This window comes from Teleopsis dalmanni, chromosome 2, assembly GCF_002237135.1.
Source record: "Teleopsis dalmanni isolate 2A chromosome 2, ASM223713v2, whole genome shotgun sequence".
Taxonomy (NCBI): domain Eukaryota; kingdom Metazoa; phylum Arthropoda; class Insecta; order Diptera; family Diopsidae; genus Teleopsis; species Teleopsis dalmanni.
Genome location: NC_051847.1, coordinates 147,065,083 through 147,327,430, shown reverse-complemented (window position 1 = coordinate 147,327,430; position 262,348 = coordinate 147,065,083). Strand labels below are relative to the sequence as shown.

The following is a 262,348-nucleotide window of genomic DNA, read 5'->3' as shown; positions in this document are numbered from 1 at the left end:
TTGAAGATATATTTAGTTTGTGTAAATGTTCATAACATCTAGAGATTAATTAAACTATGTCTATTTATCAGTCATTAAATTAATTTCTGAGCTAATTAAATGAATAAACTTTATGAATCGTATTAAATATATCTAATGTGTTAATAATATTGGTTGAATATATCGTGTACCGTATATATAAATAAAACACAGTCAATGATGGACTTATACTATTTTTAATATAAATATTAAAATAAAAATAATTATAATACTTTATTTTAGACTTCAGTTATTTCTATTACTTATTTAATATATAAACCGTATTATTGCAAACGTTTAAAAACAAACTTGTTTTAATCCTGACAAAATTAGAAAATGCAAAATATGTATTATATGTCTTATAGTTCGGATCTGCCACTTATTAGATAATTCGAATCAAATGTTATTAACATATCTGTTCGACAATCTAGCAATATAAATCACAACAATGTGTTAAGTGTATGTATACTCGCATGTATTATTTCTTTGGTTATACGCTTTGTTTTTTACTTCTTTTATTTACTTTATCATTATTATTCATATATATATATAAACGCATACAACATTGTATGCATTGGATTGTTAATATGACTCCCGTAATCCGAATGTCTCGATAATCTGAATTGACTGTAATTTTATTCCGGATTAACGGAATTGTGCTGTGATAACTTTATACTACTACAATGAAATGATATGGTTTCAAGATTATTTATATAAAAAAAATATATTGTATATATAAAATATAATATATTTTATGTGCATTGACATAATAAAATGTTTTCAGTATAAGTTCTAAATTTATTTTATATATATGAGCCTTGGCAGCTAGCGCACGTTTTTCGTATCTTAGTTATAAAATTTTATATTTTGTAATTAATTATAATAAATAAATAAATTTCATATATATATGAATATCATTTGTAATATAATATTTAATTAAAATTATTTTTTAATAATTGGAACATGTTTAAATAGAGGATTTTAAAAATGCACAAAATAAATATAATTTTTATTAACCTTTTTCTATTGTGAATACATTTGACATTTATACCACTTGAAGGGGTTTTGTCCAAACTAAGCAAACGCTTAGCAAAATTCATTTATGCGAGTTTTTACCTAACCGATAAATAATTTAAATCTTTTGAAGAAAATTAATAAATTGTTTAATTAAAAATTAAATGTTTTGAATTTAAAAATTTACTCAGTATTGTACGTTTTCTATTTGAAACAGATTTCTTATCATAGGGCTTTATATTTAAAAAATGATAATTTATAAACAAAAAAATATTTGAATAATTATATCCTCAGTTGAAATAAAAAATTTATATTATGAAAAATTGATTAAATAAACTTTTACTATCTCCTTAACTATAATTTGATTTAAATTATTTTGGTTTTACTAAATAAAATTTTGGTTGCGATATTCTACGATCGCTTAACATCTCACAGTTCTAGTGTCCTGTCCTATAACACAAAAAAATTAAAAACTCGAAAAATTTTATATAGTTATTTTTCCTTCAGAATAAGGAAATATCACATTTTATTAAAGCAGCATCAATTGATTCTTTGTTTTACGCTATGCTTACTTTGTATTCTAAGTAATTCATTTAAGTCTTATAACGATAGCTTTAAGACCATAAAACATGGTTTTAGGCACATAGGGTCTGGGGTCAAATCCTACTATAGTCTGATTTAGAAACATGCTTTAAACTTTTGCTTTAGATGTTTGATGGCCTTGTCCTAGGAATATTAGAATACTAGAAGTGCCGTTTCAAGCACTTCTGAAAATTGCAAAAATGCTTACTATAGAAAGACGTCATATTGGTTTAACTCTAACTGGTGTCCATATATCTTAAACCACGCATATATTGTGTGGCTTATAATCAGTTAAAATGATCTAACCTCGCCCAAGTCTTGCACCTTTATTGATTTCTGTAGAAACCATGGGACTTAAAGCTATTCATAAAGCTTGAAAATTTGTTAGAAAGGAAATTTTTAAAGTTCTGAAAAATTATTTAATAAATTGTATTATAAATTAATAGAACTAAACTAGATGCCTCTCGCATCTGGTTGTCAAGGCAGTCTTAAAATATAGAACTAGAAGAGGTCTTGAAATGGAACAAGAATTTTTTGTTTTATTTAGTTTCCAGTCAAAGACGCTTAATTTCATCATAGGCATAGATCCGATAATCCATTGATTATGTTAGGAAGTGTATATAATCTTTGTATATAAAATATTTGATACAGAGAAAGATTTATATAGTACGTACTTCTAAATAAATTAGAAGAATTGGAATGCATTTAAAATATAATTGAGCAATTCTTTGTTGTAAGTAAAATGTTTAAAAATGTGGCAATTTTTTTTTAAGTAGATATTTTATAATGGCAATATTAATTTATAATAACCCATGTATTATTATTTGCTGATTTGATAAAAACTTCTTTATATAATTCTATTGTTTGTCACTGTTACAAATGTCGCGTCACTCTAGGCAAGAAAAAATTATCACATTTAAAATTGTTTATAATTATTAACTGAAAATTTTTCTACTTACCGGGTAGAAATTAATAATAAATAGAAAATAATAATAGAAAGTAATAAATATACTGAAAATGTATAATTAATGAAGCTTTTTTAAATTAATATGCAGCATATATTAATTTATTTTATTAAGATATAAATTAAAATTTTCAAAGTTAATAACAGCTTATGAACAATAAAATTATTAAAATGAGGCACTTTGTAGATCTGTAACAAAAATATTTAAATTTTAAATAGAGTTCCTTAATTTTTTTAATTTATTTAATTCTTAAATAGAGTTTAAATAGAGCAACTATAATAAAATCATTTAAACACATAAAACAGTGCTAATAGCTTCAAAGCCTCAATTGATCTATCTAAAAGATTTGCCGGCCAATAGAGCACCTCTGTAATATTAAAAATCAAACAATCAAGTGTCTTGATCTAAATCGATTGTAGATCGAAAAACGATTGCTTCGAGGAATCAGTACAGATAATCACTACCAATCTATTAATAATGTACAATATTTTGAGTGATTATAATAAAAACATTTTACTGATATCACTGATAACATTAGGGCCGACAGTCTCCTTACTGACGATAGAAATAATCAATAATATTTGGTTGTTTTTCAAGAATATATTATGTTTGAGACAAATTAGTTGTTGAATTGTTGTCTCTAAAAATTACTAATATTTAAATCTCCGTGATCTAAAACTGCTTAAGCCGATTGAGGTAAGAATCTCTTGTAATACAAATTATATATGGTTTCTTTTGATTTCTAGTAAGGACAGTTTGAATTGCATATAGCCTATGTCATTTTAACATATAGGACTTAATTAAGACTACTAAACGATACAATGCGTGTTTTTTGGATGAAACATTTTGGGGAAACTCTCTAGCTACCAAACACCAATTTCATCCACAGATTTGCAGGGGATCTTTTTCCGATGGAGGAAAAAAACACCCGTTACTCAATATTCTTTAAAGGAGGTCAAGGTTAACACTGAACTGTAGTGCTAAATAAGAAAAAGAAAATTTCCGTTAATATGAAGCATCCAGTGTCCATGAAGCGACAGTGTAATTTAGAAAAAACTGATGTTCGCTTGTGTGAATAGATACATATGTATATAAAAATATCAGTTACAATCGGTTTCAAATAAGTAGTGACTGACTAAGACTTTCTGAAACAGACCAATTAATATAATTTAAGAATATGAATAATTATTATTCCTATTTCACTAACTTGCAATAATATTTAGCCGATATTTATGCACTCAAATTGATTACTTTTAAATAATGACTAAACTTATTTGGATGATTTCGTTTACTGATTATACTATTTGTATATACAAAATGTATATCTTTAAAATAAAATCTACCATAACAGATAATTCTCTAAGGTCTTATCAAGCAATAATTCAATTAAGTTTTATTGAAGTTATAACTATCAATTGGAAATGCCGATTAGAAACCACACAAAAAACCAAAACTAAATCCGATAAGACAACAAAATTAATTTGTTTTTCAGATATAAAATATATTAAATATATTTTATATTGGATATATATACATATGTATATGTATGTATATTGTGAATTACGGGCAATTTTTAGAATTTCAATATGCATTTGCAGATAACAATAATGAATAAAGTTTTTATATAAATTATGTTCAATTTTTATTGCATTATTAAGTAATAAAAAATCGCTGTAAAAAGTTCAAAGATCAATGGACAAATTTTTATCACGCCACACATTGATAAGGAACCAGCAACGACGGCAGCACCGATCATGAAAAATAAAGCCGGTAACAAAAAGCGGAGGAGAGACGTTTAATTAATCAGACAAAAGCAAATAAATATGTATTAAATTTAATGATATCCAAAGTAGTTATTTATAATGGATGAAATACAAAAATAAATGCATATACCATAGTAATCATAAATTAAAGTTGATTAGATTATAACACTATAGATGCAGCAAAGTATATATACTTAAATTTAATACTATATACATATTTTGTATTATATAATATTATTCGCATATCATAATATTAAAAAAAAAGTTATTTTCTGAGCATAGTATTTAATAAAATTTGTAATTATTAATAATATTATTTCATAAGTTTAGCATTGCAATTTTTTTATTATTTAGTTTGGCATCGTTATCATATCGCAAAATGAAAGTACATGGTTGCATTTCTTTCGTCTAGACTAGCAGAATTGTAACGTTGCAAATGAAATCTTTAAAAAATGACTCACGTTGGTAATATTGCCAAAATTTGCACATTTATTTCATTCATAACAAAGTTCGATTCTATTTTAATATAGCAACAAAAAATTTTAATAAATAAATTATTTTTATCAATGTATTAAAACGTCAACGGATTTGCAAAAGCCCACGTCAGACGTAGTTTTAAATATAAAAAGATCTAATTAAAGTAACTAAATGTCCAAAGAAATTTTAAAGATAAACCGTTCGTTATTTATCTAATCACTATTTTATGAAACGTGCATTAATGTACATAAAGATATTTATCTTAGTTCATTTTTGCATTTATATTGTTTAGAGTTACCAATGCAGATTAAAAACAGATGCAAAATAAAGTTCAATTGCAAACTAAAAAAATATTTATTCAAAATTTATTTAAAAATATTTTTTTTTTTTATAGAATTTTCAAGAAAAAAATATTTACAATATAATAATCTCAAATTATATATTCAATAAAAATCATGTATTTGTATATCATATATGACCATCAATCATATGTAAATCATATGTATAATATGTGATAGAAATAGAAAAATGTGATGTTTGGAATAATTGCAAAATATCTCTATAAAAACAATGGAACTGTAACAGTAGCTCTACTAATGGATTATATTTTGTTTTCCTATATGTTTATACTTTAGTTATCTAAGCAGGAATTAAGTTTTTGTTGGCGATTATTACTTTTTTTTAAGTATTGAATATATATTTTGTTGGAAACTTAAAAGGAAGCTTGTTTGTTTTGGTTAAAAATTGCTCTTTTAGGATTTAATTTCTACCTTATAAATTTTCGGACGATGGGAAATTAATGAATTCCTATAAAATCTATGATTCATAAAAGTGAAGAGATCTTTTCATAATTGTGCAATTAATAAAACTATTATTGCAGTATTGGTGCTTAAATATTACAGCTCCATATATAACTTATTTACATATTTATATATTATACATGTATTATAATTATATATTTAAATATGCGCTCCAAAAAAAATATTTAAGATTTATTTTAAATGACTAACGGTTACTAAGTGCCATGTTATGCAAACAGTCATAGTCACGTCGAATGTGAAGTTGTTGTTATATAAATGAAAAATTTTAAATGCAAGCAATATATAAATATTTATTAAACTTTGTCCACGATAACTAAGCTTTATGTTATATGTTGCCGGGTACATATAAATACTCTTATTATATCAACTCAAGATTTCAACTCCTATTATTTCAACAACCTAAAGACCACTTCAGACTCGTGCATGACCGTGTATTTTATATGTTGCGTGGTACATATAAATACTCCTATTATTTCAACTCACCTAAAGACCACTTTAGGTGGTCAGACCACCTGCATGACCATGTATTTTGATTGTATCAGTGAAATATATTTTTATGTGTACACACCGACTCTGCTTGAAATGCTTGACTAGGTATCAAAATATTTTTATTCTTCTTCTTGCAATTTGTTATCGATAATTAAGCGAACATAGTGTGTAAGTGCATTTAAATACCATTTTTACCGAACTTTATCACAGCAAATGGAATAAAATAAATTAAATATAAAATAATTTGTGAATTATACATGATTTTATTTTAAAAAGAAGTCCATTTTATCAGCAATAATCACATAATACGAATCCGACATAGCTGTTACCACAGTTCAAAAAAATATATAAAAAGAAATGTATGAACAATCGATAAATTAATATATACATAACTTTATTAGATTTATAGTACAGACTCTGTACGTTGCATCAGCTAATTTTCGAAGAAATAAGAGCATTTGAGAGAGCGTAACATCCCTGAGAGAGAGCGTAAATTTGAAATTGCTACACAGACTTTACTCATACATTTTATTTCAATTAAAATTTGTGTGGTGTTCAATCAGCTGTTACGGCTTGAATTTAAATTTTTGTGTTGTTTACTTGTGCGGCACTGGTGTTTTCACCAGATTTTATATAAACCTGTTTCATGAACATCTGTGTAAAGAGCGTAATTTGGCATTTTATTTGTGTTACGCTCTCATTTTGTACTTTACTCGTATTATACTTAAGTTTTACTACGACTAGCCCGTGGAATAGACTTAATACGAAGCAGACATATCAGTTACCACAGTTCAAAAGAAATATAAAAAGAAATACATGAACATTCGATAATTGTATATCACACAAATAAATATTACACAGTTTAAAAGTACAAAAGTATATACATTACACACCTTTATGTACTGTATTATCAAGTATTTGGATCGTCTGTAGTAGAATTTATATATAACATTACACAAATATTTATTACACAGTTTAAAAGTACAAAAGCACATCACATTATATATTCTAAGTTGGCAACACTATTCGCACATTCATTTATCTATGCAAGCTTTGTTGTTTTTATTTCTGCCTTATTTTTGGTATAAAAAGCGGCACAATTGGTGCCCGCCGCTAGTTGTTTTCATTGAGTTCTTTGCTCATTAAGCGTGGTTTGCGTTTGAATAAATTTAATTAAATTTAAACCTTAAATTTTCAAAAAAAAAAAACTAATTAAAAATGGCATGCTGGGAAGGAAAGAAATATAAACTCGACAAGAGCGATAACTTCGATGAGTACATGAAGGAATTGGGTAAGTTGAATCATATGCAATGCAAAACAACAAATACTGCACTATATTGTCAAAAAAGCGGCCGGCAAATATATTGACCAAAAGCGAATAAGAATCAAATCAAAATTTAAAGTGAAATAAAAATCAATATAAACTACGTAAGGATAATTTGCAAAAATTCAAAAAATGTGAAAAATTTGGCGTGTAATGTGAGTAATTATTTTTTTTTTTACGGTTCTTATTTTATGTTCATCTGCATAGAAAATGGTACAGTAACTCGCATATTAAGCTTCAACCGGTTTTAGTAAAAATTACAAAAACAAATAAGCTTGGCATTGAAAAATACAGTTCCACATCTTGGCAGAGTGTAGCTCTTAAATGAGGGAAATTGTTACATCTTCGTTTTTTCCAGAATTGTAGTTGTTGTTGTTGGTGTTTTAGTTTGCTTCACTAAAGATTGGAATTCGCAAAGTTCAATGTATTTTTTTATGTGCACTACTTTCGTCACTTTTAAAGTAAATTATGTGGAACACGTGTTAAAGCTTCTGTGTGAAGGATAACAGAGGTGAGGCTATTGGCTATGTATCAGCCTGAGTTATTTAATATAAAAACTAATTTTAGTTATTGAAAAATTGTTGAAAACAGTTGGACTAGTAATTAACAAAAAACTTTTCCATTAAAGGATAGTTTATATGGGAATATAAGGTCCACATCTAAATATCTTATAATATATAATATTAGCATAGTTTGCCGCATAGATGATGGAAGTCAAAATATTTTAGTTCCTTTAGTTCTAAGTCCGCGGGTAAATTTGCAACTTATGTTAAAGTTATTAACAATTTGTAGTGAATATAAAAATTATTAAGCAGCTTAATATCAAAAGCTTCTTGAAATCGATCGATTCTTTATTTTAAAAAAAAAATTTTATATCATTTGTACAATATCCAAATGTTTTTTATATAAAAATGATATAAAGATATAAAATAAATTATGTAAAAATTCATTTTATATTATTTTAATTAATTGAATTTTTGGCTGACCATACAGCTGTTTCGAGTATTGCCAAATACCCGTGTCATCAGTGGTCCTGAAAATAATTCTTGTGTTTAATTATACGTAAATAATTAATTGAGACTGCAAGTACCTGGAATCGAACTCATGCCCTGCCAAATTTGAAGCTCAGAGTCAGCGCTTCTTAACCAACTGACTCATACTTGACTTTTATGTTCGCAAATTTTTCTGGTGTTTTGTTAATTTATTATGAAAGTTTTATTAACAAATTCACTGTATTCTGTTATATATACAGTGTTGTGCATAACAAAAGCAACCAAAATTTGCCCATCAAATAAATAAGTTTTTTGTCTACTTTTTACTTTTCATTCAAAAACTTAAATACAGAGTTTTATTTGTTATTGTATTAGCTATTATAAAAAAACAACAAAATCTACAATTCTAAATAACGGGTTAAATAATTCACAAAAATAATGAGATATTGCGAAATGCGGCTGTGCATAACAATAGCAACTTTATTTATTATATTAAATTTATGTATTATTTTTCTAAATTTTGTATTAAGTCCTTTGCTTTTTATTACTTGGGCACTTCTTCGGGTCATAGGTGATATTAAATTGTTAGTAAAAAATAATTGGAATTTTACACCATTCATCTTTCATGACCTCAAACATTTGGAAACTTTTCGACCCCCAAAGCGACGTTTGAGAATACCAAAATGTTCTCAATTGAATTAAAATCAGGTGTTTGGGCTGGCTAATCTAAAATTGGAATTCCATTTTTCAAAATCCATTCTCTTATCAGCTTTATGGTGTGTTTTGGGTCGTTATCGTACTGATATACCCGTCGGAGTGACATTTCTCATCCGCCATGGGGTACCATATGGCTTTCTAAAATTTTTTTGTACACATGTTGGGCTATTATTTGATGAATTTCATGAAAAGATCTTAGTCTAAATCCTGAAAAGAACGCTCAAATTATTACTGACCCACGCCCATGCTTCACAGTCGCTTGGCAGTTACGCGAATACAAACGTTTTTCTTTTTCGCGACGTACTGTGCACATCCCATCAGAATTAAAGATGTTAAATTTTGATTTATTGCTGAAAAAAATTATTTTCCATTTAGTAAGACTTCAATTTAAGTGATTCCACGTGAAATTTGATCTAAATGAAGTATATTAATATTAATTAAAAAGCAAAACAAAAATCTGCCTCTTTTGCTAATGCTTTTTAGTCAACATTGGTTTTTTTGACTGGTCTGTAACTTTTGAAACCGGCTTCGAGAGTAAGCCTGCGTACAGTACTAGAGTCAACACCTTGTTTAAGCTCGGCTACGACCTTTTTCAACGACACGAATGGTTGTTTTTTTTGTAATTCTTATTATGTTTCGATCAATTCTACAAGTAATCTTAAGAGAGGCTTCACTCAAATAAACAGTTTTAACGGTATTTTGTCAAATTATATTTTTTTATAAGCTGCGAAACAATAAACTAATTAATTTTAAATATTTTGGCTATTTCATTTAAGCACTGCCATTTAAATATTTTTCAATTCTTGCTTTTTTAAACTTCAAAGTATACGTGTCACGAGTCATGATAAAAACGTACTTCCATTACCTGATTTAATATTGAACTATTCTGTGTTTATGTTCTAATTCGCTTAAAAACATAAATCACAGCATAAAAATGCAAAAAATCAAAAAAATATCTTGCTAGAATGCACTTTGGTCATAGATCTATCATTGATCTTGTCTCAGTTGCTATTGTTTTGCACAGCCGCATTTCGCAATATTTTATTATTTGTGTGAATTAATTAACCCGTTATGAAGAATTGTAGATTTTGTTGTTTTTTTATAATAGCTAATACAATAACAAATAAAACTCTGTATTTAAGTTTTTGAATGAAAAGTAAAAAGTAGACAAAAAACTTATTTATTTGATGGGCAAATTTTGGTTGCTTTTGTTATGCACAACACTGTATATTAGAACGAAATCATAAACCAGCTGTAGAATAATTGAATTATATAAATAATTCTGATAAATTTATTCATTTTTACTGCTGTTGGCTAGCACTTTTTAATATTGGAATATGTTAAAATAACCGTTTGCTATAGAGCTTCTTTATAAATTTTTATCTTTATATATTTTTTAGTGCAGTTAACTAGTAAATAGGCTGTTTTTTTTTCTTATATATCCTATATTTATGCTTTTTTGGCACCTTGTCAACAAGTTGTTGTTTTTGTTTGCTGTCACAAAGTTTATATTTAAGATAAGCATTGATTCTTTGACTATATGCTTGAGTGAAGCACACTCCTTCACTTCAAAAAAAGATTTTTTTTACAATTATTTTTCATTCAAGCTTAATAATATCTACAACTTCATTTTGTAATGAGAACCATTTTGATTTAATTAATTTAATAAATGATGTTGAAGTTTTTATAACTAAATTTAAGCAATTTTAACGCCATTTATTTTTTTTCCTATTGTTGGTGGTATTATTGTATATACATATGTGTGCCTGCGCCCGCATAAATGGCAGTAAATAAATTAAATGAAATAACATAACTTTATTATTTTTAATTTAATATTATATTATATACAGTAGAGACTCAGTAAAACAAAAAATATAATATCAGGGTCTTTCGTTATTGCAAATGCATTTTATATGCAACATTGGCTATTTAGAGCGAACAGTTTTGGTATATTTAATATTTATAAGTATTTGATCGTTCATTATTTAGAAGATTCGCTATATCGGATTTTTTTCGGTGCACTGTATTACATAAAAGAAGTGAAAAGAAATAAAGGCACTTTTAGCACTAAATTTTGTGCTTATTTATACAATTATTTTAAATTTAGTTTTAGTTTTAATTAATTTGATTAACTTTCTTTGAACTTGATACCATTTTCAATGTCATTTTTATTACTTTAATATATTGTGCTATTAACTACATGTATATATGTACATTCAAAATTTATTTCAAAGTTTTTTTTGCGCTGTTAATATATTAACAAATATTACAATACAATAATATTATTGTATTGTCTTATCTATGGTAAAGCACTTTCTTTACCGATGACTTCTATGAACAAAAAAAAATGAAAGTATATGCCATTTAAAAGGATGTGACGAAACTTTAAAGCACGTGAAGGATGATCGTGAAACTTTAACGGCTTATTAATGAGATCTCTACATTACCGATATTTATAATTGCTAATAAATGGCTTCACTATTAATACCTATTTTTAAAAAGTTCCATTTACTTTGAAATGGAGCGAAGTATTACTTCGCTTGTTTTTTACTACTACTAATACTGGTAATGCATTTTAATTTTGGAATTTGTTATTACTTAATTATTATAAGTCGAATTGTAATTATCTATTTATGAATGAATAGTTACAATTTTGTCTACTTAATGTAAACATAACAACACCCAGTGTCTAGTACTGCAAATCTATTATGAATTTATGGTAATTTATAATGGTTTAGCAGAACTTATAGAAAAAGTCTGATTCAAAGCTCACATTTAAAAACAAAAAACATATTTTTTTTATTTAATGACATGCATTAGAAAATCAATATTGCATGTAAATACACGTTAACAGATACTTTGTCATGAAATATGTAATTATATATATCACTTTTTTTCTGTAACCGAAAGTGTATAATTTTCTGCGTCAATTAAAATACAAAATAATATTGAAAAATAAAAAAGTAATAATAAAAAAATTTTACAATATTTTAAAATCAATATATATATATGTGTGTTATTGTGGTTTCATGCTTCGATAGATTATTTATAATTGCACCGTATAATGTGTCCCATATATAATTTACACTACTAAAAAGTCTTAAATAACCTTTTGTATGATAGACATGTACGTGATTTTTATACTTTTTAATAGTAAAAATAAGTTTTTATATTATATTATATTTATTATCCATAAACCATCAGTAAGTAATAAAATATATAATAAATTTTAATTGCTTTAAGAAGTAAATGGAAGAAATTAATGTCGACCCTGTAGACTATTGTGTTTCAGATTAAGATTTTTAACAATAATTACATTAAAAAAAACTTAAATTCTTTTATTAATTAAAATTTACAAACATTGTTATGCTCATTTCGGTACCTAATTTTTAAACTAAGCAATCTCAAATGAAAAATATATATAAGAATTTTGATATGTTACAAATCAAGTGCAATTTTATCAATAATAAATCTTTCTATTACTTATAATTATAATTGAATCACCTGATCATTCGTTTATACCTTTTTTGTTATAATTTGAATCATTCGTTTATACCTTTTTTGTTATAAGTTAGACTAATCTACATATATTTGCTGCTCAAGCACACTACAAACAATAGCTCTTTCTTCTTTCTTCTTCTTTTACTAATTTGTTCCATGTATCCATCTTTAACGGTGAATCTGATATGCATCTTAAATAATTTGCAACCATCAAGCTTTCAAGATATATTTTGGTTTATGACTTTGTTCCAGATCCTATTAACAGTGACATTTTGTTTTTATTTTTTAAAAAATACGCTCCAATTATGCTATCAATACATAAACAGCACTAAAGAGTGCACTTTTCAGGAGACATCAGTAGGTGATATATCACCTTTGTATCTTATCCCCTACAAATGTGACAAATTTCCTATTAATAATGCCATTGAGATAAAAAATGAGTTTCATAAACTCATGCGGTAAACATACTTTCCTGAAAAAAAATTTTTATTTTTAGATACATAATCATACATGAATTATTTATAAACTCTGCTGTTTCCAAGTAGGTATTTTTATGATGAGATTGCAAACATTATACCCCAAAAAAGAGATATAGTAGAGGGATTGGGTTCATAGCAGCTGTTTGAATGCCATTATATTGGAAAAAAATATCGATTAAAAGAAGATTACCTTTTGTACTTTATAATTTTATGCCATCGATTTCAACTGATATTTTTTTTATATATTTTTTTGTTAGTAACTAACCTAAGCAGAAATGTTTTTTATATCATATATAGTATATGCACAATTTTATATATAATTGTTTTTTTTTTGATATTAATAGTCAACCCCAATAAAAAGCAATTAATAGCAGTTGTTATCAATTAAATATTTCTCAGCACCAGAATAAATATTAAAAATGATTTGCATGCAATTTTCCTCGCGGCAACCAACTTTCAATATATTATGTTTCGATATTGTATAACAATATATAATATATTTTTTTAACGCTGTTTACTTAATTAACCATAAAGTATCAAGTCACTCATTCATATCTGTCGTAGACATTTTCGTAGATATTAAGTGTTTTGCACCTACACCAATTCTGTTGATTATGTGCCAAAATTTCATTTGTTTATACAAATTGTTAAAATTTTGCGAATGACGTGTTTAGCCGGCTTTTTATTGCTATCGAAAAATAAATAATATATTCACACGAATATATGATTTTGTGGACTTTTGGAATTGGGTACAAAGTCGTTATAAATGAAATTAAAGATAAAATTAAAATCATACATAAGAAATATTAAAGAACGATAGTAACTCTGCCTTCATTTTAGAGAAAAGATTTCATTAATATAAAAAATCATATTTAATTAAATTAAATATTATTTTAAAACGTTTCATTAATAGTAATAAATACTGCTAGTTATTATTTCAAAATATCTAGATACAAAATGTTCAATGAACTTTTTCTTGTATCTTTTATTATAGAACTTGTGTTGCGCTATGTAATATAATATTACTTAGTTTGGTTTTTCTTTTCTCTTTTATGTTAATGGATTTTTTTTTATACATTAGTAGCACATTAGTTACCGCAGTGCTTTATTAAGCCCACATAACAACTTTATATATTTAAGAAAATTATGTTAATATACTCACATGTTTTATACTTATAACTAACCAAGCAATATATATATTCTAATTAGGGTTTTTTCATTTACATAATACCAATAATAATCGTACTTGTTCAGTCATGTATATAAACAAAATTTATTACATATGATATACATAAGTTGTATTTTTAAAAATTCAAATTCCTTAAATATATCACTAATTTACTTCGATTTTTTTTCTGCATTTCATTGAATAAAATGAAATTTTTATATCCATACCCAAAAAAAAACTCTCACACAGTCTGGTCTCAAATCCCAATAAGATCTATTTTTAAAAAAAACTGCTTTAATGCTCCGTCTCAGAAGTAAAATATGATAGAAGTATCATATTTGATAGATAGATATGATAGATAGATATGATAGATACATATGATAGATACATATGATAGGTAGATATGATAGATAGATATGATAGATACATATGATAGATACATATGATAGGTAGATATGATAGATAGATATGATAGATAGATAGATATGATAGATAGATAGATATGTTAGATATGTTAGATAGATAGATAGATATGATAGATAGATAGATAGATATAGATATAAATATAAATATAAATATAAATATAAATATAAATATAAATATAAATATAAATATAAATATAAATATAAATATAAACATAAATATAAATATATAAATATAAAAATATAAATATATATAATATAAATATAAATATAAATATAAATAATAAATATAAATATAATATAATATAAATATAAATATAAATATAAATATAAATATAAATATAAATATAAATATAAATATAAATATAAATATAAATATATATAAATGTAAATGTAAATTTAATTTTAAAAATAGTTTTGAATTTAAATTGATTAGTGGTTTCTTAACTTCACTCCTATTAAGATAATATATATAGCTGTAGTTTATGCGTTAATTCTAACTAATATCAAAGTAATTGCAATAGTTTTTTATGACTAAACAACAAAAGTTGATTTACTGAATATTACTGAATTTAAATAACGCAAATTTAATAATAACTTTTATTTTTTATCGCTTATAAAATATGAGATTAAAGACCGCAGACCTCTGCAATTATTGTAAAAAAACAGTCAGAAATTTACCAATAATTTTAGCTTGGGTCCTATTAACAATCATAGGTTTCATTGTAATTCAATGCATTCAAGTAATTTTGGTTGAAGCAACAAAAGTTTGGATCATGGGATTTTGTAAGATTTTGAACAATCTTATTTTATAATCTATAAAATAATTTATTTTCAATTGTTAATAAAAACATATACAAATTCCGTAGACATACTGTAAACAAAGTTTCCTATTTCAAATTAGATATAATGGAATGTGTGGTCTGATAGGGTGTGAATGTCAGTCTCTTATGGTATCAACTATTAATAAAAAAAAAGTTGTTTATAAATTCTGTACATTAATTCGTTATTTTTATCTTTAATTACTTTACGGTAAACAAAGCTTCCTATTTCAAATTAAATTTTATGACTTGGATATAATTATGATGACATATTATTTTCTTATTCTCTGTCTCTCTCTAAAATCTGGAATGTGTGACCTGATGTTTCTTCTTTATGTGGTATAAAAAATTTTTTTTGCTTTTATGTGATAAATACCTTTATTTCTTGTTACCTTTATATGGTAATAAGATAAAATATACATTATTTTTGTCTGTGATAAAACTTAGATGATATAATAATAATTATATATTTTATAATAATAGTTCGATTTCTGTAGTTTATTTATTAGGCAAGCAACAAAAACTATTACATTATCTTTAATTAATGGCATTAATTTTCTTTGCTGTTCCCTGAAGTTCTTTAATGACAACTTTCAAGAATGAAGATTCTTCTCTATTTGCCAATTCGATTTCGAATATTGGTAATCATATAACATAAAACTATATTGCATAAAACTATATTGTTTGTAACATAATTACAATTTTTTTACGATTTCTGCGTACTGCTCTCTGCTTCTAGCTATATTTATGAGGCTACTAAACTCTCGTATTTGGGTCCACTGACCTATCTGTGACTATACATGAGTTAAGACTATACATAAGTCTAAATTTACATGCACTCAAACCAATTAAGCGATGAGTAAATTAATTCCTGGTTTTTAAAATCAAATCATAATTTTAGGCATTCATGATATCAACTGTTAATAAAAAATATAGTTTGCAAATTCCTTAGATTAATAACAGTTGGTTCTTATTTTCTTCCATTAATCACTTTACGGTAAACAAAGTTTTGTATTTCAAATTTCATATTAAATTTTACGACTGTGATGATGTATAATTTTTTATTGTTATTTTAACGTCTGAAATGTGTGACCAGATTTGGATGACTGTAGATTCTTGTTAAATTTAATTATTTATACTGTGTATGTTATAAAACAAATGTCTTTTTCAATTAAACTTAGACATATACATTATTCATACTGGAATTATTTACAATTAAAAATAATAATCATATATATCATACTATAATAATTGTATGTATTGAGAATACGATTATAATGTTTATTTCTAAATACCTATATATCTGATATTAACAACTGTAATCAAGTAATTAGTTTAATGAAAATTATTCCAGCCAGCATTTAACATCATCAAATTGACAAAATATCATCGAACTATTATTGCAAACAGTCGTGATTTTATCGGAGCATAATCTTTGGTCTAAAGAACTAGTGCTCTCAACCTCAAGTACCTGAGAATCGCATTGGGTGATTGTTACATTCACTTAGCTCCTCCACAATTGTTCGCAATAACAGAGCGATGGGATTTTGATATTAAATGTTAGCTAGGTAAAAATATATGAATTATTAATAAATAGGGTTATTATTTTAATTTTGTATATCCATATACAATCTGCATAAATTTCTCTATTATAACATCAGATTAGTTCAGATTTAGATGTAGTTGGTGATACATATGACTCCTAAATAGTTAATTTTTAATGTTGATTGGCACCGTAAAAACAGTGTTTTTTAAATCATCATTTAAGCGTGTCTATTAAATAGCTAATGTCAGTTTATAGAAGTTATGTTATTAACTACGGCTGAGCAAATTCTTTGTTTGCTTCCTATCAAGTTACGACCACATAAATTGACACTATTTTTCAATAAAATTTTACCTTTGGCTATTGCGGAGATAGATCTCTACATTATGATTTGTCAAACACTATTTAATAAAGGAATAATGCTAGTTTACAACTGTTATACTGACTAAAAAAAGTATCTACTAAAAGAAGACTTTTTTTTTTAAGAAAAATTAAATTAATATTTTAAGAATGATTGGAAAATTTGAAATATTCTTTCTGATATCCTCAATAATGTACTTGTCTACGCCCAAAAATGAAAAAACATCTCATAAACTTGGGGTATGATATGACTCAACGATTGCAGATTGCAATATATTTCTGAACCTACCTAAGTATATGTAAGATGTTGTCAAGTGCATTTTTTGTTTTCATTTTACTGATATTTCGGAATATTTAATATTAATATATAAATTTATATATAATTTATATATTTGATGTTTTTAAATATTTTTGTTTTTTGATAATGAAGTATATTCGTATATATGGGTATATATTTTTAACAAAAATATTTACAATTTTAGTGTGTATAGTCAGATAAGTAATCAAATATAAAACTAAAGTTTCAAATCGTTTAATTTCAAATTTATCAACCTTATCACTTTAAGCAAATTTTTAAATAAATAAAATTAAAAATAAATAATACAATATAAACGATGTATTGTACTGCGCTTATCAAAAGCCCAGTATCAGAAAGAAATTATTTGTTTTGGGTGTTTATACAAGTATACTTGAAACCTGCATAAGTGCAAAGATTATAACTAAACAAAAAATTACAGTTTAGATGAGAAGTTATGGAATATTCCAAAGAGTCACTCCCATTAACTATTGAAATATTATGTCATATAAAATATAAATATTTAACAAAGCACTTTCTTTTATACATACATGACATACAATGTGAAATACAATAACATGGATATGTGATGTACCTTATAAAATGATAATAATATGGAAATGAATGCGTAAATAGTTCGAACAATTTTATAAATTGAATGTAATTAAATTTCTTTAAACTCAATTAAGATACCACTTTAACCTTCTTAAAAAAATCATTTATTACATACTATATCTGTATATATGCTACGACCTATGTTTGCCTGTATGTTTTTTTTTTTTTTTTTGGTTTTTATAAAGTATCTGTCTTTATGAAATTTGATTTAAAGCGCACATTTCCCACCTCTGCAATAAGTTTCACAATGGTTCGCCTGCATTGAATTGTTGAATTCCATAGATTTGAAAAAAAAATTGTCGTTCACTGTCACAAAAGATAATTTCAATATGAAGATAAGTGGGGAAGCGGATGCACATATATTCTATGTGTGCCTACATGTATGCTTGGCATTGTATAAAATTCTGGATCCCACCATATCACGCGACTGCAAGATCAATTTAAATTATTTAATAAATTGTCGGTTCCATTTAAATGAATATTTCATCTTTCTTCTGAGTGTTTTTTATTTTCGAAATATATGCGGTAAGTGTTGAGGGTAAGCGGATCTTCATGGCTGGCATTCACAAAATATGAGTGGCTCATTCCTAAAGTATTCCTAAAGCATGCATGCACGACTACGAGTATATGCAAGCAAGTATATAATTCTATAATTTCTCTACATCTTCTATAGCAATTGTAGTGGTCGCTTTTGTATAATTTGTTATAATCGTTTATGTAGGTACTTATATATGTATATGCAATTGTATCTAATTGTATTTTATTTTAGTTACTTTGTTGCATTTCACCACTGTTTGGCTGTCAAGCACAAGTTTTAAGTACAGTTGATTTTTAGAAATAGCACTTGAAAATAATTAATAAGGAATTAAAGTTTTTAAATAAAGTTTTAGCTTTGCTATAATATAATATAATTAAATAATAATATTAAAATAATTAATATTAAAATAGTTATTAATATAAAAATAATTATTAATAATAATATTAATAATAGTAGAAGCAAAATAATCTTGGTCAGATTCTTACTCTGTCTGTCATATGCTCAAGTTCTTCCAGTTCACCAAAATCATTATATGTTTTGCAGTCGATGTTTCGTTTATTTCTATTAACTTGGCGCGTTGCAGTGTAGTCTTTATGGGTCTTCGTCTAGCTCACAATGAATTTTAAATCATACTTGTTAAATATATTTTGTTATCTTCTTTCTGTTACATGTAGCCAATTCAGCTAAATATATTCCTAATTTAGACCTCAACATTCGGTTTTTTTTATAACTTTGATAAAAATGTGCGGAAAGTTTTTTAAAGGTTTTTAAATTGTTATCTTTGATAACAAAATAATTTTTAAACTTATTGGTAAATATAGCGCGAATATACAAAGAATAGTATATTTATTAATATTTAATAAATAGAGAAATTGTTCGCAAGTTAATAAAAAAGTATAATATATATTCGTGGCTAAAACTAAGAATAAAGGGTATGACATATATAAAAGACTTTATACTAAAATGAATTGACGCTTCAAGAAGTTATGTCCATTTTTTGCAAAGGAGTAATATTTATCTATCTATGGTTTTAAAAGATAGTTGATGACAGAAACCGATCTGAATTTGTATTCTTTAGTAATCAAGCCCCCCAGTTATCTATTAATTAAAACTTTGTCACTTCATGGCTCCATAACCACTTACATGGTTATCGACCCATGCCCACGGTGTATAGCCTAATGCAACACCTGGACACGGTGAAGGCTACTTTAGGAGTAGCCGTACATCTGGGAATAACTCTACATATGATAAAATATAAAATGGAAATATAATAGTAAAATATAGGTAACTATAAATGTAGCTAAAAGAAAATGACTTTTAATATAACTAAAAAAGAACTAGAAAAATTTTTTTTTGCCAAAATCAAATTTAGTGAGTTAAAATGGAATGCGGTATTTATTTTATTTCTATATTCCAAAGTCTTTAAAACTCTTGTCATTGTTACTATTATGTAGTAATGAAGTCGGAATGAAAATAAAAATGACATTAAGTTAGACTAAATATAATATAGATAAAATTTAAGAGTACGCAGATACCTTACTTTTATGAGCCCTAGTAACTTGTTACCAGGATTCTGTTTCGTCTAATGAATACAATATGCAAAAAAGGTAATCGTTAATATTATACTGTTAATACCAAAAAAGAAAAGTTACATGTAAAAAAATGGAACACTATTAATTTCTCCTTGAAGCACTACATTTTTCTAATATATGATAACTATGTTGGTTATCAATACACCTCCGCCAAAAACTTTCCCAAAAAAAATGACAATTTCTGCGTGTAGTAATTAAGGAAAAAGATGTAGTTAATACTAAACAGTTACTTGTTATGCATATATCCAGTTAATCGTTACTTAAACCACGTACAATAATCATTCAATAGTATATATCAGCCATGTACTTGATTTGTGACTTTACGAGATGTCAAATATTCTACACCTGGCCTGAAAAGTTAGGCCAAGTACCCTTCTCACTGACTATACCTGACTGACAATATCCACCAGCTAGGGAGGTACTGGCCTAACTTTTGAGTACCCTCCTTCGAACGAGTTATTATAACTGAAAGGAGTTACAGAAGAGAATAGAATACTATTTAAATTCTCTTCTTTAAAAATCAAAAAAGTTACCGATGAATTTACAGGCTTATATATGTGTATTATAAAAAATATGCTTTAATCTGTAAATATTAATATTATTTAAAGGGTATTTATAATCAAAGTTTTGGTCAAAAAGAAGATAAAATATTCCTGACATTTCCTGTTCCTGAAAATAACTGTATATATCCACATTATCTCAGTCATTTTTATTGAGAAAAAATAAAATTTCTCCTTATATTATGTAAATACACCCTTTTTTTCTAAGACCGACTGCCACTGGGATTCATCTATCTAAAGAATATTTCATATTTAGAAAAACCAATAAATTTGGTTTGTTATGTTCACTCCACAGCGTGATTAATGTTTTTTTTTTTTTTTGTGTAAAAAATCTCAGTGATATTTGCTTTGTTTCCGCTTTACTTAATTTTATTATTGGAATATAAATCAAAATTTGTGTTGAAGCTGGTAGGGCCGCACAAAATAACAGACTGATCTTTAGCCTGTGGGCAAGGCCAGCGTTTGTCTTAATTCAATTACTGTTAACATTTAAGTGCAATTAAGACATTTGATCCTCACCACAATTGCGCTAAAAATAGTGTTGCTTGGTTTCGCTTTACCGCAGTTTGCTGCATGTGACAATAAAATGAATATATTTTTATATAAAATTTGTGGCGTCACCTAATAAGGTTTATTATAAATATTAAACATGTACAAGTATTAATTACTTTACTTATATATATATATAAAATTTATTTTTCAGGTGTCGGTTTGGTTTTACGTAAAATGGGTAACAGCGTCAACCCAACTGTTGAGTTGGTTAAAGACGGCGATAACTATACTTTCACTACCACATCTACATTCAAAACATCAGCCATCACCTTTAAGTTGGGTGAAGAATTCGATGAAGAAACACTTGACGGACGCAAAGTCAAGAGTGTTATCACCATGGATGGTAACAAGCTCATTCAAGAGCAAACTGGCGATAAGCCCACAACCATCGTACGTGAATTCACCGCTGATGAATTGATTGTTGTAAGTATTTGTAAAGCACAGAAATTTAGACTTGATATAAAATAAAATCCTTCTCTCTTTTACAGACCCTTACCATCGGTGACATTAAATCAGTGCGTGTATACAAAGCTGTTTAAAGACATGAATGCATCATCAAGCGAATGCTGCTTATAATTGCAATCTATTGACTGAGCACTAAGCATCAATTAAAATCGTTCCATGGCAAAACAAAAGTAATAAATATCTTAGAATATCTTAGAGAAATTGTTATTAAATAACAATGTTTAATTAATTTAAATTTTTGACATCCAATTAATTACTTTTTTTTGATAAAAATTATATTACACTATTTTAAAGAATTTTCCAAATAATTGAAGTTGAACTTTAAGTCATTTTTTTTTGCACGATATGCTACAATATATGCATTTATTGTTATAAGCCATTTAAATTAATAATTAATAAACATTTTTCCATCGTAATAAAAATTAATACCATATGAAATTATGTTTTAATGCTTACAACAATAACAATAACAATGAGCAACGAAATTAGGAAATTATATAAAAAGCAACCCAACCCGACCGACCAACTTGGTATGAGACTTGACCATGCGCATTTCAAAATTTATTACCAAACCTGACATTTTACCAAATGTTGGTATGAGTCACGCATTGACGCCGGCTAAACAAATCCGCGGCTCTCGATACCTTATAAACGCTAATTTTTATTTTTAAATAAAAAATGCATATAATTATAAGAAATAATATTGAGTATTAGTGCAAGTGGTAAAGTAAGGCTTTTTGCAACTGTTACGGAATAATTTCCAGAGCAAGTGAAACTGTGTATTTATAAAGTGGAGAAGAAATGTGTAACTAGAACCCACTAAAGTTATTACAATAACAACAAAAAGTTTTTCAGTTTTTAACTTGGTCATTATTACATAATATTGATTTATCAAAAAGCCGGCTAAAAAGTGAAAGTAGTGAGTCTTCCTTGGAAAATAAATGACCTTGTATAGCAACGAATTCAACTACAAAAATTTCTAATAACAACGGAAGAGAGTAAATCTCCAGGAATTAACTTATAGCCAACATATATATCTACTTATTTTTATGTAATAAAAGTTTAGAGCAATTGAAGAAAAATTCTACAACGTAAAAAACAAACTTTAATATTGGTAAGTTTGATAAGGAAAACATATCTTTGGAAAATGTATTAATACTATTATAATTAATATTAATCGAATAATTGATATTCGAAGTATTCTACGAATATATTCGAATATTCGTATTTAAAATTAGAACAAATAATTTGAGTTCTATAACAATATAATAACGATATAATATAAATATAAATATATAAAACAAAATATCATCATTTAAATATAGAAAATATACTATACTATACTGTCATTGTTGTGTAATAATAGTATGTAAATATTAAACAAAGAAGAAGAATCGTTTCAAAGAAACTTTAGAAGTATCTATTAAGTCACACAAACTGAAATGATAGAATAATCACGTCTCAATAGTTTATATCAGTATTATATCGAACTAAATAAAATGATTCAATTAGGACTACATTAATAAAAATATTCCCATACAACTAGAACATATACCTATCTAGGTACATTTTAGTATAAAATGGTTAATTGAAGCTAATTGAAAGGATTTCATATTATAATAAGTGTAGTAAAAATAAATCCTTTATTTTTGCATAATATTAAAGACTTATTTACCATAGTTAGAATGATCCTTTTTAAGTCAATTAAGGACCGCTTTATTTTGCCTTTCTCGTCCCTATTGACAAAAAAACAAGACCATTTTCACAAACCACTCTTGAAGCAAATTTTTCACCAGAAAAATTGTTAGCCATGGATAGGAACAGGTATTAATCAATTAGTGGACTATAAGATGAATGCATATCAAAGAAAAAAAACTGTAAAATATGGCGTATTTTCTCTTTGTTAGTGTCCACTTTTTATGGAAGCTAAAATAAAATTAAGTCAAATTACAACCAAACTTGTAAAAATTTACCTTTTTTTTTTTAAACGAAATCTCATCATTCTAACAGCATTTAGCGTAATCCATTTGGTCTTATATAACGCAGGATACAGATAACTAAAGCCATTTATTGGGAAAATAATGGATTTCTTTTTACTACTAATATTTTCACTTAAAGTATATCAGGGATCATGGATCTCTATCAGTACTAAACTAAATAACATATTGGTACGGAATGGTTAAGTATTAATGATGGTTAATATAAATTGAACAAATTCCATATTACACTTTTTAAATAAGCAATATATTCTGAATCTCTAACAGTAATAACCTCAAGGAAGCCCATTGAGTAATAATACTTATATAAAAAAATTAATAGTGAAAAAAAAATAATATAATATAATATAAAAACAAATGGTTCAAATGGTAAAGTTGTTTTATAAAATATATAAACGATATTTTGCATTACTCAACGCCTAAAGAACTTTGATTACATTTTAAGATTTTTTATATGGAATCTTATAAATTTAAAAAAAAAAACAATTTAGTTCTTAAAAGTGTGACATATTTTTATGAAAAGTTTTTTTTAAATAGTTTTTTAATACTATATCGGCGGGCTTAAAAACTCATAGTTTAGAACATTAGTGAAAAGATTTTCTAAATTTTTAAAATTTCAATCTAAACAACTTTAGGTTTGTATAATTCAGACACAATTGATACGTGAAGTTGACTTTTTTTATTTAGTGAGATCAGAACAAATTTAAAAATTCTTAAAAAAAAATCTTTAAAATTCATCACGTTTTACCAATAGGATTAGATCGTTATCTTGTATTGGGTAAACAAAGATTCTAACAAATACATGCATCAATACATTATTAAACTCAGTGTATTATCTGTGCATGAGTAACTATTCCAGAACTTTTATGTGGTTCTTATTCACATAAAAATTATAATTATTCATTGAAAAAGTAAAGCCTTCTACAAGCATATTTGAATTTTAATCAAGGATTTAATATATTATTCCTAGTGAAATAATATAAAAGGTGCCAGATTCTTTTCTTCACTTTTTTGGGTTTCATCGGGTTTCACGTAACTGTTTCTTTTATACTCATTTTAGACTCTTCCAAATACGTACCTGTTAGTAAAGTCATATTAGGAATGGTAAACAGCCTTTGAAAATTGACTTATGGCTATGAAATGTAGCTCCGTCCATTGGAGTCGGTAAATTCAGAATCCCCACCAACATTAAAGCAAAAAATCTAGGGTATCGCTCTCGACAAAATGTTGACCATTTTTGTGCGTAAAGATACAGTTTTCTCTTAAAGACTACGATTGCATAGCAACAATGTTTATAATAGGTGTCCAGCAAAAACTGTTCTATCCCAATTGAGTTAAGAATATAGTCACATATGCTAAAAATTTACTTGTCACGCATACATGCGTTAATTTCCAAGTTTTAAGCTAACTGTAGCTCTACCCCCAATAATATCGCCCATCTGTTTTCATGTCCTAATGCACACACCAACTTAAGTCCAATTGATCGTTAGCTCCGTTGTATTGAAGTAGTTAGGTTTTTCCGCCGGGACCCAAGTTAGTCAGTTAAAATCCCACCCATACTTAATTTACCTTTGTTCCCAAACAATTTTCTCACCTTTCACTCTTTCTTTTCTCAACCATATCCTAAGCTACGTATTTGAAAATAAATAATACTTTTGTCTTTTCCAAAGCATTAAGAAGCTTTTGTTATGTATGATAATTTGCTTAATAACGTTTAATGCCTGCTATTAAATAAAATAATAGTGACACTTACATCGTTCAATTGATGCAAAATATCTATATGTTGGCGAAAAGTCTTTCTTGATGTTAATTGAATATTTTAACCTAAAAAAAGAGTTAATACTTTTTAATATTAATCTGTCATTTTTAAAATATCTAATTTTTTTTAATGGATTATACTATATAACATTTTATCGGATTGCCATTTAATTACTCAAAATTCACTTTAGGATGTCTTTATCTAAATTATTTGTTTAAGCCAAACAACACTACAAAAATGACGGATTAATGTGAAGGTACTTTTAATATGCGTAGAGAAGATTTTTTTTTCTGTTATCTTTAAGATTAATTTTTATCTGTTTCTGTCATTTGCAAACATGATAGTAACCTTGCTTGTTGCCAGTTTCATGGAATAATGATGTTGTTACCAGAACCATTGTATAAATTCTTAAGGCATAAAATTTTTCTTATCATCCTTGGATCGCATTTTCATCTAATTTTGCTTTCAAACTATTTTTTTAGCTACATTTAATTTTTTGGGTTTCTTAAAATGTAATAAATATTTCTAAAAGTTACCACCTTTTTGTTGATCTAGCCAATAATGTTCATAAATGTCGGCCAAATAGCCAAACAGAGAAGAAACATTTTGTCATCTTAATTTTAAGTTACACTGATATTTATCCGGGAGATATGGTAGAAGTTCCTTTAATTCAATAAAATTTTTTGAATTATTTTTTATTTTTTGAAATAATCCGATTGTTCATTTAATGGGTATTCGTGGGGTTATTGAACTTATAAACTAAAATAAAAGCGAAATTCGTACAATTTTTATAACACAACACAGTTTGAAATAAACTTTATTTAAAAAAAATTATAAACATATTTACTTTCTAAATTAAAATATTTAAAATGTTTTGAAGTATTATTGAAACGTATTTGAAATTATTTATATGTGTATACTTCTGTCAATATCATATTTAAAGAAACGTCACTGCCAATTCAAAATTTGTATGACTACAGTTTGAAATTATATGTTTTACTTTTAACAGTTTGAAAAGGACTGATACTTCAAATACTCAAATCTTTAACCAAATTAAATATCGTGTTTAACAATAAAAAGAAAATATATATGAAAAATTAAAATTATTAATTAAGTGAATTTGACAATTATTCGCAGGCACTTAAAATGCTTAGTTAAATAAAATTGAAAACTTGTAAACTGTTAAGTTATATATTAGTTTCATTCTACATTTGTGAATTTTGTTTATAAAACCAAAGTGTTAAAAGAAAAGTCCTAATAAGGAAAAAGAGAGGTGGAAATAACAGGATTTACGTGAAAACCATGTATTTGGTTGTTAATAACATGTTTGGAATGCATCATCTCAGTCGTTATTATTTGATAAAGCTCCTGCTTCTAAAAAGCAGATGGAAAACGATACCAAAGTCTTTTTTTACAAAAAAGAGATGCCGTGTCGCTTACAGTCGCTTACGTTATAGGCGCAATTCCAAAGGTAATTGAAAGGATCCAATGCAGGAGATTGGAAAAATTGTATGCTAAAATATTAAAGGTTTTGTCATAGCATGGTTCTATATATGATAAATATAACAACAACACAAAAACAGCTGAAAATCCAGCGATATTGTTATTGTGTACAGCAATAGCGACCACAACAGCAATAACATTAGCGTCTACTAAAACAGAATTCTTAGTTACTTCAACGGAATAGCCTGTTGTTATCAATAAATTAGTAGTGCGAAATTCTGCAGTTTCAACTTAAAAGCCGACATTAGCTTCTTCTAAACTGAAAACAAAATCAATAGCTGTTCCAGCAGCTGCTATTGGTCCAAATCCGGCAACTAAATAGGTGAGTGAACCTCCTAAAATTACTGTACTAAAACTAAAACACAAGACCTTTAGTAAATTCCTTAAATACACTGTTGTTGTTCATAAAGGATATGAATAACTTATGTAACATCAATGCTATTCTAAAAAAGAATAATTTTTCCAATTATTTTATTTATATTGGATGATGTTATATATTATTTTTACCGCATCCATTTACATTATCTGTCACTCAGTTTAAATTTATTCGCACTCGAAATTTTTTGCATTTGCAGCGTGTCATTATAAATATCGTGTTATATAAATACAATCGTCTTAAATTCTGGGAGTACCATCTATCTCCTCAATGCAATGTAAATAAAGTTATGGTCTGTCACTTCACATTGTGAAATTGGAGCTTAAAGCTCACAATCCGTAATGCGTTAACATTCCATACCAGTCACTACTATTAGATCATTTCGAAGTCACTATTGCAGCATAGTCACTATTGAGAACATTTCTTTTCCAACTGTTAAATCAAAGACAATTTTAAAATTGTATTTGCTTTTAATGTTAATATTAGGCAACAGAAAAAATCGATCAAAATTTAGATCGTCAACCCATACACTTGAAGGTAGTGCTTAACAATGTGTCATTTTTAACCATCCGTTCTTTTCTATAGAATTCATAGAATTTAAATTAATAACTTTTGCAGCTTAGAAAAGAGAAGAACAATCAGTGGAGAAGATTTAATAGAAATTTGGTTTGATTGGATAGATCACTATTAATAGTGATCTTAAATGATCACTTTATCAAAACATTATCTCTTTTATTCTATTATAAATAGTTTTATAAAAAATAATAACAAACTCTGTGGTAAAAAACAAACATAATAAATATTCCCACCTTCCACTAATAAAATGTTTCCCATGTTCATTTTTATAGGTCAATTTATGATACCTTCTAACTACAAATTAAAAATTGAAGAGTCACAAATTTGTGATTTGATAGGTTGCCATTTAGTCATAAACGACATTACATAATAATATATAGAATTAGAAAGACTGATCACTGCTCGATTTAACCATTGGTATAATGATTGATATTCAAGAATACGTTCGCCCTACAACACAATTCTCAGCAGATTCCTGCCTGAAAACTGTACATATGACATATGCTTTAGCAAGGACCTAAGCTTCGATCCAAGCCTGTCTTCCTTTCCGTTAATTTTTTCTACTGTAAACTTAAAAATAAAATAAAAATAGTGATATTTTAGATATATGCTAATAACCTCTTAAAACGATGGATCCTTCCAGTGGATTTAAAAATCCATTTAGTACTCGGCCATGGATGACAAATACAAGTGCGGCTGCTGCAGTTGGTGGTGGTTCGAACGGTTTGAAAGGTATTGTTGCTGGTGCTATAACTGGTGGCATTGAGGTTTGCATAACTTATCCGACTGAATATGTGAAAACACACTTGCAATTAGATGAGAAAGGTGTTTAAAATAATTCAATTTTCTAATGACCTATTTTTGTATTTATAAATAGAAAAACCTTCATAATAAGAATAATATGAATTTCAGGTGATAAAAAAAAATATGAGGGCATGGTCGATTGCGTTAAAAAAACAGTTCAGAAACGGGGTTTCTTAGGATTATATCGAGGTTTGAGCGTACTGCTATACGGTAGTATACCAAAGTCTGCTTGTAGGTAATATAAAAATTTCAAACTCAATACTTTTAGAACACAATTTTAATTTTGAAATTTTAGATTTGGATCTTTTGAATTTCTGCGTTCAATTATGGTTAATGAGAACGGACAACTTAGCAATCAAGGGAAACTTTTAGCAGGTTTAGGAGCAGGTGTTTGCGAAGCTATTGTTGCCGTTACGCCAATGGAAACTATAAAAGTGAAATTTATAAACGATCATCGTAGTGCGAAACCACAATACAAGGGATTTGTGCATGGCGTCGGCACCATTATACGTACTGAAGGTAAATTTACAATATTTCCTATAGAAAGGAATAATTCTAATGTGTATATATTTTATATTTCATTTGATATTTAATAAAAAGGAATCGGTGGCATTTATAAAGGTCTTACAGCTACAATACTTAAGCAAGGCTCAAATCAAGCTATACGCTTCTTCACTATGGAAACCTTTAGAGATTGGTATAAGGGCGATGATCCTAAAAAGAGCATTCCTAAATTGATCGTTGGTGTATTTGGTGCTATTGCTGGTGCTGCTTCAGTTTTCGGCAACACGCCTCTGGATGTAATAAAAACACGTATGCAAGGCCTTGAAGCTTCAAAATATAAATCAACGGCGGATTGTGCTATGCAAATGTTGAAAAACGAAGGTGTAACTGCATTCTATAAGGGAACAGTACCGCGTTTGGGACGTGTCTGTCTAGATGTTGCAATTACTTTCATGATTTATGACTCGTTTATGGAACTATTTCGTAAAATTTGGTAATAGGGCAACTCATCACATAAATTGGTTCAGTTTTAAAATGATTCAAAGAGTAAAAACGAGGAAATCATTTAGTAGGCTCAGATCCCGCAACAAGCATAGAAATGGGAATTTTTAGCATGTGTGAATTAAAAAGTAATTGTGATTATACAAACGCATCACTTAATAGGTGTGAAATAAGAAGTTAATATATTAAATATTATATGTTGTATTTATTTATAAAAATTTGTATTAATATTCAATATTCAAGAAATAAATGGTCATAAAAAAGTATATATTATCTCCGAATTCATTTTTAATGCAAAATCTATTACATTTCAAAATAAGAAAAATATAATTATTCGATATATATATATAACATTTAAGGATATTGCTGCATTTTTACTTGATAAAATACGATCCAATAAAACCTTCCATATATAGTGTAGATACAGAAAAATTTGTTAAAATCTTTGTAACTGAGTCACTATCTTCACAACTAAGGGTAGATTGACATGGAACATGGAAAATGGTTATACAAAGGCATTCTATGGAAATTTTTGAGAACAACGGTAAAATTTTTTTGGTGGTATATGTTTAAAATTACTTTAACTTATGTTTAGTAATCTTGATACTAACAGAGATTTCAGTAATGTCATCATTGATACTTATATTAGGTGTTTTCGGCGCTGTTTATTAGAACTTTGTTTATATAACACTGTAGTGCTGTTAGATTAAGAATGTCGCCATCGGGGGGAGGTTATGGATCCGGGTGAGGTACCTACAGTCGAGTGACAAAAGATACTCGTCAACACGACTAATCTTGGTATTGTCGTAAAGGACAGAGAGGGAGAAAAGCTTGCTGTCAAACTGCCGCTTATAGTTGGTGCAATCTGGAAGAAGCTTCCGACCAAATAGGCGGATTCTTTCCATTTGGGCGAAAGAGATTGCATGCCAAAAGGAGAAGACGTAGGTGTGTAATGGACGAATTAGTTGCTTATAGCAGAGTAGTTTAACTTTGCAGTTACGTGGGGGATGAAATTGTGTTGTGAAGATAGGAGAATGCTAAGATATTTCAGCTTTAAAGCAAGCTGAAGGGGAGCACAGTTGAGTCTTAGCTCAATGTCAGAGTTACCAAAGCATCTGACATTGTTTTAGATCTGTTTCTATTGAGAAAATGATATTACTAAATTTTAATCACATAAAAATGGTATTGATCGCTCACTAATATTTATATCATATCATTCTTAATTGGTTTATATTTCGTTATTTAAATTTTAATTACGGGAATTACAGTTGAATACTACTTCTATTTCTAATATTCTTCTTTTTTTTATTTCTAGTATATAATAATTATTCAGTCACATTTTACATATGATTGAATTGAACTTCTAAAAATGACTGGTCCAGACGTCTGCCGGATATATTATATCCTGTAACATAAATAAAATTAATATTTCTAAGTTTTATTTTTATTTTTCTTTCTTGTGTTTTTTTAAATAACACAATTTATTTCTTATATCTATAAAATTTTTTCTTAGTTATATATTTGTTATTAGAATTGGTCTATATCTTAGGGTATAAATGAGCATCTTAGGGTATAAATGATATATAAACATTTTATAAGATATAATTCATTATCAATATCTACATAGATAGCATTTATTATTAGTCAATAAAAAAATTCTACATGTAAAAAAAGTGTAATTAATTAAAAACTTCAAAATATCACATACATGACTTAGAAAAAAACTTTAATCGTATACTAAGAAGTAGTTCTTATAAAAATTACATCTTGACTCATATCACTAAGGCCATGTGCGAGTACGAGTAAATTGAGGTAAACTAAATTGAAATTTCCTAGGGATTTATTTATTTATTTATTAAACACCTAATTTACCTAATTTTTATTTAATTTACCCTACTCGAAATTCTGATAAATACCAAAATTTGCTGCCATACCGACATAATTTACTTTTTCCCTCAATTTACCATAAATTTACTTGAACTCGCACACGGTTTAAGTTAGGAAATACCCTGTATATTCGTATATTCAACTCGTACTGTTTGTATCCGATAGTGAGTACTCGTTACTGTGCTTCACTAAGTCTGTAGTAAAATTATCACGCCGATAATTAACTGCACTTCCCTTCCTTTACTGTGCTTTACTTTTGCGTTGAAAGCTTAGAGCGTCTGTTCAAGCACGCCAACCATTTTAATAAGCACGTTTTTCTTCATTATTAAATACTCTTTAAAGCATTCAAAATATAAAACTTGCCACAAGTTTTATTCCAAAGAGCAGATATTTAGCATTTTTTTTTGAGAGGGATCACACAACACGCACAAATACATACACGCATTACACAAATTATATTATTGTGCTTACCTACCCGATAGAACTAATCAAGTTTGCCATATTTCCAGTCAGAATGTATTGTTGTTGTTGTACTTACTTGTTGGTCGTTAAACTTTTGTGCTCCGAAGGCACTATATGACGTGTATATGTCGCATGAGCATTTTGTTAGCTATAAACTTATGTTTGTGTATATGGGCATAAGCTTTTTCCAATCAGATTTTGTTGTTTTTGTTTTACAGTGTCTCTTGCGCTGTTGTTGGTTGTGTTAAGTTTTTTAAACATTACTTCTGTTAAAATGAAAATATGGAAATATGGGCAGAATAGTTGTCTGGAGGCGATCGTACGATTGAATTGTTTTTGCTGTTGTAGACAGATCGGTCTCGGAGTTTTTAACTGTTCACATTTAACTTTCGAATTTATTACTAAAAAATTCCATATTTTGCATAAATTCATGTAAGATTAAAAATAATATTTTTGAGCAAACTAAGCATAAAAAGCCTTAACAGTGACCTTGTGTCAAAAATATTAGAATTTTTATTCGTTGCGATCAAATAAATAAAATAAAATATCAAAAATTATGGCAGAAAGTGTGTCAGTGTTTCGTTTGAGTGCATGTTTATCTAGTATTTTTTTCCTATTGATCATTTTTGCTATAGCAGTTGTTGTTGTTCTTGATGTATTTTGATGCAGTAGCGTTGCAAACGAAAATTTAATTTTAATATATTAATTAAATATACACTGCCTTGTGTGTAATTGTCAGCAAAGCGGGAATTATGCAGCTGATCATGTGTCATAATTGAACAAAAAAATTATATTTGCTTTGACGTATTTTAAATATTCTTACATAATAAAAAAAATAGTACGGGCGAAAAAAAAACGACATTATTTTTAGAGTAATTCTCATATTAATATTACTTAGCGATGTTGTCTTTATGCATAAATTAAAAAAATAAGAGCGGCATATATAAATAATAACAAAAACTTATGGGAGCCGCTGCGAACTGAACCTTGAACGATCGTTAGGCAATCAGCCATCTACTAAAGTGACAACTATTTTTTTAATATATATATATATATATACAATTGTTGTAATCATTCTTCTTAGGTTATGGTTAAAAAAAATTATATTTCTTTAATTTTTATTTTTAATTTTCTATAAAACGTTTACACTTACAATTATCGACTCTCATTAGCAAATTTTTGAATGAAAAATTTCACTTGTACTAAAATATAATATGATAAGGACGCAGTGTACATTATCATATATTAAACATGTACACATAATCATTACATATCTATAATTTTTATATTAATTAATATAAATTTATTATCCAATCCCTAAAAAATGCTAAATAATACCTCCACTTCTAGCTAACATAATATTGATATAGCTCTTGACAGTTTCTTATCGCAAAATTTTTATACGTTCTACTTTTTTGTTATACAAGGTTATGTAAAAAATAAATAACCATATATAAAATTGTTGCTAACTTTAAATATTTATTATTATGTTATCTGTCTAATCTACATTACCACTGAGCTTGCAGATTTCATACCCTTGAAAAAAATCTCTAGACTACACTGATAAAAATATGTGTATGTTTTGATGCTTTTGCCGAGGTACTTTGGATTTTGGACCTCAAAAAAATGTCTCACATAAGTGCAGTGCATTATGTTACTTTAATCTAATATACCGATTATTACGTGAATAAGTTTATCTCAACAGTTTATTTTATTGTATATTAAAATTTCACTGAATCAATTATTTTCCAATTTTACTAGCATGATTAGCCGGTAAATGTTATGTAAATAATATATCACACGAATACGTTATCTTTAAATTTTTATTGGTCTACTAAGCTTACCGTAATTATTAAAAAAAGAGAACCTTTAATTGTTATTGTTATGGTTTAATAAAAATTTTAAATTAAATTTTATAAATTAATTTAAAAAATACATATGTAGATTTATATACCGTTATACAACAGCTCCTATGTTTAATTTTTTTTAAGAAATCTTTTCCACATTGAAAATGGTTATACAGAGGTGTTATTTATAAACACTAATAATAATGCTTAGTATTATTATCCTGCTAGCATTGTAATTGTTGCCCATGTTAGTATTACTTTTTTATTTTATTTAGTATTTTTATGATATGTACTATTATTATATATATATTTGAATTGAGTTGAGAAATAAACACATTAATGCTTACTATAAACATACAAATGAAAAAACTCCATAAAAAAAACAAATTTACAATAATAACAATGTTGTTTTCTCTTACGATAGGAGTTGTTTAATATATGCAACTATATATATGTGGATAGTGGGGAGATATAAAACGAAATCAATGATTTGCAATATAACTATTTGTGTAAAGTGTTGTTCTTAATTAATGTGAATTTTGAGATCGCCTTCACTCCAAATGGCTTTTACTCCATTGTGTGAATGAAACTGATCTATGAGTCCACTGACAACATGAAGGTATTTACTTATTGTACGAATGTCCGTATACTGCCCACTAATTGTGAAAGTTGGGTTTTGCAAAAAGAGGGTAGTGTTCGCCGATGATGTTATAAAGTGTCAGTGCCTTGTGTGTAGATAACCTCTCAATGCTAAGATCTTTATGTAAATCCGTCGACTTAATCCCACACACCAGTCTTACGATCCTTTTAAACGATTTAAATTAGCATGAATAAAGACTATTTAAGGAGGCCCTAATTTTGTAGAAACTAGAGTGCTTAAAATGTTTACTATTGAAGCTAAGAAATATGTTACCATTAAAATGGAATAGGAATGGAATGTAAGTAGCTTGATTAATACACAAATAGTATTTCAAGAGGAATTTTTCTTCAAAAGTATAGTCCCAAGTATTTTTGGAATCTCGTCATTCTATGTAAACGTTATTGACATATAATATTAGTAGGTATTGATTACATGTTCCAGTGATATATTTTACGGTATATCACTACTCTATGTAAGCGTTTCACATAATCCAATAATATGTATTTTTTATTTTCGGAGCCAATATAGCAGTATGTAGATGTGATCCTGATTGGTATTTGTTATTGGCTACGTTTTTATAATAAGTTACACAGATATCATTAATTTTAATGATATTATACAAAGCTGATTCCATCCAGCCATGTAAATTTTGTATAGAATGGAAAAAAGTGTGGAGTCTTATAGAGCTATTGCTTCTATTACTTTGAGAGATGACAGTTTACCGTAAATTCTTACTATGTTATGTATTCTTACTATGTTCCCGAGCAAAATGAAAAACGTCCATAATCATAATTATATCAGCATAATATACTTTTTCAAAGGCTTTAACATTGTATATCAAGATTATGCACCTTGAATATCTGTTACTTAAAGCTAACTAAAGCTATTAAAACACTCTTCACATTAGTAGTTAAGCAGAATATTCATCTTTAAAGCAGTTTTGTTCCTTTGTTGAGATATTGAGAGAGTTTCTTACTGATTCAATTACTCCACTATTGTTGTGAGCTCTACAATGACAGTTTTCATTACACAGACTATTACTTGGATAAACTTAAATTTCAATTACTTCAAATCTTATGGATGATATATATGTATAACATCAATGCTTTATAGTCTTAATGAATTTTCTAACTCATATTATTTTATTATTATGTGGTATATCCATACAAATTACATACATATGTTACCAAATTAATTGATTTTTTCAGATAATTCAACAGAGTTTTATCATCCCTTTGTGTACTTAGTGTTGATATACAATACAACTTAGCATTATTCTATTTTTTGATATTATATTTTGTTTTAAATTCCTCCACTCATATTATATATATATATATATATATAATATATATATATATATATATATATATATATGTAATTGTACATATTCTATAATATAAGCAGTTATTTGTATTACAAATGACATTGTCTGATCGTGAGAACTGTTAACCTCAACTAGGCCTCATGTAATTTATAGAAACTACATTTTAAAGATGAAGGTGATCCAAGTTTTTCCCCGTTTTAATAACTAGTTTTCCAACATTTACAGATGCAAACATTTCATAAATTTTTTTTTTATTGATATATTTTACCTATTCAATATTTTTATTTTCTAATTAATTATTTAAATTCATTCAAATATTTTTTTTAAAAAATATGAAAATCTTTTGCAGAAATTAAAGTGCTGAAATATTTACTATTGAAGCTAAGAAGAATGTTATCAATAAAATGGAATAGGAATGCAATCGAAATACGGGTATATTTGTATAATGCACAAATAACTAGATATCTTAAGATTAACGGTTCAAATGACAATTAGTCATTCCACCGACTTCTGGTCTTACTTGAGCTTGCTTAAATTACTTGAATCTTAAGTAAGTTAACTGGTCTTACGAAGCCAATTGAAACGTACTACAAGCTTTTCATGATGGTCAATGAAGATATAGTTATTTTACTATAAATAGCACACCTCTTTTGAAGAACTCGAATTGAAAGATTTTAATGTAATTGAAATGATCTTTTTACGATATATGACTTAGGGGCTTTATTCTTAGATTTTTAATATGCGATGTGTAGAAAATATAAAGAAATTCATTATTAACTATATTTTTTATATTTCAAGCATTAAACTATTGCTCTTATATTTTATAAATATTTTAATTCTTATCTATCCAATGTCTTAATAATAAAATCAATCATATTTCAGATACATTCTAATAACCCTTAAAAACGATGGATCGTTCCAGTGTTAATGCATTTAAAAATCCATTTGGTACTCGACCGTGGATGGCAAACACAAGTGCAGCTGCTGGAGCTGGTGAAGGTTCGAAAGGTTTGAAAGGCATTGTTGCTGGTGGCATAACTGGTGGCATTGAGATTTGTATAACTTTTCCCACTGAATATGTTAAAACACAGTTGCAATTGGATGAGAAAGGTATTAATAGTTATTGGATATCGTGATAACAGTTTTCTACAGTTATAAAAAAGCCTCATCAATAAAACACAAAAACTGAATTTTAGGTGCTAATAAAAAATATAATGGCATAGCCGATTGCGTTAAAAAGACAGTGCAAGAACGTGGTTTCTTTGGATTATACCGAGGTTTGAGCGTACTGCTATACGGTAGTATACCAAAATCTGCCGCCAGGTTATATAAATAAATTAAAATTAAAAAGCATTCCTAATAATATTTTAATTATAGATTTGGGGCTTTTGAATTTCTACGTTCACATATGGTTGATGAGAACGGCCAACTTAGCAATCAAGGAAAACTTTTAGCAGGTTTAGGAGCAGGTGTTTGCGAAGCTATTGTTGCCGTTACGCCAATGGAAACTATAAAAGTGAAATTTATAAACGATCAACGTAGTGCGAAACCACAATACAAGGGATTTGTGCATGGCGTCGGCACCATTATACGTACTGAAGGTAAATTTACATATTGCCTATAGAAAGGAATAATTCTAATGTGTAAATATTTTATATTTCATTTGGTATTTAATAAAAAGGAATCGGTGGCATTTATAAAGGTCTTACAGCTACAATACTTAAACAAGGCTCAAATCAAGCTATACGCTTCTTCACTATGGAAACCCTTAAAGATTGGTATAAGGGCGATGATCCTAAAAAGAATGTTCCTAAATTGATGGTTGGTGCATTTGGTGCTATTGCTGGTGCTGCTTCAGTATTCGGCAACACGCCTTTGGATGTAGTAAAAACACGCATGCAAGGCCTTGAAGCCTCAAAATATAAATCAACGGCGGATTGTGCTGTACAAATATTGAAAAACGAAGGTGTAACTGCATTCTATAAGGGAACAGTACCGCGTCTGGGACGAGTCTGTCTAGATGTTGCAATTACTTTCATGATTTATGACTCGTTTATGGAACTGTTTGGCAAAGTTTGGAAATAGTGCAAGTTATCATATAAGATGAGCTTAGTTTAAACATGACATTATTAAATGACAGAAAAATGTAGTAGGTTTGTTGGTTAAGTGCTTAATTATTTCAAATAATAAAAAAAAGAAGAAATCATTTAGTAAGTTCAGATACCACAACAAGTATAGAAATGGAAGATTTTAGCATATGTGATTTAAAAAGTGATTGTAAATGCATGAACGAATCACCTAGTCAATATAAAGTAACAAATAAATATATTTACATACATATATATATTCATTCATTAAGCATCTCAACAACGTATTTGATAATTGCCAATTTATATAGAACGAACTTATATTTGTCAATATACGAAATTTATATGTCTTTAAGCTAATTTTATTAACTTGCATAAGAAAGATATTTTATCTTGTATACGCATTAGAGAAAAATATATTGAAAGAACATAATTTTATGGTTGCTAAAAATTTAATATACTATCTACATTATTCCATATGTTATTTTCTGGGTAAATCAGTAAAATTGTCAATTAACTGGTTTCAGGTCAACTTGGAATTTATTTACAGTACACAATCTATTACATATCATTAGAGTCAGAGATTAAAAAAAAATATAACTATTCGATTTATATATATGTTAAATATATATGCATTTAAAAATAAATGTTTTAACGTATAACATTTAAGGGTATTGTTGAGTTTTTACTTGATAACATACGACCCAATTTATCTTCCAACGGTTTACTTAATTCATGCCAAATACATTTGCCAATCAATGAGACTTCCTCTAATGGAGGTCGGAAGACTACCAAAACATTAAGGCATATGCCATCTGTAGTGTATGGTATGGCAGATGGAGAATGCTCAACGCTGAGTATACCGTGTGGACGATGTTGTGGTAATTCTGCGCCAAAAAGTTCAATCATGAATTTGCGCAAAGTGGAGTGCAAGCTGCGTTGAGGATGTAATTCCACAGTTGGAAAATGGTATTCATTCTTCTCACTTATCAAGACATTTAGCGAGTTTGTAGCGCGTTTACGTATGACAGCAATAACGCGCATGTAATTTTTATGATGTGAGTATTTTGTGGGCAAAATATCGCTATGCCACAATTGCGGTGCCGAGTTTAGACGATTTTTATACGCCCTACCAACTTCGATTATATTTAAAATATCATCAGCACGCAAAGGTAAATCAATAATATTTGATACCCATCTTGCTTGTAGAGATTCATTATCAGCTTGTGCTGGCGTTTTAAGTATACCACCAGTTACATGCCCAGTTAAAACAAATCGCATCCAAGAACCGCCAGCAGCTTCGATAGCCAATAATGTTGTCATATCGGCGTTAAGGCCAGTTTCTTCGTAGACTTCTCGACAAGCTGCTTCACAAATAGATTCACCTTTTTCCATTCTTCCTGCGGGTAAATACCATTTGCCTATAATAAAATTAATCGTTTACGTAGAATTTTAATGAATTAAAAAATATAAAAATCTAAGAATATTAACCTGCACATGATTCTTTCGCTTCTTGCATCATTAATACTTCATCGTTTTCATTTATTAGTACACAGGCAACAATATAAGTTACTGTCTTACCGAGTACTGGCACAAAATCTGATGAAGCAGTTGGTTGTAAGCCCTGTGCCTCAGCTGTTGCGTTCTGCTCCTGCAGTGAAAAGTCACATAGTTCTTGGGTAATATCACCCAAATCATTTCCAGCTATGATATTGAGTAATTTTTGTTCTACAATGGATGTAATTGTATTTATCTGCGTCTGTGGCATATTTGTTTAGAATTTTCGAGATGTATGCCAAAAATTATTTATTATATTATTACATATGATCAGGCAAGATTTCAGCTGAAATACAAAAACAAAAACATTTAAAATTATTAAGTAGTTCTGATTATAAAAATTTAAAAAATATTCATTGCAAATTTTTATTTACAAAATATTGCTATAATTCATATCTTATATCTTACAACAATCAAGCAAGAATTAAACAAAAATATCATAGTATAACTAAAAAAATTTTGGACAAATAAAACATCTTGTCAGATCTCAAGATCGGCCTGATCTAAACTGAACAAGTAACGTACTAGTCAGCTGCTTGACCTAAAGCGTAACCTGCTTGGCCCTACGGTATCGGTGCTAAATAATCACTGCATATTAGGAAGATGTATTATAAAACTGAATCCACCCTATAATGAAATATGTCGATGAAATGCAAAATCTTGGACGAATTCGTTTCTTACGATCTGCCAGAGCTGTCAACCCGCAAAATTATGGATTTGGTCAAGTTTATAAACTTGTCGGATTAGTTCCCTTTCACTTGAATGCGGGAGTCGTGATATTCGTTCGTTTTGGGTGTTTAGTTTTTATAGTAATTCCTATCTAAATTTTAGACTTGATATAATATTATTAATAATAAAAGGATTGAAACAGGGCAAGCAATAAGATTCAATACAAGCAAAGAAACGAAGCGCAAATACCACGTTCCTGTAGGGTGTTATTCATATATAAGAAGAACCTCTTACGCTCTGCTTATATATCTTCTTAATACCTGTTATGCAAAGGTTATAAAAATTAATTAATTATTTCTTTTCTATAGTAATAAGAGACCATATAAGGTTTTAGTGGAAATAACATTCTAATTAATGGATGCTTTCATTTAAATTTATTATTATATAGGTTAATGAAAAATTTAGAATTAAGAAAATTAATTTAGTAGAGAGAATTATTTAGTATATTTATTAACATATAATGTATATCAACATTTTATACCTATAAGTGAAGATCACATCTTGAAACAAGCGTTAGAAGCATTTTCAGAAGAAAGAAAATCTATTGGATAGGATCAGGTCTTGTGGTTGACGTGCTTTAGAGAATATAATGTACGTATATATATTCATATACATAAGAAACATATATATTTTATTTAAATATAAAATACAAAATGCAAAAGAAAAAGCAGATATTAAACAAACTACGAAGATAAATATCAGTAAATAAAATATAAAATGAAAAATTAACTAAGCAAGTTGTACAATTACAATATTTCGTAGCGTTAAATTCACATTTCGATCAATTTAAAAATAACGAAAAAAACTAAACACATATATATATACTTTTGTATACTTGTTTCTGACATATGTTGTATAATTCTAAAATATTAAGGCAAAATAAGCCGAATGGCAAAATACAGTTTACATATACTGAATAAACCGTCTGGCAAAGTGTATACTGAACCCTACGTGATACTAACCAATGGTCTTAATAATCTTTATTAGTATAAAATCTCAGTATTTCAAATATTTAAGTTGTTGGATTTAGTGTTGTTTGCAAAGTCCTGACATCATAAAAAATAAAAGAAAAAATTAAAAAAATGGACACTTGGTGTAGATAACATTTGTTAACATTTGATAACATGGAGTAGATACAATAAAACTCATCTCAACACAAGAAGAATGCAATCACTAAACTTCACATTACCTCTTAATTGACAAAATTATTTCCCGATCAAAAGTATCTGCCAATAAAACGCAGTTAAATTTCAGAATTCGTGTTAATCTCACATCAAAATTAGAAAATTTATATAAAATTTTATTATATCATATTAAGTTTTTTATTAAATCATTTTATTTTATATATTTAACATCAAATTATTTAATGTATGTATTTAACATTAAAATCATTGTTTTATCGAAAAAAAAATGTTTGATTTTAAATATTAACTTTACTATTTAATGAAGATATATATCGCAGATATGATCATACTAGCTTAGATGATGAGAATCATTCTTGACGATCAAGAATTTTAGTTTCTGACGACAATACCGAAAAAATGTGTCAAATTTTATTAATTTATCTTTGCATGAAAATCAGAAAACTAGATAAGATTGTGATGGGGATGCTTAATCCCATTTGGAAAATATTTTATGCAATGCATTGTTTGATGATCTAAGGTTATAAACGAAATTACTTAAATATTTCACCACTGCAAGGTCACCATTTTCTTTTTAAAATGAATTCAAAATTATTTAGAAAACATGAATTCTGAACCATGAACTTGAAGGATGAACGAAAGGTTGAAGGATGAAGGAAAACGATGAATTCTGTAGAATACAAAGAGTGTACTACTTAGAAAAACTTAGTTACTCATTTTAAGGCGTACTTAAGGTTTCAATCGCGTCTATTATTATATAGGTTAATGAAAAAATTTGGATTTAGAAAATTAAGTTAGTAGACAGAATTATTAAGTACATATTATTAACATATATACAGAAGATATACAGAAGATGAAAGAAAACCAATTGGCTAGGATCAGGTCTTGTGGTCGCCGTGCTTTAGAGAATATGGAAGAGAAGGAGACAATAATTTAAGAAAATACGGAGGGTATCCCCATGCTGTACAGATAGGGACAGGTAACAAAGATAACACGACAAAGACATACTAGTAAATAAGATATAGGATACCTTGAGTTGATTAATTTGTTAAAAAAAAAGCGATTGAACTAATTTCTGCAACCTTAGTACATACATTGTATTTTGTAATTGCCATAAAATGTAACCATTTAAAAAAAAATGCATGTTACACTAAAACATACTCTTAATATTAGCAGTGGCTTAAATTCATAAATTGCTTTTGGGATTAAATGGTAATAACCTGTGTTTACCCGATCTGTCCACTGTGGAACAGATTTATTGAAATTTTGTCTCAATAGATGAAAATTTGACTCCCGGGCCAAAAGTTCAAGTCAGATGAAGAGGTAATACATCATTAATAAATATTTTGAAGACTTTAATACAATACATTATTTAGTGGAGTTAAAGTCATTAGAAAGTGTACCATATTAATAGAACATCAAGCCAAGAAATAAACTAAACAAAAATTATTAAAATGTTTCATTCTATATTGAACGTAAAACGTTTTCAATATCTCTTCGTTATACTAGCAATGCTAGTGCCGCAAAATTTAACTTTTATAAAAAATTCAAATACCGGATATTATTAGCGCAGAAAAAGAAGCAACTGCAAAAATTTCAATGAGAAGCATTATAATCAAAGAAGCAAATAAATATGTGGGATCCATAGAGAGTTACTTAATTAAAATTCGAAAAAAAAAAATTAACATTAGAATTTTTTTTTATTTTATATCATCAATAGACTTTTATGTAGTTTCTAGCAGCGGGTTGATTTTTGCTTAAAAATTTCTCCGTCCCCAAATGTATTGATCATTAATACAAGCGACGATAATTATGATGATGAACTGGTATAGTTGCTTTCAAATGTACACATTATAAATTGAAATATATTTGATTGCACCAACAATGGCAAATGATGACTACAAAGAAGATACGCTGTATTCTTTGTAGAAAGAAAGATCGGAGAAAAACAAAGAACATAAAAGAAACCAGAACTATGAAACATGAAAAAAGAATGTAAATAATGTCTAAGGTGTATTCTTTTCATTCAGCTTTAGATGCTTATTGATGATTTCAAGTATTTTTAATGCAAAGTGTACTAACATGGGTGCAGGTTAATTTAAAAAGGGGATTTAAATATTCTGTGGAAACATAAATATCATTAATATATAATATAAGTATCTTATTCGTGATATATAATATAAAGCAGAGATCTATTTATTGAAATTAAGGATCCTTTAAGTAAGATTCTTATAATTTTTAGACAATTGAAAATACAAGCAGGCCGCCTACTGTTTCGAATAGGATTCTTTACAGTTAAGTATGTCATATTTTTCTAGGTATAAGTTAATCAAAAACAATTTTGTATATCATAGAACTGCAACGAGTCATAATTTTAATACTCAGAGTACATTCATAAAAAACTAAATATAGATGTGTATAAACATAAATACTTATGTGCATTCTGTTTTTAACTGTTTTTATTTCAAGTGTTATACTCATGAATGATTCATTGTATATAAATCATTATACTATAAGTTTTGTCAGCTACATGTATGAATCAGGTTGAATATACTACAAAGAATCAGAAAACCACAGCCATTGATTCAAGTGTTCAGTACTTATTGTAATTCTCTGTTGTATATAATCACTATGTATTTAATCTTAAAAGTAGTACTTTATATACATATAGGAACACATATTGCAACATCATTTTTAGAGATTTAAAATCGGCGAGATCTACCGTAGTGAACTACTATCAAATTAAAGTTTTATCAAATCCCAGAAAGATGAAACAAAATTACTTGTATTGATAAATGAGATTAGGTTTTAGTTTTCAAAATTTGATTCATAATGATGGTACATTTTGTTATCAAAAACTTTTATTCAGAGGTCTTCTACTGAAATGTTTCAACATTTCTTGATTTAAGTCTAACAGCAGTTATTAATACTTATTAATACTTAATACTCTAACATTAGTTATTAATATTCATTAATCTTTTTTCTTAGTCGATATTATTTGCATTTTAAATTTTTATTTTAATCACCTTCACTGAGAAATGTATACATTTAGCTTGAATTGAGGACTAGTTGCTTTATTGGACACAAGAAAACAAGAAGCAACTACGTAAATGCAAAACTATATTCGTATATAAAAAATAATAAAATTGTAAAAACACTAACGTGCATCTGCTTGTATGTAGAAAGTTCATTTAAGTGGATAGTGTGAATTTAATTTAAATGAAATTTTGTAAGTTATTTATTGATTTACAACGTAACTATTTACATTTGTCTATTAACAAGAAAGTAAGTTCCCTTACTGAATATTTTCAACGTCTGATTTAATTGATTTTGAAATAGATAACAGTTGGAAACCATTCCCATTAGCGAAATAATTAGATAATTCACTTATAGCAAACAATGTTGTGTAGTAAATAGAGCACAAGTTTTTTGTTGGGTTCATACTTAGTAAGATATCGAAAAAGAAATAATAATATACAATATCATATAATATCTAATTATTCCCCAACAACAACTGTTTAATATCACACAATTTTGAGCTGATTCAAGGAAGTTTGCAGAAGATGACGCAAGAGCGACCGGACTAGCGACTATCGTTCAGGGATGTGAACATCGAAAACGTCACCATTTTGCTACTTAGGCAGTTATATTGCGAACGACAGTGGAAGTTAACGCCGAATAATAAAAGTTAACGAATAATAAAAGTTAAACAAGTCTTTGGTATGTTCAGTAAATTGTGGAGTTTGTCAAACATCTCACTCCGCACTAAATTAAGATTATTCAATATAAATGTAATGGCCACCCTTTTATATGGATGTGAAAGCTGGAACACTTTTGCCGGGAGCGCATTGCGACTTTAAACATTTATCAATCGTTGTGTACACCGCATACTTCGAGTGTTCTGACCTAACACTATACGCAACACCGAACTATGGTTAAGAATTAGGCAGATCACTGAAGCAATAATTATACGAAAATGTAATTGGATCGGTCATATTCTACGCAAACATGCGGATGATATCACTAAACAAGTCCTATAACAAGACTATAACCCCCAAGACTCTACGAAGAAGACTCAGGCACCCGCGCATCGTAGGAGGAAGCAGATTGAAACAAAGTTACGATCTAACGGTGGCAGAATTTGGAACGAAGTTAAAAATTTGGCATCAGATATAAATTAATAGAAATTATTTGTTTTGACCCTATGTTGCTTGTAGAAATTAAAGGATTACATACATATACCTACATATGTAAAACTAGTTCTCTAGATTCCTTGCGGTTAAGGGGTTAAAATATTCCCGCTGTGGGCATGCTTGTCATAAATCGCGGCACCACGCTGGCACTGTGTAGGAAGTGTGCACGGTAGTAAGTGCTCCAAACTACTTGCGACACCTGACCAGAGGTGCTTATCTGGTACTACGGAGGTCAGTGGGCCCGCAGCTTCGGCTATGCTGACCAGTTGTGGTTGAACTCACAGTGACTGTGGTTAATACCCAAACTTACGCGGGTAGAATGTTTGCCTTTGGTTCACATTCGGCGTGGAATTGTATGCTGTGATCCAAAGATCAACAGAGCTATTGGTAGGCCTCGCATCAAACCAAGGTGGAAGTTATCTCCTATACACATTTGTTCATTGGCGTTGATTGACGCCTTCTATTAATACGCGTGTTTTTGAACACTGTAGTGTTAGGCTACCACGGCATAGAACGCTACGTTAAATAACACAGAGACAGCATACATATGTATATGCATATATCTATTTATATATTTATGTTTACAGTGCCATTAATAATTCTGTTATTAATTTTCAGCTTACATTCACTACGTTACTACTACCACTATATATGCAAACCATATATAATTATCATCCCCAATGCCTACGCCACTGCATTTAAAATTGTACGTGCATGAATGTTGCCTGCTTGGAGGCGAAGATGCAGTTACAATTTTTATTTTTTATTGACAGAGTTGTTTTTGTTTTTGTTTCTGTTTTTGTTTTTGGTACGCAACTTGTATGTTTGTGCTTTGAAATGTAGACAAAGTGGAGTTGATTGTATCATTTAGAATCTCGTATGCTCGAAAAATGATGTCAATGGCTAAAACTTTCACAACTTAACAAATAAAATAAAATATTAACTTAACACTTTGATAAAATCGTTTTTCTGTAACGTGCAGAATATTGCGACTCAGTACTATAGCATTTTCGTTATGTTTTCTTTGCTTGTTATTTATTTATTTTTTTTTTCTAAATCAAAACGAACATAATCGATAGCAGAAGAATGTTGATATGCAAATTGCAGCACATTTTTTCATTGCTTTGGAATGTTGTTTAGCTTTTTCTCAAAAGGTCTTGCCTTTTTCTATTAAATTTTTACTCACTTTACAGCTTTTTTAGCGCAAGTTTGAAATACGCGACACACCGCAACACAGCCAGACCGCAACTGTTGTGACTTTTGACTAAGTATTGTTTTGTTTTGCAGCAATTCGAAGCTGAGCTCAACTTGGTTTGGTTCGGTTGAGCTCGGCTACGACGCGCTGCTTCGAAGCGAGTTTATAATTTTCTATTTTGGTTATTTCTTTGCGTCTCTCTAATGTTCACAAAGTTTGATTGTCTATAATTTGGCATCACTGAGCATGGCAAAGCTGCAGAGCGCGCTTTGAGTCTGGCTTACACTGCTGCTTGGTTTGTTGCCGCCCGTTCGTTCGTACATTCGTACGTTCGTACGTTCGTTTTTGTGTTATACTTCTTCGATCATTAGAAACTTGTTGCGATATTGGCAATTTGTGGAACAGGTACTGCGAGTAACTGTTCGACACTGTCTAAGCGGTTGTCCTCTGTTTGAAGATGGGCTAATGTTTTGTTGTGACGCTCCGTTGTAGACAAGTGGTTCGACTGCACATGACATTGGCCGTAAACTACTATTAAGCCAGATTAATTCTAGTGATTATATTTAATAAGTGGAAACAAATCAATGAACATGGCTTTGATGTGTTATGGAAAATAAAAACCTGTATCACGTTATATATTTAACCAGAATGGTTGCGATTTTCACATAATAAAAAACAAAATGGAGCATAGTAGAGTAGTTTTACCGCCAAATAAAAATCATGTGTTTCTTATTTGGGGTTCAAGTGAAAGGCGTTATCGTTAGATTGCGGTCAGTGGGAACAGGTAATAATTTTAGAAGATTTGGCATGTCTATGTGCAATTATTAAAGTTTGTTTAATATTTTTGATGACTTTACATTTATCCTTTCACCAGTTTAAATAAATTTTCTTTTTGATCACTTTAATAACAGTTTTGATGAAGATAATAAAAAAAATCATTCAAATGTTATGTACTTATTATCATACAATCATGTAAATTGTTATTGAGTTCTTTTTATACTGAAATCTTTAATATAAGATGAGAAGACTCAACGATATGCAGACATCTGTATGCAATCTGACCACGTTCAGATAAAAGGAAATCTAAAATTCTCTTTGAGATACTTTGTAGAGATATCGGTCTTTTGGTAGGTTTACTTACAGGTCACTGTAAACTAGAGAACCATGCTAGAAGATTAGGTTTGCATTTCAATCAAATCTGGCAGCTGTGGGGATAACGATGAGAGTGCCTCATCGTTAATATTTTAGGTGCCCCCTTTCTTGAGAACCTGGCCCAATTACCGGACCTGACACTAAATAGCATCTTATGCTTCGCTAAAGGTTTTAGGTGCTTTAGGACCCTGAGTTTTTCCTATATATACGGTAACACAATTGACACCTGAAATACTAAAATTTGTAGTATGAAAAGCCAGACTAGAAGTAGAGATAAGTATTTTGGTTCATAATAGCAACGTAGTTAAGAGGTAAATTATCATGATACCGCATAATTATCATAATATTATCATGACTTGATATCGCATACACCTTAAAACCAAACTTTAACAAATTATAAGAAACTTTTTTAGGTGAAATACTACAGTTAACAAAGATCCCCTAGGATTTAGATGGACAAGAATATTTTTAAGAGCTCATTCCAAAAATCTTATTTACGATATTTTTCAGAGGCTTTAGTACTTAATCGCTTAAACAAAAAGTGGAAAATAAAAACAATAATTTGTAATAATTTTAAAACTTTAACAGAGTTGAATTACTCAATTTCCTAAGAAAGTTTTCTAATCGACACTGACACGTTAGAAACCTCACAAGATATACAATTTTTTGAGTTGTTGTAAAGAGTTCCATGTCCTTTTAGCTGAGCATCTATCTACAAGAATACGCCAATTTAACCTACTGTTCTAGCATTTTATGGAATATTCAATCTCCTAACATAGTTTTCTAATCGACACTGAATCCAATCAGTTAGGTAGTCAGAATAAGACTCTACTAGGCATCTATATGCATTCTCCAGATTTTTTATTTTTAAGAAGAGCCAATTTGCATACCATTATCTGCATACCAACTTTTAATAAATGTAGATCAAAACTACTTCAAGCGAATATGGCTAGATATGTCAATATCTTCTAACAAGAAATAGAAAACCAAAACTTATAAACAATGATGATATAATTCGTGAAATTCGTGATCTTATGTTAAATTTAATAAGTAATAATTATTTGGATCACACTCTATCGCATGCATTTATTTATAATTTTATGTTGACATTAACAACGTTAAAACCTGTCTTGATGTCGATTATCAATAAGACTATTTAACAATACACACTGATGCACTATACTGTGTCAACCAAAAGAATTATGTTTTTAACAAGATTCTGCTTATTATCTGAGTAATAGACAACTGCCAAGAATAATTAAAAACTGTTCTGATTGAACTTAAGTCATGATTCATTATGTATTTACTACATATAAAAATCTGAACGCAAAAGACAATAAACACTGCTGTGGTTGTACTTATGTCGGAATATGTCAAATATATACTTATATCGGTTTGGTTTGCTGAGTCGGGCACTCACTTTCCGGGGCGCCGAATTGTGGTCGGTGTGTAGCATTACACTCCTCCAAAAAAAAATCGGAGTGGTTGTACTTATACTTGCTAAAGTTTTATTTATCACTAATGGTACTCTATTGGATTTTATGCCCATGTGATCCAAATTTATTGAAGTACTAAGATTCGTGAACCTTAAAACGGATTAAATTCAAAAATTGAAGTCTTGTTGAGATAAAAATAATACTATGCCATTATAGCAACAAAATCTTCCAATCGCTTTCACGGGATTATATACTTTTTACTATAAGCTAAAACTTAGCAAGAGAAACCAATGAGTTATAACGCTATTAACTAGGTTAATATAGAATTAAAGCTTATTCGACTCGTCATTTAATTTAATTCGATATTATACTAAGTCTTTTAAATACAATAGATTTTATCAAGTATTTTGGTCTTTACCGTTCTCTGTGCATTTCTTTTGTTGCAGGGTAAGTCTCTGTGATCATGGAGCATTGCAAGCATGATGCATACGCATAATAATTCGGTACGGTATTATTACACACAGTGATGCATAACTATATTGCGGTATATTACAAATAAAAATTGACGCACAGCAGTTACAATTACCAGCTCAATGTAAGGCAGCCATTTTTATTTTATGAGAGAAGTGAGTAGAAAAAGTCAAAGCAAGCAAATTACAGCTTTATTTAGCTTTGGAACTGCAGTGTACAGATTCGTGTACAGAGTTGGGTATTACTGAAGATCTATGTCGAGCATGAAGTTGAACCGTACCGATCCGACTTTTTGTATAAAAAAGTTGAATGTGTAATACGCAGAAATGAATATTACTACGTACATGATTAATCATTTTCTCGCAGAATTCCTAGTATGAAAAAATGCAATTTATATAATTAATTATCAAAGATAAAGTTTTTTTAACTATAAACCTATGTGGTAATGATAAAAATTGCTTATAACAGAAAATAACAATAGTTTTTAGTAGATTTTTTTGAATAGATCTTCAACTCCAGCTAGAATTGTTCAATTAAGTTAAATTAATTGATAATAATTAAACAATTAGAGAAATTAAATTTGAAATATAGCTTTCATATATAATGTATCTTTAATTTAAATTTGAAATAGAGCTTTCATATATAATGTATCTTTAATATATTTTCAACTAAAAAGTTGAAGGTGAAAACCTAAATGATTGAACCAAGTCCAAAACCCAAAGTGAAGCATTGTACAAAAAATAAAATTGTTTGTAATTTTTTGAATAGAAATACTCACACTACAGCTACAACTAATGAAATAAGGCAATTAATAAATGCAATTACACAATTTCTAGTTCTTCCTTTATACATACATACGTATATGAAATAATTAATTATTTATTATTGCATTCTGTACAAACAGCTGAATGCATTGTCGTGGCACTATTAGGTTTCATAAAATTTACTACATTATTGGTACTCACTTTGATTAGTTGTTTTTAAAAATTACAGAATATGCACATGCAATAAAATTGCACCAATTTAATGGATAGTTTCGATGAACACTTTTTTATACATATTAAGTCTCTAGCATTTATTGTTTTTGTGTGTAGTTTTTTACGTTAAAATTTTTTATATAAAAATTGATTTTTTCAAAGAGACGTATTATTATTTTATTGTAAGAACAATAATAATATACTGTTTCTGTTACAGAAACAAATTAAATTAATACTTTAATTTAATTTTTGATTTTACATAGTCAAGCGTATTGCTTAATTTCACTTAACCACAAATTCGATATCAAATGTTATTGTTTACGAATTGAAGGGCACATAGGGTGTTATTGCTTTATATACATAAATAATTTTTACTCATATATACATATGGTTTTATATTAAAATTTAATTTATGTTAAATGTAATTATATCTATATTTAAATTTTCTACATAAAATTTGCAATAATTTTATAAATAAAAATTTTTCACACAGTAACTAACAATTTTTGATATATTTTTCTCAGCCTATCAAACGTCAAATGTGCCATTTTCATTTGTTCCTTGTACACGTTCATCAATACATTTTATTTTTTTGGCACATAAGTTAGAAAAAAAAACGCACGAATCATAAAAAGTGTTCAAATATAATTTAAAAGCACAATATATTAATGTAATTACTAACATTGATGGAGGAAGGAGTTAAATAAATGTATAGTAAAGAATTAAAGTGAAAAGCCACTATTCTTGCCATCTTTCGACAAAGTTCCCCCGCCCCAACATTTCCTCATACACACGAGAATCTTTGCATAAAACAGAGTGTATACCAAAAAATAAAGCAAAGGCAAAGGCAAATATAAATTGAGGGAAAACGGGAAAGCTTTCGAGGGATTATAAGAAATTAACGCATAAAATAACATTAAGTATTGCAGTGATAACGGGTTTATCGTTTAAGGAAGAACTAACCTCACGAAATGTCCGAAATGAATATCGATAGTATAATTTCAAGGCTCCTAGAAGGTAAGCACTGCTGTGTTAGCGAAGTATATCACTTCCTCACTCACATACATCCCTCTTACCCTTTTGTGTGATAGAGATTAAATTCTTGCAGGTGTTTTTGTTGTTTGCCCTTAGTAAATTATACAAGCAATAGATAAGTTGCAATGTTTTCATTAAATAAAAAAAAATTTAATAATTAAGTGTAACGAAATAGATTTTCTTATCAATAATATATATAATTGTTTTTCTTTTTTTTTTCTTTTTGTTTCTTCTATTACATATAATTTTTAGTGCGGGGAGCTAGACCTGGTAAAAATGTGCAATTATCAGAAAGCGAAATTCGTGGTCTATGCTTAAAATCTCGAGAAATATTTCTATCTCAGCCTATACTGCTAGAACTGGAGGCACCTTTAAAAATATGCGGTATGTACAATATTAATAAATAGTTATAAATTGCACCAAATTATTGTTTAAAATATTTTCAAATAAATTTTAAGTTCATTTTAGGCTTTGCAAGCAAAATGCAAAACCCATTGTCTGCTCTCAAGTATCAATAAACTCAAGTCAAACTATTTAAGTCGCTATCAACTGCTTGCTAAGTACGAGTTTATTTTCATTGTTTTTGTTTTTGTTAAATTTATTTAAGTTTTTTGTTGTAAATTTTATGCACTTGCTTGCTTTTTAACTATTATTTTTAATTTTTGAAAGATTGAAGGATTGAAATATTGAAATTCTAAACATTACAGGTGATATTCATGGTCAATACTATGACCTATTACGTCTCTTCGAATATGGTGGTTTTCCTCCAGAATCAAATTATTTATTTTTGGGTGATTATGTAGATCGTGGCAAACAATCCTTAGAGACAATTTGTTTGTTATTGGCGTATAAAATTAAATATTCTGAAAATTTCTTTTTGTTGCGTGGAAATCATGAATGTGCCAGCATCAACAGAATATACGGGTACATATATTATACTATATTAAATAGAAAAACAATATACTAACATAAATACTTTTTATTTACATTATCTAGTTTTTATGATGAATGCAAACGTCGTTACACAATAAAACTATGGAAAACATTCACAGACTGTTTCAACTGCTTACCAGTTGCAGCAATTGGTAACCAACATTTTATTTAAATATATTTTTTTTAACATTGTATTAATTACTAATCAATTTTAATATATTTTACATAGTTGATGAAAAAATATTTTGTTGCCATGGTGGCTTGAGTCCTGATCTGCAATCAATGGAACAAATTAGACGTATTATGCGACCTACTGATGTTCCTGATCAAGGCTTGTTGTGTGATCTTTTGTGGTCAGATCCTGACAAGGATACAATGGGTTGGGGAGAGAATGATCGCGGCGTGAGTTTTACATTTGGAGCAGAGGTATGTGTAATTTTTACAAACAGTTTCTTTTATTGTACTATTTTATTTCTTGAAATGGAGAGTGAAACGTACTGCTGTTTTTAGTAAATAGATTCATTATCTGTGTAATATTTTTAATAATTAATGGGTGGTGAGAATTGGGTGACTGTTGGGCGATTTCAGGACAATAGTTTTATTAATAATAAAGTAGTAATAAGTTTATCAGATTATTTTGTAGTTATTTATTAATAATTTATTTATTTATTAGTAATATATTCAATTATTAGTAATTTGTTTAGATTAGATTTAAAGACTTTTCAACGTTAGCATAATATATCTTATAGATCACAGTGTATCTTTATCCTTTCTAATTAAAATAATATGTACAATATTTTCGATTATGACACTCAACAAATTTTCAACCACTCAACTAATACAGTTTCCAACATTCTGTTGATCATATTATGCGCAGTACCATTTAAAAATTAATGATGTCATATCTGTTCACCTGCCCTCTATAATTAATTTGTTATGCACATAACCAATGACAATATTATAACTGTATTAACATATTTGTTGTAATTCTTATGTAATCAACAATGATGCAGCAAGTTATTGAGAAACATGAAGTATCCATAATTCTTCTCAAGCGATGTTATCGTACTGTTTTCTAAGACAGGGTTCGGGCCAATCTTATAACAATAATTAAAGTTTCTACATTTTATATATGATTTGTATTAGCCCAGAGATCATTGTTGTAAAGTCACTATAGGCATCATATATTTAAAACTCAAAAGCTACGGAACTATACTTTGAATTAAATATTGGAATTTTTTTCATGTTTCGCATTAACAAAAGAAAGCTGACTTTATATTCGATTCGATTCAATAGAATTCCACATGAATCAAACACCGAAAACAATGTATTATCGCTACTACTACTCTTATTAATTGAAAAACTTGATTATTTATGAATTATTGAATATATCATCAAAGATTTTAGTTTTTAGATCAAATTCAAATAGTTAAGCTAAAGTTTATTGTAATTCAATGATATTTTCATCTAAGATAGTATTGTCTGTAGTCCCTTAATTGATTTTCAATTTTATGTTGATACCGCTAAAAAGTAAACAAATAATCATGGTATTAATAAACTTTGAACAAAAAATGTACATTGCTTGCATGACTAATGATCGCAAATCAGTTTTTTAATTGAATATAATATTGATTAGTTAATATTTATTTACATTACAGATTTAGTTAAAATTTTTAGTTCTATGATATACAAAAATTTATAATTCTCAGACACTTCGAAAATATTTAAATTTTGAACAATATTTTGACAAGAGAAATAATTTTGTAGACTGTTTTTGCTAGATGGGAGAAAAAAATTATAGTAAATAAGCATTTAACTTTATATAAAAATGACAGTGGTACTATTATATTTTTTTAAATTTGATATCAAATTTTAAAGTTTAAATAATGACGGATAGTTTAGCAGTACTTAATATGTAAATACCAAGTTCCTCATAATTTGAACATTGCAAATTCGTTTTATGAACATTGCTTCAAATTAATAAATGATCGTCAAATAATTACTACCATGATACCACCATTTACCGTTGTAGATAGACTTTGAGATAATCGATTGTTTTTGCTCTCATGCCAGTACTCAATTACTTGTGAAGTAATTCAAATAATACTTTTGGAATAATTAAGAAATGGTTGATGGCGATCAGTAAAAAAAACAATAATTAAAAAATAATTGATGGTGATAGGTACAAAAAATGATTACATTTTTTATATGTTAAAATCTTAATAGAACCATAAAATTATTACATAAATGTTATTATAGATATATACCATACAAAGACATTGGAATTTTAGAATTATGTGGTATTTGTGGTGTGCGAGTTATATCAAATTCCATCAAAACTGAACACTGCGAATTTTAATAGGTCGATAACATTTAATTTTTAATTGAATTTTAAAATGCTGTCAAGGATATATGTATATATATTAATTAGATATTGAAAATCATACAAATTTATTTGTAGATTATAAGACTTATTAGATTACTTAGTCTCTAGATTATAAGATATAACTGGTGTTAGTGGTATGTCAAATTATAGGTGTACTCATTGATTTTATTACTTGAACAACAAAGCAGTAATACAGCAGAATGAATGATGAATGAAATGAAAAGAAGAACCTGCACCTTAATTTTTTAATTTCAATTTAGACAGAATAAATTATTTTCTGGTTATTATAGTCATCCATCACATCCATTACAGCAGTGTGAAATATATATTGATAATGAGGAAAATTTCTTTATCGTTATTTTTTTATTGGTGATTTCAAAACACATCCATTACTGCAGTGTAAAATCTATATTGATAGTGAGGAAAATTTTGTTGTTCCTATTTTTTTATTAGTGTTTTCAAAACATATATCACATTGTTGTTGGGGCTATAAATCTTTGTTCGGTTATCAATAAAAACAAGACATTTTGATAAAATTTTAAAATATAACTTTACTATTTTTTTTATTATTAATATAATTTTCATTTTCTTTCAACAGGTTGTTGGTAAATTTTTAGAAAAAATGGATTGCGATTTAATATGTCGGGCACATCAGGTCGTCGAAGATGGTTATGAATTTTTTGCGAAGCGACAACTGGTTACTCTCTTTTCAGCACCAAATTATTGCGGTGAATTTGACAATGCGGGTAATTATTATAAACTATATATATTAAATATATTATTTAAATAATTTTCATATTTCACTTTTTTCTTTTAGGTGCAATGATGTCAGTGGATGACACTTTAATGTGTTCTTTTCAGATACTAAAACCTGCTGATAAACGACGTTTTGTGTACCCTAACTTTGGTAGTTCAGGGCGTCCTTTAACACCACCACGTGGTGCAAACAATAAAAATAAAAAAAAATAAGCATAAACCAAAATAGAAAAAAATAAGCCTAAAAAATGAATTATAATTTTAATGGCAACAATATTAAGAAATTTTTTAAATTTTACAACAGCGGAATATTTGTAAAAAAATAATAGTACATTTATACAAAAACAAAATAGTACATTTATACAAAAACAAAAAAAAAATAGGCAAAGCTTCGAATAAAATCATTTTTTTTTATAAATTATAACTTGTTTGACGCAAGTTAGCAATATTTTAAAGAGTCATTTTAAATCTTGTTAAGTTGTCTAAATAATTATAAATTGTTTATAATTATTTTTTATTTCATATTGTATTTTTACTACAATATTCATTGATTTTAATTGAAATTGTTGTTTTTAGACTATTATTGTTTTAATTTTTGAAATTTTAAATTTGTGTGTTTTATTATTAAGTTTTTAAAACAAAATAATTTACACCAAAAAATCAAACAAATACATACATATATATAAATGACAAAATCATGTCGTTTACTATAAATAAACACATGAAATATTCGAATCACACGCAAAACGATTAAACAAGTTTATACAAAATATGTTATCAAAGATATTAAATTCATTTCATCAAAAATTTGCAATAAAATTAAACAAAATCATTGTACATTATAAGAAATATAAAGAGAAAAACCTCGAAATATAATTGTTCATTAAAAAAAAATAAAATATTATTAAAAATAATTGTTAGAGTGCAAAATATAATTGATTCAAAAATAAAATGAAAAAGTACACCAAAATATGAATTTTGTTCATTAACATAAAAAAGAGAAATAAGAAACAAAATTTGAATATAAAATTTAATAACGAAATTAAAATGAAAATGTATACAAAAGTAAATAAATTATATATATTGTAATTATTTAAATTAAATGAATTTAATGTATAATAATAATTTAAATTTATTGTAGTTGAAAGACAAATGTTCAAATAATTCGATTGATTGTGCAGTTTGCCTAATAGAGGCAACATGTACCAGCCTGCATATACGTAATAAAATAATACAAAACCAACAACAGCAATAAATCGTAAACAATATTATATAAAAAACGTAGCAACAACATTATGCGCAATACGAAATAGTAAAATTGTTTTGTATAACCACTTGTAAGATGAAAAACACAAAAACAAAAATTAAATATTTATAAAATCGAAAAAATTGAATAAAACACTTGTAATAATAGCACAGTTAAGAAAATTTTATAATATTGAGTTTTATTTGTTTTATAAAATATAAGTAGTATTATTGAATTATATATATATATATATAATATATGCTAGTAAATATATCAGTGCATTCCACATTTTCATTAACTTTATTTTACATATGTATATATCATACAATAATCAATCTAAATTTGATTGAAAGGATTTGTTTCTCAATTCGAACTACTAAATTGTATCTTCTCACTTTTATCACTCGATTCTATTGTCAGTGGAGGCGCTGGGCCTCGCGAAAAGTTACCGACTGTCGATTTAAAGCACTTAATAGATATTTAGAACAACTTGATTTCATATATGACATTAATCATTTGAAAAGTATACCAAACGAAGACTTTCTCAAGATTTGTAATGCTTTAACTATAATTCGGCCTATTGAACTGTAAGAGGAACTGCTGCTTTTAAAATCGAACTCACTAGACTCAACCAACGATATAAAACAATTCGTCCGGTATATTGAAGAAAATAATTTAGAAGAAGTATACCCGAATGTTTACGTAGTAAAAAAAAAAACGATGCTCACAGTTCCAGTCCGTATAGCTTTTACTGAAAGAAGCTTCTCAAAGTTAAAATTGTTTAAAACCTACTTGAGAAGAATGATGACAAGACAGACCGACTATCACCATTGGCAATTATATTAATTAAAGCGAAAATAGCAGTTGGTGCAAATTATGACATAATTTTAAAAAAAGTGAGTGAGTGAGTCTAAAAGTAGAAAAATTAATTCATTTTAATTTGTGTTTATTTTAATTTGATTAGCAATAAACCTTTCATACATGCTTCAACGTATTAGTGAATGTAAATTATTTACTTTTATAATTCGGTAATGAAAGAGGTCTCGCAATTCTGATGTCGCCGACGTCTAAAGGTGGTCTAGCTTTACCACCGTCTATTGTGTAAATTTTGTCATCCTTAGAACAAATGGTGAAAATATACTACTTTCAATTTATTGAGGTAATTGTTTGTTAGTTTTTATTCTATTTATTTTATTTTATTGCATTATGCATAAAATTATTATTACAATATAAATAGTAATTATTTTATTATAAGTTGCTATTTAAACCTGCCTTGGAGTCAAACAAACTTTGAAACATTTGCAAACATTTTTATATTTCGTAAACATCAAATCAGGCATATAATTCTGTGGACCGAAGCCTTATCGTGAAACAATTCGGTTCACAATATTGTTTCTGTTAAAAAAGTGTTTATTTTACTGCATGGCACAACATATTATGAATATTAAGTTGGCGTCACTAACATTTGAAGCTGGTTCCGTTTGCAAACAAACATTAAAAATTAGCAACAATAATTAAAAGTGGTCTCTGCGAAATAAAAATACACATGTAACTTATTTATATCCGATTTTCAGTGTCTAACGAATTTCGAAAACATAAAAAAGACAATGTGGAACTTCTCTGAACCGAGGACAGTAACGTAGAATAGCTAATTGTATAAAAATAACCAGATAACCTACGTAAAAGCGTCTTCACGGTGCACAGAGAATATTTTTAATTTTATGACCACATAACCTGATAACCAGTATACACCGTAAAATATATCTTTCCTTAGCTAGTACTGCTTTGGAGTTTTATATTGAAAACAAAATTCACCAACTCTTATTGAAATCCTCTTATTCTCACTGTAATCCTTGAACTATTAGGTTTTATCGGCATTATTAAATCTTATTTATTTGCGTTGAATATGTTGATTTTATTTTATTATAATAATGTTTTATATTATTTATATTGTGTTAATATTTTAAATCTATATAGCCTTTATTTGCAATGCGTATCTTCTCTTTTTTGATTAAAATATCAAATTGCGTTTTCCTGTAATTTTATTACCCTAAAATGTAAACTAGAACTATATATACATACTTGATCTGATAAGAATCGAAACATGTAAATCAGCCCAAATATTATTCCACCTCACTTTAATTTCTCATACATAATTACTACTTGTTAAATTATTAAGAAGGTAAAATGGTTAGGCTCAACATGTCATTTAAAAAAAAATATGTGTGGAACGTTTTTTGCTTAAGTCTTTCAACTTCATTAGGTTGCCATGGATAATCCATTCCATGACAACTATCTCACAATATTCAAATAAACAAATTTTAAAACTAAGTAAACATAAACAATTTTGAAGGCGATAAGTATGTTAATTTTTTTAGTAATTCAAATATAATATAAAAGTGTTTAGGAAAAGAATGGAAAAAATATCTTATAAGACTACAAAAAGCTATGAACTGCGAAAAAGTTTTAACAAAAAAAAGTACGGAGCTGAAAACAATACTTTAAACTGTTTTAATAATAAAAAAACAGCTTTTGTAAAGAAGAAAGCTTCTGCTAATCCTCCACAATCAACTCAAACAAATAGTATTGCAAAGCCAAAGGAACCCATAAGTACAAAGTTTATAAAAGTTAAACCGAAATCATCAACTGCAACACATCCTAATGGTTTGGGGCACTCTGATACAAAAAATGAAAACTTTATACGCCGTTGTTCGACAACAACTACACAAACAGATGCAACAACTAACACAGCAATTGAACCATACGAATGTGCACATATTACTCCTAAATCATGGCCCACAGTGGTACCGAAAGATGGACTTTTAGAATTTACTGATCAGCGCAAATGTTATGAAGCAGCAAGTAAATCAGGTCAACTAAGGGACACATGTATGCCGAACTGCAATTGCAAGCAACCAGCGGCTACGAAACATTTTTCACCAGTTACGAATGAAACTGATGTTGAATTTGATAGACCCTTAAGTTTTCTTGAAGATTTGCAAGCATTTCGTTTAAACAATCCAGATGAATGTTTTGGTAGATATAGTCGATCTAATCTACCCTTACCAAGATTAAAAGATTTGTTGAATGCATGGGATGAAAATGAATACATTCAACGTCAACGTTTAAAGGATATTGTAAGGGTTCGCAACTTGGCGAAAACATATGTAAATGAGGAACCAAAACGGGAGTACTTAATGAAATCAGATAGTAATAATAATATAGTAAATGCATACTTCAATGCTGGTAAAGATTACACTTTATGTAATAGATGTTCCTATGATGAATCAGAACCAGAGTGCTGTTTAAGGAATAGGGGAGGTTGTAGTTCGGCAAAAAGAAATTCGAATAAAAATTCGAAGCGAGCACATTCGTTAGGATTTGATAATAGTTGCAGTACCAGAAACATACATTTCAATGAAAAATATAATGAAGACGACTACTTCCATCAGATGAAGCAGGGAAATAGTTCAGGAAATGTGAGTTACATTGATAGTTCAAAGAAAAAATACCAAAAAGATCGTAAAAATAGTTTCAGTTTCAACTCGAGAAACTCGTGTTATATACAGGAACCAATACAAGAATATGGTGTGCCAAATGATATGAAAGACAATAAGAAAATCTTACCTCCATATGCTGCACGTCAAAAACTATTGCAGTTAGAAGATAATTCACATGAGAGGGAGAAATCCAAGCAGCACAAGAGTTCAAGAAATTTTCTCAAGAATAGTCTTGCTTTACGGTATCAAGAAATGCTTTGATGGAAATGTATAGTGAAATAACAATAAATATCAGTATTAAATTTTTTAAAAATATTTCAGTTTACATCTTTTATTTTTGTAATGCTTTTCTAAAAGAAACAAATTTTAACGAAATAAATGATGATGAAATAAATTATTACAGTTGAGCCACCAAATTTATGGTTTCGTACTGACTTTATTTTTTTATAATGAAGAGTGTTTTCCTTTAATAATATAAACTATATAGTTAACCCATTACGAACCGGTACCAGATGCCGTACTAGAACCGATTTTAATGAAAATTTGCACACATTAAGATAAATTTCAAATTTCATCAAAATTGAACCAACCGTTCACAATGGTAAGTATGACAATTTAGTGATAAATTAAGGTCTTGTGTTTAACATAATTTATAAGGTGCCAATAGATAGATATTAAATTGAGAAGTCTGATATCCATAAACTGACATATCAGAAATAGAAGTTAATTTATAAATATTGAAAAGTGATTGATATATAAGTTGATATATAAGCGTGTGACAATAAATAATTTACGAAAAGACAATGAACATCTTTATAGCATTGTTGTTAATATTATTGATCATAGACAATAAAAAATAATAATTTAGCTGTAGAAACAATAAAATGTATTGATAAAATAAAAGTAACTTTTTATGAAAAAGATATCAAATTTTATTAATTATTAATTAATTGCGATGACTAATTAAGAGTGTCCTAATAATAATAAAATTGCAATTAAAAACAAATAGTAATAACTGATCCATTAAATAGAAACAAACGCTTATTTTGTATGCACCACAAGATATAGTCATTTATACATAAGCATATAGTATTACGAGACATTGTATGCTCATGTATATATTTATTATTCACTTGAGCTGCTTGAATGTACTTAATCTCCCTATACAATTGTTTCGTTCAATCAACTCAATAACCGAAAGACTAGTTAGCATACTAACATGCTGACACATATCACTAAACCAATTAGTCTCATTATCATTATACAATTAGTCGCGAGAAAGTTCATTGTTCATGTGATCTAAGACATCTCTTCATTGCGTGACAAATAATTTGAAAAACTTAATGTTCATAAGAGGCAGAATAGTGTGAGAGTATATAAATTATAATAAATTAGTGAAGAGATGTATAATTCGAGTTTGGAAATAAACCAGGAATTTTATGATCTACGAGTAAAAGGAAATTAATAACTTTTACTAGTTTGATATTAAGAAGATATTTAGATTAACACTATACCTTTACACTATACATTATGTATTAATTGAAATATTTATTTATTAATGTATTTCATAATATTTGGTTTTTTTTTATTATATTATGACATGTTCCAAAAGTACATACAATTAAAAATTGATTGTATATTCAAGAACTTATAGCAGTCTTTCTACAAAAAGTTTCCATTTGTTTCTATATCGTGCCATATATCTAAGCTCGTAAAACGATTTGAATGTTTTGGTGATTAATGTTTGCCTTTAAGTTGTCATTACTCTTTTTTTGATTCAGCAAAGTTCCATTGTAACGCCCAAAGAGCTATACTACGCGTAACTTTTGTTATTTTATGACCGAGCCAACCATATCTTCTCTTTCTCATATCATTTAGTAAGCTCCATTTTGTTTGGTAATCTCCAAAAGTCTGGCATTAGTAAGACATCACTAATGCCTTGCCGTTAACATCGTCCAGGCATGTAAAGTGAAAATTCATTTCATATTAATAAGGATTTAATCAATATGTTTCACAGTACTTTACACGCATCAGCTAATTTAAATTAACAAGGTTGATGTGCAGTTATATATATGATGACATTATATATATAATGTAACCATATATAGCAACATACTTAAAAGTTTAAATCAAGATAATTTTATTGTTATTTATTAAATAATAGGCTATTATTGCACCACGATTTAAAAGATCTATTGAGCGCCTAAAAGCCTAGCTAAAATAATTCTAGACTATTAATAAATCTTGTAATTGCTATGAACTTAATTTTACCTATTTGATTTGGGACCTAGATCCCCCTTTCAAGGTAGCTAAGTCTATGTCTTGCCATCGCTGAGCAGTTGCTTAAAACATGTTCTGAATTTTATTGGTAAAAATGTTCTGCATCGCCTCCCTGTTCATATTATATTTTAATCAATTGTTTTGTTTCTTCATATTCACAAACAGAAGTGGGCGGTGTACATGGCATATAATCCAAAATCCAACTCCCTACCATCTATTCAAGTTAATTTAAAACATTTCTGCAAATAAAGCTTAACAGATGTTATAGATCGTATTAACAATAATAATATTAATAATTTCATAGTTCCAAAAGTTTAAAGTATCTAAATATTTTTAAGATTTGAATGTAGACATGGCCGCTTTTAGAAGTTGGTTAGAGGTTTGGAAATTTTGGAGTATTGCATTTCTGAAATTTTAATTATTGTATTTGATAAACATAAATAGGATTGTTAATAAATAATAATCAATTTAAGCTGCTTTTTGTCTTCATTATTGTCTCTGCTGGTTGCAATAAAAAAACTTAACTTTGGTAGGAGTTTTATGAAGCAAGGGTGACATTTTTAATATAACCTTTTGTATATGATTCACCCAATCCAAAAGATAAAATTAAAACAAATATATATAAAATTAAATTTTTTTTAAAATATTGCGTTAATAATTATATTTATCAAAGGTATTTTATATGTTAACAATATTTTACTTCTAATAACTACTTTAAATCCATTTAGTAACGAATTTGCCCTGTGGAATTATTTATGTAGGCAATTTTTCTTTTATAATAACCTTAAAATTCTTAAGTAAATAACCTTAAGATTCCTTAGTAAATTTGACCTACAAAACAATATTAGTACACGTTTTATCGTGTAAGTTCTGAACGATGTCGATTTAGAAAAAGATTTAAATCATTATTAAAAAATTTCAAAAATTCAACCAGATTCGAAATATCAATCCAATGAACATTTACAGGCCCATACAGCCAAACAGGTCTCTTCATTAACCGGTAAATTGATGTTTTAAATTAAATAAACTCTATAGAGAACTTCCGGCTTGTCTCTTTATAAACACACTTTTAGTTTTATATTAAAAGGCCAATGAACCAACGACACTCGTCACTGAAAAGAAGCTCAATAATGAACAGAAGGGCATATCGGTCCGTCTTGTTAAGATTGCAATATGAATTGCAGTTTTAATAGTTGGAAATCATACAAAACAAGCCACAATTTATTGTCATATTAAATTAACTGACTCATTTAAGCGATTGATTATAGAGATACGAGCCTTTGGCGGACAACGAAACGTATACGCATTTTTTGTTTGTTCAGAATTGATTTATGGTTACGTCCAACAATGTACGTTTCTCAGGTACATAATCTGGTTTTTCTTTGTTTTGATTATGGCTTAAATACGCTGAAGTGCAAGACAAAGCAATCGTAAAATGAGAGCAAAACGAGAGTTGAACACAGTTCTTGATAAGCGGAAAAGAGAGAGGCAGTAACTATAAAATGTAAACATTGTATTCTCTTTATAATCAACCCAAAGAAAAATAGGCCAAAGCTTTTATTAGTTAATTTAATAAAACTAAAACCGAAAGTGATTAGTGGTTACGAGGGATGTACTATAAATTTACTTGCAAAATAAAATAATATGAAAATATAATAAATAAATGTTAGTTGACACTTTATTTTATTTCATTTTCTTTATTCTAATTATTTTAAGTCACTATTATATTTAATAGAAACTAGTATATTTCATAAAGAGGTTTTTTCCAGAAGTAGTAACTACAACAACAAAAACTAATTTTTATATATTTTAATTAATTGAATTTTTGGCTGATCATAAAGCTGTTTTGAGTATTGCCAAATATACATCATCAGTAGTCTTAGAAATAAAACTTTGTTTTGTGTTGTCTAATTTTAAAGGATTTTTTAAATTCAATATTTTGGAATTAAAATGAACTAAAAATTTGGGGTCCCAGTGAAACGGAGCATCACTACTACTATTGTCTACTTCCCCCAGTGGAGCACAGGGCCTCAATAATTCTTCGTAATCTGACTGTAATTGGTCCTACTCCATAGATGTCGTTCCATATATATCTTGCTTCAGCTAGCTTACTTTCGACCGTTCTTTTTCACGTTTTCGCACGCGCTCAGGTCTTCTGCTACCTTGTAGATGCTATGCCAATGTTTGCCTCGCTATATAATCTTTCGATTGTCTGAGTGTATGGCCTATCCACGTCCACGTTTTCATATTTATTGCATTTTGTGCTACTTTTTGAGTCGTTTGATTCAGCAAGCGCTCATATGATATTCGATCTGCCCACCATATTCTTAGAATTCTAAATAGATACTTGTTAAAAAACACTTGCATCTTTCTCTCTATATGCCTGAGTGTTTCCGTATTTCTCACCAGTATTACAAGATAGATTTTACATTTGTGCTAAAGATTTGCTATTGGGTCTGCCTTCTGAGTTCACTAGATCGTCATATATTAAGATACGAGCATCAATATTTTTATCACATCCGCACTTATTTGTCACAATGCTTCCCAAGTAGGCAAAAGAGTTTACGCATTCAATTTCTTCTTCACCATTTACATGCAGCCTTACATTTTGAACTCCGCTGTATCAGCTCGCCATGCTTTTTGTTTTTTCAGTACTTATTCTTATACCAGCAGACTCTGTTTGTTCACTTATGGCGGGTATCATCTGCTGTAATTCATCAAATCTGTGACTTAACAGCAGGACATCATCGGCGAATTCTAGATCTTGCAGATACTCATTATTTTTTAATGCTCTGCTGAAGATATCATTCAGCACGAGAATGGAAAGCAATGGTGACAATATACACCTTTATCGCACATCTGTTTTCAGGTGTTTAAAGACTCAGAGAGTTGGTTTTTGTGGTTAATGCGACACTTAGTATTGTTATACTTCTCCTTCAGAAGGTTTATAATCTTTTCTGGCGTGCCCCTTTTGGAGAGTGCTGTCAAAATGTATGATCGGTTTAAACTATCAAAGAATTTTTTGAAATCAAGGAAGGTCACATAGATGATAGCTCTAAACTCCTTTGATTGCTCGAAGATAATGTGAATTGTATTTATTAGATCAATGTATGATCTATTCTTATGGAAGCTATGCAGGTTTCATCTTAATTTTGCTTCCGCTACTGTGGAAATTCTATTTTGTATCATGTATCACTACCATAGTGCTATAGCTGACTCTATGTAAACATAAGATATTACGTCGAATATCTTATGTTATTATTAAGAAGTTCTTGTCTCACTTTAACATCCTTATTCTTATTTTCTTACTTAATATAATCTGTTTATCAAATTAATTAAATAGATTATAAAACATTTTTACGTTAAAATTAAAATTTTTTTTTAAAGCTTAAGAAACTTAATTAAAGCTTTTGTCTTCATCGAAAAAAAATTTATTTCTTATCTGATTTAAACATCTTTATCCTTACTCCCTTATTTAATATAATCTGTTTATCAAATTAATTAAATAGATTATAATACGTTTTTACATTGAAATTAAATTATTTTTTTTCAAAAACTTAATTAAAGCTTTTGGATTCACTGAAAAAAATTTATTTCAATATCCTCAATAATTAGTATGCTCTAAAATTTGAAGCAATAAATTGTAAATCCTATTTTACTTTTAAAATAATCCTTTTCTTTTTGATCCTTATTTTAGAGTAATGATTAAATTTGTCTTTGATTTTTTTTCTAAATTATACTACTTTACTACATAGTATACTATTAGTGTTAAACTATATACGAGTATATTTCAAGTGATTCTTCTTAAATTTAAACTCTACACCTCACCGATTTAAAACAGCTTTCGGTTGTCTGTGCACTGCAGAGGCCCACTAGTTAGGCTTTTGTAACTATTATGCTTTATTGTAAGGCCGGCCAAGTGCTATGAACTAAACTGTTTTTTATTTTTAAAATAAATCTGTGGCTACTGTAAGTTTATAAAAACGATGCTCTCCATGAGCATCGTTTAAATAGCCAAAGTCAGTCAACGCGAGAACACGGCTCCCTCGGCGCTTAGCAAAACATCTTGACGGTTGTGATATTTGTTACGTGGTGTCTACTTTATATGAATGCTAAGCTTGAGGAGTTTTTGTGTTACTTAATTTAAAAAAAAAAGTATTAGCAAATCTAATTTATTTATATTTAAAACTTTTGCAACACGCGAAAAGCACAAAAAATATTTTGTATGTGAAAAATGGCTTTACGCATCTGCAACAGAGTAAATGTCGGTGTGAAATTTGTGCTGGCACTGTTCATTGTCGTTGTGGCCGGTCTGCAACTGGTGTTTGCTGCCAAAGATTTGCGTAAGTTAACTCATTCAGTCATTCACACATTTGCTTGGATGTGATAAAAATTTTCACTTCCTTCAAAAATTTTTACATTTTTGCAGTTAATAATATTAATAATAATAATAAATTAATAATAATAATATAATAATAATGTTATGATGCTTTTGTGTTGCTATTGTATATTCTTTTTTTTTTTTAAATTTAATCCATTTAACTGAAAGTATTATGAGTATCTATATATATATATCTATATATCTATCTATATTACAACATAATTTTTTCAATATCTATGGGAATTGTGAATGCAAAAGTTTATGTAGTGTAAATTAAAATTTTTATTAGTTATTGCTCAGTGCTTAAGTTGGATTCCATTATATTCAGCGCTAGTTCTTTAAATAAATCTATCCAAATTGGCTTCATGCTTAGCACGGCTTAGGAATTTTTGATTTTCGTGGTAGCATGCAAGTTATTGTTAATTTTGGTTTATTGCTCCGTAAAATGTTAAACAAATTACAAAATAAACTAAATACAATTAATTTGTGTGGCATAAATACCAATATATGCATAAATAAGCGATTTGTTAACAATGCATGAATTAATAAATTTTTTTTTTTATTTATTTTAGATTGTTTTTTTTTTCATCAATTTATTTATTGTTTTTTTTTTACTATGTTTTTTTACTATATTGCTGTTACTTACTGCTTAGAAATAAATTAATCGCAATGTCAATATGTTGACAAAATTAGATATAATAAAAATAAAACATTAAAAAATTAAAAAAAAATAATTATCCATATCCATAATTTAAAAAAAAAATTGTAATGATAAGTTTAACAATTAATAAATAAAAATGGTTAAGTTGCCATATTAGTAGTTCGTGTAAAATTAACCATAGAAATGTCCTTCGCAATAAATTTACTTCACATGTTGTAAAACTAAAGTCAAGGTTAAAAAAGTTAAACCAAGTTAAAAAAAAATATTATAAATAAGACATATAAAAAATGTTCTATATTTTAACTAGTTTTCGAAAAAAAATGCGAGATACGACAGCTACAGAAAAAAATAAGATTAATTTATTTCAATGTCAAAAGAATTTTTGCAGGTAAAGAACGACCTTATAATGCGGTTTTAAAGCTTATAAAAATCTATTCAAAAATAAAATTTATTCAATGTAAGAGTATTTCTTTCATGTCGTTTTTAATTTACAAATCTGGGATAACTTTTTCACTCTAGATTTACTCTTAGTACAGTTGTCATTTTCGATTAGTTATTCTCAGGCAAAATGTATAACAGTCGAAATTAATTTATAACACTTTAGATATTTTGCAAGATTAATAAAATGATCCTGAAATTAATAGCTGTTTTATGTTATTTAACAATTGAAATGTAATTGACATATTTATTATTTGAAATATTGTTCGATGGATCACAAAATAATGACAGATCGAGAGAAAATCTAGATTTGCCAATCACAAACAGCATAAGTATAAGCACGGTTTAATAACTCAGAAAAAATTAAAAATTCATTTTAATATATATTCGTAAATAGCTAATTTTTAATTACAATTTACAATGTTTGTCAGGGTATCTTTTAAAGATAATTTAAAAATAGTAATGATATAACGAGCATAAATCACAATTTGATCATGTCAGGAATTCTAAATTGATGCAAAAAAACTTTTGAATTACGCTGAAATATTTAGAAATGTAGCTTAGAAGGGTACGTTTTCGATGCACCCATATTACTACAGACTTTATAAAAACAAATGGTCTTACTAAATGTTATAAATGCATTCTTGAGCATTTTAATGAAAATAAAAGAAACTACCTTACCGGAGAAATAATCTGAACTACAGCTTTAAATATTAACGTATTACAAGAAATATGGCATAATGTATAATAACATTTTAAGTCGCCGATTCTTATATATAGAATATGCGTAGGTATATCTCTAAATTTATATGTAGTACACGCCTTAGTAAATTTCTGAAATCTCATTTTGTGTTTATTTACATTTAGAAGTCGAATATCATTTGGCAAATACATTGTATACTTTCTCTATTATGAACGTTGTTGTCATTTTCTTGTAACCTACAGTTTATCTCATATTCATTTTAAATACTTTTAAGGGTTTGAACAACAAGAGTTGTCTATTATTAGACATTAACCTGTTAGTCTGTCAGTTTAATTTTGTTAAAATTGGTGCTTTACTCCTAATATATAGCTGGAGTATACTATATATAATTTCATTAATTTAAATTTCAAGTGACTTAAAATAGCAGATTTACCAGCGAAATTTCTATTTTCCCTCTTTTTTTGATAATAACAGGACCAAATGCTACCTTCATATTCCCTGTCTTGTAGAATGTACATAGCCGTTACTTGTTTCTGTCAATTTAGTACTTATTTCAATAATAATAATAATGATGTTAATTTATTATTGCCGAAAGTGACGCGTCATAATGACGAAAAGAAACTATTTAAAAGTTAGAGGGATTCGAATAGCAAAAAAAGACAAGAACAAAAATTGTTGTTAATTTATTAAAATTTGGCTGATCATACAACGCTGTTTCTAGTATTTCTCTAAAACTCATCATCAGTGATGTTAATAATAATAATTTATATAAAACAATATACGAAACCATTTTAAATACATTCAAATTAATCTCTATATTAACTGAATTAAGTTCAATTTTTTCACAAAACTTGTTAAGAAAAGTATACGTCTGATAAATGATATATTTTAATATAAGATTAAAGTAAATATGAAGTTTATTAACATTTTGGCCCATTTAGTATAATTTTTAATAACAATTAATTATTTTTAACAAATAATTCAACATATATAACTGTTTTCACATTTTAATTTTTCTTCTACATAAAAGTGTTATACACACAACCGTTGAATAATTTTAATTTTTTCTTGTACACAAAACATTTAAAAATAATAGAATTTCAAAAACAATACTTAAAAATTAGTTATATTTAAGCCATAATATTTTTCTTAAACAGTAATAAATTTAAATAAAGACTAATAAAAATAAGAAATAAAAAATACAAAATTGAAAGTAAAATATATGCCAAAACAATATTTGTGACTAATTTTAATTGTTTCTTCTACACCAAACTGTAATACACATTCAAAGATAAATAGAATTTCGAAAAAACACTTTCAATTTATTATATTTACGGCATAATATTTTTCTTTAAAAGTAATACATTTAAATAAAAACTAAAAAAAATTAAAAATACAAAATTACAAGTAAAATATATGCCAAAGGAATATTTCTTTTATACAACACTGTTATATAAACAACTAATTTTCATTGTTTTTTCTACACCAAACTGTGATACAAATTTAAAGGTAAATAAAATTTTGAAAGCACCATTTTAAAATCAGTTATTTTGGTACAGTAAAATTAAAATATTAAATTTAAAAAAATACTTTAATAAAAATAAGAAATTAAATATAAAAAAAATACAAAATTACAAGAAAAATGTTTGCGAAAATTTTCTCATAAAATTTTATATATTATGTCATATATTTGCTGTTAACAAGTTTTGAGTTATAATGCAAACCAAAGCAACAGCACAAAAACAACAGAAATAACAACAAAAACAAGAAGGTTATTCCACTTTTGCTAATGTAGCCACTTAGTTGCTTTTATCATGAATGTGAATGTGCAAATGCCGTATAATAATATTGGAATAAAATTGGCCGTATATGCTTTATACCATCGAACTGTGCGAAAAGTGAAACGAGTTCCTGTGATTACAATGGAACGTCGAATGTTTTCCCAGACAGCAGTTAGCCATATTGACTTACTTATGTTATCTCACTTCCTAGAAAATAAAAGGAAAAAACGACAACAAGCAATTGTTTAAAAGCCGGTACAAGCAAAATTGTACCCAAACACAAAAACAATTGAACCAAAGTGCGAGACAGAAGGACGCTTGGACAAGAAAGTCAGTCTTGCATTTTATCAGAGTCTGTTGCTCTATAAAATAGAAATACGCTTTCAAATGAACGTAGGTCAAGTTAAACGTTTATTGCAGCAGCTGTCTTTGTTATTGATTTGTTGTTGTTTGTTGTTGTTGTTGCTGCTGCTGCTGCTACGTACTACTGAAAGATAATTGAAATTTAAGATGTTGTGCTTCAACTTGACATTGAACTAAAATTTTTGGATGATTTTGGTGAAACAAGTTTTTTTTCTTCATTGTTCGAACGTCAGATTGGCGCAAGTTTTTTTTAAAATATATCAATTTGGTAATATAAATGATCATTTAAACTTTAATGCTAATGAACTCTTTATGTAAACTACTGTGCACTTGTTAACTCTTTAAACTCTCAAGAGTGGAAGTCTTTTCAAAGGTCAATTAAAAAGTCCTTGTTTATGCGATTATTGGACGTCGCAGTAATGACTTCCTAAATATGTTGTTATTAGTGGAAACTAAATAAGATATACATACCATATATAGAGATATTACCCAATACAAAGTTTTGGTGAAATGATGAAGTATTGCTAAGGATTTATACTTTATTAAGATACAACTACATATATATTTCGTATATATAACCACAAATATTTTTAATAAAAATTAAATATAAAACATTACAAAAATTTTGATAAAAAATATTTGATAAATGAAAATCAGAGTTTAAATTTAAAAAAATATTTAGTTTATAATTATTAAGAAAATATATATATAACGATTTAAACAAAATCTATATTTATTTCAACCTTTGAAAAATTATCGAGAAAAGTCATTGAGTGGCAACAGTATCAAAATCTTCTGTGACCGTATATTGTACATACTTAATCAAGTTTGAAATTGGGTAAGCACATAGAGTGTGGCTGAAACTTCAGAGAGACACAACATTCTATCACTCGCAGTAGGTAAATTAATAACTTAGATGGTTGTAAAAGTCAAGATGGGATGATAAATGTTTAATTATGAATCCCAACTCGATACACAATTAGATATGTGTATTTCGAAATAAGACTATTCTGATATATTCAAATAAATAAATGTTGTAATTTTATTTAATTTTTAGCTGCAAATTTTGATAAATGCAAACGTGATGAAAATTTCGATAAATGCCTGGTGGATGCAGTTAATAATGCAATAGTCATATTGAAAGATGGTAAATACGATTTGATGTTATTAAATATTTTTATAATTACAATTACATAAAAAAAAATAATACTCGCAGATTAAATATACATTTTAGATATATATATTAATAATCATTATATATTTTATATAATACTAGGAAACAAAGAGTTTGGAATACCACCTTTAGAGCCATTGGCTGTAAAATCTCTTGTAATCGAAGCCGGCAATGCACCTATTAATCTTAAACAAACACTTAAGAATGTACTTGTACATGATATGATATCAACTAGTAAAGTGCAACGTTATAGGTAAGCTGTTAGAGTTTAAAAAAATTCGAAAATACATATATTAAACTTAATATTTAATATATTTACTTAATATTTATGTAGAACCGATTTGGACAATCATTTAATTATCTGTGATAGTATAACTTCTCGTATCGAAATGGTTGGACAATATGAAATGTCGGGAAGAATTTTACTATTGCCAATCACAGGCAGTGGTAAAGCTAATGTTACGCTAGTAGATGCAAAAATTGAACATCGCTTAATCGGCGAACCTTTTGAGAAGGATGGTGTGAAGTATATGCGGTTGAAAGAGTATCGCGTCAATTTCAGCCCAAAGCGTGTTTATCTGCAATTTGATAATTTATTTAACGATCGCTTACTTTCACAAACTATGAATCGATTTTTAAACGATAACTGGGAAACAGTTTTCAATGAGCTTAAAGTTGGATATTCTAAAAGTTTTGGTATCATTTTCCGTGATTTGTCTAACAAACTATTTGAAAAAATTCCTATGGACTCAATATTTTTAAGATAAATTTAACTAATCCTTATTGAAATTAATATCAGTGATTATTTTTAAATGTTATATATTTAAAATATTTAAGCTATAAGTGATTTATAAATGTAAATAAATAAAATTAAAAATAATGTTTTTTTTTTGGTTTTAATATGATTTAATGCACTATTAAGGTTTAGCATTAGAACTTCAGAGATCAATTGACTCATTGACTTAAAGTGAAAAATTGTTTTTACCTTTACCTTGAAATGAGCATGATAGAGCTAAAAAGTTATTGGCATTTATTCTTATGCTTTTATCAGATATCGACTGTTAAAATATACGCTATATTATCACAGTTAGGTAGATAATGTAGACTCTGAAATCTTTTTGAAATCTTGTATAATACGTGTAACTCCATAGCTAATTCATAGAATACTTGTCTGGCAAGTTAAGTCTTTTCTCATTATCCAATATTCAATTCTTTCCAGTAATATAGACAATATACCCAAAAATTTGAGTGATTCTTAATATTACTCCATAAGCTTTATAATTTTTTTAATTCATTTATTATTATTTTTAATTCCTCTACAATTTATATACATAAATTCAATAAAAATATTTTAAAAAAAATAAAAATATTATCACCGATAATGATATATGCATTGGCACTCTTAGTAGGAGCATACACTGTATTTTCGTTTATTGATTTAATTATAGATGGTGATCATGAAATAGCTGTGAATTAGCTCTATAATAATAACTAATCTAATTCGTTGCTTCTTGTTTTTAAAATACGTTTTTCAAAATTAAGTATTAAGGATGTCCTGGAGCTCTATATCATTATAAATTAAAAACATATTAAAAATAATGCAGAATTATAATTCATTTTGAAAACAACACATTTCGAGTCCTGCACAACTTCCTGCCGTTTAAAAATAGATTGTGAGTCTCGGTTTCGACTTTACGTATGTAAAAGTCGGAAATCAAACCTTACATACTATAAGAAAAGGGGATTAAATTCTCTTTAAATATTTTTGTAATTCGAAATTCAAATTAAAAATTTTTTATCATTGACACTGAGAAGGTAAATATCCTTTCTGGTATGAAGAACTTGTTTCAAAGTTATGAATCCTCAAGAATGTAGCTCTACTAAGTGTTAAGTTATAATTGATATTATCACAGGTTTGTACAATATTATACAATTCCCTTTAAAATGCTTTAATTACATATGAAAGAGTTAAATATTTTGCACTCATTTTAATAAGATAAAGAAAGTAGGTCAAGAATGTTTACTTTAAACGTTGTTTTAGGTAACATGTTAAAAAAATACATGTAGTATGATTTTATTAACTGAAGCCCATGACTGTGTTTTGTAGCAATATATAATGAACAGATTTAAGTTGAATGCAAAAAAATCAATAGTTTATTACTATAACACTATAACGAAAAGCACCGGTGATCTCAATATTTTCAGAGCGCTGTATTATTGACACTATATTACTAATAATATGAATTTTATATTAATATGAATTATTATGAGTAAATTTTATAAATATACATTAAACATATAAAGTTAAAAAATGTACTTATTGTAAAATATAAACATTATTTTTTTTTTGTTTCATATATATAAAGAATAAAAAAAATTTTAAATACTATAAAGCAAATTTAAAAACAAACACTGTTTGTTAAAAACAATTTATTTGAAAAAATTTTAAATAAAATTATGTTAACAAGTTTTTCTTGATTCGTATATATTAAAAGTTTTTATCGTTACATAGTTTAACATTACGTTACTGACCAGTGCTTATGTTATAAATAAAATTCGCACTCTGAAAATACAACATTGCTACTCACCCTCACCTTTTAAAATTCCGTACAACATTCCAAAAATGTATCAGTTGTTTTTTATACGTGAATGGGTGAAAATAGTGTCTTCGAACTGTATCAGTATACATTATTAGAATTATTAATAAATTATTTAACTTTATTTACTTAATATTTAAATTATTTTAACTTAATGTGATATAGTAAAAATAGTTTTTATTTTATAAGTTGACGAATCAAGCAAAAATTATTCATACTTCGTATGAATACAAAGCGCAACAACAACAAAAAGAGAAAATCATATTGTCTGTTGGCAATTGCATTCCATGCAAAAATACACAAACGTGAAAGGTGAAATTTCTTATTTAAAATGACTAAGTGAAATTTGTTAAAAATAGTTAAAATTGTGTATTGTTATGTTCTAAAATGACAACTGTATTAAGTTAATAATATAGTAGAGATTATTGTTGTTTATTTTGTTATTATAGAAAAAAATGAAAAAAGATATATGAAAAGCTGGCTCTCTCGTTGTTTTCATATTTTCTTGAGAGCCTTTTCCAGGCACAAGTGTTACCGTGTGTTGTATAAAAAAGTGTAGTAAAATTGTCTGATTTGTTTTTGTTTATGTATAAAATAAACAAAACAATAATGATAAAGTGAAAACAAGAAAAATACTTTTAAATATTATTATAAATATATACACACACATAATGCAAATATTCGCTATGTAGAATGGCACTGAAGTTATCTTATCTGTAAGACATTTTCTATGAGAATAACCAACGCAAATGTGAAAACATTAAAAATCTTCCGAACTCTATTGAAGCTTAGTAATTTTTTAATTAAAGAAAGTAAATATTAAAACTACCTGTGTTTATATTTGTTTGTGCAATCGTGCAAAATGATTAGATTTTGATAATATTTTTAACAGTAATTACAAGCAAATTGTCGCCCACTGAGATAATAATGCTTCGACTTTTTAACTGTAAACTGACATTGGAATATTATTGTTTTCTTTTTGTTGTGAGAATTTTCCTTCAATACCGCAATTTCCAAGTCAACAACCAGGCATGATACTGTTTTGTAAGTGGCATGGCTGTTGTTGTTGGTGTTATTGCTATTGTGGGAAAGTCGGAAAATTGCAATAGTGAAGGAACAAAAAGAAAAAACTCATATTTTTCACCCAAATCGAATTAGTGAAAATTCACCACCGTCTAACACATAACGTACTAAAATTTTATTGTTGCAAATTATGTTATCATTTTTTAGTAATTAATGACTCAAAGTAAAGTTATATATAGCAAAAGGCATACACATATTATTTAAGTCAACCGATATTATTTATAACTACTAAAAGAAATATAATTATGGAGTATATATATCACAACTTAAATACACAAACCGCAGACAATAAATTTTCGCAAATAAGATTTTGTGACAACGCCTTTTGAATTTTTAAAAACATTTAACGTTATAAAAAAGTTAATATATAATTCTTATCTTTCAACATTTATTTGTAGGCGCAATAAATAATAAAAATAAATTATTACACATAAACAAAAAATAGACTAGAAACGCAGGTCTACGTACGACATTGTATTCAGTGGCTATTACACTGCATGTGGAGTCCAACGCTGCTGCTGCTGATTTTGTTGTAGTTGTTGGAGTTATCAATGTAGTTTGGTTTGCATGAGCATCAGTTAACCAAAATATGTTTAATTTTATGAAAAAAGGCGTGTCTGTCGGTAGCGGGAGCGCCAGTGATCGTGATAAGGCCGAGCGCGAGGAGAAGGAAAAACGTAAACGTGAGAAAAAACTACGCAAAGAGGCTAAAAATGCTGCGGGGGGTAGCATGAGTACAGAGGAGCTATTACGTTTAGATGAGGTATGACCAAAATTCTATAAAATTTATATTTTACCATTTCTAAATTAAATGTATTATATATTAGGTGCGTCGATCCCTAAAAATTCGTGGACGTCGCAAAGAGAAGGAAAAGTTACCAAGCGGTATAACTGCAGATTATACTGCAGACTTTTTTGCTGCTTTAAATGCGGACACATCTGGTGCTGGCAATGGTAGCGGAACTGATTATGAATTAGATCGTGGTAATGAAGAAATTGTGGCATCTGTGATGACAACTATTGAAAGCCGACAAAACGGTGCAAATTCTGGTGGCTTAGCACATTCCATGTCAGGTGGCAATTCAAAGGTTCGTTAAGAGTTGAAAAAATGCATATTCATAACTTAAAGCAAGCTGTTAATGTCTGTATTAAAATCGTTAGGACCTTGGAGTATTGTTAGGTTATTAACATAGCTATATACAAAACAGTATCTAACTAGTGGAAATAAAATGTATGTCGTTATTAATTTCTATATTAAAATTATTCTAGATTCTGAGCACAGTTTAAAAACAAATTTAGAAACCAAGCCAAATTAGTAAATTTGTATTAAGAGTTTAGTCCAAATTGCAATATTAAAATTAAAATCATTTGAATCGATGCCGATTGGTTTTAAGAATAAATTGTCAATCATCACCCATCACTTATCTACATCCTCACCAATGTATTCCTCTTGCAAATCTTTTCATGTTATCTGCTGTCTAGATTTCAGCGGTTTAGAACAACAACAAGAGTAAAGTGTGATTTTGATCATTACAGTTATGTAGCTGTAAAGATTCTTATTCTTATTAGTTTTGATTTTAACTTACAACTTTTAAATGAGTAAATTTTAATATTTAGACTACATACATTATTTTAAATTTTTTTAAAAGTATTAATATATATTGCAATACCAACAAAATAGATTTTGCATGTTTTGTGAAATTCGTCAAAAATCTTGTTAATATTTCTAATTCTATGCTGCGAAGATTCTAAATCTCATTAATTTTAATTTTAACTAATAATCTTTTGAATTCGAAAACTTTAATTCTTTATATTCTTGTTGTAGCTAACGAATATCGGTAAAGCAGATAACATGACAAATACCATACATGGGTTTGGATATGGATGGGTAATGATTGTATGAGAGGGGAGGGGATTAATTTTTATACTCATCTTACATTATTATAAGAATTCTCCAAAAGAACTTATATATATTACAAAATCTGTAGAACCGAAAGACATGTATATTTTATTATATTGTTGTCATAATATCTTTTTTTTTCCTCCAATGTACGAGAGATCAAAAATTACTTAAGGCTGCCATACCATGCCGCCCTTTCTACAATTTCCTATTTGATTTCCATTAACAATGACAATTATGTATTTCTACAATTACATTAGTCAATTAGTCAATTAGTCAATTAAACTATTCTTACGGGGCTAATCTCATTTGTTTTTCCAAAACGATACATAAGATGGTCTGTTTTCCAGAATTTATCCGGAAAACATCATTTTCTTAAAAAATGATATTTGGTAAATATACTTACTCTCTTTAATATTTTAAAATCGACATCTCTTATTTAGTACTTCTATAGTTATTGTATAGAGCATACGTTCTTTAACATTAGTGAGAATAATGAACAATTATCCAGTTTTGCTTATAGCTTTATATAAAGATTATATCCGTTTTTAAATGAACTATAAGTTCAGTTTAATAAACCCAAGCTGAGAATATATCAATAATATGTATAGATTTTGATATAGAAAAGAAACAATATGTAATGTGTAATAAGATTCTGTTATGTGGCGATGATGCAATATAAAATCATAAAACAATGATAAAAATTACAAAATTATATCAATTGTTTAGATATATGTTAAAAATTTATGTTCTAATTAAACTAATTGAACTATAAAATCAGCTTAATAGTTCAACTATCATTTTCATCATAATAAACTGACTTAATTTCAATAATAATATCTTGATTTTTTTGTTTCAAATTTCAGTATCGGATTTTGCCGCCTGTTCCTCCTAAACCGCCTAAACGTGGCATATTAAAGGGTTCGCGTAGTAATATAACAAATATACATGAAGAAATAACAGTCGCATCGCCCGAGGCCCAAATGTTGGTAATGCGAAATACTATGCAAAATGAGCAACTATTTATAGGTGGTGGTATATATAATGCTGGTAGAGCTGGTTCTATTGGTTCTGCTTCAAGTCAACAGGGTGCTACTTCCTTCACATCTGTCGAAAGTTTACGTAGTGATGAAGGTATTCCACAGCGTGCTATGACATTGCCTGCGAGTGCACGATATATAAATCAAATGCAATCACCACATGGAAATTTACATGTTCTAACATCACCTTCACCAAGCGCTGATAGTCTTACAGATACCACAAATTCTTCATTTGCCACACCGCCATTTTCATTAAGTCCGATCGGTGAATCACAGGGTATTGACCGCTGGTCGCGTGTGCATAATTTTGAAGATGTAGATTTACCACTGCCAGCCATTAAATTGGTACAACTACCACAAGCACGTGAATTGGTTATAAGACGACAAAAATCACCAAGACAAGATTTTGGTTTTAGTCTGCGTAAAGCTATATGCTTGGATCGTTCTGAGTCGCTAACATCACCTGTCTTTAAACCAGTTATTTTTGCTGAACCTGGTGCGGGTGGTGGCGCAACCGGCTTGCTACCAGGTGATCGTTTACTTAAAGTGAATGGCACTTCAGTTGCCGACTTATCACGTGAGATTATTATTGAAATGATTAGAAATAGTGGTGATTCAGTTACAGTAGAGGTAAGTTTCACCGTTGTTATTAGAGATAAATGAATATAGTATAACAACATAAATTCTTTTATAATAGGTGCAACCTGTTTCTGAATTGGTCGAATTAAGTCGTCGTTGTATGCCACCAACCGATAATAAAGATGATGAAGTAGATCAAGCTGTTGTAGCGGACAATTGTAATACTTTAAAACGAAGTGCGAGTAAACGATTTAAACAACATGTGAGTTTTACATATTATCAGATTTAGTTTGCTAGATAGTGTCAAATTCATTTAAGATAAAGTGTGCATGCGGCACGATTCCGTTCACTATGGCACGCTAATTGTACAATAGTTAATAGATTTCTCCATTATGCTATATGTCAGTATAGCATAGTTTTATACATATGAGATATGTGTTTTATTGACTTTTAGTCATTAGCTCCTAAATAAGTCAATTTATGTTTAAAATTTTTGCCGTTAGTAAACATGTCTAACTTTGGTTCATATATTTCCGATATGAGAGGTTTCGATGTAATTTTCTTCGGTACACAATTTGCTTCGTGATAGAAATTTTACAAGTAGATCTCTGCGGGTTACAATAACAACATTAAAAGTTGTTGATGATGTCATCTAATAAGTGAAATGGCAAGTCTCTTCAATAAGACCAATAAAATATGCTTAGCTCTACCTTCAACTATTTTTGATTTGCAATTTAAACTCGAAACTACAAGAAACACATTTTAAATGGTTTGTGCCCGATATCTTGTTCTTGATTCACAGGCTACTAATAAAATAAAATCCGATTTTTACGATGTTCTTTATATGGCTATTTCAAAATTATTTAAAGAATATTTCTTTATTAATAACACTTTTTTTGCAAATATAACAAGAAGATACATCGATATTAATAGAATCATTGATAAAATGTAACAATTTCTTGATATGCTCTATTGCTGTGATGGCGAACCTTTTCATAGACGTGTGTCAAATAGAAGAATTATTTATCTTAAATTTTTAGGGATCTGAATATAGAAATATTCGTGTATTTCATAAGAAAACCGATAATAATAGAATCCTTGATAAAATGTAACAATTTCTTGATATGCTCTAGTGCTGTGATGGCGAACCTTTTCATAGACGTGTGTCAAATAGAAGAATTATTTATCTTAAATTTTTAGGGATCTGAATATAGAAATATTCGTGTATTTCATAAGAAAACCGATAATAATAGAATCCTTGATAAAATGTAACAATTTCTTGATATGCTCTAGTGCTGTGATGGCGAACCTTTTCATAGACGTGTGTCAAATAGAAGAATTATTTATCTTAAATTTTTAGGGATCTGAATATAGAAATATTCGTGTATTTGATAAGAAAACCAAATCGAAAAAAATGTTCGTATAAGTGTAGGTTAAAACAAAAATGTCCATAAGTTCCATAGGTTCTATTGCATTATTTTGTTTTTAATTTATAACAATGATTTTTTAAGTATGTACCGTTAGGTATTGTTTTTTATATATTCGATATTATATGTAAAGAAAACTGTTTACTAAAATGGACCTCCACGTCTTTGTTTTTTGGAAGTCAGAATATTTTCGTCGGTTTCGTCGGTTAAGTCGGTTACTTTGTTTACTTCTATTGGCATGAATTTAAAAAACCATCAAATATTTATGTAGTGGAAGTACCGCTAAAAGATTCTTACAGAATTTAGATTGATTCATATATCACTTAAGTTAAAAAAAATTCTTAACAATGTTTTTTAAATTTAAAATTGTTATTAAATTTAAGAAATTAAAATTAACAACGTTTTAAAAAACATATTTATCGTGGAACCTATTATTTTTTAACATATAATAATATAACCTGTTGTTGATGCCATATAAATTTGTCTGAATGACAGTAATGTTTTTAAATTTTAATTCTTGAATATAATCAAAAATGTTTCTTTTGGCCCTTTTATTTATTTTATAAATATAAATATAACTTAAATTTGGTAACTTCTCTAGGTTGGGTTAGCACACATTTTCTTTGTAAAGAAATCGATAATCGTGTAAGCTGCTTACAAATGTACTAATATTAAAAATCTAAAGCTTGTAAAAGCTATTTTACAGTTATTTTCATTGTAATGTAAAATTTATAATGTTTGTAAGTAGATAATTTTTTATATGGTCTTCCTTATATGACAGAGAGGTTTATCTTTTTCAATTTCGGTAATAGTGATTTGTTTTGTGCCTTATTTTGAATCTTTATTCATTTTGTATGTAGGAAGGTAGGTTTTACAAGATCCTACCCAATTTGTTTAAATATGTAAAAATGTAAATTCATCAGTAATCGTTATTTTTAATTACCAAAAAACTTGTGATGTAGAGAATGTCGTGTATAAGCTTCAATAATATTGAAATCTTATATTAAGTTTAAAGATTACATATTATTCAAAAGATCGACCAGACAAATTTTTCTAGCAATTCCATTGCTATTCGAATTAGTCTTAGTTTAATTCTTCAAAACTAACCTAAATCATGTGAAATTATTGAAATCGGTTTAGTTTACTCCATAGCCTACATATATACCGAAAGATTTAAATTAAACTAAATTTAATTAAAATTGATTTATATATTAGGTCGGTTTAGTTTTGAATATAGATTCCTCAACACTGATCGTTAATGGTTAATAAAACGGATTCCAAATTTTGTTATACTATATTTTATTATCACAATTGGTGCAGATTGGCTTATATACTACATAAACATATTTAATTTATCTAAATGTTTTCTGAATTAACAAAATTAAATTTAATTTAATTAAATTAAATTAACAACTTCTCTAGTTTTCCTTGATAAAACTAGTGACTATAAAGCTTCCTCTTCTCTTTGAAGAGTATATAAGCGCGTTTACCATATATCCTGAGATAAGATTTAAGATTTTAAGTTGTATATTTGTGATATTCGTTAGGTTTCTTTTTCTATAAGTTTTCATAATAAATAATTATAAAATAGATTTGAGGAAAAGGCTTAGAAAGTGTTCGTTTGTTTATTTTTCTTCCTATTTTCTTTCTTGTGTAAATCTGTTAAAGGTGGTCCTAGAAATATTTTTTTTCTTAATCAGTAAAATATTGTTCTCTTTTTTAAATTTTTTTTTATTCTTATAACATAATGTAAGATAATATAACCTTTGTTCTAGATTAAGTAAAGTATTAACAAAAATAAACTATTAAGTGAAATGAAGTGTACCTATTAAAATATCTTCTCATAAAGTGCAAATATTATTCTTCTAAAATGGAGAAATATTAACACGTATTGTTGAGTTTTGTTTACAAAAATATTTACGTATTTATATACTTTGACTTCTTGCGAATATTGGCTTCATTAAATTGTAGCAAATATTTGCATAAATAACTTGTCTCTAATACGTTTTGTGCTTGTTTCTGTCTTAGCAAGAAAATTTATTTAAGTCTAAAAATGAAATAAAGTGAAGCCAAAAAATTAACAAAAATAAAATTAAATACAAAAACTGCAACAAAAATAACATTAAAGAAAAATTAATTTCGTATTTTTATCAAATAAAGGCGTGTGCGGTTCGTTGGCTTAAAATCACCTACAAAAAGCATTTACGGGCTAAACGCACCACCCGTCTTTTCAGATACATCAACACTCAATATATGCACTCTGTCTTCATATAAAAAGATACAAATCTGAAAGACCACGTGCTGCACCTAACATTGTAGCACCCGAACTCGAATTGTAGCGTGCAGAACGAGTTATGTGTTATGTATATAATTATTAATAACTCCAAATATATCTTTTTATTATGCAACCAGTAGCGGATTAATGTACTTTACCTCTTGCAATACTTTTGCATTTATTAGTGTCATACAATTCTCTATTTTAATAGCAGTAATATAATTTTAAAAGTCAGGGTTAAACCAATTAATTTGCTAGAGTCATCGGATTATAATTAGATTTTCACTAACTACATACTGCTGCTTCAAAGCATACTGCTTAAATAATTTCTAAAACTATATTACTGAGCGCTTCTGAATGTATAATTTAACTAAAAAATGTTTATTGTTTTTAACAAGTCATTATTTTTAAAAGTATAATTGCAGTTCATTATATTTACCAGTAAAGGCTAAAGGGTCTTTCATAATTTTTTTCGTTTATCGTCTTTTATAACATATGTATAAGTTAAATATAATATAATAACTATTAAATATAATAACTATTAATTAAAATGAAACTTTTAAAATATTTAAAAAACAGTAGGTAATTTGAGAATTCCTATTTTATTTTTGTATTATAATTTTTTATTATAATTATTATTTTTTTTACCAGTTTACAAGTTTCTCTCAGCTACCTTCTAGATAACTATAGTTAACAGACTATTATTAAGAATTTATTCTAAATAGACCGCAGTGCAAAATTCTATTATAATCTGCTTTTACTTGTGTAGAGCATAGTGCCTATGCACGACCTGGTCAATAAACAAATGGTCATATGTTATGATAAGTATAATATCTGACGATATAATATTTAATATAATATATATATTAATATAATATAATAAATAATATCTTACTAATATGTTAATTACCAAAACTATGACACGTGTTTAAAAAATTTTGTATTCAACATATAATTAATCATTAATAGTTTTTTATTGCCATATATGAAATAATCTCAATTAAATTTGATACAATTTTACTAACAACGCTTCAATATCTCAAATCTTCGTAAAAAATGCACTGCATCACAATTTACAAAATATCCATCATAATCTCTTCATCTCTTCTTCTTCATTTTCATTTGACGATAATTTTTTATTATTATATATATTGAATATAATTTTCCTGTAGAAGATAATTTATTCGTAATGAAATTTGTGAATTTGGGACATGATAACTGAGAAAGTGTCAAGCGGTTATTTTGGTGATATAAAAAGGATTTTCTTATCAAATGGGAACTCTTTTCAATTATTACATTGTTAAATTTATATAATAATATAATAACAATAATATAATATAATAATAATAATAATTATATAGTATATTCTAGTTATTGTGTGGCCCTTCTCAAGATAATTATTTAGCAAGGTTGTTCCAAAAAACATTTGCCATGATCTTTTATGCTTCGTTTGGCTTCAATAACTGTAAAAAGTCTTAGAAATTATTAAACGATTGCGTGTTTAATCTAAAGTCAGTAAATGGGATAGCCAACGTGTTGAGATATTTTTTTGTGCATAAATCTTTATGTAAAACTTCTCAAATGTGCTCAACAAACTCTACGATTTGGTCCCCCACAACGATCTTCATCAACTAAGTTTAATCTTAGCCACTGACCTGTTGCATGTAGTTGAGTTATTATATACAAGGTGAGATGAAAAAACTGCAACCAACTTCAGACTGCTGTCATTTCTAAACCGCTCGTCCCACAGCTGTCAGATTTATTCTAGTGACAGCTCATTATATTGTTTACAAGCGCACAAAAGCATTTTGGTGGGAATTTTTCAAAAAAAAAGTTATTTGTGATGGAATTCAAGCGTGATAGTGTGATTGCTTTGCATTTGGCTGGAAAACCACAAGTGGCTATCGTTAGAGCCCTCCAGCATTTAGAAGTGAATAAATGTTTTGTGTCTCGTACCATCGCTCGTTACCATGATACTGGTAGCGTAGCCCGACGTCAAGGAAGTGGACGAAAAAAAACAGCAACATCGGCAGAAATGGTTCGAAAAGTGAAAAAGCGAATTGAACGAAATCCGCGTCGCAGTGGACGAAAAATGGCTCGTGAGCTGAACATATCGCAATATGCCATTCGGCAAATATTGAAAAATGAGCTTGGACTAAAGCCATTCAAGTTCCAAAAAGTGCAAGATCTTACTGATGCGCAAAAAAAAGTTAGACTCGAAAAAGCTAAAGAGTTGTTTCGCTTGGCCGAAAGTGGTGAACTGCCGAATTTGGTTTTCTCCGATGAGAAACCATTCGTTATCCAGCAGTTTGTAAACAAACAAAATGATCGTGTTTACTTGCCAGAGAGGTCAGCTGAAAATTTGCAACTTCGGTTGGCCATCACAACTCAAAAGCCGGCCATGGTGATGGTGTGGGCCGCCATAACAGCCGATGGTCGCTCGCCGCTCGTATTCATCGACCGTGGGGTCAAAATAAATGCGCAAATCTATCGCGAAAATATTTTGGAGGGAGTTCTGAAGCCCTAGGCACGCAAACATTTCGGCCGCAGACCTTGGACATTCCAACAGGACTCAGCACCATCGCACTCAGCACGCGCCACCCAAGAATGGTTAAGAAATGAGGTTCCTCGCTTCATTTCCACCGCAAAATGGCCACCAAAATCTCCGGATGCCAATCTGTTGGACTATTGTGCCTGGGGTATTTTGGAAAGCAAGGTTGGCACTAAAAAATTACCAAAGTGTCGATCATCTCAAGCAAGCGCTTCGCCGAGAATGGGACAAAATACCGCAGAGCCACTTTCGGGCAGCGTGTGATGGTTTCATTGGCCGTTTGAAGGCCATAGTTCGTGCCAAAGGTGGCCAATTCGATCTAAATCTAAACCGATTCTCAAATTTGATGTTATTTCCGACATTTTTTGCTTTCATTCAATAAAATTTAAAAAAAATGAAAAAATTATGGCGTTTTACTTTGTTGCAGTTTTTTCATCTCACCTTGTATGCGCTTGCAATTTCACGAACATAAAGTCGGGGATTAAAAAAATTATAAAAAATAAGGCTTTGTGAACTTTATAAATATCTCTTATATAAAATTTAATACACACAAAAGTTATAGTATATAGGGTCTTAAGCACAGAGCAATTATTAAATTGTACGTAGAGTATTAATTCTATTGTGAAGTGTAGGTGCTTCTTGGAATGTAGTTTGAAGCACTCTGCGATAGATTATAAAATGGATAAATTTCGAGTAATACAATCGAAAGCAAAATAAGATATGACCCTGTTTTAAAGAAAATGGGATCAATAGTATCGGAATTATTTTGAATAATGTATATTTGCAATCACTAAATGATGTAGATTTATATTTATATTGGTTTAAGTTTCTTCTGTAATTTATCTGAAAAATAAATAAAAGAAAATTTGTTTACCAATATAATTGCTTTTAAGTTTACATTCATAAATCTGTTTTTATAATCTAAACAGATCACCCATATCTATTTCCATAATGTTAATTTTTGAGTTCAGAACCAGAACAGTTTATCTCTTACTGTTTTTTCATAAAGTAAATAATAGATAGGTAAACTAAGAGTTAGATCTCATTAGTTTAGTATGTATAGTAATTGTTTCAATTAGAAAATTCTAATTTTAAGTACCAGAAACAAAACCTAATCCGAAAATAAAAACCTAGTAGTTGCTGATGTCTTAAACATTGCCATTAAACTGTTATTTCATAAAGGTTTGTTTTATTAAATAACTTTATTATCTTTTGTACAAGTCTGGCAACTACAAAAGTTCATATATTTCGATGGCAATAGTTACGGTCGCTACAGCGACTAACTGCAACAACTCTAATTACAAAAACATCAGCAGCAACGGTATGTCATGTTGCTGATCACTTCACCTAGTCAACGATCTGGTCTGCATATTCGTGCCCACGCAAGTCAAAGGGGACTATGCACCGCGCCTAATTGAAACATGAGTTTTTGTTTTTATTGCTGTACTTCAAATTTTATACGGGCGCGCAGCGCTCTCAACTCCAATCGTGTTGTGGACTCGTCATCGTCGTGTGTAACTTTGTCAGTGACTGCTGTGGAACAAAGTTAATTCAGTCACCAAACAGCAGTACGCTAAGAAACATTTCGATTCGAGGAACGCGCTATTAATACCGCTTAAATAATTTGTTGTGCTGTTGAAAAGATAAAATAACAAAAAAATCTCTAAGATATTTTCGGTTTGACTTTTTAACTTGGCTCTAAGCGGCTGCTTTATGTACGTTGAAGTGAATTTAAGTGCTGTGCTTGTGCTTGTGCTTGTCATTGTTGTTGTTATTAATTTGTTTACATGCGCAGACCGCCTGCCAGACCACAAACGAGTAGTGCACATTGCGATAGCGTCGGCGGTGTCAGCTTCTTTTAGTACCGCGTACACTGTCAAATCAATTTAACGCGATCTTTAGAACGGGTTTATCTTATGGATACGTGTGGAGTTATTTAATTGTTTAATACGCTTGAGTTTTTTTTAAAATATACAAATTTCATTCATTAATTTAAACAATATTTTTTAAAGTACTACTACTACAAAACGTTGGCATTCGAACTGCGGCATTGTAGTTGTGTTTTTTGATTCTGCACTTTTATTTTTGAAATGAACTCGGTGTTTAATTATTGTTTAAATGTCTTACAAACATTTATGCTTATCACGTGTCAAATAAAGTTAAATTATTTTATTTGCACATTTGCACATCTGTAAATAAATTGATTTTGTAAACATATTGAAAAACCAATAATCAAGCTACTGTCAAGTCAATACAAGTTTCAAAGCTCGATCTTAACACATAAATTTAGTGCCACAAATATTAGCGCCCAATTGTTGAAAAACAAAATTTTTAAGCATATAAATAATTTTGTAACAGATTTGTTTATATTTACTTTAACTATTTAGTACATTTGCTTTGAAGATATATACCAAGATTTTGGTTTGTGTAAGTGCACACAATATTTAAATCATATAAGCCAAAAATCATATTACAAATTTTCGTTTTAAAAGATTTTCAGAATTGTAAGATCTTATATACGAAATATGTTTTTAGTTAAGCAAAATGGTTATATATTCTAACATACTGAAGCTGCTATCTACGTAGTATTCTTTACTGGTCTGACTTTAAAAAAACACCAAAGTATTTGAAAGTTTTAATAATTGCTTTACATTGACATTAATAATGATATGATTTAATCATAAATAATTTGAAACACCCTTTTGCTCTCTGTATGCTTACTGCAGTCTTCTTTATACTATAATTACATAGTAAAAAAGGAGATTTAATAAAACAATCACATATAATCTATCTTAAATTAGTAGTTTAATATTAATTTATCGCTAAGATTAACTTATTATTTCAATATCGTATAAAAGCAGATACGGTATAAGTTGTATCCTGCTTTTCTATTAATAATTTTAATATATTGAAGGTGTTACTGTGAATACAAAAAATCATATATTGCTCAAAAATTCCTTATATCGAATTAGCATTCCTATATTTGTACTTAGACTTAACAATTAAATGTTTGAATCCATATTATAATCTCATCTTTTTTATAAAACTTATGTTTGAAATAGCTTTCTTAAATTTTTACATATATATAATAACTAATCATTTAGATTCAACTAATTATTTACTTTGACCCCGTATTCTTTATGAAACTACTATAATTTCTATAAAACTTTTATGAGATAAAAAATGTGTAATTAATCAATTCAACTGAATCGAAAAATCCCTTTGAAACAATACTAATTTTTTCTTGACAGAAGTTTTTCATAGTGTATTCTCAAATAGTATGTATCCAGGAAGAGCTCTAGTTTAAAACCTAGAGCTGTTCCTCTCTTTAAACCATCTTTTGTTTAAGCACAATTTACTTAATTGTTGTTGTTAAAAAAATGTCATATAATGTCCTTATTTTGGTCCACAATCCAGTATAAATTTTGTCTAGATTAAATAGCGGAATTTCCCCACCTATATAACAAAAGCAGTAAACCTTCCATCTTGAAGGAAAAAATACTTATTTGACAATGTAACTCACACACACTTTAAAATTTTACACGTTTGCTTACTAGATAAAATAAAGTGTGATTAATAAATTGGTCTAAATCATGGCTGTTCAAAGTAGGTCCCACGGCCCACAACATTTTAATTAAAACATAGATTTTCTTTATTTTTACATTTATTAAATGCTTTATTAGAGAAACTGCAATTCGCAGGAATATGATTTCATATACATTTCTGACTAAACTCTATATTTAAAAATTATAAAAGGAAAAGTTTACCAATTCTTTTTCTAATCTTTAATTCTTTGAATGTTACTGAAGAGTAATATCAACTATACGTTAATAACTGAATATATGGTAAGAGAAAAAATATAAAGATAGTTTAGAGAAACAGTATTTATATGTAATCAAGTAAAATAAATATATATGTATATATGTATGAACATAACCATATTGCCAAGAAAATGTTTGCAATATATAAGTATATAATATTTTTACGTGAAAGCACTAATAGTAAATAAATTTACAATTTAAATAAATGTTAATTGTTTTTTAACTTAAATGGAAGTACAAATATTTGATTTAGAACTAAGAATATGAAAAGAAAATATTTGCAATTTGCAAATATTATTTATGACTAATATTATCTATATGACAACATTAAAATATAAATATTAACATACCTAAAATTTATTTGTGTCTATATACCAAACCTCTACTCCAAAAATAAACTAAAGTTTAAAATTGGATATTCAAGCTAACTGAGGCATATTAGATTTAGACGGATTTAATTGCCGATCTAAGATTATTTTTTATTTATTTATTTAATGAAGATTAATTGTAATTTGAAACCTTTCAGAAAACGTACTGTAGATATTTAAGTACATTATTTGTTTTGCTGCTTAAACGCTTAAGCTTAAGCTGTCAGTAAAGTGTGGGTTTTACGTATTTGTTGCTGCTATTGCCGCCGTGTAATCCTGAATTGTCTATTTTAAGAATTTAGACACTTTCTTGTGTAGTTGAGATAAAACACTGAGATTGTAACACGATTCCTATAATACAACAACATCTTAGACGCATGAGTTATGAGTTTAGGCCGCATTTGTCAAGGTTACGTTCATTGCAAGTCTTGTTAGCTGGTCTTTACTTATTTTCTATTTTGTTAATTCTTCTCTAAGACGGCAACGTCATGGTATTCAGTTGTTAATATTGTATGACTTGGCTATGCTTGAGATACTGGCAATTGTTGCTTTAACCATGACAATTGTTAATTTAATAAAACGCAAATAAATAGGTAAAAGATATAGCGAATATAAGAGAACAATTAAACTGGAAGTGCAAAAATTAAATAAAACAAAAAAATATCGAAAAATGTACAACAAATACACTGGAAAAATTTAACGAACATATTTAATTTTTTAAAAAAGTTTTAATAAATAATTTCATTAAAAATGTAAAAAAAATTGCAATGTAAAATTTCAATGTAAAATGTAAAAAATTGCAAACGATTCTGTTTAAACTTTAAACTGAATAATAGAAATGTTTTTAATACCGAAATCATTTGAACAATCTCTGCGCTCTACTATTGTACCAGCTAAACCAGCACAACCAGGCTCAGGATTGAATCCTGAATTTCACAAAGGTTGTACAGGCAAAGCGCATGCCTGTGGTACTGTCAAATCAAAACTACAACAAAAAGTTAATGGAAATGGTGTGGTGAAAACACCCTCACCAGCAAAAGACACCAATGTTCAGCAGCGTAAGAATAGTATAAGTTCAGAGACTATCAGTGATAGTGGTTCTGAACATTCTGCCACTTGGCAAAGTATTGCTGCAACCACGGCACTACCAACGATTACGGATCATAAAGTAACTGAAACAACGAAATTAAATAAAATTAATAAGAAATCGATTATTCCTATAACAAAGGATTTTATAACACCGATTAAGATTGTTAAAACCAGCGAAACACCGAAATCTCCATTACTCAATAGAACAATAAATAAACCTGTAGTTGGTAATCCAACAACTCCATTAACGCCAAGTATCACTCAACGACGCATGCGTTTACTAAGTGATGGCGATAATTCGGTTACGGATTTTGCTTCTAACAGTAATACGTCAATCTCTAATTTACAACAACAACAACTGCAAAATTTTGAGAGAACGCAACACAATCGAAGCTTCCGCGTTAATCGCACTCGTCAAAATAGTTTAAAAACAAGTGTAAGACCGCCTTGGAATTGTGCCATTCCAAAAAATTCCCAGCCACCTTCAATCTACAGCACTGCCAATAATAATAGCAACAACAACAATAATAATACTAATAGTGTTAACCAGAATAATGGTTCCATCAATGTTCTTAGTAATCGCACGTACCGAAGTTCATTCAGACGGCGTGATACAGCTAATTGGCAAACCATTTGGGACCGTTCACTATCTTTAAGAGGTTACGGAATCACAAGTGGAGTTTATAAAAACTACGACGAGGCTATAAAAAAAAAGGTTTGAGAAAGTTTTTGCTTTTAGTATTTAAATATAAATAACTTATTAATTTTTTTTACAAACTTATTTATGGTATATATAAATAAGGACCTCTATCTATACCAGTTGCGATCTCTCTCATAAAAAAAATATTGTTCTTATTTATCCGTGATAAATTACATTCTATAAAGAATGTATGACACATTTTTTTTTTGTGTTTTATTTTATTTCTTAAATATATCAGTCTACATATTCCATATGAACTATATAGTCTACATTATAGTACATATGAACTATAGTGTACGTCAACTTAGGTTATTAGTATATTTTTGGTTTAAAATATTAGTGTACATTCATTACACAATTTGATTTTGATTTTATAAAAAACTAAGATAATTTTATATGCTTAATTTTTGCATTTAATTAAAGTGATTTTTTAACCATTATATATAAAAAAATACTGTGTATGAAGCAGTATTAAAATATCATTAATAATACGTATATTAAACTCCCAATCTCATATTTAAAAATTGAGAAGTTATAAGTCATATTTTGAAATTTTCTTTAGCTCTTGCAATTGCTTCCAACTCATGTTGGTTTTGCTATGAAACTCTAACCGCCATTGTTTATAGATCATATGTACTTTTAGTTTAGAACAGTGCACATGTTGTAAATATAATTTTTGCAAACAGTTAGACTTGTTAGATCTTACATTTTTTTTTCGTACAGTAACGGTGTTAAGGGATTTTGTCATACATTACACTTCACAACCATAAGAAACTGTCTATCTATGCAATGTCTGATATGAAGGTGTTTGTGTTTTTCGGTAAAGGATTGGCGTTTAAGATCTTTTTTAAATTTAATAAATCATGTGTTTTCTTCTTTACGCTATCCACTGATATTGTTTTCGCAAGATCTAAGCCTATATCTTGGCGTAATAAGCACATTTGTCTGATTATAAACATGGTATAGTCTGCAAAGGATCAAAAACGAATTGGTAACCAACTATTCTTACATATCATTCAATGTATTAGAATTGTCATACTAATGGGATACTGTTTTATTGTTGAACACCCTGACAGATAATAAGCAGTTAAAAGCTTTATGTAAGTATCTTCATGCTTTTTAAAATTATGTTATTTGCAATATTTGTATTTCAGAGGTTTAACTTCTAATTCACATCAAAGTAGTAAATTAAATGTTTTATTTTTAAAACTCATTTAAATTTAGATCTGAAAATTTCTATTTATATCGTTAATATTTAATCGACTTTTTTAGAGTATAAGATTTTATTTAAATCTCATAGAAAAATGATACAGTTTGGCAAATTAGATTGTGATCTAAAGAAATAAATAACAAATTCCCATTCTAATCAGCTTTTAATCTTTATTATATTAGTCAACAGTTTTAAGTATTCAACTATCTAAACTATCTAAAATATGTACATAAATTACTCTAAATAATACAAATAATATCAAAATTTTATGACCAATATGTGACACTTTAAATTGTAGGGCATTAAATTACAACGAAAATGTTAATAAGATCATTTGATCCGAATTTCTTTATCTCATAAAATAACTTTCTCAGTATTTATCTTTGTTTTATTTTATTACATTTTTAATTTATTTACTTTCTGCTTCAATAAAATATATTGCATTTTTTCAAGAAACTTTATTTTGAACTTAGCCGTTGTATTTCATTGATTTTATAATATTTTTAATCAATTGAACAATCGATCGCCAATAGCGTTGGTGGTTGGGATCTCATATATCGTAAACATGCATATCGAATACATGGAGCAAATTTATCTATGCATACCAAGCTATCAAGCTACATAGTTGGATGGAAGCTACATTCACACACGCTGATTATAAGTTATGGGATTTCCTTCGTGCCATGCTGTTCATGCTCGTTAAAATTATGGTGTGCCTTATACTTATACTGATGTGTATTTCGGTATAAAATTTTCGATTATGTCTGTTTATGCGGAAGTTTCCATTTGTCGAAGTGGAGTCATGATTACCTTCGCTTAAAGTTTTTGTACTGTAATTTCAGCATATATTTATGTTATATCAGATTGCTGGCACAAATGTGCATATTGATCGTCAACATAATTGTCATACGTATTGCTTGACACAAGCTACCTCATTCCTCATTCCTCATTCATATTTTCTTTCTCTGTTTGGCTCTTCAATTTTATTTATTACTTTGCTGCTATTACTAGTAGTGGTCAATGAACTTTGACTAACTGCAGTTCTAATAATAAAAACTTCTATTTGGGCACAATATTTAATTTCTAACCATTTAGCTTCTGGATACAGTTATGTCGGTTCTACTTCTTTTGTTTTAGAAAAACAATTTTTAATTCAAACATAAATCAAACATTTTTCTTAACAGTTTATAATTGTTTCATTAATAACAATGAGTTTTATTAAAGTTGTCAGTATATAATTTTTTATTAACCAGAGTAAAAACGGTTGTATATTTACAAAAAAAGAATGAATATTCAAAATTATGACAAATTGTTTAGTAACGTTTAAAATCGAGAGTCACTTCTGAACTGCAAAAAGAAAAACAGAAACTGATATTAGTTGATATTGATGATTTTTAATTTTGACTAGTAAGCAAATTACTTTAATTTATTTTATGCTTTCTTTTAACTAGTTATTCGAGGAGTATACAATTCTCAAGAAATGAATTAGAAAATAATCAAAATAAGCTTAAAAACACCGCTTTGATATTTAATGATTCCACTATTGGTTATAATATTGTCATTAATAAAAATTAAATAATATTGTCACCTCAAAATTAATTATATTTCTATACTATAAAGAATATATCACGTTCGCCTAATTTATAATGAAGTAATATAAATCTATGCTAAGTCTAAACAGCGCTGTTTTATAGCGCTGTTTATATAGCGCTGGTCATTGACGTTATCCATTACTTAAAAAAATCCTTAACATAATTTAACAAATTTTTTGAATTGTAATTTAACGTCAGTAATGACGGTAGTGACTATTTTAATAAATAGAAACTATTATATTTAATAGAGAGGTTTCGAAAAGTAGTGAACTACAACCATAAACAATTTTTTATATAATATAGATTTTTAATAACGTGGAGTGACATTAGCATGACTTTCTCTGTATTACACTCATAGATTAGGTTCTCTACTTATCTATGAAAAGAATAATATAAATAATGTCTACAACAAAATTAAAGTATTGAAATTTGGTTATTAAAAATAAATATATAATAATAAATGAATTCAATTATTCTATAGCTGGTTTATGATTTCGTTCTTCGACTTTTCACAGCAAATTAACAAAACTCTAAGTTTGAACATAAAAAATATACAAGTCGTCAAGTACGGCTTTGCGTCAGTTGACTTATGAGCACTGACTGTAAGCTTTAAATTTGACAGGGTACGAGCTCAACCCTTGTGTATTTGCAGTCTCAAAAAACATTATTTACTAATAATTAAATATAAGAAATAATTCTAAGACCAGTGATGATGGGTATTTGGCAATACTCAAAACAAGTATATGGTCAGTCAAATATTCAATTAAATAAAATAATATCAATAAAGTTTTAAAGGTATAAACTCGAAATGTCACAAAGCTCAAGTTTTCCAAATGAGAAAAAAAATCTATACAAAAACTCCGTATAAGAATTTTTAATGAAAAAAATCATTGAAAAGTAAAATGAATGAAAGAATTGGTAAGTAAGACTTCTTTTTTTTATAGAAGAAACTAAACGGATTCAATTAATCTGGTTATTAGTTTACAAATAGTACTACAAAGATTTTAAAAATCTTTTCTAATTTGTCGTTTAAAAATGATGTGTTAATATTGCTCCTTTTTTGATATAGTCAATCATAAACTATAACAAATTGCGCGTATAAACTGTTTTCTCATTTCTTAAAGTACGGTTTGCCCGAAAACTAAACCAAACTCACAGCGATGCTTGTAGGAAATGCAACGAGCCGAATGCAAAGGAAACTCTGGAGCATCTACTATGTAATTGGCCGGCTCTCTCGAGAACTCGACAAAAATACTTGGGGAGTCTTACTTGTTAGTTTTATAGGACTGGAGCACATACCTGAGGTTTCTGTTGGAATCCTGTTGGAAAAGTTGCTAATGAAACGCGCATCCTAAGTGATGCACACAATCGCTAAAATAAGACTCTGATCTGTTATCGCAATGGATTTTAATGGTCTAAGCGTGGCCTTTTTGGTCTGCCAGCACAATCTAATCAAATCTAAAGTACGGTTATCAGGACATCTTTACTGTTGTGTCTACTTGCGCTTCTAGAGTAAGGTTTTATCTAAAATTAAAAATTGATAAAAAGGAACTCATTTAAATTGCAACTATATATTTTGAAACACTCCTTGAAAATGTTTACATGGATCGCTATTGATCAACTTAGTAAAAGCGACAAGAAACAAGACATTTTCTTAAAATTTCGACAATTCCATTGCTAGATATTTTAACTATTGAATATTTTCGACAACTGTTTGACTTATTGACTTATCCAACAGCTATCCTTTAATTTTGTTTTATATTACATACATATACTATTTTTAAGTTTTAAATTGGAGATGAAATTAGTATTATTCAAACAAGTATTTAATCATTTGAAAATTTCTTCAAGATGTGAATATTCTCAGTATTTCTTTAATTAATACTAATTAAAAAGCACACTAAAAAAAGGTTAGTTGTCTTAGTTCACATATAACCTAGAACCTCGTCATTAGAGATTAAGGTTGTCAAAAATATTTATTATGACTACTTCTAATAAGATTTCAATTGGTACAATAGTTTACGTTAAAAGTCATACATCTTCACCTGTCATTTTGTTTATTACTTAGATTATGTAAAGAAAATCAAGCGGAAAAATTTAATTACCATAAAAGAAGAATCCTAAACACACCAAGTTGTATGATCAAAACTGCATGGAATGAATTTTTGTGTATCTTTTGGCGCGGAAACATGGAAATATCAACATCGCCACAAATGTTCAAAAAAATATATGATATGATGTTTACAGTTGTCTAGTAGTTCTGTGGTTCAGCATGGAGGTGTGGACAGAAGACTCAGTTTAATGAAGCCTGTGGAGTAATGTACACAAAACTAAAATTATAGACAACAACAACTGCAGTTGCCACACAAAAGTTGTTTATTTTGTGTCTACAACTAATTAGAAAATAAAAAAGTTTTAGAAATCAAATTTAGTAACTTCTAAAAATATCTGTAATCTTGTGGATTACAAGATTAAAATACAAAATAAATGTTTAACCAAAACCAGATCAAAATATCTTTAAGAGGCTGCACAAATAGTAAACTCTGCTTTCAATATATATTGTAATAGGTTATTTCGTATTTATCTTCAAATCTAAAGAATAAAAAAAATGAAGAAAACATTTTATTTTCTAGGAAAATTGTTCAATTGATTTTTTGCTTCTAAAGATAATTTATTCAACTTTTGAAATGCTAAAGGTCAATATAAAACCTAAGTGTTATTAGAAACAGAAATGTAAACAAAATTTATTTCATTTATCAAATTAGTTTTGAAGAAAGCAATATTAGTACATTGTGTAACTTCTGATAATAATATACATAATTGGTACTCCTAATGAAATTCCATTAAAATCTATATAATATAATATCTATATAATTTACAATCAGTACCATACTTTAAAAGATACTGTGATTGTATTAAAAAATAAAAAAAATTTTGTTCGACAGGTAGATATCAGAAATTTGAAGAAATCAAGAAGTTGGGTCTTAATTGTAATTCTACTAAAAATTATACCAAGACTTCAATTCATTTTATTACTTTACTTACTTTTATTAATTACCAATATAGCTTTGCTCTCAATTGTATTTTTTTATAATTGCAAAATGATAATATTCTGTTAAATGGATATATAACTAACGCTAGAATCTTATAAATATTTCTTTTAATTTACTTTAACATGTGACACTTAAGGTAATGAGCTGGTTTGGCATTTCAATTTAAAGGTAGTTCTCCTTAGTAAAACACAGGTGATATTGCTAGCAAATTACTTCCCGTATCGTGGGGCTGTCTGAGATGACATAATGCCATCTTTGTCTAGAAGGAGATAACACTATTCATTAAGTTTAAACCTGATCCAAAACAAGAATACTGGGCTGAGAGATTAGGAAATTAGGATTAGGAAATTTATTTATATTTTTCTGCCAACTTTGGTTGGGATTAATCGATAATATAAAAGTTTGCTTTGGTAGCAGTGTTCTGTTCCACTAACAATTCAGAACCGTGTTAACTTCTAAATTTAAGTCTCAACATATATATAACTACCGTATTAAATTATCTATAACAGTATTGTCTAAGCTTGTATGAAATCCTAAGGAATTTATCTAGAAATGTCGTGATAAATAATGTATAACCTCTACATTAATACATAATTTTAAAAACATCTATAGATTTCAGATTTAATCTAAAATAAATGATATTAGTCTTATATTTTTCACTTTATTATTTTGAAAATATAAAAATTATTTCTTCTAGTAAATAGTGAATAAAATATATAGTAAGAGTGAATAATATAGTAAGAAGTTGAGACGAAGAAACAAAATTGGAGTAAATGTGGTTATTAAACTGGAAGAAATTAATTAACACTCAATTAGCTATAATGAAACATAATCTAATCATTATAGAAAAAGTGACTTATATAGATAAATATTTGTTTCTATATTTAGTTGGCAAGCTTAAGTGTGTTAAACATATTTATGTTAAACATATATAATACACATGTTTGTATAAACTCAGTTAATAAAATTCAAATCAAGCGCCATAGTATATTACATATGTATTTACCGTTACTTAAAATCCAAAAATTCGTTGTCAATAGAATACAATAAACTAATATCGAAGATAGACAATTAATTCTGATAGATTATATTAGACTATACTGAAAAGTTGTCGGGATTCAAATTTTGACTTTGATTATAATTTATAATCTCTTTAAGTTCTTTATATAAATGCAGGTCAAATTTTTCTTAATAATTATATGCTGAAAGAATATTCAATTTTTATTTATTTAAAAATTTCGATACAGATAACAACTAATTAATATTCTGAAATTTTTGAAGGAATTCTCTTATATTCTGCCATATTATTATTTCAGCCATCCCACTTTTAATAATTTATTTAATAATTAAAAGTGTAAATTATATCAACTGCCATAAGAGGATATTTTAAGAAACTTTGATCATATTTTAAACTAATTAATCTTACTAATGTAGAAGACAACATTTCGTATCTTATACGGAAATATTATTATCTCCTATTTAAATATTAATTTATTTTTACATTACAATTTTTTACAGTCTCGGAGTGTTAATCAGCAAAGCGAACTAAACAATTCTAATGAGAATGCCGACTCCGCTATGACGAATGGAAATGGGGAACATGTTTGGCTGGTACATCGAGGTGGTTTCTGTGCAGCTTTACGTTTACCACAAACTAAAGCCCACATGGAAAATCATAAGGTGATTGTGCAATTGTTGCACAACGGCGAGGAAATGACCGTCGATGAGGATGATATCGAAAAGCAGAATTTAGCCACATTAGACCTGATTGAAGACATATGCGAATTGAAACATTTAAATGAGGCGTCTGTTTTACACTGTCTTCGTCAGCGTTTCGCTAGCAATCTAATACATACAAAAGCTGGGCCAACATTAATGGTGGTTAATCCAATGGCACCATTATCGCTCTACTCGGAAAAGGTACGTAAAAAAAGTGATTTGTTTTTTATATAATTCAGTACAGAAAATGAAAAAAGTCTTACGCCTTTTGACATTCGCAGGTTGTTTCAATGTTTCGCGGTTGTAAAACTGAGGATATGCCTCCGCATATCTACTCTTTGGCGCAAACGGCCTACAGAAGCATGTTGGAGACACGTCGTGATCAAAGTCTTATATTTATGGGACGTTCTGGTTCGGGCAAGACGACAAGTTTTAAACACGCTCTCTACTATTTGGCGTTGGCAGCTGGTATGTCGGACTGTTTTTGGGGTTAATTAAGTGCAAAAATTCAAAGTTATGTGGTGAGGTATTGAGTCATACATTAAATGCACAAGTGTGTTGCTCTGTGCGTGGTTGCTTGCAATTTCTGTAATTGCTTGGGCTGAGCGTTTTCAGATATATCGTTTATTTTCTTGTATATTTAATTTACAAATTATTTTCAAATTGTTATTAAATTTACAATAGTTTATTACTTGGCTTTAATATAGTTAAAAATAACGGGCATTTGACATATGAACATGTTATAAAATTTTTATTTTATTATGAATCAAAAAGAACGTGTAGGTTCTCTGCTATTGTAACTCAGAGTTAAATACTTTTGAATTATTTACTTTATCGTGGGCTTATTTAAGTGTATAATTCCTCAATCAATATGACAATTTTATTGCCATACAATCAAGATAAAAGGGAAATAGTTTACATTAATTTACACTGACGTCTCAATTTACACAGTGAATTTATGTTTTTTACCTATTTGATTTATAGGTTCCTATAACAACTTTTTAAATGCGGAGAAAGTGAATGCAATTAATGTTGTAATCGAAGCATTTGGCAATACTAAAACAGTGTTGAACTCAAATGCGACACGTTTAACACAACTTTTAAGCCTAGACTTTGATCAAACAGGCCAAATTGCTTCCGCTTCAGTACAGGTAAGTTTATAAAGTAAAATTGTATTTTTATTTAGTTGAATTGAACTAAATGGGAATCAGGGACTATTATATATAGTCTTATGATCTTATTTAGTTTTAAAAGGAGGGCTTTCTATTTGAAGTCATATTGTATCTAGAAATGAGATACTTTTATTAACCCATTAAAAATTTTTATTAAAATATATTAATTTATATTAAAATTACAAAAGTTAAAAAGGTGCTACATAATTTAAGATTAGATTAAATTTATTTTTAATTTTTTATTATATGAATTAACGTATCAACTAGTATTGAGTTAAGACTCCTATATATTTGAATCGACTTTTAAAAAATGCGTGCCTTTTAAGTTTGCAATCTTTCTGTACAACTAGTAGTTGTAGCGCTCCTAGTATTTATTCAAAAATGGTGTATAATGGTTTATGCAAAAATACAAATCTGTCCGAAATCATAGATGATTTTGGGTACTATTCCAGTGGCTGACATTATTACAAGTAGCGTAACCACTCGCTGAACTATAAAAATTTCCAAGAAATATTTGAATAAATTGACCGTCAAGCTTATTTTGTGAAATTTGCTTAACCGTATAGTCCAGTGATGGCTAACCTACGGTACGCGTGCAACAAGTAACACGTATGTTAATGTTCTGCGGCACACAAAGCATTTTAACATAGTATTATAATCGTAGGTATATACGGCTGCATGACAAGTATGATCAAAATTCTAAGGACATGTTTTATTTTGTGCTTTTTAAAACAAACAGAATACAGGGATAATACATAGGATCAAAAATACAAGTTCTTTATTTTTATTTAAATTATTTACGGCGCAATTTATAAATCATCTATTTTTATATAGAGAAAATGTTCTATAGTAAAAAAAAAATTTTTATTTTGAATTACTTTTATTCTAACCATTCGTTTTAGTAAACGTATACCAGAAATATTTTGTATAACAGTAATCTTAAAATATGAAATAAAAAAAAACAATTTGTCATGAATAGTTAGGATTATTCGAAACTCTATGGTTCGCCCAAAAATTGACTTGATGAAAAATAAATTTTTGTAGTTAAACTTTTTTAAGCAGCTATGTTGATTTAGTACCAAGATATAGGCTTGCTTAAAGCTTAATATTATAAAATTTTATTACTTAGCAAGCGCTCACAAAAAGTTTTGCCACCGTTAAAATAACAAAAACGTTAGAAATTACGTCCGTTATAGTTCTGATACTGAATCATATCTATTCATAGGTTTAAATATTAATAAATTATATACCTTCATTGCGTTAATAAATAAATATTTGTTTCGCATTATTTCAACTAGAAGATATGCGATCGTTTTGTTTCGGTAAAAAGATTTATTAGAACATACTCATTTTAAAGAGAAATGTACATCAAAAATTACTATCAACGCCACCATTTGTTTTCCAGTTAACTTACTGGAACATGTTCACATTACAGTGTTTTTGAGAATTTAAATATGTCTATTTTAAGTATAGTTCCGATAGGCAGGGCTTCAAAATTATATTCTCCATGACAGTTATGAGTAGTCTTTCATTTTCATCGAAATCATAATTACATTATTATTATTATTAATTTATAACTACAATTTTATATTGATTGTTTAAATCAAACAACATTTTATGTTTAGCAAAATATAGTTCCACAATATATTATCGTTTTTTTCCCAATCAAAAAGAAAAAAATCTATTTGATTAGATTATTTTTACTCCTATTTTTTATTATTGGCCGAATTCGTCAATAAGGGGCCCAACCCGGTTCCTTATTCCCTGAAACTTAACGTTTCAGATATAGTCTTTCAATCAACAGAAACTGCATTATATTTTAATACTAAGTTTTAATAATAATAATAAATTAATTTTAAAAATAATAGTAAAATAGAATAAATACATTAATTTTGAGTAATAACGCTTTGTCCAAATAATGTTCTATAATCTATGAAAAATTATAAGTTAAAGAATTACATTATTGTATACATGATTATACATTATTGTAAAATTTTTTAAATTTATTTTTTGTTTTAATTATTTATAGTAGTTGCAATTTAACACAGACTATAACAAATGAATATTCACTTTGTATATTTTGTTTAGCTATTGAAACTTATATGAGTTATATGAATTGTACTAAGTTAATGTAATTCTACAGATTTTATTACCAGAACGACAACGGGCTGGACGACGTTTACCCAATGAACATAGTTTTCATATAATGACTCGTTTACTAGCTGGTGCTGAAGGTTTGTTACAAAAGGAACTACATTTAGATAATATATCTTCTGAAGACAATCATCCATTTGTGTCGTTATCACAAAAACTTGACGAGCGACACCGTGCAGCAGCTGAATTTATGCGAACAGGCCAAGCTTTTGAGACGCTAAATATTGATTCTAAGGCAGTACGAGGTGTTTGGAGTATATTGGCAGCTATATACCATTTGGGACTGGCAGGGGTGACGAAACGTATGTTTATAAAATTTTTTTAAACACAAACTGTTTTTAGAAATGTTTGCATTTTATGCTACAAATGTTCTTTACATAATTATTAATATTTAAAGCTTAGAAAAAGAAAAAAATATATATATAAAAAAATATGTAGACTATTTTTGTACATAAATGAAATGTTTTTTATACCAATCATTTCTTATAGTTGGTACAGGTACTAATGCTCGCACCCAATTTGCAAATCCCTCAGCAGCACGTAGAGCTGCAGGTTTATTGGGTGTATCAATGGAAGATTTAACATCGGCAGCTTTTAATTTAAACAATACTACAAGTAGTAATACTAGTCCTTCAAAATCTCCTACAGACAACAATGAACAAGCTTGGGAATGTCTTGAGAGTTTAGCTATTGGTCTCTATTCAGAAGCACTAGCAGCTGTAATTGCGCTTGTTAACAAAGCTATATGTACCTCAGCGCATACAATTGCTTCCATAATGTTAGTTGATACACCAGGTTTTCAAAACCCAGCAAGTTGTGGTTTACAGTCAGGTGCGACATTATCTGATTTACGTCACAATTATTTACAAGAACGTCTGCAATTACTCTTTCATCATACAACATTGGTAGCGCCTAGAGATCGCTATGCACAAGAACTTGTTGAAATAGATACAGAAGGAATGCCAGAATCAAATCCTGGTCCACTAGTATCACTTATTGATAAAGCGCCGCAGAACCATGTTGTGCGCTCATCACAACGTGATTTACGGGAACATGATAGACGCGGTTTATTATGGTAAGTAACAATTTAATACATTTATTTGGTTTCATATATTTTGAAGATTTGTTTTTTCTTTTTGTTAGGTTACTCGATGAAGAGTCTATGTATCCTAATTCCAACGATGACACATTCCTCGAACGTCTTTTTTCCCATTATGGCGATCGCGAACACCAATGTATTTTACGTAAATGTACAGGACCAAAACAATTTGTATTGCAACATTTGCAGGGTACCAATCCTGTATTATATACAGTTAATGGCTGGGTACGTAATAGTCGTGAACATCCATCGATTCGTAATGCTGTATCATTGTTGCAAGATAGCTCAAGAGAAGAAATTAGTCGTCTTTATATTGGTTCATTGACTCGCGGTGCTGGTGGTACGGTATTTTGTGGTTCATTTGCAGGACTTGAAGGTACTCAATCACTGAGACGTGTATCAAGTATACGACGTTCATTTACTTCGGCTGGTGTCAAACGTAATTCCATTATGTTACAAGTTAAATTTACGGTGGATGGCATTATTGATACTTTGAGACGTACCGGTACACACTTTGTGCACTGCTATCTATTGCAACACAATGCAGGGCAACACAATAGCTATTCAGTTAGTGGTTCACCTAATACTACGGTACAACAAATGAATTGTGAAGAAATAGTAAATATACCGTTAGTGCGAAGCCAGGTGTGTATAAGTGGTTTTAAAAAAAACTTTATTACAATATTAATTATTTTCACTACATAGATTTTCAGGCTATTTGCCAATATTTGTAAAAAATAAAATTAAAAAATTAAGCCTATTTAACACATAAAAAACATTTTCATATAAAAGTTATTGATAGTAATTAAATTCTACATATGATTTTTTTTTTTACTTTTATTATATTTATTATTAGTATATAAAGCTCTTAGAAAGTTACTATGTATTACATTTTGTATAATTATAATAACATCCTTTTAGATAAATACATTTTTAAAAGTAGTTCAATTATTTTTGTTAGGTACGTGGTTCTCAAATACTTGAAGCAGCACGTCTTCATCGCTTAGGTTTTCCTGAATCAGTTCCTTTAGCAGAATTTGTACGTCGTTTTGGGTTACTCGCAGGAGATGCTCAAAGTAAAGATATCACTGTAGAACAAATTTTAGCAGCTAATGAAATCGATACAGCAATATATCGTATTGGACCTAGTCAAGTAAGTGCTTAATTCAATTTTATATAATTAAATACAAACAGGTCTAAACGTGAGATAAAGGTCTAGATATATCGGGTGTTTTTTTAGCTGCATGAGAACTTGAAATGATAATACAAGACAGATTGGAAAGAAAAATTTTTCTATTATGGTCTGGTAGATAATATCACAATATTTATTTTTTGAATATGATTTCCGGTATATATCCGTCGTGGCTACAAATTACATGATCCATTCGATTAGTACAATTTTTGCCCATTTTTTGCAATAAATGTGGCCGTATGGCGTCAATTATGGCATGAACATTGGCTTCCAATGCTTCAAGAGTTGATGGTTTACTAAACAGAAATATCAAAATAGTTTGACAATCTCATCTGGCAATCAATGGTTATGGATAGTTCTTATGTAGCTAAAAAAAACATCCGATATATGGTAAGGATCCATGTAATAAAATTCCGAACAATTTTAAATAAAAACCTGATTTAAAAAAATGTGTAAGTAAAAACTAAATTTATTATTAAACATTATAAAACACTGTTAGATTAAAAAGATTCTATCAATAAGATTGCTAATCTTACAAAAAAAGTAATAGATTTTTGTAATTTGCATTCTGTGTGTTATGCAGAAAATAAAACAAAGTGCTTAAAAGTGTTTCAACCAAGATTTATGACTCCTATTGCATATTATTGCATATTTTACGTTTAGTTTTTAGGCTCTTATTGCTGCATAGATAACCTTAAAAAAATACTTGAAATACATCTTATGCATATTGATAATGACCTTCACTTTATAAACAACCATTAATATTAACAAAGAAATAAAATAAAATGCAATCTTCTTAAAACATATAAGTAAAGACTTGCGCATGTAAGTAAATAAATCTTAAACATCAAAAGTAGATAAAATATGGTAATCTTCGCAATGATTATTTGTTGTAAAATTTTAATCGTTGTGGTGTATTCACACACAAATATTTTGTATACATTTAACTTCAGACTTTTACGAAAATATTTTAATACAATAAAAAAAAACGTGAACTCTAATTCTAATTCAGATAATCAATTACTTCTTTGGAATGTTTTTCGATGGATTGTATATGCATTAGCTTGTCCATGCTTTTTCATACTGTTTCAATCTCCTTTTAATTGGAGTCCATAAATTTTCTATGAATTTTAGAACAATGCGCTTGTTTTTTTTCCTGAATATTGTTCAGCTGCTAACAGTATGTTTGCCGTCATAGTGGAATATATCTTTTTCTTCAAAACATGGAACTCTGTCAACTAAATTCTGGCAGTTTAATTTTCAGTAAAATGAAGCAACTCCATATAACATCAACCTTCCTCAACCGTGTTTGACGGTTCGTTTTACTTGGCACCCTTGAAGTGGTTCGTGGGAACAATGTCACTAGAATTTTTTGTCATCGGACTTACCAATTTGATCAAATATCTTATTTCCAGTTATATACGCCCCAATTTTTATAGGTATTGCAAAAATTGACAGTTTTTTCGTAAAGAATCGGTTATTTCTTTTTGATAGCAGACATTAAACCAATTATTTTTAACGATCTCAGCACTCAACTTACTAACTACTACTTCTTTATTGTTGCTATAGCCTCTTTTGGTGTTCGCATTTAATTTTGCATTATTTCCCTCATCCTTCCCTTATGTCAATATCTGAATCATTAAGTAACCTAAGACAGCCTCTAGCATTTTATTTGTGTACAAAGTTTCGTCATTTTTGAACGACAATAACTGTTGACTAAATATAATCTCTTTTGTTCTTTTTCTCAAAAACTAACAAATTTTCGTCATTTTTACCATATTCTCCTAAACGCAGTATACTCCACTTGCTTCTATAGCACACTTTCATCAAATAAAAATAATAAATCACAATTTCTATATGCTATATATATATATAACGCTTAATTTGAAATTTATGCTATTCGGCAAACTTTGGTGTTTGCTTTTATTACAATAGATGGCATTGAAACGACCAAAACTAAGTTCATTAAGTTAGTTTAAATTTTGTTATTATTTTTAATGTTGATAAATATTGTTTAATTTTTATAAAATGAACGAAGTATAAACATCAAAATTTTCATTTCATTTCATTGTATTTAACAAATTTATAGCATGAAATGTGCTATAATACGAAGCCAGCACTCACTTTTGCTCACCAGTGTACATGTATATTAAAATATATTTATGTACATATGTACATATTTAGTTTTTAATAAAAGTATGCAATATATAAAATATTTAAAATACATATTTTATTACAAATTTGTTATAATTTAAATCAGTATCAAATTAACTAAATAGCATTATTATGCTTCTACCTAAATATATTTAAAAGCAACATTAACATAGCACTGTATCTAAATTTATGTTATTGATACAATCTAAAGATTTTTAAAAAGGATACAAATTTTGTAATCTAACACATCTTTTATCTGTAAATAAGAATTCTAACTAGTTTTTGATCTGAATTACCTTTTTAGTGTAAAATTACGAAAACCGCAGTTTCTTATATTGTCAGTTGTCAGTTTCATTGTCACGATTTAAATTGTATTATAATTTATATTGAAGATAGTTCAGGATTGTAAATAATTTATATTATATAAAGAAAAGACTTTAGACTTGGTTGTTACGAAAAACAGTGTCCTAGTTGTAGTCTGACTATCATATAATTAAGTTAAAATATTTACTGCATATTATTTGTAAAAAATATCCGTGATTTTACTTTAACGGTATTTTTTACGTTTTATTATTTTCGTAGAGTAGTTCTAAAGTTTGCTGATTTGTTTGCAAAATATGTTGGTAAATATGTTGCTTTTTATGAAGTTTAGCTCCATAAAAGTTCGAGAAATCATGTGTTCAATGACCTGTTTTCTGTGCCCTTTCTGGACAAAATTAATTTTTTAAGCATCGCATTTCATACCTAAAATAGCAGTTAGGAATGGCTTCAATGATATGTCCATCTCTTGAATCAACCAACTTAGTTATATTTATGCGATGATTCTCAAGGATCAGCTTTTTGATTTTTTCAATTTTTTCGTTATTCTAAGCCACATTTAAATGCTTTGTTCTATTTATATAATTTTTTATCGTTGCTTTGGCACATAATATATAAAACTAAAAAATTAAATACAAACTCTTTAACTAATTTTTCTTTTATGAACTTCGCAGAACACTCCATAGTATAAATGCAAAATTAACTCATAAATATATTGTATATCACTTTTTGCATAAATTTCGGTTAATAACGCAGTATACTGCTATTGCTTTTTTTTACTATTGCTTTTAAAATTATGATTTCCGGATACTTTTCATACAGTATGTATAACTTTTTTTCTGGTTGAAATATGCACATTTTCGAATTAGATATATTTAATCTATACAAATAATCATCTATAAATTTAAGAGCTTATACTCTATCAACAAGCCATCCGAAAATCACTCTAAATTATTGGCATATTTTACAGGTGTTCACTTTCTTAGATTTTCAGTAAAATCATTAAGTTTGCTTTAGGTATTCAAGTTTTACTATCAATTATTATTAGTCAGAACATTTTCGATCCGGAAGAGAAGCATCTTATTTTCTTAACTTAATTATGCAAAAATTTAGTTCTAATCAACAATTATTTTTTTAGCAACATTGTGTAAATTATTTTGAACAAATTCGTTAAAAATATAAATATATTTCAATATATCACAACTTGTACATATTTAAGTGCTAAGTAATCAAATAAAATTTTTTATGCACACACACACACACATTAACTTAAAAGTAGAAAAATTTAATTTGAATAAATACCAAAAAAATGTAACTATGATACAAAATAAATTTTATCAATAACTCGTTGCGATAAAAAGCTGCTTTTCAAAAAATTCGGATTAATTGCTGGTCGCATATGTACCAATCTGCCAAATCCATATGGCGACCTAGTTTGTGTACTCAAGTAGTAAACACCACTCTTTGGTACGGCTGGTTCACCACCCATAAATGTAACAGCATTGCACACATCAACTGCAGCGCCATGTTCACAACTACAATTGTACTTTCCATCGATGTTGTTGTTAATGTTGTTGCTGTCACTATTGCTGGTGCTACTGCTGCTGATGTCGCTGTCGCTATAGATATTGCTGTAGTTATTGTTTTTAAATGCGTTGCATTTAACTGCACCAAACATCTTAGAATTTCTTACAGATTCTGCAAAGTAATACAAGGCCGCGAAGTGATCACAAGAAAAATCAAATTCTGCAGAGGTCGCGTTTGGACATTGTGGTTGCCCTAGACCCCAATTTGGATAAAACGATGCTTGACTAAGTTCAGTGTTCGGATTACCAAGTAAAGTAATGTCCGAGTGTATGGATTCAACATAAAGTGCATCAGTAGATGCTAAACGATATTTTTCACTTAAACTAAGTTGTGTTAAACCAGCTGGGTCTAAAGCAAATATAGCGCCAAAACGATTTGGTTTGATTAATTTTCCAGCCAATCCAGAAAAATGACTACCAGCACTGTGTCCAATCAGATAAATATTTTCATATGCGACACCTGTTTCACGGTGTAGAAAATTAACAAACTTTACAAAATTTGCAGCAATTGAAGATAATTGTTTAGATATTCTTGCATAATTAATGTCATTAGCATGCGCACTCCAATCAACAATGATTACATTAAAATTCCCACGCGCTAAATAGGCATCCTTAATGGCAGCATTAGAGCAAGACATACCTTTACCAGCCCAACCGTGTATAGAGAACCTATAAGTACGCAATTGACTTCAGTTGTAATATAGTTTTTAAATATTATTTATGAAAGTATTACCTTACAGGCCATTTAGGATTAAAGAAAGATCTTTTTAAGCCTGCAACATCGCCGGTGCGTAATATTTGTCGTTCATAGGGATTATATGGCGTATACAGATCATATCTTATACGTTTGTTAGTTCCGTAACGTAATGTGGGATCTATCAGTGCACGCACCTCACTCTTCAGCATATCTTGCACAACACTAAAAATTGATATATCGCAACTGCCCCTTTCGTAAGCAAATTTCGCACTCGCTAACGCAACTGCAGTAGTTGATTAATAATTTTAAAAAAGTTATATACATATACATAAGAAAATGTTATTTAAATAACTTGCGTACGCACCAAAAAAAATTGTGCTTAGCAAAAACAAGCTGTAGAGTCTCATACTAAATTTAACTGCTGTTATTAACTGAACTTAAAATAACTGCTTTTAATTTATTTTGAGGATAAAAACTTGTAATTTAGTGTTAAAATTGAAAAATCGCCGAATCAAAGTCAAACCGAATTTTTTTAATTGAATTGAACTGCTTAAGCGCCAATCAACCGCTTCGTTGCAGGTTCTGAAACTAAATGCGGTAAATTCTAAACGTAAGCCTGGTTAAAGAATATGCAAAACAGCGACTATACAACTTTTTTATATCATTTTAGCGTTTACGATATTCTTTTCAAAATGAAATCTCCGCAGATGTAAGATACAGGGTGATTAATAGTAGCTATTAGTTTGGCATACTTAAAAATGGTAATTTTATACGTAAGGAATTATGCTTATAAAAAGTTGTTTATTAAATTGTTTCTATTACAAATGAAAATAAAAATGACCGTAAGCAATTTTATGAGTATTTAATTAATTGCCGATATGTGAGCAGCGTAATATATGAGAAATAACATATTTTTATATATATATATATATATATATATTGTAATACAAAATACAAGTAAAATTTAGTTAGTATTGTACTTCGAATTGCATTACACATATTTTTCAGATACTTTGATATAGATACATATAATACTGATTATAATAACTATATATTTTAACTATTTTATGCATTTTTTTATCAGTTATCGTTCAGTTTTATTCATCTCTATAATATCTTAGACTGCAGAGTGTAATTGTAAGGGACCCAGTTAAAGATATTCCTTTAGTTTATAGTGCTCCATAATTTGCCAAGTTCTTTATATTTTTCACAATCACGCTTTCTCCATTTTTGGGACGATTTATTTTTTGAGTTTATAAAACATCAATAATAACAAAGTTAAATAAAACTTTAAATGTATGTACTGAATAATTAAAATGGACAGAGCTTCCAAAAGGAGGTTTGAATAATCTGAAATATTACAAATATAATTTAAAATATCAAAAGTTGTTTTATTTGACTTTATTATTAACATTTTGTTATCTATTTTTTAAAATCGATTCACAAAAGGCGTTCTAATAACTGTAGTAATAAGAAATATAAAAAAGTATGCGAATTTTGTTATAATATATAAGTTTAATACGATTTAGAAATCAATAATTCGCCTAACAGTAGACAGAACAAATAAAATACCAGAACAACGTAGTGCGCATGTGTCTGTAGCAAGTTCTAATGTGACAAAAAAGCAAATATAAGAGTAAATCATTTATTCACAAATTTAAGTATTTAATTGTTAGGTTACTACATAATTAATAATTTTACTTATTTACAAATTCGTATAACATAAAGAAAGCTGGTATTCAAAATATTTTATTTCACTGTAGCAGTTAAAAGTTAGTCACATACGTTTAAAAATTATTAAAGGATTTTGATTACCCTATATTATTTCCCTATATTAAGCGCTATATCAGGCTTAATAGTAATATAGTATAAATAAATAAGTAGATACAATTTATTAAAGAAATTTTTGCGATGCGCATATATTTTTGCATTAAATAATTTTTTTTTATATATTAACAATTTTTCTTGAATAAATTATCAATAGTGTGTAAAAATGTTTTTTAATTGGGATTGAAATAGAGTATTAACGAAATATTCGAAACTATTATATGTATTTGCTCTTCCTGTCAGAAGATATATGTACTGTCGTAACCGTTTTCAATATGACATACTGTTTTTATCTTTTTATAATATATATGAGGGGGATGCGAAGTAGCTTTTCATCGTAGGCTTTTATAGAAATATTGTCTAAACTTTCTTTTAAGCATATAAGACTGTGCATACACCACAGATTTGGATCCAAATGGAACTACTTTGTTAGAGTACTTGATCAAAAACATCGTAACAGGCTATAATCTTATTTAATGGTTCTATGAATTTATAGCAAATAATTGTAGGTATATTTTGTACATTAAATCTTTCGAAATCTGGTTAATAATACAATAGCTGTTTGATCTATCCACAATTTATAGTTTCTGTTCTCCGGTCTGTTGCAGATATCTACTTCCTTCCTGTAATACAAAAGCTATCAAAATTGTTAATTTGTTAATCTGTTTAAAATCTTTAGAACATTATATTGCTTATACTCGTTTTATTGAATCAATGAACCGTCTATAAAATATGACTCGCTTAACACATTACTTACTCGTTTTAATTTTTAAACAACTTGAACCTAAAATTTTAGAGCTTTTTTTTTTTTAAATTTTAGCTTGTGGTTTTTTCTTTTTGTTTTAAAATTTAGTAATAATTTTAATCTTTATTAATCAGAACTAGTTTTTTCGTGGGTTTTTTGCGTCTCATAGTTGCTACATTAATTTTAACACTAGAATAAAATCTAGTTAGTTACTTATCAGTAACTTGCATTGATTTATTATAAAAATATAATAGAAATATATGTAGATTTCTAGTCTTTAATTCATGGGGTCGGTCATTGAGTCCTCCGTTAAATTAAAAATAAAAAATTTAGCTGGTATTTAAATACTGTTGTTATATTTGCTAATCTCGTAAGATCTAGTCATAAATCTGAAACTACTGACCTATGTCAACTTGAAATTGAAATTTTTATTGAGTGCAAATTTTATTGGTATTTCGTTCAGATTTTGTACAATAATATTTTGATTATGTGTTTAAATAAAAAATTACATTTTTCACATGTTTTGGTATATAGATTTTTCTGCTGATAAGCAGTATTTAAAAATATTAACATAAAAAACAGGGTGTGACAGTTTTTGAAAATCATTGTAAATTTTTTAATAAGTTAACTTAAAGTTCAACCTGACCGATAATATGTTCTATAGTGTATATCCAATATATCCAATAATACTATATCCAATTGTTTAATAGAATTTATAGCGATAAAAATTTTATTGTATAATTTTAAATGAAAATTATTCAATTCTACAATACATTTGCAAGTAAGGTATCATCAAATATCTTATTTTTCAAATTTATATTCTCCCAAAATATATTATTTTTTCATTCAAAAGTTATTCTAAAAAAATCAATGAAGTTTCCAAATAGAATAATATTTATTTGTTAATTATTAAATAACGAAAAAAATGTGCGTTGACTTTGCCGAAACGTTTTTACACAAATCATTATATTACAAATCAATTATTTCATGTAATACATTTTTAACGCAAAATATTAAAATATTTAAATTTGTTATTTGATGTAGAATAAAATGTTAATATGTATTTAATAACATATAAGTAAGTCTTTTCTGATAACTCTTTCAACGGTTAGCAAACTTACCAATACAGGTTACTAATAATATTAATAGTTTGAAAGTATTTTAAACTTATTTTTTATTTGTACATCAACAAATAATAATTTATACAAAAGTTTTTTTCTTAAAACTAATTAGTTTAATATATTAAAATATATGGCGATATTAAGATTTCCAGATTACGCTAACTCCAATAAAATTAATTGTTTTGAAATAGTAACTTCTCCTATTACACTATATACATACATAGATTATGTTAGAAGTAAACCACTCTCGTCATCTACCGGCAACTAGTGCTTATAATTTTTATTTTACATAAATTGGTTACACAAACTATGAGTAACATCTGACGCATTCAATCTAATTATGGTTTTTAAAGCACTAATTCACATTAAAATATTTAAAATTATTTTAACAATTCTCATCTACATTTTTTACATTCCCTTGGAAGTTATTATTCTTTAATTTTTGTTCTAATTTATTTATATAAATTCCTTTAACTTCTATGAGGAACATAAGGCCGCAAAAAAATTTTTCCATTCATTCGTTCAAAATAGCAGAAGGATTCTACGTCCTGAAGAAGGTAGTTTTTAATGATAAAAGGATCTTGAAGGTTTGTGTTGATGTGCATAAGAGTTCCGCTTTATGTGAATTAGTAACTAACGGCATAAGGCACAGGTTCACTGCATGGTCCAGATCATTTAAACTATCTTGGTTCTAATTTAGTATCAAACCAATAACTATTTAGTAATTTCAGTTATTATGAGTTATTGTTTTGGTTACATGGTAGATCATAGTTTTTATATATTAACATTTCTCCGTAGGCATTTAGAAGTTTGTTGCACCAAGTTAACTTCTTGCAAAAAGTTTCTATACATTTAGATTAGACAGTGATTATTTAAGGATATTTCTTGAATTCATCCTTAATAATGTGTTTGTTGTGTTTACAATCATTTTACAATACAATCTGACCTTAGAAACCTTACAGACTGTTTTAACCCATATTTGCTGTTAGAATATATCATTTTGAATATTTTTTTCGTTTTTTCCTGTTTACTATTCATCCATACTTCATAAATTACATCATTTGAAAGATTCCAATATTAAATATACTAATAATTTACTTGATTTTATTCAACAATATAGGCTTGCTCAGAATCTATAGCATCATTTTAACATTTCTTTGCCTTTCATGTAAATTTGTTCTCTTTGCCTTAAAATAGATTTCCATTGTAAATATGAATTTATGGTTGGAGAATAATCTCTTATCCTGAAATATTTTTCTTAAGTGAGATGCAGCACACGTTTGGGAAATACGGTGAATGAAAAAGAAACTTGATGTATAATTTAAGTAATTTTCTCATAGGTGCATTGTCTAAGTGAAACAGCTTTTTTTGCCATTTTAAGCATTTTTTCACGATATATTCCCTTTTTCCTATGCTAATGATTTTTACTTTGTTTATATAGTCCACAAATATTCTTTCGCAAATATCAAAAAATACGAACGCCAAAACTATAAAAATGATAATATGTGTTTCTGTTTACTTTCGATAAGGTTTATTAACTACTCTCTATTTAGCCGACTGTCTTTGTAATTTCAGTGTATTCTGATAGATTCGAATTTCATTTATTTCTATATATCGAAGCAAAAAAAGTTATTTATTTTCCTTAAACACCTCCAATCTTTTGTGATCCAGTACAACCATTTCGCATCTTCAAATATTAGATTCAAACAATATTAATATTTACATCGCTTTCTTTTATCTTTGAGGTGTTGATTACTTATATCGTTAAATATATCGTTTTAACGATTTTTAAAAGAATCAACACATTGGGACATCCAGAACGTTTAATGTCATCACGATAGTGTTTAATCAATACATAAAATTATTTTTCTGATCCAATAACTCTATAATTATAAAATAATTATACATTCTATAAGTAATGTTCCGAAAAGCTTAAATATTTATATATATCGTTTGAAGGTTGCTACTTTCTAAAAATTATGTGATTTTTATGAGTACGAAAGTCTGATAGTAACTCCTGACATTTAATGTTTGATATGTATTTTTAGTATGAAATCGAAAAAATCGGTTTTGGTTTATTATTAATAGGGGTAATCACGCGTCTTGCAAATTCATTGCTAGGTGCACGAAATGCACAGATTGCGCAAGCTTGTAATGAACAACAACAAAATACACGCACAAAATTTCTTGCAATTGCTTGCAATCTTGCTGCACCTAAACCCATGTTTATATGATTGCAACGAAACAAAAAAGGAAAAAAACAACTATTTTGAAATCTATTGAAACTTATGTGGAAGTGATATGCTGCAAAAATAGTTATTTCATTTTGATGTTACAGTTTTGAAACAGAGATACCCAGAGTACCCTTGCAATTTTGGTATAGCATTTTTGCATTTCGTACATCTTGCATGATAGAGTGAATTACCTCTAATAATAACTGCATTGCACGGCGTTTTTCAGTTTTGAAAAATCGTGAATATTTCAGAAATAACTTATCTATATAGCTTAAGTGAATTAAAGGCTTTTACTTATTTTTATATTTAAATATGCTTGGAAAATATGAGAGTTTGAAATTAAATTTTTTAGAGTGCTGGATAGACGCTGAGCTCAGTGATGCTCAATTTTGTTTAAAGAAATCATTATTTTACCAAAGAGTTTTCTTTTAAAATATCATGTTGCTATTTTTTAGTTTCTAACGATTTTAATTTAAATTTTACAGAATTGAGTGCAAAATAATTATTATTATAAAAGTATTTATTTATTATTTTTATAATATTTAGTAAAATATATATTAAAATTCGTAATAGTTTATACAAATAAGTATTACGGTTGTTTTATTAACTTACTTAACTTAACATCTTAACATCTGCTCATTTTAAGTGAACTGAATCACGTAGCCCTTATTGTAACTACTATAATTATTACAGAAATAGCTTTATCTTTATATTGTATTTTTTATTATTACCAATTTAATGTGTAAAAATATATTTCCTGTATAAAATTTTTGCAATTTTTCTTTTCGAATCTACGTATGATTTGACGTCATATTGTGGGCAGTAACAATGACGACCAACTTTCACGGTCAAGATCACGAACGCCGGTGTACAATTTCAGTGGAACAAAAGCTTAATGACAAGATATTAAATAAAACTATTCCTTTTGTATCGCATACTTATTACCACGCCCTATTCTTTCGGTGCTGGTTTGATAATAACAGCATGACTGCTTAAGTTCGTAGTTAGCGTTCCAGTAAACTGAAATTTTCCTGCTTTAGTTTATCTCCAATCGATGTCGAAACATGTTTTTTCTGCTTAGATCGCGTTAAATATGTGCAATGGAAATAGCTTTCCATTTCATTTGATATTTAATGATTATTACCGTAATCTACGTTATATGCAACACGTCTTAAGCTAACTCTCAACATATTTGAAGTATTTGTGAAGTTGTACATTTATGTTTTCACTTGTTGGCTTAAATTGAACTTTGGTTTCTGTGTCAATACGCGCAACGATTTTCCTTTCATTTTAATAAGATTGCCTTGCAGTGAAATATGCATAAAAACGTATAAATTTGCCGCTATTGCTGTTGGTGTACCAAAGCAATTGGATGTTTAAATATTTTCTCAACAAATTTGTGGCAGCAACTACAAAAACCAACAACTTCACTTCACTTAACACAGCAAACATTTGCGCACAACAATTTTATTTTCATGTTATTTATGCCGCCTATTGTCAGAGATGACAGCTTTGACGACATAACAGCAACATGTTCTATCAATCAACAACATAATATCTCAATAATAACAATTACGGCAACAACGGCCTCAACAACATTCACCACTCCAGCAACAATTAAAAATTATTTAAATTTATTCATCCAATTATGTTCTCAACAAAATGTTCCTCGCGAAATGTGGCGATTGTTGATGTTGTTGTACGGCTTGATGACGGTTTATATTATAAGCAAAAGTGTAAGTAACTAATTTAAATATCTATTAATTCAGTTCGAAAATACCTGTTGACCGTTGCGATTTCAGGTGTCATTAGCTTTAGCAGGTTTCTTGTAACACGTGCTTTGCAGAATATCAAAAAGTTGTCTGGTATTTTTGGTTTTATATTGTTTTGATGACATAGCTATTTCCGCTTCTTAGAATTTATAATTGACTCAATTTTTTCCGTTCTATCTTTTAGCAAAAAACTAGAGGCTGAAATATCTGTTTTTATGTAGATCAATTGATAGTAATCGTCCTTCATCGAATGACAGTTACTAAATCAAACTTCATCATAATTAAAATATTTGTTGCTTTTAGTTTTGTATATACTAAAATAGTACATCCGGTATGTTGACTTGTGTCTAAACTAGGGGTAGTAAATTTAATTAGTAATTAGCAAATTGATAATTTATCAATTGTTTATTTCTTCAGTAAAGCTTTTAATACGAAAATTAATGCTTAATAGTTCCGATAATTATTGCTATTATTTATATAGAGTAATTTTTATAGAGTAGTTTTTGTGCAATAATCCTGCAATAAAATCCTTTCAGAACCGTAATATGTAAAGATGGACATTAATTTTGTTTGACAATTATTTTGCTATTGCTTTTGTACATGCATTATTCCTGAAATAAGTTCTTTCCATTACATTAATATATAAAAGTTTTGAAACATCATTACGACAAACGTAAATTGCAGATCACATTACTGCCATAATCTTAAGAGAACTAATCATAATGCTATAGTTTTTTAAAGAAGTAATGAAATTCTTAGAAGCAAATATTTCAATTGCTTTTGCAATTAGATTGAGTTTAATCTTATCTGTATTATATTACTATAACTTTCTTGCTCGATGATAATATTGATGTAATAATCAGTAAATTATAATAGGTATATATTAATCGTACAAACCCGATAACATTAGTGCCACAACACCTGCAGCGTTAGCTCAATCTGCAGATTCTATTAATATATCATTAAGCTTTGCTTTAATTAACTTCAATAATATTATTTTGTTAATTTACTATGATTATTAATTCATAGTGTTAAAAAATTATATAACTGGGCAAATTAAATAAATTAATTAGTATTCATGGTTTTAAAATTTTGTAAATTTTACCATATGTCAATATTTGTAACATATAGTCTAACTTTAAGTGTATTTAAAATTTAAGCCCATAGTGTATATCAAAATTTTAGTACTATTTTATGTATAAGTTTTATTTAAAGCTCATATACATTTGTGTATGCAGTTTGTTTTAAAAATACATTTAGTGGCAACATTTAAAAATACTAAGTAACATATTTAGGTCTTTCGGAGAAAACAGGAATGTTACAACGCAAAATATAAACAAATGATCTTCAATGTTTTTGCTATTTAAGCTTAAGCTCACTGGCATGGGCAAACTAAATACGCGCTGTAGGTTATAAGTATCTTAAACTTTGTTCAACTTGTATCTTCAAGTTACTTTGTGTTTGAAGTAAAGTGCTTAGTATGAAGTATCTTTTATTTTTCAATAAGCTATTTTAGTGGTTATTTTGTTTTTAGAAAGATCATAAAATTATTTTATTAAAAACTATGCTATAGTACCTAGCAGTAGGAACTTTATAACTAGGCATAGCTAGGATTGTGCCAAGGGAGAGATATACTAAAAAATATTATGCCGAAGCAAATGTATTTTTAGCAGTACACTAAATGAATTATAATAACAGTTAGTATCAATTTTTTTTATATGCACATAAATATGTAAGTAAATTGTTTATTTATTGCAAGCAGTATTATTTTTATTGGTATTATTTTTAGGAAAATTTAATGTTATCATTAAAACACACTCTTCGATTAAAAATTAAAATTAACTTTTCCATCATTGATATTTTTTTCCATAGTTATTTTTTAATAGTTTCGACAATTTTACGAATGTTTTAATATCAAATAATCTAACATTATTACAAAAATATAAAAACAAATTATTATCAGACTTACATAGTTTTAATTACATTTGATTTTATTGCCAAGGGTGGTATCTGTATATGCCACTCTTACTTTAGTTTATCCTAAAATATAACTGCACAAAGTTATTAATTTGAACGATCAGTTTATATTGGCAATACTTACATTTTTATTTTTTGACGGCTTGTTCCATATATAAATTCCTTTTTGCATCTCATACATAGTTTCGGGTTTATTGTACTAAACTATTTCCATTCATTGTATACTGTTCCAAACATTAAAATAGTTGCATTCCTTTAAATGTGGTAATCTCAATATAATTTTTTTAACAGGTTTAATTTTTTATTATGCAAATAGAATAATTTAATATTAATAACTAATAAATATAATTTAATATTCATTAGTATTTTGAAATGTGTATTTCTTTTATTTCGTGTTCATCAAAAAAATATTCAATCATGTATTCAATCAATATTATATATATAATATTATATATAATTATATTATATATAATATAATTGTTTAATATAAATATTAAACAAACACCGTATGCGATTCACTTGTCATCACCTGTTACAATTTGCTTTAAATATAGTTTTATTTCGTTCATTATCAGCAGTCAATCAATAAATAAAATTCAACCTATCCAGCTTTTTTCAATGATCTTATAAAGCATCTATATATTGAGCTTCTATTTGTAACCAACTTTAGATAAATGCTTTAAAATACTTTTGTAGATAATCTACAGTTGCTTAAAGTTGTCATGACTGTTTTTTTTGACTTTTTGGAAAGTCATTTGTTTCACATACAAATTTCTAACTTTGTAACCGACTCTATGAAACTTAAACTAAAATTTTGCCAACTTTTTGAATAATAGATCAATCAGAGCAAGGAGATAGTCCTATACAAATTTCCAGAATAAGATTTAACTGATTTCGTTCATATGTGTGTGAAGCATTATTGTTAAGCAAATATAAAAAAGCCCAACCCAATCTATAGTTTTAATATACACTAAATTAGAGTATATATTCTTTTCATATATATTTGTTGCTTATTTTCTTCTTCATATATGTTTATTTATGTTCGTCATACAAATCTTTTTAAATTATTTTCATTATAGTTTATAAAGCAACAAAATAATTTTATAGGTCCAAGCCCTTCAAAGAATACACATAGTTTCTTTGAATTAAAATTTCACTTGACTGAGACACACAAATCGTGTTAAAACGCATAAAACTTTCCTTTATTAATTATTAAAATAAACCCATAATAAAATTTCAGTTTTCAATTTTGGATTACATATTTTATATATTTTGAAGTAGCGTTGCGATATTCGATTTTGAACTGTTAAAAAAGTGATCACAATTTAATCTATTCTCACGTAAAAGTGGATACACATACCAGTAAAAGAGTAAGTCGGTTATCGATGTTGTGAATTATGTACAAGTAACTACTTTCACCTAAAATTACACCAAAACAAGTGGACAATTTTTACCAACTTATAGTTTTGTTTTTTATATGTTATATATATATATATATATATATATATATTTATATATATATATATATATTATATATATATATATATATATTCTGCATTAATGTCTTCCACTTCAGTTTTGTGAAGTTGCCACCAACAGCAATCGACTGCCAACATGTGTAATGCAAATGCCTCTTTATTGTATTTAAATAATTGCAATTACGCTTAATCGAAACCGGAGGGAAAAACAAATAAAGAAGTATTCATGACACAGACTTGGTCACTTTGCATGCAAATCCACTAGTGAATGCAATGGATAACTGACATACGAAATCCAAATGCAATTATGTGGCGAATAATAAAATGCATTAAAATGCAATTATAAATTTTTTCACTTCTAACAAAATTTCTTTGGCAACATACTATATATGATTTGTTTAATACAAACAAATACAAACTTGATTTTAGTAATTGAAAGAAACCTAAATAGACATTTAAAACATTTTCTTTTCTTTGTATGGAGAATATAAAGTACACACTTCTTAAATAGTCTTCATATATAAAATATATATTTTTTACATAAAAAGTTAGTAAAAATTTTCTTCAATTAATGTTCAACAATTTGTTTGATATTCAACTGCTTTCCACCATGTCATCATGCGGTGCAACCTCATCAGCTTTGTTGTAAATTTCATTCGTTAATTTGAAATGATGACAATGCAATTTGCAACCACAACATAACTAATAGAAGGTAAATTAAACTATTTCAATTATAGGGGCAAAGACGGGCATATAAATTTACTTTTATAAGTCATTTAAAATGCAACAACATTGGCATCTTCTTAGATCTGATAATAATAGACTATAATGTCATTTATGTTATATTAAAAAAAAATATCAGATTTTGATCATAGGGATGTAGAAATCATACTCTAACTCCGCTATAGAGAGGCAATCCAAAAGTTTTAACAATAAAAGTAATCATTAATAACATTAATAAATATTTGATTCTTTTTCAATGAGTGAAGCTATAGATTTTTACCTATAAAGGTATTTAGAAAATAAAATTTAAAATGAAAATAAATTACTTTAAAACTATAGCAGAATTATATATTGAATATATTATTTCTCTTAACACGTCTTACCTATAATCATGTATATCGATGTTATATCAAAGTAACCGAATCGTAACAGATAATATTACAAGTGGCTTTAATATAACATAAAAAATATAAATTTGTAGAACTTTTGTTTATTATTATTATTATTATTAAAGAGTAGACTTGAAAATTGCCCAACAGCTGGTACTGCGGCCAGAAAAGACCTATTGTACCAGTTTCACTATTGATAAAACAAAGCCCCTTAAAGCTTTGTGAATAAAGTCTAGAACTAAATCTAGAGAAGAGTTCTTTATCTGCTCTGGTGACAGAAATTCTTTATGAAACAGGTTTCATCTGTGCGTTATTAAAGCTGGACAGTCACAAAGAATGTGCATGGTCGTTTCCTCATCTTCGAGGCATAATCTGCATTCCGTGTCAGCAGATAATTGTAGTTTATGAAGGTGATATTTCAAACCATAATGACCTGTTAAACTTTTGTTTAAAAATTGCTTAAAAAATCTAATACATAATAAAATAGATCTTGCTATTATTAGAAATGTAGAACAGACATGACAGTCTTTATCTTTCATGGTGTTGTGCTAGAATATTAATTTGTGAATATTGTGAATTGTATAGATTTGTTTGTTATTAAAGAAAACTAGTAATTATCACTACTCATGATATAATTTATCATATTACTTTTATTCTGAACTTAAAATCTTAAATGCGTAATTATTTATTTATTTTAATTAATTAATATTAATGTCCGGTCTATAGATAATTATAAAAATATTTTATTTGAAAAGTTGATGTCTATAAAAATTCAAAAAGCTTTTTGTTCTATTATCGTTAGCATAAATTTTGTAAAGTGTATAATTTGCCTTTCAAAGAATATACTTTGAAAATTTCTTTATATTAAAAATAATAAGACAAGCTAAATATCAATTCAGATTATTATTATTTTAAATTTAAAATATACTATTTTTAATAATTTTACACATAATTGAATGAATATTTTTTATTAATTACATCGACTCATCTTTGGATTTTTAATTACTAAACTATTTTTGCATTAGTATATTATCGTATTATTAGTCATAGCTAATCCACTATTTTTTAAGTTATTTTTATATTGGCGCTTTAGTGCAGTACAACGTCTTGCACTGATATCTCTGATTTTACTACAAATAAATCGCAGTAATAAATTTTTTCTTTGTGTACTTTTGTTATATATAGATGCATTTCACAAATTGATTCAACGAGTTACTGTTTACTTAAAAAAACATTTCATAAATTGATTTACCAGCTTAAAGGAATATAGGTATATGTGTACTTTATTAAACAGCTTCTAAACCTTTTTTTAAGACAATATGTTACTTATCAATAAACAAGCGTTTACAGCCAAAGAGTTACTGTTTACTTAAAAAAACTGATAATATTGTTAAATATCTAAACTATCCCATACTATATAAAAGTATTCTCTTCTCTTCAATTTATTATGGTGGTCGTAGAGTAGTAGGGTTAGTAATGAATCTTTAAAATTTAACATCCTTTATATAGTTTAAAACATGTTAAAAGCACTAGGAAATAGTGTCCTATGTATTTTATATAGGTGAAGTATAAGGTCGAACCTCCTTGATTAGCTTGTAAGTCCTTTCGATTCGAGATTCCATGCAATTTTTGGATAACGTTCCTGCTTACTAATTCTTTAATATATTATAAATTTAAGTTGTTGGGATTTGCAAGATGTTTGTAATATGTATATAGATTTCGTAAATCATATAAATAATAACGATTGTAAATCATTGTCATAAGCGACTTCGTGATGTCCGTCTATCTATAAATATTCTTATTAATCTTACAGTTTGTGACTTAGTCGAATAAAGCTTATTTTTGTATGCATGTATACATTTAATTTTACATTTAAAAAAATTGTGAAAATGATGTATTTATTGGTTTGTAACATACTATCTGTATGACGAATATTGCGCCTACAGTAAAGACAAAAATACTTTGTTTTTTCCTTTTAAAAGATACATTACCATCAGTGATTTTTACAATTTATACCATAAATAAGTTTTATTAAATTAGTTTTTATTTAATTTTTTTTCTGCTATTATTATAGTTTCGTCTGTATTAACATGACAATATATTATTTTGATATCCTTTAAAATGTGTCATTAAAAATTGTTACAAATTCAAAATATACATTAAAAAAATTCACGTTCACAAATGATAAAAATTGAAAAAAAAAATTTTTTTTTAACTAAATATTTTCACTTTTTAAGATTAAACATTTTTTTATTTTTGAATTTTTTCAAATTTTTTTTGGTAAATGCTAAATGCAAGTAAAAATTGTTTGCTAATTAAAAATTTAAAAATTTAATTTTTATTTATTTATGTATTTCCGACTTAAAATTCGTCTCATCACATACTTCACCCATTTTTACACTCATTGACTGCTAACAAGAAAGTACCCGTAAATGATCAAAAGCGATTACTCGCTTTTTCTATAAACTTTACTTTCTGATTTATTGCCGAATCGTTTACAAGACGTTCAAACATTTTGAGCCGTCTTTACAACATGTTGGACTATGAGTAGCTTTGTTTATTGAAGTTTGTAAAGCATTGTGTTGCTACTGCAACGATAAGCTGTTGCATTGCCTGTATTGTTGCACTTAAAAGTGTTATGGGTGATCACTTCCACCACAACTACCACCATTACTAACTCATAAACATCATTCATGGCCACGGTGTGAATTTAATATTGCACAGTGGACTTATTTTATTTCGAAAAATTTAAGTTTTATTAAAAAAAATATTTATTTAACTTATTTAGTAATTTATTCTTACAATATTTTAATTAATTTAAATTTATTAAATTAAAAATTAAATTTAAATTTAAAAATTAAACCAAGAAAGACTAGTCCCAAATAAATCGAAGCAATTGTATAAAAAACATCTCTATCTTATTGTGTTAAGTAGTTTATACATACGCCAACTTAAGGTCTAGTGTTTCATTAAAATGGTAAAACACTATTTTTGTTTTTATAAATTAAATTTATACTTCTAGTTAAAAAAATACAATAGAGAGGTTCTGTTCAAACTGTAATGAGATAAAATGTGATTATTTTCTATTGATTCTCTGTAAAATAATGAGCTTACGCTTATAACTAACAATAAAAGGAAACAGCTAAACGAGGTTCTGCAATGGACGTACCGAATACAACAATCTCTGTGATTAATTGATTAGAATATAAATTTCCAAAATAGTTTTAATAATAAACTACATTCAACAGCTTTTAAGCATACAACATTGTAACATCTTCTTGGGCGTCAGTTTATCTTAACTATGTATTATTTATATTTATTTTGTATTATCAATAGCATTAACAAAAACAAATATCAGACTTCTTTATTTTTTATATAAACTAATAATACATACGTTAATTAAAATAATGTTTAAATATGCACTAAATACTGTAGTAATATTTTGGTGACCAGTTTCCGTTTTGGATGAAGTTATAAAACATCCTTATTGTATTTAAGTGTGATCTCTTACTAAATTTGTTAAATAGCGAACAATCTCTGAGTGCCTGAGTTTATAGTTTGTAAGCAATATAAGGAGACCGCTTTCAATTAATATTTTCTGTAGCTTTTACTATATATTCTACTTCGTATCCAAAATGAAAACAGAATAAAAAATGTGATTTCACATTGGAATCAATGTGGATGGGATAGACGTAGGAATGGTAACAAAATATTGAAAACAGTTTAAACTAAGACTAAACTTTATTAGTACAAATAAAAAATATAAATTGTAAAAATTTCTTTGCCCATTGACACTCGTACAATAATTACCGTTTAATTATTGAAAAAAAAATATATATCTTTTTATATAAAAATTTGTATGAGAAGCGATCATTGTTCCACTTAAGTACAAATCTATTTGAAAATTGTTTACAACTGACCACTGTGCACCATGTAAGTTAGTTGTACGTTGAAAAGATAGCATTGAAGCGTCACTGAAGCACTGAAGAAATTCAGTTAAATGTTAGACGTGAAAGAAAACGATTGCTTGGTGAAAAGTAAACGCGATGTTAGACTCTTTCTGAAACGTGTTGTTAGTTGCATAAAGAAAGGCTTAGATCGCAGACTAATTAGGCATAAAGCAAGAACGAATAGCTGGTTGAACGGTGTGAATGTTTATAGTTTGCTTTAAATGAACGATTAATTTACTACATTAATATGTTAGCGTGAAAAGTAAATATTGTTGAAATAAAATAAACTGTTGAATAAATTTATATTAAGTATTTTTTAAAAATAAACAAACATGGACAAAAGAAGTGCTAAATCAATAAAACAAAGTGCATCAGCGACAAATGCAAATGCATCTTCTACCACTTCAGGTAGTAAATCTTTAGGTGTACAAAAATTTTATACAAAAATAAGACACAAAATTGAAGATAACTTTACACCTAAAATTACCGGAAAACTTTACAAATGTAATAAAAATTCTATGTCAATGAGTGCACTAAATACTGTTGAATCAGGTACTTCAACAGGACGTTATAAAACTATAAGTAAGGCCACTAATAGTACTAATAATCCTGTCGCAATATCAGGAGTGCCAGAAGCAACAAATAAACGTACATCATCGGGTATGTTAAAACATCGTCATATATTAACAAAATCTCACAAAAATTTAACAACAGCCAGTACTACAACTGCGATTGCGTCGACCGCAACAACAAACAAATCAAAAATCAATGAAAATTGTCTAAACAGTAATGTTGCCGGTCAACAAACAGAAAATAGCTGCAACCTTTCGCCCTTTAGCAATAGCACTTATATAGACAGCGACGAAGAATGTCATCTCAGTTTGAATTTAACAAAATTATCACTTGAAGATGAAATCTTCGAAGAACTTGAAAAAGTGGCACATGACGAATCCAAATTGAATGCAGTGCTCAAAAACTTTGATAAGATTTTATACGATTATCAGGAAAATTCAAACTCAAATGTAGAAAACCAGAAAAGTGTATTAAACTCAAAATGTGAAGCAATGGCACAATCTCAAACTGAAATCGAAAACAAACAACTTTCGATTACTAAACAAATTAATGAAGCTGATGACGTTAATACGATGTTGGAGGAGTTGGCTAAGCCTGCAGCGACTACTAATGAAATTCATAATGAAGAACAACCTGTTGCCGACATTTTGGCAAAATCTAATACATGCAATAGCATACGTACTTGTGCACAAGCCAAACAAAATAATATGAATAAAAAAACTAATAATGATGAGACATTGGAAAGTGAATTTGCAACTAAGCGGCACAAAGATGTAAAAGTAGAAAATATACAGCAATCAAAAAATCAGTTGTTGCCGAAAAAACTGGAGAAATCCAAATCAAGTTTGTCGATTACCAAACGTTTTGGTTATCAAAGTGTAGATGCAACAGCAAATTTAGGTATGCAACAACGTGGTACAAGTGTAAATAACGTGCGTACCAAATCAATGTGGGAGCTGACGCAGTCCAACTCAGCTAGTAAAATACCAATATTAAAAAGTATGCCATTGCAAAAGCGTAGCAATAGTTTCTGTTACATGAGTAGCCGTAATGTGGATAAATCATTGTTCCAACAGTCTTTAAATAACAATAAGCGAAAATCTTTTGAACTACTTAATAATAAAAACCGTGCCGCATCTTCTTTATGTTTAGCCAGCAAAAGTACTAAGAGCCCTACAGTCACTCAACGTCTCATAAGAAAATCGCCTACACCTCTTACAACATCCACACCGCAGTCACTTAATAAAATTGGTATGCCATCAACTCAGGATAGAACACATAAATTATACAATAAATCACAAAGCTTGGAAGAAACTAAACCACAGTACAGTAAAACACTAGCAGATTCCAATTTCGCTACTGACACACTAAAGAAACATAAAGGAGCTGAACGAAAAACACAGAAACAGCGTGATGAATTACTCGATAAATGTCTAGAAAAGGGTCAACAAATATTGCGAAAAGTTGAGTCATTAAATACTGAAGGTGTACGTCGTATTAACAGCACAACGAAACGGAATTTAACACGCACAAAGTCCACTAAGACTAGCATCACAAAGGACAATAGTACGGGTACCTTAAAAAGACGTCAAATGCTGAAAAAACTGAATTATGCCAATGAAGAAAAAATAACACAGCCAGTCTTGGAATCGTGCAAAATCATACCGCCTGTTTTGGGTGAAACTTCAGACAAAAACGCCGAACTCTTAGTGAACGTTGTGCAGGCGTTAATACCTACTGCCACTAATAATACCAGCACTGTAAACAATAAACTGCAGCTGCCTACCAACCAAAATAATGACGCCTATGAAACGTACAAATCCAGCACAATTGAAACAGTGCCATCACATATGCATCAGCTCATTGACTATGTGCATTTTAAAAAATCACAGCATAATTCCGACATGGACAATGATTCCGACGATTCTGGTCACATATCAAATGAAAATGATGCCACTGCAACGCTGCTCACCGCATCTACTGTAACTTCAAATGGTTGCGGTAGCAGTTTGTGTGAATCAGATGCAGGAGAATCTGATCTGTTGCCTGCACAGCCAATTAATACGGGAAAATCTAAGAAAATTTCGGCACTTTTGGAAAAATTTGAAAAGCAAGCGCAGCACACAACCTTGCAACCACATCTGCCTACCGCAGTGAAGGCAAATAAGAAAATTTGCACAACAGTGAAAGTAGCCGAACTGGACGCCGTTCAATGCATACAAACTCGTGTTGAAATATTTCCAACCTATAAAAAAGAGGTAACTATAAGGCTCCTCTAAAAATCGTTTAAAGTAATAGACACATATTTATTTGCTTTAGTTACTTAAAGCTTCTTTAACGTTTGTGGTATAAATAAACAAAAATAGTTATAACTTACAAAACGTTTCACTTTTATTATTTTATTTTATATTTTTTTATTTATTTCTAATTATATAATTAATAAAATAATTATAATGAAATTGGTAAATTGTTGTTTTTCTTTTTTGGTATTTTGATAGCCTAAAATATAATTTTTCCTCTCCTAGTTTTTCACTCTTTAACTTCTATCGGTTGCGGCTTTCTATTAAATGGTTTTTTCTTTTAATGGGCGCTCTCTATTCTATAATTTCTGATAATATATGAAAAAGTTTATCAAAATAGTAGTTTGGGCTTAAAAAGATAAATTAATTACTTTATTTTTTTTTATAATTAATTTATTTTTTTTCCTGAGATTTAGATATTTTTATACATTTTTGTAAAAAACTTAGAGTTAATCTTACATTGCATTTATATTATATGAAATGGTAAATACAACTAGGATTATTTTCTAAAATATAGTTTAGATTGAATTTTTTTTATTAAAATGATTTATACTTTTATTTGTGACCAAAAATTATTATTCTAATAATTTTTTATCGGGCTAATTGGTCAAATTTAAATAGAAATAAAAAAGACACTAAACTGTTCAGTTTTCCCTGAAGAGGACTATCGAAGATAGTCGAAATATTAGAAGAATTATTTTTAATAAAGTGTAAACGATTTTTAAATATAAATTATAAATTAGTGTCTTTATTATTTCTATTTAAATTTGACCAATTAGCCCGATAACAAATTATTATAATAAAATGATTTATTCAAAATAAAAGTCTGAAATTTTCAGGTTTATTATTTAACCATTTTAATTTGTATAACTTTTTTTTTCATAACATTTTTTATATCGTAATTATATTTAACATATAATGCTATTTTTATTTTTAATTTAAATCATTATACTTTTTTCATATTACATTTACAAATATACAATAGTTCAGGATAAAATAAAAATTATTTTAATATTTTTGATAAATCATTTTTAGATTTTTTTGTAAATGTGTCAACATTGCCCTAATATTTGCACTGTTTCCAGACCATTGAGATATACTATTTACATTATTATTCAAATTGTAAAACGTTGGTCAGATTTACAATATATAATCTGTGAATAGCTTTATCACAAGTAAAATTTATTACCTTCATTAAGTAATACTTTAATCCATATAAATTTATTTGTAAAAAAATAACAATTTGCTTTAGATTCAAATTAGAACGAATATAACTTACATAAAGAGATTTTTTGAAATCACAACAATTATATATAGGAATTGAATTTATTGGTTCATTTATAATAGTATATACTCGTAGTATATATATATATAATAGTATATAAAATGAATTTTTTGAAAATTGTGATGGAAAATCAACAAAAGAAGTACCATATAAGAGTATGATCTCAATTTCGGATAATATTTCATATATTTAGATCAAAACTGGTTTGGATGGGACTCTGATCATGGATGTAGACAGGAAGCAGATCAGAGGAAAGGAGTGAAAGAATAATTTTTAGTATTGAAATCCCTATAATTTAGAGAAAACGAATTCAGTTTTTTTTTAAAATAAATTTCGTCAAAACAAAATATATTTTATAACTTAATTGAAAAAAATGTTAATCGTTGTCTAATTTGAATAGGAAAAATTTCTTCTAGAATGGTACAATTGAATTTGTTGGGCACGTTGTTGTTGCTTCCATAATTATATAGTAATTCTGTACAGTATAATGACTACAAAATTTAATGTAATAAAAGATAAATACTCATAAATAGGCTTATAGTAGAATGCTTTTGTAATTTATTTACACTGATTGAAGTATATTAGATCTAAAATTATTAATAATTAATTTTATTAATATCGAATAATTTTTTTTTATAAATGCGGATTGTACATATAGTCTATTTTATAACTTATAAGAATTCTTAAAAAATATTAGTAAAAATAAATTCCACTTATATTTGGATTAAATATGTTCAGGTTATATTAAAAATAAATAATAAACTAGTAGTGACTTAGATCAAAACCTGTATATTGAAGCACATCGATAATGTAAATGTACAATTATTACATTGTAAGTCTTTATTAATATGAAATTTTATACTTTTGTTTTTTCCGAAGTGTTTTTTAATAAAAATACAAATTCAAACTCCTAAAATGCGTTTGAAGGCGATCTCTTATATCGTATATACATTGCAAATGTTAAGTTTTCCTTTAACTTCCTTAGGAATGTTCAGCACTCCAAGCATCATCAGTGAGTCGACAGGAATCTCACTCTAAAACCGATAAGTTTCGTTTTAATAAGATTAACTGGGTTTTTTTTAAATAAAAAAAGCGACCAACTTGTGTATGTTCTTTTCAAGTTTTTTTTTTATTAATATGTGCCGTACACTGTTTTAGAATTTTAATATTTTTAACACAATTTTGTTAAATACAAATCCAAATATAATTAATATATAATTAAAATGCTTTAATTTAAAACTGAACTAATAAAATTTATTTCAAACTGTGAAATTAAACTTTTTCTTTCAAACAAAGTAATCATAATTTGCATTAAGTTTTGATTCCTTGAACATAATCTTCCGAAAATCATTAATTTATTAGGTTAGTACGCTAACCAAATTATTTCTTAATTAATAAATTAGTCGTGAATAATCAATAAAGTACATAATACTATTGTAAATTATTTAAAAATGCATTATTACATTTATTGTTTAATTCCAGCAATAAATGAATAATGGCTTTTTAAAGAGTATACGTCAAATTGAAGATAAAAATAATCTTTAATATCTGTTTTGAATGATTGTTGCATTTATTAATGATTAGTTAACAATTTTAAAAGATTTTCTTTTTGTTTTTCAATCATTCGTCATCGGTCCTTTCTAAACAGTTGGCATTTTTTTATATAAAAACACTTGAAATTTTTACATGTAACAATTCAGCAAAAACCAAATGACAATACAAGGTTTAAATTGTCGTACTTTCCAAATAATTTGCAATCCATTTTGTCACTCAAAATTCAATTTAAAAACAAACATACATATATGCATTTCTAGTCAAAACTTTCATTTTAACAGCACGTGATTCGCATAATTTTAATTAACATAATTTTACTTAAAAGATACAAAGCAGAAAAAATTTGAAGAAAATTAAACAAAACTTGATAGACAAACTAGAAAAGCTTACAAAAACCTTTGGCTTTGGGCTTAACAATTATACGTAATTTGCTTGGAATTTATTTGTTTTATTAATTTACTATTTTTCAACACACCTCAATATCTAAAGTTATCTTTGAAATTTTTAACTAATTTCAAATTCAACTTAATTCGAAACTCAGCTTAAGTTTGGCTTAGCTAATCATTAATATTTTATATGTTCATATTTACAAGTCATTATTGTAATTATTTTAGTATTATTGTTGTTGTTGCTGTTGTAGTTTTGTCTTGAATTAAAATTACTGTTGACATTTTAACATCAAATCCCCATCGGTTCCATAATAAAAGCCATAAAAACGCAATAAAAACTGTTCGTACGTGATATGGCAATAATTTCCTTTTTATAAGACTTTCTGAATATCTGCGTTTTAAATTGCAGTCATTTGTTTCACATAAATTCACCTTTTATGATTTTTTTTTATCAAATAAATCTACACGTTATATTGAACTCACAGGTGTTTAAATTAGTTTTATGCTTGATTTATATTGATAGTAATTTTCCCCTTGTACCAGGATAATTTTACAAAATGCGATAAAATGCGAATAAGAAAGTATGGAACTCTAACCTGACTGATGCGTAATTTTTTTATATGCAGTATTTATTCACTGCTATAGGGTAAGAAAAATTCATATTCCAACATTCATTTTTACCTTTTCTTAAAATTAAAATAATAATCTTGTATGGATTATAATATCCTCACCCAGGTTAAAATTTTTTACTATTGTAGAGATAAATTATAAAAGAAAAAAAAATTGGATTAATAAACTACTGTAGTCATTCCTCTAAACCCCTTAAAACAAAAAGCGGTTACGATTCTGTCTTCAAAATACTTTCTAACATTAAAATAGTTTATATAGAATTTTTACAGATATATTTTTCAATTTAATATTGTATGTCTTGTACAGTTAGCACCGTTTTAATTTGCAAGCTTTTTGTTCTATTCATTTTTGTATAACATTTCATTCAATCGTATATTAGTGTCCGGAGCTATGGAGGATGATGAAGCTCTGGCAACATCAGCGATAACAATTTAATTATATTTTATTCAATCTTATTTTGGTGATGAAACCATCATGGGCCCATAACCTTTTTTGTTTTTATCAGCCCATGTCTTCAGTAGTGTATTGCTAGCATATTAATGTATTTTAATGTAGATATTTGAGGTTTATTTATTAAGTTTATTATTTAAGTAACCGAAGGCTTTTTTTTTCACCATTCTTTTCAATCAATTATAGAGTACATGCGTACGCAATTAGCGGCAAGAGGCACTTCTTCAAAAAAAAAAAACTTCTTCCTTTTAATTCAACATTAATATACATACATATATATGTATGTATATTATTATTGTTGACATGAGATGTGGCACTGCGACCATCGGGTCTATGTAGCTCTTTCTGGGTTTAGACAAAGTCTCTAAGCCCTGTTGCGTAGATAAAAAGTAATTTAGAACCTACTCTACAGAGTTTTATTGCATTTTCTAAGGGTATACATTCCCAGGAGTCTATTCTGTATGTGCATTAGCGCAGGGCATTTGATTGTGTTAATCCTGGTATATTATCTCAGTAATTATTTTTGTTCTAGTTCTACATCATTCTTATAACAGAAAGGATATATATATGTCATAATTCACAGAAAAGTTCCGGCACCATCATCGATGCGGCTGCATATTCGTTTGTTTGTCTATTTCCCGGTACACAGAGAATCGACACCTGATTTGATTCGTCAAGTAGATTTAGCTTTTTAAAACATTATTACACTAGTCCTGAAGCCGCCTGATACGAATTTAGTAACTTGATTGCCGCTTGGCTGTCTGTCAGTATTGCGATATTTTTTCCCTGGTATTTCCGTTCAACATTGAAAATTATGCACTTTGTTATGTATGTATAATACTATAATAAAAAAATAAAGTGAAATTGTTTAAATCTTACTTACATTAAGACTGAAAAGTTTTCGGAAATTCTCATTTAAAATTCGCGCGCTGTATATTTTTCGATATTTTAAGTTTATGTAGTTTGGCAGCACTGTCCTTAATTACTATGCCAAAAATGAACGCGATCTGTCAGACAGTTCGTTTACGGCAGCTGTTGAAACCAGTTCACCTCAGTAGTGCGTTGCGAAATGTCTTCGACGGTCGAACGACCGTCCTGAAAGGCTTTGTACCACTCATAAACTTGAGTTTTCGATAAAACTGATTCCCCATAAGCCTTTTGTAGCATTCGCAACGATTCTGCACACGAAATTTCGTTCGAAAAACAAAATTTGATGCAAACTATTTGTTCAATATTTTTTTCCATTGTTTTTTTCGCAACGCACTACTGAGGTGAACTGGCTTCAACAGCTGCCGTAAACGAACTGTCTGACAGATCGCGCTCATTTTTGGCATAGTAATTGTCCTTAATTGCTGCCAAACTACATAAACTTAAAATATCGAAAAATATAAAGCGCGCGAATTTTAAATGAGAATTTCCGAAAACTTTTCGGTCTTAATGTATGCTTTCAAATCTATTTTTTCGCCTTCCTGGGACTCCTTTTCCGATACAGTGCCATTTTCTCCAATTCTAGAAAGAATAACCTTTATAGAATGCAGCGTTTAGTTTTTATCTCCTCAATCGTGTCAAAACGTTGTCTTTAGGGCGAGCTCTTGAGTTTAGGAAGTAGCCAAAAGTCACACGGTGCTAAATCACGCAAATCCGATGGTTGTGGAACAATATGAGTTAAAGTTTTTGCGAAAAGCAATTGTGCATTATCGGGTTCAATAACTAACGCTTGCTTGCCAATTATTTTGGCTTTTTTTTATAAATACCTTTATGTTCACGTTGCATAATGTGCAAATAATATTCTTTATTACCAGTTCGGTTTGACGGAAGAAATTCATAATACATTATATCACAATAACCGAAGAAAACATGATTTTCTTAGTTTTTGAACGTCTTTGGTGCGTCCTGTTAAAAATTTCCACAATAGATATTCCACATCTGTTTTTAAACGATTCACGTTTTAAAATGACATACCTTATACTAAACGTATAAATGTAATATTTTATTGTGATTATTATCTGATATAACGGAACTGGTAAAGTATTGGTAAGATATTCATATTAAAGTATTGGAATTGTCTCTTAAGAAGAATAAATATATTTAAGCTTCTCATTTTAGGTTTCTTGGAAACTGCCGTCTTTCAGGCAAAACTTGTTGCTATTAGAAAAACTTTAGCTAGGTTCAAAGTGGGTAGTATACTGAATAGAAATAAATTTATATTGTCAAATAGTTGCTTTAAGTACGTTGACTTCAACGACATCTAGAACAATTGGCGATTACAGTAACAGGGATAAGCGCACAGTTTGAACATATGAAAGATCTGAATATATTGTAAACATAATAAAAACAAATAAAATATAAAATGGGAATATTCAACGGAATTCAATATTCCTTTTAATGACTTCTTTAAGCAATTGTTGAAAAGATAAATTCCCTAGTACTTTAATTTTGCTTTGTTATTGTTCAATGCTTCGATTAACTTATATTGCTTACGTTTTCTGAAATATTTGAATTAATTTTTCTTTCCTCTAAAGTTATTCTTATGTGTATTTTAAGTTTCGAAATGATTTTAAATCTTCTGAGTTTAAAATTTGGTTTATAGCAAATGTTAACCACTCATTCGGCAATATTATATTCTTGTATTATAAATTTCTATTTCTAATGCTATTTCAAGTATATATTCAAATTAATATTGTCAATACTTAAGCTCAATTATTTTTATTCGTATTCATTGCTTCCCGAATTTAATTTTTTGATAGGAGGTGTTAGTTTGATTATTTGTTGCTTACTTCTGCAAAGATCCCCTAAAATTCACCTAAAAAGTATCAAAAATATAGTTTACCTATACTTAGTCAGAATCTAAAATTGTTTATATTTTATGGTCTACTATATAAACTAGATTTAACAGTCTAGCTTATATAGTAGAGAGGGAGAGAGAGAGGTGTTGATATTTCTCTCACTTTTCTATTTAAATCTTCATGGAAATATTTATGATATTCTATATCTTTATCAATATTTTTTTAATTTTTCTACACATTGAATTTATTTACTAATTGTAAATAAGTTATTAAAAATAGAAATTTTGTAACCTAATTATTAAGTTATAACATACCTATTTGTATGTAGAATATGTCAACAAGAAATTAAGCTCACTTAGTCTTAATTAGTTTAATTTATTTTGGCTTAATTAGTTAAGTAAAGGATTATGAGAAATTTTTTTGGTTTTTTTATACCTGTAGGGATATGTTTTTATCTTTAAATTATAGCTAAACAACTAAAGTTCCTTTCTTAATGCTTAGCAGTATCTTTTAAATTTATAAAAACAATATGTCAGTAACATAGGTATTTTTCTACTTAATTCTCAATCCAAAAAAAAAACTTTCAAAAATGATTAATTTTAAATTTATCATTTCTATTTCGAATAATTTCTATAATGAGTTTCAATAAAAATATATATAGATAATAATTTTTTTTTTTTTTAAATAAAAATGTTTTCGTTTATACATGTTGTTATCTCCATATTTATGTCTTTTTTATTTTATTTCGCATATGTTTAGTTTGCCTTCATACTAATAAGTTTCGCTCTTAACAGCTGGAATGCATCTATTATGTTATTATGCTATATGGATTCATCGAATCTACTTGTAATTGTTGTACATTAACAAAAGTCATCAACCCTTACCGTAGTTAACTTGTTCTTATCTTCTAAGATTTTTCTGTAACCATTCTGCCCCTCAAACCATTTATGTGCTGCATAGACATTAAATCTGCAGTGAACAATATTTTAAGTGCTTGATTTTGATTACAATTGCAATAGCTTTAGTATCTTACTTAGGTTTTTTCGCTATGCTAGCGCAAATTACAAAGCGGCGCATCCTTATTTATAGCCTGTGGTTTTATGACTAAAAAGGCATCTTAAGTTGCACAACATTTTTCCTTTCTTTAAATTTTATTGGCTGGCTTTCGGAGTTATGTGCACGCTGACTGCGGTTGACACCGCCAGCCTAGCCCGCTCTCTAGCCCGTTCTCGTATTGATGTGATTTTATTTTAATGATTGCGGGGATATCGGTGATATGCTAAGCCATTTGTTTGCTTTCACATGTGTTTTTCCATGCCTTGGATAATGTTGTTTTTACAGGTATTTGTTGTTTTGTCATTTTTATAAAATAACATTTAAATATTAATACTTCTTTTCTTAAGTGTAATTTTCCCGTGAATAATAACTGAAGCTGCAAATGTGTTTTTACATTACGATTGCGCGCAAATTACTCTTCTGCTGAGTATATTTTTTCTTTTACTTTAACGGCCATTTACTTATTAACTTGATATTTTATACATTTTATTAATATCATTTAAACTTTAATCGTGCCATTTAAGCTCTGACTTCACTAAAAGTTTATGACCGCCATTAAAGATTGTTTACGCTTTTTGTTTAATTTTTACTTTAATTTTTGTTTAATAATTGTTAATAATAATAATAAGGAAAATGATAATTAAAAAAACCATATGGCTTTAAATTATTTAAGTCTAAACATTACATTTAAATGATTGTATTATAATTGCAGCTACTTAATAATTTTTACGTTTGTAAAAGAAATCAATGGATTTTGTAAACCATTTTAAATTTCATTTAAAATTACTGAAATAAACAAGATGACTTATTCCAATATAAAAGAGGTTTTTCTAGTTAATAGCCATATAACTAAAATTAGTTCAGTTCCGTTTGATAAAACAAAAATGTTTTAAAAATGAGTGTAAAAGGTATCGTAAGGGCCTTTTCACGACTATGAAATCATAATATGAACATTTTTAAAACCACAGAAACAGTTACACGAGTATCCTAAAATAATGGAAACAAAATGAAAAGTTTCAATTTTAATTTTATATTAAAGATTAACTGCGCATTGGCAGATCTTTAGTTATTGTCTAACGAGTAATTTACAAAAGCTTTCCCAATTTTATTGCTAAATAATATTATTTTCCTACGTAAGAACTAAAAATAATACATTAAAAAGTCAGTATGAGCATCTAACTTAAAATTTTACAAAAACAAAGTAGTTAAGGTTTTAATATATTTTAGTTCTCCAGTGTTATTTTAAACTCTATTTTCAATCATAAGTACTTACTATATCTTGGACTCTTGAAATTTGTGTATAAGTGTGAGTAACTTTCTCTAATTTAATCATAATTACATTACAAATACAGCCCGCTTAATGTGAACTATTGGCTAAAACAAAGCAAATCAAAATGTGTGCACTTAAATAGAATAAATAATTTTTTAGATTTTCACTTAAAAGGAACTTGGTATAAAACAAAGCATTTTATTCGATAGCTATGAGTTCGGTTCAAGCGAAAAATACGTTATTTTAAGTTTTTTTTATTGATACTACACCAAAAAACTGTGTTCACCTTCTAAACTCGATTATTTACGCCCGTCTTTAGCGCATTTATTAGGTGTACCGGTATGAAATGAGCGTTTTTTTGGTGAAAATAAAACACTAATTATTAATAGGAAAGTAAAAAATATTTTATTCAAAGTATTGGCCATTGCTTTCTACACATTTTGACCACTTTTCTGGCAATTTGTGGATACCACGCCAAAAAAATTGTTCGTCTTTTAAAGCAAACCAACCAGACACCCAATTTTCGATCTCCTCGTAGGAATCAAAGTGCTGCTCAGCCAATGCGTGTCCCATCGATGAAAACAGAATGGTAGTCGGAAGGAGCTCAAGTCTGGTGAATATAGGCGGGTGGGGTAGCAGCTCCCAGCCAAGTGTTTTGATTGCATCCTTGAATCCGTTTTGCTTTGTGTGCAGGTGCATTGTCATGGAGCAGAATTACCTTGCCGTGTCTTCTGGCCCATTCTGAGTCGTTTCTCGATCAATGCATGGTTCAAAATTTATCATTTGTTGTTCATAGCGACCAGCATTGACGGTTTTCACCAGGTTTTTAGGAGCTCGTGGTACACCACACCTTTCTGGTCCCACCAAACACACAGCATTGTCTTCTTGCCGAATCGATCTGGTTTTGCAGTCGATGTTGATGGTTGTCCCGGATTAATCCCATGATTTTTTCCGTTTAGGATTCTTAAAATAAATCCATTTTTCATCGCCAGTAACAATCCGATGCAAAACCGATTTTCTTTCGTGTCTTTGAAGCAAAATTTCACAAGTGTTTTTTCGGTTTTCCATCTGTCTTTCATTCAATTTCATGTGGCACCCATTTTCCACACTTTTGGATCTTTCCCATAGCTTTTAAACGGTCAGAAATTATTTGTTGTGCAACATTTAACATTTCTGCCATTTGCTTTTGACCCAAAGTGTCATCTCCATCCAATATCGTTTGCAATTCGGCGTCTTCAAACTTTTTTGGCGGTCTTCCACGTTCTTCATTTCTCACATCAAAATCATTATTTCTGAAACCATCTTTTGCATGTTGCTTCTGATAGAGCATGATCACCATATGCCTCGACAACCATTCGATGCGACTCTGCACCACTTTTCTTCAAATGAAAACAAAAAATTAATGCTTTCCGCAAATCATCACTTTCTGGTACAAAATTCGATACGGTGAAAAAATATGATGTTGTCTGTTCAATGACTTGATGTATACTAAATATATTTCACACATGTCATAGCAAACAAACAAAAAAAAAATAAAGGCTCGTTCACAACAAATGTTCCCTGTCGGAACATTTGTATCTTTTCGCTCACTTCATACCGGTACACCTGGTAATTAGTGAACCGATTATGCACGAAACTTCATCTTCAAAACTTTATTTCAGTTAATACCTTCATATTACGCCTCTACAAATGTAAAGTAGACAAAAAACTATTTTCCGATCAGCCCGCTATTAGTTTTGTGATATTTATTATATAGTACTAATAAATTGACTATTTATAATACAATAACTCTCTTGAGTAGAAACTTCTATAAAAGGTTGAATAAAAGGTTACTAAATAGAAGAGGTTGCCAAACCATTTCACATTTGTTGTGTTATTGTGTTCGGCTCCCTGACACACATAGCTGAGCACAGTCAAAATTCAACATAATACATCTTACCTATAAGATTTGCTATTGAGAACAGATACTTTAGCGATTAGTTCAAAATTACCTAATTAGTTGAGAATGTGATTACTACACTCAATTATATCGGAACCATTAACAGATCTATGTAACGCATCAATTTTAGTTATTCCTTAGGCTTAGCCGGGATAATAATAATAGAATTCTTTTTAAATTGTTGAAATCCTTTTCTATTTCTAAGATATAGAAAATAGTTTAGTAAAGTCTTTTTAAAGCTCATGATGACTTTAGACTAAACTCAAAATATCGAAGAAATAATAATCGTTGTAAAATAAATCGTGGTTTTTTTTAAATTTTTATTTTAACAAGAATAAAAAATTTGGCCAATTACTCTACAAAAACCCATTTTTAAAAATCATTTTATCACAAACTAATAAATATTTTAGTAAACAAATAAAACAAATGTGAATATGGACATTAAAGTTAAAATGTTTTCTCTAACTATATCTGTATCTACGCTAAGTTAAAATGAATTAAAAAATATTAAAATAAGAAATGTGTTTTTTTAAATGTAGGAATTTATACCTTCTATAATAAGTGTAGTTCCGTAACATATAAGTTTTCAAAAATGGTCACATTAAATAAAATATTTTGAGAAAGCGTATGTTGTAATTAGTACATCAACACTACTCAGCAGCAATCCTCAACTTTATTTACGATTGAAATAAATAGAAAGATTTTGACTGCTCCCTTTTTATGTGTAAATTAATTTAGCAATAAGATTTTTATCTTAATAAGTTTTATGCACTCATGCACTCTTTCTATGTAATCATCATTATTAACCTTTTCTATTATTTTTTTAATTTAATTGCAGATTTTATTCCGTTCGGGAGTCTTAAATGAGCTGGAAGCAAAACGTGATGAGCTGCTATCAGATCGCATCATACAATTGCAGGCATATTGCCGCGGCTATTTGGCTCGCAAGCAACTATCTCGTCGTCGTGTACAGGTGGGTGTGCACTTTATTGGCAATAAATAAGCATCGTTGTTGTTGTTATTTAATCTTCAAGTGTTTACGTTTTCACTTTTTTAAAATTCTTAAATAATTTAAAAGTGACGCGACAAAGAAATTCACACCACGTAATTTTTTCCACAACTTTTTATATGCGTCATTATCGTTTGTTTGATCATTTTCGTAAAGCTTGCAGCAAATGCTGCAATAACCGCACTAACCGCTTCTACTACAACAATTACAAAACAACAACAAGTGTTTTCTAGTATCTTATATAAATGTCTATATATGTTTTCCTTTTTTGTATCTTGTCATTTTTACACAAAATTTATAACTTGTTTAATTTCCAATTTATTACTATTGCAATATTTGTTTCTGCAACATAAATATTTTTTTAATTTTTGTTTTTGTTTTTGTTTTTGTTACATTACTCTCAAATAGGAATTGGCAGTGCGATGCATACAGCGTAATGTCAAAGCTTTTATGGCCGTAAGGGATTGGCCATGGTGGCGCCTTTTGGTACGAGTAACTCCTTTACTTAACGTACACCGCACAGAGGAGCAATTGAAATTAGCTAACGAAGAGTTGATCACATTGAAAACCAAATTGGAAAAAATTGAAAATGATCGCAATGAACTTAAGACTGAAAATCAGAAATTGGAGTCAAAGGTTAGTGAAATCTAACAATATTAGTGTTAATTTTTGATTCATGAAGATTGTGATTTCTATTAGAGATTATATAGAGACAAGGTACATATAACAAATGCAATTATTATTTCATTAAAAAAATATTAAATATGAATATATATTTAATATATATACATGCAAAATATTATTTACAAATTATACTTCTTATTGTACATGTTACTATAAATCAAAAACAACAATAGCAACAAAAAAATATACATAATTCTAAGAAGGTTTCTTTAAGTTGAATTATATGGTAATGTGGTAAAAATATTTATGGTAATATCAAACAAGCAATTCCTATGATGACATAATCAAATTGCATATGTAAATCATTTTGAAATTTAAATTCAGAATTCCATTTAAAACATAATGTTGTATAGAAATTTAGTTTCGGTTCTTGACCCCTTACATCTCATTTCTATTTCTAATTCTAATTACATCACCATTTTTAATTTGACGTTAGTTATTATGTTTGATCAAATAAGTTGTAGATACGGCAAAAACTGTGTTTAAGATCTTCAACTTTTGTTGGAACTTGCAAAGGTTTGTTAATCTTTTTTAAAGTCTCCTGTGCATTAAATAGCATTCTAGTTCAATATTTGATTAAAATAAACTTTAAAGCCTTGATCTTGTTCTAATGATGCTGATGACCAGTCCCATAAGCTTTATTTATGTTTTAAGTTTCTTTAAATTTGTGAATCTGATATCAAACATAACTACGGAGTGTCAGACCAGACCGATGCCATCTCTTGATTCTGTGTGTAAACGTTATGTTTCTTCAATTGTTTCCAACATAACAACGTTTATGATAACATTAAAAAGGAGAGGTAAATAATACTGCTTAGGCATCCCGAAAAAAGGCATTATATTTGATTTATCGTTACATGCGAGGATACCCTTGGAAACAACGACTGTCAATATAGCGTCATAAAGAAGTGCAATCAAAACTTGTAGAAACCCTGTAAAGATAGATATAGAGATTAACGTCACTCAATTGACTATTCTTGAAACTTGACAATTCGTAATGATAACGTGGTCTGCATGTAATCAATTAGACCTTAATACTGTTTTACGAGTATATCTTCATTTGTGATATATCTATATATATCTATATCTATATCTATATCTATATATATCTATTTGTGATAATATTATCGAATTGATTGTGAAACATTTAGGCTTTTGCTTTATTTACCATATGTAGTACCGTTATGTTTATTTTTAGCAATATATCATACGTTTTAAACAGAACTTAACATATTTATTACATGTAATTTACGGATGGATCTTACGAATCCTTAATACAGTATTTATTTTTTTTCATTTTTTTTTAGTTCTTATTGTAATCTCTAAAATTGTCGTATTCCCGTTGATTTATTATAGTGCTTTGACACTACCAAGGATGGATTTCTGTATAATATAAGATTTAAAAGATTGAATATATTTTCTGTATGTATATAAAATAAATATGCATAGAATAAAATGCACAAATATATAACATAAATATGCATAGAATAAAATGCAAAATCAGTATTTTACAATTCACATTAAGTGGAGTGAATCATAATACTAGTCAATAGAAAATATTATATAAAGATAAATAAAAAATAAAATAGATTATATCCTTCAACACGTATAGTTTTTTTAGCCATTTATGTCCTCAGAAATGTTTAAAATTTTTTAATTTGTATAAAACTCAAAGATTTGAAAATTTCAATTTATATCAAATTTTTTATATGTTTTTTGAATGGCAGTAAATTCGAAAAATTCTATACGTTGCCAAATTTAAAAAAAGCTCATTTTTTTTGCAAATATTTTCGCAATACATATGAAAAGCACATATGATCTATATAGTCTTAAATACAATATGTAAAAGCTGTCAATTAATGCATATGTTTTCATTTTCAAAATTTTTTTAAATCATTTTGACGTGAAATTAGACCCAAATCAGCGCAAGTTTGGCAATAAAGAATATATACACAATTTTTTTTTTATTTAATTGTTTAATAACTTACACTAGTGATTTCAAATGGTTGAAGAGGTGTTGCTTTGTAATACAAGCAAGTGATGTTGAGCATCACAGGTGATCCTGATTTTTAGATAACATTTTATTCACAGATTTCGTAAAAAAGTTTCTATTTTCATTTCCTTATTTTTAATTTTATTTTAAATTTATTGCAGTTGTCAGTACTATCTTACAAACAAATAATATCTTTTCTGACAAAAAAGCTTCTTTTCTTATTTTCTTTTCCTAATTATATTTTTCATTTATTTCAATTCTCTGTAATAAAGTATTACAAACAAATAAAATCATTTGAATTTTATCTTTGTTTTTGTTTTTATATATTATATTTTTGTTTCGATTTATTTTTCTAGTAACATGTTAATTTCATAAATAATGCTAAGGCTCTCAATGTAATAACATTAATTAAATTTCCTAAAAAATGCAATGGAAGTAAATATTGGTGATTTCAGAAATTAAATGTTAATAGATATATAAAATACAAAAATCAGGGGTTCCTTTTGAAAACCAGCACTGCAATCAAACAGACTTTTTGTGCTGAAAAAATGAAAAATAGTTTATCTCTCCGAAATTCATTCCACTGACTAAGAAAATGTTTGCAAAATATACCTAAATCTATTTGGCAATATTTTTAAGAATTAATTTAGTTTAAGCTTATAATCGATTTTTTTTTTATTTTTTTATTTTTTATCTCATTTAATTCGATAAGTAGAAAATGAGTTAAAGGCAGTATATAAATTTTAAAAAAAGTTCATGATTGCAGTAACTTATATATTAATGTACAAGTTTTGGAAAAAAAAGAAAACTGTTCCAAATATAACAACATTTCGTAAACTTCATCTCTTAAGATTTTTCTCTTCTTTCTTCTCATAATATAGTTTAGATTTATTAAAAATAAATTATAAAATTGGCTGCTTAACATTATCTTGTGATGAAGAAAAAATAATGTTTTTATACCCTTCACATCCATATACATTCGTAAGGCGTTTAAAGAAACTCTTATATTATTTAAATCATAATTTATTCCTCTTGTTATGATCGAGAGTTTGTGATTTATATGATGTTACTTAAAGTTTTTTTTTTTTTTTGAGTTAAATCATTTATATTTCTAAGAGCTAATTCTTAGCTTAATACATAAGCTTAATACATACTATAGAAGTCATAAATAACTTCTATAGTTTAAGAAAAGATATATTAACCAATAGTAAATTAATTTGGCTTAGGATTTCTTTAAAATAATTTCGTTTATTAATACCTTAGAAGTTAATATTAATAATACAAGGGTTTTGTTTTGTGTTGTGAAAATATAAATACTGACTTTAAAATAGTGATTTTCTTTCTAGAAAAATACATGGAGATATCATCTAGAACGATAGTATCGCAGTGCTATACGATATGCATAAAATGTATTATATATATGACTTTCGCATATTTGAAAAACATCAATATATTTCCATTATATATGATATATTCAACACAGATACTGATTCATATTTTATTGGCACCTCATTCTTCTAAAAATAATCAAAATATTTATCTTGAGAAAAGTATATGAAAAATTCACTGAGTTTTTTACTCTTTTCTTTATAAAATGTAAATAATTTTTTAATATTCTTAAAAAACAAAACATTCTTTAGATATTCGAATTATTATTATTATTATTTTTATTTTTGGAATTTGTTTTTAAAACGACCATAATTGAATAGTTGTCATACTAATTGGTATATATCAAATAAAACTACTACTTCTTTAATAAATGCTTGTAATAGTCATTTTTAATTTGATGACTTACTTATGGCTTACGTATGTCTATCGTTAATAATAATTAACTATCGACAACAACTTTTGATACCTATTTTTTATAATACTATCAAAAGTCTTTTAATAATAAATTTATATTCAATATTAAATATTTCATCTTTTTATAAGTATATAATTAAACAAATATGCATTTTATTTAGTAGCTCCAAAATCCATAATTCTCAAGTTACTTTAGGCTACCAATAATTCAATAAAAAATAATATTCCAACCAATATTCCAATCAATAAGAAAAATATTTAAACCGTTCTTTAATATAAGAAATAAATTATTTTTCGATTTTCCTATGACGACACAAACTTAAGTAAATCACTCTGGCTTTCGGTCACCATTAGAAAGGCCAACTAAAAATATCATAAAAAATAAAAATTTGTAAAAAAAATAAAGTATGAATTTGTTAGGAGTGCAGTTTAAATTTATTCGCTGAAAAATAAAATAAATAAAAAAGTTCTAGAATTTAAAAATAGATTAAACAATTCAATTCATTTGAAAATTTTGTAAATATACGAAAATAATCGATGCTCGTTCGCAATGGTACACAAAGCTAAGTCTTTTGTTACTCTTGCAAATGATATATAGTCTACTTAGTATATAATCTATGAAATGAACTTTTCTTTCAACAATAAAAAAGCATATAAGCAGCATGTTGCGCTGTTTAAATAAATTTATCAAACGAAGATATAAAGAAAAATTTAATAGCAAGAGCCTAATTATTGTACAATTAATTTGTTTAAGTTAAAATTTATATGTTTTTGATTTAAAAATAAAAACTTACTAATGTAAGAAAACTGCTGATCCAACTCCATTTAAAATTTATTTTTCTTAACCTATTTAATGTCATTTAATCTTATCTTTTAGGTTCAAAATATAAATTTTGCGTTATTATTTTGCTGTTCTGTATTGAAATTTTTTACACAAATTGCCATTATTTGAAAAAAATTATTAATATTTTTTTAAATGTATTTTTTAGTCTTTACTGAACTACTTAAATTTAATTTTTTAAATAATTTATTTTGTTTAGGATTAAGCACAATATTCGATTTTTTTTATATAAAAAAAATTGTCTTTATTATTCTAGAAACAAAAAAAAAGGGTACTTCTAATGTGATAACTGTTTTATGCAAAGACTCATATCTTTTATGATAAAATATATAAGCAGAAAATCTGTGAACAATTAAACTTAAATCAATTTCAGTCAGTCAAATCAACAATTTTTGCCTTTACGTACTTTTTTTAATGTTTAGTCGTATTTTGTTCCGACTTTCTACTATACACAGTATTTTATTAATGTGTTCAGACAGATCAAGCCAAATAATAATATGAAACTACTTGACTGTATTAGTAGCTTATGTCAGGTGATTTACTGCACTTGGTCGAACAAATTACCTAACAAGAACTCCTGCACCCAATGGCAGAACACTCAAAAGTATAATTGCCAAATCAACTGATGTAAACATGCTGATTAACAGATTGTGCTCAATTTTGGAATAGTAACAGTGCTACGAACGAACAAAAAAGTTATGATAATACTTTTTAAGTGTATTTTTTAAATTATAAATTGAGGGTACTCTTTATACAGACTCTAAAAAAAACTGAAAAGCTTAAAGTAAATAACTGATTTGTAATATACCTGTCTCTGAAAGGACTATTCAGACTTCAGCAAAGTCAAAGTTAACTTTTTTCTTGCGTACTTATCATAAAGCAAATTATGTTTCTAAATTATTCGACTACTATCAATTTTTAAGTTTAATCGTTTAACTTGTTATCATTTTTGATGTCAACATCAAAAATCCTAACAATCCCCAAGTCCACTTCTGAATTCTCAGGAAGATATGCTGATTTAAGGTCCGTCATCAACTAAAAGACAAATAAATGATATGTATGACTTCTTAGCCTAGTTAAAGTCTAGTGTGGGGTAGTGATAATCCCCCCAGCCATTATAGAGTAAAAGTGCGTAATAGCATTAACTCAAGAACAAGAAGAAGAAGAAGAAGAAGAACTGTTATGTAGAAATAATTATAAAATATCAAAAAAATGATGTTTACTTTAAATTCTAATATCAATTAATTTAATCTAATATTCATTTGCAATTATCTATTTTCTTATGTCAAAACAATTTTATTAGTAATTTCATTAATTTATTTTAAAAATAAACAGACGACTGCATGGTATCCGCCGTGTCAGTTCCATATTCTCCAAACTAATATGTGGGTTGAACTTAGAATTTTCATAATAAATTAGAAATACATCGCTTGATGTGCAATATTAAAGTATTTATTATTTATTACACAACAATTTTTAAATCTATGTACACAACTAGTGTTTATATATATGAATATATATGCACAATATATATACATTGTATTTATGAAATACGTAACAATAACTATAAAATAAATGCTGAGTATATAGTTTCTGTGGTGCAATACATTTGGCAAAGATTTTCAATTAGAATCTCTTTCGGCAAAAATATCAAAAAAAAAAAAAATAAATATCGAAAATCGTATCGCATTGCTCAAAGATATAAAACTGAAAACAAAAAGTTTTGAAAACAACAACAGCTACGCATAAGTAAAGTCCGTCACGGCCTTTCTCAAAGAATTAAAATCAGCATGATCAGTCATTGCCGAGTAGTAGAGGAAAGAAATGCTCCTCTGAGTGCTGCGGTACGCGATTATTATACTTTTCCCGGTCGATGTGAAGATTCAAAATCTTGTGAGCGTACGTTAGAGTGTGTACGTTTGTGTGGTGCAGATGCGTTACGCTTTGCCAAAATTTTGCACTACACAAGAATCAAAATTTTTGAATTTTCAAAAAAAAAAAATCGGAAATTTAAACGGAAATTGACTACTAACAAAATATTAACTAAGAACTTCTCAAAAAAAATTGTTAAAATTGAAATTAATTAAATAGTAAATGAAAGTTAATTGAATACTTATTAAAAGCTATATGTAAATCCAAGTAACGTTATTGCTCAATGAAGCTTTTATAATACGCTTCTTTACTTATTATACATGTTTTTTTGTTTATACAATAACAGTATCCTTAACAAAATTAAATTTGAGAAATTCATACAATTCCCCAAATTAGGAACGAACGACACGAAAATTGCACACGAAATTACACGAAAAACTAGACTAACTTGAATCGACTTTGATTGGATTTTTGAATTGGTTTGACGGTAAACGATAAAAGATAAAATTGAAATTAATTTGAAAACAGCAAAACTGTCTTTGCATGCCAAAGATTAAAAAGACAAAATAACGTTTCACACGAAATTATTATTTCGAATAATGCAAAGTTTAGCAGCTGCAGTTCTAACTTTTCAAAATTTGCATGCCACATATTAATATAATAAAAGTACCTATGGCGCCACTACAACCGCCCACTGTGGACGAACGCCCCATGGGTGCTAATAAAACAGAACAAATAAATTCGAATATAGTTCACATATCAACAACACCAAATTTGCAACATGAAACAGCTGCTGACGTAAAAATAAAATCCAAACATATCAAATCTACCGAAACAATAACAACAACAGAATTTTCCAAAACAACAACAAATAATGGAACATATATCAAACCACAATTACAAGATACAAAATCCAAATCCACTGATAATAACAAATTTTTAGAAAAAGTTCTTTCAGCAATGCGCAGCGCAAAGCCGCATATACAAACAGCTTCTAATGCAACAACTATAGCATCAAAACCTTTAATAAAACCTCCAATGCCAACTGCAAAGAATAATTTTTCCAATTTTGATTTATCCAAATGCAATGGCAGTAATTCTTCCCTTTCCTCCAATGCAACGAATACATCCAATTCCACGCCTTCACCACGTCCACCTGTGCCTCCACAAACACAGCAACGCATACGCAAGCAAATGAGGACATTACCAAAGCAGCGCGAACATAGTCCTGTGCCAACTGAATTATCCGCCAATATCATTAAAAGATCCAAAAATTTACCTAAGCCACAATATGATTCAGATGACGGCTTATTATTGCCTCTGAAGACATCCAATCAAAGCCTTAAAAGTAACTACTCCTATCTTAACAGCAATGGTTATCACAACGGGGTTTCATCGACTACAAATGGCATGCATGGTAATGACACTTTACATGTCGATGAAACACCAGTTGAAGTATCACTTAAAGTTCCTCTCCCAAAATCAGATACAATTTCATCAACAACTTCTGCAAATACCGTACTAAGTCGTGCTTCGGAACGTTTGCGACTTTTGAATACACGTTCACCGAGTCCCGCGCTATCGATACGTAGCACAACTTCTTCACGCTGTTCTTCACTTAGCAGTTCCTTGACATCTGCTTCTTCTAATATTAATTATGGACGCCTACAAACACCACCAAGGCGTGTTTTTCCACAAACATATACTCGTGGTGATTCTATGGATGCATACGAAATGCGCAACCTTGAACAATCTCCAGTTGTTTTTGATGCAAATCTATCATTTGTACTTGGTTGTCAAAAACAACCAGTACGTCAGTCATTACGTCCGTCGCCATCATTCGAGGATCCTCGTACATCATCTGCTTATTTAAGCGAAAAAATACAAAATTTTCTACGTCGCACAGACCATGTACAAGAGGAATGGTCGGCTTTGGGCAGACGTTCCCGTCGTTTGGGTTCTGCCAGTCGTACTGATAGTGGACGTAATACACCAACTAATAATTCAATTTACGACGATTATGATACAATCAGTTTAATTGAACGTCAACGTGAAAGAAATAGCATGGAGCGTGGTAGTTCTGTAGGACGTACACGCTCTACACAAAATATTCTAACTAAAGCATTTCAACTTACAAAAAAACTGCCGCATACACCAACTTCTCGCTCAAATTCAATTGCTAGAGAATTATCTGAAACCGATGATGATCGTACAATACATGAAGATGATGATAATGCATTTGATGAGGTATGAAATCAATTTTCGGATATTTATAACTTTGCAAATAAAAGACTAAATAAATCTGCATATATAAACCCACCAATCTTAAAATCAACTTCTTCTACTCAATGATAATGTAGTATTTTTATTAGTTGTCAGAAGAGTCTTTTTTGCCTATTACTTACCAGTAAAGTTTTTATACTATTTTAGTGTCGTCTAATAATACCGCTTTGGAATAAACTGTTATTGAATAGGTTTTTATAGAACATCTATTGTTTATGAAAACTTTTCGCAATTAATAAGTTATTTGTATCTTATTAACTGAGTAGAAGTGTTCAGATAATTTTATTTTTTTTTTGTTTTTGTTTTTATTAATTTTAATTTATGAATACCTTTATAAAAGGATAATTTTTGTTCCTCCCTTAATCCGGTAAGAATAAAAAAGTTTTTTTAAGTATTTTTAGAAACTAAAAAATGTTTGCCTATATAATTTAATTTTGTGTCCCTTATAAAAATATACAATTAAATCTTACGATAATATAAATCATATGAATATATATATAGAACAAATTTATTTTTACTTTTAAAAAAGTTAAGAAAAATCAAAAATATGTTTCACTTAACAAAGAAAATAAAGCATAGAGAGATTACCGAGTTATTAACAATTTTTTTATTATTATATTATATCCTTACTTCTAAGATATTTTATTCACTATATAATTATTTGCTTTCACAGTATAAATATATTGTGTCGCTAGTATAACTCTTTAAACAGTTATTAATAAGCAAGAATAAACAATGTGACGTTTTTTTGGTGATGTAAGCTAATAAAATGAGTTTGTCCAATTGTTAATATTTCTTGTTTGGTTCTTTCCCTGGTTTTTTAGTTTTAAGTGCAGTTAGCTGGCATTTTTATTTCTTTGCTTTTTTTAATACTTGTAGATGCCATTGTGATTTTTGTTTATTTTATTATATATATTTGAATTATGTTAATCACTGTCTGGATTTTTGAGTGAAGTGATATGATATAGCGGATAAATTGTAATGCATTGTAACATTTTCCTCTCTGACCATTTTTTTAGCATTTGTTTTTCTCTCAAACTTCCGATACGATTAAATCTAAAATTGTTCTAAATAAACACAAATCTTTACAGACTAATTCTTATGTATTTAAAAAAAGAATAAATAATTTACAATTAAAAATTGTTTTATTTTTCTTATTAACAAAATATCGTGTTTTTCCATTTTGCGTAGGCCATGTTCTTAATAGTTTTATAATAATTGTTTATGTTCTAAATTTTTGCAAGTAAAGGCCTCCAATTATAAAAAATAAACACATTACCAAAGAACAATATAATTGGAATAATAAAAATTTTGTTTACAAAATCGCGAATTATTGAGTGATGACATCTCACTAACAGTTCCAAAATAAAAAGATAGAAAGCTCCATTTTCCTGTCCCACATAATTTTTCAATTTATATTTTATTTTTGACGTGGGAAAATAAATTTTATTTTGGAACTTTCACACAAAAATCTGACTGCCAATTTTATAAGTTGGGCACGACATTGACAACTTTTTCAGGAATAATTCTTAAATAAATAATATTTAAAAAAAAAGTGAAAAAAAAATGCAGATCTCATTTGCTCTATTTTTATATATTTTGAACATGTATAAATGTTGGGAAATGATTCACTGCCTGTTATTAAAACAACAAAACTATATGCGATTGTTTTTCTAATTTATAATTCTCAGGTGTAAAATATGTTACGATATCAAATTAAAAAATTAAATTCATAGAAATCAATGTCAAGTTTATATAGAAACACATTCGGAATATTAAAGATTTTTAAAACAAATAAAAATTGTTTTTATTATATTAATTAAATTTGATTTTATTTTAGTTATCTGAAATGGCAGTTGACTTAGCCGAAGAACGTTCGACAGCGAATATGGCTACAGAGCGCCTAGAAGCTGAGACTGCTGAACGTTTGAAACTTGAAAAGGAGCTTGCCGAACAGCAAAATAAAGTAAAGAATCTACAAGAAACAAGTGAGAAACTAGAAATAGAATTAATTTGTGCGAAGTCCGATCTAAATGGTATATCTGAGGATGAAGATGCAGAAAATGAAGAGAATGGTAGTACTGGTAACAGTGTTTATAAGCTGAAGTATGAACGAGTGGCACGTGAATTGGAATTCACTAAACGACGTTTACAGACACAGCACGAACATGATTTGGAACAGCTTGTCGGTCTCAAAAAACAATTGGAAAAAAAGGTAATGCGAGCAGTTTAAAAATAACTTTTTAAGATCTATAAAAGCTCTAATTTTTTTTTTTTTCAACTTTTACAGCTTGCAGACGCATATGAGGAAGTTGAAGAACAACGGCAAGTAGTGGGACAGTGGAAGCGTAAGGCTCAAAAAATGACCAATGAAATGAATGATTTGCGCATGCTCTTGGAGGAACAAAATGCACGAAACAATTTACTTGAAAAGAAACAACGTAAATTTGATGCTGAATGTCAATCGTTACAAGTGAGTTTTTATTATATTGTATAGATATATATACATTATTAGATATATCAATGCCCTTATTACCGAGGTCCTATAAATGTGCTTTACAGAGTGTGTTCTAACCAAATGGCATAGATGATAAATCATATATCAATATTAACCAAAATACAGTGCGTCTAAGAAAAGTCTATGCGAAAAAGCCTTATCATAAAACCCTCAACTTCTTAAAAGTTACATATATTTGGTTATGAAGGACGCTACAAAATAAATATGTACATATATTTAATAGTTCCTTATGTTTTTAGAATAACTTGAGTATGCTCTAATTTGAACATTTTGATCGAACTTGAAACGTTCGAGAGTTGCTCTAACAAATTTGCTTTATATTTTATTTTATTTTTGTATAATATAGACATCCAATATTTGAAAACCTTAACAAATGTTCAAAATGTTTCAGCGCAAAACCTATCCAACATTGAAATCTTCGAAGTTCCAAAAAGCTTCATAAATATATAAAGCTCTTATAATAAACAATATATAACATAATTAAATATATATTTGATTGTATGCATAGAATTGAAGTTGTATTCATTTTTTAAAGGATGGTGCACGACAGGAACGTCAAGCTCGAGATCGCCTATCAAGAGAAAAAGATGTACTTATTGCTGAGAAATTTACGTTGGATCAAACATTAGCGGTAAGTAAAACAACTGATTTATTTGCACATTTGGAATAGGTGTTATTAAACAATATTCAAGTAATGCAGTGTTTACAGCAATAGACTTCAACATTATTTCACCATAATTTTTTTGGTTTTAGCTATTCGATATATGATATATATGTAATTATATTAAATTTAATTATATTTTTTTTTATTTGTTGTTTTAAATTATATACTACAAATGTCTGACAAACTTTAAAAAAAGGGTGACATTACGTTTATTTACAAGCTATTCGCAAATGTTTGATCGTTGAAATCTAGATTTATTGTATAGAGGACAGAAGACTATAGAAATATGACTGTTTATGCATTTGACTATGTAAGAATCTCTTAAAAAAATAAAAGTCATTGTATATGTTATTATGCTGAATAATGATGGGTAATAAGAATTTTAGTAAATAAAATATTAAAGATAGTTACATGGTGTTTACTCGATGATTTGTTTTTTCTTTCATAGAACCAAAATTATACACTACGGATGTATAACATCTACAAGTATTCTCAGTAAATCAGTTCTATTCCAACAAAACTAATATGACTTAGAATGCAGTTTACTTTTATTTTTTGAGACAATAATTATTGAGAGAATTAATTTTAAAAATTATATTGGCATTTTTAAATATAAATTCGAATTCAAACATGCTTTTAATTTAAAAAAAATTAATAGAACAGAGTTTATTAAATTTTTTTGTACAAATGGACAATTTAAGACCTAATAAATTTTTATATATTTTGATATTCATAAACATAGTTAACTTGTTTTGTTTGATCATCGATGAGTGTAAAACCTACAAGAGTTTATGTGGTGTTACACCATGACTTCAATTAGCTCTTTTATACCATTATCATGACTTATTTTGGATTTTAGATATATCAGATATAGAGTGAACAAAAAAGTTTATTTAAAAATTTCTGAGAAAGCACTATAATATATTTAATTAAATATGATTCTAATATTGTCGAAAATATTATAACTCATAATAATTATAGCATTTTAAATCTCTTTTGAATAAAAAATCTCTTTCCAATAATTCTTTCCATACAATATGGCAGAAGTCTAATTTTTAATTTTGAAATATCCCTGGCTATAGAAACCAAAAAAGTATATGTATAAAATTTACTTCGTTGAATTTTAGATTTAAAACAGACATGAGAAATCACTACTTTAAGTATAAGTATTTAAAATATACGCTAAAGTTCGAATTACTATCAAAATATCAGTATCATCTATTTACTATATATATTCACATTTTTCTTTACATTATTTATTGAGCACACAAGTCAAAAACACCAACTAAATAGATCAGCCTTTCTTTAGAAATTGCAATTCTTAACTTTTCAGTTTCTTTAAATCTTAAAAACTAATACGTTGTCATTTTTTTCGACATCTATTTTGTTTCTATCTACATTCTATTACTAATAGAAGTTGTTTTTTAAATACGGTTTGATATATATCTGACATTATTATCATTTTGCAGTCTACTGCAATACTGCAATAATTCAGTCATAAATTATTTTACCAAATTATTATATTATCATTTGAAAATAATCGATGCACTAATAGTGTTTAAGTAAGAATTTAAGAGAAATAATATTCTAAAGATTACTTTCAAAAATTTCTTCATTCTATTTTTAATCTTATTATCTAAATAAATTCTGTTGAAATGTGAAATTACTTTGTTTATAATAATAAATATCCAATTGAGAGATTAATTTATTAAATATACAATCATATTCGAAAAAAAAGTTTGTAAGTCTTTTTGCTATATGTGAGTACAATCATTAGGAGTTGCTTTTTCTCTAGTTGACTAACAAAATAATCTACGGATTAAGATCAATAAATTGTCATTGATCCACTTTACAATCACTACGATTGATAAGCTAACTTCCACCAATATTTTCATAAGGCGAGAATATCTTGCGATTGATAAGCTAAGTTCTACCAAGATTTCCATGAGGCGAGAATATTTTTAACACTTTAAAGACGTATTTCTTTGTAATTATATCTTACTTACTTACTTTCTTACTTTATCAACCAAAATTAGTTTTTTTTTTATATAAAAATAGTAGTGAACTACAACAACAAAAATTTTTATTTATTTTAAAAAATTAAAAAAAAAAAAATTAAGAATAAATAATTATACTTTCACACAGTTGCCCACCTCTGTTAAATGGCACAAGATATTGGCAACGCTGCCGACATCTATGCAACAAGCAACCTTCTCCGTAGTAATCGTTTCTGCTGCTACGGCTTATCATCATGCGTTGCTGTTGTGTGTTCTACGCGCGCATATCTTGTATCTTGTTTACTTGTGCGTTACTTCAATGAATTTATCTGTAGTTGTGTTTATATTATCGGAGTCGATGTTGTTTTGTTGTTGTTGCTGGTGTTGTTGGTTATGTGTTTATGCTTTCTTTTATATGATAGCTGGTAGCTGTTCTTTCTGGTTATAAAAAAAGAAGTATGTAGAAAAATATTCTTTTTCTATAGTTCAACTCAAGTGAACGCAACTCAAGATACAGTACGACATATAATCGAACGTGCCGCATTTACTGTTCTGAGTTCCTGCATTTGAAATTGTTGTCAGTCGTAGCTCAACTTCGTGTCTTAAAGTTGTCTTGGATACTCTATTCTGTTGTGTTTTGATTACAATTGTAAAATAACAATCCAAAATAAAATTTATTTATATTTATTAATGAAAAAAAAATTTAAATCTTTAAAGTAAATAAAAACTTATGATAATATATTTAGTAAATATAAACTAAAAATAATAATAAAGCTTAAACAAAAATGTGACAAAATATGTAAAAAACAAACAGAAACTCTCTACAAAACGTGTTTAAAGAAATATTCTAAATTTTGTAGATACAATATTGTTGTCTACAAATTTAAAAGAAAAAACGTTGTGATCAACATAAGATCGATAGTTAATGCAACGGAAATTTTAACTTGAAGATATCAGTATCGGTTGCTGTTTTCTGTTGCTACTTTTAGTATTGTTGTTGTTATTGTTTATGTTAGGTTTGCTTGTAAACACGTCGAAAATAATTTTCAGCATTTACGTTGCAACTTTTCCTATGCCGACTACTTTAAATTTTTTGTAACTCACAATTGGAACTGTTTACAGCAAGAAAATCTACCGTTCTAAAGTACTTGGTGTATTAAGCATAATGAGCCTACGCTTAACAGCACGTATGCAACTGTTGCAAGTATGTATCATTACGTTTTTATTATTCAAGTACCTTTCATAGAAATATAGTCACTTATACGATAATGATATTTAAATAGACACATAACTAGTCATGGGTGTAGACAAGAAGCAATTAACGGGGAGTAATATGAAATGTACTGTTATAATACTAAAAATAATCGCATAATTACCTTTAAGTATGTATGTTTAATAACAGAATGGAATTAATTATATAACTTATAAGCAGATCTATTATTTTTGTTACATCCCCATCAAAAATAATTTTCTACAAATTCTTCTTCAATTATATTGGCTTTTAACAACCAAATGAAAAACTTAAGTAATATAAGAACAATAACAGTGCCATTCTGTACTTTTAATTAAATAAATAAATTAAATTCTTAAAAATGTTTATTGTAAATAAATAATATTTTATAATAAAATAAAAAGTAATCTTAAATATTATATCACACTAATTAATTATTTAAATTAATAAAATTAAATAATCCCTATATTTACTAATTAATTCCCTTTAGAACATAAAGTCGTTAAATAGAGCTATTAATCCATAGTGATAGCAAAACAATGATAATACTGAGTATAACCGATCTTTAAGATTCTTAACATATCTGATGAAAAATATTTATTATTTTTATATTTGACAGTTCATTAAATAGTCTACAGTTCTTAAGAAGTCTATAGTTCTGTCAGTGTTTTCTTTAACTTAGTTTTTCTAATTTAATAGAATTTACAGTTATATCTTCAAGATCTTATTTTTATAGCGAATGTTGTGATTTCAGTAGTTATTATATTTTGAAACACATTGTAGAAATGAGGTACGCTTTTTTACAAAAAAAATTAGTATTTTATGTGAAACAAAGATCGATCTGAATAGATTTAGAAGTATTATTTTTTATTATACCATTTTAGTATTTTTGAAGAAGGCATTCAACATGGCAATTTTCATGACACTATATATCAATCGTGTGTTGTTTCTATGTTTATGTTACTACTTTATTTCAAAATATTATTTATTTATATTTCTGAATTGTTTTTGAACACTAAGTAATTTCAGATATGTTCTCTGAGAGTTGGATTAATACGTCTGCTGTTGTCATGCTTTCCCTTTCTGTATTCCATATATCATAATCTAACGCATATCTTATACCTTATTGCCTTTTATTTGATGGTTTTCTTTAATTGCGTATTCGATTTCGAATTTTATGAACATTTAAAGAAGTTTTGGGTTGTTATTAACTTCATTTAAAAATCCATATATTTTAAAGCTTATAAATCGTCGAGCATTCCAAAACAACCTATCTTTTTCTAACTATCAAACATTGTCACGGAAATATGAATTTTTGAAAATATAATAACAAATACTTATTTTTATTTTATTTATTTTTTGATCACATCTTACCTATACAATTAATTAATTAAGAATTCAAGTTTACTATACGATGAATTAATAGTTAAAAAAAAAAATTCTAACCTACTTTACTTTATACTGACTACGTTTATAAAAAAATATTTTTACAATTTATCACACCAACGTTTAATAGATAAGATAACTTAATCCCTTAAAATTTAAAAAAAGGTGCGATAGTTTTTTAAATTGAAATTTTGGATAATTTGAGTACAATCGTGTTTGACGGATGCAAATATTGTACTTCGAAAAGTTCACTCTGAATCATTGTTTAAAAACTGCTAAAAATTTTTTTAGAATATTTTTATTTAATTATGAAGGTATATATAATGATATGGTGTTTTTATCTTTAATACAATTTCATTTAATATTTTTGTTATTATATAAATGTGTTAAAAGTAAATTTTTATATAAAAAAGCAATGTAATAAATACACAAATAACATAGTTACACTTAATTCAGACGCCTATAATACAATTAAATTTAAATAATTGAATTATTTTAATGTACTGATGTAGTTTAATAAAAAAAGAATAAAAAACCTAAATTTTGCAAAAAAAGTTCTTTAGTGTATTATAACCTTATAAATGGACTGGTATTTAAGAGTTGGTTTCAGCCACGTACAACAACTGCTGAGTTATAAACAGTAAAGAATTTTAATTGTTATTATATAAATTTTTTGCTTATAGCTTCTTGCAAAACAGAAAGTTATAAGTGATTCTATCCTTGAAAGCAGTAAAACTAGAAGCTTTACAAAGTTTTCCACTTTATATCACTCTATACAACATTAACATTACTTACTTACGACACATTACTAACTTTAAAATTAAACATTAATCAGGAATAAAAGTGATAATCATGAAAATTCACCAAAATCACAATCAATAACACTAACATAGAAGGGAGGGATACCGCGCAATACTTGGGTCTTATTTGTGACTAAAACTACATTTGCATCAAACGCGTTCAGGGTATCCAAATAATTTCACCACCTTTCTGTTAGACGCCTTCACATATGCCAATTCCAACTGTTCTAAAGAATCGTGAGAGCATTTTGTTACATTAAGTTGACAGATTTACATATTCGTATCAAGACTTTTGCTACATAAATAACCGAAAAGACACTAAAATTTTTCAACATTATCGATTCGCACATAAAAACTATCCTCTGTTTGTTGAAGACAACCTCCATCAGTACAGGCGAATATGCGGACATTCGCAAATTCATAGATATATAATATCAGCAGACTCAGATACTATCGTAATTCATATTAACAACACATCATCTATTGTAAATTATTTAAATTGTTTTGTATATTTATTAGAGGAACTATGTATAAATATTTACAATATTTTTTATAAAGTAGTTTACCAGGATATATAGTCATTGTACCCATTACCTTTATAGGAAAGCATTGAACAATCATCGAGAATGTCAGCGACATCAGTTCGCCACACTAATTTTGGATTACAGAAAGTCTTTGCTGGAAATTAGCTAACATGACCATCTTCAATAATTTGACATCTATTTTAACAATGAGTCTTAGCTTTATATCATTGTGATTATAATATAAATTGTTTAGTACTTTATCTTTAACGGTTATTTATTCTTAAATAAATATACTAGAAAAAAAGTTAAATGTTTATTTGCTTTTCCGGTGATATCTTAAATATTGATGCGCGCGTATTTTTCAATAAATAAAAAAAAATTTACAGCTTTAATTAAATGTTTTATGTTTATTATAGAAAAATCTCTATCTAACTGAAGTATTGTACGTACTAATTTTATATCCAACAAGTTATATATGGACTATAAACTAATTAAATAAAAATTCGAATATTCCTAAGATCACTGATGATGAATACTTGGCAATACTCGAAGCAGCGTTGTATGATCAGAAAAACTTCAATAAATTAATCAAATTTTTGTCTTCAGTACTGATAGAACCTTTCTAGTTCGGGAATATTACTGAAAATAGCTTTCTATACAGCTAAAAATCCAAAGTCAAGTTGGCGTACCCTAGATCGGAATACTTTCTGCTTAAAAAATATTCGGATTTTGTTGTTTGTTAACTACTCCTTAAGTAATAGACCTTTTTCAAAAAATTTTTTTGTTATGTTGGTACACCCTTTCTTGATATATGGTATAAATTTGAGCGCCATCTGTCAATTAGTTTGTTTACAGCAGCTGTTAATATGAGACTACCTCAAGTGCATTTAGCGATTTTTACTATGGAAAATTCTTGTTGTACGCGATTTTTTGACCAAACACGGCACCACTGTCATTTCCTGTTCCCGAAACTCAAATTGTCCCTTCGTGGTAAGCTTTTTGAGTCGATTGAATCGGTAAAAGAGAATTCGTCGAAGGAACTAAAAGCCATACCTGCACGGGCCTACGAAAAGTGTATGGAAGATTGGGTTAAGCATTGGCATATGTGTATCGCATATGTGTGTTTTATTTACAAAATCCGGGTACTTTTTGAGCTGGAGGTACTACTTAAAAATAATATATAAAAAATGAGTGATGGTCGATATGCAATATAAATTCCAAAGTATACTGAACTTTTTAAAAATAAGTATTTGTAGTGAAGCTATCTTTTGACAATTAATACTATTATAAAAATATCAAACTGAGTATGACTAAAAAAATTTTTGTTGTTCTTATTTACAAAATGTTCTGTTAATTTTGAACAGTGCTTTGTATTTGCAAAATGTTAAACTGATTTAGTGTCGACAATTAAAACTACTAGACCGCCTATGTATTATTGTCTCCATCTCTTTAGTCACGATGCATTTGTTATTAAACATCTGTGTTTGAAATCATAATTTATCTTGAACGATATTTTTATTTATATTTTTACTATATTTATTTTTTGTCTTTTTTAAGAAGTTGACAAATTTTTTTCGGAAGTAGATTCGCTTCACATAATTAAAAGCAACTGAGCCAGTTGGTTGAATGGATTGAGTTTACTCACTCAATCTTAATCGTTTTCTCAGCTTTAATATTCCAAGCGAAACCATTTAAATTTCATTTTAAACATTTAATTATGTTTATTTTTCTAAAGACTGTTTATCACTCCATGACCATTTTATTACTATACATTTCTTCTGTGCGGTCACAAATGCAAGCCATCAGAATAATGAACTTTCTTGCCCTTTACAGTGTCGCAATGAGTCGTTGAATTATTGCTTAATTACTTTAAATTTAAAACGGGAAAAAGTAGTACAACGTTTGCTATACGTATTACGAAAAAATACGAGTGACATTATTTTTTTATATTTGTTGGTCTATTTTTTTCTTATTATTATTAAGTATGTTGTTTTTTTTTACTTGAGAGTGAGAACCAAAACAAAGAAAATTTAATTCCCTATTTCGTCAGTTAAAAATCGGATGGTCTCAAAAAATATATAGTGGGGATCTGTAAATATAAATCTTACATTAAAATGTAAAAATATATTCATGTATTCCTTATTGACTTAAGTCTACCCTTCTTCTTTCCATTAGGACACTCGTCTTGAGCTTGATCTCAAGGAAGAGAAGTTGGCTTCGCTTCAGCGTGAACTTGAAGAAATGACTTTTGGTGGCAGCACTGAAGAAGAAATAGCTCAATTGCGTCGCTCCAAAAATGAATTGGATCGACGTGTTAAGGAGCAGGAAGAAGAGCTAGATGAAATGGCTGGACAGGTACAATTACTAGAACAGGCGAAATTGCGTTTAGAAATGTCACTGGAGACTATGCGCAAAGAAGCACGTCGCGAAGCTCAACAACGTGATGATGAATTAGAAGAAGCTCGTGGTAGTGCATACAAAAAAATGAAAGGTAATATAAAAACTGTTTTATATATATAATTAATATACATATGCAATAATTCATAATTTCAGCTTTGGAATGTCAATTGGAAACTGAACATGAAGAGCGTACTTTATTGTTACGTGAAAAACATGAACTGGAACGTCGTTTATCTTCTATGGAGGATCAGGATCGTCTCGATCGTCAAGCTGAGGAAGCTAGTAATCAAAAATTGCGGCGTGATTTGCGTAAATATAAAGCATTGCTTAAAGATGCACAAGCGCAATTGGATCGTCTTAAAGCTGAAACTTCTGGTAAAGTGCTCATACGTCAGCTACGTAATCAGTTAGAAGATGCTGAATCAGCGCGCACGCTTGCTATGAAAGCACGTCAAACAGCTGAAGCTGAATTGGCTGAAGTACAAGCTATGTTTGATGAGTCACATCGAGCACGCAATGAAGCTGAAGATCGTGCAAATTCAGCACATCGTGATCGTGCTGAATTGCAAGCTCAAATTGAAGAGAACGAAGAAGAATTAGCAGAACTAATGAAGAAATATAGTGCAACTGTTAAACAATTAAATACGGAACAAGTAGCTGTATCTGAATATGAGTTTAAATTATCAGAACTAGAGGCGGAACGTAATAATCTTAAGGAACAAGTTAATGAATTACAACAACGTTTGGAAAACGTTGAGAATATGTCAGATCCTTCGGCTGCCATGATGTCGAAACGGTAAGTGTCATGAGTCAAATAAAATACGCAAAATAATTCAACGATATTGTGAAATACCTTGAAAATTATTAAGTTTAATATTTTCCTGTACAACTTATTGTGCTACAGCCATTACAGGCAATGTTATTATAGTTATAACCCAGTGGCATCGACATGATAGGACACATAAAAAGATTGCAACACGAATATATGGGTTAAACAATTATAATATGTATAGCTGCTGGCTCAGTATAATTATAGTGATCAGAAAAACTTTATATTAATCAGTATTATTATCTGAATACTGTGTGCAAGCAAAATAAGTGTATATTTTCAGGATATTATTATAAATATGTACAATTTCTTCAAAATACCTCTTTTTTTAGGTACCTCATTAAATATTAATAATATTGCATAAAAAAAACAAATTTATGTAATAACCGCATTTTTTTTTCAGATTGGAGCTACGATCTAAAGAGCTAGAGTCTCGATTAGAGCTTGAACAAGCCACAAGAGCACGCCTAGAAGTACAAGTAAATCGTCATAAAGAAGCATTAGAAAAAGTACAAAATGAAGTAACGCAGTCCAAAGTACGTGAAATGCAAAATCAAGAAGCTCTTAAAAAATCCCAGAAGAGTTTAAGAGAAATGCGTGAAGAATTCCATTTAGTATCTGGACGTGAACAAGAATCGATAACGCGTCGCAAAGATTTGGAAAAGAAAATAGAACAAGTTGAAGCTGAGGCTTCAGCATTACGAAATGATTTACGTCTAGCACTGCAGAGAATAGCAGATCTCCAGCAAGCTATGGAAGAGGGTGACGATGATGTGAGCGAAAGGTGAAGAACAATTAGATTAGTGAAAATAATTAATTTTTTTAATATATTTTTGATTTAATTTTAGTGAGGATTCGCAAACTACAGATGGTTCTATCAGCGACTTAGAAGATCGTTTACGGCCTGTACAAGTAAAACGTACTGCCAATCATACACGCAATGGCGGAAGTGTGATAAGCAGCACCACGACATTAGTGCGAGAAAGAGATGACACTAGTCCAAGGTAAATAATATAATTAAGAAAGTACACAAAAGCAAAGTCATAAGCTGCACACAAATATTGTTATTTGTAATTTTTAAGTTACAATTATTTAAATTTGAAACTAATTAATTCTAATGCCACACACACGCTGACACGCCTATTGTCATCCTTAAAAAAATTACTTTTGGTTTTTGGTACACACTAACATTGCGGCAATGCATTCCCATTTTTTAATGCTATTTTTTAATTTGCATTTAACTTTCTGATTTTGGTTAAAATTTGTTTCGCTTTGTTACATATCCAACCTTTGCTCCAACCTACTTTCCAATATTTGTTGTGTATACAAAAACAAAAGCTTTTTCTTATTATAGAATAACATTGACCTCACCATCATCGCCACATGTGCATAAATTAGCAGCAGCAGCCAAAGCTGCGTCAACAGATGTAAAAGTGGTTAATAATACAAACTCAACAAGTAAAAATAATAGCATTGGCAGTAACGAAAGCCTAAAAAATGGAGAAGCATCATATGCCTAAAAAGGCATTAAGTTTCAAGAAATGAAATATTAGTTTTAATTTAGAATGAAAGCATATTTACTTATATATACACATATATATATATATATTTATATATATCAACATGTAATCGTATATATATTATACCCTATCATACTATTTTGAACTTTTTTATAATATATAATGGCTATAGAATAATGTCAAAATTTTACTCCGTAGGACATTTTTGCGAATGTTGATTGGAATATACCGCAAGATTTGTAGCTATATTGGTTTTGGAAATTTTAGGACTGAAAAGCTCAAAGCAAACTGGTTTGAAAATTTCCATATAAAATCATATTTTATATTTTACAACAGTGGGAAGTGAATCAATTTTGATAATCAAAGAATACGTTCGTTTTAAGTTAAAATTTTTAAACAAAGTTTTTCTGTGTTTCTATGATTACTGGGATTCAAATTGACTCCATCTGTAATATAATATCATAGATAATTTATTTTATTTGAAACTTCTAAGCCGGGCTTTATTACCGCATCACTACTTTTGACGTTGAAGTGAATATGCTAGAGTGAACCTTTACTGATTGCTATTTTTTATATCAATACCAGTTATCAGAAAAGAAATTGACAATATATGACTATTAACACTAAAATTAATCTGCACACCAGTAAATAACGGACTAAGCTGTTCTTACCGCGGTGCCAAAAAGAAATTCCCGTTAGCTGTTATTATCTCATTCTTAATGAGGGTAAACTTAATAAGACTATAGGCTGCTTATAAAAGTGAAACATGTTTAAAATATTACGGAAGCGCATAACGAACGAATATATTTTACATTTATATATTTTTGAAATAGTTACTTTTATTCATATTCATTGGTGACAGCTTTTGCTATTGTGTTCATATTTCTGTATTTCATTATTAAGTAATCGCTATGGTTTAAATATAAATGTGTTCAAACTCATGGAAAAAACATTTTTACATTATTTTGTGTTGTAAAACGAACGAATCTTTGGCAAATTTCACTATAACTTATATGTCCAACCAAGTAATAATTCAAAGTTATATATGATATATATGATAAAAAGAAATTATATAAATATCTATTAGCTATGCAATATCGCAATATTTCAGTTTTTTAATTAATTTATTTTATATATAAATTCAGTTAATATATTTTTGTTTTTATATTATAAATAATTTTCTCATGTATATAAATATTTTAGTTACTAATTTTTTTTTTTACCGAAATGAATTGTTAATAAAAAAAATAATTTTGAAATGTATTTTATTTTAATACATTTTTTGTTTGTTAAATCGTTTTAAAAAATACAATATAAATTTTATTGTTTATATTTATTCCCAATTCAAATTAAAATGAACTAATTAAATATTACTCAAAAATGACTAAAACTCAAGAATAAAAATTTTGCAACTATATTTGAGTAAATCAAGGCCTTTCTCCTTGAAAGGTGCATTTTATGAATTAGTATTTTTAATAGTTAAAATGATATTTTATAAAATATAAAGAACTGTAGTTAAATCAAATTCATTTATTATTATTAGTTGTTATTTATAACGCAAATAAATTATTTATTGGTTCATAAGTCGTTTTTAACAATTTTTAGTTCAATTACAATATAATAAATAAAATCCATATAAAAAGAAATGACTTCAGTAGTACATTAATATTAACATATATAAATATTATTTTAAAAATAATTACAAAATTTATATCTATTAAAGCAATATGAAAAAAGAATTTCAAAGCAAAAATAAATGAATGACTCCTAAAATAATAATATTTATAATATTTTACAAAATTTTAAATTATTACAAATCTGTGAAATTCCAAATAGAAAACAACTAAATATAATTTGTTTGTCACTTGTTTTATAAATATTTAGCTATAATTAATATTTTAATATATAATACAATCAAAATCTTTAAAAATCCTCTTAAATTATTTTAACTAAAGTAATTAAATTTTCAAATTTTAAATATAGAAAATACATATAAGAGTGCAATTAATTATGTGCTCGTATTACTAGCGTTTAAAAATTTAAAGTAAAATAAAAATAAAATTATGATTTGTAAATTTTACAAAAATTAAACATATATATACATATATATTTATATATTAAATATAAAATATTTTGGCATACGATTAAAGAATAACATAAACTTAAACACCAAACATTTAAACTACTTAAAATATATTGTTATTAAAAATAAAACTTGTTTCATTACAATTCTACTTTACGTCAGTCAGTTATATTAATGACAAAAATGTTTCGTGCCCGAAATATATATATCACTATATTTTTATACAGTGATATAGGTAGCTTGTAGGTACTATCATTCATGAATACAAAAGCAACGTAGTTGTTCTAATGAAATGCTTTACTACATTTCATCTCACAAGTGAAGGCTTTCTAAAAATGTTAGCATTATTTTATATTCAAAAAGCCAGACTATAAAAGCTAAAAGCTGCTATAAAATTTTTCCAATCTTGAACTACTAAAGACAAGCTAATTGAAGCTCCAAAAATCTTATATCTGGGTTGACCAGTAGAAGTAAAGTCATATTCATATGAATCTCTGATCACAATAGGATCTACAGTAAAGAAACAGCTAACATGCTTGCGAACTAAGGCACATTAATTCCCTTCATAGGTCTCATTAGTTAGGGCTTTTTGTCGCAGACCGGAGTTAAGCAAGGCTGTTTGCTATCAACACTACTATTTGCAGTAACGTTAAATGCTGTGTTGATAAAAGTCACTGTTGAAAGAAGGAGGACCCTCCATAATGGAGGGTCAACCAACATTTCGAAGACCTCGACGACATAATTTAACTCTCTTCAAATAAAAAGCATATGCAGGCAAAAACTGATGCCCTTTCAACTACAACCACACTAGTGGGTTTGCGAATCAACATAAGCAAAATAAAGGCATGCACGATTAAGTCAAATCAAACTCCCACTTTCACAGTCAGTAACACCAACATTGAAACCGTTGAAAATTTCTGCTACCTTGGAAGCATAATAAATCTAACGTGAGGCCCAGCCATTGACGTACGAAGCAGAATTAACAAAGCAAGATCCGCATTTGCAACTCTCTTTCAATATCTGGAGCTCTAACGAATTATCTCCGAAGACCAAAATCAATGTATATAACCCATGTGTCAGATCAATTCTGCTGCATAGCTCTGAAATATGGTTGTTGAGGACTGAAACTAGCCGCATGTTGGAACTGTTGTCTGCGAAATATATTGAGAATTTGATGGCCCCGTCTGATGGAGAATGAAACGTTGCTGCAACTCACAAACCAAGAAAATATGCAAATAAAATAACGAAAATATAACGGGCTCATTAAGAAAACCCTACGAAGAGGTCTGTCCTGCTGCCTTACGATGGAACCACTTGGAGAAGAACCATTCGGCATGAAACTAACAAATCATTTAAAGAATTAAAATATTTAGAAATACCTGGCGTATCTATGTAAATATGGGTCTCAAGACTATCGAATATAAATATGCAAAATCGTACACTAATGGGTTAAGACGATCTAAACAGCACATTTAAATCTAATCTATGTAATGCACAGAAGTGGTAATTAATCTAAATAGACCTGAAAATTATCACCATACAAACATGGAATTAAAAGTCACTGCAGAATTAATTTGTGTATGTAATTAATCATGGCGTTGACCATTTGTTTGATTGTTTAATTTGTTTAATGCAAAATAAATGTTCTAAATTTTAGAGCGAGTAATAGGACGGAAAAGTAATAAAATAGTGATTTACAAGATGATGCTCTTAATATCTTTTGATAATATGATTTATAACATATTAAAGTCGGTACTTTAGACCTGTGGTAATATTTTTAATTTTTATTTGTTGAAAATTTTTAAAACTCCTATAAATTTTAGATTCTCAATTTGAAAGCATCATTTTTAAGTACAGGATGTAAAACATCTAAAATCCAACATTCCCACAACACAGGTAATATTTAAAATTTTTTTGTTTAACATAATTAAAACTCTTGAAATTTCAGATTCCCAATTTAAAGGCATTATTGTCAAAAAATTTAAAGATATTCTTTTACGACTTTCTTAAGCTAAGGTTAGCTAGTTTCAGTTTATTCAGTTGAATATAATTAAAACTATTAAAATTTCAGATTCCCTGTGATGCTCTTAAACATTTTCAATAAGTTTATTGACGGATCTCTTAATACTGCAGCGAAAACGGCACTAAGTGGTAGCATGCAAGAACATCAATTATAGGAAATGAATCAAAACGTGGATAATAATGAAAAGAGATTTTGAGCTGGAAAAGAAAACAGAATGCTAAATTTTAAAATTATATAATAAATATGTAAGAATTTATAATTAAAAATTTTTTTATTTTAATAAATGAAGAAAAAAGTAAAATATGACTTGGATTATTAATAGCACAGTAACTTTATATATATAGTAAAATTGACAAATATTTTTTTTTTCAACCACTATAGCTAAAACTGTCTAATAACAACAAGTACTTCTAGTTACAATGTATAGGGATAAAAATATAGCTGTAAATCTTTATCTAAGAGTATAGTTTTTAAAATATGAGTTTAAGTCTACTTATTGAGATTACATACATCTATTTATTAATTCTGATGTCATCATTTTATTAACCCGTTGTTTCAGTCACTGATAGTTACATTATTTCTATATTTGCATTGAATTTCAGGCTTCTTGTGTATTTAGTTAAATTTAAATTGAATCAATTTTTAATAAAGCTGTATAAGTACAATCATTTAATAAACTAATCGTTTAAAAATATATTAATATATTAATGATTTACACCCCAATACTATCACATACCTTCCGACGGTTTCGCATGCAGTTTACCACACACCACCTGCACAAGAATAGTTCTTCCTGAAAATCAGTATTTTTTGTCAATTAGAGTAAATTTAATCTCTACGCTTCAGATGGTAAATCATATGTGAAATACTATGCCAAATACGCCAAATATATCACATACTAAGCTCCAAAAACAAAATTTATATGGCACAGTTAAACACGGCGGCAAGCATGTGATAGTATTGGGGTGTAAATCAGCGGCAGGAGTAGGTAATCTACAATTTATAGAATCAACAATGGATAAAGAAGTGTATCTTAATATATTAAAGCAAAATTTGCATAAAAGTGCCGAATATTTAGGCATAATTAACAATTTCTGTTTCTACCAGGATAACGATTCGAAGCACAAGTCGGGTCTTGTGCAGACTTGGCTTGTTGGGAATTGTCCACACATCATCCAAACACCTCCCCAATTACCTGACTTTAATGTCATAGCAAATTTATGGCATATTCTGGAAACTAACATAAAAAAACATAACATTTATAGCAAGGAAAGTATGAAAGCTGCTTTAAAATTGGAATGGCAAAAAATATCAGTGGAATATACTCAAAAATTAGTTACTTCAATGCACTCAAGGTTGGAGGCAGTAATTAAACAAAAGGGCTATCCCACTAAATACTAAAATTCACTTTTTTATGCCAAAAATGATTAATTTTCTAAAAAAAATGTTTTGCACGAAATAAGCTGTGAGGTCAGAATTTGGTGTATGTTTGTTTTTGTTCACTTAACTTCTTGAATATTGATATTTTTGCTAAATTTTTTTTTGTTTTATAATAAAAACTAAACATTCTTTATAGTTGCATATTTAAAATTTTTTATTTAAACAAAATTTTGGATTTTCACGACTAAATCTACAAAAATATTGCTTGCACGAAATAAGCTGTGAACCACGGTATGTGCTATTCTATATATTATATATATTTCAATAACTGATAAAAAAATAAACGCCTTATTATAAACTTTAATACTCAGAAAACTACAAAATCTCTATAATCTTTAAACACTGAATTTTAGTTAACATAAATCAAAAATAACACTCATCAGGATATCTAGTCACAACCAACTTGTTCGTATTTTTCACTTTTTCAACTGTGCCATTACTTCGTTATATCAAATATAAATTGGTTGTATAGTCGCACACTAATTGGTAATAGACAACTCACTTTGATCGACAGTAAAAATATTAAGAGGTCTCTTGATCTAACTAGAACTGTCTGTTTGTATCTGCTGTAGTTATCATATACACTTTGAATTTAATGAAATATATGAGTCGTTAACCAAGAGACAAGAGAATATCTTAAATCTTGCATTGTACCATTTTTCATATCTAATAATAAATAAAAACGTGGATATCTCAAGAACAATGTTTAAATGCCGAATGGTTTGAAAAAGCGGTGTCGCAGATTTAGGTAATCTCGGGAGGTAGATGGAGTCATATTTAAAAAAAATTGGCATTTAAATAATAGTATAGTGCTATAAGATTTCTATATCTCTATGTGTAATATCATTTATATATATGATTAACAGTAGAACTACTTATTGGCAATAGACCGTATCAGAAAATAATGGCTTAAATAAAAGAAAAAACAAATCCTTTTGTTATTATGTTTTATTCGTTATTCTACTTCCTATGATTTAGATATCAAACGAGTTCAAAGCTTTTTTATGTTTCTTAAATTACCGGTACTTACATAGAGGTATCATTTTTTATAAAAATAATTTGTACTTGCGCACTATCTTTTGCTAAAATGCAATTCTAAAATAGGCATGTTTGATGATTGTCATCAGGTCCATAGCATGAAATTTACTCTGGAAAAAGTTTTCATATACTTTCAATAATTTAGAAAAATGTTCATTTTATAAAACAGGATTCATTAATATTAAACATTCTACATATTTATAAATACCATTCTTCTATTTATATTAATTGGTTTTTAGGCTCTTAAATTCCCTTCCCTTGACTACGTGCCTGATTATTATCATCTAATATTGCAAATATTCAATCATTTTTTTAGGAATTGTTAGAAATGAAATAAAAAATCTGAATGCTTATCCATTGTTTTAGAGAGTATTTTAAAGAATTGTTCTTTAGACGAATAAAATATGAGTTTTATGCAATCCTCTATGTAATTATTTTATATTCAATTATCGATTAACCTTCTAGTACATTCTAAAACAGAATATAAACGAAATTGTTAATGTTTCCTTAACTTCATTTCTCTCACATATAAGATTAAAAATCTTCAATGAAGTTTAACTTCAATATTGATTTGAAGACTTCAGTCTATAATCTTAAATGTTAGGGTTCATATAAAGTCGTGCTACATTATGGCGTTATATAACTAAAAAAAGTGCTGCAATTAAAAACTACAAAAAAAAAAGATGAAAACACGTCACTACGTATTCAAATCACGGCACGTGGAAATTAAAATCATTTTGACTGAAGGCCAATGCCAAAGTTCTTTGACAACTAATTTATTTATTCTTTCTTCCCTTTTTCATTCCTTTATTAATAATTCTATTTCCAAAGTTTTTCGAACATGAACCCATTCATTCGCAAATTTTTATTTCGTTTAGGAAGGCGGTTCTATAGTTTTTGGTGTTTAAAGAAACAATTTTCACGCTTATTTTTTGTTTTATTTTTGCTTTTCCAATTTGCTATCGTCAAGTGTCTAAATTGTGTCATGTTTGATTTTATCATTTTCAGCTTTGAACTTTACCTACATTTTCGCACTTTAACATTCAATAGAATCGGAATTACATTACAGACTTAGGCGCACGCTAACTTCCTTTTAAAAAGTTGAACGTAACTTTCGCTTCCCTAAAATTATTTCGGACTACACTACACTAAAAGACTCTTAAGGTCGCTAAAGTTCGACTCCATTGACTTTTATAAGTGCGGCAAAAGACTTTGAATTATAAAATAAAAGTCAATAGATGGATGACGTTTTAATGCGTTACTTGAAGCAGTTCATTGTTTTACAGTTTGCACGCAAGGACAATCATAGACAACACCAGCAAAGTCATGCAAATCACTCAGTTTCACATTTGAACGCAAACAAACTACCAAAATATAAATAAACAATTAAATCAGCTGTTTTCAGTTTTACTAAAGAGGGGAGTATCTTAAATCCACAATGCTAAAGCAACAGGACAATACTATAAAGACGCATAAACCTTCAGACAAAAATTTGCAACATTTTTCAAATGCAACGAAATCAAGACGAAATGTCAGCAGTCAATCAATCAGAAAAAAGGCCATGCTTAGTTTTTGCACTTTTACCCTGAAATGTGCCAAATATCAGTTTCAGTTCAACCCTTCCGATTTTCTTTATGGCAACAATAATAAACAAAAAAATCGCAAACAATAATAAAAGTCTACCTACCAAAAATATTCCTAAAGGTGATATCACGAAATAAACATCATTTAACAAAAATTCAAATTCAGTCTGAAATTATTGATCAAACAAGTTCAATTTCATCTTTTGAATAATTTATGTAGCTTTGCTGAGGATTCGCTTAAATTTCTGCAATGCAGTCTTATATCACGTACCAATGAAGTCGGACGTAGTTAAACCAAACACTCCGATATTCAAAAACAAAAAATTAAAAAATTATATTTTTAATACTGTGCACTGTTAAAGAAATCAAAGAAATCGGTCAAATATGGATGACCGTACAATAGATTCCATATTTGCCGGTTCGATGGAATCGCTGCCACCGGTTAGTTCCAAAATAGTGCGTATATTCACCAGTTCCACTTTCACGGGTAAAGATACTATAATTAAAAAGTTTTCAGCAACTTATGTAATCTCAAATAATAAATATTTAACTGTAAAATTATTGCAAAGATACCACGATGGAACGTAACACGCTTATGGCTAAATGTTATCCACGCATAAAGGATTATTGTCGTGAAAAACATGGTCTAGAATTCCAGGTGCTTTTCTTACAACTTTCAGTAATTTCCTGATATTTTATATAAATATTTAGGTAGTTGATATGCGTTGGGGTGTACGTGATGAGGCCACTGATGATCACATGACCACAGAATTGTGTATGCGCGAAATTCAGAATTGTCAACGTTTGTCGATGGGACCCAATTTTATAGTCTTTTTGGGACAAAAGTACGGTTATCGGCCTATACCGACTTATATTGTCTCTTCAGAATTACAGTTGATTTGTGAGGAACTAACTTCAATGGGTGTGGATCGTGCATTATTGGATCTTTGGTATAAAAAAGACAGCAATGCTGTACCACCTATTTCTGTGTTACAACCAATCTCTTCAATTCTGATCAATTTTAATAATAAGGTAAATATATGAAAAAAATTTTATTATTATTGTATATAAGAATTGCTATAAGAATATTGTTATTATATAATTTATTTGATATAGCGTGCACATACGACTCCACATCAAATTAATTTTTTTCACTATGTACTAATTTTTTTTATTTTAAAAATTATATGTACTCTGCTTTAATCAAAAAATTATTCTACTTTTATATTGGTCTATGTTATAACATATATGTTACATATAATCTTTTTTAATTGTTTTACTCAGCGAAAAGGTTAAACTACGCTATTCTTGATAAAATCACAAGAATATTCTATAAAATTCTATATAAACTCTATAATTCGACGACTCCTGTAACCAACACCCCTATATGGTATACTTTTATTTATTTTATAAATAAATAATGTTGTTGTAACTGGTTAAGTGGTACGGGTCAATTGCATTTTGTCATTGAAAACAAGTTACTCTAGAAAATAAGCCCAACAGAAAATAAATAATTAATATTAAATGAATAGAAAAATTATTATTGTTGTTATATTTAAAAAGTTCCTGTAGCTAGTCCTTGTCACCTATATATAATACTTTTATTATATATGTGATAAATAAATAATGCTGTTGTAAGGTTTTTTTATAGCATTTAGTAATTGAAGACAAGTTGCTCCAGAAATTAACCCAATAGAAACTATTAAATCTAATATTTCTTTACGCTCTGTTTTATAAAACGACACTTTCAAAATCGTAATATACTACAATCGTATGCTTAAGTATTTTTAAATAAAATCTAATTTGACTAGTGAGATATATATTGTACAGTGAGATATATATAGTACTATTTTACTACATCTACTACTATTCTACTATAGCTATAACGATGAGAACTATTTTCACAGAATTAAAACAGATTCTTTTAATGGTGAATTAAATAAATTTTAAATATATATATATATTATTTTATTCATAATAAATATATTAGCGTGTACCAAAATTACAAGCAGAAGACCAAGCTGTTTGGTGGGATACCTTAAATAAAATGCAAAAACTTCTAAGAAAGGCCGCTGCATCTTTGGGAGCTAGTAGTAAAATGGATAAAGAAGCGGTACATAACTATTTCATGTCAGGTAAGAAAATTTACAAATTAAATCAATTGTTTTTCAATTTAATTTTTAGACTTTGTGTAGTGAATATTGGAAACTAGTGAATATTCTATTTACTATATATTATACATATATCAGGTGTTTTAAAAGTCTGAAAAGCATTTTGAGAAAAAAGTGCATTACTTGAATGTGAATTCTTACTTTAAATAAATAAATAAATAATTACATACAATAATAACAAAATATAAATTTTCAAAATATTTTAAACAAATTCCAAAATAAAATTACCAAATAAAAACACCTCTCATATGAAATGGAATCATAATTTATTTATTAAACTTTTATAATTAGTTAAATATTAATAAATATGTTAGATTTGTTATAACTTTGCCATTTTGGCTGGTGACACTTATCCAAAAAGTGCTTCCGTCAAACTTTAAAATAGAATAGATATAATTACTTACTCGGTAAAAAAATTATATATCAAGCCCAAAGAAACAAAGTCATAAAAATCAAGAAGATAAATATATCCGAAAGCAACGTAACAAAATATTTAAACATGCATTTCGATAGAAAATTGACTTCGAAAACGTATATATTCTCAAACCGTAAGGCTTAAAAAAAGCTGCACTGTCGAATAAATAAAAATTTGTAAATATGAATCATAAATAAAATTCATCAAAATTATAACGTCATTCTAATTTAAAAAGTATAGCAAGTATTTTTGTTAGTGTCATTTACAAATAAAATTATAAAAAACTTGGAACTTAAGCATTGAAAGTTTGTGCTTGGCTACTTGTGAAAAAACACGATTAGTCATCGTTTCTAATTAGTCAGGCACGAGTTCTAAGCCTGGTATTTGTAGTCCTACAAATTATATATGTACTAGGTATAAACTAATTAAATAAAAAATTCGAATATTTTCTAATATCACTGATGATGAATACCTGGCAATACTGCAAATACCGTTATATACCGTTATCAGTCCAATTTCAATAAATTAATTAAAATTTTTGTTGTTTTTTCATTACTATTCGCATCCTTTTAGTTTCTTTTCGTCATAAGACGCGTCACATTCGACATTCGAAAAACTAACGTTACAAATAAAATTCTACTGTACACAGTTGACTTAAAACCACAAAGATTGAAACGACAACGACAAAGATTAAGATTAAGAATCATCTATCTGCATTAAATAATTTGAAACAAATTCTATATATAAGTGCAAATACATAACTTAAACAAATCTTTTTCACTTTTAATTTACAGTGACGGAACGTGAAGTTATTAATGGCATTTTAAATGTCAAGAACACAAAAAATCACTGTTTGGCATACGTACGCTACATCAATAACATTAATTTACAAAATCTTAAAAAGGCATCCCTATTCGTGGATATTATAAATCGCAGTTTAGATACGGAATCGGCAAAGTTGCTTGGGGATCTCAGGGACACGCGTCTACCTAATAAAATTGAGAATAGTAATATGCAAAAGTAAGTAAAGCATAAAAATATGACTACTAATAAATACAATTGAACTTAAACATAATTTAAGTATTTAAGTGAATTCGCTAAATATGTTATTATCTAATTGAGGAAAATTGAGTATTACAATATATGCAATACTTTTATACATATTTCATTATAAATTATTTGAAATTAATTTAATTAGATATACAGTGGAATGGATTGGACGCGAGGGTTTGGATATTGAAACACATGAGGAGTATCTTAATCACTTTATATCGCATTTCTATAAGAACATTGTGAAATTGGTTGATCGTGCTATGCGCAAAGAAGACTCCAGTGCACAGGGACAGATAGTAACTGAAATCCTTCAGCATTTGCACGCTTGCAATAATTCGGTAAAAGTTTTTTATGGTCGTGAAGAAAATCTCGAACATATCAAGCGCTATATGCTGGGGGATTCAGAGAAGCCACTTGTCCTTTATGGCGAGGGAGGTTGTGGAAAAACATCATTACTTGCAAAAAGCGCTTCACTAGTAGCAACACAATGGTTTGCTGATAAGCGACCGTTAAACATAATACGATTTCTAGGCACCACACCTGATTCAAGCGCGCTTACTCCTACACTTATCTCGATTTGTCAACAGGTGAAATCATTTCGATTACTTTTAATAAAACACGATAGTTTACTATATTTCAGCGCAGATTTCATATAACTATATGCTACCTTTCGAGAATATACCCGACGATCTTGTACCTTTAACAGCACATTTTAAGCAATTACTAACTTATGCAAGTTCGAATCAACCTTTAACGTTATACCTTGATTCAGTTGATCAATTGACTGGTACACAAGATTCGAATAAGGTATCCTGGATACCAACCAGATTACCACCCCACTGCAAGGTGAGTTGGAAGGAAGTTCGAAAAAATTTTGCTTCCTTCTGTGTATATATGTTTAATATTTCTACTTTTTGCATGACTTAAATGCATGACCTTCACATATTCTCAAGCACTACAAAAATAAAAAAAATTTTTAAAACACCTATTTTACTTAAATTGGAATGCCTAAGTATGTATAAGTTTTTCAAATTGCTTGACTTGTGTCTGCTAAAAATATTTAAACAATATCTAAGCACAAATAATTTGGTAAGACAAACCATTTATAAGCACCAAAATCCGGTGAGCTGTAAATAATATAATTTTGCATATGTTTTCTCTCTATACCTAACATATATATATGTATTTTATAGATTATCATATCATGTGCAAATGAGGAATCCAATCCTACTGTATCTCATGAATACTATGTGCTACGTAAAATGATTGATACTGATGAAAATTTTATAGAAGTTACTGCATTGGGCGAAGATCTGGCTATGAATGTCATAAAAATGTGGATGAAGACAGCCTGCCGAGATCTTAATAATTATCAATGGCGCTTAGTTGCTAATGCTATCAGTAAATGCTCGTTGCCAATATTTGTAAAATTGGTTTTTGCCGAAATTTGTCGCTGGCGCAGCTATACCAGACCTCAAGAAACTCATTTAGCCAATACGGTTATGGATTCTATTATGATGCTCTTCGAACGTATTGAGAAACAGCATGGCCGTATATTAGTATTTCATGCGCTTGCATATATAACAGCTGCAAAGTCTGGCTTATCAGAAAGTGAATTGGAAGATTTGATCTCTTTGGACGATAAAGTCTTAGATGATGTCTACCAATACCATTTGCCTCCGGTTAGACGTATACCGCCACTTTTATGGACACGTATAAGAAATGATTTGCCGAATTACCTAAGCGAACGTGAAGCAGATGGTGTCAATGTTATGAACTGGTATCATAGACAGTTTCGCGATACAGCTAAGGAACGTTATTTCAAGAATATGAATATGGCCATGTATTTTCACTCTATGATAGCCGATTACTATTTGGGCATTTGGGGTGGAGGTATACCAAAACCATTTAAATTTACCGAAATACAGAGGCATCGATTTGGATTGACCGATAAAGAGGGTGTTGCTGATCGAAAAGTACCTATACAACCTCTAGTATTTACGAGTAAGGATGGCAGCTCCAGACGCTACAATTTAAGAAAAGTAAGTTTTACATATTTTTTTGTTATACAGTTTTATATAGAAGTATTTCCTTTTATATATATATTTGCAGTTTGGTGAACTACCTTTCCACTTTGTACGCTCCAGACGCTTCAAGGATCTTTTTGAGCATGTGCTGTTTAATTATGATTGGTTGCATGCAAAACTTTCCAGTTGTCCACTGCAAGCAGTTTTGGCTGATTTTGAAGATGCTTCCTCAAATACTGATAATAATGAGGCTAAACGTGAACTAATGTTAGTCGCTGATGCATTACGGTTGGGAGGTGCTATATTAGCGGTACATCCAAATATGTTGGCGCCACAGTTGGTTGGACGCTTGCTGCCAGAAATCGGTGGTAATAGTAATATAAAAATGTTATTGCGTGCTTGCGACCGTTGTGGACCTAAAGATTGTGCACTTATACCGGTTAATCATTGTTTGCATACACCAGGTGGACCACTTAAGGTAATATAAAAGAAAAGTTTCATGCACACATATAAAAACAAATATTTCACATGTTAAAATAAAATTTTTAAATATTAATTTTTAATAATAAATAACATTTATTTTATTTTTTTCATCTAGTATTCTTTAGAGGGTCATCAGTTTGCTGTATTCGAGTTTCGTTTAACCACCGATCGACGTTATATGGTTTCAATATCTACACATTTTATAACTTTTGATCTCTCCACATCAGATTTAACACGTGATGTGAATCCAGGTATTGAAGGTATTATGCAGCAGTTGGCATTAAGTCCTGACAACAAATGGGCTGCCGCATATTCTAATAATAATCAGACAGTGTTATTAAATATGCTATCTAGTGAATTTGTGATTATCAACAGCCCTTTTGACATAGAAGATGGTCCTGTTAGTGGTTTGTTCTTATTAAACCAAAAGTAGGTCTCTGTCAATTCTAATATTTGTATGATAACCAATATTTTTGTATGTTTCTCAGCCTCTTTATAACGTGCAAACAAAAATGGGCACAATATGATATGCGTGGAAACCTTGTTAATACTTTTACAGTTCCCGGTTCTACAAATGAGTGGGAAATATTAAGTAATTTGTTGTTGATAATGAAATAATAAAAAAATTTTAACAGTATTTCATTCATTTAGATATGGAATTTATGTCACCACGAGACTATAACATTATATTTTGGTCAGGTTCTATTAATGAAACTCGCTTACGTTTCAATTCTTATCGTGGTGAGATCTTTTCTGAAAGTTTACATTTTTATAGTGCTTTAGTATTAAGTTCTGATCGCAAAAAATTGTATGGCTGCATAAGTGAAGAAAATTATCAGGTAAATTCCTAAATACTGTCATTCAGAAAGTAAAACTTTAATTCTTAATTTTATCCCCAATTTCTACTTAAATTTTTATCTTTACAAAAAAAAAAGGTTAGCGTATTCGAATTAATCCACACTAAAGAAAGTGAAGATATAAGTTGGGCAATGGTGGAACACCTCAGTCGCTATGATAATGACGAAAAAGAAATGCTGCTACAATTACGATTGGATCAAGATGATCGAATGCTTTTGGGTACAGCAGGCAAAGGTTTTGTTATATGGGATTTTGGGAAAGATGGTGAACGTCTTAGCAAAGAAGTTATGTATTTTGCATTACCACACGGAGTGCGTAATATTACAACAAAAATATTACAATCAAATTCAATTATGGTAAGCTCCAAAATGGACTATGCTGTAGCTGGTGTGCGTAAAAATTTGTATGTGTGGTGTTTAAAAACGAGACAATTGGCCAAAGTACTTGACGCGCATTTTGGACGTATAATACAGCTAGAAGCGCTTACCATTGGTAATTGGAATAATGTAGTAACCTCTTCCATTGATCGTTCAGTAAAAGTTTGGAATATAAATAATATATTTGAGAAAGTACACGTCATTGATCGACATGAGTTACAAATCGATAATATAAGGTGACTAATGAATATAATTCACAATAGTTAATAGTTTATATATAAGAATTTTTATATTTACATTTTTTACATATATGAAACGTAAATATATTTATATATTTTAAATACTTCAGCCTTTCCGAAGTTGACTTAGGTGTTACAGTTACAAGAAGTTGTGTTGGTGTTTGGGAAACTCGTTCTGGTAGATTATTATCAAAATTGGCTGATAGTCCATTGGGAGCTATAGTCACGCATGCTGAAATCACACCAGATGGACGTTTTGTTATCTCTTCGGAAACAGGTAAATTCCTTATATGGAATCGTGTGTCAGAGCAAGTAGTTTTTCGCGACGATGAACCCGGCATTCAGCAAGTGACTTTAATGGATTATGGTTATAAAGTAATGACAGTTTCCTGTGCAAATATAAATCATAAATCAGATCTTGCTGGCGAGGATGGCCCGAAATTAACAGCAAGAACTGTGGTTAGAGCAGTACCAGGTAAATATGTTGTAATAGAGTATGAATCACTTAAAATTAAACAATATACATTTTCTATTTAATAGAAGGAACAGCATTATTCAGTTTTGACTATGGAATACGTATGATACCAGGTATACCGTTTCGTCAGTCAGTGATTACAGCAGATGCAGCACATATTGTGGTCTGCACAGTCGATAAATCAAATAAAGATTGCCTAGGCGTCTATAATGCCTCTAATGGCGCTTTCGTTTCAAAAATCCTACTTAGAGGCTGTTCTATCAAAGTATGTACGAAAAAAAGAAAAATTCATAGATTACTACCTTATATATATATTGTAACTAATTTAATATTTTTTTAGGAAGTTATATCACTTGTACCTATGCCGCACAAGGTAAACCAAGTAGCGGTTATTAGTAGTGAAAAAGGAAGCATTATGGATATTAAAAGTAAAAAACATATACGTTCAATAGCAAAATGGGGTGGCAGTATTACACGAGATGGTAAAAATGGTTTATATGCACCTACACGGTAAGTGAAAACTATATTATTTGAAGATCAAACTAAAACTGTATATTTTTATAATTCTTTAATTTATTTGCTTACTTATTTTTTCTTAGTTTAAAAACTTTTTTCTTATTTTGTTATATATCTTTATATTACTTAATCCCTGTTTTTTCGTGTCAATTCGAATAATTGATACGAATACACAATTTTTCTATCTATAATAAATTTTATAATTTAAATAATAATTATTTAAAAAATAGATAAATTAAAATATCTTATAAATCATTATAAGAAATAATTAATTAATTATTTTCACTTCCTAAAATGCATTTGTACAATAAACACAAGTTATTTCCTTCTCTCTCTTTCTCATCTAAGATTTTTTATAAGTCTAAATTTGTTTTGACGTATATAAATATGAAACTTTTTTTGAATTTCTAATATGTTGCTTATTTGTAATTAACTATCTATACTGTCTTTCTATTGATCATTTTATAATACTTACATTTTTTTTATATTTTTCTATATATTATTAATTTTCATACATTTATTTTACATATCTTTCATTGTAGTTGTAGTTATTTATATTCGTTTTTTCAGTTTTCTTTTTGTTATTCTGCAAATGTCTAAATAACACTTCTATTAAATTTTTTTCCACTAGGGGTTTACCTATTTTACTTCTTTTCTATCTAACATTTATTTTTTTTTTTTTGCTTGTCCCTTTTTATTTTTTTCAAAACTACCAATTTTAAATTCAGTCAATTATATATCTTCCTATTCATCTTAACCTTTGATTTTTTTTCTCTCCTTAAAATATTTACTTGTCTCTATTATAGTGGTGGTCTGGAAATGCTAGAGCTACGCAAAGGTACTACAGTAAAAACTTTTATACCAAAAGTAGCTGAGGGTGTATTCTCTGTTATTTGTATCTTTACCGAAAATGATGAATATGTATGTTATTATCACAGTGGTCGTAAGACAATACGTGTCTTTCGTACTGTAGATACTGAGATGATTGCTAATTATAAGCTACAAGCTGAATTGACAGCCATCAAAAGTAGCAAAGATGGTCGTTGCATTGTATTGGGAACTGTTGACGGTTGTATGTCTGTGTTAGCTATTGTGGATCCGCTTAAAGTTGATATGAATGATTTCTTAAGTGGTCTGCCATCTCGAGATGAAAACTGGAAAGCTAAGTTAGCAAAAATGAAGGCTCGTGTTGGATTTAAAGCAGCTATAAGAGTTGCTACTATCTCTTCACGTTTCGATGGACAAAAAGGCAAAAATAAGAATGGAGAAAACTACGAGGATGAAAATGAAGAGAATGGTATAACTGAGTTGGGATTAATAGAGAATGTGCATTAGAGAAATGTTTAAATTAAACACTTAATTTCTATGAATCAAAAGCTATTGAAAAATCTTTAAAATTTGTACAAATTACATAGTATTAAAAATACATGTTATTAAACTATTCTTTCATTGATTTTAATGTATTAATAATTTAATCGAATAAGTCAGGGTATATTATTATGGGTGATGGTATAGTTGACCAACTCACTTAGAACCTACACGTGACCTTAACTTTTTTTATATGTGAAACCATTTCGAAAACCTATTGAAGCACAGGATATGTTTTATCTTAGCACTAGACACTTCCATTAGAGAACTATAAGTATAATTGCCAAAGAAATTTATTCTGCTTTTAACCAAAACTAAGCATTTACCTTGAATTCAAATATTTCTTCTACTCGTAGTCTATAGTTTTTGTGATAAGGTACACCCTGCATGTGCCCAGGGAACAGCTATCTTAGCAGACCTGCAGTTTCCTTCAATGTCATTGTACCTCGAAGCCTAAATTCGATTAACTATAAAAACTGCCAACGTCGTTTAAAGCCACCAGGTTACCTTGAGTAGCTTTATTTTTTTTATGAAATCGAATTCATTAATTTGATAGCCGCCTGGCTATCCAAATATATGTTAATAGTTTTGGATACAACATGTCTACTAGAGCTAACTTAAAAGCTACTTCCTTGATTGCTAAAACGCCCACCTCATAAATACTATTATGGTCTGAGAGACTGATACCAGTACCAATCCCAAATCCTTTAAGAAACCTCCAAAGCTAACACTATAATAGTCAGGAAGATGAAAAGACAATTTCAGTCCTAAATCCTACAAAACTAAGAAGCTACATATTTTATCAAGTTTATATCCTTGGTATAAAAGTTTACTTCTTTTTTCTCCAAGATGTAAGTCCTCCTCCTACTCCTTAAATGGATTTGCTTCCAGAAGTGCCTAACAAATTGAATTTCGGAACAGAATGGTCTATCTCTTGTATACAATTTCTCCACTTACACAAAATATCAGAATGTCGAAAATATGGATAGATTAAGTTGCATCTCCATGGTTTTACCAGGATGTTGAAAGAATAGATCAAATTATTCGGGCAGCTCTAACATCTTGGAACATTTAGTGTTCATTTCAAATGTGAGAACCCTTTGAAGCACTACTAATTATATATGATTATAATAGTCATATGCTCATTATAAATTATAAAGTGTGAAGTCTGAAAGAATAGGATACTCAATAACTCGTTACACAAGAATTGTTTATTGATTTATTTTATTGTTTACATAGTTACAAAATGTTTATAAAAATGTGTAAAATATTAATGAAAAAAAATTTATAATTATTAATTTTTGCAATTAAAAAATTTAATTTAAAAACAATTTAATTATATTTAAGAACTATTACACTAATATGTTAAAATAAAATGTTAATAAATTAGAAAGATGAATAAAATAAATAATGAGGATGTGTGTAAAAAATGAAATAAAATAAATGTTATAAAAATATAGAGCACAACACAAACCAAATTATTATTTAGAGTTTATAATATAGAAATATATTGCTTTATATATAAACTCCGAAAATTTGCTATATTATTCCATCATGCTCTCTTAAAGAAGCAGTTAAAACAATATAAGAAAATTTAATTAATTATGAAATATATTCGCTTTAAAATACATATGATAATATTATTCATGTTTTTATTCAACATAAGTGTTCGTTCTTTGTAGTTTATGTACCTAAAATTAATTAATTATTTTTAACAAAACAACGTAAACAATGAAAAACTTCATATAAATCGACTAATTTTAATTTTAATTACAAAAAAAGGGTTTTCTCTTTGCCTCTAGTTACAATATTAATAACACAAATTTTTTTGTTTTATTTTGAAGTAAGAATTATGACAATAATTACGTTTTGCATAACAAAATTTTAACAAATTATATAACAAATTGATTTGTAGAATCACTTAAATGGATTGATTTTAATATAATCAAAGGAACGAAACTTGTTTCATCATCATTAAATATTACTAATTTTCTTGTAATTCTAAATAAGTTTGTTTTTTAAAGATATTTTTTCTAAAAAAAGCAATTTCTGTTTTAGCATTACTTCTTTCTAATACTTGCGAGATATATAAAATCTCTTCACTTCTTATACGTAGGCTGTCAGCACTTTCTCATTAATTTGCTATTACTAATTTTTATTAGTCTAGTTAATAAATTAATGTATATTATACGTTAGTAAGAGTATATTACGATATATATTTCTTTTGGTAATACGTAGAATAATATTTGCTTATAATTATAATTTATTCTAAACAAATTAGCAAACCAATATGAAACTGCAGTAATAATTTATTATAAAGAGATTAAATAAATTATTAAGCTAATAATATCAAATATAAATTAATTATAAAAAAATTTCCTTTATTAACATACAGGTTTTTGAATTTTATTTAACTTGAGGTGTCTTATGAATTATTTTCCTTTTTAAACAAAGCCAACTTAGCTTGAATATGTTGAAGCCGATTTGGAGATAGTTCATTACGCTAAAAATAAAAATTTATTAATATAATTATGTATTATATACTAACCAATTCAAAATAAAATTGAAAAAACAATAATATCAGTTGCAACATTTGTGCTATGTGCAAAATTGTGTTCAATATTTGCTATTTACTCACATCACTGCGTATTAGTGACACCTTCTGGCCTGCAGTCAAAACATTCAGGTTGAGATTCTCATCTGCAACTTTATTGTCCAGTAAATGTGTGCCTAGCGCATAACTGCCATCAGGATTACGAGGTTGTGTTAAATTACTTTGAGCTTTTAAGCGATTTAAACGATCCAACCAGTATTCAGGATCCACTCTAACATCACCAGACGCAGTAGTTGTCGATATAGAGTTTTGCGTCAAAATATTTGCATCTATTATAATTTTAGAACGTGATGACGCTATTTGATTATTATATGAGGATAGAAAAAGTACGCAAATAAAATGTGAAGCAAAAATAAAATTGCTATTATGTGTAAAAAGAGTGCAACGTGTGCACAAAAAATTTAAAAAAAAAACATTAAAAAACCCTAAATATATGTTGGGTCAATCAATCTAGAACGTAAAAATAATGTATATTTTTTTAACCCTTATCCCAATCAACTTTTTTTTACTGAAACATAAAGAGCAATGGATTGGGTTTGTGACCCGGAGTTACTCGTGAAAAGTGTACCTGTGATTCGTTTACTCTATTTCAATATCACTGCTCGCCTATTATTTATGTAAGGTGAACACAAACACAAAGCATATTTAAAAGAAGAACTCAAATCGAAAGAATGTTAGAACAACAATACAATAAAACATTAAGATCAACTGTCTAAACGATGGTTAATAAATACTTTTTATTTCAAGATCTAAAACAAATTATTTTAAATATAATAATAATTATTTATAAATATAAATGTTTTCAAATGAAGAATAGGGTGAAACTCAACAATTAAATTAGCATTTTAACCTAATCCAACTAATTCACATCTGTCATGTAAATATATAATAATGTCACGCCTATCCACTTCGGACATGTATATGCTATAGTTTATTTCATATTCGTGGTAGTCATCAACCCAACAAATGTTATAATCATTATTCTTTTTTTTATATCTTCAAAGACTACAAAAACACTAACTAACAAAAATACAAATAAGTAACATCGTAACCAAAACAAAGATCAAATAATATCTCTATTTGTTATAGAGATGCGTTTAGCCTATTAACGGTTGATGTTGAATACAACTTATAACTATAGGTATATATAGACAATTAACATATAACAGGGAATAAAAACGCATATACTGATAGGGTAATAACAAATTTTACTGAATAAGGAATAACTATAGTAATAATATTAAGAATAAATAATTATCATGAATTTGTTCTGTTGCAATTTGAATGGACGTTTAAATATAACTGAGAAGATCTACCAATATTCTAATCAAATAAATGACAACTTGTATACGTGTTATAACCATGGACCGAAAATTAGTTATTTCAAAAATTTTTATGAAAAAAAGCAGCAACAAAAGGTTTTCTAAACTCATATTTAGGGATATATATTTATCATTCTAAGATCTTTTATCATTAATAGTATGCATGCTTTTAATATATGAACATTTTAAAATAAAACTCAAAAAATAATAATTAAATTTGCTTTATATTATATTCCTCAAAAATAATTATTTTATGTGCCTTTTTATTTTTTCGCGCAGAAGTAACTCTTTAACTTTTGCTTTTTATTTTAAAATGCCCAAATAACTATTACTTTTGCATTATAAATATAAAAATCATGAATAACTGACACTGGCTGCCGAATATATTTAAAACGAAAACATAAAATGCATTTATCATACAAGGTAGTTGTTTTTGTGATTCCATACAAAATGTGCACATTTCTAAATACAAAACGACTCAGAACTCACTACGAGTAGATAGTTGCACTTCGAGAGATCTATCCATACCCTACCCAATCAACAATCTAAGTAAGGTGTGTTATTAATTTCTTTATATTTCATATTTAACACATAGCTGCCCATACAAATAAAGTTAAGATTTTACTGATGTTTTAGTTTAATAAACTTGTAATCTGATTTGTATGAAAAATCAATCATGTTCGATCTTGATAAGAGTATTGTTATTATTATAATAAGAGTATTAAATGCTATTACAGTATGATGAAGTGCAAGTGGCAGAGGAAGCGTTTAAGAGAAAAATTCTCGGTAACATATTTGGTCCTCTACGAGTTCACCACATTGACATATTTGAGCATCGCTGGCGAGCTTATATCGTAAGGCTTTATGTCATTTGTACTAAGACGCAGGGGAAGACCATGCAGGGGAAGACCATGGTGGAATGGACACCAACCGTGCTTGATATACTAGACTGAAAAAAGTGCATACGCAGCAAAGGCGCCTACAGAAGAGTGTACATTAAGACGATAACTAGTTTTCATAGTGAAATAAGCAAGTAATTGTATTTAAAGTAGCAATTGAATAAAGACCCCCATATATCAAAAAAAAAAAAAAGCTATACAGAGACCCTTCATATATTTAACAAAAAAAAAAAAAAAAAAATTAAACGACATACCTAAACGATTATCTGTACTTGATGTTGCCAAAACGGCAGTTTGTCCCAAGTTATCCACGTTTTTATCTACTTTAGCACTTGAGTTTCTTTCGATTTCAGCCAAGCCGTCTTCGATGTATTTTTGAAAATTGGGAGTTGCTCCCTTGAGGAATGCACTTATGTCTATGTTTGGATTTTGTACCTTTTTCAAAAATATATAATTATTCAGATGTTTTTAAGACACAAAATTATTTTAAAAAATTTCTTACCTTAAATTCATATAATTTTTGTAATCCCTGCTGTTTTGTTTCTTTATCTGAAATGAGTTTAAATATTTGAGACATCACTTCTGGAGCTTGACTTAAAGCGCGTTTAGAATACAGTTCTTTAGCAGAAGTTGAACGCTGAGGTGCGCCTGAAGGAATGGTACCATCCTTTTGTAAATTCTTAAAGTAATTGAATTAATGAGAACTTTTATGTATTTCATATGTAAATATATATATAATGTTATATATAACTACTTTTGTCGCATAATATTAAAACAACATAAAAATAATAAATACATTGATTATTGGAATATATATATGATCCTTAAATAATAAATATTTATTTTTGCTTCTTGTGGAAGAAAATAAATCAGACTTTCTTCCGAAAAATAAAAACAAAATATCAAATTATATATTTAATAATATTGTAGCAAGAAAAAACAAAAAAAAAAATAAAATACAGCAAATTATTCGATCATTCAGTATTCAGTAATTTTCAGTATAACTATATTATAAATTATTTTTTAAATTGTTTTGTTTTTCATACCTTAAGTATTCTCAATAAATACGAGTGTAATTCTGAGTGCCCAGCAGATGGCGGTAAATGATCTAATATAGCATTTCCTTTAATTTTGGCCATATTGTGTATAATTGTTTTGATTGTACGCAGAGGCGTATCGGTTGGACGTGACTGCCACCAAGCGCTCGGAAGATCTAGCATAAACTGATTAACTTCCAATAGTACGGCATCATAGTGTAGTTCATTAGAACGTTCTGATAGCATTTTCACGTTTCTCCAAATGCATTTCATAAGTAGATCAGTAAATTTAGGCAAGCCAGCAACAGGACAAGTTTCGCGCAACAAACGTATTAGTGCACTTTAATTAAAGAATGTATAAAAGTTTTATATATAAATATATATTTTATAGAAAAGTATTAAAAATAATCAATTTATTTCTTTTTTTTTTTTAACAAATTGTATACAATTGTTATAAATGTATTATTTTCTTTAATTTCATTTTATAATGATTTTAATTTTGGACTTTCTTAATTTATTTATATATTCTTTTTATTTTATTTTTTTTAAATCTTAATTACTTTTATAGAAAATTTGTTTTGTGTTAATTAATTTTATGTAATTTATTTAATTATTTGTTTATTTTTTTATTTTATATGCAAAAAAAACAATCTTCATTGCATGCATTTCATATACTTTTTTTTCTTACCAATTTAAGTTCGTAAAGTTAACTTTATCCAGTATTTTCAGGCATATACCATTAATAACCTTATTGTATTGACTATCGTCACCATTATTTAGTTTTTGATCAGCCATTAAATTTAACAATACAGTCATTAGGTCCTTTATACAATTAACACTCAATGTTCTACCAAGTGACTTTGAATAGAAAAATGTGTATAATATAGAGAGCAGTGGTTGATATACAATCACAGAATCTGCTTGAGGTACTTGAGATAAATGCTAGAAATTTATAAAATTTAATTAAATAAAATTTGTATAAAAATAAGAATATTTATATTTAAATACTTTTAATTGCGCCAGTGCGCTTTGTATGAAAAGTTCTTCATAATCACGCAACACAAGCTGTCTCTCTTCATAATCAAGTATCTCAGTGATTTCGTTTATAGCTGCGCGTGCTTTTAAAGTATCGGTGCTGCTAATACCATTGATGATTTTAATTAAATTTGGATCCAATTTTGGTAAACTAAAAAATAGATAAATATAGCTAAACATGACAAAAGATGCAGTTCTAATGGGCATTTAAAAATTATATAAAAATGAAAAATTCTTAAATTTATTATCTAACTATAAGACAAGAACTTTAGTTCTACAAAACACAATAATAAGAAAAAATAAATATCTAAAACATTAACGCATGTTAATAGTTTCTCTGGAAGATCTAACACATACAATGACTTCAAATATTGAAGTTATATATTGAATCGGTGCAAATAACAAAACAAAAATGATAGGAGTTTATCTTGGGGTTATAAGTATACTATTTTAAAAGACATAAGTTAACACCCGCGACCTCTCAAATCCGGTCCATAACTTCATTAATGGCATAATCATGCGATATTATTCGATGGCCAGATTGCTACTAAACGAGACTTCAACTTGTTTGTCTGGAAAAGTCTTGTTTTGCTTTGGTAGCTCTCAACTTTATAAGCGAAATTTCTTCACTTTTACTTAGGCTACTGAATTAAAAACATGTTCTCATCGTTTTATTTAAATATAATTATTAACTTATACAATAAGTATATTACCCCTCTCTAGTCCTATATGATATGAAAAAAATGTTTATATCAATGATATGAAATGAATGGTTAATAGCATATGACATAAGGCATTCCTCATGTTAAGAAAATATTTGTTATAAATATTTTAGTTTCATTGGAAAAATATAGCTTCTTGATTAGTTGTTACGGGTTTACTTTTGCCTTTTCCATAACATAACAATTATTTTTTTTTTAACTTGTTGCTTTGTCATAGCTAAAAACATGGCCTTTTTCAACAAGAAACATACTGCGAACTGAAAAAATATTCAATGTGTTTTACTAGGACTGGTGAAGTATTTAAAGTTTTTGCAAGGACTTCACAAAAAATAATGTCATTAAAAATGAAACTATAATATTTTATGTATCGGACCGACAGTTCAGAAACTTTATCTTAAATGGTAACGATATCCAAATCCGAACATTATATTTTCATATTTTATTTGAACTAAATTCTTAGTAACCGATTTCGTTCATTCATTCAAACTCTGTATGAAAAATAATTTAATTAATTTTTATAAAATAAGATACGATGTATACAAACATAGAATGATTCGTTTCGTTCATCTTATCTAAAATGTAATTCATAACGTTTTCGATGTTGTCTTCACAATGTTCCAATATTCACAATGTTCATTGTAATTCAGTTAATATACTATTATGCTTTAAAAGGATATATCGGTGACAAAATATTAAATATGTTATGTTCAAAAACTAGAAATGAAAGTATATATACCATCGTTCAGTACCGGCTGTTGGACAAGTTTCACGTCTACTCTTTAATAATAATAATAATAAAATAATAATGTATACTACCGTATATTACAGAGCTAAATGCCAGCATTTTTAATAAATCTAACATTTTTAGTATATAATATGGTTACACTTGTTTTCAATAAAAGATAATTGCTATAAAAATAGCTGTTAATTATGTTAAATAATTAACAGTTAAATGACTCGCAATTATTATTCAATGCATTTGTTATATATATGTATTATATTAACATATTAAATTGTGTTATAGAATTATTAATTCTAATAAATATATATATTAAACAAAAAAAAAAAAAACAATAACAATTAGGTTAAAACACAAACACAAAATAATTTTATTAATTTATTGATTCACTACCAATCCAAATAATTAATAAAAATAAAGACATTATGATTTGTACATACTTAGCTGGATTATTCATATGCTGTTGTGATGGACTCATGAATGGTGAGACGACGCCTCTACCTGGAGGAGTTGAATGCGTTTGCATAAGATGTGAGCGCGCTATCAATTCTTCGAACTTATCTTGCGGATATTGCACACCATCACGTGTTGGTATAATCTTAATGGGTTCGTACAATATTGAAATATCGACAGTTGGTACTTCTTCTTGTTTGATTTGATCTGCACGCACCCAACCTTTTTCGATATCAGCAATTACATCTGGATCTAAACCGAAGGGACCTGTTGATTTAATTGGTTGTTGCGTTTGCGTTAAATGTAATTGTGTCGATGATGGTTGATCAAAAGTTCTGTATGAAAAAATATTATATTATTATATTTCAAATTTTAATTAAAATAAACGAGATTACAGTAAAATTATAAAAAAGCAACACAACAACACAAAAAAAGTATACAAAAGAAAAAATAATAAAATAAATAAACATTAAAAACAAACAAAAATTAAAAATATATACATATGAAATGAATACCTAATATGTAAAGTTAATAGTTATTAAAGCTTTCATTTGAATATGGGTATTTTTAAAATTTTTGTCTGACTTTTTATTGTATGTTTTATATTCGTTTAAATTGCTGCTTTTTATACAAAGTGTGTTCCCTAATAAAATATTCTAAATGTGAGAGAAAGTTCCTTAGTCGAAAAAATGAAAGGAAATGGTGTTTCACAAGATAATGATCTATAAAAAATAATTTCACAATATGTAGTTCTGAACCACCATAACTTCTGAATTGATTTGAGTACTAAGGCATCTTGGGTATTAAAACATATATTTAATATGCTTAAAATTTGTATAAGAGTTTAAATAAACTATTGTTAAGATAAAGAGAACTTTTTAACTGAGTGTTTTTTCTTTGACAACTAGTATTTCGGTAAATATAAAAAATGTAGTGCCCTCCCATTCGATTTTTTTTTCCATTCTTAGAACAAGGAATCACCTACTCACATATGCAACTCTGGCATAGAAATAAGTAATAGAAAATATATGTTATATAGTTATACAATATATAGTAATGGAACGCAGTTTATGCCTACATACATAGACAGTTAATATATGAAATTTAAATTTAAATGTAATAAAATATTAAGGGCATGGTAATGTCTTGATCACAACAACTGAACAACTGAACTTATTACTGCCTAAATAGCAAGCAAATATTTATTGAAAAATACATTACAATGAGAGCACGTTGTTGTTTATGCTCCTATTAATCCATTATTTAAAAATGCTATTTATTTTAATTTTGACTAAATCTGTACTAAATATAATGATAATTCAGAAAGCCAATTGAAGCTGTTAATTCTGGAGACGATACTTATACGAATAATGTACCTTCAAAATCACTTCAATAAAAGCCTTTTAATATACACAAAAGAAGACAATCAAACATATGAAAGTTATACTATATGTTGACATTTTTGTTATTAAAAATAAAGTTAATTTAGTGTCAATCTTATGATTTACTATTTATTTTAACTATTGATTTGTTGTAAACATTAAAAAAAAGGCAAAAATTAAATAAGAATTGCTTTAAACTTAAATTTGCTTAAATAGATAAACCAGTATTTCTTCAAAATTTTAAATGCTGTCTATAATGGGAAGATTTTAACATATGAAATTGCGATGTTACTATATATACCACATATGCGATATGTTAACTATATATATTCATAGTAATATAATATTTATGTTTAATACAATTTTTTGAAATTTAAATTTCATAGTCAGACGTATAATTATTATAAAGCAAAATAAAATGTAAGCGAAATAGAACATCTTTGATAATAAAAAAAAAAAAGATAAAAAAAATATTAACAGATAAAAAGATTTTTCTTTAAAAAATTGGTTTAAAATATTTTTTTGTATTTTTATATTCAGTACTCATTGAACCCAAAATTTAACACAATGTTTATTATATTTAGTTTTTATATTCCAATCATTTGTTTAAAAAACAAAAACAAAAAAAGAAACATAAAACAAACAACATAATACTTGAATATGTATTTAAAACATATATCTAGTTAGATAAAAATTTGAGCATTTACAATTCAGTTTTATGAAATCTATGTGAATTTAAACAGTAAGTAAAAAAAACTTACCAGTAATTAATAATTCTTGAAATTGCTTAGTTGCGAAACTTGATTTCTTTTTTTATGAAATTAAAAACGTGTGTTAAAGTTCAGGTTCAACATGCAATGAAAAATTCTTAAAGAAAAATTTATCAAAATTTTGTTCCCTTGTTTCGAGAATCGGGAATATAATAAACAATTAATTAAATAGTTGCATTCATTATATAAAGTTGCCAATAGCATATATTTATATATTAAACACTGTTCCATAAATACAGACAAATATATGGACAAACAACACAAAAATAAAATATTTTTGAAATCACAGATAAAAATATATGAAAAATATATGTAACAAAAATTATATATATTTAAGAAATTATTACGCTTCTCTTTTCAACGAATGAGGTATATGCAAAATATTTTCGTCCATTTGTTTTTGACGCACACTTGCAAGATTATTACTAAATTAAAAATTTAAGAAATTAATAATTAATTAATTAATAAAAACAATATATAATAAATAAAAGCAATTTTTCAATATAATAAATAAGGCATTTTAAAAATTAATTTATTTAACTCTACTTTTTAATTAGTTTTGTCCACATGCAATACTTTCTAATATATTATTCACTTACCTAGGTGATTCATGCTCTTCCGGCAACGGGAGTTCATCGTCACAAATGCTAGGATTAGAATCATCAATTTCAATACTATCCTGTTGCACTACCTGCACGGCAGGTTTCGCTAATTCTACAGGAGGCGTTGGCTTTTTTGTTTTTTTAGCACGTTTTATGCGTTCATCTAACATTGACATATCCTTTTCACTCATTTGCCCAATCAATTTGTATATTTTTTCTCCTGCTAGGAAATATGCACTCACTACTGTGTTTAAAGCTGCATTGCGTACCGCATTATCACGATCAGATATATGACGTGCTATTTCTTTCAATGCTGCTTGTTGCGTTGGTTGGCAAACTGTCATTCCATATGATTCTATTAAAAAGCCAAGTTCATCCAAACATTCTGTGCGTTGACGTGCATTCTTTGATTTCAGTCCTTCCATTAGAAAACTAAACAATTTAGTATAAGGATAAACGAGCATTATTTGTCGTAATAATGTGCGTGTTGCATTACGTATAGCGTCTTTAGGATCACCAAGCTGCATAAAAAAAAAGATTATTTAATTTCATATATTAATAAACTGTTAATAAAATATTATATCCTTTAAAATAATATTAATAAATAAACAGAACATAAATAATGTGACAAAAATTTCATTTCGGAAGTGAAAATGAACATGTTATAAAATATGACTAAATGATGGTATATTATATAAAATAAATATATATAAAAAATGTGATTTATTTAAAAATGTGTAGGTAATTAAAATTATATTAAAAAAATTAAAAAAAGTGAATTTTCTACATTTGTATTTGGCGAAAAAATCACTTTAATCACGTATTAAATTTTAACTAAACACATTTACAGTTACTGAAATGAAATTAGATGTAATTAATTAGTTAATATGGCAATTGCATTCCTTCCAATAATAGTTCAAAATTTTTTGCCAAATTTGTTTATGTGCAGAATATTACAGATATACTGCAAAAACTTCCATTGAGATAGAAAAACACCATACTCTGTTCAACCAATCAAGAATATATACAATAGAATATGTCAATTCGACTCGATCATCCATCGGAAAGTTTTTTACCATTAACAGTTATATTCTGGATATATTTTTAGTACTTAAAAGTGAACAGATTTTATACGAACATTAATTTATTCAATATCCAACTATACAGCGACCGACGTTCTTACATAGACTTATATGAAGTTATTGTCCTTAGATTACAATTTTAGAATATTGAAAGTGGGACAATGTCATCTCCAATGATGTATGCCCAATTTCCCAAATGTTATATTCAGTTTTAAGAAATAACTAGCTGTTTAAATTAACTTTTCGAATATTGACTTCAATATTGACTCTGAAATATCAGGACTAATTCCAATAATACTTTTTGTCACGTAAATCATTAGTTAATGTTTTGAAAAACTAGCCTAATTACCTAAGCCAATATAAATATAAATATTGTAAGCGATAATGGAAGAAAGGAGACGTAGAGGTAGACCATGTCTCCGGTTGCCTGATCAAGTTGAGTAAGCTCTGACCGCACTTATTGTTGGAGACTGGAGAAGGTGAGTACGCCTTCTCTGATACAAATATTTCACAGAAAAAAATTTCTCAATAAATGAAATAATATTACCATACTATATGTGAGATCAGTAAATTAAGATTTGTACCTTTAAGAGTAAATGCGGTATAAATGCGTAACCTTCGTTTTCAGCTAAAATATATTCCAGTTGCACCAATTGACTAAACACTGAATTTAGATATTCCAGACCCTTAATTATTACAGAAGGGTTTGTATCATAAAAACGCAGTGATAACCATTTTAGTATTAAATCAAGATTGCAGATTAAAGCTTTGGGGTTGCTGGGTAAATCTTCGCTCAATGATTCTATCACTTTTAAATGATATCTGTAATAAAAATAATAATTAGTATAAATTAAATTAAATGTATTCATTTTTTTAAAAAAATTTCTATTTCAAGTCGCTTAGTTCTGCATTTCATTTGATTTTATGATTTAAAAATTAATATTTAAACTATAAGCATTTTTAGCTAAGCACAAAAAATATTGTGACTGAAAGCCCATTTTACATATCTGGAATATGTTATTAGATAAATGCGAATTTACTATAATTTATATTGTTATTACTTATAAGACGACAATACTTATTAATTTTTTAAAAGTCGAAATACAAAACTACGCCGTTGTTAGTAAGAAAACGAATATTAATTTTACCTAAAGTCATCATGAAACATATTTGCCAGTAATCGTTTATTTACATTGGCTGCAATCATTTGATCCCTTAATAATTCCGTAAACTCTTCACGTGGTGTTGTGAATGCCCACCGCAAAACACGCATTTTTTGTTCATCAATCAAGCGCTGATTTTTCATATTATTTACTGCCAATAATGGTGAAATGTCGATCTCCTCTTCTTTCTTTCGTGAGTTACCAGCTGTTTTCTCAGGTGGTGTGGTTTTATTTGCTGAAACTTTTTGTGCGGCTCCACCGCCACGAACAGTTTTTTTGGGTTCTTCTACAATCGGTGCTTGTTGCTTACCTTTCGGTAATGGCTTAATAGGTAAATTAGGACGTGCCTTATCTAATGAAGTTTGTATATCTTTCTTAGCAGCTGGTTTTTGTTTATCTAAAGCTTTGATCATAGCATCAAATCCAAGATGAATCATAACACCGAGTACAGCTTCATTAGCGTTTTTTCGCACATCAGCATTTCGATCACAAATGTGAGCATAAAGGTGAGGTATTAGAGAAATTAAATCATCTTTCGATATTGATTTTGGCGGCATTTGTGGTAAATGTTCTGCTAACCATTGCCATAATTCAGTTTTTAAACTAGGAGAACCTGATTTTAGAGCATCCGCAATCATTTCACCTATAATTGAACATTTAAAAAATTTAAGAAAAATAAATACAGTAAAAATTATTTTAATTACCTTCGAAGAACTCCTTATAACCACCTTTTTCACCAAAACTATTTATACAATTTAAAGCGGCAGTGCGTACAAAACTTTTGCTATCACCAAGTGCATGTAATATACCAGGGAATAGTGTTCTCACATATTTACTGCAGCCTGAACCCATAGCATTAGCTAGTTGTTCACAAATTGCCAAAGCTGTTTGTGCGATTTTGGCATTTGAATCGAATAATCGTAGCGCTAAAGCTGGAGCTAAATCACCAATTGAAGATTTTATTAATTTTGCTTCACTTATAATAGCTTGCACTTTAATAAGTCCTTCATTACGGTTTTTCCAGTCTTTATCACTCATTTCAATAAGTAATAGTTCCGTTATTTGTGGAGAAATGTCAACGCGGGGTAATAAATCTGTTAAATTTATTTTCTCACCACCACCTTCGTTCCGCTGTTCATCATCATCGCACGTTTCATAATCAGCTTCTTCGTTTTTATTTGCGGCTACCGCAGATTTCTTTACTCCCCTTATAGGTTTTGGCGGTTTTTCACCAATATTTTTATCTATTTCTGCTTGAATTTGAGTTTTCAGAGCAGGTTTTTCATTGTCAAATAAAATCATCAATGTATTCCCCATAAACATAGCCATTGTGCCGAGTAGTGTAATTGCTGAACTTCGTACCACAGGATTTGTACTTTGCACTGCTTTCCGTAAATCATCAATTAAAACCTTTGCTTGAACTTGGAAGCCGAACTCTAATACACATTTATTGACCCAATTCAAAGCTTCTGACTGCATTTTGGGTGATTTTTGTTCAAAAGCAAAACCTATAACTTTTCCAACAACATAATCAAGTTTTGTTGCTTCAGCAAATGCAGTAAGTACTTCTGCAGCCGTAGTTCCATTTTTTACATCAGCCAACTTTTCTGTAATTTCGTTACAAACAATATCTACAGTTATTGTTGTTAATGGAAATGTTTCTGCAACAGCACGTATGATATCCAATTTATGTTTAAGGACTTGAAAATTCATTTCCTAAAATATGAAAAGATAGTATATGAGAATTATAATAAATATAAACTGAAATACAAATAAAATAGTACATTAACTGAAAAAACGATTTTGGGTGTATATTACCTTCAAGCCTGGTTTTCGTCCACTAATAGTTCGAACTAACACTTGTGAAATTCCTGGTGTTTTAGGATCAAACTCTGGTACCTGTGCTAATAAGTTTTCAACAGCTGCAAGCCGATTCTTCCAGTTCGAATCTACCAAGCCTTGCAATATATCAGCAGCGATTAATTCATCACCTTTAGCTTGTACTTCCTCGGGTGTCATTTCTCTTTCAGTCGCTAATGATTTTGAAGAGGCTGACTTTGTGGCACCGCCACCAATGGCGTTCGAATCTCCACCACCAGTATTTCGACTAGCAGCTTTTTTAGGCAACGCTTTTTTAACGCCTGCAGTTGATGGTCGTACAACCGGTTTTGGTTCAGTTGAACCGCCTTTAGAAGATACAGTGTTTGCTGGTTTGGATGTTGGAGCAGTAGCTGGTCGTTCCTTTTTAGCTCCAACAATTTTGACTTTAATTTCTGCGTTATCGTGAAATTCTTTTATTTTAGCCATTTTTAATGCATCTACATCAACAAGTAATGGCGCAACTGTTTTTTCACCCATCAATTTCATTAAAGTGCCAATTGCTTCGGCAGAACTATCACGTACATTTGGATCGGGTTCATTTAGCGTCTTTACTAAAGTAGTTACTAGTAATTTTAATAGCTTTTTATTAATTGCTGCAGGCTGTGTACGTGCAAATGCACGCGACAAAAATGAACCTGTTTCTAATTTAACAGTAGGGTTCTTACTTCCCAAAGATTCGACAATACATTCTTGCATAGCTTCAAGATTAGTTGAGGGGTAAATTGCATCGATAGCCTCACGTAATGCTGTTACAACATTTGATTTCTTCTCTTTGAATTTTTCCAGAAGTGTAGGAAGACAACCCTATATTTATATTTAAATATATTTGTAACATAAATGTTTTGTTATATTAGTTTTAAAACTCACCATTGCATAGGGAGAGAAACGTTTACCCAAACCTTTTGCCAACATAGCCAAACATTTACCACCCATTGCCACTAATACTACGTTAGAGTCTTTAGCAACTATTTTTCTTAATGTATTTATCAGTGTGCCGTACTCCCCACTTTCTAGTTTGGGGTTTTCCGTTAATAGTTTTTCTAGCGTTTCCAATGCCTCTTTTCGAATAGTCCACTTTTTTTCTTCAAGTTTCTCATAAAAATCTTTCGGTATTTTTGAAAGTATATCTACTGGATCCATAAGATCCATTGGATCAATTTCCTCAACTTCTGCCTCCCCATCCTCATCTGAAAAAGCAAACAATAATAATTGAAAATATTTATTGGATTTACTTTAACACTTTAAATAATCATAACATAATTTCAATATATATTTCATATTTTACTAGTTGTTTGTATATGGAGTTATTAATGACAATAATAATTGTTAACGTAGAGGAGATTTTTAATACTTTTTTAGGGTAAAAAACTTAGGTGTCCAGTGTTATTTCGCATTCTTAATCTGATTGTAAATGTAAACGAAACTAAAAATTTTGCCCTTCATTCTCAGAGCAATTATATATAATCCTGCTTATATACAAGAAAGAAAAGGAAACATTAAATATTACTGCATGTTACGCTTTGACACACGTCCTACTTTGTGTGGTTTGCATAAATTGATGCGGCACGTAGGGTGCAATGTGAAATCATACGTAAAATAACATTCTTAGCTTTGGAACAACAGTGACCACGAAGTCTTGGAGTCAGGCTCCACAAGTTTAGGAGAAATGGTTAGAATACTGTTAGTCTTTCGTCGTTCGAAAATAAGTAAGTATTCTTGTATATGTTATATAGGGGCTATTGTACGGTTTTCAAACAGGAGTGCAAACCATAAAAATGGTACATTTTGTTATGAAATCTCATACAATGAACAAGTAAAGTTTTCACAAAAATGTAATGTAAAGAGAAGGTGATTACGTGAAAGATAATATACTTAGTAGTATAACGTCTTCAATAACTTTCGTTACAGGTGATTAAAGGAGAAGGATTAAAATATACAGAATAGACCGCTCAAATGTACAGTAGGATGCAATCAAAACAACACGCAATCAGCGTTTTGAGTAACTCTATATCTATCGTTTTCTTTATAGATGAAAGTCCTATAAAATCAACGTAAAATGTAGTACAAGTAAAACAGCTGAAAGTTTTTTTATTTTACTCTTAGATATTTTATCTAAGCAATTAAGAATAAAACCACAGAGAATTATACCTACACTATTACTAAATACTACAACTAGTACTGCTTAAACAAAATCTTATCTCAAAAGATACGAAATCAGTTAAAATTTAAAATAAATATATTAATTACAACGAGTTTATCAGATATTCATTTAAAATAGCATGACGATATCCGATTATATGTCTCTAAGTTTAAATTTCTTTATATTATTTTTAAATTTACCTGGTTCCTCAGCTTCTGCTGCAGCAGCAGCTATTTGCTTTTGTTTTTCTTGTTGAGATTTCAGATATCTAAAATTAAATGTATGTTATGTAGATAAATGATTTTATAATAATAACAAAATTTAGACATACCTGACAGGTTCAGGTTTTTCACCTTTCAATTTGTCAAACTCATCTTCGAGTTCTTTAATCGTAACTTGGGGTAAAGTTGATATTTGTTGTTTCATAGGTGCACCAATCCAACTAAAATAAAAAGTATGACATCCAATTTTATTAATAAAGATAAATAGTAATAATTTATTGAATAGACCTTAAATTATATTTTATAGGTAAAAGTATTAAACTTTTAGGTTAAATATCTGGTAAAATGGTAAAAATATTTTAATTTTGATAATATGCCGATTCTCATAACAAATCGATTTTAATTTTAGTTTCTAGTTAAATAATTGTATCTTAAATAAAAAATATAGTCTTAAATAGTTTGCTTATAACCTGAATAAAACCTTTATTTATAAATTATATATATTTAATCCTTTAACACCTAGGAGGAGCATAGGGTCGCGAGTTGACATAAAATAATTGGTATAAGAAATGTATAAACCAAGGTTTTTTTTGTTTAATATAGAACTTGTTACATTGTGGATTTATTTAAATTTTTCGATAATGAAGATCAAGATTTGCTTTAGGTGCAGTCAATAATAAATTTGTAGTTTTAACTACAATAATATTATTTCGAGATTCGCAAAGTTACCACAAAAATTATACCAAAATTCTTCATTACCTCCAACCGCTATTTAGAAATGATAACCTCAATGCTAAGAACAGGAAACTGATATATAACCAAATAATTCGTCCGTCACTTCTATATGGTTGTGTAGCGTTTAGCAAAGCTTCAAACACTAATATTCACCAGCTAGAAATTGCACAAAGCCAGGCTCTGAGAAGACTTTTCAAAGTTCATTGGTACATTAGGATGAATGACATACTCAGGGATCTCAAGATTAATCCCATCAAAAAATACATAAAGACTAGAGCCCTGAAATTATTTGCGAAATCTAACAGACTTACTAACACCGCGTTATCAAATCTCAGAATGGTTACAGGCTCCTCGGGGAGATATGCAGATCTGAGGTCAATTATTGCTTAGTCTAATGAAGTGATAAACAATAATCCAGTCAAGGCGCAAAGAGGGGTTTTGAAGAAACCTCGCAGTTAATAGAGAGTAAAAGTGCTCAGGTGCACTGACTCAACTAGCCGCAACATAATAATTTAAATTTTGTATATAAAGTATAATAAATATAATAGTAATATTTTAATAAGAACCATTAAAATAGACTTACTATCATAACTACAACAACACCATTCACTAAGATATAACATAAAATGTTTGCAATGATTTCAGGGACATGTTACTATTACTTTATAAATTCAAAAATAAGATAACGGTGCTAAGTATTTAAAGTATTACAAATAGTAGTGTTCTCAAAATTCTTATATTGTTTCAGTATTCTCTATTTGTTTGATATAGTGTAATTTCTCCAAAGACTAGTAAAACTTCAATAATGAACTATATTGATATTTTTTATCTTTTAATACTTTTCAGACAAAGTAATTTAAATACTATTTTATATAATGTAATAATATAGGATATATCTACTATAAAATAATTTTTTCTTTTTGTCTTCAACAGGTAAATGGTAGACTGTGATACCAATGATTGTGGAATGTATAGCCTGCGAGTAAATTAAGAATTAAATTGCTTAAATAGGACGAGATGTGAGAACATTTTATATCTTCATTAAACATTTCGCATAGATACAACATTCTGGTGGCTGCAGGCCCGGTCGTGTCGTACGTCCCGGAACCACTTGTAAATTTCGACCACCAAGTGCCGTTCACCATCCCCTAAACAAATTATACAATGCCTACAACAACATAGCAAGTGCATTTGATTACAACAATAGTTCAAATTTTTTTATATATTTATAGATGTAGAAAGGTGAATAAAAATTCTGTATAAATTATACCCGGAGATGGAGAAAATATATATATAAATAGTAATAATTTTTGATACAAACAATAAAAAATTATATAAATTTTAAAAATATATTTAAAAATATATATACGTTACCGATATATTTCAACAGCTAACTGTTTTCCCTCATCTCGCACACCTTTGTCGCGATCGCTCATTAATGGTGCTAGTTTCTTAATTAACGGTTTAACATTTATGACTTTAGAACCGAAATCATGTAGTGCCAATGTTGTGGCTGCAACGCAAGCTGATACGATTTTTGGATTCTTATGTTCCATACCCTTGCAAAGTTCTTCTAGAACTGCGTCTTGTTTCTCAATTTCAACATACATAAGTGTTATTTGTACGGAGAGGTCCTTAGTCTTTGTTTTAGGCGCAGCTATACATTTTTGTACAATACCAGACATAACATCTCCAACTGTTCTATTGGCATGTCCACAGCGTTCGACAAATATTAATGCTGCTTCAAGACCTCTCTCTTGCGCCATTGCATTTGAATCCACAACCATTTTTTTAATGAGACCAACGAATTTCATCCATTCTGGCGATTTATCATCGTCAATGTCTTGAAATATTTTAGCTGCCTCTTCGTAACCATCAACACGAGCCTTCCATAATTTATGAACGCAGCGCTCGTCAATTGGCAACTTTTTATATTCGGTATCCTCCGTCATTTTGACGTTCTATGGCAATATGTGATACGTGGTTAACTAATTTCAAAGTTCTAGTGTTGAAGCTTATATTGAAGTATCTTCTGCGTTTTCAATAACCACATAAAATTCAGCACTAAAAGACATAAGAAAATTTATTTATATTAAATTCAGCAAAAATTTCACCAAATTTATTTATTTTTATTTTTTTATTTATATTTAAATTAAAACTGTTCAAGCATTAAATTTTGATTAAAGATCTTTCAAATTTTCAATGTTAGATTGATTTCGGTTATTTTAATAGATTTTCGTAAGAAGTAACGTTATGGTTCAGTGCTTCAAAATCCAAGACTTATATGTATGTAAATATGACACCATTGAATGGAATTACGCCAAATAAGTAGCTTTAATGTAGACAATTATTAATTACCCTTACGTAAAACCAATCATATATCAATCAAATATTTTTTAATTATAATACAAAATATATATATAAACTATGAGATAATCTTCTGACAGCATATGTATATATGGCACATACTACAATATGTATAAGAGTTTTTATAGTTTGTAATTTGTATATTGTCAAATAGCAATTTCTTAGTACTTTAATTTCGGAATTCCTTAATACATAAAGATTTTTACATCGCTGCTAAAAATAAAAATTCTTCGTCCGAAAAGCAAATTTTTTTTAGATTTTCATGCAATTCTTACCTACTGATCGGACGCCAAGCTTTAGAAATATTTTATAGCAGCAAACAGTGCACGTACTCCAATTTTAGAAATTAGAATAGGCAACTAAAGAATTTTTATTTAAAATAAGAAATTTTTTTTTCAAATAAAGGCAGACACTAAAGCATTTTTATGGAAAAAATTCAGGTAATTTTGGATTGACTCAAATAATGTTTTTATACACTATTTGTAATAGTATCATCAATATTTGGATCTTGAAGCCACGTAGAATAGATAAGAATAGTAAAAGAAAAGAAACACCTATATGTGAATAATATGAGCAATTTCTCTCCGAGTTTTTTAAACCTGGAAAAAAATATGTTGATATACAACAAACTTATGGAAACTCTTAATCTTAATCGCCACAACCTTGAACTCTTCTATTGTATCTCACAATTGAAAAGATAACAGTTTGAAAGAATCGCTAACCAAATTCATAAATTAATTAATTAAGCACCAATGTTAAATACCATGAGTTATTGGAAATAACTTCTCAATTTTTCATATTCTCGGTTTTTAACCAATCCTATCGAAACAAGAAAACACTTCACAAGGCCAATATAACAATAGCATTCTAACTACTTAATTTAAACTGCAACTTTAGTCAATATAGTAAAGTTTAATTTAACATGAAATGTTTAATTATTACAGAATAAATTGTCCTAACCACAAATAAATATAGAATCTCGACTGCTATAACATCTATTTTGTTTCTCGTCCCTTTAAACCACAAACTTATACTTCTGTCCCTTTGGTATGTACACATATGATCTCATGTATAACATTTATATTCCTCTTTATATTTCGGGAGTAGCTGAATTTTGCGATAATCATATTGGACACTATCTATTTAAGCATTCATATATTTACTTTAGTTTTCTAATATATCTTTACTTTACATTCCCGAGATAATTCTCTCGCAGTGATTAATATTTTAAATATAATTTTGTTTTTTTTTGTTTAAAACTGAGTATGTTGAAAAAGGAAAATATACAATTTTTGAAGGTATTTTTATATTATACCTTCGATTTTCTATTATATCGAACATTTCTTCCACTTCTGATCGTAATTGTTAAATAGTATATAATATCATTACAATAATGAAGAGAGGAGGTCGTATGATTAGACCTTCTCTCTTTGTGTAATAAGAGAGGATTAATTATTAAATTAATTATTTATAATATGTTTACATCACTTTCCAATTTTCATAAACAAACTACAAAATCAAAATTATGAAACTATACCTTCTCAAAAAAAGAGCCTAATAGTTTTTATCTATAAAATGAAAAATTATTATTATTATTGATTATTTTGTTTAAAGATATTACCACCAATTTAAAACCATAGATTGATCTTTTAATGTATTGTTCAACCACAACTGATTTTTTACTTTTTATTAAAAACTTCAAAAATAAAAAAAAAAACTATATATATAATATACATATATAATATAGATATATAATAGAAATATGAATTTTGAATGTCAAAGTATTTGATTTGTAAACAAAAGCTTACTAAAAATAGTTTATGTATGTTTATTATTGTACAATATATTTATACTACGCTATGGTATTATCACATTTGTTCAAGTAATGAGTAACACGATATTTTTTTGTTTGTGTTTTATATTAGGTCCCTGAGAATAGAAGGATATAAAGTAAAACTAATGTAACTAATATAAATTTACTTTTATAAATACCAATAATACCACCCCACTTTGTTTTTGTGGAATATATTTGTAACCATAATTTTCATTAAACCCAGAGGTCAATTACTACGTCTCAAAATCAGAGCTAGGAAATAATATCATCTATTGAAGATTATAAAAAGAAAAGTCAAACATTCACTCACCTACTAGGTTCATGTCCCACAGAATTGGTTGTGAATGTGCACATTCAATATGCCTGAATAGTTTTCCAACCAAAAGCAAATTCACCATAAAAATGATAAATCTAGAATATTTTTTAATAATAATTAAACAATTTTTGTGTGTGTATAATGGTAGTGATATGGTCCAATTATTCATTTTTTCAGAATGTGTTCATCCTAATCTATCATTCAGATCCCTGTGGTGAAAAAAAAATATTGAACTGAATTAAATTTTAAGAACTTATCAAAAGGAAGTTTTTTGTGGTTATTGGTGTATATAAACCCACGCAGGGAAACTGCATTACTCATAATGCAGTGGAAACCTGCCGGAAAAAGAAACCATTAAACACTTTCAGAAGAAATAGATTTATATTGAGGTATTTCTTCGACAGCTTATCAGACTGTTCATCGGTAAATACGAAAAACTTTTTAAATTATCTAAATTCGACAAGATAGATTTAATCTGTATTCTTCTATCTTATGGTTTCCTGTGATGAATGTATTAGCAAAACAGCGAAAAATTGCTAATCAAGATTGTCTACCACTGCAATCAAGCTGTAGCTGTTGCTATTAAGGGTAACAGGTTTCACTTACAACTTAAAACCTAATACATATATTTCATTTATGCATTTCTTAAGAAATATAACAAAAAAATTTAATAATAAATATGTATACAGAAGCAGGAGAAAACCTTTTCTGTTATAACAAAGGCATTATATGTTATTTACTATGACCAACTTCTAACTAATTACATACGAGTGCATAAAATTATTTAAACTAAAGTGCAAACACATAAGTTTGTGGACTATACTTGCGAGTGTGTTATTTTTATTCTAGTCTGCATAAGTAATGAATTCCATTTTGACACTCTTAGTCAGAAATAGAAGAATTATAGATTTTTATTAACTGAATACGTAATTAACATTTAACAATGTTATCATTGCTAGGCTGACTAAGAACACTGTGGGTATTAAACTCCAGAACTTATACGTGTAATTTTAGTAGACTAACCACTACACTACGATGACCACGCATGATTAAGAATAAACTTTCTAAATCCCGCCAAAAAACTAGGAAGTAAATGTTTTGCTAAGTACTGGTTCTATTTTTTTCAATAATAAAACTGATTTCTTTATGTCTCTCTCAACTTGTCTGTTTATTGTTTTTAGTAATTAAATTGTGGTTATTTTGAATTGACGTGTTGGCAGTCGACTGTAATCGCATTAAAAAGCGCAGACACTTTTGTGCGGCATTATTTCTAAGTGGGTGTCCACAGAAGTCTCTAACGATTTAATTTTTTATGTTGATATTTAAAAAAGTTAAATAGTATGAAATACAATATATTTATAAGTAATGAAATAGGAAAAAGAATTGTTACAGTCACGTTATGCAACGACAACAGTAATAGTGACAACATAGGAGCAATATTTTTGAAATGTTCAATAGCAATTATTGGTCATTTACCTTAATTGCAAGCCTAAGCAACATGTCAATTAGAAACCAATATATGAGTAGAATCAAACACCGGTCACATATCACTTCAATAAATACACAAAAATATTTAATATAATTTTATATATTTTTTGTTTTTTCCTAATATTGATTTGAATTTTCCAAAAATTTTCATGGTAAATTCGTTACTCATTGTTTTGATATTATTTAATATATGATAATGTACATTATGAGTATGTTTATTACTAAAAGGTGATGACGTATGCAAGTATCTCTTATTCGCAATGCTCTTTAGAGGTAGAAGAACTGAACTCACTGACTCACTTTTCTGAATGAAATCATGCAAAACACGCAAAGTCGCACTGAGAATTAAAGAAAAATATATTTCTTAATCAAATTATATATAAACAAAGTTGAAGAGAAATTTATATATTAACGTAATATATACAATAATATGTAAGAATATTATAAATAATACAATTATAGAGTTGTTGCATGATTAATTAGGATAGAATAAGGAATAATTTTAAAGCCAAATTTTGGCATATTTATTTATTACAAATTAATCAATTTTGTTTTGGTTCACAAAACAAAAATAAGAAGAAAAAATATATATACAACGAAGCACAGCCCATTTGTTAAATCGAATGAAGACATTATCAAAGAAATACTATAGCTTTAGTAATTCATTTATTTTTGAAGAAGTAAAAAAATTATTTATTTGTTTTTTGATGCTCTCTTTTGATAATTTGACGTGCATCAAATTTTGCGGGCAACGAATTTTAATAAAGTTGGCTATTTTGAGCAACTTTTTTGCTACGCTATACGCAGATATAGTTTATTTCTCGAGATATCTAGGTTTGAAGTAATTAATTCATAACATTGATTACAGTTATAACAACTACATTTACCACCTGGAGTATCTATTTGCTGTACGGGCTGGCTTTCACGTCGAAACGCCCGATATTCGAAAACTAAACTATATTAACATATAGTGAAGGTAAAAAAGTTGTTCAAAATAACTAGATATTTTTACTATTTTCGTCGTCAAACGGACATACTCGGTCATTGGAAACATATCGTATATTATATATGTTCTTGGCACAGCAAAAATCTGCATATATTTTAAGCATAATTTATAAATTAAAATATTATATAAAATATATAATATTATTGGAAATATATATATTTATTATATAATATATTTATATATTACTTAAATACTCGAATATTGTTTTATTTTATTTTTCTTCCTTCCTTTCTTGTTTCTCGTATAAAATTTCTCTTAGCTCGTATAAAATTAAAACAGACATGTATATATTATTTGTGGCAGAATACTTTTAAGAAAATTAAGGTGCAGTACATTACCAAATCGATATTATAGTCTATATAAATATAAGGTACAATTCGTGTGAGTACGCTATAGACTTAAAATTTATATTTTTTTCGTCTTGGCTTAGAATCTACCGTTGATGTAATAAAAAGAGATGAAAAATATAAGCTTTTATACAGTGGAAACTATATTTTCTCGGTATTAAGTTCCTAGATTAGGTCCTATACATAAGAAAAAGAAATATAAATGCATGCACAACAAATAATGCCTCTACAAAAGAATAGTATTGAAATTTAACAATTAAAAATAAATATAATTAATTAATACAATTATTCTGTAACTGGTTTATGATTTCGTTCGAATATAACACAACAAGTAAATTTGTTAATGAACTTTCATAGGAAATTAACAAAATTTCAAAGTGGAAACATACTAGAGGTGGAGAACTATCGATGGCACTATGATGATTTTCCACTATCGATCTGGCATCGATGACAGTGCTAGACTATCGATAGTCTACGATAGTTTGTCATAGCAACGCTTCACAAAAAAGTGAATTTTAAATTCTAATTCTAAAAACATCACGGGGATAAATATTTCCACATATCCACATATTACTTTTAAATAGTAATGATGAAATTTTTCTGTGGATCCGCTACTTCAGTCAATTTCGAGTGCAAGATCAGTAATGTTAGACAAACAGTTTTAGAGCACTGAATCTCGACTAAAAGAAAAAAACATTTATATGATGTTATTTTTAAACAAAAATCTTTGGTTACTAACATAGCAACTTTGTCGAAAAAAGGAAATGAAATTTATATTTCTTTTATTTTATTTAAGTAGAATATCTCCAAAAATTAAATGAAATGTGTTATATTAATTAAATTTTAGTTAAAATTTAAAATAAAAACATGATTTTTTGGATTGCACAGACATTTGTATTGAAATTAACATACTATCGAAAACTATCGATAGTTTAGAAAAAAACTATCGCTCACTATCGATGGTGCCGACTATCGATAGTTCTCCACCTCTAAAACATACAATATACAAATCGTCAAGTACGGCATTGGATCAGTTGACTAATATACGCTAAATCTGACCTTCAAATTTGGCACGGTACGAAGTCAACCCTATGTACTTGCAGTCTTAAAAAGTTATTTACGAATAATTAAATACAACAATTAGTTCCAAAGACCACTGATGATGGGTATTTGGCAATACTCGAAACAGCTGTATGGTCAGCCAAAAATTCAATTAATTAAACTAATATAAAAAGAATTTTTGTGATTGTAGTTTACTACTTTTCGAAAAACAAATTAAAATATTTTCGAAAAAAAAAATTTTAATTTGAAAGATTAAGAGTTAGATTTTTAATACTTATAACAATAAAAAAATTTTGTTTTTTTTTATATACTAACTATATTATTGATAATATTTTCCGAAAAAATCTACTATACTAAATATTTTTTAAGAAAGAAAAAGGCAGTTTTTATTGCAATGAAATTGAAAGATGACAAAGAATCGACAGTCATGTCGAAGAATCATGCTTATCTTATAGCTCTGAAGAATACCCAATTTTAATATGTGAGCTCAAACAAGCTATAGTAAAGCCACAAAAGATATTTAGAAATGCTAATGTGCTGGATAAATCACACTTTTAAATACCATATAACAATATTGCTCGAAAGGCATCACTAAGGTGAAACATGCAAGGTTCTACGCATTCTGATCATTACCTATTATGAAGGAGAAAAGTGAAGCACAAAATAATGAAGGCTATTATTCATGGAATAAAAACATTACTTATTCCCATAACTGAGTTCGATATAAACAGATATACTTCATCTTGGAATACCACATCATATAGGTACATACGTATAATTTTACAATAAATGCCATTAATTATGAATCAAGCTTTAGCTTAATCGTATTATTACACTAAAAAACTTGTTGCAGTTTAAAATTGTAAGCGGGTTATTCAGCTGTTTTATCACGGTTTTATTAATGGACTGAGTGTAACTATGTTTGTTGTGCTAACCGGCTATATTAACTTTTCTCAATATAAGAATAAATAATTGTTTGAATGGTTGTCACATATGGTTATAGAACAATCAAAGAAGTTTAGTAAAGCAGTCCCGTTAAATTTGAAACATAACTAAGGTAAATAATGCTTATAGTATCTTTCCACTGGCTTCGTTAGACCAGTTAACTTATTTGAGATTGCTTGAATTACTTGAAGCTTAAGTCAGTTATTTGGTCTAACTAAGCCAGTGGAAACGTACTATTACGTAAAGATGACCTAAACAAACTCACACAACGACTAGGTGCACCGTTTTGATTAAATATTTTATTTGTTTTACAGTGATTTTTGCAGGTTCGATTACCTGCGTTCGTTCGTTCGCAAACGATCACTTTAGTGTGGATGCACCTTAAGATAGTGAAGAATCAATCCAACTAAATTAGTCCGTCAGTTTAAACTACTTCTTCCATAACTGAAAGAAACTCCGCATATGAAAATCAAATGCATCTATCTAGATGAACTCTGCATATGAATGAAATTAACGAATCTATTCAGATTTATATCGAATAAAAATTGCATATCGTAACTTTTAAGAAGTTAAAAAAAATATCATAAATCTGGGGTAAATTCCTTTATAACAATGCGCATTTAACCAAAAACCATTTATCCAAAAACCGTTGCGGTAAATAATTGTAATAGTAACAATAATAACAATATAATATGTGTAAAAGATATTAAGCTTCAGCATAGTTAAGCCACTATGACCGCTCCAACTGATGTTTATCATTTAGTTTCCTTCTTTATGCGGCACTTTGAAACTCATCTTTATTGTATTGCCCAATGCAACACTGATCATTTAAGAGAGCGCTATCGTCTCTCTATCTCTTTCCAAAATATATTTCACTTCAATCATTTCTTATTTGTATATGCTATCATGCATTCGCTTATATTCGAAATAACGGCTGATATTTAGCCGCGAATGCTTGTATAGCAAAATTCTTTCTAATACCAAAAGGATATAAGGACATGAGAAGTGCACAGATGTTTTTCGTTTCGCAAACGAATTAAATGAATATTTAAATAATTGAAAAGCACTGGTGGAATTTTATTAGCATGCACATTATTAAGCGCTATTATCACTATGCATCACTGTACACAACTGAACTACATTTGTGGCACAATAAATAGAATATTTAACTAGATACAAAATGAAGTCAACTTACCGTTGTATTTTTGTTGCTCCTTAAATTAAAAAGTATTGATTTAAATTAAACAAAAAAGAAAACAGCGGAAATAAAAAACAAAGAAAACACCGTTTGCCGTTTTAAACTTACACGCCCAGTCTGCGACGAAATTATTAAATTTCAGTAATTTTTAAGCAATATAATTTATATTATTTATAATTACAGACGTTGTTATGAAAGCTTAGTTGTAAAACGTAACTAATAAAACTTCCTGTTTTTCTTTTAGTCCTCGCGACGCACAATGTAATTCGATTTTTCACAAAAAGTAAAAGCGCAAGCAAAGGAAGTTATGGAAAAGAAACAAAACAAAACCACCTAAATATTAAATAAATAAGTAATAAGAACTTGTTTACGAAATGATATATAATTTGTACTGGTGTGAATAGTTATATATGTATTATTTTATATTCTATATAAAATATTTTATTTAACAATTTTCACAATATATGGAACGAAATAACAACGTCCATGTTTGATAAAAGACAAAACAGAAATGAAAACTATCCGAGAGCAGTTAAAGCAGGAAAAAAGAGGGAGAACGAAATTTATTTTATACCAAAGATAAATGACTGAGTTGCCGATATAAATAAAATAATAATTCTTATACGAATTTATGAAAGCATAAATTGTTCTATATATACGCATGTATGATCTTTATAGATTGATTATTTAAATCAATCTAGAGTACCCTAAACGAGATTACTACGGCGTCCCTTATCTACTTAGCGATACCCATACAAAAAACCTAAAAATATTAGTAATAATAGTAAAATGATGGTAAAAAAAAACAATAGTAATAATTGCTGATAAGAACAGATACTACACTGATCTTAGCCATGAAATTATAAAATAAAACGTAATCATAAACGTTATCTTTTATCAACGGCGTAGGTTATTGCGTACTGCTCAATATGATCTAATGTAACTTGTAACTTAGTACTTTATTATATATAAATTGTAAAAAAAAGTACATTATTGAATGAGCTTCATAGTTTCAGTGCTCTTAGAAATAAAAATACTTAATGAAAAATAATTTTTTGACTTGGACCACACTAGACAAAACTCTATTAATCTCAAATTTACTCTCGATTTATAGATTTTGTGAGGTAAATAAAAATTTTGTATTCGTTACTGTATTAACGAGTAATCGGTATTAAGACTCAATTTAAAGAGCATGTATTATAGGGAGGAATAGACATAACCTACAAATATTTATTTAATATTTATAAATACATATGATATTTATAGTTACAGTTTTATAGTGTACAGTTTAAAAAGTTTTATTAATAGTTATTTAATTAATCAAATTCTCAAATAATAAATATACATATAAATTACGAATTAAAATTATATTTACGCTTGACAAATCATTTGGTATAAAATTTTAAATAAATTTTAGCAAAAGTATCTCAAAAATTGAACATACCTCAAAGCAAAGGCACAGTTTATAAATTTATATAAACAGTGGGAAAAATTAAATTTTTTTATTATAAAATATGTAACAAATAAAAATTTTAAAAAGTCTGAGATTTCTACAATGATACGAAATATAAAAACATTAAATATAAAATATTAATAATATTATAAAATTAATAAATTTTATAATTTGTTGATAATTGTAGTGACATAGGTCGTGTGCGAGTTAGGCTAAGTTGCGTTCTAAATGAGGGAAATTCTAAGTTGTGCCGATAATGTCGTGATGTGTCGATACGTGTTGATAAATGGCTAAATGTGTGCAGTGCAAAAAATCCCAAGAAAAGTCCCATTTGGTTTAGCATCAACTTAGCCTAACTCGCACACGTCCATAATGAGATTTCACCTTAGTTTAAGATTACAAATAAACTAATTTATGGATATGAAATAAAAGGTCTTTATTATGAGCTATTACTTATTTATGTTGTTGCAACCGAATCATAATATATTCAAACCTACTTTTTTGCGATAATAGTAATATTTCTATTATTTTTCATGATAATATAAAAATATGTTTCCAGAACATAAAGTGGCTTGTACCTCTTGCTTGTGCAAAGGAATCAAATTTTTTGGACACAATCTTGTTTTGATTGCGGACGGATTAAGATTTGTAAACAGTTCGAATAAAAACAGTCATAATCAATAATATTAGTTAAATCCAATGGAATAGTTTTGAGTAGCTGCTTAGTGGAAAGAGCTTCGCTTTTTATCTTCAAGATATTTTACTAAATTTAAAAAATCTTTTAAAATTTTTTGATGGGATCTCCTTTAATGGGGATTTGTTTTAGATTAAATTCTTTAATTCACAGTACCAATGTGTTTTCTATTATATAAATTAAAATATTTGTCTAATATTATACCTGTTTTAATAATATCTTTTGTGGTATATTTGTTGGACTTATTTATATATTCCTAAAGCAGATTTTTCAATTCCTCTGATAGTTCATTCATCTAACTCAAATTCTTCACTGTGAATACCTTTCCGTCTACTAGATGACAGTGTGAGAAACAGTAGGGTTTCTAAAGAATATTGTTTCCTATTTTCTTTGGCTTGAATACGTATCACTTTTGTCATCTTCGATTGTAAACTTTACTCTCATTTGTTAAAGCTTAACTGCAAATTATTTATTAGCAATTAATTAGTTTAGTTAAATTTTATTACAGTATATATACCTAACATTTCCAGCTACAAAAATCCTGATGTTATATATCTAGAAATAATCAAAAATAAATTTTTTTAAGGTAAATTTTTTCTTGCCGATAATGGCGTGTCTTTTTATGACGAAAGAAACTATTTAAAAGTTAGACCGATTCGAATTTTTTTAATTAAATTATGGTATAACTTATTTATTTCTTAACTTATTAATTTGATTTAAAAAATATCTTTATCTTAAACAATTGTTCATTCAAAGATCAAAAATTAATTCAATTTTTTATGAAATTTTTATAAAATTTCTTGAAAAAAATTAGAATACAATTTCTGTATTTATTTTAACTGCATATTTAATGTTTTATATTTAAAAAATTAAATTTAGCTACAAAGAATTTGGACGCGACAATATCGGTTTTATTATATTTTATACTTACGTTTTCATCATACATTTTCTACACAATTGCACCCGCGTTGCCAACTACTTGTAAAAGAAAATATGTATGTTATTAATATATTAAATTCTTTTTCAATTATAAGGTAAAAAATTTATAATAATAAAAATTTTATTTGCTATAACTTATTAATAACGTTAACCAAATTTTATTTTATTTTTATTATTGTTTATATACAACTCTATGTATTTTATGACAAAAGGTAATGCTGTGTAGACGCCATATTTTTTCTTCTGCTTCGGCACGAACTATTTAAGCAAGGAATTAAGTGTTTTTAATATAAATGCAAAAACAAATATAAATATTTAATTTAATATATATACATATATATATATACGAACTGCAATAAAGACAATAAAAAGCGCAAATGAAACTAAATATTTCTTTAGATTATTATAAAACAACGGAACGTGAAGTGCAAGACGACCAAATAGACACAATCACAAAAGGCAAAAAATAAAGCCCATATAACGTTACCACAAAAAACATACATATATGTATAAAAACTCATTGCTTGACACAATAACATTAGAAAAGAAAAAAAATACTAAAAATCTTATTAATATAATATAAATTTTAAAGTTTGTCCAGAACGAGTTGCAACGTCCACAAATTGCTGAACGAACTGACGGGATCCGGGAAAATTATAACAAAAAAAAAAGAAATTAAAAATTATAAAAGCAACGCCGCCCTGTCGTCCACCAAAAGACTCCGTAACAGAGTCACCTTTTCTTGCCGTTTGTGTTCAGGGTTATATTGGTTATATATGTGCATAATATATATGAATAATATAGCCCTTTTATATACGAAAATAGGTAAGGCACGCCTACTTTTACTATTGTGAAATAACGAGCAATGGAACCCAAAAAATTGTGTTAAAAACAAAGTTCGTGAAGTTGCGATCCGATCGTAAAAAATACTCAGAAAAAACTTAATGACGCATTGTTATTGTAACATGTATTTACTTTTGAAGATAAAATTTTTGCGAAAACATTGCCACTTATTTCATTTCTTTATAATTTGCACAAACTATTTTGTTGTTTTTTTTCCTTTATTGCCAATTTTTTAATTAGAAAGTTTTCTTTAGTTATTTTCGCTGAAATTGAAAAAAAATTGCACAGTCACTTTTCTGTTTTTGATCAAATTTATGAAGAGTATCAGCAACAGTCAACAAGAGAGAGTAATAGCAACGAATGATTTACAACAAAAGCAATATATAAGTCCTTGTCTGAAGCGCTCTCAGAGGGCAGCCAATGCATGTTTTGTTCGAAGAAAAAAATTTGAGCAAGCACAAATAAAAAAGAAATATGCCAATTCTGGCAGTGAGAATTGCAAATATTTTGCCAATTTGTTGTTATTGTTGATCCAAATTGCTAGAAGCAAAATTTTACTACACGTATGTGTAGAGAGTATGTAAAACATAATGTGCTATAAACATAACTTGTGTGTTTAATATAATTGGAGCTTTCTTAAATAAATGACGAAGGCATGGATGACTCTTAAAGTTATAAATTTTTTTAAATAAATATGGTTTTTAAAAGATTATTTCATATATTATGTAATTAAAGTAGCGAAGTGAAAGGCAGAATTAAATTTCCTAACAAAGCTGTGTTTATTTTAATCAAATATTTAAATATTTTTTAGAAGTTTTGATGTAATATGCATAATATACTATATGGATATTATAATATTATATACTATGTAATACAATGATGTCTACTTATAATGTATATTGTATTGCATAGTAATATACTACTTATAATGTGTATTGGTTATTATCAATGGCCATCACAGCTATTGCTTCATCCTCCATATTCGTTACCACTATATTCAAACCGTTTTAACTTTATATTTATCCTTAAGTCATATAATCCTATAACAAATTTTTAGAAATGATTGCTGTTTTATGGCGTTTTCGATCGGTACAGCTGGATTTACTTTCGATCTGTCAAATTTTGTTGACCAATCGAATATTGTTAGAGTAATCTAACATTTTTGTAGTTTTGTCAGTGGGCATTTATAGTTTTCATTATTATTAAATGAACAAAAAAAAAACGATTTAATTTTGAAATAAAAAATAAATTAAATCGTTTTTATTATGCATTTAATAAACATTTGTAACATTTTTTCGGTTTGCAAATACAATGTTGACAAAGTGTATGTCGAATGAAATCACACTTTTACTGCCAAGTCATATAAAACAGCTGCTAATTTCAGGGTAATCTTACTACTCGCACAAAATATCTAGAGTGTTATAAATTGATCTCAAGTGTTATACATTTTGCTCGAAATTTACCAATCGAAAATGAAAATTACACTAAAAGTGAATCTCGATCTCGAAAACGGTATTAGAGTATATATCAAAAGAATAACAAAATACAATATATATAAAATGTACATAGAAATGTAAATAGAAATCTATGCAGTGATATGACTACAAAATATATTTGTTAATATACTTATATTTATATACAATATCAATGTTTCCTATAACGAACCTTTTTATAATTTTTATTTATAGACTATAAAACTATAAAAGTATAAAAGTCTTAGTTAAAAACTCAGCACTTTCATATGCTATTTAGATACGTCATAAAAAGTGTCAATTTTGGTATTAAAGTATGGGAATCGTGGTCACGGGCACTTCAAAATTGGCTCTTCCGGGCTATGGCGGAAATTGATGTTATGTATAGTGTCACATTAGTTTGTCAATTTCGAATTTTCACTATTACCTTTGTACTTTCTGGTTGTGTCTAAATTTTAGAGGAAATATATACATATAACACATAGATGACAGCCTCGGCTCTCATGACCGAATTTAAACCAACATTTCCTTTTTTTTCTCATTCTCAATTTTTAAGTTAGCATCGAAAACAACAACAATTTTGTATTTGACGTGACCGTGACACTCTACACAACATGGTCCTCAGACATCAGCGTCTCTGGCAATAACGAATCAATGTTCAAAAATTGGGCGTTATAAAAAATGTTTGCTTTAAAAGATCCAAATTACACATTTTACTATGAATAATTGGACAAAATTTTCCTCTTAAGTATAACGCTACAATTTAATCAGTTTCTTAAGTTTACTTACCATTGGGCTGTATGTATGTTAACAGACTTCTTCTAATTTGAAATATGTAAAATGTTCTTTCAATATGAGAGAAAGTATATTTCTATTTTCTATTTATTTTTTTGGTATAAATAATACTCTCTAGGTGTACAAAGTGTTCATATAAAATCGTTACGCTATAGACATCGGGAATTATTTCTTATTTATGTACACATCTCACTTCTTACATCTCATTTACACAATATGGCATATATTTTAAATAGAATTGTGTTTTAATTGTTAGGTCAATATGAAATTGTTTTTACATTTAGTACACATTTGTTTAATCATAGTTATCATAGTCATTAACTTACATTGAAACAGAACCGTGCAAGAAAAAATTCAATTTTAAAAGCTGTTTCGGTTTCTTGTCTAAAGAATAGATTTTGCCGTGGTCTTGGCACCTAACGATATTACAGACCGTATCCTTCTTGTATTCGATCAACTAATTAACTAATTAACTTAAATTTATCTTATGATTTATTTTCCTAAAAAATTTTTCCTTATGCACTTGGAAAAACTTACATATGATTAGTAATTCCGATTGCTAAAATTCGAGGTCATTGGCGTTTCACACATATATTTCTCGTCTATTTGGCACCTTATCATATGTTATGTCCAAGTGCCAAACCTACAACAATAATAGTTCTGTTGTCCTACTATTGCTAGTAAATATTTTATGTGGTGCTCGTACAGAGAAGCCGCCAATTCATTGCATCAAATATTTGATCAAGTTAACCTATGAGCCGAACAACAACAACAATAACAATAACAAAAAAAAAAAAAGGAAAACAAGCAATACATAAATCGATGCTCTCTCGATTGTCTAGACGAAGAAATTTTTCTTTTTAACTGTCTGTCTGCTTTTTATATTTATTTATAATGTTTGTGTTTTTTATTTTTTGCATTTTATTGTTTTATTTTATTTTAATTCATTTTTTAAATTTATTTACTAATTTTTCGCACATCTCTGATTCAGTTTCTTGCATACTCGTAGATTGTTTGAAAGTGATATTTGTATATTAAAGGGTAATTTTCTTATAAATAATATATAAAATTGCTTTTCTAATATAAATTTATAATCAGTATATTCAGTGCTGTGTATTATTTTATAATATACATTCATATTTATATAGTTAAATATTTGAAATTTAAAAAATTTTTCTGACTTTTATTTATATGGTTTTAAAAACTTTTGTAGGGTTTTCTTCACAGTTTTCACGAAGTTGTGTATAAGAGGTTTTATACAGTTATGTGCACTTTTAGATTTAGATTTAAAATTTTGTTGGTACTTTAGTATTATGATATCAAATAAATTATAATCTTGTAATAAAATCGTATTTATCTTATTTGCTAATGTTTCACTTACTTTGTCACGAGTTATTATTGTATTTATTAATATTATTATTATGCAGATAATACCATGCAGCTGACTCAGATGGTGTACTTCGCTTACTTTCATTGACCCAAACGATCCTTATACTTTCTATGGATATGAGGAACTTGGATGGTTTTGTTTTGATTTTTATGTTATGAGAATAATAATGAAATCCTGTGTGTTTGTTCCTTCCATTTAGACTCTTTCTTGTGTTTCATGTTATGTGAGATTTCTTCGATCCTTTAAAATATCATTTCATCTTTTCAAATTTTTTTTTTTTGTTTTTTCAAAGTAAAAAAGATTTCACCTGTTTGTTGTTCTTGTATGTTTGTTGCTTCTTAAGACCCTTCACCAATTAGTATTAGTAGGAATTAGTATTCACGATTGATTAAATATGAAATTTATATATTTTTTAAGTTAAATTAAAATTAAATTAATTTATAATTTAAATTAAATAAATAAATTAATTAATTTAAATATATGTATTTAATTTTTTGTGATTTGTCTTAAGATCTTTCAAACATGATACTAGTATTCGTTTATGTACTTTTTTAGAAATATAAGAGAAACGTAATTAATTCAAAACTCTATGCAACCATTCCTTCATATTTATTATTCGTACATCCTTAATGTAGACCCCCAATCTGCAATTTAATTGATAATCAAAATTAACTCAATTGAATTAATTACTAGAACGTTGTAAATAGCAAAATATTGATAAAGTGTAAATTAAAAGTTTTTACAGTGATAAAAAAATATTAGGAATATTTTTCTTCTTTGCAAACGCGCTTATTGATATATTTTCTAATACAAAAGAAAAATTTTTTTTGAAAATGCTTATAAGTTTGTATCATTGCTTATTTCTTATTAGTTTATAAAAATATAGATTAATTTAAAATATTAACTCTTTGATCCTTTTTTTTATTTCAGATTAAAAGCGATTATTTCATATAATACACTCAATAACAACAATAATAAGAATTTTATATATTTTTATTTGTGACACGTTAAATAAAAGCCTTCACCACGAATATCCTGTCATTTGCAAATCCGAGGAGATCAACTGTTGTCGCAAATAGCGGTGCGAAAACAACCGCAACCGCTGCTGCTTCAGGATCTACCTCATCGGGACTGTTGGGCTCCAGTTTCGTAGCATCATTCACAAGCCCTTTTACTAACAATAGCAATAGTAGTAATTCTACAACTGATTCAAATATATCCATTGCGCAGTCTTCATTTAACAGTAGCAGTAGCAGTAATAATTCGATAAGTATGTCGACTGGTAGTGCAGCAACAGCTGCTGGTTTATCAACCCTTGGCACATCTCCCACATATGAGACTTTTGGTACTGGACATTCGTGTATCGTTAAAGAAGGTTGGTTGCAGAAACGTGGTGAACATATAAAAACTTGGCGTTCCCGTTATTTTATTTTACGCGATGATGGAACATTGATGGGATATCGAAATAAACCCGTAAATAATGCACCATCAGAACAATTGAATAATTTCACAGTGAGAGGGTGCCAAATAATGACTGTCGACAGACCGAAACCTTTCACCTTCATAATACGTGGCTTGCAGTGGACTACAGTAATAGAGCGCACATTTTGTGTCGAAACGGAAGAGGAGCGTCAACAGTGGACAGATGCTATAAGAACAGTAGCGAGTCGTTTAAGTGAAATGGGTGAAACAGCAATGTCACCATCAGAAAATACAGATATGGCAGATGTTGATATGGCTTCAATAGCAGAAGTTGAACTCTCCGAAAAGTTTTCTGTGCAGGGCACATCAACACGTAATAGTGGAGGTGTCAAAAAAGTGGTACGTACATATTTAATATATTTATTAAATTTGATTTAAAACATATTTTTATTGTTGTAGACACTGGAAAATTTTGAGTTCTTAAAAGTTTTGGGTAAGGGTACATTTGGTAAAGTTATTCTATGTCGCGAGAAATCTACAGCCAAACTATATGCAATTAAAATTCTTAAAAAAGAAGTTATCATACAAAAAGATGAAGTTGCACACACATTAACTGAAAGTCGTGTACTTCAAACGACAAATCATCCGTTTTTAATTGTAAGAAATTTTTATTGCTGCTTTATTAAGCAGTTTTTTTATATTAACGTATCTTTTTATATTTTTGTTCTTATAGTCACTAAAATATTCATTTCAAACAAACGACCGTCTCTGTTTCGTCATGCAATATGTGAATGGTGGAGAACTATTTTTTCATTTAAGTCGTGAACGTTTCTTTACCGAAGATCGTACACGTTTCTATGGTGCCGAAATAATATCCGCATTAGGCTATTTACATTCGCAAGGCATAATATATCGTGATTTAAAACTTGAAAATCTTTTGCTGGATAAAGACGGTCACATAAAAATAGCTGATTTTGGTCTTTGCAAAGAAGATATAACATATGGAAGAACCACAAAAACTTTTTGCGGAACACCCGAATATCTAGCGCCTGAAGTATTAGAGGACAATGATTATGGTCATGCTGTAGATTGGTGGGGCACGGGTGTTGTCATGTACGAAATGGTATGCATAAAAATTTTATATGTAATTCAAACATTAAAAAAAAATTAATAATTTATTATTTTAATTTTCATAGATTTGTGGACGTCTTCCATTTTATAATCGCGATCATGATATACTATTTACACTGATATTAGTGGAAGAAGTAAAGTTCCCACGAACAATATCTGAAGAAGCAAAAAGTCTTTTAGCTGGTCTATTGGCTAAGGATCCTAAAAAGCGTTTAGGTGGTGGTCAAGACGATGTGAAAGAAATACAAGGACACCCCTTCTTTGCGAGTATTAATTGGACAGATTTAGTACACAAAAAGGTTTAGCTTATAACTCTAAAAAAATATATATTAAATAAAATTATGTAAAAAAATTTTTAAAATAGATAACACCGCCTTTCAAACCACTAGTAACATCCGATACAGATACGCGTTACTTTGATAAAGAGTTTACTGGCGAAAGCGTTGAACTTACACCGCCTGATCCTACCGGTCAACTTGCTTCAATAGCTGAAGAACCACTTTTCCCGCAAGTACGTATACTGATATAATTTTAATATTTGTGATTAAATATAAATATATATAGTATAAATATTATAGATATATTAAATATAAGTGTTTTACACTATTTAAAAAGTGCGATAGAATACACAACCTTTTATACATACAAATTTACACAATACATTTTAATTTTCTAATCAGGGAAAATAAATCACAAATAATTGTTATTTTTGAGTTATAAATATAAAAGCCATGAATAACTCGTACTGGCCTCCCGAATATTTTTAAAACGAAAAATATAAAATGCATTTTTCATGTAAGGTAGTTATTTTTGTAATTTCATATAAAATATATTAAAGAGTTGATTGATAAATTGATTTTACCTCCCTAACAATTGATTGAAAATCTGTACGTTTATGTTCTAAAATTATGCAAGTGACTAATTCTGTTCAGAGTTGCCAGTATTTCTTTAAATGAAATAGCCAATATACATTGTTTTTGTAGCTGGAAGTGTTAAGTCGTTAAGAGTCGTGTAGCTCAATAGCACATAGTAAATTTCTTGAATGTTATGTGTACAAGTTTTTCATTTACCATTAAGTATAATAAATTTTGTCAATTTTAAAATTAAAATAAAACTATATTGAAAGTAAACTATATTGAAAAATTCACACAAAACCCCAAAAACAAAAAAAGAAAATAAAATTTAGTTGTATAAATCACACTGCTTTTAGACAAATAAACACATACTTTTTTTAAATGGAAACCTACCGGTTAATCGGCAATTAAACCTACGTCCTAAGTTTCAGTGTACCCAAATGCAAAAGTCAGTCTATTGTGATTGTTCACAGGAAATATGTTGCGAAATTCCAGTCAAACGTTAAAATCATATAAGCATTTCATTTACTAATAATTTCAAATATATAAATAAATAAATTTATTTCAATATATAAGATAAAAATTGTTACCATTGCCCTTCTAATATTCATTTTTAATATTTTCTTTTATTTAAATTAATCAACTTAAATAAGTATTTTAAATTTTATACAATACAACAAAAAACATATGTCAAAAATAAGCATTTAACGAAATTAATATTTAAAATTGATGCCAATTCTACAAAAAACTCACGAAACTCAAGATTCTTGAATGATACCTACAGTGGTTCTTATACATATTTATGGTAAAAAGCAAAATATAATATACTGGAGTAGATCAAGAACTAAGTGGATTTGTAAATTTTTATTTTTGCTTTTTCAAATCTATAAATGTTAACGTCGAATACACAAGAAATATTTTTTTAGCATAATTGATAATTTTGCAAAGCCCATAACTTTTTGTTTAAATATTTAAAGAAAAACCCACATTCTATTTTGGAAACCTGACATTAATTGCTTTACTTTTTAAGTTATTTTTAAACTATCTATGTTATTTTAAGCTAATTAATTTCTTTCTTCATTTTAAAAACTACAGTTCAGTTATCAGGATATGGCATCTACACTGGGTACCTCGTCGCACATTAGCAGTTCGGCTGGACTTACATCGATGCAATAGAAAATAGTTCAAGGCACGAGACGAAAACGATAACAATGTCTTTATCATAAATACTAACGTTAAACGAGTTGGTGAAATAACCTATAAAATAAAGAAAGCAAGAAAAAACTATATTAGGCATAGGAGTAGGGAGATTGCGACGCCTTTATATAAAGGTTGCATGACTATAAATACAACTCTTAACTACATCCACAACTACATACAAGTAACTTATTATTTTTTACATTTTAAATAACATAAACACAAAACATACATAATTAAAATATTTCAGAAGAATGAGAAAAATTTATAAAAAAATAAAACATAATTAATTAATAATAATAAATCGGTTAAAAGCTAATAGTTATAACGAGTAATGTAAAATTAGTGATTACTTTCATATTTTTTACTTAAATTTTATTTAATTTCTTGTTTTGTGAAGTGTAATGATTTCAATATAAAAAAATAGAAAAACATATTAAGTAAATCCTTGCTGCAAAAAAGAAAACAAAAATAATAATAAATTTTATAAAAAAGAAATAATTCGAATTATTTTATACTCCAAAGAAAAAATTAAAAAATATTAAAATTATCGATCATAAAAAAAATTTAAAAGATGCCTATAGTGTGCTGTGCTTTTCGCAAAAAAAAATAAAAAAATAAATAATTTTAATAATTTAAATAACTAATAAATCAATAATATATATAATAAATATGAATATTTAAGTATAAAATAAAAATATAATTAACTACATTAAAATTGATATAAAAGCAAAAACAAATAACTTTTTGAAATATATTTTCAATTAAATATTTTTTAAGTTTTTATGAAATATTTCATTTAGCTAACAGCAATTTAAAAATATCGTTTTTAATATGTATTATTGTGTTACTTTAATTGTTTGCCACAAAAACAGTTTTAAACAATTTGCATGAAGTTTACAGACAGTTAAAAACGTATATAAAATTTTAAAAATTTATTTCATTTAAATGTTTATTCGTTATTTTACAAACTGTTCTATACTATATATTTTATTTTCGAATTTTTTAAATGGAAATTACATATTTTATATATATATTAAGATATATTTACAAAAATATAATATACTTCTTGTGTATATATTTCAATGGAAAAGAAAAATTGAAAACAATGAAAATTAAAACAAAACAAATATATAAATATATATTTTAATTGTAAGATTAAAACATTTCGCATATTAAACAGACTTGATACAGTTCCAGACACTTAAAAATAGTTTACGAGCAAATTCGAAAGTAAATTTAAAATGAAACCACTTTTGATAATTTTTTATACATGCAAATTAAAATTGATAATAATTATATAAATAAAACATATTAAAATATATTAAAAAAAAATTAAATATATATATGTATATATATGTATATGTATATATATACGGGCATTTTTAGCAATTATTATTTAAATATGTAAAATTTTTTAATTTTTTTTTATTTTTGTTTTTGCTTTCATACTGAAGCAAACAATATTCGTAATTATGCGTAGAGAAGGAAATATATGTATAAAAAAAAAATAACAGAGATAATGGAGTAGATTGTTATGGTCTCAAGAAATCGGTATTCATTTAATAAAATAGTTAACAATGCAATATTTATTTTATATTTAAAATTGTATTTATTTTTATTTCTTATACCATTTGCTTATAAGAAACTATTTTACATTTTACTACTTCTGCTTAAGTCGATCAGTCGATCAGTTGATCAGTCGATTTATGCCTGGTTTACAATAACGACGAAATTGCAAAATAGGAAGAATTTACTGATATGAAATGTAAAAAATGATTTATAAGCAAATAATAAAAGAAATAAAAGTATATATAATTAAATAAAATATAGACGAAGAAACAAAAGGTAACAATGTATTAAAAAAACATTCAAGTAATTCAGTTTCTGAGCATTGTTGAACATTGGAACTTAAAACATAAATAAATAAGAGAGCTTAGTTAAAGATATTAAGAGAAGAGTAGTAATAATAAAAAGAAAAAAAATTAAGTAAAAACTAAAGTACCAATGTAAAAACAGAATAGAAATAAAGGAAAAACAGGAAAATGTAAAGAGTAAACAAGAAACAAAGAGTAGAGTAAACAAGATAAAATTAGAAAAGAATTTTTTAAAAATCGAATCCCATTTATGTGCCCTTATAAATAGTCTTCAATTTACAAAATATATGGAAGTAATGTAATCTGGAACGTTAAAGTCAAATTCCTTTCGTCTACAAGTTTTTTCATTCTTCTCATAAAAAAAAGAAATAAATAAATAAACTCAAAATAAAGATAATTTGGAAACAAAAAGAAAACGTTCGAAAAACCTATTCAGTCCTAAAAACAAATAAATTTTAACAGTAATAAATATAGCACAAATGTGAAGAAATTATAATGGATAAGTGGTAGAATATATAGATTAAAACAAGAAGCATTTTAATAAAGAACCATGATTTCTAAATGATATAATGTATACAAACGCAATTACAATATAAACATGGATATAATATTATAAAGGGCAACGTAAATAAATTTTTAGAAAAAATATACTAAACTGAACCTAAAAATATATTAAGTATTTAAAAACTTGAAAGAAAACCCCACTTATTCTCCACATTTTCCTCCTTTTTAAAACTAATATAATAGACTTTTTTCTTACTTTTTTGATTTATTTGAATTGACCTTGTTCTGAGAATTGATTTGAATTAACATATATAGCTTCAGAGATTTTATTCCTTTTTTTTAAATAAACTATATAATGATCGAAATACAGAAAGTGTAAAGGAATAAGAAAAATATCTAAAACTACAAAATTCATAATAAGAGAAAAAAAGTTATACAAATAATAAAAAATATAGAATATTGGTGGTCAAGAAATGGTTAAGAAATAAAAATGAAAGACAGATAAGGAAAGTAAGAGCTGGTTAAATGGTTCCTTTTATGTGTATCATGTTTTCGAAACTTTCCATTCCCCTAAATTTGCTTGTAATTGAGATTATTTTATGAGTTTTTGAAGTTTTTAATGTTTCGCTATTTTCTTAAAATTTTTACTCGCCACAGTTTCGAAATACTTCTATTAACTTCACCGAGATTTGAAAAATTTCTCAAGTTAGTGATAAAAAATAAAACGTATATTATTTGAACTGAGCTCTCTATATTTTTGTTGGCAATTTGTAGAAAGCGTGATGATATACATTAATAGAACAATTTTGGAATCTGTTATAGATTGTTTTGATTGTTTTGAAAGCAAAAATCTAAAATAATTAAGTTTGACATTGCAAATATTTCCATTAGAAAATATATTTACTTACTTCTAGATATTCTAATGTTTCAATAAAATGCAATTTAAAAAAAATACTCATAATATTAAGTTGTATTTCGACATAACCAAATAACTAAACTAATTAGCCAATATAAATGCAATCGAACTAAGGGTTAGATACTAAAACCAGAGATCACAGATTCAAACCTTATTTCAGTGTAGTTTTTTTTGTACTGTTTTTTGTACTGAAATTTAATAAATTTATTTCTTCTCATTATTCTCTTCGTTCTCTTATTATAATTACAAAAAATTATTCAAACGAAGGCAATTCAGTTGTGAGCTGTAAGCATTGAAATCTAAAAGTTCAACTTTTGAAATCCCAAATCTGATAAAAATTATTAATTTTCAAAAATTATGTTTAAACAGTGAAAGAAGTAAAAATTAAATAAAGAAATAAATTAAATAAAACATTGATTTAAAAAAGAGATAAAGAGAATAAAAAATATGAGTTCAAATAAGAACAAAATAAATTTCTCTAACGCATAATTACGGACTTTGCATGCTTCCAGTTAAAATTAAAAAAAAAAATCTAATAAAAAATAAATATTTCATAAAAAACTATTAGAAATGTAAAAGCCTAACTAACTACACCATAGTATACAAGTAGCTAATACAGTTCGATAGCTGGCAAAACAAAAAGAATAATTTATATATGTATATATATATGTACATATATATATATATAAATGATGTAATTAATAAAATAAAACCTACTGCATTTCTCATTGTGTTCTGTAGAGCTCTTCAGAAATTGAAGTGTCTTGCCTTGTCAAACAGTATGCGTTAATTTATAGATGCAATTTATTAACTGATTTTTTTAGATAAGTCCAGCAAAGCTATTGTAGGTGTTTACAATGTATTCTATGGTTCACTAGAACAAATTTAAAGCAATTCAAGGTTTTAATAAATAAATAAAATATGCCGTTTAAACAGTAAAATAAAGGAGAGTACATTAATAATTAATAAATGTAATTTATATAAATATGTTTCATATATTTTTTTTATTTATATAAAGAACATTTTGTACATCAGTTCGTTTTAAAAGGGATATATTTTTATATATATTTTAGAAAATCCTCTATTTTACAACAAAAGCAACGAAAAGTAAATAAATTAATTCTGTTATATTAACAAAATGCACTATTTTACTTATAGAACAAAATATTTAATATTAGAAAAGTTATTGCTCCCGAAACTCCTAGACTAATTTTTAACATTTAATTATACTGTGCAAAATGATTTGTAAGAACATAAAACACGTGACAGATATAAAGAGCAATGAAGCAAAATTTTTAGTTGTAATTATATCATTATGAACTATGTATTTCCAGTCATGATAGGTCTTGTTTCTAGTAAAAAATAACTCAATTAATTTGAATCTGCAGTTCCGTGTTCTGTAGTCGCGAATCTTGCTAACAGTTAAAAATATACAAATGCCAATAAAAAATTGAAATACAACAATTCGAATTTAAAATTTAAGTTTGTTTTTAAAATAGTATAAAATGTAATTAATTTTAACATAATAATTATTTTTCGTTGATTTTGTGGTAAGAAGACAGACAGCTAACAAAAAAAAAATAAGCAATTTAAACAAAAAAGATTGATTACATTAAACACTCTATCCTCGCCCTTGTAACCCATACATACCATAAAAAAATAATTTTTATTTTTAACATAACAAAAACAATGCCTTGAAAGTGCTAAAAAACATATATAAGCAGTTATATTAAATTTTTTGTTAGCCGAAATTGTAATTGTGGGGTGTAAAAAGCGTGATAATTCACCCGGTAATTAATTTTACTCCATAACATTTTAAATAATAATTATAATAGTAATAATAATTGTAGTTTTTATTTTCTAAATATTGTTTTATTTGTGGCAGTTTGAGCGCGTAAAAATACTATTTTTATATATAGTTTTTGTATAAAAAATATTAAAAAATCTTTAAAAAAAAAATATATATATATATGTAAACAAATTCTACCTACTACCTTTTTAGCGATTTAGTTATTAAAGTTTTATTTTTTTAACTATAATGGCAAAATAATTTAAAAAAATAAAAACAATTAAACGAAAATAATATTCGATTAAAAATATTCACGAAAATTAACTGTTTATATATTGAAACGATAAAAAAAATTCATATAAAATAAACAGATATATATATTATATATAGATAATAAATTGTCTATATATTAACTTATACATATTATATACTTTATATACTAAGAATATATAATAAAGATTTAATAAAAACGATTTTTCAAAAATGTAAAAGTTTGTCTTTTATATTTTATTTAAATATTTTTATTGTAAGAAAGGTATGCGGTAAAAAAAAGTATAGGTTTAGAAGATTTGTGACTGCCTTACTTTATGCACAAGCTGAAGACAATTATGTGATAAAAAATTGATCTTTATGTCTTGTGGTAACCATAACCACATAAAAAAGTGGTAACCACATAAAAAGTTTTACAAGTTGAATACATCGGTTAGAATGTGTAAGGGTAATGGTTGGTGCTAAATAAAATGTGAATAAGGGAGAAGGGGTGGATAGGGAATAAATCGGATTTAAATCAGACGGAGAAATCTGGCCAGTTGAATGGGGTGGGTCGAAGAGTTGATTGGACGGAGGTTTATGTATGCAATGGGGCATGCGAACAGATGAGCGACGCTATTATGGTAAAGTTGCAGTTTAGGCACACATTTAGGATAGACGTGTTCCTGCATGACAAGTAACTGTTAAGCACTCGGCTATATTCTGATCTTGATGAGTTCTTTTTGTATGGGGGAGATGTTCTTTCTGAGAGATGTTAGGTGGAAGCCTGTTGAGAACCTTGGTTTTGAAGTGGAGACTGCATCTGTGCGGAGGGCTATAAGTCCATGTTTCTGAGTGTTTTATTGTATTTAGCCCTGTTTAACCCTAATCGTTCCGGTTCAATGAAAAAAAAATATACAAATATGTTATATATTTATTATTTCAGGTTGGGTTTTCATTTCGTACAGGTTTTTTTCGGTTCAGTTCTGAGTGAATATATTTTATGTATTTGTGACAAATGATTTTTTCTCATGATTAAATGATTATGTAATAAAAAAATAACTCCTACTTTTATAAATAAAGATTAATTTTGAAATTTTAATTTTCGCGTTCGGTGATGGACCGAAATAAACCGATATATTGTTTTCAGTTCGATTCCGGTTTTCTCTACGTCAAACATTTCGATTCCGGATCCAAGTAGTAGTATTCGGACGCTTAAGAAAAAAAATGGATTAAAGATACAGTGTTATTGTGTATAATTTTATTTAGTAGCTTAAGACAGTTATAAGTTAAAAAATGGAAATCTAGGCTGTGTTTTATGTAAAATTAGTAATTTTAGAAGGAAAGCATGTTTTTTGTTTTAACTCGTAAACTTCGTGCTTTAAGCAATTCTTTCATTTTATTCTTATAGTCCGACAGTTATTGTCTTTCCTCGTAGAATTGAAAAACTTAAAAATTTTATACGTTGAATTTGAAAAAATAAATAACTATATTTTAATTTATTATGTTTTATTATAAGAAATAAATATTTTTCTCTCACAGGTTAAAAATTATTTTAGGATCACCAAATAATTGTTTTTATTTAAATTGAGTACTTTATTGTAACAACATTCCCTTAGCAACTTCACGAGCTTTATCAGCTCCAGCAAGTGCTTCAGCTATTTTTAATGCAAAATCAAAGGCAGTACCCGGTCCACGACTTGTTATCAAATTACCATCCTGTACGACGTTCTTATCTTCAACATACCTTAAAAAATACAATTAAATATATAAAAAATTGTATTAAGTTTTAATATATACTACGTACTTATATTGTGATTCTAATTGTGACTTAACAGATGGATAAGAAGTAAGTGACTTGCCAACGCCAATGCAATGTGCGGCCAATGCAGTAGGCGCAGCACAAATTGCAGCAACAAGCCGACCTTCTGCTTCCTGATTTTTAAGTAGTTCACCTAAAACGTTACACTTTGACATAGCTTTGGAACCACCAAGTCCACCTTAAGTATAAAATTAAATCATAATTTAATAGGTTGTATATTTGCGGGAAGTAATGTTGACATATACCCGGTAAAACAATTACGTCAAATTGATCAGATTTTGCCTCAAGTAAACTGGTGTCTGGGACAATAACAACATCTCGGGAGCATTTAACTGGTTCGCATCCTTCCAAACCAGCGACTGTGACTTTCACCTATTTATAAATTATTGCACTTGGAATTCAAAGTTATTTTGGCTTAAACGCTAAAAATAGTTCGAAATACATACACCAGCCCGACGTAGCACATCAGCTGAGACTACGAATTCCATTTCCTCACCACCTGGTGCTAATATAATTAATGCCTTTTTGGACATGTTTCTGTGTATTTTTTTAGTAAATTCTAAAGTCGGAATTAAATAATCGTATTTTTTAATATTAAACACTGATGACCTTCGAAGTATGCCAAACATTAGTGATGTGTTAAATATATTCGAATAACGTCAAATGAGTAATCGATCGATTATAATCGGTTAATTGTACTCGGTTAATCGAACTCGGTTAATTCTACCCGGTTTATGATGCACGAATAAAAAGTAATCGAGTAATTAAATCAAATAAAAATGAATAGGTTTTTCTTGAGCAATTATTAACGATAATTATTTAACAAGATATAATAATATAAACAAATTATTTTCGAATATAGCATTAAAATTTTATATATTATATATTTAAGTATTGACGGTTTCTCAATTTTAAAAAATTATAATAATAAATTATATTAGTTAACTTTGATTTAATACTTTAAATAAATTTCAAACAAATAATTATACTACAGTAAAAACTTTGTTAAACACATGAAGTATTTCTAGTCCATAGTTTTCATTTTTCAAACAAAATTCGACAAGAACGGGAGCCTCAACAAAATAGGTTTACGAGTTCACCAAAGTGACATTGTGTGCACACTGAGGATTAATGACTTTGTACTTAAAAAGGATTGAGTAGCGTACTTCTCTAGAGTGTTAGCTTAACAAGTCATGAATGCTAGTTGCACTGGTGCTCTTTTAGGCCTGGTACACAATTGTTGCAAAAATACGTACATGTACGGTCCGTGTACTTAATGTGGTTGTAAAATAAATTAGATCATATTAAGACTGCATACTAGTTTGTGTATACGCAACTTATCTTTTACGATAAGTGATCGAATAAATTATTATTCATAAAAATACTGAAGAAATCAAATTCCAATATATTAACAGAATGTTAAATAAAACAATAAAATGTTATATGAAAAATTAGATTATATCTTTTAAGTTTTTTTTTTCTTATTATATTTAAACAAAATGTAGAGTTTAAATTTACAACATCTAGTCATATTGACTAACAAGAGGTTTTTTTTAATTAATATTACAAGTAAGTTTACATAAGTCTATCTACCATAAGGTGAGCATATAGATCAAATATACCAATATGCATAAAAAAATAATATTGAAGAGTTAATAAGTTAATGAGTTAATATACTTCTTCAGGTGCTTAATAATATAATTTTAGTATATATCAAGCATTGTATATTATTAAATATTTATTTTAAGTTGTAATAATTTACAAATTTTTTTTTAGTGTATTTGGTAAATGTTTGATATGATATAATAATGATATAGAACTGGTTAAATTATTATTGTTATTACTGTTATGACAGTAATGAACATATAAAATATTTGGAGTCATATAGATCTCATGCCCATTGCGATACCATTGAGGTATCAGTATCGGTATTGATTGTGACTAGCTCTGCTAACTTTTAAATCTAGATATTTTCTTAGAAATTGAATCTTTGCATAGACGGAGAGATCCAAACAGAGACACAATGAACAATTAATTGTTTCTTCCATGCCTTCATTCTGACATCTTCAGTAGTAGTTTTTACTAGAGGCAAAGAATTCAGTCCCGTATGTACCTAAAAATTAATGACCATTAATGAAATAATTTCAAACCTATGCAGATTGAAACTACTCCTTGTAAAATTTAAGAGTGAGCGCGTTCTTCTGTGACATATTTTAGTCGTTCCTTAGAAAGGTTTTCTCTTTTTTATGTGTCTATTAAAGTGTATCTACATAGTTGTTTTGTAAGTTGTCTGGTTAGATTGCACGATTACAATTTTGGAGCACTACAAACTGACAATAGATTTTTGTGCATTTAGCGGATCTGAATAATTTTCCCTTCGATAATACTTATTTCTTCAGGTGTTGGACTTTTAAGTAACAAATTTTTGAATGAAACCGTCTAACAATATATAGACGCGACAGATAGCTTGTGCGCTGATGCTACCCATTTAATTTATTTGTTATTGCAAAATAACAAAAAGCCATAAATTGCGAATTTTGTATTTAATATAATATCGATGTACCCAATTTATAAAAAAGTTTGTTTAATATGAGTTAAGGCAGCTTATGCTGTGCGACACAAAATTTCTTTATTAATTTTTAAACGTTTTAAATTTGTGGCTACTAAAATAAAATTTGCAAAGTTCAAAAATTGAAGATTGAAATGTTTAAAAATTTGTCTTAATTCAAGAGATACGAATTTCGTGTTTTCAACAAACTCGCTATGAATAAATAAACATTGTTGCCTTGGATATTGTATCCCATTCTTCGGTTTTAAGAAGAGGTTATGTTTCAAAAATTTCTTTAAATTATTCTGTAAAAACAAAGCCTTTCAAAAAAATTATTGAAACATGACTCCTTTTCCAAGAGAAGTCACCCCCTTCTAGGGAAGATAGGAAATTAAAAATGTTTGTCCATTTAATCATTGCAAGTTTGCTGAAAAACGTATCGATAAAAAACAATAATTTTTTATTTACTTTTTAAAACCTTAATTTTTATTTTAGCTCGTTATTGGCGTCTGTTATGCCTAATGTCCCTCGACAATAAATGCAAACAGATTGAGTAGTTTAAAATTACTCACTTTTCTTGAAAGTTGTTTCTTTATTTATATAAAATTATCTTATAACTAACTTAACTAATTTTCTATCAAGGTTGAAATAATATGTTGTCAGTTATCGCTATTTTTAGTGGATTGTATTATTACATTTTATTGTTGTTTGCAAAAAGGTTCAAAATGGGATACAAGGACGGAAGTCCGGCACTTGGGATTTTTCCTTCTATTGTCTTTTTCACATATATTTTCATAATTGTAATTAGATACGGTGCCTTGTATTTATAATCAGTAATACAATTTATCTATACAAAAGTATATATGGAAATAATGGAATTTCCCTTTGGATACTTGAATGATCAACAATGTCCTTTACAAACAACATCCGGTTGACGATAACATTAGGTTTAGATTATTTATCATTTAAAATAAGCAACATTAAAAGCCGTTTTTGTTGCTTTGTCTATTGGTTTGTAAGACAAACTTAAATTGATAAATATGTGGATCAAATCCACATAACACCTCCGTCCTTAAAGAAAGGCAGTGACAAAGTAATTGTCTTTACTTTTAGAAGCAGATCCTTAATCACAATTGTCTAGAAAAGTCAACATCAACTTGGCCTCCAAAAGCTTCCACTCGATAACTTTTTTTTGTAATATTTTTTACAATTCTAACATATAAATCAACATAAATACAGTAAAGTAAATACAAAAGTATTGTTTTCTATAACATATATCTTAAGTTCTAAAAAATTATTGTATATTTTTTTATTTACCATTCATAATTACATTTATTTCCAGTTTTATTTGTTTTAACTGTTTGATTTTTTTACTATATACTACAATATTATTCGGCAAACGTTTTAGCGATTCTTTCTTTATATTAAAACATTTATTAAATATATTTATGCATAAACTCCCTTTTATACATTTTACAATAACTATTATTAATCTTAGTGTCACATATTAATATTACTTAGATTTAGCTCCATTAATTTTTACATTTAAAAAACAATCATCATGATAATAATATAAATCTTTTAAAAAATAGTTTCGTTTTTATCCTCTGATATAGTAATTTTATAGTCTACAGTTTCGAACTTGCAACTAAAATCAAAATACAATAAACAAACTTCATTCAAATATCATTTTTCTTTAATTTTATTTCTGTTTACACTCATATTCATATTTTATTTCATTTATTACAGCATACAAATATTTGTTACAATTTATTGTCATATATGCCTCAACATTATAATGTATATACTTAATTTGACAATGTTTACTATTTCTTCTCATAAGGTTATTAAGAATACAATTATCCATTTTTATCGTGGATTCGGTTACTAACTCATTAACTGTTATCAATAGTTTCAAATTCATCGCAATTATTGAACATGGCAAAATATTCATTATCCCTAAAAAAATAACTATTCTCTTTTTTCTAATATTAATTGCTTATTTTCCTCAAATACTGCCAAAATTAAGCTAATCAAGATTATTAGTTTTCAACATATCTTTTAATCAAATTTTTTGAAAATTTTCTTGTTCTTTGATTTGTTCGTATGAAAACATTTGTTTCTGTAACCTTTATTATAGTATATGGACCAGTAAAAGTGTTTTTTAACTTTTTATTTTTTGTCAAATTTCTGATTAATATTTTTTGACCTACTTCATAATATGGTGTATCTGTTGCTTTTTTATCATATACTAATTTAGATTTTTCTTTTGAAGCAGTTGTACTCCTTTTTACGTCCATTTCAATGTTCTCTATTATATGTTTAATATTATTCACGTATCCCCCTATAGTTACTAAATCTAAGGCGTCAATTCCACTATTTCCTTTTCTTCCAAAAACTATTACGGGTGAAAAACCCGTAGAGGAATGAGTTGTTGTGTTATAACATAAACCTGCAAACTTCATAGCTTCATCCCAGTTTGATTTCTCAAAATCAACTGTATTCAAATATTCCTTTAACCTTCCATGTACTCTTTCTATAGATCCATTTGCTTGTGAATGAGCCTCACTAGTAGTAATATGTTTAATCTTGAAGATTTTAGCTAAATCTTTCATCAGCTCATTACTCTGTACCATTATCCGTTAATATTATTTTTGGAATACCAAAATAGGTAATCCATTCGTTTACAAAAGCTTGAGCAACCGTTTCGGGACTTTTATCTTTAAGTGGTGTGAAACTCACATATTTTGAAAGACTGTCTTGTATACTTAATGCGTACAAATTTCCAGATTCGGATACTGGATAAGGACCAGTTAGATCCAAATTAATTTGTTCAAGTGCACAAGTAGCATTTGAAACCAGTTGCATAGGCATTCTAGTAGGATGTCTATCAATTTTACCTAATTGACACTTTTTACAAGCTCTTACATAATCTGCAACCATATCATTTAAATTTTGCCACGTATATTTCTCTCTAATTTTCGTAATCGTTGCTTTTTGTCCCACATGACCACCTATAATGCTGTCATGATACTCCTTAATTATTTCTTTCATTTTCAGAAAATCTGTTATCTCGATAACTTTCCCTCTCTCCTGAACATTTTCCTCAATACTGCTTTTCGAGTTTACTTTAACCGATTTATTTCCATTATTTTCAAATTCAATTTCGTCTTGAGCACTTTCCGGTTTTTTATCTTCTTGTTTGCTCTGTTCACTACAGCAACTACAACATTTCTTTTTCTTTTCTTTTTTTATTACTACTAAGACATTTCTACTCAAATGATCTACTACTATATTTTCAACTCCTTTCTTATATTCAATATCATATATATACTCTTCTAATTTAAGTCTCCATCGTACCAATCTTGATCCAGGGTCCTTTACATTGAATAACCATTTCAACGGCTTATGCTCTGTTCTTATCAAAAATTTTTTCCCATACAAATAAGGTGTAAATACCTTTACAGCCCAAACAATAGCCAAACATTCTTTTTCTGTTGTGCTATAATTTCTCTCAGCAGTATTCAAACTCCTACTAATAAACTGAATCGGCATATCTTTGTTACCAGTTTTCTGCGATAGAACTGCTTCCAGACCTTCGTTCGAAGCATCTGTTGTAACTATAAATTTCTTTTCAAAATCTGGAAATTGCAAGGTCACTACACTAGCTAAACTATCCTTCAATTTTCCAAATGCTTTGTCCTGCTCCTCCCTCCAATAAAATTCAACTTCTTTCCTAAGAAGTTTATTAACAGGTGCTGCTATTTGGCTAAAACCTTTAATAAATCTTCTATAATAGTTGATCGCTCCCATGAACGACTGTGTTTCTTTAACACTCTTTGGAGGAGACAATTTCACTATTGCCGATATCTTATCGGGATTAGGTTTAACACCCCGTTCTCCAATAACATGACCCAAATATGCGACTCCTTAATTGGCTCTCCTTAATTGTTCCAAAACATCTCTTAATTTTTCATAATGGTCTTTTAAACTCTTGCCATATACCACAATATCATCCATGTATACAAAACATTTAATTCCTTTTAATCCCATCAGAATGATATCCATCATTCTTTGAAAAATGCTAAGTGCATTTTTCAATCCAAATGGCATTCTTTTAAATTCATAATGCCTATGTGGAGTAATAAATGCTGTTTTCTCGATATCCTCTTCTGTTATTTTAATTTGATGGAATCCATTTGTTAGATCTAGCGTTGTAAAATATTTGGATGTTCCTAGTTGATCTAAAATCTCATTAATATTTGGTATTGGATATGTATCCGCCACCGTCATTTCATTTAATTTTCTAAAATCGACTACCATTCGCCACTTAGTTGTTCCAGAAGCATCTTTTTTTTTCGGAACCATCCACACAGGAGAATTCCATGGCGACTTAGAATTCTGTATAACAACGTTTTCTAACAATTTCTTCACCTGGTTTCCTCTTCATGTACCTTTTGATATCTATATGTCTTTGTATAGATAGGTTTTACTCCTTCTTGTGTTCTTATGTCACAAGTTAACGTGTCAGTGAAACTCAATTTTTCTCCTTCTATAATAAACAAATCGCTATATTCTGAAATCAATTTTCTAATTGATTCATTCTTTTCTATTTCTTATTTGGAACACTCTTTCTTTCATTAATTTTTCTTTCTTAGGATCCTCTTTACAATTATTAACAATATTATAACTCCTAAGATCTTCTACCTTCAATGGAAAATCAATTAATACCATTTCCTCACATTTATTTATAATGCTCACCAAGCATTTTCCATTTCTCATTGTACTAATACAATAAGGAATGACAATTTTTTCATCTTCATAACGTGGAACATATACGTCTAATCCATTCTTTTTACCTTTACTAACTTTAACCTTTACTAACGAAATACTTCCCTCCTTGGCGGGACAAATTCTTCAAATTTATTACATTGGAGACTATACATATTTTTATCAACATAAAACAGATCCTGGTCATAATTTATCTTGCACTTAAAATGGCCTAAAAAATCAACTCCAATTATGCCATCATATCCGTAAACCAAATCATTTGGTATCACGTGAAATTTCCATCTATAATTATCCGTTTTCCCTTTTTTATTCCTAATTCCTATTCTAATGGATGCATTTCCCATTGTTTTTTCTGATTTTTTACCTATACCAACTAATTCTATTGTATTACCATTATTCATCTCTTCTATATATATATACCTTTAAATTTGATTAAACTAATACTAGTTCCGGTATCTATCAAAAATTTATAGTAACATTTTTTATGATCTATTATTATATAAGTACTTTCTTTAGTGAAGTTAATTGAAAACGTTGCCTTAACTACGTTTTCTAATGGCGAAAAATTTTTATTTCCTTCCAAAGAAATATTCTTCTGTGCTACATTTGAATAGCACTTATTTGCAAAATGTCCTGTTTTGCCGCATTTATAGCATTTCATAATTTTCCCATCATTACTATTGGTTTGTTCCTTGCTCATGGTACATTTTGTAGCGATGTGTTCTAATTTTCCGCAATTATAGCACTTTACCTGTGTTACTTTAACACTGAAATTTCGTCTCGTGCTTTGTTTGTATCTTATTCCGGATTCTTCATCCTGTGCAAATCTTCCGGCTTCTGATAATGATTTTGGACGACAATTATTCATGTATTGGCCGATTTCTCCATCTAAGCCATTTATGAATGCATTTAAAACAATTTTAGTTACAATATAATTATACACCGCTTCCCTAACACTAGCATCTTGCGATTCTATCTTCGCATCTGCTCCCAATTCCTCGACATAGTTTCCATAAATAATTGGAATTGCCTAACCGTTCGTCCCTCCTGTCTGGTAGATATCAATTCTCTATATAAAGCTAATGTGCTGTCACTTTATTATATTTAAAGCAAGCAATTTATTATAATATTTAATAGGAATATTAAATATTTCTTTCTATTTGTGAAAGAAATAAAATAATTTCTTTCTTTCTATTATATTACGCATATTATATATTACACATTACGAATACGTTCGCTCGGATCTTTTTTTGAGTAATTGACAAAATAAATAATTTTGTAGAGAGATCTTGAAAAGTAGTGAAATAATAGCACATTCACACTGTCTCATTTAGGTGGTTTTACTCATTATAGCTAGTAATAAGGATGATTTACCATACAATTAGCTTTCATATAAATGAACTAATTATTAATAAATCAGCTCATTTAACGCGAAATATGTCAAATTCAACCCTTAAAAATAAATTTCCTATAAGTAAAATTACCGAAATTTGAATTATGTGTATTATGTTTTGTATGTAAAATGTAAACAAACAACAGCTGAGCTGTAAACAAAGGCACTGAGAAAGTAAGTATTTAATAAAATATTTGTTTTTATTAATTGAATAAATAATTGATATAAAAAATATATATGAATAATTTGATATATCAATTATGTATTTAATTTTTTTGTGTAATTAATTATTTAGTGAAGTTTGAAAAAATTTATAAAAGTTCTATCAGCTGCATTGATGAGCTCATTATAAAGTGAACGTTCAGTTATTAATATAAATGAGCAAGTGCCAAAATAAGTCAGTGTGAATATGTTTTAATTAATGGAATTTTTGCCTAACCATACAGCTGTTTCGAATATTGCCAAATATTAGTCGAAAAAAAAAGAGTTTTTGTTGTTCACTACTATTCGAAACCTTTCTATCTAATATACATGTTTCTATTAAGTAAAAAATTCACTTTCGTACTAACTGACGTTAAATTACAACGCATATTTGAAATAAATAATTGAATATAGTGAATAATTTAAATTTTATATCTATATTTATATGCGCCGGAGTTTATAGAGAAATGTCATTAGAAATTTTTTTGCCATGCTAGAAATTAAAATGTTATACTGTAAAATTTGACCATTTCATCATTACCGTAAAGAGTTCTCTACAATCGATTATCTCTAGTAATCTGCCTATTTAACAATTGTTCTCAATCAATGGAAATTCAATTTTGTTATATGAATTAAAAGAAAGTGGTGGAGCGGTCACACTTTCGGAGTTTTCATTGCACAATTTTAAATGGTCTGTAATTGAGTGATTGATAGATGCATTAGTCTGTTTTTTTATCCGAATTTTATTATATTAGGCGTGGTCAGAATTGTTGAAATGCAATTAAAAAAGAAAGAGGAAGAAATCAAATAAATTGTATTTTTTATAAGAATAAATAAGAAAAACAATTTAATGGCCTTTAATACCTTTCATCCATAAAGAAATTTTTTTCTTAATGTTTCCAGAGAAGTAAAGATAAAGAAATTAAGGTGAAAACATTTTTAAAAAGAGCCATGGTGCTTCAACAATAAAAACTTGTTTATTTTTGTTGAAACTTACATTTACATTTTTTTGCAAAATGCAAAGGAAACCGATCATTACCAAAAAATCACAACAAAAAGTGATGCTAATATAAATTTTGCTCCTAATTGGTCATAATATTATGTTGTCAGAATAACAACGATCACTATGGAAGAACAAAGAAGATGGCAAAGGGAACGGATTCTGAACGCAAGTGCACATCTTGATAAGATGTACATTACGCACGTTGCAAAGAGAACACAAGTTATGCCAAATATGCTAAGCATTATTTGGTTGTGACGTTATAATGGACATGGACAATTGCCAAAAATTAAGCCACAAAACCAAAAATTAAAATTCACAATAAGGGCGAAAAAGAGAAAAAGAAGAAAAAACAAATGCACAGAAACCACAAAAAAGGCGGAAGAGTTTGGTCCTTTGAACTGACTTTGATGACTGTGATTTTGTGGAGCGATAAAAAAATATGTTGCACGTTCCCTTGTGGGCATTTTTAGCGAATTAACAAAAATGTTATAAAACATTTCATGGACATTGCACTTGTCAGAACTGAAACCTTTACTGGTATTATCGCAAAACCGTACGGGTAAGAAACGAGCACAAGAAAGATTTCGGAAACGGTTAAGCTGTTATATACCGTTAAAATTCTTATGAAATGCCCACAGTCTTAGACCCTTGCGAATTGCAATTAAGTGTATGAAATGTTCTTTATCTACAACATGAAATCTGTTTGCAGTGCGAAATAAAACAATCGTTAAAGCGCGTATCTGATTTATGTCATCACTGCTCAAATATGTTCAAGACTTTTTCCGAAAAAAATGTCGGTTTATTTAATTTTTCAATTTAAAACCTTTATCAGTGCTAATAAGATTTGTACTATACTCATTTTAATTGGTTTGTATAAATCTACGAGGGCTGTTTCATAATGCACCAAAAAAATTAAAAGAATAAGTGGAGCTTTCCATTAGTAAACATATTTGATAATTGAATAATAATGATTATAGATATGTGTTGAAATACAATTCTATCGATTTAAATTAGGATATAGCAGATATATGATTTTCTAGCAGAAATTTCTTTATATGTTAATCTATCAATCTGCTCAAATTTTTCAAACACCAGCTAGCTTGTAAACGAATGGTACACATTTCATAAGGTCTTATTTACAAAAGTATTTATATATGTTAATATGGTCTTCTTAAATTTAGTATTTAAATATTCAAAATTGCATTCTCACAACAGTCAAAGCTGGTCAATTTAAATATTTTACATAGATGTTGTAATTGTTCATATACATAATCATGGAATGCATATTATATTTTTACACAATATAAACACAATATAAATTCAGTAAACAAAGAGTAGATACTTATCTAAATAACTCTTACTTATTAATGAAACTCACACAGCTGCAGTACTTGACAGTAATTTCGCAGGATTAGTGTTAGTTCCAATTGTATTAATTTAAAAAATGAATTACACATGTATTGAATTTAAAATAATAATTAAAATAAAAGATAAATTTAAAAACAAATAGAAAAAATAAAATAAAAACGAAAATAAATACTTCATGTCAGGTAGGATTCCGGTCTATAGTCTTTTTATCAGGATATTTTCGATTTCTGATTTAATTAGTTGAGTATATGATGGCGGGGTTTGGTATCTTCTATGATATTTCAGTCACGCAAACCTTCCTTGATCAATTTTATACGGATATTAAATTATTTCAAAAATTTTTTTGTTCAATTAACAGAAAGTGGATTCTCTTTTATGGTAACTTAATTAAATGTAAGTTTTTTATATTACTTTTAAAAGAAAGTTTTATAATTTTTTTAATTTAACAACATTTTTGTGTAATTCTTTTTGCGAACACTAAAATATTTGCGCGTGCGGATTTTGTCATTTTTTTTTTGCTTCCACTGTTTATCTGAGCGAAAACGGTAATGATGCATGTAGCAAATAAAATTATGGTGATAATGATGAAAACTAACTGAATGACTGACTGATGGGGATTCGGATATGGAGTGGATATTTCAGTGTTTATTTTTGTACGTCTGTAAGCGTTCGCAAACGTTTTTAGGCAAGCGCTAATGTGTAATGTAGTTTTAAGATAGTTTTTCAATAGCGCGGAAAGCAAGAATTTTCCTTTCTTTTTAACTTTAGCGCAAAATTTTCACAATATGTTAATAAAAAAAAAAATAACAACAAAAAAAAATCTAAAACTAACACTAAAATGAAATAAAGAAAATAAGTAATGCCATAAAAATAAGACTCTGAGAAATGTAGGATACATAAATATGTGAGTACTAAGTAAAGTTGTCGATTTCTACGATTTAAGAAAAATGTCGGGCTTGGGCCAACTTGTCAGTTGCAAATATGGAAAACGAAAAACTTATTAAAAGGGAAAGTGTACTAAATGCGCTTTGAAGAAACAATAACAACAATAACAACAACAGCAATAACTACATTTATTCAACATCATTAGGCTTGGAAAAACTACGCTACGTCAAAAGAAAACAATAGCAGAGTAAGATTGGCTTAGCTGATGTTTATGGTGATACGGGTTTGTATCATCGTATGATGCTGAACACATAAAGATGCCAACATCTAAGTTGATTCGTTCAAGTTATGTACAAGATAGAAAACGTCTTTTTACTTTTATGAGAATTATTAATATTTACGACACTGAAAGCAAAAACTGTTGGCATATAAAACATTAATGCTACACGCATGAAATCTGCGGTATTAAATATAAACATTTTCTAATTAACACAATTTTTTTTCTTAATATTAAACTAAAGTTTTTGCAAATGTGTAATCTAACACAAAAGTCTGTTGCGCTAAAATATTTATACAACAGACTACCTTATGTTACAAACATTAAAAATGATCACATTATTTTAATTTGCATGTAGCAGATATTGATAGCAACTTTTACCAAAAACATTTTGTTCTCCCAAAATAGTTTCTATTAGTTATAGGAACTAGTATTTTAATATGATCCTTTTTAAAGTTAAGGTTATTAATGAAAAGGTTATTTGAGAAAAGTTAACCGAAGACATTGAGTTGATTTTAGGGCAACCGTTAGTGGTCAACTGTCACCTTTAGTAATAACAATTGTCCTTTAGAAAAAACATACTACAAATGTTCAGTTATTTATGAATAACTGCTTGGATTACATTAAGACTTTAGAGCTCTCCGTTTGCAAATAGAGTATAAAAAAGTTAATTATTTAGATGAATTTTAAAGGTTTTTGACAATTTTATTACAATATTGTATATAAAGAAATAATTTTATTTACGTTAGTTTCAAATAACAATTTTTGCAGCTTTCGATAAACCTGAATTTAATACGCCAAGATTGAAGACATTTTATGGTTTTCTGACCATTTAAATACAGAAGCTGGCTTAATCGAACTGCAACTTCTTAGAACGGTTTATTTTTCCATTAGAAACTTAAATTTAATTAACAAAAACTGTTGAAAAACAATCAAATTTTGGGAACCATGGTTCTGAAACTCTCGATAAAGCAGCAGCACTCTGTAGAAATGTGACCAATTTCAAGGAAAATATTGTTGAATACATCAACACTTTCATATTTTTTAATGCTAAACTTGACCTATAAAATGTATGTGTCATCGAACTCGAAGTAGATCGAGTGTACATCTAGTAATCATGGTGGTCTTATTGAAGCGTGGAACGTTGTTTCAAAAGTATGTAATTTCGAATAATTTTACTGAATTGTTGACAATATGGCCCAAAAACAACAACGGAGTTTCAACATCGATCACCACGGTCACCCGAACAATTATAGACACAGGTTCTTGATTCTTGGTAATCATCAAAGGATCTTCAGATTAAAATTAGCGTTCTTCGGATAAAACTGCACCCACTTTTTGCATGTAATTTGAACTAAATTTGAATTCAGACCTACTCAATTATAGAATTTTTCCATTTTCTTGATACGGTTTTAGTGTTATTAGTTAAAGAGTTTTAAATGAATATAAAATGACTGCAAAAACATTAGAAAGTGAAATTTTATAGACTTTTTAATGTATGTACGTAGGCATAATCTAAAGTTTGTTTTTCGCAATCGTTGTGCCAAACTAATTATAAAATTTAACAAGTTTTTGAAGAACTGTGTTCTGAAGATGAAGAGTCGCTTTTGAATTTGAAGAGAATTTTTTCCAAAACAGACAATCAAGATAAAAGAAATTTATTTTAACAGTGACGACTAGAATCGCAGTGATGACATGTTTCCTCAATATTAAAATCAAAAAGATGGCTACAATATTACTGCAAAACTTGGTACAACAGTACGAGTTATTAAAGTGCTGGACGTTATACTTTACTCCACTTAGTTAGAACGCTGATTATTTAACGAAAGACTAAAGCTTAGTTCTTTGCTTTGTTGTGCAATATGATTGACGTTTCTGGAATAACTGCTTTAATTATTTGATCTAAAATCTGTCCCGGTTGGAAAGATCGTAAACTATACAGACCGGGCTTATTTGTGAAAAAAAATTTATAAAATAAAAGTTGATATTTTACTCATGAAAATATTTAGTATTGGGAAAAGACAAGGATTTCTCATGAGGAAATGATAAGTCTACTTTAAAGAATATTTAACAATATTGATATAGTATCCAGATATTAAAATAAATTATAAAATCGATTTTTTTCATTGATATATATTTGATTATTAATTTTCGTAATATGAATGCATGTTTTAAGTTGTATAACATTAATCATTTGTCAGTTTTTAATACTAAACAAAATGTCATACATGTCTAAAGCATGATTTGAAGATACTTTTATGTACTCGTATATGCTTGCTTGAAAGACTTTGGCATTAATAAAAATAAACCATCTATAACAATAATAGCATAAAGAGTGAACACGCAAATACAAAACATTAGGTTGCAATTAATCATCGTCAATCGTTAGCAGCACCATTAGCATCACTATCATCATCAAAACCGTTAAGTAACGCCTCATTTATGCCCAACTAAATGCACGCGTGACATCAATGGAAGCTCTTCCATGCTTGGTATGTATGCGTGATCATCAATGACGGACATGACCTAAAGCTGCTCCTAAATGTATTTATTTTGTTTTTATTTTGCAATAGGCGATGCATATGTCACTTTGATTACCTTGTATTTGATTACTTTCTGCTTTACGAGTACAAATTTTTAAATGGGTGTAAATGGTACGTCATGTACCATGTTTTTTTTTTCTTCAACTTTGTCACATAAAACATTTGCATATTTCAGCTTAATTTGCTTGTGGGATCACTTTCAGTTTTAATTACGAGACGAATATAGAGTCAGTAGTGCTTTTTCATGGTAGAGGGATAATTCGCACCTATCAAATTTTATTGAGAAATAAATTTAAAGTTAAAAATATGAGTTTAGTACAGAAGTAACATATGTGTGCAGGTATAAACATGTGATTAGATAATACAATAATTAAGTTTAAGTTAAACCCTTTTTAAAACTTATAATGGCGCTACTGTGAAAGTCGCTTTCGCTTTCAATGTAATTCATAAAACTTTTCTTTTCAATTCAATTCACAAAGGAAGCGTACAGAGTAATATTAATTCTTTCACGACACATATTTGTTAATTTATTTAAATTTGAGTTAAGCACGTTCGTTTAACAGTCAATCTTCAGTTGTATATCTGACGATGTGTCTATCTGACTGCGTTTCAAATCTTCTGGGTTTTTATAATGTAAATGCGTCACTCTTTAAGGTGGGCCGAGGAATGTTTTTTATTTAAATTATTTTATTGAAATCTTTGGATTTGTAATGTGGGTGTGAAAAGCAAAAATTAAATAATAATAAAAATTAAAAATAATTTTTTATAATAAAATAACAGTATCACGTGGTATAAAATTTATTATTAAACAATTAAAAAAATAAAATAAAAGTTCAATAAAATAAAAAAATATAAAAATATTTCAGTAAAATTTTTTTAAATACTTAAAACACTTTTATTTATTCATATGATCAGTATTCAGCAAGATTTAAAAATTAAGTATTACTGATCAAAATAAATTCATAGCGATCTTACAATTCTTATGCAAAAAGTTTAATGGGAGTATGATTTCTTATAATTCGAGCCTAAATATATTCGCCTAATTGATTTGAAGATTAAATATAAGTTGTCTAAACTTTTACTTCTCTATTCCAGTCTACTGTATTCTAAACATATATTTTATAATACAACATATCTATATTTACTAAAATTGTATTATGTATTGAACTACAAAAACAAAAATTATTTTTATTATTTTTAATTAATTGAATTTTTGACTGACCATACAGCTGTTTCTAGTATTGCTGAAAACCCATCATCAGCAGTCTTGGAATTATTTCTTATATTTAATTATTTGTAAATAATTTTTTGAGATTTATATGACATAAATATTATTTTAAAATTCAAAAATTTTTTATTTATAATCAAGTGAATTTTTCAACTGACTGTCAATTACTGATCTTTGGAGACATCTATTAGTTTAATTGTCCATATAGATATTTTGGACTGACACTTGAGTTTTTTTACGAACAGTACAGCATTTTGGACTGAAACTTGCGTTTTTTTTTACGAACAGTACTTTTTAAATTTAGAAAAACTACAATTCTTGATATGGATCTAATTTATATAGTTTTGGTTTATGCATAATGCGCTAGCTCAAGAAAAGCAATTGATTAAGAATTAAAAATTAAAAGATTTGAAAATTTCCTCACTATTATCCCCTTCTCTATTCAAAATAAGTTTCTTGCCGAAAGATATACAAAATGAATATAACATATAATTATATTAATGTAATAATTTAATAATATAATATTTATGTAAATGCACATTCATAATATAAATTTAAAGATAAGATTTCAATATTTTCAGACATGTCAAAACAATTGTCGATAAATTTGGAGATTGTAGAAAACCATATATAGTATGGAGAATAATGATTTTTTTTTTTTAAATTCTTGCAATTAATAAGCATTTGTTCCATAGATCTAAATTTAAGGAATGAACGATATTATTGAAACTAACGTTAGTGTTTTGATTCACTAGTCAATCAGGCTGTGATTATTTCTTGACTTTTTGCTTCATGTTAACAATTTATCAAGATTGACACCCAAAGATTTCTAATTGTTTCTGGAATTATGATATTACTTAGGGACGTATTTATTATATTTATTATGTTGCCGCACACCTCCGCACTTTAGAGCAGTCGTCACTGATATATAAATATATATACATATGTGATATCATAATCAGATGGATACATTTTTTTATATTAATTTGTTAAAATAAAAAGTAAATGGCTTATGTTTACGCCATTAAAATTCTTTACAAAAACAATTTAACCTATATTTTTAAATTATTTTCTGTAAAATTAAAAGTATCGCTCGCAAAATGTTGCTTTGGTAAGACAATGATATTTTGTGGCCTTGACAATTTATAAGAAAAGTAATAAAGCTCTTAACTACGAAGATAAAAGTTTGACTTGAATACCACCATGTTATAAATAGTATACACACAACTATATATAGATACTTTTTATTAAAATAAATCAACTTTATTGTTATGAAAGAAAATTTTTTAAGGTAAACAAATATTACAACCGAATGACAAAAATATTCACTGAATTGTAATCCCTAAAAGGTAAACAGTACGTTTCATTATTCTCTTAAAGAGGGAAAGTAATAAGTAAATTGTAAAACTTCGTGTGAGCAACCTCTCGAGGCACAAAAAAAAATTGAAGGTCATTTTAATTGTCGTACTGGAGTTATTCAGCAAATACGTACTTTAAATACGGTTATATATACTTTTAATATATCAAATAAAAACCGTATATCAGTTGCATCTACGGGTATACTGTGAAGTTCGATTTTGGTAAGGAATTATTTATTTATATTTAATACAATGCATATTTATCCAAACTTTTGTCACACATCTTTTAAGGTTTTATCAATCCTTAATTCGAAGGAACATATTATATTGTTATTATTTTTCAATTATTAGTATTATAATGAATAGTCATCGAAATTGGTATTGGAGTGTTTTGACAAATGTCTCTACTTGGCTGGAACATTCAGGTGCACAAAATGTGAATTTTGAGGCACGCTGGAATCCTAGGCAATGACGCGGCAGACAATATCGCAAAGAGAAACGTGTATTTAATGATGATACGCCTATAAACTTTTTGCGGTCTAGGCAAAGGAACTCTATCCCTTCTTATGAACGGCGCAGAAGAAAAGGAAAGAGAACTATATTGAGGAAGGGCTACCAAGATATCACAATCTAAAGTGATTTTAGATACTTACAACCTAAAATGCTTTAAAGATTGCATAGAACTAACAAAGAATATATTAAGAATTATTACAGAAATACTAACCGGTCATTGTGGATTGTATATTACCTAACAAAGTTAGGAATTCAATCCAATTCGGATTGCATATACTATCGGGAAGAGGGAGAAATCGCATGCCTTGTGCTTGATGAAACCTGCCACTGATGCACAAGCGGAAAAAATAGCTAAGAGGATATTTCATGCAACATAAAGCATAAATACTAGAAAAGATTGTCTAGAAAAGATAATCCAAATAATAATAATTATAATGAATTTATTTCTATATTTTTGTAGCATTATTCAGGAAGTAGTATTTAACATGCCAATAACAGTTCAACTATTGAAAAAGACGGTAGTTTTGCGTATGATTCAACAATTTTTAATATTTATTTATTTATAGGTAGAACTCAATGACTATGTTGTTGTTGTTGTTGTAACCCGCCGGGACCTGAAAGCAGATAACATGAAAGGATTACAAGACGAATACATGGGATAAGGACAACTCAATGACTATAAGCACATATTATATTTTAAACTGCTAAAATTCTTTTAAAAAAGTGAACCAGAAATCTAATATTTGTACAATTTGAGTATTGTAGTAAGGAGACTTAATGCTTTTAAAGTTCTTTCTAAATATAATAGATTAATACTTCTTTAAAAACCTGTACAACCTGAATGTACTATAAAGCTTCTTTATATATACAACATCTAAGCTGTCACTGGACCTTTCATTATAAATCTACCTCCAATCTCTGTTGAATAGTGAAAGAATAAGTAATAATAAGTTTATTTAAAATTTAGTATTTTTTGTGTAGGCATAAGTTTGTGCTATTTAAAAAAACCAGCTACAAACTTTAAAAGATATTTATATTGATGCTTGCTATTTAGAAAGCTAGACAAAAATGTTAAAGCTTTGAACTGAAAGAGTTCGAATGCAGACCACACAGACAACTCTTGTAAATATAATGTTCTTGTTGAATATCGATATAATTTGAACAATAGAACCAACAGATATAAAAAGTAATCGCATGAAATAAAAAAATAAAATTAATTTTTAAAATTTATATATATCCAGTATATCTAATATATCCAGTTTTTAGCATATACTTATACTTTTTGGAAATGAAACATGAATAGCTCTTGGCATATGGATTTCTTAAAAATGAAGCCAGTAGTTGCCATATAAACTAAATAGTTGATGATGAAATTTTTTGTTTGTTTATAAATATATTAATTTAGAGCACAGTAAATGTGTGTGTGAGTAATATAAACAATACCACTAGCCTATTTTAAATTGCATAAGTTGTGATTTTGATAATGGTGCCACATATATATTCAAGGTTCAGATACAAGTCCTTTTAAAATTTTTTGTTAAAATAACTTTATTTGCTTTAATTCTTGAGCAAAGTAAAGTTCTATATTTTAGAACGATAGCAGTGTTACATTATAGGCGAATGGTTTAGAAATATATGCTAAAATACTACTTTTCATATATGCAATTGCATTGTCTTATAAATTTTCAATGTCTTCCTATAATTTTAGTTTATAGATTTATATCTTTATCTTTACAGTATCTTTTTAAATGTTTTGTTATCTAAAATTAGTTTGTTTTGATTTTGGCACAGCTAGTTTAAGATACTTTTATAATCGAAGTGTAAATAACTCTGAATAAATACTCTGAACGAACTAAATTTTTTTTCTTTCACATTTTTACGTATTCTGAATTTGTAACATAAAGATTATTTTTAGTAGAATGTGTGGCATGGTGCTTACCCCACTAAGATATAAGCACGTATTATAATAGTTAAATTATAATTTCATAGTCAAGTGTAAAAGCAAAATACGTGCTGCTACCACCTCCCACATAACATAACCAATTCAGCGCCACAATATTACCCGCAGACTACAGACGAAGCCGCAGCTACAACATTAGCTTCACTTCAATTATTGGCCGTGGTCAAGCACGTTACAAAAGCAAAACACTGCTATTACTACTGCTTCCTAATTCACTAGCTTGGCTTAACAGCTGAATTTGCTGTAACCGTTTTATTATTACCACATTTTTCTAATCCCAGGCCAAATGATTGGCTTTGTACGGCAATGTTGTTTGAATGTTTGTTTACAACTTGATTGAATTTTATATAATAAAATATTTGCATAAATCTATCAAAAAATGTTATTATTCGCACATTTGTGTACATATCGTGACATTGCATAACACATGTAGTTGCTTCGTACATCGACAACCACAGCAACAGCAAATATGACAACAACTCTGGTTCAGCAGCTGCAGCAGCAGCTAGCATAGATCAATATATGCACACCCGCTTTATTAGTAAGACAGCAAAACAAGTAGAAACTGCATGAGTTGGCAAGCTTTTAGCAATTGTGGTACGTCATGTGCATCATCTGGAATTCAGCAGAAGAAAATATTGCCGTTCCTTGCAGCATCGCGCATCGCGTATCGCGCATTTGGATTCATGACTGTAGTATCGTCATTGTTGTATAGTTTGATTGACTCATTAATTTGTGCTGTATGTGGGGAAAGAGTGTTGGTGGCAAAACTACAACATTTGCTGCTAATTTTGTACTACAAAACTATGCACGCGACTTGGAGACTAACGTCTGAACTTTTGAGTTTCTGCAAGTGCGGGTCATGAGAAATATGACTGCATCAAGGTGGCATCTAAGTGCGCGTGCTTCCATGCCCACCTATTAATATTGTATATATTTATTTATATATACAGCTAACATTTATATATTTTATGTATTTATCCAATGTATGTGCACACACATATAAAACTATTTTTATTTATCAACAACTACTATAATTAGAATTTTCATACCATTAGCAGCAATGTTCAAATGTTCACCTCAGACCAGGTTTATTTGTGTTGACCAAATAACCGTCTCAACAACAGTTTCTCCATAGTTTTCGTTTCTTACCTTTCTTCAATTATTCAATTTTATCGTTTGTGGATTTTTATTGCACTTAAGGTGTGTCACTAATGCACTTGCAATTTGTGACAGTTGTTTCAGGATTTTGCAAATTTTGTAACACTGTAGTTAATATAAAAATTTGCTGTTTATTTTCATTGACGATATGTAAAAAGCGAAATAAAATCGATTTTCAAAAATCGTTTTAAACACTGAATATATTGATATAAACAGTATACATTAATATTAAAATGCGTTATATAAAGATATTTTTACCCCTGTATCTAGAAAACATGCAAATTTACAGTGTTTAAGTTTAATAGACTAAAAACACCAAAAAGGAATGAACAATTTAGATTTCAGACGACAACTGCATTTAAAATAGAGTAATAGTGGTGTTTATGCCCTATGTCTCAGATAAAATTAGGAAAATACAACAGAGTTAGGTACCACTTTGCTAATGAAGATAGATACTCATTAAAGCGAATTATTTTGCGTTGGCATAAGCCAGAAAATAGGAACAGTGCTTGCTGTCAACTGATGTATGGACTTTTGTTTATTTTAATGAATATACAGTTTGACTGACCAAAATTGCAACAAAGTAAAACGCGCTGTTTTATTTATTTTTGTTAATTTTAATGAAAGATAAATGAAAATATGCGAACATAACTTTAAATTTTTAAGTTAATTTCTTTTGGTTCAATACAGCCACCTCTATTGCACGCTGTCCGCAAATGGCTCTTCGGTATTTTAACCTATTCTCGGCTTAGCGCTTGTTTCAGACAATCGACGTATTGGTATTTTTTAGAACCAATGTTACTTTTTAAAATACCCGAGACCGAAAAATCTAAAGGGTTTATATACATACAACGTTTTGAAGAAAGCACAAAACGTTGTTTTTCAACCCATTCTTGGTTGACGCGTGCTTTCTGCGTTGGTGCTGAGTCCTCGATCACATAGTCTATCACATACAACTTCTGTTTGGATATTTAAACTCTTTACAATTTTTATGATTTTGTAATTAAATCAAATTTAAAAAAAAATGTTTTTTTACCTAAAACATTTCATTTTAACGGAAATGGCATACTTTGAACTAGTAGTAACTATATTTAGTTCTCTAAGAACAAGTGATGACAAGCATACTCTTGTATTGTGAACTGTTAGTTAATTTGAAATTCAAAGCAGTTTGTTCTTAACTTTATGCAGTCTCATATTCATAATAAATTTTAATTGTAGTGGTAGCACGTGTAGTGGTATTAATACCCCAATATATAATCAATTTCCTCTTAAGTTAGAATTTTATTTCTTAACAAGATCGTTATATCTATCCTATTAATTAGTTTATTATACAATAAAAATAGTTATACAACTGCTATTACTAATTTTCTCATCATAAAATTGCAAAATGACATGAAACCATTTCTTAATCTGTATGTAATCTATATGTGATTGTTAATGAAAACTTTGTTATATATGTGAATATTAAGTATGCAAACAGATAATAACTTTCTTTATTATTATCACTTTTTGTTTAAAATCATGTTTACAAACATATTAAGCAGCATTTACATCAAAAGCAATTTTCTTTTTATGTTTTTAGTTCAAATATTTGTTCTTCATCAATACAACAGAGCCGCACGTCAAAACTTCATAGTTTTTCCTATTTGTTTGGCATCTGCATGATCTTAAGAAAAAAGAAAGTGTTTTTCTTTGTTTTTTTTTGTCTGCTTATTTTTAAGAAAATAAGTCAACAAAGTTGAAAGTTTTTCTGAGCCCGAGATGAGTTTGTGGCGGCTGCTTTTCATTTTTGTTCAATTTACGTAGTACCGCAAAAATGCTGTAAGCCTTTTAAAATATTTATTTGCAATAAAAAATAAATCTTTTCAGTTTTGTTGCCCTTGTAATTTTAAGTTTTGTAAAATTACTTAAAAATAACAAAAAAAATAAATTATAATAATGCATTTGTAAAATAAATCAGATTGTTGGTGGTATTGAATATCATTAGCAAAATTTTGTGCTCAATAAGTATTAGTATTGTAGTATTTACAGTAAATCAAAATTTGAAGAATTAATAAGCTAAAGTACATAGTTTCACATAATTTATATTTGGTTTTGAAAGTTTGAAAAACAGAGAAAGTGTCTACTGCGTCCTGACCCACTAAAGTGATTATGAAACTACATTTAGTAGGCATGTCAACGCACTTTTTTGATTGAGTGTGGTACAACAAAGTATTACTGATAGTTAAGACACATGTGTGAACAGCCGAATAATGTAATTAATTAAGTTAGGCTAATAATAAATAATAACTGTTCTAACAAAATTCAGTACATAAAACATTATTAACAGAGTGTGATTCTTGGTCAGTTTTTCAATCTCTACTGTGACCAATCTAGCAAGAATTTTCTATGCAAATATAATATATGTTGGTATATGCATGTATTTTTATTAAAACATCAATCAATATCGTCAATTAAAATAAATAAATGGACAGATTTATTTAAGATATATTTATAAATTAATTCAGTGCCAGTTTTAGAAAAGGTACTCTTTCAATCTTCTTCTGTTTCGAAAACAAAAATAAAGGATTTGGATTGTTGGTATGTTAATTCGAATAGTTATAGCTGGAAATCGACGAAACTTCAATGGAAATAATTGGCAACATTTGATGATAATGACCTCTATATCTTTTGCAGAATACTTTCGTAATGATGTTTGAACAAATTGTAATAGTAAAGAGAACTAAGTTTTTTCAGCCATTTTGAATTTCTAAGTCCAGTTTGCATGTGAATGACTAATACCATTGACGAAAGCAGCAGCGCTCATAATGCAGTTAGTATTATGCATTAATTATGCAATTCAAATCATAGTGAGTTAATAAAAAAAGTATTAAAAATTAGTAGTAAAATGCTCCCCGCCAGAACACTATTTTCTACCAGTAATTAAAGAGAACAACTGTTAGTTTTAAATCTGATCTAAAGATCGATCCAAGCAGAAGCAAAAAAAATTAATCATTTCAAATTCATAATGCTGGAAAAAGAATAATGATAACTTTGTTTTGTGAACAGATTAGTCTGATATCGAAAAGGGGAAATAAATGAATGTACATTCGGAATTATTACAAACTACTAAATAGATAACAAACTAGTACTAGTTTTCGGTCGTCAGATACTAATAATTATTATTAAATATATGGAATTGAGATACAAATACTTACAGATAGCTAAGTAGAAGAATTATAGCTAAAGAAGAAGAATCATATTTTTATGCTTTTTTATTAGGCACAATAACAAATTATGTGTTAATTGAATTGTTGGTAAAGAGTTGTTGAGTTGTTAAGGGATAAATATCAATTAATCATTAGTGATGTTATTTAATTGAATATAATACATATGAGTAATATAAAACACTGCCACTTTATTCTTATGCAAAAGTATTTTTATTGTGAAAAAAAATACACACATAAAAGAAAAATGAGCTGTAAAAATCACATGCATTATGTTCAAAACTCTAGATAAATCATAAAAGTAGGCCGCTAAGTTTATTAATTTTTGTTTTGGATTTTACATTACCATCGCTGAACCTTCTGTATACTTATTTTGAGATTTATGTTGATTTGACAGAGCTCGTTGTGGTAAGTATTTAGTACAAATTACACTGAATGTAAGTCATTGTAGCATTAAAATACAACGGCAAGAACAACAGTAACGACAAGAGATCATGTCTTAACCATTAAGCCATAAAAGTATTTTAAGCATCTTAAACGACCGGAATTAAAGTGCAACACACAAAATTTTAAATAGTTCAGTGGAACGCCCTCCTACAATAAGATTCAAACTAAAAAAAATGAAAAATTTAAGAGTAAGAAGCGGATAACACAAAACGGTAGAATTGGTAGCAAGATCAGTAGCAATTTTTCTTTCGCCTCGTAGTCTTTACGTTGATCTTCATTTGCATGCTAAGCAGACAAAATACCAGAAAATAGCAAATGCACATGCAACATTGCATATGCAACAAGTTGCAGACAGGCAAGGCAAACAGACAAAAGAGTTTAAGACACGCGCGACAAAGTTGCACGCTCACTCAGAACAAATGTAAAAATAATTTGAATTTATGATTTAGATTCTTAGAGTAATAATGCTTTTAAATTGAAGTTTAATTTATGTGTGTAATTACAATAATTATACGCTTAATCCAATATGCAAAATGTCTCGAAAGACGAAAAAGCGGAGATACAACATATACGTATACATGGAAATATACATAAATTGTCTCTATTTTATACGGAATATACATTATGAGAAAATAATAACAATGTGCGTTTATATAGTACACTGATTAACTGAATAGGAATGATTGGAGTGTAAAAAAACGTCTTTTACTCTTTAAATGTTATAATTATAATGTATAATTATTTTTATACGTATAATTACAGATATTGAACAAATCAGTCCTCTAATAATGTTGACAGCTGCTTGGTTTAATTATTATGCGATTATGTTTCTATTAAATTTAATATTGAACAATTTGTTTTACACTTAAAGAAATCCCAATAATACATTCTTTATGATTTTAAAAGTAAATAACTTCTGTCACAATTACATACTTTAATATTAATATTTTGTTCAAATTATAACAGAAAACCGAAAAAACCGATATTTTTGCAAGAACAAAAATCGGTCCCGATATATTTTGTTTCTTTTGAACCGGAAAGAAAACCGGAACGAAAAAAATTTCCGGTTCGAAGCTTTGTTTTAGACAATGTATGTTAGTTGATTATAAGGCCATATATCAGCTTATTTAATTTATTTTAAAAAGTTACTATAATTAATTAATTGGTTTCTTAATCCAACATCTTTTGTAATCGGCCTGCAAACCTATGGAAAAAGTAACACAACCACCAAAATGTATAGACAACTGTTTGCAGAATTTTCTGATTCCTATATAAAAAACAATTGGACTCTATTGTACACAGACGGTTTAAAAACTGAAAATCATGTCACATTTGCTAAAATACAACAAAATGGTTCCATAATCACGACTGGATTAGTTGCACCCCATTGTTCCATCTTTATTGCTCTGGCTATAAAACTTGCTACTGACCACGCAACATAGGCAAATTTCTGATATGTACCGACAGCAAATTTACAATTGAAGCTGTAAAAAATATCAATAATAACACCGAACTTATTTGTGCTGTCAGAAACAACTGCATACGTTTTTCAAACAAAATTAAAATTATGTGGGTTCCTGGGTACGCAGGAATTAAAGGAAACGAACTAGCAGATCAAGCTGCCTGTGTCGCCATTCGCTCTTCCTTATTATTATTCAAGACATCCGAAAGAAAAGACGTTTTAAGTTTATAAACAAACATATGGAAGACGAATGGGCTATGGAATGGTCAGTGTACAACCATTGCTACAAGTCGATCAATACCAGTGGTTTAAAAGCTATATACCCACAATTATGCACTCGTCAACAATGTAAGATTTTTATCCGATTGCGTATGGAACATTCAAAGCTTTTTCATGAACATCTTTTGAGTGACGATCAGCCATCAAACTGTCCATTTTGTCTATTCGTAATAATATATTACCTAATATCTCACCAACCAGCGTTTTAAAAACAATTACTGTTAAAAATATACTTTTGATGTATAAATATATAATCTAGTAAATAAGATTTAATTTAAAATATCCGAGCTGAAGGCCCTAGCAGCTAGCGCTCGTTTTTCTGATCTTAGTTATAAGATTTTATATTTTGTAATTAATTATAATAAATAAATAAATAAATAATTAATTAATTCATTTATTCTACAGCTGGTTTATGATTTCGTTCTAATATAACACAGCAAGTGAAATTGTTAATGAATCTTTACAGTAAATTAACAAAACTATAAGTTCAAACATACAAGTCGTCAAGTACGACGTTAGGTCGGTTGACTAATTAATACTGACTCTAAGCTTTAAATTTGGCAGGATACGAGTTCAACTCTTGGTACTTACAGTCTCAAAAAATTATTCACGAAATTTTAAAAACAAGAAATAATTCTAAGACCACTGATGATGGGTAGTTGGCAATACTTGAAACAGTTGTATGGTCAGCTAAAAATTCAATTAACTTAAAATAATAAAAATTTTGTTGTTACAATTCATTACTGCTTGAAACCTCTTTATTAAGTTATTATTTTAATATCCTGAAAAATTTGTATATAAATACACAAAAAATTTATACAAGATAGGAAGATAGATAGAATAAATATCATAATTTTTTATGGAAAAACAAAAAGTTTGTTATCTTAATACAAATTTATATTGAAAGGAAAAAACCTAAAATGAGCTTACAAAATTAAAAGACAAAACTAAAAGACTATAGCAGAAATCAAAAAGTTGGAAAAACAAATGTAAAACAAACGACATAGAAGTGTGTCTAAGTAGATTTAAATTCTACATGGATTGAAATACCTATGCTTTCTTTTTAGTGATCTTATTGCGGTTCTTTGAAGTGATGTTATTTCAATCCGGTAACATTTTTTTAAATAACTGTTTAGTATATTCAATTTGAAACAGCTATTTGCACATTTTCTAAACATTTCCAAAATATAACTAGTGTTTGAAATAATAAGACTACAAATATACCTATTCTGCTAGCCACCTCCTTATTTTGACATCAGCTCTTAAATTGCTTTTCATATAGTTTTGTAGAGCAAAATAGTTTTAAATAGTTTAACACTCTACAGAAATTTCTAAGACATAATAAATGTTTTCACTTGACAATAAATGATTTGTTGAGTATTTCATAAATCATTTAGAAAGTTTGTGTCTCGCACATATGTTTCGATCATGATTTAGTCATGTCAAATTAATGTCAAAAATTTATTTAATCAAATTTTAGTTTAATTACAGTTCATTTATCTTAAAGATAAAAATTCATGCTTGATGTCTGCTTTCAATAGCTTTGTTTTCGAAAAAATCAAGTAAATGCATTACAATTCTAAAGCAGTTAAGCACAGATAAATACTTTCCATTGGAGCCGCAGATTTTGTGTATCCCTCCATTACGACTCGTTTTCCTGTTTTGGTAACAAGCAACAGCAAGTCAGTAAGCAACCGCTAATGCAAGCAGGCATGCGTGCGTGCGTGACCCAATTTCAGGTGAAGCTGAAATTTTTACGACAACTTTTTATGTGTTGCATTTGCGTTGGTCCTGGGGTCTTAAGACCATCAGCAGATAAAATAAGTATTAAGTACGAACAACTATGAGGGCAGTATTGATTAAAATTTAATGATTATTCTGTTATTTTTTGAGTGATAAAAATAATTAATATTTAATCAAGAAATATAAAACGGTGCAAGCCCAGTTATGTTAATTTAAATTGTAAGAGAGCTTAACAAGCAGCACATAGTAAACAATTGTACTCATGTGGCTAGGAAAGCACAGAAGTACTTAAATTGCAATACATTTTAGGCCATAAATTTGATATGTAAAAATGTAAATGTTGCGAGTTGCACTCGCAGCTTGAATAAAATTTCTTGTTTTTAGCCTAATAAGCAAGCATTCTTAAATATGCCATTTTTTGGTCTTGCCGGCCCAAAAACCGTACGTGCACCTATAAAAGTTTTTGTTCTTAGAAAAATAAATCTAAAAATATATTCAGCAAATAATTTTATATTAACTGTGTTTCTTTTTGGGTTTGTTATTAATGCGATTTGTTCATTGACCAAATTGTGCTGTTAAGCAAAAATTTTCACCGCAAGATTTTAGCGTCTGATAACTTCAAAATTTACGCGATTATTCGTCATTTATACTGTGCACGCAACGCCAGAAGATTGATTACAAATGACGTTGGCTTGAGGGGTGCTGGGCTTCGGTAATAAATGCATCCAAAACTGCATTAACTGTTCTTCGGACAAGTTAAATTAGTAATGAATGCGAAGAGGTATTTTTATATACTATTCGTTCGTTATTCATTCGCATTTTAAAAAGTGTAACAACTTAAGCGGCTTAAGTTCGTAAATTAATATACTTTATAATTTATTAATCCATTTATGAACTTATATGCGTGCTATACTATAAACTTTTTAATGCAAATTGAAAAATATTTATTTTTCGAATTGTGTAACACAAATTATAACAAATGAAAAGTATAACATTTGTTCGTCGTAATTTCATTCCATATATAACCCAATTTGCTTCTTATATATATCCCAAATATATTGGAATTTTACCTAATACTTTGTCTGATAAGGATATTTACATTTATATAAATAAGAATATAGTTGATTTATCATAACAAATGCAACTTTTTACAATAAATCAGTGAAATTATTGCTGATAGACTGTTTATCATAGATCTAAAATAATGTATTTAAGTATATAATGACTTCTTTGAATATTGCATCGGTTTAAGTTTTATTTTAGCTGAGTGAAAAAAGCAATTCCAAATTTTATCTATCAGAATTAATTTGGTTTTTAGTTTAGTTTATACTTTAGTCCTGCCATAGTTAATTTTCATATCAAAAAAAAACTTTTTTTTCCAAGTTCTTGAATTTTTTTTTTGTGGTACTCTACGAGATGGTGACCAGTTATTCAACAAAGCGAAAAAATATTCAATGTTTTTCAGTTCTTATACATATCTTTTATGTACCAGAATGATACGAATTTTGTGCAGTTTGGCCTGATGATACAAATCTGTACTAGCAAACAAAATAATTTTATGATATTTGGATCTCCATAACACTATAGGTACATACTAGATAATATTTACGATAGAATGAATAATATTCGCATTTGACTTACAGGTACACGTTATGTTATATTGGAAATTGTTAAAAACTCAACAAAATCATATATTGTCATTTGTTAGTATTCGTTTTTTAATATTCAGTATTAAGCGAGCCAGTATGGTATTAAATAAAAGTTCATTGATATAATTACGTTTTTATATCTGACAATATTCTTTGTCTTTTAAATGTACGTCATTTGCTAGGAACATTTCATATATGTTTAGACATACTTATGTTGTAGAACTTATAAAAGAGCAGTTCAAACTTCTTGGAGTTTTTATTTTACAACATCAAGAAGTTTATTTAGCGATGATAAAGTTAATATAACACATAGTACGAGGGTCACAATATATATTTTGAGCCTTGGCAACACTGATTGTTGCCAGGTGTCATCTGACGTTTTCATACGAAAGTTTGACATTATTAAACGTAATCTACCGTAGAATTTTTGTTAAAGGAGCGTTATGAGTATTTGTGTTATTGACAGTAAT

General features: G+C 28.1%; 13 protein-coding genes and 3 long non-coding RNA genes across 39 annotated transcripts; 11 read left to right on the top strand and 5 right to left on the bottom strand.

Annotated features, from left to right (window-relative positions):
- The first annotated feature begins 7,234 nt into the window (after positions 1–7,234).
- LOC119682877 (probable fatty acid-binding protein) lies at positions 7,235–22,482 on the top strand. Its single transcript, XM_038096409.1, has 3 exons — positions 7,235–7,420; positions 21,760–22,031; positions 22,097–22,482. Exons 1-3 carry the CDS (start codon positions 7,348–7,350, stop codon positions 22,145–22,147), a joined length of 396 nt encoding a protein of 131 aa, XP_037952337.1. The 5' UTR covers positions 7,235–7,347; the 3' UTR covers positions 22,148–22,482.
- A 49-nt stretch (positions 22,483–22,531) lies between these two features.
- On the top strand, positions 22,532–38,774 carry LOC119682875 (putative tricarboxylate transport protein, mitochondrial). Of its 2 annotated transcripts, none has more exons than XM_038096404.1 (5): positions 22,532–23,187; positions 37,136–37,363; positions 37,450–37,576; positions 37,631–37,854; positions 37,935–38,774. In XM_038096404.1, the coding sequence occupies exons 2-5, from the start codon at positions 37,162–37,164 to the stop codon at positions 38,336–38,338; spliced, it is 957 nt and encodes a 318-aa protein (XP_037952332.1). In that variant the 5' UTR covers positions 22,532–23,187; positions 37,136–37,161; the 3' UTR covers positions 38,339–38,774. The 2 variants fall into 2 exon arrangements, with proteins under 2 accessions (XP_037952332.1, XP_037952331.1); XM_038096403.1 differs by lacking the exon at positions 22,532–23,187 and adding an exon at positions 32,737–32,874.
- Positions 25,966–30,276, top strand: LOC119682876 (putative tricarboxylate transport protein, mitochondrial). 3 transcript variants are annotated; one of them, XM_038096405.1, is made up of 5 exons: positions 25,966–26,085; positions 28,888–29,109; positions 29,197–29,323; positions 29,384–29,607; positions 29,689–30,276. In XM_038096405.1, the coding sequence occupies exons 2-5, from the start codon at positions 28,914–28,916 to the stop codon at positions 30,087–30,089; spliced, it is 948 nt and encodes a 315-aa protein (XP_037952333.1). In that variant the 5' UTR covers positions 25,966–26,085; positions 28,888–28,913; the 3' UTR covers positions 30,090–30,276. The 3 variants fall into 3 exon arrangements, with proteins under 3 accessions (XP_037952333.1, XP_037952336.1, XP_037952334.1); XM_038096408.1 differs by having other exon boundaries at positions 28,877–29,109; XM_038096406.1 differs by lacking the exon at positions 25,966–26,085 and adding an exon at positions 26,950–27,654.
- Positions 38,775–38,853: 79 nt separating the features above from the next.
- Positions 38,854–47,211, bottom strand: LOC119682873 (8-oxo-dGDP phosphatase NUDT18). Of its 2 annotated transcripts, none has more exons than XM_038096402.1 (3): positions 47,148–47,211; positions 39,832–40,183; positions 38,854–39,761 (listed from the first exon to the last, which is right to left on the bottom strand). In XM_038096402.1, exons 2-3 carry the CDS (start codon positions 40,106–40,108, stop codon positions 38,992–38,994), a joined length of 1,047 nt encoding a protein of 348 aa, XP_037952330.1. In that variant the 5' UTR covers positions 40,109–40,183; positions 47,148–47,211; the 3' UTR covers positions 38,854–38,991. The 2 variants fall into 2 exon arrangements, with proteins under 2 accessions (XP_037952330.1, XP_037952329.1); XM_038096401.1 differs by lacking the exon at positions 47,148–47,211 and adding an exon at positions 41,816–41,930 and having other exon boundaries at positions 38,992–39,761.
- A 4,562-nt stretch (positions 47,212–51,773) lies between these two features.
- LOC119680043 (serine/threonine-protein phosphatase alpha-1 isoform-like) lies at positions 51,774–56,565 on the top strand. Its single transcript, XM_038092667.1, has 7 exons — positions 51,774–52,209; positions 52,480–52,611; positions 52,935–53,151; positions 53,224–53,312; positions 53,390–53,586; positions 56,145–56,292; positions 56,364–56,565. Exons 1-7 carry the CDS (start codon positions 52,164–52,166, stop codon positions 56,513–56,515), a joined length of 981 nt encoding a protein of 326 aa, XP_037948595.1. The 5' UTR covers positions 51,774–52,163; the 3' UTR covers positions 56,516–56,565.
- Positions 56,566–67,362: 10,797 nt separating this feature from the next.
- LOC119675899 (protein takeout) lies at positions 67,363–73,596 on the top strand. The gene is made up of 4 exons (XM_038087114.1): positions 67,363–67,671; positions 72,713–72,802; positions 72,932–73,082; positions 73,164–73,596. The coding sequence occupies exons 1-4, from the start codon at positions 67,563–67,565 to the stop codon at positions 73,594–73,596; spliced, it is 783 nt and encodes a 260-aa protein (XP_037943042.1). The 5' UTR covers positions 67,363–67,562.
- A 1,986-nt stretch (positions 73,597–75,582) lies between these two features.
- LOC119679464 (unconventional myosin-XVIIIa) lies at positions 75,583–166,058 on the top strand. Of its 12 annotated transcripts, none has more exons than XM_038091823.1 (22): positions 75,583–75,738; positions 76,908–77,272; positions 77,337–77,597; positions 79,276–80,079; positions 80,147–80,290; positions 99,633–100,034; positions 100,115–100,301; positions 100,818–100,984; positions 103,149–103,461; positions 103,649–104,234; positions 104,303–104,903; positions 105,220–105,411; positions 141,492–141,626; positions 142,071–142,298; positions 152,979–153,353; positions 153,429–153,611; positions 154,192–154,287; positions 162,434–162,749; positions 162,812–163,454; positions 163,891–164,271; positions 164,336–164,491; positions 165,206–166,058. In XM_038091823.1, the coding sequence occupies exons 2-22, from the start codon at positions 77,099–77,101 to the stop codon at positions 165,351–165,353; spliced, it is 6,492 nt and encodes a 2,163-aa protein (XP_037947751.1). In that variant the 5' UTR covers positions 75,583–75,738; positions 76,908–77,098; the 3' UTR covers positions 165,354–166,058. The 12 variants fall into 12 exon arrangements, with proteins under 12 accessions (XP_037947751.1, XP_037947752.1, XP_037947750.1 ...); XM_038091824.1 differs by lacking the exon at positions 165,206–166,058 and adding an exon at positions 164,826–164,915; XM_038091822.1 differs by lacking the exon at positions 165,206–166,058 and adding an exon at positions 164,842–165,084 and having other exon boundaries at positions 75,584–75,738.
- Positions 109,232–110,853, bottom strand: LOC119679467 (lipase member H). The gene is made up of 3 exons (XM_038091836.1): positions 110,570–110,853; positions 110,242–110,488; positions 109,232–110,177 (listed from the first exon to the last, which is right to left on the bottom strand). Exons 1-3 carry the CDS (start codon positions 110,610–110,612, stop codon positions 109,238–109,240), a joined length of 1,230 nt encoding a protein of 409 aa, XP_037947764.1. The 5' UTR covers positions 110,613–110,853; the 3' UTR covers positions 109,232–109,237.
- Positions 126,472–129,450, top strand: LOC119679466. Its single transcript, XM_038091835.1, has one exon. It carries the CDS (start codon positions 126,754–126,756, stop codon positions 129,271–129,273), a length of 2,520 nt encoding a protein of 839 aa, XP_037947763.1. The 5' UTR covers positions 126,472–126,753; the 3' UTR covers positions 129,274–129,450.
- A 1,204-nt stretch (positions 166,059–167,262) lies between the features above and the next one.
- On the top strand, positions 167,263–169,335 carry LOC119679463. Of its 2 annotated transcripts, XR_005252402.1 has the most exons (5): positions 167,263–168,668; positions 168,748–168,858; positions 168,914–168,986; positions 169,039–169,106; positions 169,162–169,335. It is a non-coding gene; the product is annotated as an uncharacterized LOC119679463 (long non-coding RNA). The 2 variants fall into 2 exon arrangements; XR_005252401.1 differs by having other exon boundaries at positions 167,275–168,858.
- Positions 169,336–172,575: 3,240 nt separating this feature from the next.
- Positions 172,576–183,231, top strand: LOC119677903 (NACHT and WD repeat domain-containing protein 2). Its single transcript, XM_038089483.1, has 17 exons — positions 172,576–173,661; positions 173,744–173,832; positions 173,886–174,206; positions 175,165–175,309; positions 176,555–176,780; positions 176,959–177,400; positions 177,459–177,659; positions 178,007–178,855; positions 178,926–179,318; positions 179,439–179,752; positions 179,812–179,915; positions 179,975–180,162; positions 180,259–180,794; positions 180,908–181,272; positions 181,338–181,537; positions 181,613–181,782; positions 182,595–183,231. The coding sequence occupies exons 1-17, from the start codon at positions 173,559–173,561 to the stop codon at positions 183,121–183,123; spliced, it is 5,175 nt and encodes a 1,724-aa protein (XP_037945411.1). The 5' UTR covers positions 172,576–173,558; the 3' UTR covers positions 183,124–183,231.
- A 2,306-nt stretch (positions 183,232–185,537) lies between these two features.
- Positions 185,538–212,787, bottom strand: LOC119677901 (protein mini spindles). 7 transcript variants are annotated; one of them, XM_038089476.1, is made up of 20 exons: positions 212,698–212,787; positions 212,514–212,633; positions 203,328–204,017; positions 201,329–201,439; positions 201,198–201,265; positions 199,725–200,044; positions 198,795–199,661; positions 197,681–198,692; positions 196,962–197,619; positions 196,398–196,635; positions 194,729–195,252; positions 194,477–194,554; positions 191,965–192,312; positions 190,037–190,214; positions 189,717–189,970; positions 189,038–189,368; positions 188,494–188,670; positions 188,246–188,426; positions 185,795–186,066; positions 185,538–185,659 (listed from the first exon to the last, which is right to left on the bottom strand). In XM_038089476.1, the coding sequence occupies exons 3-20, from the start codon at positions 203,903–203,905 to the stop codon at positions 185,582–185,584; spliced, it is 6,273 nt and encodes a 2,090-aa protein (XP_037945404.1). In that variant the 5' UTR covers positions 203,906–204,017; positions 212,514–212,633; positions 212,698–212,787; the 3' UTR covers positions 185,538–185,581. The 7 variants fall into 7 exon arrangements, with proteins under 7 accessions (XP_037945404.1, XP_037945405.1, XP_037945407.1 ...); XM_038089477.1 differs by having other exon boundaries at positions 212,702–212,782; XM_038089479.1 differs by lacking the exons at positions 212,514–212,633; positions 212,698–212,787 and adding exons at positions 205,858–205,888; positions 205,942–206,027.
- On the top strand, positions 210,200–212,846 carry LOC119677904. Of its 2 annotated transcripts, none has more exons than XR_005252299.1 (3): positions 210,200–210,386; positions 210,743–211,137; positions 212,761–212,846. It is a non-coding gene; the product is annotated as an uncharacterized LOC119677904 (long non-coding RNA). The 2 variants fall into 2 exon arrangements; XR_005252300.1 differs by lacking the exon at positions 210,200–210,386 and adding an exon at positions 211,227–211,430 and having other exon boundaries at positions 210,710–211,137.
- Positions 212,847–214,873: 2,027 nt separating this feature from the next.
- Positions 214,874–215,685, bottom strand: LOC119677900. The gene is made up of 3 exons (XR_005252298.1): positions 215,595–215,685; positions 215,181–215,218; positions 214,874–215,121 (listed from the first exon to the last, which is right to left on the bottom strand). It is a non-coding gene; the product is annotated as an uncharacterized LOC119677900 (long non-coding RNA).
- A 5,671-nt stretch (positions 215,686–221,356) lies between these two features.
- On the top strand, positions 221,357–224,961 carry LOC119677899 (RAC serine/threonine-protein kinase). The gene is made up of 6 exons (XM_038089475.1): positions 221,357–221,923; positions 221,984–222,181; positions 222,258–222,647; positions 222,721–222,954; positions 223,020–223,166; positions 224,605–224,961. The coding sequence occupies exons 1-6, from the start codon at positions 221,375–221,377 to the stop codon at positions 224,683–224,685; spliced, it is 1,599 nt and encodes a 532-aa protein (XP_037945403.1). The 5' UTR covers positions 221,357–221,374; the 3' UTR covers positions 224,686–224,961.
- Positions 224,962–231,540: 6,579 nt separating this feature from the next.
- LOC119679865 (protein dj-1beta) lies at positions 231,541–232,679 on the bottom strand. Its single transcript, XM_038092445.1, has 4 exons — positions 232,310–232,679; positions 232,109–232,235; positions 231,849–232,041; positions 231,541–231,788 (listed from the first exon to the last, which is right to left on the bottom strand). Exons 1-4 carry the CDS (start codon positions 232,490–232,492, stop codon positions 231,638–231,640), a joined length of 654 nt encoding a protein of 217 aa, XP_037948373.1. The 5' UTR covers positions 232,493–232,679; the 3' UTR covers positions 231,541–231,637.
- Positions 232,680–262,348: the final 29,669 nt, after the last annotated feature.

Coding starts and splice junctions, on each gene's coding strand:
- LOC119682877 (XM_038096409.1), top strand. CDS start 7,348: ATGGCATGCTGGGAAGGAAAGAAATATAAACTCGACAAGAGCGATAAC. Junction 7,421..21,759: donor TGAGTACATGAAGGAATTGG/GTAAGTTGAATC, acceptor TTTATTTTTCAG/GTGTCGGTTTGGTTTTACGT. Junction 22,032..22,096: donor CCGCTGATGAATTGATTGTT/GTAAGTATTTGT, acceptor TCTCTTTTACAG/ACCCTTACCATCGGTGACAT.
- LOC119682876 (XM_038096405.1), top strand. CDS start 28,914: ATGGATCCTTCCAGTGGATTTAAAAATCCATTTAGTACTCGGCCATGG. Junction 29,110..29,196: donor CTTGCAATTAGATGAGAAAG/GTGTTTAAAATA, acceptor TATGAATTTCAG/GTGATAAAAAAAAATATGAG. Junction 29,608..29,688: donor CACCATTATACGTACTGAAG/GTAAATTTACAA, acceptor TTTAATAAAAAG/GAATCGGTGGCATTTATAAA.
- LOC119682875 (XM_038096404.1), top strand. CDS start 37,162: ATGGATCGTTCCAGTGTTAATGCATTTAAAAATCCATTTGGTACTCGA. Junction 37,364..37,449: donor GTTGCAATTGGATGAGAAAG/GTATTAATAGTT, acceptor ACTGAATTTTAG/GTGCTAATAAAAAATATAAT. Junction 37,855..37,934: donor CACCATTATACGTACTGAAG/GTAAATTTACAT, acceptor TTTAATAAAAAG/GAATCGGTGGCATTTATAAA.
- LOC119682873 (XM_038096402.1), bottom strand. CDS start 40,108: ATGCCACAGACGCAGATAAATACAATTACATCCATTGTAGAACAAAAA. Junction 39,762..39,831: donor AGCGAAAGAATCATGTGCAG/GTTAATATTCTT, acceptor ATTTTATTATAG/GCAAATGGTATTTACCCGCA.
- LOC119680043 (XM_038092667.1), top strand. CDS start 52,164: ATGTCCGAAATGAATATCGATAGTATAATTTCAAGGCTCCTAGAAG. Junction 53,152..53,223: donor AGCATCAACAGAATATACGG/GTACATATATTA, acceptor TACATTATCTAG/TTTTTATGATGAATGCAAAC. Junction 56,293..56,363: donor CGGTGAATTTGACAATGCGG/GTAATTATTATA, acceptor TTTTTCTTTTAG/GTGCAATGATGTCAGTGGAT.
- LOC119675899 (XM_038087114.1), top strand. CDS start 67,563: ATGGCTTTACGCATCTGCAACAGAGTAAATGTCGGTGTGAAATTTGTG. Junction 72,803..72,931: donor AATAGTCATATTGAAAGATG/GTAAATACGATT, acceptor ATATAATACTAG/GAAACAAAGAGTTTGGAATA. Junction 73,083..73,163: donor AGTAAAGTGCAACGTTATAG/GTAAGCTGTTAG, acceptor ATATTTATGTAG/AACCGATTTGGACAATCATT.
- LOC119679464 (XM_038091822.1), top strand. CDS start 77,099: ATGTTTAATTTTATGAAAAAAGGCGTGTCTGTCGGTAGCGGGAGCGCC. Junction 100,985..103,148: donor TTGCTTCCGCTTCAGTACAG/GTAAGTTTATAA, acceptor GTAATTCTACAG/ATTTTATTACCAGAACGACA. Junction 163,455..163,890: donor GCTGCCATGATGTCGAAACG/GTAAGTGTCATG, acceptor TTTTTTTTTCAG/ATTGGAGCTACGATCTAAAG.
- LOC119679467 (XM_038091836.1), bottom strand. CDS start 110,612: ATGAGACTCTACAGCTTGTTTTTGCTAAGCACAATTTTTTTTG. Junction 110,489..110,569: donor GCTAAGCACAATTTTTTTTG/GTGCGTACGCAA, acceptor CAACTACTGCAG/TTGCGTTAGCGAGTGCGAAA. Junction 110,178..110,241: donor AATCCTAAATGGCCTGTAAG/GTAATACTTTCA, acceptor GCGTACTTATAG/GTTCTCTATACACGGTTGGG.
- LOC119679466 (XM_038091835.1), top strand. CDS start 126,754: ATGGACAAAAGAAGTGCTAAATCAATAAAACAAAGTGCATCAGCGACA.
- LOC119677903 (XM_038089483.1), top strand. CDS start 173,559: ATGGATGACCGTACAATAGATTCCATATTTGCCGGTTCGATGGAATCG. Junction 179,753..179,811: donor TTGTTCTTATTAAACCAAAA/GTAGGTCTCTGT, acceptor TATGTTTCTCAG/CCTCTTTATAACGTGCAAAC. Junction 181,273..181,337: donor TGTGGTTAGAGCAGTACCAG/GTAAATATGTTG, acceptor TCTATTTAATAG/AAGGAACAGCATTATTCAGT.
- LOC119677901 (XM_038089476.1), bottom strand. CDS start 203,905: ATGACGGAGGATACCGAATATAAAAAGTTGCCAATTGACGAGCGCTGC. Junction 197,620..197,680: donor TTATAAGGAGTTCTTCGAAG/GTAATTAAAATA, acceptor GTTCAATTATAG/GTGAAATGATTGCGGATGCT. Junction 186,067..188,245: donor AAGTACAGATAATCGTTTAG/GTATGTCGTTTA, acceptor ATAATCAAATAG/CGTCATCACGTTCTAAAATT.
- LOC119677899 (XM_038089475.1), top strand. CDS start 221,375: ATGTCGACTGGTAGTGCAGCAACAGCTGCTGGTTTATCAACCCTTGGC. Junction 221,924..221,983: donor GTGGAGGTGTCAAAAAAGTG/GTACGTACATAT, acceptor TTATTGTTGTAG/ACACTGGAAAATTTTGAGTT. Junction 222,182..222,257: donor CAAATCATCCGTTTTTAATT/GTAAGAAATTTT, acceptor TTGTTCTTATAG/TCACTAAAATATTCATTTCA.
- LOC119679865 (XM_038092445.1), bottom strand. CDS start 232,492: ATGTTTGGCATACTTCGAAGGTCATCAGTGTTTAATATTAAAAAATAC. Junction 232,042..232,108: donor TGACGTAATTGTTTTACCGG/GTATATGTCAAC, acceptor TTTATACTTAAG/GTGGACTTGGTGGTTCCAAA. Junction 231,789..231,848: donor CAATTAGAATCACAATATAA/GTACGTAGTATA, acceptor GTATTTTTTAAG/GTATGTTGAAGATAAGAACG.